Source organism: Ictidomys tridecemlineatus, chromosome 8 (assembly GCF_052094955.1).
Source record: "Ictidomys tridecemlineatus isolate mIctTri1 chromosome 8, mIctTri1.hap1, whole genome shotgun sequence".
Taxonomy (NCBI): Eukaryota; Metazoa; Chordata; class Mammalia; order Rodentia; family Sciuridae; genus Ictidomys; species Ictidomys tridecemlineatus.
In genome coordinates this window covers 149,362,078-149,618,678 of record NC_135484.1, presented here as the reverse complement: position 1 = coordinate 149,618,678, position 256,601 = coordinate 149,362,078, and the positions used below count along the sequence as shown (strand labels likewise).

The window sequence follows — 256,601 nt, the reverse complement described above, 5'->3', positions numbered from 1 at the left end:
AACTTATCGTCAGTTCAAGGAGAGATTCTAGCAATGTCTCCATATAACCTGTTAGTCGGCGGAGAGCAGAGAGCAAGGTCAAGGCGAGATCAGAACTGATGCCCTCCAGAGAGCACCGTCCAGGACCCTGGCGTCGTCCCATTTCGTCCCTGGTTTCACTGTGTTTGGCTGCATTTGCTGGATTCTCCCGTAACAGCTGGCAGTTTTCCTCTTCGTGCTGGATTCTGCCATTATCTTGAGTGAGTTTATCATCTTCATAGACAATCCAACCTCGCGGCTTCAGGAACGTCTTCCACTCCGCGTTGGTTGTCCCCTCTGCCTCAGCCCAGGTGGGTTGCTATCCCTACATAAAGGCACCAGCGTCGGTGAGAGCTCTCTGCCTGGCCTGGAGACAGTCCTCTTCTAGCCATGTCCTCGCTTGGCAAAAGAGGCAAGGAGCTCTCCAGGGTCTTCTTCAGAGGGCACTAATCCCATTTGTGTGGGCTCCACCCTGGTGACCCCTCCACAGAGGGGGTTGGGATTTTGTCACATTAATTGTCACATTAATTTGACACAGACATTCAGTCTGTAGCACTCTGCCATGCTTGACACTGCTCAGAAGCTCTGAACTGCACCATCTCTGAAGATGCTTGTTAACTGAAGCCACCCTTAGACAAGTCATATGTTTTCTCTCATATGTGGAAGTTAGAGAGGAAACGAGGAAAAGAAAGGGGGAGGGATCTCATGGAAAGCAAAGGAGATCAGTAGAGGAAAGGGACCAAGGGGTGGGAACTAGAGAGGGAAGGAGGAAATACTGGGGGGTGATAGTGGAGAAATTATATGGTTATGCTGTGTGCATGTACAAATGTGTAACAATAACTCCCACCACTATGTACAATTATAATGCAACAATAAAATAATGTGGAAGAGTTGTCTGTTACTGTTGGTTTTATTTCTCATAGTAAGCTGGAATTCTAAGTACATAAATAGCATTATTAAATTTATATGTTAGAAAAAAACATTTTTACTCTGAATGTTACAGCTAACACTAACCTTTGACATTGCATTAAAAGAGGATTAAAAAGTTTTCCATGACCTCATCTTATTATTTAGATTTTACAGTTTAAGTTTTTATGGGTAGAACTTCTGAAAGTTCACTCCCCTATAAAAGTGACAAGACCACTGGCAAAATTGTCAAAAACAACATTTTCAGAACTCTGGAAATTAACCAAAGGCTTTCATCAACCCAGAGAGTGTTTATTCAAGAAAAATATGATTCTCAGTAAAAGCATGAAGCTGTGTGGCGTGTCTACTTACTCTGTTCCCACACCCCACCCTCAGCTCCTCAGTAGCCTTGAAGGGTAGAGTGGCTTGGAATATATCACGTCATGATGATGGAAAACGGGCACAGCTACACTACAGACTGCTTAAGGTCACTTATAAATATAACAAGGTCTCAGGTACTCAAACTCAAATTCAGGACAGTTGTGACTCTGTGGATGGCAGGGGAAAAATGACATTGAGTTAATTACAGAGCCTTCACCTGTGTCTTTAGGATTTTAACCTGGAAGAGAGAAAGCAGGGCAGGAGACAAATCTGAAGCCCAAGAGGCAAAATTGTATGTCACAACTGAACTGAGTGGTAAATACAGTGCTTTTTTATTATAAATTGGTGTCTATATTTTTTATATGTGAAATATTCTATAACAAAAAAATATATGCATATATATATACCATATATATAATCATATCTATATAATCAAAGCATTATATATATGCATATATCATATGTGTGTATAATCAAACTATATATAAGTAATATAATAAAATGCAACAATAAAATAAAATATATAATTATATTTATGATTATATAAATAATATATATTACATATGCATATACATATCACACATATAAAACATATACATATATATCCCATCTGGGATATATATGATGCGTATATTATATATGAATGAAAACATGGTCAGATTTATTTTGACTATACCTCATCAGCCCTCCCAAGTGTAAATATCAGAGAAACTGGAACTAAGTGGGCACTGATGTGTCTTACTATTAATTCTCTATGGAATCTCTATAAAAATCTCCTTTATTTTTTTTTAATGGTATTTTTACTTCTTGTAAAATGAACTCCTGGTTATTCTCAATATATGCATGCTATAATGAAGTAAAGACGGTGCAACAAGAAAGTTCACATAATCACACTGCTGAGAGATGGCCACTGTTTATATCTGGGTCGTACTGTACTCTCTTAGTCTTTTTGCTGTACAAACTTGTATCTTTTCATATAAAATTGGGGTCCTGCTACTCACATTTCAATCAGATTATCATTTGTCTACTGAAAACCCCCAATGGCTCCCAATCCTCGTATAAAATCTAGCTCCTTTCCTCAGAGATCCAGGTTCCCTTCCCTCATCTGCTCTCCTTCTCCTTGCGGGGGCAACTCCCACTAGCCTTCTTGGGGGACCCCACTTCCCTGCAACATGGCACCTTTGCACATGCCCCTCGGCCTGGGATGCTGCCCCAGCGTGAATGATTGGATAATTGTTCATACATATCCGCCCACGAGCCTCTCCTACTCTGAGTAGAATACACTTCCTGTCCCACTGATGTGGGGCTTCCCTAGGTGGCTTGCTTCCTTCAACGGGGTGTTGGCAAACATGGCACAAATAGCACCTTGCCCTACACCTGCATGGCAGAGGTTGCCCTCTTTGTGTGTGTCCCCACGAAGAGAGGAACACGACCCAGCTAGCCTGTTGGTCCCAGAAGAAATGACACTTGTGTGTGCAGGTCTGAACAGGACTTTCCAGCTGGTGTCAAGCCCAGGCTAGCCCAGACTGAATCATCTACACCACACCTTGCCCACCTACTCAGAGAGAATGAACCAGTTGGAGATAATAAGTTATTTCCATTTTTCTCCAACCACTGGGTTTGGGACGGCTTATATTATTAGGACAACACTTCATGGGTTTACCTTGTACCTTGCATTTCATTCAGACCTTGGCTCATGAGTCCCTGGATTCAGCTGTATATTAACCTGCAGGATGGATCGGAAACCTACATCATACGTGTATTTGTATTTTTTGTTTTCTCCCTCACTAAAATGCAATTTCCATTGCAGTGGAGATTTATTTTATTCCCTAGTCTCTCTAATGCCTACAATGTTGTCTTGCCCGTCATACAAAATAAATAATTTTATTTAAGTGACTGAGTGAATCTATGCACTTCCCGATTTTTTTTAACACTTCATAAATTTTTCCCTTCATTTTCCTTTTTTAATTAACAAGTAATAATTGTATATATTTGTGGGATACGATGTCATGTTTTAACATGTATATACAATGTAAACTTATTAAATAAAGCTAACCAAAATTAGAATTACCATATGACTCAGCAATCCCACTTCTGGGTATATATATATCCAAGGAATTCAAATCAGGGTGGTAGAAGACATGTCTACACACCTGGGCTTGCTGCAAATGGTTCACCATTGCCAAGGTATGGAATCCACCTCAAGGTCTATCAACAGATGAGTGGATAAAGAGGTGGCACAGATACCCAGTGGAATACCATCCACACTCTTCAAGAAAGAGACTGGCCAGCCACCACAGGGATGGACCTGGAAGACATCCCTCAGTGAGATGAGCCAGGCCCAGGAGGACGAGTCCTGCCTGACTCACTCACATGTGGAATACAAATCACTTGAACTCACAGAAGTAGAGACGAGAACAGTGGTTCAGATAATGGGGGGGGGGGAGGGAGGGGCCAGAGGAAGAGAGGAGGAGATACCCGTTCCCTGAATACCTAACATCACGTGGAAAGCTTTTTCCCAACTACTCCCATTTCCATATCATTAAACATTCATTGTTTTATAACTTTTGCCATTATAAATAATATTGAAATAAATATCCTTGATTATGTTTAAATTAAAGCCTTTGAGTAAATTTGGTACTGTAAATATATTTTCCAAATTTATGAAGATATTTATGTCCTTTGCCAATTTTCTGCTTTTTTGGTTAGTATGTTAAATTTTTTCTCATTGATTTTTTTATGGTTGTTGATGATGGACTTTTATTGTATTTATTTATTTGTGGTGCTAAGAATTGAACCCAGTGCCTCACACATGCTAGGCAAGTGTTTTACCACTGAGCTGCAACCATACAACCCCAGGCCTCTCGTTGATTCTTAAAGGCTCTATATCTTAAGGCTTTTAATCTTTTGTAAATCATTTCAAACATCCCAAATATTTTTCCAATTTCATTTTCTTCCAAATTTAAGCCATGAAAACATTGTAATCACTCTAGTGACATGTATATCTAGTAAGAACAAATTAAAATGTTTAAGAAAACAAATTTAAATCAGCAAACACATACACACACAAAGAAAAAAAAAGCATTATAATGCAATATTTCCTTGGAGCATCGGGTAGAAATTAATTTTGACCATCAGCTGTTTCTTTCTAACTCTGATCTTGAGCAAAGACTTATCTTTACAAAACTTTAGTTTCCCATCTGGAAAAAGTGAATAGCAAGGCCTACTAACAGGTTAGTGTGAAGATTAGGACAACGTAGTTCCAGTCTTTAAAGATTCTTCACTTAACATAACCTGACTAACGTGAGCAGAACATTCGTGTATTAGAAAGGTACGGAGACAACTCATCACATTAGGAAAGAGGTGACCAACAAGACCTTAGGCAGGACAGGAACCCTGGGTAGCCCCAGAGGTCAGAGCAGGGCCTTCCATGGTCTGGGGGTTAGGCCAGCCACCACATGACCCAGGTCTAGTTACTTCTTTTCCCTGAATTCTACAAAGTTCTGGTTGAAAGACTCTGACCAGCCTCATCTAGATCCCATGCCCACCCCAAAATCAGGGGAGTAGGGTTTGAAAACAGAAAGAAGTGTGTGAGGCACACAGCCCTGCTCCATAACAGGAAGGAGGGAAGGAGAGAAGGAAGGAAGGAAGGAAGGAAGGAAGGAAGGAAGGAAGGAAGGAAGGAAGGAAGGAAGGAGGGAGAGAAGGAGAGAAGGAAGGAAGGAAGGAAGGAAGGAAGGAAGGAAGGAAGGAGGGAGAGAAGGAGAGAAGGAAGGAAGGAAGGAAGGAAGGAGGGAGGGAAGGAGAGAAGGAAGGAAGGAAGGAAGGAGGGAGGGAAGGAGAGAAGGAAGGAAGGAAGGAAGGAAGGAGGGAGGGAAGAAGAGAAGGAAGGAAGGAAGGAAGGAAGGAAGGAGGGAGAGAAGGAGAGAAGGAAGGAAGGAAGGAAGGAAGGAGGGAGGGAAGGAGAGAAGGAAGGAAGGAAGGAAGGAAGGAGGGAGGGAAGGAGAGAAGGAAGGAAGGAAGGAACGAAGGAACGAAGGAACGAAGGAACGAAGGAAGGAAGGAAGGCCGGCCTCTGTTAAGTACTGAGTTCTGTGTCTACCTCTTTAATCAGCCGGCAAAAATTGTAGCCATTCCACTGTTTAAAAAACAAAAGTAAATAGCGGAAAGTCAAGAAGAGTAGAGGGAAGGGATCAGAGGGCGGGAGGGAGGGAGGAGGGAAAGGGGAAGTACTGGAGACTGAATTAGAGTAAATCATATTCCATGTCAAAATGAATCCTAATGTTATATATAACTAAAAAGGACCAATAAAAATAGTAGCCATTCATAACGCTGTGCAACATTTTTCTCTGGATTTTATAACCTGTCTAGTCAGAAGAGATTCCATTAAAGTTAGACTCTTAAGTGAATTTCCCATGGTGAGTTATCTTTTGCTTTTATTGAACTCATTCCCCCGGGAGCCAACCCTTGAAGCAGGCTGAAGATTTTCTCAGCACTCAAAGCACTCCAAGGGGCTGACACTCCCATATCTCCAAGCATCAAGGAAATACAAATCAAAACTGTGCCCAGATCCCTCTCACCCCGGTCAGAATGGCAGCCATCACTGAGAACACAAATAACCAACACTGGCAAGGAAGCAGGGAAAAGGGACCTTGATGCCCTGTCGGGGATGTGACTCTGAACAGCCTCTCTGGAAATCTGTTTGGAAGGCTCTCCATAAATCAAAAATGGAACCACCGTATGCCCCAGCTATACCACTCCTCGGTATTTATCCTGAAAAATTTAAATCGTACCATAGTGGTACTTGGGTACCATGTTTACAGCAGCACAATTCACAATAGCCCAACTCTGGAACAGCCTAGGTGTCCATCAGTGGGCGAATGGATGACGACAACATGGTGTGTACACACAATGGAGTTATATCCAACTGTAAAGGAGAATGAAATTATGTCAGTTGCATGAAGATGGATGAAATTTCAGACTCAGAAAGTCAAGAGAGAAAAAGGGGGAGTGGGGTAAATCTCATAAAAATAGAAAGGAGACCGTTAAGGTAGAGAAAAGGGATCCAGGGGAGGGAGGAACAGGGGCCACTGAGGAGTAAAACTGATCATATTATGTTGTTTGCATGTGTGGCTATGTCACAGTGAAGCTCACCATTCCCCATAATTAATATGAGCCAATAAGAGACGCAGATGGCTCCCAGTGAACTGGCTCCATGGGGCACACTGTGCGTGCTCCACGGTATTTTGAAACAGGATGGAATGTGGAGTGGGTCAGATATTTGACACTAGCCTTTGAGAGGTTCTGATATTTCAGAACCAAAATAGAAATTTTGGAATCCCAAAGTTTTCAAGTGTATAAGCTTCTAATCGTGTGTATCTTATAAAAAAGGGTGGAAAATTCTCCAAAAATATTAATCCTTGGAAAGGATCCACTAAGGGGAAGCCTTAATTTCCTGCCTTTTAAAATAGGGTTAGTGGTGTACCTACCCCTCTAGCGGTCCCTGCAAAAATCAATCAGACTGTGCTGTAGCACGTGCATCACAATGAACTCCACGGTCACTCAAAATTATGGTGCACAGTAGAAGGAAGACCAGGAGTAAAGGTGGGGGCTGGGGGGGGACAGGACAAGGAAGGAGGGGAGGATAAAGGGAAGCACTGGAGAAGGTACTGAAGCAAATTGTACTAGGTGCATTGAATACATCAGAATGAACCCTGCTGCTATGTATAATTATATGGCACCAATAAAAACATTTAAAATTAAAATAAGGGCTGGAGTTGTGGAGCTCTCACCTAGCACTTGTGAGGCCCTGGGTTCGATCCTGAGCATCACATAAAAATAAACAAATAAATAAAATAAATATATTGTGTCCAATGACAACTGAAAAACTAAATATTAAAAAAGTAAATAAATAAAATGAGATGAAAATTTAAAAGGTCAAAACTGAAAGCACCTTGTAACCCAGGCCCCCATTCCCCTATCGCTTTTCCCTCAGAGCCAGTTGACTCCACGGGAAAAACTTCTTTTGACGGATTATATAAGATCAGCTCGTGGATGTATAAATACCAATAAATATTTTCTGTAATGATATATATAACATATGTCCTCCTATATAATACTCTGACACATCATGCATTACACGATCATGCTCCATGTTATATTCTGGCCAAAGAGGAGCCACATACCCAACCAAGGGTGGTTCCATAAGATTGTAACGAAGCTAGAAAATCCCCATCGCCTGAGAGGCGTGGTACCTGTCACAGCACCATGGCGCCACTCATTCCTCACGGGCCTGTGGTGATGCTGGTGTAAACAACCCTGCTGCACCTTCAGTCTCACGAAAATACAGCGCTGAATATTATGTCCAGCACATAATGCTTGAAAATAAAAATAAACAGCTACGTTACAGGTTTACATTTTGCCATACTTTTTACCATCACTTCAGAATGCAGACTTGCTTATTAAAAAAAAAGAGTTTACTGTAAAACTGTAAAAGCGGGTTACTCCTGCAGCAGCCTCGTGTATTTCACATTTACTGGGTCTCAATTCTACCAAGAGACCACCTGAGTGATTGAGCGACACCATCTAGGTTTGTACAGGCACACTGTGTGATGCTCACACAACAACAAGTCATCCAATGTCATCCTCAGAATGTGCCCGTGTTGTTAAGTAACGTGTGCTGTATTTACTGTAGAGGTGATCAGTCAAAAGTGGTCATGGAGGGCTGGGGCTGTAGCTCAGTGGTAAAGCACTCGCCTCACGTGTGTGAGGCCCTGGGTTCGATCCTCAGCACCACATAAAGATAAATAAAAATTCTGTGTGTTCATCTACAACTAAAAACATATTTTAAAAAAGTAGTCATGTACACACACACACACACACACACACACACACACTTCTTAAGACTACCTCACCTTTGTGGAAGGTCCACCCCATCCACTATGATGCCCCTACCCACATTGGCAGAGGGCCAGTTTGTCTTTTGGCACTTGTCATGGATGATTGGTCAACTTGTGGGCACCAAACCTGAGTCAAACTAATCCAAAATTTCTCCCTGGGTATTTAGGATTACAATCAAAAGAGATAAAAAGAAAATCTCTACCTTAATGACAAAGTGGAAATAAAACCTCCTGCCCCTGAAGTTGCAGAGTAACGAATTCTAACAGCTATTTCACTTTTCCTGACCATCTCAACACATCATTAGGAACAGCAAGATCCCTTTTTGCTAGGATAACCAAACACCCCGAGGGGGTTCCCGGAACACAGGACTTCCAGGGCTAAAACTAATGAGTCCCAGATAAACTGGGAAGAGGTGGTCAGCCCATGTCCATCCCCCAACCCCTTGGGAAAAGGTCAGTCAAGGAAAGCACACTGCCGCAAAGTGTCCACTCAAGAACTTGTCAGTCTTGATAGAATGAGGCCAAGCTTTCAGGGGTCCACCTCAGGCTGAAGAATCCCGAGAACTCTGCGCCACTGCTTCCTAGAACCAGGCTGATGCTTCAACGCTCAGGCGCAGGTCAGCCTGACGTGTTTTTACTGAGCATCTTACAGGAGTAAAACACTGAGCTACTGAGGACAACAAGGCTCTTGAGGGGCCACAAAATATTCTGTCACTTCACAATAGTCTAGGAAATATGGTCTTGGAATTATACTGTACTAAGCTATATGAAATAACTACACTAGGATATGTTCTTATTGTATTCAAATTGTGATAAATATTGTCATATCAAAAAATCATAAGTCCAATAAAGAAATTTATTTTTCCTATTTATATGCTTATTTATTAAAGAATTAAATTTAAATGATATTTCAACAAAATGCCATTATAAAAAAAATTCTAATATTGGGACTAATATAGAAAATCAAGAATGAATAGGGACTGTTGTAGAAAATCTAGAATGAATCCTGTATGGTACTTATTATCATAAGTAAAAGGGAGGGGCTGGGGCTGTGGCTCAGTGGAAGAGCACCTGCCTGGCATGTGTGAGGCCCTGGGTTCCATTCTCAGCACCACATAAAAATAAATAAATAAAATAAAGATGTTGGGTCCATCTACAACTTAAAAGAAATAATAATTTTTTTTAAAAGTAAAAGGGACGCCTACAGGAAGTACTTACCCAACCTGCCAGCACCCAGCAGGCCGCTCTTCCCCACAGCAAACTTGCAAGTTCCGTTTCACAGATGGTGAGAGTAAAGCTCCGAACGTTCCAGAAAGGAGCAAGGTCAGAATTCCATTTGCCTCTGACTCTGAAGGCCATGCTCTTTCAGGTAAGCCACGTTACCTCCCGGGAAGATAAGGTACCCCACCAAGGAGAACAAGACCACGAGCCGTCAGTGGCTCAGGAATGTCATTTATGCCATCAGAGCTCTGAAAGAACACGAAGAAACCAACCTCAGCACGTGGCCTAGTTCACAGGAGGTGTTCAACGTGGGCATAGGGAATAAATTACATTTGCAGTTTTAGGGACAGACTTTAAGGAGGCAGTGGAATGCCAAATGCCATCAAAAACTTCTAGAAAATAGTTGGAGAGCCAAATGCAGCGGTGCACACCCACAAACCAGTGACCGGGGAGGCTGAGGCAGGAGGATGCAAGTTGGAGGCCAGCCTGGGCAACGTAGTGACTCTGCCACAAAATAAAATTTATAAAGTGCTGAGGGTGTAGCTCAATGTAAAGTACCTCTGGGAATATGCCCCAGAACCAAAAAAGAAAAAGCAAATGCTTTGAGAGAACTATCCAATTTCAGGTTGCTAAAATGATTACGCTCCCTACCGTCTTCACCCAAGATTTCCAATTGGTATTTCTGTTGTTGGAAAAAAAAAAAAAAGAGGAAAAAGGAAGACAAGGAGAAAATAGGAAGAAAAAGAGTCTGGGAAAGTAGGAGAGAGGAGACCCAAGCATCTCTGCAGGTCTGCTGGACAGAGCTGTCATGAATGACATCCTTTGAACTTGGATTTTAAGCTCCAATAGGTCACAGTAGACAAAGTCATTTCAGGGAACCTGCATCTCAAAGACAAGCAGGAAACAAACCAGGAAGCCAAGTTTTAAAGCTTCATGGACATCTGCTAATTTGAATGATATAAATACATTAGAAAATCCTCCAAAGACACTGACACGGCGATATATCTGATTTGGATAAAGTCGCAGCCGGGAGACATTTCCTCAAATTCTCCTGGTAGAGTACAAGTCTATATTACACCCATGCTTCTTTTTTAAGTATTTACACTTAAAGACGTATTTTTAAGTAGTTATGGATGAAATTTGTGCTAATCCGTGTCTTACAGCAAACCTCAGAGGGTTTCAATCAACACAGCAACTGTCCACCCCCTCCTCCACCCTCCACCCCCCACCCCCATTCTGGGGCATGCCATCCATCCAGATTCTGAATGGGACAGTATTCCAACGGGACTGGCATCGACCCCACCCACCCCTGGAGGAGTGTAGTTATTAAATTATTTTTTAAAGATTCATCTTCCCCAAGTCTTTGGAGGCAGTACAGCTGGGAGTCATTAGCTGTAATCAGGGGGCAGCCAACAAGAGAGGAAACTGTGGGTGGGATGCTCTTTCAGTAGCAGCCATCTGGGCAGAGGGAGTTGGGCTTTAAACCCTAGTGGGTGGGGGAAGTTATTGGGATCTTGTTATATTTGGACTTGACTTCAGACCCTAAACAAAAGCATGCTCGCTCTCTCCCTCTCCCTCTCTGTCTTCCTCTCTCTCTCTCTCTCTCTCTCTCTCTCTCTCTCTCTCTCTCTCTCTCTCTCTCTCTCTTCCTTTGGCTTCCTTAGTGGACATCTCATGGGACATGATGGTCAGAACAGGCGGGCAGTCTGAACATAAAAGCCAGACACTAGCTGGCTGGGGGCCCTGCCTATTTCTAGCTTGGAGTTTTTGAAAGATGGGAAGAGTCATCCGGCTGCCAGCGTCTCCTTTTCTTTCCCCTTCCTCCCCTTTTCTCAAAGATAAGCACATCTCTCCATTCCAGGGAAGAGGACCGTGTTGCCGGGCCTGATCTCCCCAGAGTGACCTCTTTTAACACGTTTCAAAATAGGAAAAGGACTACACTTTTTCTTTTCACCCTTTCTCTCTTCTCTGAGGATTCTGGAAATAAGATGTAGTCAATAAAGAGCAAGGGCACATCTGCAGGCCAGAGACCTCGGTTTGATCCTGACTTTGTGACCTTAGCGAATTAGGGCAGCTCTGGACCTCATGCCCCTTGTCTGCAAAATAAGGACGATGATAGACGTATAAGGTTGTGAAGATTTCACAAAGATGTGTGTCAAGCACCCCCAGAACAGAGCAGGCTCCTAATAATTGATAACTATGTTATGTGTGCTATTTATATCCAACTTTTCATAAACGTAGAAAGACTCACCAAATCACTTCATAGGCTATACAGCGTTTCATGAAGGTTTCCTAGTGGATGTTTGTGTGGCAATGAAAGGAAAAGACAGAAAAGCACATGGTATCTTGATCAGACCATGAGTAGGACAAGCACCCTCAGACCCTGAGCTTTCTCCAGAGTCCTGGGCTGATCACTCAATTTCAGTCTCAAGTTCCTAACACACAAAAGCAACTCCTGTTGAAGCTGCCACTTCACAGGTGATACGAGGATCCAATCGTGCAGTTCCCAGAGCGAACTAGAAAATGCTGTGTGTATGTGGAGGGAAATTGGCCTGCAGCGTGCACACAGAATTTAGAGGAAGAAAATCATGGACTAGCCCACCTCTAACACATCTCCCTTGGAAATCTCACAACTGAAAGGGATCTTTAAGAAGATTTAGCATAGCCCTTGATCTTGCAGATGAACAACCCCAAACCCAAGAAGCAGCTCTGAAGAAGCCGACCGTGCCATGAAGCGAGATCCAGCCTGGGGACCGGGTGCCCTGCGGGCAACCTAAGGCCACGTGAGCCTGCAGGAAGCCAGGACTGGGAACAGCCAGTCACCTGCACGTGATGTTGTTTGTTTGGGGAGAAGTTGATTTTAGAAAACCATAACTTAAAGCTCCTGCCTCAAATGTCAGCATGTAAGGGTGACAGGCAGCCCTGGCTCTGAGAAAAGGACACAGCAGGACGTTATGACAGAAGCAGGCACGAGGCTGTGTGTCCTCCTCGCTCCCCGGATGGGGTGAAGCCTGTGCAGAAGGCACCCCTGCGGCTCCTGAGGAGGGTTTGGGAAACTCTCCCCAAGCTCCCTGACATCTACCGGGAGGGACCAAAATGGCACGGAGGCCAGGTCCACCGGCAAGAACAGGAGCCTCTAAGGGGAGGCCCCCAGGACAGGAGAGGCGCAGGGTGACAGCCCGGGTCTGCGGGCCCTGGTGAGTCTGGGTGGAGGTTTCCAGCCTCATTTGGGATCTTCCTCCCAACAGATACGGAGGAGGTCTCTGGGGGACACGCTCCTACGGAGTGGAAGGGGAGAGGAGTCTCCTGAGCACCGTGCAGGATGGACGTGGGTTTGGTGGAAGGAGCCCAGAGCACGAAGCAGCAGTCTGCAAGAGCTCCCAGCCGGGCCCGTGGGAAGCCCACACGGTCAGCAACTGTGTCCTGGTCCTCGCACCCCCACACCTGACCAGTGTAAAGGTGGGAGAGAGCCACACTCCTGCAGCAAGTGACACCTGAGCTGTCACCTTTTCAGCCTCCACAGACCTGCAGCATGTCATTTTGTCATGCTGGGGATCCCAGAGCTTCCTTGGGCATTTATTCCTGAATGCCACAGTGTCCACCAAGCAGAAGAAACCATGTTCAATCATGGACTCTCCAGAATGTTCATTCTCTCTCTCTCTCTCTCTCTCTCTCTCTCTCTCTCTCTCTCAAAAGCAAGACTTACCTTTTAAAGCTCTGTAAATCCTTTGGTTCTCAGACAAATAGAAAGTATTGCCTGGTGTGGTGGTGCACATCTGTAACCCAACAGCTCAGGAGGCTGAGGCAGGAGGATCACAATTCAAAGACAGCCTCAGCAACTTAGTGAGGCCCTAAGCAATTTAGTGAGACTCTGTCTCAAAATAAAATATAAAGGGCTGGGGTTGTGGCTTCATGGTAGAGCACTTGCCTAGCACGTGTGAGGCACTGGCTTCGATTCTTAGCACCACATATAAATGAATAAAATAAAGGTTTATCATCAACTAAAAATAATTAGTTATATAATTATATAATATTATATATAAAAATAATTAGTTGTATAATAATTAGTTACATAATATCCCACTTTTACACTAAAAAAATTTTAAAAAGTAAAAATCAAAAATCAAAAGGGGCTGGGGAGGTGGCTCAGTGGTTAAGCACGTGAGGATTCAATTCCCCATACCAAAAAAGAAAAAGTGTGGATGTTGGAGCAGAGGAGGTGGTGGGGAGTGAGTCAAGTCATAAATTAGAAAAGTAACATGTGGTGACATTTTTCACCCAGGCTGATGAAGTGTGTTATGCTGATTAGGCACAAATATAGTCTGCATTAAATAAAACAAGGTTTGGACAGTGAGTCGATGCAGTAGCAGAGTTCTCTAAACAGCAGATGTAAGTCATACTTGTAGAGGACTTTACAGGTACTCAGGACTTTTGCAGATAGATTATATTTACTAATCTCCATGACAACCATGCAAACCAAGCAGAATAGTTTAATCATCTCTGTCTTAGGAATAAGAAAATGAGAATCAATGTAACTTGCTAAACTTATCTAAACTCCCGATCCCTGTAAGTAAGAGAATCCTTCCTACAATTCCTTTTTTTTTTTTACCCTAAACCCTCTTTTCTTTTCTATTCAATTGCCTAGGTTGACTATAGACTGCCAAAAAAATATGCCTGACAAAAACTCATAGGATGTTAAAAGAGGGAAAGATCTCATCAGATGGAGATGGTCAGGGAAGGCATCTCAGAGTGGAGAGATAGGATCTGCTTCTCAAATGATGGGTTCAGAGAGACAAAGAGAAGGCTGGAAGGGTTTCCAGGTGGGGAAAATGCCGGACGTCAGGGAATGGTCCACTGAATAGCTTGGCTGGTGCTGAGCAATAGCAGACAATCAGTAAGCTGGGACCAAGGAGGGACCCGAGTGGTTGAAAGAGAGAGAGATGGACCTAAAAGTTAGGGCTTGGTTTAGGCAACTAACAAAGGGACTCAGAAATAATTATATTAATAATGAACACAGAAGAGCTGAATGTTAGGGAACCAGAAAATGAGCCAGTTCCCATCTCAGAAAGTTCAGAGATGGTTTCCAGGAAGAGGGACTCAAGAGACAGGATCCAAACACAGATAAGAAACCACTTTCACCAGCTTTCATCTTAAGGAGTTTATATTTGGACCAATCCCGAAGCAAATGAGGTTAAGAAATATTTATGCTAGAAGATTTGCATGTAGAACACTGTTTTCCTCTTCTTGGCTTCAGGGCAGCCAGTCAGAAGAAATTAAGTGTAATTAAATATAAAAAGTATCAATTAGCACTGATTCTGCCATCCACAGAGAGAAATGACCAGTTGGGAGGCAGTAATCTAATCCCTTCCCAGGCTTCAGAGGGAGTCGGAAACCCAGACATCATTTCATCAAGCAAGCAGATATTAGAGGACATGGTTTCCTCCACACTAACAGGCTACTTTTTTCCCCAAGGTCACTCTTGCTTGGCAGATCCTCACACCGCTAAAAGAATAGTAAACTGATGACCTGCTCACCTGTATGCACACAAACCAGGCAGCTCTGAATGAAATGGGATATCAATCTAGAATGACATTTCTCCCTCACCCATCACTGGATACCTTTTTTCATACTTTTCTTGGTGCCTAATAATTACACACAATGGTGAGATTCATTGTAACATATTCACACCTGCACACACTGCAACAATGTAACTTGAACCATATTGTTCCCCAGGACTTCCCTTCCCCATCCTCCTCCCTTTCCCTGCCTGGTCCCTTTCCTCTGTTCTACTGGTCTCCCATCCATGTTCCCGAGATCTCTCAACTTTGTTGACCTTTTTCCTCTCTAGTTTCTTTATATGAGAGAAAAGATGTGACCCTTGACTTTATGAGTTTGGTTTATTTTACTTAACATGATGATCTCAACTTGCATCCATTTTTCTTCTTCCATGTGGCCGAATAAAACTCCATTGTGTATATATACCACACTTTCTTTATCCGTTCATCTGTTGATGGGCTGCTAGGCTGGATCCATAGTTTGGCTATTGTGACTTGTGCTCTATAAGCATGGGTATGCATGGATCACTGTAATTTTATGACGTTAATCCTTTAGGATGGATACCAACAAGTGGTATAATTCGGTCATATGGTGGTTCCATGCCTAGTCTTTTGAGGAATCTCCATACTGATTTCCAGCGTGGTTGTACTATTTACAATCCCACCAACAGTGTGAAAATGTGCCTTTTTCTCCGCATCCTTTCCAACGTTCATTTTTGTTTGTATTCTTGATGTCTGCAATTCTAACTGGAGTGAGATGAGATTTTAATGTAGTTTTATTTTATATTTTGATGTTCAATTTGTCATAATATTCATTCTTGTTTGATGTAAAGGTCTTAAATATCCAATGATAGCTGAAGAAAGAAATTGAAGAAGACACTAAGATACGGGAAGACCACCCATGTTCATGGATAGGCAGAATTAATATTGCTAAAATGGTCAGACTCTCAAAAGTTTTGAGTTGCATTTCCCTGATTGCTAACAATGTTGGACATTTTTTCAACAAGTGGTTTGTTGGCCATTTGTATTTCTTCTTTTGAGGAATGCCTATTTGGTTCATTTACCCATTTATTGATTGGGTTTTTTCTTTTTCATGTTAAGTTTTTTTTTAATTATTTAGTTATTTCTATATTCTGTATGTTAATCCTCTGTCAGAGGGTATCTAGAAGATTTTTATCCCATTCTATTGACTCTCTCTTCACAATCTTGTTTCCTTAATTGTGTAGAAACTTTTAATGTTATGCCATCTCATTAACCCTTGATCATTTCCTGAACTTTAGGGGTCCTACTGAAGAGATCGTTGCTTGTACCTATATATTAGAGTGTTGACCCTACATTTTTTCCTAGGAGTTACACAGTTTCTGATCTGATTCCTAGGTCTTTGATCCACTTTGAGTTAACTTTTGTACAGGGTGAGAGATAAGAATCTAGTCTCATTCCTCTATGTGCAGATATCCAGTTTTCTCATTACAATGTGTTTTTTAAAAATGTCTTTTCTCAATGTATGTTTTTGGCACCTTTTTCAAAGATCAGTTGACTATCTGTATGGGTTGTCTCTGTGTCTTCTGTTCCACTTATCTGTGGGTCCAACTGTATGCCAATACTATGCAGTTATTGTCACTTGCGGACATCAATCTTACCAGCTGAGGCAGGACCAAGCAATGTTCTGCCTTCTAGTTTTAGCTCTGAAACTATAAGCAAATGTCCTTTTTAATGTCTTCTTAGTGCCACATTTCTTACCCTTTGCTTTGCATTTTTGTTTGTTTGTTTTGTTTTAATTTGGGGTTTGGGGTTTTTTTGTTTTGGTTTTGGTTTGGTTTTGATGGGGGTTTTGTTTGTTTGGTTTGGTTGGTTTGATTTGGTTTGTTATTTTGTTTTGTTTTGGGTGTTTTTGATATTTAAATTGGCCCTGACCTGGGGATGTGGCTCAGAGACAGTTCTTGCCACATGAGGCACGTGCTCACCTAACACGCATGAGACCAAAGCACCATAATAATAAAATAAGATGGCCCCAAGATAGCACTGAAATGCTATCTAGGATTCCTAAGCACAAGAAGCTTCTGATGTGTCATAAGGAGAGAATACCTGTGTCACATAGGCTTCAGTCAGGCATGAGTCACAGCGACAGGAATTCAATGCTAATGCACTACATGAGGTGTATGTAAACAGACACACAAGGCAAGGTTCCACATGGATCAGCTGGTGAAAATGTTGTGGATAGAAGCTATAAAGAGCCTTAAACCTTCATTTATTCCAGGGATAGTAGTTCCCTATTCCCTATTTGCTAACCCAGTGTTTTTTATACATTATATATCAAAAAAAAAGGCAAACAATTTTGGATGTATTACACACTTAAATTATGTATAAAAATATGGAGTTATAAATCAAATTTATAATAATAATAATAGCTCTTAGAATGGCAATTTCTTTTTTACAAAGAGAGATTAGTCTTTTAGATTGTGTAGGGAAAAAAAAAAGTGAAGTTACAAATAATTGTTAGAATAATACTAGTTTCATTGTTGATTTCACAATATTACATCTTTATACATTGTATACCCAAAATACATAAGTGAGTAATTTTGAATGCATTAGACTCTTAAATTATGTATAAAATAAGATGTGGAGTTATAAATCAAATTTTCAATAATAATAGCTTTCAGACTGATAATTGATCTTTCACAAAGATATGTTAGTCTCTTACATTATGCAGAAAACAAAAAGTGGAGTTACAATTGTTAGAATAATACTAGATTTTAAAGTTTCCCATGTGTCTACCTTTATTGAGATCTTTGTTTCTTTATGCAGCCTTAAGTTACAGTCAGTGTAACTTCATTTCAGTCTGAAGGACTCCTTGTGACATTTCTTCCTCCTAATGTACTCCTTCAGATTCATTTCTTCCTCACTTTTATACGACATTTTTGCCAGATATAGAATCCCTTTTTTTTTTTACTTTTCATTTGTTCTAAATTAGTCATGCATGACAGCAGACTGCATTTCAACTCATTGTATACAAACGGAGCATAACTTCTCATTTCTCTGGCTGCACACGATGCAGATTTCTTGGTTAACAAGCTTTTTTTTCCTTTTGTATTTTGAATATATCAGCCCTCAACCTTCTGGCCCCATTTTTTTTTATTGGAATTTGCCGATAATCTTATTGAAGATCACTTGTATGTGATGAGTAATTCCTCTCTCATTGATTTCAAGATTCTCTCTCTGACTTTCAAAAGTTTGATTAAAATGTCTCTCTCTGTGGATATCTTTGACTTCATACTCCTGGAACATATGAAGTCTTTTTTTTTTTTTAATTTAGAGACAGGGTCTCACTAAATTGTTTAGGGCCTCACTAAGTTGCTGAGGCTGGCTTGGAATTCATGATGTCTCAGCCTCCCCACTCACTGTGGGGACTTAACATTCTTTTAGATGCTTTTTCATCAAATTTGGAGAGTTTTTGGCCTTCATTTCTTCAAATAGTCTCTCTGTCCCTTTCTCTTCATTCTCCCTTTCTGAGACTTCCATATGCATATGTTCATTCACTTTATGGTGTCACTCAGGTCCCTTATGCTCTGGTCACCTTTCTGCAATCTTTTTTCTTTCTGTTCCTGAGACTCAATAATTTCCTTCATTCTAGCTTCAAGTTTGCTGATTCTTTTTTCTGCCTGTTCAAATATGCCTCTAACCTTTCTCATGAGTTTTTTGTTTCAATTATTGTTCTTTTCGGGTCTTTTGTTGTTGTTGTTGTTTCTTTTCAGGTATTTTGTCTCTTTATTGATATTTTCACTTAATTTGTATGTCATTTGCTTGATTCTCTTCATGTTTTCCTTTAGTTTTCGGATCATCTTTTAAACAATTAAAGTCTTTGTCTAGTAGATCCACCATCAAGTCTTTTCTAGGGACACTTTCTGTTGGTTTTTCTTTGGGGTAGCAAGAGGACTTTTTGGTTTTTTTTTCTTTTCCCTTTTGAATGGGCCACAATTCCTTGTTTCTTTCTGTGCCCTGTGATTTGTTGTCATTGTGGCTGTTGTTGTTGTTGTTGTTGTTGTTGGAAACTAGACATTTGAATCTTACAACATGGTACCTCTGCAAATCAGATTCCCCCCCTTCCCCAGGGTTTGGTGGGTTTTGTTGGTTTTGTTTCTGTGTTTTGTTGTTGTGAGCTGCCTCTGTGCTGAGGAGCAGCCTGAAATGTAAACTTAAGATCTTCTCAGGTCTTTTCTGGGTGTGCATGTGATTTTCTAATTCCTCCTGTATGTATGATTGTTTTCTAAAGTGAAAACAAAAATGGGGTCTCTGCCTCCTCAAATCACCTGGTAATCACTTCAGTCAGGGTTAGAGGCTTGCTGTATGTGGAGAGGTACAAGGACAGCAGCAGTGTCCTTTCGCCCACCACAAACTGCACATAAGCTGCTCTGGGAACAACTATGCTGCTGCCTGCCACAGGGCTGAGGGTGGGACTGGGCAGCTGCTATGCTATATTCTAAGAATAAGATTAACCACAACTTACCACCCAAGCCTGCCAATTACAATACTTCAGGAGACACCAGAGTTTCTAAAGAGTTACATCAGACAGATTCTGCCAGAGCAGGTAGGAAATGACCCTGGTGCTTCCTGCTCTGCCGTCTCCCTAGAATCCTCCCATCATCTCGTCTGTTAATAAGTTTTCCTAATGTTAAGATGTTTAAAAAATAATCTGTCACCTTCAAAAATATAGGCTGGTTTGTGTAAGACCAGAAATGGATTTCAAAATTTAATATTTTTTTACAAAATTCCCCAAATTCAAGCCATTAGAGATGAAAAAGATAGCAAACGCAAAACATTTCGAGAAAACGTCAGCACCATATTGGGGCTTATAAAAATTGTATGATAATCATAATAATAAGGTACCATAAATCCAGAGCATTTCATCAGAAGAAGATCAAAATCCACTCACAGTTTTTAGGAAATTGATTTTCGCATCAGTGAAAAAATAAATGCATAACAAAGGGATACTGGGTTACCAAAGAGCCACTTGGTTCTGGGTGCCCAGAAGACTGATCAAATAAATACACAGAGACAGTTCTCAGTGGGGTAGAGATTTACAGGTAAAATAAAGAAGATGCAAAAATAAAACTAAAATATTCACCTAGATATTAATGCCTTCCTGCACAATTCAATGTATATGCACTAAATTGCTAGAAAAATAGCCAGAGTCAAGACAGGTCAAAAGATGCAGAGGCAAATGCCAGAAAAGGTCTTTTAATCCCTGCTCCATTTTCACCATTGAGACCGTCAGCTCTGTCTTGGAGAATCTGGCTCTGAGGGTTCAGGTGCTGAAAAGCCACATTTAATGATGAGGCAGCCTTTCCCAAGCCATTTTCTCCCAACTCCACCACCAGCTGATTGAAAGGACTTAAGGTTTTGAAAATGTAATGTGCCTAGCTCTCCTGGGTGGGTACGCGGCTGTGTGACAAAGAACATGCCAGTTCATCTTCCCCTAGCTCTAGGCACAGCTGGAGGGAAAGAAAAGGAGACCCATTTTAAAGCTACTCTCTATTCCAGACTGTGAGGCTGCTCTGTTTAGGATCTGAAATATGCTTACTTTAACCCATCTTTGTTGACACAGCCACAAACTTCAGCAAATACTGAAACCAGACTCAACTGGATTTCTTATAAACTTTCATATGTGAGCAAAATCCCCCTTTGATTTTTGCCTAATGTTCATCTGCTATAATTTTTACCAAGTTCTAAAAAGGAAATCTTCTGAGCATTTTCTATTCTATATTTTACAGTAAAAAAAAAAAAATCCAATTGGACAGCAGTTATCCATTTCAAGCCATAGTAAATGTTGCCTCTTCATCTGTCAAGAGGTTTTTCTTCTGATAGTCACCGTTCGTATTTCTGTTTCACAAGCGGTCGGTCCTTGTAACCCGTGGGGCTCTCTGATCACCAAGGTAACCAGGATCATGGGTCCTGAACTTGCAGAAGAAAAACAAACAGTGACAACAGTAACAAAGCCAGAAGCCAGAGCTTTGGGTCATGGGAGTAGAGGCACCCTCCTCTGCTTGGTTTTATATATTTGTTTATTTGCTTTTGCAAAAAGTCCTCAATGTGTTCACACTTGGCTGAAGGAAGAGTGCTCTCCTAAGCAAAGCCAAGGGCTCATGCCCTCCGACCTTTGACTTCAGACTTCCCTCTGGTCTCACACGAACCCTGCCAGGAGGTTTTTCTGAGCCTCTTCTGCACGAAGTACAAGCCGAGTTGGACCAATCTCTGGAAACTTCTCTGAGCTTTGGGGTCCTTGTCAATAAATCTGTCTGAAAGCTTGGAGTAAGCCCTTTCCATTTTAGATCCAAGTTCCCCAACCTTGTATTCAAGCCCCCAGTGTGGACATTCCTGGGACCCCTTCCTCTCCCCAGTCTTCCTCGCCCCTGTGCATGCAGCCCTGACTCCTGACCCTTCACATGCCCTCATGAACCTGCTCACCTCTCATCTCAGCTCCAGTTTCTCTCTCTAGACTCACTTCCTTGCTTCATAACCAGCTCCCCGGGCACCTATTCCATTACTCCTCTGTTCTCCTTCAGTAACAGATTCTCTCCTCTTCCTCTCACTCCATCCTCAGGGAGACTTCACACTATTGGTGAACGTGGAGCTACCCACGTGCAGCTGTTAGATGCAGCCAGAAACCTCCGTCTACCCGTATTCCTAGCTGTGGTTTCGAGGCTCCAAACACAGCCCTTCCCATCACGCTCCTTTCTTGGGTACCTCATTATGCACGTGGAAAGAAACTGACTCGTAACTCTTGAGAAGTCCTATCGGACATTTTAAGCTAAAAGGCAGCTTCTCAGAAAGCAGAGCATAGCCTTGGCAGCCTTGATACTTTACTAGAAGGAATGTGTCATCTTACTAAAGAGGCACATTCAAAGGATCCCTCATCTGTCGTAAGTCTGATATCCCGTCACTTTTGAAAGTTCCTGTCCCTCTCCCCGACACTTGTAGTGGTAAAGACGCTTCATTATGATGTCAGAGAGAGCCGAGCTCCAGGAACCACAAGACCCTGAGGTGTCTCAGCTGTCACAGATGGAGAGACCCTTACCCCACTCTGATGGACGCCGGCCTGAGACACAGGCCAAGAACCGTGTGACTAGGAAATGCACAGGGAGGCCAGCCGCAGGACAGGCAGGTTGCTTCACCCAGGAGCTGTAGTAACCCGAATCAGGGAGGCAGAGGAAACCACAACCCACTTCCCATCCCTGCCCTAGTTCTTACACAGGCCCAGCCACAAGGCCTCCGTGACCTGGCCTCCGTGACCCCACAGTCACAGCATTTGACACAGGAGGGGTCCTGGGTCTCTGGCCATCCTGGACGTACTCTCAGTTTTACATGTCTGCTCAATTCTAACTTTCTCTTCCTTCCTCTTCCTCTGGATCCTGGGAGGCCTTGCCTCGGCGGCCCTTCCTCCAAGTCCACCCACAATGAGGTGTCTGTCCCTGCATCCGTGGTCACAGCTGACTCTTTCTAATAGTATCATGTGTGGACAGTAAGGTACCTAGGTAGCCATCACCAGCCTAAAAGGATAAGGAGTCACCCCTCTGACGTTTCCAGAAATTAGCATGGTGTACAACACGTAACCGTGTCCATTCAAATCTGTCCTCTGCCTCCCTGGTGCAGGATTTCCACCTTGACGTGTCCGTTCAGGCCAAGGCTGAGAAATTCCTTTCATTACAATTGTCCCTATGGCAGAGTGATGTGTACCTCTTTCAAGCCTCGTTGATTAATAAATGGTTATGTGCAAAGGAAACAAAAGCTTGAAGAAAGAGCCCATGAAAGGGGAGAGGATCTTTGCCAGCCTTTCTTCCAACAAAATATTCAGAATATACAAAGAACTCAAAAAACTTAACACCGAAAAATAAATAACCCAATTAATAAGTGAACAAAGGAAGGAAACAGACACTTCTTAAAAGAAGAAATACAAATGGTCAACAAATATATGAAAAAGTGTTCAACAAATTTTGCAATCAGGAAAATGCAAATAAAAACTACATTTAGATTTCATCTCACTCCAGTCAGAATGGCAGCCATCAAGACGACAAACAATGACAATGCTGGAGAGGACGGAGAAAAAGGGACACTTCACACTGTTGGTGGGATTGTAGGTTGGTCCAACCACTGTGGGTCAGTATGGAGGGTCCTCAAAAGACTGGGCATGGACCCACCACACAACCCAGCTACACCACTGCTCAGTACGTATCCTAAAGCATTAGAGTCACCTTACCACAGTGACACCACATTCCCGTGGTGACAGCAACACAGTTCAAAATAAGTGAACTCTGGAACCAGCCAAGGAGTCCACCAGTGGATGAAAGGGTAAAGAACATGTGTCACCTACACACCATGGAGCTTTATTAGGCCATGAAGAAGAACAAAACGTTATCATTTGCAGGGAAATGAATGGAACTTGAGAACATTATGTTAAGTGAAATAAACCAGATGCAAGAGATCAAGGTTTGTATGTTTACTCTCAGATGTGGAAGGCAGAGAGAAAAGACGTGTATGTGTGTGTGTGTGTGTGTGTGTGTGTGTGTGTGTGTGTGTGTAGGGGAGGAGGGAGGGGGGAGGAGGGGGGGGAGGTAGGGAGAGAGAGAGAATGGGGTATCTCATGAAAACAGAAGGAAAACAATCAGAGTAGAAGAAGGAGCCCAGGGGAAGAGTGGAGGGAAAGTACTGAGAATTAACTGGACCAAATTGTAGTATGCCACAAACAAATATGTCACAATGAATCCCAATGTTATATATAGTTAGGATGTACCAATAAAAAAATTAGAATTTGAAGAAAGAAAGGACTGCTTTCTCCACCCTGTTTCCCTTTGCACCTGCAGGAAACAGAGGATTCTGAAGAGTGGCAGGGCCCCAAGCTGAAGGAGCCCGAGTTTGTGAGTCACTTCATGGAGGACAATCTCCCACCGATTGGGAATACTCTCAGTGGACTGTTACACTCCTACTGTGTGAAGTCACTAAAGTCTTGGACTCTATTTGCTACAGAAGCTTCATCCTAACTAAAACAGAATGTGTTAAATGTCTCCAAAAAAAAATGTCTACTTTCCTTAATAATCCTGTGGTCTAAAATATTAATGAATGAGAAAGGAGAAAGAAGGAAAGAGTGGGCAGGGAAGGGACCGAGAGGGGTGGGGAAGGAAGGAACTGAAGGCAGTGAAGAATCATAGTCGAACGGCCCCCCCACCTACGATCTGCTGGGCCTTCACTGCTGAGTTCACTGAATCCAGGTCCCTTGTTAATTTTGCTGCTCTCTCCACGGTGCCTACAGCGTTCACTGGGACACAGCAGGTATTTAATAAGTCCACGCTGACCTAACTATTAAATGAAATCATGAAATAATACTATGTCATCACTTCATCATAAAATGACCCCAAGAAATCAGATCTCCCTGAACCTGGAGATTTAAAATAATTTCTCCTCAGAAAGTTGGGGAAAAAAAAGACTTATAACACACACCTGAGGGCTTCGAAGGCACCTTCTGGAGCCCATGTTCCCTGGAAGGCTTCCTCTACAACAATCAGATGTCACTTGTTGTTAAAGAGCAGATATTCAACAGTTGGCTCTGTACTAGGTAAGAAGCACCACGTTCTCCATTTGTTTTCCTAATCTCCAAAACAAAACTATCATCATCATCATCATTATTATTATTTGTAGGAAACCTTCATAAGATATTTTTAAGGAGATAGGACAGGGGAAGAAGACAATTTTCTAAACCACAAAAAATAATTCAACCTTCATATCAAGTAAAGGGAAGAGAGACCACATATGGTGATGAGACCAATTTAAGCTACATCCTATGGTCCGATGGTCCAATTATTGCAACATATATCTAGAGATATATATGTAATGCTAAATTTCGCCCAGTCCTGCTAATCAGACAGCAGCTCACTGTGTCTGTTTATTTCTAAGCCATTACCCAGTTGTACAGTAAATCTGCATTTCCAGAGATGGTCTAAAATAGAAACCCATGCTGCCTAAATTTGTTTTGGGACATATCAGGCAACAGCTAGAAATTTTTAAATGACCAACTTGTATTCACCGAGGCACTGAATGAATTGATTAGGAAAAAGCTAAAAATTGAAGAGTATGTTTTGGAGTAGGCTAAGGTTAGTGCTGCCAATGAAAATATGTAACTCGCAAAAGAACAGCCATCAATCACAACCGGTTTTCAAATAGAATTGTGCAAAAAAAAAAAAAAATGAGATGAAATGGGAAAGGAAATGTCTTATTTCCCCCTCTGTATGCCCCTTTTCCCAACAGGTCAATCATATAATTAAGACATCCGAAATCCACTCAAGTCCCTGTCACTAAAAATAACGAGAGGGGCTAGCAGGACTTTGCACCAGCCAGAAGGTGTTTCTTAGTTCAGACGACCTCTGATCAGAAGATCAGATGGGCACGTGTGCTGTGCAAAGGGCTAACGTTCAATGGACCAATATCATGTGATTGATTGATTGATGATCCAGGGTGGGTGAGAAGAGGCTCTCTGGAGAGACAAGCCCAGCTATTGTCTGGCTGCTCTTGTGTTCTCGAGTGCCCTGCGGTAACCCTCGTGCTCTGAAATACTCATATTGGTTATTTCAAAGTTGGGTGCAGAATTGTGCTTTCCCGTGTCTGTCACTAATGACTTGCAGCTGTTGCTAATCTGTGCCTCTGATTTCCTTTGATTACTATGTGTATTGATGCCTGTGGTAAATAGGCATCTGCCAGGTGCCAGCACAATCAGGGGAAAAATATAAAAAGTTCCCTGTTTCAAATTCAATGTGACATTGTGCAAGTTGAGAGGCAGCCATTTAACTATTCAGAGGAAACGGCTTCCTGGGGCACCTCCGGCCTCCTGGCCAGGGACATCCCTCCCTTTTCCCACTTCGTCCTCCTCCCCAGGGATACTTTCTTAAGATTGTTTTCAGCCATGAGAAAAGGATTTCCAAACCATGTGACATCCATGGAGAGAAGAATCAAAGATGGGCCGTGATGACCCAAGTTTCCAGAGAGCAGGAGTTTCACCTCTTGGCCGATTGAAGTGCGAAAGGACCTCACCTGTCCCACCAAGTTCCCCAGAGCTTTTCCACCAGGACCATTTTTCTCTCTGAGGAACACAGCTTATTCAAGAGGGGTGCTGGGCAGTATCGCCTTCTCCTTCAGGAGAAACAGAAGATTATCTGGAAGGAAACAGAAAGAGCGGCTTTACCCGGAAAGATGCAGAAGAGATCAACCAAACCCAGAACCTTCCCAGGAGCACCTTTCTTGAGGGGCGGGTAGTGGGAGTCATCTTGGAAAAGCTGCAGGCACGGGAGAGTTTGACCCTCTCTCCCTCTCATGCAGCAATCTTGGAGCTCAAATGGAAGAAGAGAGCTCTGGAGACGCAGGTGGGGCTCCCGGGACAGGTCCCTCCACCCTCTCTGCACTATGCAAGGGGACTGAGCCCCTCGGCAGGTGCCGCTCTTCTCTGTCGGTTGCAGGAGTCACTGTGCTTTCACCAGCGTCTTTTCCACCTGTGCAGCACGAGGGCACCGACCCTTCACTTCTGCCACACTTTGTTGGGTTTACCCTTGTTTTCTGTTTTAAAAAGAAAATCTTCAGATGTGGATGTCCACTTCGTATCTCACCATTTCTAATAAATAGAGCGAGAGGCAGATCTGCTGTGGTGTTGGCAGCTGGCTTGCAAACCTGAGCACTTCAAGGCAGGGACCAAAGAATAAAAGCTGGTTAAAAGAGACCTAGAAAGTTGGAGTCAAGTGCCTGAGATCTCAAGATAGGTCGACATTCGATGGATCGCTTCAACATTATAAAACTCTGAGATGAAAATGAGGGTCTGCTGGATTTTTGAGACCCCCACCCCTTGGGCAATCTTAAAACCTATACTATAGCTGCAACACTGATCAACAAGCAGAGCTCAGGAATATTTAGCCATTTTGCAGCAAACCAGAACAAAGTGACCACTCTAGACATTTAGCCTCTGTAGCTTCAAACATCAATCAGTAAGAGAGTGTGCCCCAACAGCAGATAAAAACAGTTAGAACAAACATAAAAGAACTGCATATCTAAGACAGAAGAAAAAATTATAAGACTCTAGTAAGTGCTCCTTAGCTCAGTGATTAAGAGAAACAGACCCATCATAGGAGTCATCTGGGTATTGATTGTAGGATTCAGAAGGAAAACCTGAGTCAACCAAAATGCAAAATTAAGAATAAAGAGATATAGCAAAACCGTGAGTCAACATCCTTGGAAAGAGAGAGCACAAGTTGAGTATTCCTTATCTGAAATGCTAGGGACTAGAAATGTTTGGATTTTGGAAGATTTACATATACATGATGAGATAGCTTCAGGATGGGAATGAAGTCTAAGCACATGATTCATTTATGTTTCATCTACCCTTTACACACATAGCCTGAAGTTTGATTTATACCATATTTTGAGCGCACCTACATTTCAGCTTTGACCTGTCACACAAGGTCAGGGGTGGAATCTCCCACTGTGGCACTGTATCAGCACTCACAGAGAACTCAGACAACAAATAGTTCAAAACCATTTTGCTACCCTGTGTTATTATTTTAAAATGATAGTAAAATTAATTCCCAGGCCCCAGATAGAAGCAAGTTAGCATCTAAGATGATCCTGATAGATGGAAGAGTGGGGCAGATTTACCAGGATGCAGATCTTTCTGCCCAAGGGACAAGTTTAAGGTAGAGACGGCAAAGAGATTGGACTCTACTTCTTCCCTTTTAATCACAGACTCCCAGAGTATGCAAAGGAATCATTCTACTCATTGATATCAGAAAAGAGGTAGAATGAAAGGAGGCATACAGTAGAGAATTGTCCAGAAAAGAGGAAAAGGCTAGCGAGGGCCACATCTATTCACGTCCATCCCCACAGCCACCTCCCATCACCTCCACAAAGAGATGGCAGGAGCGAACACACTCGGGAGGCCTCACAGACAAACTCCGGGCAGAGAAATGTTGATTTCCCAGGACCTGGATGCAACCCCCTGTCGTAAGCAGTAATCGTCGTGGCCGGCTTGAAATCGCTGTCAACACTTCTGCCCACAGTATATTCCAGAAAGGCTTATCCAAGTAGACTCCGTGCTGGAACCCTGTCCAGAACCTGGATCTGACTCCGGCAATGAGGCCGAGTTCGAATCCTGCTCTGGTGACGAGAGCAAATTGTGGAGAAATGAAGGAGGCAAAGATCTCCTGTCCAGCAAGTCCCCAGGCCCACCCTCCATAAAACTCCAGCCCAGTGACTTAGAGGAATCCAAGAAACTGCAAAAGAACACAATTAAATGTGCCCTGGGAGTTGTCACCCCAGGCATGACTTTGGTCATGAGAGGGTAAGAGCTCAGTGTGACACTTGAACCTTGGCTTCAGGCCATGGACCTTGTTCCCAAAGTGTGACCAGGGGAGTGACCACTGTGAGATGCTCTGCAGCATTTAAAATAAAATAATTTAAGCACACAAAGAACTTTGAAAAAATGCTGAATATCACGGGCCCCTTGAAAACACATGTATGAATCGGAGGCCTTGCAGTTCAATAAGGTGTAACATCATTTAATCTAGAATTTTCTAGACTCCTTTGGCAATAAACTCCTTTACCCATGCAGCTAATATTAGTACTCCAGGAAGTTTTTGGACACATTATTTTAATATTATCATTCATTTTTCTATTTAAAAATAGGACATTTCATCACTTGGAAATTGGCAGATGTAGGGTGTACTTCAATGACAGATTATCATCTATATAATTTATTTGGTCCATAAACTCATTGTAATATTCAATTAATAAACCTTGGCAAAAATCAAGATGCAACAAAAATTACTGTTCTATTGAAACCCTGTGGTATGATAAGATAATCAGTGATCTGTACGTCCTAATTGCTTGTTTTGTGTTTTATGAAATATTGTGTTAATGAAAATGAGCAATGTCATGATTTTTAACAAAGAATGTGAACTCAGGAAAACTCTGTGTTTCATAATGACATTCATCCTCTCTGCTCCAACTCCAAAATCTCTATACAGTAGTTAGTCAAATGAATTTCAAGAATAATTTCTAAGCTGGGCACAGCGGCATATGCCTATAATCCCAGGAGGCTGAGGCAGGAGGATCATGAGTTCAAAGCCAGCCTCAGTAAGGCGCTAAGCAACTCAGTGAGACCCTGTCTCTAAATAAAATTCAAAATAGGGCTGGGGATGTGGCCCAGTGGTCGAATGTCCCTGAGTTCAATCCCCAGTACAAATAATAATAATAATAATTTCCATACGAAAGCATCCAATACCGCCTGAGGTCCTGCACACTGAAGTTTGATAAATCCGGCAGAGAAGACAAAGACCACTTTACTAACCATTGCAGGACTCACGCTCTGCCCCGTCTAAGGAATCAGAGGGGGCTGGCTCTTCCTTAGAGCGGGACTATCAGAAATGTCTTCCCGAGGAGTTCTGCACTTGAGCAGACCGCTGGCCAGTGCACTGATCATCAATAGCAGAAACGAGGGAAGGACAGTGCCGCAGGCCTGGGAGAAAGGTTGGGAAGGGAAAGAGACAAGTTGCCTTCAGATTATTCAGGGTTTTGAATATCAAGCAGGACATTTGAAATGTAAAAATAAATTCAGTCGACAATGAAGGGCCAGTGAAGACTTGGGAAGCACCCCTTAAAGATCTACACCTGGGTGCAGGGCGTGCCACGGGTAAGGGGCATTGGTTCCCAGAAGGGGGTCCCCAGGCTGCCCCAGTACCGAGGAACACATCAGAAAAGCACATTCCCAGTCGGGCCCCACCTCAGACCTGCTGAATCAGAAGCTCTGGAAGTGAGCCCAGAAATCTGCCACATGCTCGGATTGGGGAATGAGATACTTGGTCATTTTAATCACCCTGGTGACCTGCAATGAAAAGTTAATCTGGGTGAAATGATCATAGAAGAAGGTTAGGGATAGAATCGATGGGAACAAAAGCTGCTCATTTTAACAAGAGATCAGCCATCTGAAGGATAATGATTATCTAAAGGATGAAGATTATCCCATCTCTTTAAATTCTGTCCCCAAATTTTCCAGAGAGCTGACCGTTTCCCCATCCCATGCCCTTGTTTCCATTTTGTAAGAGATAAAGTGAAAGCACAACTGAATGACTTCTGACAACCAGATCAGGGAAGGAGGACCTGAGAGGGTGGAGGAATAGGAAGGATGACAAGGACCACCCCAGGGTTACCTTCAGAGGTAGGCCTTTTAAAGCTGACTTTGGCAAAGAGATGGGTAAGCAAAGCAGGAGGACACACACAGCTGGAGAAACAGATCCACGTGTTAGTTTTTACTTATTTATGCCGCTATCTAAGGGAGATTGCTAAAATCTTCAAAAATCTGCAATGTACAGTAAGGAAAGACAGTCAACTTTTAAAGAAACAAAGAAAGACAACAACAAGACCAGAGAAAAATAAGGGTAGATAGATAAGATGAAGCTATGGGTGAGCCGCAGAGGGCCCCAGGTTTAGCTTGAAGCTTTCTCATAATCACAACGCCCAAAAGTCAGAGTCCACCAGCAGAGCCAACGGGTGACTCAGGAAAAGCCCATTTCTCCTCCGCACCGAAACCCGGGAGAAGCTGCCACTCTGGACTATCAAAGAGGTTCGTGAAGTAGGAAACCATGTTCTCAACATTGTGCCTTGGGATAAATAATTTGGCTTGATGACGTCACAGCCAGCTGTGCTTGCCCTTCCAACAAGGCAATGAATATTCCTGCAGGAAGTTGGGAGTGTGAATCCGAAGCTCAGAAAGTCAAGAAGGAGACTGTAAATGAACTTGGAATTTTCTCACATGCAAGAGAAAATTCACTGAAAAGGTCCCCTTGCTGTAAAGGCCTCACTGAACTGCCTAAATAAATACGTCACGTTGTCACCAAGATTGTATATTAATAGGTCTCAAAGATGAATCAGCATTTAATTGAAAAGATAAAAATGTTTCTCTCTTGGGAAAAAAGTAAATTCATTAAATTTTACCTTCAAACAGATGATGATTAGCCTTCGAAAATATTCAACCCTGAATGTGAACACTGATTTTTATTGACTAGCAATTGCCCCTAGTAAAATTAATTTATAAAGTTTTACTTATCACTAGATTTTCAGAATGCTTCTTTTGCATTAGGTGTGGCAGACATATTTTAAGAACTATAATCCCAAAAAATGCATCAGAAAACAGTTTCATTCATATATATATAATGTATATATATATCTATACCAACAAACTCTGGATAGATTAGCTATTCTGTTATGTCGTAAAACAGTTGAACTTTCTGATACAGCTATGTCAAAAAAGCAAATAAATTCCAAAGATCAAGGCATAAGTAAGAATTGTTTTGGTTGCAATGATCAGAAACTGAGTTTTTTAATTATTCGCACACACACACACACACACACACACACACACACATTCACTCACATGTGCACACACACACAATTCGCCCTCCGTATCCCTGGGTTTTTGCATTCATAAATTCAACCAACCATGAATCATAGTCAGGAAAAAATTGTGTCTGTACTGAACAGGTATAGACTTTTTTCCTTCGTCATTATTCCCTGAACAGTGTAGTGCCGCAGTTACTTACGTAGCATTTACACTGTACCAGGTATTATAATCATCTAGAGTCGAGTCAAAGTGTACAGCTGGTGTCCCATTACATATAATGAGCATCTGCACATTTGGGTGTCTGTGGAGAGGAGGGCTGGAACCAGTACCAAGGGACAACTCCATCTACCTACACTTATCTATGATTGAAATGAAATGTTAAGTAACTTGCAGATCAAAGAAAATGTTGAAGGGTCAGGCCGCGCGATGGGACAGCAGGATCTAGGGACAGACTGCTGGGGGCGCTGTGTCCTCGGCTTGAGCCAGCCTCCAGGTCCTCCCTCTGGTGCCAGGGGAGTCACACTCCTGGCCTGGCTCAGGGAGCACCACCTCACAGGTCCATCTCTTGGCTAGAGAGGAGCAGGGACCCTCGTGAAGGGCCCCTCCTGGGTTACATGCAGCCTTCTTTAAAGAGACTTCAGAGCCCTGCTGTGGGAAAGATATTGGGCAGGAAGGACACAGGGAGGAATGCTGGCCACACGCGAGGAGCCAGCATTTCTCGTTGAGCAAAACCAGTTGTGGACTTCAGCCACCGACTTGTCACATAATCTCCACCATCGTCCCAGAAACCGGAGCATGTTCACATTCACTCCCTTGCGTGCCCTTGAGAGGCTCGGAACTTGCTCCAGGTTATCAGCCATCCAGTAGGTCTCCTCCTGGGATCCGGAGGACTTTATTGTTTAATCAACCAGAATAGAATAGGAACATTTTGTCTCGTTCTTACATTTCATAAAAATTAAAACAAAAATAGAAGGAACAGAGAGTATTGCTGCCCTTGCAGCAACGTTGTATTAAAATATGAATGCGACCTTCCACAATGTTTAATGGGAAATTAAGTCCAAATGACAGGCGGTCCCGTCTCAGGGCCTTCTGTCCTGTTTAGACCAGGCACTGTTTTGAATTCTGAGTATTATAATTTAGAAAGGGTACTAAGCCTCAGCAAATACTACAGGATAGCAAGGAGCCCATCCGAATACCAATGAAGGAAAATGGGAACATTTACACATACAAAAGAGGACTTGGGAACTCAGTGACAGCAGTCTTAAGGACCTGAAAACTGAACCTGCTCACCAAACACTTGGAATCCACTTCCCCCTTCTTTCCCTATCGAGCTGTGTGATGGCAAGCAAGTTGCCTGCTTCTCTGGGTCTCAGGCCTGCAGGGTATGAAAGGTGTCCTACTGAGGACCAGAGCAGGGAGCGTCAATCAGACCAAGGTTCAAATTCCACCCTCACTACATAGTTGTTTCACAGTTTGGATCTGAGCCTCGGTGAAGCAGAGGTAGGTAAAGATGAAATCTCCCTCGGAACTTACTGTGAGGATCAAATTAAAATAATGTAAATAGGACGTCTGGTAGGGTGCCGGACACATAGCTGATAAAAAATATTTAGAGGGGCAGGGGCTGTGGCTCAGCGGTAGAGTGCTCATCTTGCATGTGTGGGGCCCTGGGTACGATCCTCAGCACCATATAAATAAAATAATGGCATTGTGTCCACCTACAACTAAAATAAAATATTTTTTAAAATGCAGAGTCTACAATGACCAACAGATGTAAGTATAATTAGTCAATATCATAATTCCAGGAAATACTTGGAGTGCCATTATGAAAAAGAGATACAGTTTCTGGTAGAGCTACAGGACCAGTGGGTAAAAGCTGCACGTAAGCAGATTTTTTTTTCTATCATTGAAGAAAGAACTTACTAATAATGAGAACTAGCAAGAGAAAAAAGCTACCTAGTGAAGCAGCAAGGCTCCCAACTGGAAATATTCAACAAGGACAAGATGACTATCGGGAGAGGATACTATAGCACAACTTGTGTATTTTGAATGAGGAACAAGTAAGGTCCCTTCCTAATCTTGAGTGTCTGTGGCTTTCAGCTGAGCGCATTCATAGTTTGTAATACTAATGTACCACTGCCCTCTAGTGTATAACCTGAGAAGATAAAATCCCTGAATCAAAAACAGAAACGAGAGGAAGGAAATTGCACGAGAAGCTTGCAAAATTAATTTTATTGGCCAAAAGTTCTAGCACCAATCATCATTCAATAGAACTTTTTCATTTCTCAAGTGAGGAAACCGAGGAACAGAAAGAGAAAGGATCATCCCAAAGCCGCACAGCTACAGGGCTACAGAGTCGGGCTAGAATCTCAGATCTCGGACCGCTAGCTCTCAGGTTCCTCCCCAACCCAGCACTGCCGGTGCCGCAGCACAGACCCCGGTCACCCTTGGGTGTCATCGCTCCCCTGAGCCCAGAGTGTGTGGATCTGGCCAGGAGCAAACTGCAAAAGTTTCTCTGAGTACCAGGAGCGTCCTCAATCACAAGTTCAAACCCTTACAACCATTTTGCTGGGAAAAAAAAAACAATGGTTAATGAGGCCTTGTTGACAAGAACAGGCCGTTATCAGCTAATGACCACTTGGGCCACAGCAGGGAGGCCAGCCTACAATTAGGTCTGCAGCATGTACCAACAGAAAGGGACTCTCCTTATAATTAAATCTGATCCTTTAGTCCAATTGTTCATTAGGAAATAAATAAAATAAAACAAACCACTGCTCCCACCCTCGAAGGCCTAAGACCTGTCCCCTGGTCTGGGGCTGAGACGCTGGGCTCTGGGGCTCTTTCCCTGTTCGAAGCGTCTGTCTCTGATAGAGCACTTCAGCATTTTCCTTACACTATTCTGCATGGAGGGAAATTGTCTTCCCATCTCAGAGATTTTTTTTAATCATGACACATAAGATGGTGTATTAAAAATAAACTAAATTTTAGCAAAGTATTTAAGTATCGAAACATATCTAGGTATTCAATACAGGACTGCGTGTCAGCATGAGCTTTTCCAGCCAGAAGGGGGCAGCAGGCTCACTTGCAAGGCAGGGTGATGAGGTTGTGGGTTCTGGAATGACCAGCGTGGCTAGTTGATGCCCTCGAGGCTGCAGACAAGAATCTGAAATCTTTACCGAAGGTGGTTGTGATTAGATAAAAGGTCCTAGCAGATACCCAAAAACAAAGTGATCTGAGAAATCCGAGGCTCCTCCTTCTCGCCTCCCTGGAGTAGCAGGTCTTCCTCCTCTTGCTTGCAGAAGAGTCTTACAGGAAGGACCTGCCTAGGAAAAGCCTTGGGTCGCTGAGGAAGGACACAGGCACAGGATGAGCAGGTCAGGCAGTAAGAAGAGGCAGAGCAGGGACAGGGCTCTCGGGTTCCTGTCCACGCGCCACCTGATCTGCGCCCCCTCTTGCTGCTGGCTCAGCCCATGCTCAGCAGCAGGCCTGGTTCGTCCATTCCCGTCGGGTGACCCCTCCTCGTGCACCTGTCAGTCTGCCTCTCTGCTGGTCTCTTCTCCGTCTGTTTCAAAGCCGACTTAGGTTTTCTCTGCACTTAACGTTCAACTGCAGGCCCTTAAATTGTCCTCTCCTCCTTTCTGGGTAGTAGAAAGGGAAAGCATCGTGAAGAATACATAACTGAAAAGGAAAAACTGGTCCCTGTGCTCCAGGGGCTGACAATTTAGTTGTGGAGAAAAGACTAGGACTTCACTCAAACAACGTGATCAGTAGGGGCTGATGCAGATACGGATACGGATAGAGATCTGCTCAGATAGAGATATGACGAAGTCCTAGATGGCCATGGGGGCCCTGAGTTTCTGCAGCTTGGAGGACGCTTCCCCAGGTCACATCATCAGGGTCCAAGGTTGTCCCCCTGAACTTGCACAGGAGCTTAGTCCCCAAGTCTTATGGCATTACGAGGATGGGAACTTAATCTGACTAAAAAATGAGACCTTTGGAAAGTGATTAGATTAGATTAAATCCTGAGTGTGGTGCCCTCATGATTGAATCCTTTTGTCTATAAGGAGAGAGATAACAAAGAGAGATACAGATGAGACGGCCAAGGGTGGCCCTCACCCTTGCTATTTGGACTCCCAGCATCCAAATCAGCTTTAAATCCCTAAACTTCTTTTCTTTATAAAGTAGCCTGCTTGAGGTGTTTCATTATAGTAAGAAAAGTTGACTAATACTACTGATTTTACCAGACCAGAATATTGCACCTAGTAATTACCCAATAGAATATTTGTGATTTGACTTAAGATGAAATGTTAACTAAGTCTTGAAAAATCATTATACCAAGGTCCTCAGTTCTCCCACCCACTTGACAATGAGCCTTATTCAGTGGTTTTAAGATGCATATTGTGCAACATTTAACGATTCTGAAACAAGGATGCATCTTTTAATCAACAATATCTGAGCATATGCTGTACATTATCTGGCAGAGCTTTGTCTTTCTTATTGGTATGATAAAAGAATAGTACAGCTTACCACTGATGACTTCTTTGAGTTAGACAACACAGTATTTATTGCACATTTAGAATATTCTAGGCTGCTATTCTAGGTAAAGAAGATATGTGAAGTTTCCCTCTTGTGGAACTTGCATTGTGCAGAGGAAAATGGATGGTAAACAAATTAGCAGATATGTGACACACAAAAGCAAGGTGCTGTAGTAGAGATGGAATGAGATCCCAGTCTAACAAACAAGGAAATAAGAAGTATTTGGAAGATTTTTTTTTAAATCTTACATAAGGAGAAATTAAAATTTGGAAGAAATTTACATATGTTGGGGTATTCTTTTCCTCCACTATATTACGGGCTCCTTGAAAACACTTTTTTAAAAGGACCACATATGCAACTTTATAGCAAAAGCTAAAAATAGAGAATGGATTAGATGATTGAGTCTAAGGGTCAACAAACTTGTGCTGTACAGAGCCAGACAGCCAGGGTGTCAGCTTTGCACATCGCAACAGGGTTGGACACAAATACTCACCTCAGCCACAGTAAAACACAAAAGCAGCACAGACCCTGCAGAGACAAGGAGCATGATCGTGTTCCAATAAAACTTTATTTATAAAGACAGGTTGCCAACCCCTGAACTGGACAGTTGGTCCTCAAGGCACGGAGAGCTCCTGCCACTCTGGAATTCCTGGACTCTCGGATCTGAAGCTGGAGACCCATCTATCTACAACCACAAACATCATCCATGGGATCCACAAAATTTTAGGAAGGCTAAAAACAAATGAGCCAGATAGAGGGAGCAGCAGTGTGTCTGGTGTGTAGTCAGTGGAAATTGACCCATTTACCCATTTACTCAGTGACCCAGAAATTCACCCCATCCCAAGCTGGCATGGGATTTTCCAGATAGACTGGGGAATCTCTCACTACGGTGAGAAGCCTTTTCACAGCCACAGGTTGGACGTGGGCAGGTGATTGGTGAGGCTTGGTCCACAGAGGTCCATTGCACAGCTGGGTACAGTGTGTGTCTGCACCTGCTCAAGCCTTTGTATGTACGTATCCCATATTAATTAAAAACCCCATAAAAGCAAGGTAAAAACAAATTAGGCACTGCCATCCCATGCCTGTCCCAGCCCTCCTTTGGTGACTCCTCATCTCTAAGAGGTTATCTACAGAGGATTTGGGGCAGGGTTGATTCCTAATTAGGAGGGGCTCATTATGCTCCATTAATTAGTGCTGCTACCAATGAAGTGCTGCTACCAATGTTAGTTCAGAGTGTTAGTGAATAATTAATAAGGATTGGTTTGTGAGGTTCCCTCACGCACAAGGCAGAACAGACAACCACCACCTTCCACAAGGACCCCTGAGTGCGACAAGGACAGTGACAGGTAAAGTCAAGTCAAGGCGGTGACCCTCATCTTTCTGAGTGGGTTGAAAGACAGCAGTCTATGGCCGCCCAGTACACCTTCTGAGCACCACGCTTTCCAAGGATGTCTGGCTTGTCGCCTCAGAACCATGGGAAGGAGAGAGCCAGCAGCATGGCCCCTCACTATGGGAGCTAGTCTCCAAAGCACAGAAAAACTGACCCTGCGGGTGGGATGCCCAGCACAGGACACAGGGCTCACCGCCTGTCTACCTGGAGATCCCTGTCCACATTTTTCAGGGTTGTTTTGTGAGTCGTCATTGCTTCCAAAACAGTGCAACAGCCATTTGGCCTTCCACCACCTTTTGCTTCACTTGGTCTTCATCCCTGTCAATCATAGTCTGATTGATCAGAACCTACATGTCATGCATCACTAGCCTCCCGCTAGTGAGATCTCAGCATGTTCAAGAGGCATAACCAAACTAATCCCCAAACCCAATCCATGATCATCTGTCTCCTAGGACGCTCCTATCTCCACACCTGGGAGCCCTGTGGGGAACAGAGCCCACACCAACAGCTTGTACTGGAGAGAACGTAACATAAAGCATTATTAATTAGAAATAAGACTAAGACGGCATAGTCTGTAGAATACTTTAGAACTGAGCAGAGTACAAGGACCGAATCTGCAAGGAGACCTTCTCCCCAAGGCTGAGACCTAGCCCTTGGAGGAGAAGGGAGGGTGCTGGGTGCTGGGTGAAGTGGAAGGCCACCAGTACATGCTGGGGCCAGAGCTGGCCCACAGGCAGTGCTAGCCTAAGGCCAGCCAGCAAGGAGGTAGGGGTCAGGGCTGGTCAGCAGAAGATCCCCCTGGGGTGCCAACAAGCCAAGCGTGGAGAGCAGGAACCAGCCCAATGGCACAGAAGTTCCCCAGTTTGCCCCAAACCATTGCTGTTCCATAGCTGGTCAGCTAGAAACGAGAGGCAGAGACAGGCACATAGAAAACCACCAGCCAGGGGCTCAGCAAAGCTTGCTGGAGGTCAGTGCCATTTCTAACACCACTGGTAGCCGCTCTGCAAAAATCAAAAGGGAAAAAATATCCATTCATTAAGAGGAATGAGAGTCTATGTTTCGAAGCATCCTGGAGGACATTAGATGAGGTGAAATCGGCCAGGCACAGAAAGACAACGAGCAGATGTTCTTACTCAATGTGGAAACCCAAAAGTGGATCTCCAAGAAATGGAGAATAGAATAGTGGTTACCAGAGCAGGTGACTATGGCTGACCACCAATAATTGAATATTTATGATTAACTAGTATTAAGAACATTCTCAACACAAAGAAACACTGTGTGGAGAGACGGGCATGCAAGAGTCCTGCTCTGCCGCAACCCGGCTGGGCACAGAATCACAAGCCGCTCAAGCAGAAACAAAGTTTTATTTTTAAAAGGCCACCAGTGCCCCATGTGGGCCCGGCTAGCAAGCTGGTCCACACACGTGTGTGTCTCTACCGGAACCGGGGGCCCGGACCTCCCCCGGAAATTCCCTCCTACTATCCTTCCCCAACCAATGGGAACTCTCCGGGAGTCCTGTAACGTGAGTCCCGTAGCAGGCCGAGGTGAACAGCAGGAGTCCAATTTCCATATGAATGTAAATCTTAACATAATCATATCATCTCAATGGCTAGCTGGCAGTCACCTAAACCAAAGGTGCCATGTATCATAATACTTTTGCTGTGGCTTCTAGCACTGCTCTAGTCATTGCACGTTGTGTTCATGTCCTTAAATGTCACACTGTGTCCCGTAAATAGATGAAATTGCAGTGAGTCCATTCAAAGATCAGTAGATTTTAAAACATTCAAACATTTGAAGGGAGAAAACACCGCAGACAGAGCATAAAGAGAAGCCCCTTCCTCCTCTAGATGCCTCCTACGTCCTCTCCTGAAAAAGAGGTCTTGCAGGGTCTGGCTCCAACATCCCAAAGCAGGACAAAAGGGTGGTGTGGTGCAGAGTCACTGAACCAATACCTTGCACTGGAGCACTCTTGTATGTTAGTAGCTACATAAATGTCTATGATGCACCTTCAATGTTTTAAACTCTGTGGTCCTGGGATTGGATGGCTTGCAGCAGGTGTGGCTCCCCCTTGACCTGGGCAGCCCCAGAAAACAGCGTCAGCATCATCCCTGCGAACCACGGACCCGCCATGTTGTCCAGGCACTGAGTTTACCTCCAGACATCGAAAAAGTCCAGGCTACACAGACCCACGGGACCTCCAGTCCTCTGAACAGTAGTTTAAAAATCACCTGTTGCTCTGCACTTTCAGTTACTAGGACTTCAATGTGAAATTTTTTTTTCTCTTTCCTTCTTCATCTTCTTCCACCCCTTAATACATGCACGATATTTGCTTTTCTTCGCCTTGGGTGTTTTAAATAATTCATAATGTCCAGCGCTAACCAGGAGTGGGGAAGCAGGTACTCCGCTACATTTTAGGAGCTGATGTATGTTGGAGAACGAGTTGAAAATATGTTGAAATTATAGCGATGGGGGCCCTTCACCATCATTGCTACTCCTAGGAATTTGGCTTCCAAAAGCACCTTTATAGTAGACACAGTTTGTTCATGAGAAGGTATAGATAGCATAAATTCCCTTTGGCACCAGGATAATTAGAGAAATCATGGCTTATTCACACAGTGGAAAACTAATCAGCCCTGGAGCACAGTGACCTACACAGATGGACTCATATCAAAGGGTGTTCAAGACCTAAAGCTAAGTAAAAAGGCAGGTTGCAAAATAGTGGTATTCCTCATAATAGGAACAAGGACAATAATCACAGTAATCACAGCAACAACATACAATACAATATGTTCAAGGAAAAGAAAAGAAGATGCAGGAAAATGTCACAAATGGCTGAACGTGGTCATCTTGGGGAATGGGAGTATGAAGGATCACTACTTTTATATTATTGATTAAATAAGTTCATATGTATAATTCTAAACAGATTAACATATGTTCTGTACTACATAAGATTATGTAAAACAAAAATAAAATACCATAATATAACATACGCAGTATCATATTAATACTACACTCACACCAAAAACAAACAGGGAGGGTTTGTTGTCTCTCGTCTTTCTTTGCTTCTTTTGAATGACCATTTTGAATCTCACTAGAAATCCTGAAACACCCTTTTCAGCTTATCTTTCCAACAGAATGACCTTGAAAGCATTAAGCTTTGCACACCCACACCTCACCTAGGAAAGGTGGTGCTCTGAGGAACTGTGAGAGGTGACCGGTTTATCGTCCTGAGCTACTGGCCACTCTGCTTCAGAGTCCTTTGGGAGATGTGGCAAAAGCACCCCCCTTGTTCTCACTCAAATCTTCTTTCACAAAAGGTACATTCCAGCATCCCAGCTCTGTGCACCTGTGGGTCACCCAGAAGCTGACATCTGATCCAGAGCTGGAGGGGGCCGGCCGCGCCCTGTTTTCTTTTGCATCTGCTGGAAAAGGTTGTGCCCGGAACAGCCCAAGTCCACTGAAGGAATCCTGCTCTTCCAGATGGCATGGTTGACCTGCACTGTGGAATGTGGAGTGGCCTTGATTTTAAGAATGCTGTTGACATTGTTCACTGCTGTTCGGTGTGCTGGAGGTAAAAGAGCAATTTATCTCGATACCAGAAGAAGTTTTATTTCTAACAATTGAGGTTTTTTTTCTTTTTTCTTATTTCACTTTACAGACGCACTGACAAAGTTTCTGTAAGTAAAGACATTTCTATATTGAGTGTGTTAGGTTTTCTCACTGTGACCACAATTCCTGACAAGGGCAATTTAGGGGACGTGAAGTTTACTTGGGCTCACGGTTCCAGAAGTTCAGTCTAGGTGGGCGAATCCATTGCTCAGGCCCCAGGGGAGGAAAGACATCATGGCGGAAGGGTGTGGTGGAGGAGCACTCTCCACTCACTGCATCCAGGAAGCAGAGAGAGGGGGGAAGCTGCAGATGCCCACTTCCAGGCCAAGCCCGCAGTGACCCACCTCCTCCAGCCACGCCCCACCTCCTGTGGTTGACACTCAGTGCATTCAAACTAGGACAGACGGTGAGGTTACAGCTCTCACAATCCAATCTCTTCACCTCAGGAACATCCCGGCCTTAACACAGGGGGTCACCTTGAATCCATATCAAAACACTGAGTTAAGAAAACTCAGAGCCACTTTCATAAATCGCAGGTGCCCCCTGTGATTTCAAAGAACCAGAGGTGCACATTCCCTGCTCCCACCTCTGCCTTGCTGTCCTGGTCTTTTCCGTCAGCTTGCATTCCTGATGACCTTCGGAGCTAGAAGAGGCAGGACAGTTGGCCCAGACCCACACCTGGGAGTAGACCATACCTGAAGTTCACAGGCACCGTGGATATTGTGTCTCTGCAGAAGCAGCTCTGTCACCTCCGCCTGGCACTACTCCTGGTCCATGTGCTAGGAAGATTGCCAGGGAGCTGGGGTTGCCTTCTGTAGGAGCACAATGTTTTGTTGTGTTTGTTTTTGCTGTTGTTTGGGGAGGATCCTGGGGATTGAACCCACTGAGCTGCATCCCCGTTCTTTTTTAAATTTTTTATGATGATAGGGCCTCACTGAGTTGCTGAGGCTGACTTTGAACTCGCCATTCTCCTGCCTCAGCCTCCCAAATCTCGGGGATTGTGAGCATGCGCCATAGCAGCTGGCTCAATTCTCTCTTTTTTTTTTTTTTTAACAATAATATGGCTACTTCATCTACGCGGGTGGAGAAGGTGTGGCACCCACTCCAAAGCCAAGAGAAGACTCTGAGCTACGAGAAAGATCCTTGGAGCAGAGGACGCACAGGGGAGTGGTGAGTGCCAGGGAGCAGGAGAGGAAGGCGTCTGAGAACCGACATGCCCCCAGGAGACCCCAAAGAATCCAGAGTCTAGAGGGCTGGGGACAGAAGGCAGAGGCCAGGCCGAGGTGGAGAGGAGAGCTTAGGAAGCGTGAAGCTTAAAGGGAACAGGAGTGAGCCTTGGGGCTTCCACATAAGACCCTGTTGGTAGCCAACACTGAAGATGCACGGAACTAGGCTGAGACCCGCTTCAACCAGGGGAGAAAGAGCTGGGCGCAGCAGGTTGCAAAGCTTGAAAACACTTCACATTGAATTCCTACCGGATCGTGGAGACTCAGCTCTAACCCAGTCTTTATTTCTTTACTTATAAGGGATCCGTTACGTTTCTGTGAGACGCCTTCTAATAACAAGGAATATAAATCAAAAATATTTCTTTTAAACTTCTTAACATGACTCTGTGTTAAATTGAGGGCGGGGGGACGGTGCAGCTGTGAGATGCGTGATCTGGTGGTTCACAGCAATGCTGCGACCTGCCTGCCTTTCAATGCCATTTTCCCTTGCCCTGATTTTCCTGAGAAGCACATGTGATTTCAGTTCCCCGTGTGGCCAGTGCACGTGGCAAGCTTCAAAGCATGACTCAAATCAGACTCTAGAAAGTGTGATGCTCTGAGATTATTGATACCCTTTGACCCAGAAATTTTCTTTCTAGAAATGAATTGGGAGGAGTAGTCCAACATGTGCCCAGAGATTTTCAAAGCCACGCCCGCTGCAGGTACCCCTTTGGAGATTCCCTTCTTTGTTTGACCTTCTCCTTCCCCTCCCAGGATAGCCCAGGGCTGTTTCTCCCTGTCCGCCCTCCATGCAGGTTCCCAGCTCTACCCAGGGAGAACAGCGACTCTGGAACTTCCACCAGCTTCTTTAGAAGCTCTTCAGTTCCTTCAAATCTTCACAGTAGAACATTTTCAAGAAAAAAAAAGGGACAGAGGGAAAATTCCTTTTGCTAATATCAATAAGGACACAAAGCTGCTAATCTTTTTAACTTTCAATTTGTACAGGAAAAAAAACTATGAAATTTGTATTTGATCCTTCTGACGGTATAGTTCATGCTGTATAGTCCCTTTAGGGAGACGAAGCCAAGATCCATTCTAACTCATAGACTCCATCTCTCGGTCACGATGTCATTCCTTGCCACCCTAGAGTTTTCTTGGGAGAAGTGTGATGTTTTTATTGTATCAAAGCTACTCACCCTTCTCCAATTTACTAAAGATCTCCTCCACCAAGGTCAGGAAAAGAAAGAAGTGAAAGGGAGAAAGAATTCCATCCTGTCACCCAAGAATGTTAATCACAGCCCCATTTAAAATGTGAACAATCTTCAGAATTGATTAAATACACTATTACACACCCTAAGTGACATATGCAATCATTAAAACAACGTTTTAAATAACTAAAATCACTTAATGCCACAGAAAACGCTTCACCAAGCATCTGAGTTACTGTTCTACTGCTATCTGCTAGGTGCTCCTCCAAATAAGGGGCACAGCCCTTCAGAGTAATGGTTGAGTTTTCCTTACCCATCAGTACCATAAGTGTTTCTCAGATTTTGGATTCATTTTTTATCTTGGGATATTTCCATACACACGATGAGAGACCCTGGCATGAGATTCAGGTCTACTAGACATAAAATTCAGTGGTATTTCATATACACCTTAAACAGGTGTCCTGCAGGTGTCTTTATGGAACATGTTTAGGGCGCCCTGTTTGGACTGTGCCCCATCACACACCATGTGTGGAACTTTCCCCTTGGAGTGATGTCTGTGATCAAGGAGTTTCGGATTTGGGAGCATTCCAATTCTGGATTTTCAGATTAGGGATGCTCAAGTTGTATGGGTATCCTAGGCACCTCTGAAAGTCGGGAGGCATAGGATTCAAATTATTTTAAATGGCTCTCTGCTGATGAAGTGGGGTGGCTTTTGTTTTCTCCTTTATGCTTTTCTGGATTATCAAGGTTTTTACAACATGGGGTGCATTATCCTCAGGGAAAAAGTTCATTTGAAAATAATACCTTTACATGACATAAAACTGTACACCCCCATGAGTCAGCCTGAACCCTGGCTGTCAGCTACTAAAAATCGTCCGCTGTCTCTCCCAGTAATTAAGGGAACTGGTGCTGCCAGATAATAAAACATATTATGACACTTTGGTGACATAATATGACACACATAAAAATTGGTAGTGGAAACAAATAGCCTAGAGATGGAGCCTAACAGATACCTACTCCAGAAGGACTTAGTCTATGATAAATGTGGCTTTGGTAGCATGAAGGGTTATTTCATAAGTGGTGCCAACACTGTGGGTTAACTACTTTGGGAAGGAGATAAATCACCGCATGAAAATATGGAACAATATATATCTTGGGGTAGGTTAAATTGTCAAATGATAAAAACTACACTCAAAATACATAGAAGAAATAAGAAAAACAAATGGATTTGTGGTATAGGATTTAGAATACCAAAGGAACAAAATGCACAAGAGGAAGACAGACCAATTTTCCTACGTTTCGGTGGGTCACTTTCTTATATCAAAAACTACCATGAATAAAAATTAAAGGTAAAAGATAAGCCAAAGCTAAATCTGCGACGTACCTAACCAAGAGTTAAAATTCTTAATAAAATGGTACCTTTTAAATCATCTAGAGAAGCTAAGCCTTCTAATTTTTTAATTAGTGGAAAGATATGACAAAACTTTCCATTTTATTAGGGTAGTGTCCCTGCCCCACTCCCTACTCATAATCTGCTGCTCATGTGGCACACCACCTCACACCTAGTGGGCAATCAATGATATCTTTTTATTTGTTCTAGGTATAAATAACAGTACAGTGTATTTCGACACAGTATACATACATGGAGTGTAACTTATTATAATTAGGATCCCATTCTTGCGATTGTACATGATATGGAATCACACTGGTTGTGTATTCTGATATGAACATAGGAAAGTTGTCAGATTCAATCAATGAGTTTTTTGTTTGTTTTTAATATTTTGTTTAGTTGTAAATGGACACAACACCTTTATTTTTTTACTTATTTTTACGTTGGTGCTGAGGATCGAATCCAGTGCCTCACACAAGCTAGGCAAACCTTCTACCACTGAGCCACAACCTCAGCCCCTCAATCAATGTGTTTTGATTGGAAAAAAAGAGTCACAATTTACAACAGGGTAAGTAGAAGTGGCCACTGAAATGTTCCTATTTTAAAAGTTCAAAATCACTGGTAATCCAAGAAGTGCAAGATGAAACATAGATTACATTTCATTCTATTAATTTGGCAAATACTTTTTGTTTTGTTTTTTTGTACCAGGAATTGAACCCAGGGTCACTTAACCACTGAGCCCACATCCCCAGCCCTTTTTTATATTTTATTTAGAGACAAAAATCTAACTAAGTTGCTGAGGGCCTTGCTAAATTGTTGAGGCTGGTCTGAACTCATGATCCTCCTGCCTCAGCCTCCTGGGCTGCTGGACTTATAGGCATGTGCCTCTGCATCCAACTGAGACTTTTTTTAATGATATGTACTGTGCCACGTGACGAAATGAATGTTCTGGCCTTCTCAAAGGAGTATAAACCGGTTCAAAGTGCCTTCCAGCTAGAACTGCCCTCTTCCAAAAATTCACCAACATGAGGAACACAAAGGCAAGAAGAAAAGCTCTGCAGAGAGGCCTTTTCTAAGCTATGGAGTTGTTCCTTTGGTCACAAACATGGATCTACAAGAAAGGTGAGATGGCAGCATGGAAGGGATGGGTGCTGTTCAACAGGGGATGCTCCACAGATGTCACCAGGGTGAAACTGGAGGGGCACACAGAGTCACTCCGGCAAGCTGTCGCATCCTCATGAACAGGCAGCAGCAAGACTTGCCAAGAGGATCAATGCGAGTGTCCAGCTTAACTGGCAACTTCCTGGAGAGCCTGCAGGAAAAGGACCAGGAAAAGAAGGGGGCCACACGGAAAGGCGCCTGGTTCAACAGAAGCCCCAACCCGCCCCGCCCAGAGGAGGCACTCAGATCCAGCCGGAAGGCACCTGAGCCGCGAAATGGGTGCAAAATAGTAAACCGAAAAAGGCCTCCGGACTGTAAATAAATAAACAGGTTCTAGTTTTCTGGGGAGCAATTTGTCAACATGCACAAAAATCTCAAAATTGGTTTGACTCTTACCAACACTTTTATGCCTAGGAATTGATTCTAAGAAAATGATCCAAATAAATACAAAGTATCAATCTCCACAACTGTTCTAATGTAAGTTGGAAACAAACTGATTGTTATATATAAGGTATTAGTTAAATAATTATGTACTTATAATGTTATTAAGATAACAATTATGGGGCTGGGGTTATGGCTCGGTGGTAGAGCACTCGCCTAGCATGCATGAGGCACTGGGGTCTGATCCTCAGCACCCCATAAAGTAAAATAAAGATATTGTGCCCACCAAAAAACTAAATAAATAAATAAGTTAAAAAAAGATAACAATTATGATCTTGAGTATTTAATAGTATGGAAAATTGTGTATTTTATTCTAAGGACAACTATATGTGTATATATGGATTCAATTTTCTTTTGAATATGTGCATATCTTCAGGTTTACTTGCAGGGTGGGATGTGTTTTTTAACTGGTGTCTAAAAGAACTTGTTCCACTTGTGTAAGACAATCAAGTATTTTTGAAGACCTCTTCTGTGGGGTTTGCAAGCCCTTCTTTGCAGTTTCCAAGAAGTCATTTAAATGCATTCCATCCGTTGCAAAAAGATCCGGGGACAGGTGCTCTAAATTGCTCCCCCCTTGCTCAGCAGCCCCAGCACCTAGCCAGGGGACTCCAGGGCTCCCTGGCCCTACACAACCAATGCCCACCCTGATGATGAAATTGCTAACCTCTAAAATACTCCTGACTAAGGTTAGAATATTTTACCATTTAAGTGAAAAGTTTTTTCACTAATTTTAATCCAGTTTATTTGGTAGAAAAAATATTGTCGAAAAAAATATTTTCCTTTACAATGTTTTCATAGGTTAAAAAAATATATACAATAAAGTATTTTTGAAGACCTCTTCCAGCACATGCCTGTAATCCCAGGGACTCAAGAGGCTGAGGCAGGAGGATTTCGAGTTCAAAGCCAGCCTCAGCAACAGGGAAGCACTAAGCAACTCAGTGAGACTCTGTCTCTAAATAAAATACAAAATAGGGCTGGGGATGTGGCTCAGGGTTTGAGTGCTCCTGAGTTCAATCTAAGGAACCCCCATCCTCCTCCCCCGCAAAAAAAACCACTATATTTACTGTCCAGCCCTATTTTTCTAAATGTCCAGACCGTCAATGTGCTTCAATCAACTTCAACATAGAAGACAGCTCCACGTGTGGAATTTTAGTATGCCTTTGTGCATGTTTACTACCGCATGGAGATACATGCCCCACGTGATTTTTTTTCAGGACTATGTCCTGTCAAAACTTTTAAGACCTTTGAATTGAAGGGAAATTCAGTTATATGGGACTCCAGTAAGACATGTGAAAGTACTAATCACCTTTCAAACCTTGTGTTTCAAAGCCTGTCCTTCTCATTTCTCATCGCTATTCTCTACACTGGCACACATTCAAATGATGCTGCCACAGGAATTATCCCTCTCCTCCTCGTGATGCTGGTAGCCAGCCTAAGAGGAAACCGTCAGGGGCGGAAGAAAGACAGCCCAAGAAAGATGGTCTCACTGTAACTGACATCTAAGGAACCATCAACCAAGAGATGGTCCATGAGTTCCGCCAGTTGAGGATTACAGCCTCCTAATGACAGAGAAGATGTGTACCTAGTGGCGGATCAAAGAAATGCAAGATTTGTAATGATAGACTGGAGATGGGGAGGGAAGGGAGGAACTTTTGCAGGTGACACTTGATGTGGGTCATGGTTTCATGGAGATTAAATACAGCTATGGATATTACATTCATCAAATTGCATACCTGAAATATATGTAGTGCAAGGTTACTCAAAGAAGATGCAAAACAATAATGAAGATTAAACAAAATGCAGGGGGAAAATGAGTTAGCAAATTGCCCTGCCCCCAAGTACAACTGTGGGTAATGATTTGATATTTTCCAGTGTAATAAATGCAATAACAATGATGCACTTAAGAATAAAATCCTAGGGCTGGGGCTATAGCTCAGTGACAGAGCACTTGCCTTGCACATGTGAGGCACTGGGTTCAATCCTCAGAGCCACATAAAAATAAATAAATAAAATAAAGATATTATGTCCATCTATGATTTTTAGATAAAAAAGAATTTTAAAAAAATGGAAAGGAGGAAATGTTAGACATTAATTTTTCTTTAACAGTGATTTCAGTTCAACTTTGATTTCATCTCCCACAAATCTTTGCACCGGAGAAAGTCAAAGTATTAGTAGCCTTTTGTAGTTCACTCCACAAACTTCAGTATACAGCAGGGATCAGTCAAACTGCTAGTCTTTATTTGGGCATGATTTTGATGTCACTGAGGAATGGCAAGGACAGGCTGACCTTGACAGCAGTGGCTGCCGGGCTCTAACAGCATGGGGAAGGCACCACTGCTCTGGAATGCCTCAGAGTCTCCTTAATATCCTGAATTTCTTTTATATTTTATTTAGAGACAGTGTCTCACTAAGTTGCTCAGGGCCTTGCTAAGTTACAGAGGCTGTCTTTGAACTTGTGATTCTCCTGCCTCAGCCTCCAGAGTTACTGGGATTACAGGCGTGTGCCACGCACACAGCACTTTTTGCATTTTTTCCTCCCTAACTTTCACGAACAGTGTTGCCTCCAGACACAGCACAGGCGACAAACTTAATGGCTTTGAGTCAATTCATCTTTGAAGTCAATTCTGCTTCTGAGAGATGCCACAGAACTGTCAAGGGAGAGACAGCTTACAGAGAAGGAAATGTGCACACCCCATTTCTGCTGTGGTTGTGCATCCTCACAGTCTTCTGCCCCAGTCCTCTTACTTGTACCTGTGTATTGCCACACGTGTTCCCTCACCTGGTGTGTGTGGGAGACGTGGGGCAATGCCACTCACCTTAAGGTAGCTAAAAGGCCAGTTGGAATTTTGAAGACACGTTTTTTTTTTCAAAAAAATATCCATGTTTCTTCTTCTCCTTGAAATGCAGACAACTAGCCTGCAGTCAAGGTCACCCTGAGATATCTGCCAGGCACCACAAGGAGCTGGGCCCAATGTCAGATCTGCTGGAGCAGATCCAGTCTGCGTATCTCATGGCAGAAAGGAAATGCTAACTAACTCCCTCTCCCTCTGCAGAAAATGAACTGGTTGTGTCCAACTCTGGCTTTGGAAGCACTGTGTCCACCCACCATGTTGTCCATGGCCCATAGTCATACATTCACCAGCTGGGTATTTACTTCCTCTGGGAAGTAAGTGAAAGGCACTCAAATGAAAAATGTTTGCTCCAAAAGTGATCCTCTAAATGAAGGCTGGAGGCCTGGTGGAACTGAGTATCCTGACACATTAATCTTTTCTTTCTTTTTTTAATAGCTTCTATCTTTTAAAAGATAGGAAACATTGTGCATTGTAGGAAACAGAAAAACAGCAAGAACAAAGTCATCCAGTCACACGCAGCTTACTGGGACATCTCCCTCCAAGTCATGAGACATAAATCTTAAAGGCCACAGTTTTCTATTGAGCTGAAAAAATACATTTTCAGCAAGTATTAATAAAGAATATCAAGCTGAGGAGATTCCTGAGGAAGGAGAATTCACAGGTCTCCCCAGTTTGTGATGGAAAGTGGGCTCAGACTGGCAGCAGTGGGATCCTCTCTGTCCCCCAGGAGAGATCTTGTCCCATTATGGGAAGGCCTGACACCTTCAAGCTAAGAGTAGTTGCTTTAAGTAGCCAGAAAAACTGGCATTGGTTAGCTACGTCATCCAATTCTTAGTGCCATGATTTCCAGTTCCACCGGACACCATCTTGCTTTATTATCCAGAGACATGACAATAATATCTAGGCAGTTGCATGACAATTGTGACATGTCCAGTTCATATGCTTTGCCTGAAAGGGCATCTACTAAGATAAATTGAGCACAGTAGAGTTGGCCTATTATTATTATTATTATGATCATCATCATCATCATCATCATCATCATCATCTCCATATCCCAGGTGAAATCGGGGCAGGGAGCAGTTATATAACTGTTCAGCATCACAGCTGGTATGTTGGGGGGCCACAAAGTGAACCCCATGATAGCTCCAGGCTTCAGGCCGGGGGCCACTACACCATGCTGCCTTGCGAATCCTCCTGTGCCTGTTTCCAGGGGGAAATACTCCACCACATCAAAACAAAGAGCAAGCTTGGCTCTGATTAGAACAAGAAAATTAGTCTCCACTCAGATCATTAGCTAAAGACACAGGCTCAGAATGAAGAAAAGGTTGAGTCATTTGCAGGTCCCATCTCTGGTCTGGGCCATAAACCCTTTCTATGATCAGCCCCAGAGATCACAGATCTCCCGCCGCCAACACCACAGCCGATGTGAGACAGTGCTCAGTGAACATGTGCTCCGCACAGGATTTTCTGAGAGCCTGGTGTAAGGGGTCACACTGAGTCTCTATCAGGTAAGAAGCACAGAATTCTCATCCTACAGATAAAAATAAATAAGGCTGACAAAGACAATGATCTGTCTAGGATGGCGCACCTTGCATCTCAAACTCAAGATGGCCTCTTAGAGAGGGGTCAAGGACTGGCCAGGGAGAAAGGGGGCGCGTGGTGCAGGGCACAGCTCTTGTCCCAGCCCCATGGTGTGACAGACAAGCTCCACAGGGCTGCTGCTGCTGATCCCGGTGCTGTCAGGGCTTCTTCCTGTGAGCTTCTCTCTGCCCTTCTCTTACTGAATCTGCTGCTGCTTCTTCTTCTTCTTTTTTTTTTTTTTGACAAATAATACAAATATATTTTATTTGAAATAAACAAAAATGCTTACACAGCATTCACTTGGAAACAAACTCTTGCTCGGCTATATACTGAGCAAAGACAAAGCCGAAGCACCGACACCCTTCTTGTTTGACATGTATTTGGAGACAGGTAGGAAGACACTACTTGGTTTTAAAAAACTGACCTTCCCTTAAGGTCTGGTCATAGGAGTGTAAACAATGTAAATGAATCCAGCGTTACCAGTTGTCCTATCCTATCTATGTCACCTGTGTATTCTGAGATCACACACATACCTGCCACTATACCTGGGAAGGGTTGCTATATCACAGTTACACTTGATTTCTTGGCAGGCGGGACTGAGGAAGAGTAACTTGGAAAAAGTTCTAACAACTTTTACATCCTGTTTAGAAAACACTAGTATTCCCTTAAATAACAGGTAAAGCTACTGCCTGGAAGTTACCTTTTCACTTTGGTTCATCTTAAGTTTTTATGATTTACAGAGTTGATTAATTTGCTTACAGTACAATCATGCCACAAAGTGTTAAAGCGCAAGATACGAATTATTCCTTCAGCATCTGCATATTTCAAGTTTTATACTCTACTACATCCACAGTGTGTCCGCAGTTCTTGGATACTTAAAAAAAAATAATACCTGAATGAGACTCTTCCAAAAATGCAGATGTCTGTAACGACAATGGTACTAAATGGGAAGAAGACAATGAGGCAGTGAAGAAAGCAAACGTTCCATGTGGTTCAAGTCTTTGGATTTAAACACAAGTGCCCCCCAGAGAAGCTGGCTGGCATGGAATTTCCAGAAAACCTCCTTTTGCCCCGCAAAATGGACCTGAAAATCCTCAATCCAAACTTTTCAAAAGTATAGTTATGAGACGCTATAAATGCCAGTCAAAGGGAGAAGGATGAATGGGTCTTCCGTTTAGCTACGAGTTGTAGCAGAGCCTCCTCAGCTGTTGGTGGATCAGTCAAAAGCACTGACGTACCAGAAGTGCTTTGGAGCACAGGGTGAAAGTACGGAGCATATTATCTGTCTAAATCAGTAACAGGACTTCATGGCTAGGAAAATTTTCTAAAGAGTAAGATGACTCCAGAATAGATGGATCTCTCTTCAACACTAAGTGTAGCAGAATTAACAAAAAGGAAAAAAAAAAGATTTGCAAGTAGATATAGAGATAACAGAAAAATATAAGGCAAAGAACACAAAAAGATGAGGTCAATGCTATAGGTTCAACAGTATTTCATGAGGCTAAAAAAAAAAATCTGTTAACTTTGAAAGCCCTAGCAAAATATCACTCTTGTTTATCAATCACTTATTTATCATTTGACCACATGTTGAAACCTTTTCTATCTACATACTGAACAATCCTACCGTCAGCCTTTAAACACTCTGCATTTCTTTGCCAAACTTGTAGCTGAGTATCTTGTTCCAGTCGATTTTGGGGCAGGTAACTGGAAGCTGCCAGCGCAAGGCCTTGAATGTGGTGTCTGACATTGTTTGGTGGTTTTCACTAACTGCAGTCTGATATTCATTTCCTGCACTCTATGATTTTAATAAACTCCTTGGCAGTTTGGACTTCATTCGAAACAGTTACTAAATCTTGTACAATTTTAAGATTAACCAACTGAACATGGCCATCTTCATCATAGTGAACCTGAATCTCGAGCACTCCAACCACCTGGGCTGTAGATGGTGTAATAGTGAACTTCCACTCTGATCTCCAACGACCATTCCAAAGTTTTTAGGCTGAAACTGGAGGCTTTTAATACATGCAATAATAGTCTGTTGCCCATCTCTAGTTTTAGCATAAACAGTACAGAAGGCGTTGCAATAATGATCTTTCACATAGGCTCTTAAGGCATTGTCACAGGATTCTCTCCAGGACTTCAAACCTCCATCTACTTCTTCTGGTTGAGGGTCATTTGCTTCTTTCCATAAGTGATCAAACTTAAAGGAAATTTTGTTTCTTGGATCTAAAAATTGGTTATTCCCCAGGTCACCATGCTCTGTAATTAAGACCTGTTCTTCATATCCTTCTGTCTTCACAGGTGTGAACTGGTCCATGTTATACTGGGCAAATGCATGTGCTGCTCCTTCCTTGTCATTGTTAAGTAGTAGCCGGACATCATTGAATACTTCCCTGAACTCCCCTGGGGGTGCATGAGTGGTGAATTTAGCAGCTAAGCATACTTTCTCCTCACCCGACATCCGATCCTCCTCCAAGTGGGCCATCTTGGGCTGCTCTGAATCTGCTTCTTTTATCTCTCACATGCAAGCACCCAGGAGGCACCCAGTAGGCACCCAGTAGGCACCGCACACTGATGCAGGAAGTGAGTACAAAATGAAGGCAAGAGAAATTCTTCCTCTTGCGGAGCGTGCAGGCTGGTGCAGGCTGGTGCAGGCTGGTGCAGGCAGGGAGAGGGTCGCGTGCGCACAGACGCCTGTGTATTACAAGAAGATCTATACCCAAGTCGGCCAATAGACGGTAAAGATAAAGGCTGTAAATGGATAAAAAAAAATTACAGATAGACATAAAGAGATTTTGAGAAACAGCGATCTAGAGATGAAAGATGATAGAGGAGTATTGGGAATGATTGCAATGACAGGGGAGCGAAGAGGTGGTATTGAGAGAGCTTGGGGAGGGGTGGAAATTGACATCAGTTGGCAAGGAATGGCTTGGCTCACGCGGTGCCCCTCGGAGACCTCAGTGTGTATTTCACATGAGGCCTCATACCAGGAGCGGGTGCGATGCCTGCCCTGAGAAGAGCCCCCATGCCTTCCTTGACTGATCCTGGAGTGCACTGGCACAAGGATTTCGTCCTGCCAGACTCTGCACAACACACAACAGCAGGAGTTTCTCTGGGAGCCAACTCGGAGCCTGGATCCTCTGCAGGAAAGAGCTTTCCTGAGCAGCGCTGTCGGGCGGGGCAGCAGCGTCAGGCAGAGGTGCATGCTGACTTCGGGGTTACTGAGGCTCTGGAGCCAGGATGGCCCTACAGGGGCCAGCAGGACAGATCCTTGAACTCTTGCATCAAGTCACTGGACACTGGTTGTCCCCAAACCTGGAGTGGCTGCTCACTTCCCAGGGGAGTGACGACAGCAAAGGGCTAGGATGTGTACCTGACCGCCAACGCTGCCGGCTACTGCGGACAAGAGTGCCTGGACAGAAGGAGCGGCCAGCACACTGCCTTTGTCTCAAGTCAGAGCTGCCTGGTTTTCAGTGCAAAGCTCGTCTCCACTCATTGTCAATCATACTCTGAGCAAGTTACCTAATGTCCCCGTGCCTGGTCTCCTTGAATGTAAAAAGTTAGACAATAGTGCTGTTTCCTACGGTGGTCCTGAATATTGGATGAATTGGCATATGTAAAAATGCACGTAGCTTATCATGGTGGGCATCCAACAAATTATAGGTAGGATATGAATTTTTATTTTTGCTCTCAGAACACCACCTATACATTTTACTGTTTCTACCTTAACAAATGAGATTCGGATTATTCACCAAAGGTGCCCTTGTGCACATGCTGCCCACCCTCCCTTTCTCCCAGTGTGTGTGGTTTAGATGATGCAGCCCCACTCTTCCGGCTCCAGGCTGGACAAGTGACTCAGGCCAATCAGAGCAGCATATTCCACCTCAGATCTTGGAATAACCACCTGAAAGGACTTTGCCAATGAAATCTTTACTTGGGGCTTCTGCTGGAATATCATAAAAGTTTGCTCTTTTACCCTGAAAATCCTATAACTCTAAGGATCACATAAAGACTCTGAAGTGCCAAGGAATCCTCTTTTCTAAAATTTGTAGAGAACACACAAAAATAAAGCCAACCCCAAAGAAACAGAGCCACTCTAGGAGACAGATTCTGAAGGGCTGTGATTGAGTTCCTGCTGTGCCTGAAACCCACTTCCTAGGTTTGATGGTAACATGAACCAAGAAATTCCTTGTCTGAGCGGAATTTGGACTGGGTTTTCTCTACGGCAACCTTGCAGGGACCAGCACAGCCCAGCCAGCCAACACTCCACTCTGACCTCTGCGGAAGTGAAGGTAGCCCTGGAGAATCAGAGACCGTGATCCTGATATAAAGAGAGTGCTCAGATAACAGCCAACCACAACCACAGCCCAGCACAGCCCTTCAGGATAACCGCTAACATGACGTGATGAGAGGACACTTCACCTCCGAGGTCTTCCTCCCCCAAACCCATAACCACAGTCTAACCAGGAGAAAAATATCCAATTTCAGAAAAGGGGAAGTCCACAGAATACCTACTCATACTCTCCCAAAGTGTCAAGGTCATCAAAAACCAGGAGAGTCCAAGCAGTCACAGCTGAGAGGAGTCTAAGGAGACACGGTGACGAAGTGGATAAGTATACAGTTGGTCATGCATCGCTGGAGGACAGAGTCACGTTCTGAGAAATGCGTCACTGGGAGAGTCTGGGCCGCTGCAAACATCACAGAGTGTCCTTCACAATAGGGGTTACAACGTCACGGGGAGCTAGGATCTTGTAGGGCTACAGTCAATTGCTTACCAAAACGTGGTCATGCTGCACACGATCGTATTACAGAAAAGCTAAGAAAACTGGAATTTAAAAAAGAGGTTTTTGTTTTGGTTTCGTTTGTTCTTTTTTTAAGGGCGGGAAGGGTAGTCTCCACCTTCCCTTCCCGTGAGTCTTTGCTCTGAGAGTTGGGTGGCCTAATGACCACAGGCATAACTCCCTCCACTCTAGAAATGCGAGCTAGTTTGCATCTCATTGGATTCCATCCCTCAGGACAAAGCCTCTTCCATTCATTCCAGCACACAGGGTCCTTGGTTAGGTACTGTGGCTAGGTACTGTCCACTACCCCTTGCTCTCAAGTAGTTTTCAAACTGGGGAGGAGTGGACAAGAAGGTGGGATCCTCCTCTCGGTCATGACTTTCAGAGGCTTCACCTTCCCAGCAGTTATCCTCAGGGCTAAGTCATGCTTAGCCGGGAGGATCCCATGCTTCAGTAAGCTCAGCCATCACAGGGCAGAGCAGGAGGGTGGGAATGAAGGCAGCCCTGGAGAATCAAAGACTGTTATCCTGATATAAAGAGAGTGGCCAGAGAACTGCCATCCGCAACCAGAGGCTCTGAAACATCCAAGCCCAGAGTTCCTTATTTTAAATCCTTAGATTTAATTTAGATTTTTTTAGAATTTTAGATGACAGTTACTAAGAGCTCCGGCAGAATCCAAAACCACACCCCATAATTAAGTGTCTTAGTATTATCAAAGCCAACAATAATACTCACCCTAAGTGGGATAAACAACAAGTTAGAACAGTCTCATGTGAACTCCAGTTCCATTTCACCAAAAATGAATTTTGGTGCCAAACTTACAATAAAGTTAATGGTTTTCAGAGTTTCTGTGATATTGGCATTTGGGATAAGAGAGTCTACACCTGGTTATTATCCTTTCAGCTTCGAACCCAAAAGAAAATCAGTAGAGGTTGAGCATCTCCAGTCTGGAAATCCAAAGTCCAAAATGCCCCCAAATCTGAGAATTTTGAAGACTGGCACAGGCCACAGTTGAAGAACTCCACACCTGACCTCTCAGGCAGGTCACAGTCAAAACCCACCTGCACTAAAAATATTGTATAAAGTTACCTTTGAGCTCCATGTAGAAGGAATATGCGAAGCACACATGAATCTCAACGTGTATTTGCAAATATTCCAAAATTGAAAAACAAAATTGAAACCTGAAACATTTCAGATAAGGGAACTGAGCCTGTGTAATCTCTCTGTCCATCCCCAGTCTCCCAGAGCTGTGTTTGCCTCACTTCTTAAGTGTGAAGATCACTCCTTAATGTTCCCTTCAAACTTCCCTCAGCCACACCATAATGTGGGGGAAGCCAGGGCTTGGCCTGGGTTGGCTGCTGTCCACTACCCCTATAGTTCCCTGAACTCACCCCTGTGTCACTTTCGATGGTTCTCAGACTTGAGCTCACATCAGTCACCCGGCCGATGAATGCAACCCCAGAAGTTCTGATCCAGGAGTCTGGGGCAGGGACTGAGGTCTGCATTTCTAGCAAGCTGTCAAGTGCTGCCCACCTGCTGTTGCCAGGACCACACTCTCAGGGCCCACTGCGTGACATCTCTCACTGAAATGAAATCAATAAACACTCAAATGCATTTTTAATCTCTATGAAGATTATCTCCCAATGACCCTGTGTGCATTTGATGACTCACAGCTGCCTGCTGCTTCCACACAGAGATGGAAAGCCAGTTGGGTATGTGTCCTGCTGGGAAAGGCTCAGTTGCCATGGAATCTTATGGGATGCCACCCTGGGATGCCCAGGTTAGGCCCTCACTGGTATAAGAATCAAAACAACAACAACTTTAAAGGAAATTAGGAAGGAAGACTGAATTTTGATTTTAAATAAAATTCCTGAATTGATATTTCTTTCCCAACCCACTGTAATATGTTTGGGGGCGGGCAGCAAAAAACCTTTGCAAATGATTTTTAAGTCATTAAACATGCAAAATGCTAATCTCCTTTTAAAATGCATGTCAGTCAACATGGAAACCCTGGTGGATGCAGTTTCTCCTCCTTTGGGAATCAGAGGAACTGTGCACACTCTCATGAGTTGATTTCTTTCTTTCTTTTTTTTTTTTTTTTTTTTTTAGAGAGAGAGAGAGAGAGACAGAGAGACAGAGAGACAGAGAGACAGAGAGAATTTTTTTAATATTTATTTTTTAGTTTTCGGCGGACACAACATCTTTGTTGATATGTGGTGCTAAGGATCGGACCCAGGCGAGCAAGCTACCGCTTGAGCCACATCCCCAGCCCCATAAGTTGATTTCTTAATTTTGCTACTTTCTTACCAATCATCTACTTACAGCCCAGATTATCTTCTCTGCACACATGAACATATTTATTCCCGATTCTATTGCTTCCATCTTCATCTTCCAGATCTCACCCGTGAAGCCCAGGAAAATCTCTCCTTACTCCTGCTTGTTTCCATTTTGGCAGGAGAACTGGCCAACTGGGAAACACAAGCTAGTATAGATCCACTCACAGGAAAGCTACATGTTTTTAGATTGAATTAGAGTCAGGAATCAGTGCAATTAACTCAAATTGTAGTCCTTCAAGGTTGACAGAAGTCTCTTCTTTATGTTGCATTTCCTAAAACATCTTAGTGATAACTAAAAATAGATTCCTATTGGCTGTTTTATAATTTTGAATATTCTATCAGTGTTCTTATTTACTTCCATTATACAGTTTATTATTTTATCTACATCGTGGATTTAACTGATTTTGGAGGGTTGATCTAGTCATGATTTATAATTTTGTAAACAAAGAACATGCATTTTTGCCTCAGTAAAGACTTAACAGGGGCTGGGGATGTGGCTCAAGCGGTAGCGCGCTCGCCTGGTATGCGTGCGGCCAGGGTTCGATCCTCAGCACCACATACCAACAAGGATGTTGTGTCCACCGAGAACTAAAAATAAATATTAAAAATTAAAAAAAAAAAAAAAAAAAAAAAAAAAAAAAAAAAAAAAAAAAAAAAAAGACTTAACAGCCAATCTTATGGTTTATTTGTGTTGTGTTTGTTTGCTTTGGTTTACTTGTTTGGTTCTGGGGCTTGATTTTGATTTTGAGAGGTGCTAACTAAGCACACATTATGCCCTTGAGGTACACCACCCACCCCAGCCAATCCATTTCTAAGGCCAGGACTAAATGTGCTTCTGAAATCCTCAAACATATGGCATGTATTTAACAACAGAAATCCTAAATAAACATGTCCTAGCTAACTTACAGATTATCAGTTGAACAGTGTAGTAATTAATTTACTTTGCAAAAAGGTTCTTTGCTTTTCAAAAGAGTCAACTATAGTTTCCTTTAAGCAGTCACATGGAAAAGCATTTTTCTACTCACATAGATGTTGCTAAAAGTAAGCATAAAAATAAAGTAGGAATAAAGTGTTATGCTTGAATTCGGGACCCCCAAAAGACCACCAGAGACCCAAGATGGATGTAAGCAGCAAAGAGGTATTTATTGTGAGTTAGCTCGGTCCTCCGCGCACACAGCAACTGCTGATGCTGAGAGGCCCAGGGTTTGCAGCAGTTTTATACATTCTTTGGAGAAGGCAGGGACCCCCACAGACATCATAGCATCTCTTAGCAAATCATCACACACCGCGGGAAAATCAAATAACAACTCTAAAACATGATTAGCACATTCACTGGCAGGAACAAGTTGGGTAGGGGTGATTGGTTACTACAAGAGGGGGATTCGTTTGAACTGATTGGTTTAAGCCAAGAGGGGTGTTCGTGCTGAACTACATGATTTCCCAACACGTTATCAACCACCATAAACTACTGGGGGGTCATCTGGTATTTCCCTGTCTCATGCTGATGGGTGGCTGCTAGGGGGTTGCTATGGGTCCCCACCTAGCCTGACTGAGTCAGGGACACCTGGAGCAGCAGATCTCTCCTGTTATTTGTAGATAAACAACTTAGCAGGTGGGTATGTGCCTAGGAGTGCTCTGGGGGTCTTTCCAAGGACAAGGGTCATGTCCCTTCCTTGGACAGGCTTTGCTCTGAGGTAGAGGCTGGTTTTTCATTCCCCCCTTTGTCTGGAAACTTGGGAACCAATCATGGTTCCCTCAGTTGGGGGCCTATTTGGGCAGGCTCTACATCTTGGTAAACAATAATACTCAAGGGACAGTCTTCAACTTCCCAGACTCACTCAAAATGGGCCTCCTATATCCATCCAACCTGACTCGATTTACCTAACTACACTGCCTATCCATTTCTGGCTTCATTCCCCCCTAATTTTAGCAACTCTTTATTGATGTAAAGAGAAGGGGCAACGGCTCCTTCTGGCTGCTTCAGAGCTGAAAAGGGGTGTCGAACATGAGGGGGCCCGAAGACATGGGGGATGATGTGGGGGATATGAGTTCCCTTTTAGAAGTCAGTTCCATTTGAAGTCTGGTTGGGGAAAAACAGGTTGTCATCTGGGGATGGGTGCTTCCATGAGAGAAACAAAATCCATGAGCACTGAATAAGTGTTGCAGCAGCTGGAACATGTCACTGTACAGAAGTTCCCTCACCAGGCTTTAACACCCCCAGTTATCAGGACTGTAAACGTAACATGTAACTTTTAGGGTTACAGATGTCCTTCCCCTTAAGATACAGTTTAATAATTTAATGTCATCTGATCTTGCAAAATCCTTTTACTAGTATGACCTCTGTGTCTAATAGAGAAATCTTTGATTCTGTTACTCAGGGCTGGATAACCGTACTACCAAATACTAAGCCTACCCCTGTAGGTTAGAAATAGCTGTCGGCTTTAAACTAAAAACTACTCTGGCTTTGCTCTGAGGTAGGGGCTGGTTTTTCAAAAGGGGAAACATCAATACTCTCTTATTTGGGGCTGTAGACTCTGCCCCACTGGACTGCAGCCCATGTCCCGGCAGGAAGGCTCACAAGGCATGCCCTCCTGTGTGGCTGCGGCATGGATCCCGGCAGAGGGTGCCCTCTCCACAGCCCACGGGGGGGGGGGGGGGGGGGGGGCAGATGAAACCCAGCGTTAGGGAGGTTGGGGAGGCCTGAAGGGTGCCAAGAGCAAGAATAAACTGTCCAAGGACAAACTACTGTTTCCAAATGCCCCTTGCCTAGCGCATGCTTAGAGGCAAGAGAGGGATCTCAGGAATCTGCCCAGTGGAAGTTGTTCTGAAATCAGGACCCTTCCCTCCAGTTCCTCTACTCGCCTTGCTGTCTCTGGTCCCCATTCTGGAAGCTAAGGAGGAGGCCCACAAAAAGGTTCCCTAACCTTCTCCAGTTTATGCCCCGAAGGCGCTCATCTCTCCATACTGCAGAACAAAACCCAGCCCTTGTCTGTCTCTAGGAAAGGACCAGGTTGGCATTAGGCCCTAGAGGATGTAAGTCCCTGGGCCCAGGCTGCCTGCATCTGCGGAAATAAGAGAAGAACCCACCACTGACCGGCCACCTGAGAAGACTGCTGGGCAGGGCCGGTCTCCCGTTCCTCCGCCAGGTGTCACCGCGCCTGAAACTGCGGCGGGTGTTGGGCGGAAAGGACATTTATTGGCCCTACTGTGTGGCAGGTGTGGTCTAGATGAATGGCATTAGCCAAGCTGTCTCTGCGCTCTAGTGGCCTGGAGTCAGCGGAGGGGTCCCTCCTTTGGGGTCTTGATGGCCCTCCGCACACGCAGCTACTTAGGGGCATAATCAGTCACTCCGCGCTCTGGGTTTGTACCCCAGCTCTCGCCTCCCAGTCCTAAAGGATCTGGGGGAGAAGATGGTTTGCAAAGAAAGTCCTCAGCCCCCCCACCACCACCGAATAAGTACGACCACCTTCAGACCCCGGTTAGTGAAAAACGGCTTTTCAAAAGTATCAGCTATAGTTTCCTTTAAGCAGTCACATGGAAAAGTTAAAAAAAAAAAAATTTAAAAACCTCGCTTGGCACAAGCGTCGCCCCCAGCGCAGCGTCACCTGCCGGCACTGGGATGAGACGCGAGGTGGCGCCCGTCTGCCGCACGGGGCGAGGGCGGGCGCGGTGCGGGGCGCCCTTCCCCTCGGGGCCTCAGCTCGCGCTCGCTGCCTCCAGGATGCCCTCGTGGGTGACGTCTCCCTCCAGACCGCAGAAGTCAAAATAAACCGATACTCCGACAGGCGACGCCGCCGCCGTCGGGGTCAGCAGTCTGATCTTGGGGCTCCAGAAGCTCCCTGCCCTCCCGCGCCCTCCGGTGGGTTCTCCGCACCTGCTCGCCCTCCCCTGGCTCCTGAAGCGGATGGGGGAGGCTTCTGTGACTGGTGACAGGTGACTTAGTCATTGCCGGGAGCACAGGTTTCCCGGGCAGCGGGAGGTGCTTATCCGGGAATGCGGGCGCTGGGCCACCAGGGAAACCGAAGCCCGTGTCACATCCCAGAGCTGCGCCTCCCAGGTCCCCGGTTAACCAACCACCCCTGGCTCCATCCCGGGCAGGCGCCCAGGGCTCTCTTGCCTGTCCTCCCAGCAAAAGCCCAGCGACACGGAGACCTGGGCCAGGCGGGGGTCCCTGCAGCCGCTCTTCCTCCACACCCTGGTTTCGCCTCTCTGCCATCACTCCTCCCAGGCTCTCCATCTCGGTCAGGAAGCAGCAGGAGTGAGAGACACTCAAGTTGCCACCCCTGCGGAAGCGTCTGTATTTGTAAATGGTGGGGAAAGAACAGTGTTGGGTCCAAAAGACAGTATCTAACGGTCAGGTTTGAGTCGCCACGGGAGGGAGGTTTTGAAGTGACCATCTCCCCTCGCCAGAAAAGTCACCCCTTGGGCGTTAACATGAGGCCTCATGCACCCGACCCCACTCTGTGAAATGGATCCACTTTGCTCTTTGCTCCCCTTCTCACCCCTCAGCAACCACACTTGTACATTTCCTGACCCTTAGTGGTGCAGTTGGTCCCCTCCCAGGACACCTACAGGCTCACCAGGAACCAAGGTAACTATCCGGCAAGGACCAGAACCTAATAGCACTTTAGTTCCCTCCTGCTTTTAGGAGTAATTGACAGCAGGTAGAAGGAGGGCCACGGTGTGCAGCCGATGGCCTGGGGTCCTGTTTCCCAGCACTCTGAGGGCTGTTCCCTGCTGACACTAAGGGCCATCGGAAAGCTGTGGGAGAAGAACAGCATGGTACCACCAGGGAGACACCACAGTACCCCACCCCACCCACCCCCAACCCTGTGCAGGCCACAGACTGCCCGGGAGACCTCCGGAGGATCATCTCTACAGCCAGCGTTCGGACTTTGCTAGTGGGAGTCGGAAAGGAGAACCAGGACAAAGTCCAACCCCAGACCCCCACTACTGCCCTCTCTTGTTGTCCTTAGATGCTTATCACAAGTTGCCCCCCCCCCCCGTCCCCCGAGCTGAAGGAGCCTCTGAATAACCTTTCCATATCCAGGTTCGACCTTGGATCTGGAACACCTTGGAAAACCCTGAGATCAGGGAGGAAAGGAGGGCTCCAGGAAGCAGATCAGGGCCTAGAACCACGCTCTTGATTCCAGATTCCCCACTCCTCCTTGAAGCTCTGTGGCAAGGTGTGTTCTAGAAGAGCTACCACGCACTCCTAGGTTTTGACAGAGATCCTCGATTGTGACTTAACAGTGCATCTGCCAACACTGATTCATCCCTATAGACCGCCCTTACAGGACAGAGTCACCAGGAGATTTTAAAGGGCAGCCTTGGGCCTAGAGGGCTTGGGAGGACACGGCCTCACTCGGTGTACCTCAGGGCACCAGGACATTACATACAGCTGTGTGTGTGAGTCCCATTTATATAATCTGAAGTCTCCAAGCCTACCAGAGGTCACCTTCTGCTGCTACCTACCACCAGTGTGTGCACCATCTCCCAGTGCCTAGGGCATGCCGGAGGCCTGTCCCCCGGTTGGTCCCACTCCAGGTTTCTCACTCCTCCTTCCTGAGTGCTTCCTGCAGGTGCTCTTTCTCCGTCCTGCGCTCACCTCTTCTTTTCAACACCCAAAGTGACATGATCACCACTGCTTCATGAAGGAACTCAGGCCTAGTAGAAGAGACCTGCAGCTCCGGAGTCAAAACTTACCATTGAGCTTCAGGCATCATTGTTCTTGAAGTTTCTCAGCCCCGACCCAGAAGATCCCCACTGGCTCCCGTCTTTTCCTTGTCCTCAGCAATTTTTATGTGGTGGTATCCAACTAGACTTTTCTCCCCATGCCCCTGCCCCCCACCCTTTTTTTTCCAGTGCTTATACATGCTGGGCACACGTTCTACCCCTGAGCTACATCCCTGACCCCCACCAGACTTTCTACTGTGCTTCCTTCTCATAGTCCCAGGGTCCTTACCACCTTTCCACCAAGCTACAACTCAAGAAAGCTTACTTCCCTCTGTGTACTGTGCAAAGCAAGCTGTCACTGCCGGATCCATCTTCTCCCTTAGATCATTCCAGGAGTTGTGACCTTTGTACCAAAATGGCTCATTCAGTGTTTTCCTGAACCAAAAAACGTCTAACAGAAGATTCGAGGTCACTACCTTTCTTTGACTTGTCACAGACGGAGTTTATGACTGTGATCTCTCCGCAACCTGCGTTAATGTGTGTGTGCGCGCGCGCATGCGCCAGTGCGCACACACCCGTTATTATAGCAGGAAATCAGCAGCTGTGGTGTGGAAGAGTGGTTTGCACACTAAGCAAACGGCCCACAAGAGGCCAAGTTTCAGAGCCTCGGGAAGGGAGAGGCAGCTCTAGATGTGAGGAAGCAGCCTGAGCGTATTAGCGATTCCCAAGTGGCAGCCGAGAAAGGGCTGATTTGGGCACCACAAGTGCCGTGGTTAAGAACTGTGGCCTCAGAGTGTGCCAAGGCCAGATTCTTTTAAGGAACCCTAAGGTCTTCCTTTGAACAAGCAACAATATTCTCCAGGAGCCCTCTGTGACCTCCCCTGGTGAGAGGTCCTGGGACAGAGGGATGCATGCTCCATGGCAGGTCTGCAAGGTCAGAGGCAGCACTGAGGGCTGGCAACACACCTGCCTTCAAGATAGGAGATAAAAGAACTATTTGGGCAGGATGACTTCAGGATACCCTCACTCCCAAATTGCAAAATCTCTCTAAGTAGCTTCTGGTAGCAGAAGCAAAGCTGCCTCCTAAAGTGATCTTCAGGGCGTTAACTAGCAAAGCCGGACCCTTGGGCTTGGCAGATGACACAACCAATCAGAATGATTTTAGGAACAGAGTTGATCTAGAATTTTGGAGCCAAAAAAGAATCCAAGTCATCTAATTCATCACCTTATGACACTGATAAGGAAACAGGGACCCAAAGGGTAGACATCATCCCCTGTCATTCGCTCTTGACTTGGTGGCACAGTTGAGGGTACATGGTCTCCTGACATCCTGTCGAAGGAGCTTCTGTGAATGCAAATCCGCTTCTCTCTTTCTCCCTCATGGCAACCCTCCTCTCCCACCGTGCATCACAATGCTGAGGACAGCCTCTCTTTATACACTTGCTCATGGAAGCTGTTTAAAGAAGGGCAATGTTGCAGGCTGACCCCAGCGTGAGTTCATGGCATAATGCAGAGTCTGAACAAAACACAGCCTGGGTTTTGTTGACTTAAGAGATTTTTATCCCAGCACATTTTCTAAGCTTTATTTATCACCTCTAGATCTGCTCCCAGCTCCTCTAAAGATGTGAAATCAATGCCAACTCAGCCTACTAAACCATGAGGTTATCGAACGCCCAGCATTTTGCTAAAATGCCAGACAATTCTCAAAGGAAGCCTGTCTCAACCACAAAAAAAAAAAAAAAAAAAAAGATTTTCAAGCTTAGGCATAGTAAACAGAACCATAAATTGTATAAGCCTCAGGAAACCCTGATATAGGCTCAGGTTTTCTTTGCTGACTGGTGAAAGACACCACCCACTGGGTCTTGCTTTCCTCACCCCAAATCAAGAAGGTTGAACTAGCTGCTCCAACGGTCCTTCCATCCACCAGTGCCTGTGATCCTGTGTGATCCCACAGATATCCTCAGGGATCCTCAGGTGGTGAGATTGGACTGGTTCATCCAGAAAGGACAGACAGGCTGTCATGGGCCTCCTTGGCAAATGACTTGAAGAAGAAGTTGCTAAGGAAAAATTGATGTTGAAGAATGGAGCAACCCAGCTGAGATTTTCCCAGTTACCTGCCTTACTTGGAGGAAGAACCTCAGAGCTCAGTGTCCAATGGGCTACTCTTGAAGTCACAGGGTTCTGTCCCGGTAGCCCAAGCTCCTCTGTGCCAGCACCACACCAAGGGCCCCTCCTGAGTCTGACTCAGAGGCCACTGACCCTGTCCAAACCCCACATTGTTTCCCTTGAAATATTATCTGCCAACGTTGAACTGCAGCCCAGCCCTGCTTATCTTAAATGAAATGTTCCAAGTCTCGGTCCTCCTGATCCAGAGGCAGAAACACAAGCCAAACTACTCCCTGCTACTTGATGTCTTCCTGAGCAAGGAAGAAGAGGCAGAGGTGAAGGTCAAGTAGGAGGAAGACGACACAGTGTGCTGGGCAGCTTCCGCGACTGTAACAAACACCTGACAGAGTCAACTTGGAAAGAGGAGAGGTTCCACTCACAATTTTGGAGGTCTTAGGTGTGAAGGTCTGTAAACAAGTCAAAGTAACACCTGCTATTTTGCCAGGGGAATGTTAGAGTTCGTAAACAAGTCTGGATGGTGCCTGGCAAAATGCCAGAGGGAGTGGTTTGAGAAGTAACAAAAGCAAGCCATTGAGTGTGGAGATTCCTTATTGGTTGACTGATGTATCTAGTTTATGCTAATTAAGATAAGCTGTGCAAAATGTATAAATAGCTCTGTTGTCCTACAATAAACGGCTCCTACTCCTGCTGTATCAACGGACACGTCACCCCCCGGTTATTTTGCTGCAGCGGACTGGGGCATTAGGCTATTATTGGTTGGCCCCATTGCTTTGGGGCCTGTGTCAGGAGAGCACACGCTTCTCACATACAGGACTCCGGGAGGCTTGAGTCCCCTGCACATGAATTGGGGGGGCATGGCTCTAGGGCAGCCTTCTGATCGAAAAGTCAGAGCCTTCGTTTCAGATATGACAAAGGTGTTGAGAGAGAAGTGTGGCCCTGAAGGCCGAACCGTGGGAGAGGATGTGAGATGCCGTCTCCCTGCACAGAGCTCCGGGGCACTGAGGGAGTGGAGGTCCCCTGGGCTTCATACTGTCCCCTTGCATCATTCACCTTGAGCCTCCCGAGCGTTCGTCTGCCCCCAAGTCCCTGAGTTGAAGCCTGAGTCCCCACTGTGGCGTCTTTGGGAGCAGGGTCCTGTGGACAGTTTAGATGGGATCATGAGCATGGGGTCCCCGTGATGGGGCTCTCTCCTAGTCACCAGGTGAACACAGAGCGAGGCGACAGCTTCCTGTTAGCCCAGAGAAGAGGCCTCAGAATGACACCTGCTTAGCTGAGGCCTGGATCTTGGACTTCCCCACCTCCAGAACGGGGAGAAATGAACTCTGCTGTTTCTGCCATCTTGTTGTGGCCGACCAAGCAGGAAAAGACGCAGAGATGCAGACGTCAGGCGCCTGGAGTGGAGTTCCTTACCAAGCCATGAGACAGGATGTCCGGAGCCCCCAGGGTCCATCAGCACCACAAGGAAGTTCAAATAAATCTCCAAGTTACTGAGTTTTTTGGACACACAGTTCCCTGCTGCTTCCTCATGCCTCTCTCTGATTTTCAACATGGACATTTCTCGATTGTCCATGAGGTGGGTCTGGGTTTCTCTGACCAGCCTAATCCTTTGGCTTTTCTCTCATGACCGACAGTCATCACTACCTGCCATTGTAGAATGGCCACTTGTTTTTCATTTCTCTTCTCCCTGAAGATCAAGCATCAGCACACAGGGTGCAGAGAACCTATCTCGTGTGTTCCAGCCTCCACAAAAGCCGGGCAAATACTTGTATCTAACAGGGAATCAATAAACATATGATTTACTGGCCAAATAAGGAGCACCAACTTTTGTAGCCAGGTGAGGAGCAGCAGTTGGTTACAGTCCCCATTCCGGTCTGGGAGAGGCCGCCATCTTTCCCAGCCAGAACAGGGAGCTCTTCCTTTGCTCAGCTGCGTGTCCGTCCGATGGCAGTCAGTGCTCATGTCTGTCCAGCGCTCCAGAGCACACAGACGGGCTTCAAAACGACTGTTCTGCAGGGTTCCTCCCAGGAGTCTGGGGAGCATGATCTTCAGATAAGAGTCTCTCAGAGTCAGAGGAACCACCACCACGTGGATGGCAACAGAGACCACCAGCCCTAGCAGAAGTTTCAGTGGACAAAGTAAAAGAATGCTGCTTTCAAAGCTCTGTTTACTCCGAGAGAAGAATCATGAAGAAAATCTCTACGCCTGGTCTGGACCAAGGGCGAATTTTTACAAAGCAGATATGGTCAACTTCAAATCCAGAACCACCTCTCCATTAGAGCTAGGCTGGGGCCCTCCGTCAGTGGGAAGGTGCAGACTGTACCTGGGGTATAACCCTACACACAGCAGAGTGTAAGGCTCTTGGTGAATCATCTAGTGGGAACCCAATGGCCCTTATGGGAAAAAAAGGTCATTATAAAAGGTACTATTGGGTCCTTAGCCAATGGGGTATACACAAAGGAAGAGAAGTTGTCCAAGTTTCTTTGTTCAAAGCTACAAATAAATCCCCCAATTTATTGCACCCCAAGCATGCTTCCACTGGGCAGATCACCCCAACCTGCAAGGCTGGGGCCAGCACTCTTTTCATTGAACCAATCAACAAATGATGTCAATAGAAGTGTAGGGTACTTACCACTCAATATCTGTTAAGGATTGCTTCCTAAAAACTTTTGAGATTTTATGTATGAATCTGTGCCAGGTCTTCCTAAAAAAATGTGTTTCTTACTACTTTTGGGGTCAAAAACATTTTTTAAAGTTTTGTCCCAGCAGCAGCAGGGGTGCTGGGGGTGTTTGCACTGTTTGCACCTTCCTCCTTCCTGGTATCAGCACAATGAAAGAACAGCAGTGTTTGTTTACTGATGGGGTGGCACCGGCCCAGGAGCAGCTGAGCAGGGTGGAGTGAGCCCTGCGTTCTGGTCTGTGAATCATAGCTACCTCATGGCTAAGTCGGTGAGCCTGGGGCGAGTTACCTAACCTCTCAGAGTTTCGATCTGCTCATCATGAGATAGGAATACCACCGATTACATTCAGGATATCTGCAAGATCACTAAGATATAATGTGTAAGGTACCTAGCATGGTGCCCAGTGGATACAGTGATTCCATAAATACAACTTCCTGCCACATCCACCCTCCCTACCCCCTGCCTCGCCTCCTCTAAGCTCTGGAAGACCCCCTCTGCCTTTCACTACAGCTTTCTGGAGGAGTTTTGTGGATCCTAACAGTGCAACGCACCAACCAAGTCCATTCTAACAGCACCGACTCAAAATGAGCTGAGTGTATAACTTACTCAAATGGACAGAAAAGGCAGGTCTTAAAATATCTGAATTAAGAGCCCATGAAGGACTTTCCTTCATCGTGGCTTACACAGAACTGCAGGTGCAGAAAAACGCTTTGAGAGGTGAACGGTCTCAACCTTTGGCATCTCTGAAAAGCATCAGTTTTGTATTTTAAGCAATATAAACAATGTCTGTACCAGACTGCACATTCCTGCCATCAGGGGGTTTCCACAGTGCCCAGGAAGGACTCAATAAATATTAACCAGGAGAGACAGAGCAAGAAAAAATCCAGTCTTCTCCTCTGATGGCTGTGGGAAGCCATTCTCACATGTGACTGGGGGACTCCCGGTTTGGGCGAGCTTTCCCAGCCCTCTCCTGATGAGAGAACCCGTCCGTGTGGGGGTGTGACTGACCACTGACCCCGGGGGCCAATCACTGACCCTGACCTTGGAGTGCGGCCCCCCTCAACCTTCATTGGATGGAATTCTCCCTTGAATCTCTTGTTCCCCAATAAAAGGCCACTCCCTGGCGTGCTCTCTCTCTCTCTCCTGCTAGCCCTGAGTAATCCTTGCTGCCCTACGGGTGGTTCGAGGTGGGAGCCAGAGAGGAGAGCCATCTCGGACCTGGCCATAGAAAAAGGTCACTGAGTCTGTGTGTTTTATTTCGATCTCGCTAGCTAACTTTTATGCCAAGAACCTCATTAATGAAACCATTGCGCTGGCCGCACGGTGGAGATGGCTGAGTCATTTAACTGCATTTCCTTCCAGTCCCGTCTACCCCTCGGTCACCACTTTCTGTGGCTCTTCCTCCCCTCGCTGTCCACCCCTGGTCAGAACACTTCCTCTTGTCTTTCTGTCTTGTTCCCACCTTTCCTGGAGCACTTGCAGAGTCTGACCTGTGTGAGGACTACTTTGAAAGAAGCCTGTCCTGCCCTACTGACCCTGGGCACTGGAGAGCCTGGGCTGAGTCTTTGGGTTCACCTTCCCCTGCACCTCCATCCCTACCACACCGCAGGGCCCAGGGTGAACACACAGCGGAGGGGACTGGATTGGTCTCTTTCTTTGCCATAATATCAGGAAAGGGCATTTCAACGGACAGGAAAGAAGCAGATTGATCCAGACCCATGTGAAAACTGTCTTCTCTGCCATTCACTGTTCCCAGACCTCTCTGTGCCACACCCATCCGCCTGCCTGAGGCTGCGCTGCCTGTTCAGCTGTGTCTGGGAACTGGCTTTACCTGAAAAGTAACTCGCCCTGGCTGAGGCCGTCTGAAGCTTCCTGGATCTCGAAGGAGAACTACAGGATGCTGCATTTCAATTTCGAATCCTTTTTACCACCGGCTCGAAGCATTTCGAAACTAAAGAACCAATCTACAGTCCAATACCCAAACCTAGAAATAAAAGTTCTATACAACAGCTCAGGGACTGGCGTTCACCATAAACTGTTCTAGGCATTGTAAATAGTGACAAGAGAGGAGCTCAAGACATCCACCTCCAAAAACAAAACGGTGATGAGGAAATGGAGATGCCAATTGTCCTGATTCCATCAGTGCACATTGTTTGCTTGTATTGAATGTATACCCTGAGCCCCATAAATGTACAATTATTTTGTGTCAATCAAAAATAGTTACAAATGTTGAAAGAAATGGAAAGGCTAGCCATTCTGATTCGATCATTACATACTGTAGACATGTATTGGATTATCACATGGTGTCCCATAAATATGCAGAATTAAAAAATAACCTATATGCCCTTATTTTTTAAATCGTCTGTTCAGTTCACCTCCCACCCACTCAGGTCTTTGAAGGCCCACTGAGCTGAGACCCTGTAGAGGGGGACCATGTCCACCCTTCCCTGATCACCCTCAGGCTGAACCAGCAGCTATGACTGTTTCCCTACTTAATACAAGATGGGAAGCAGGGCCAGGAGCCCGCAGGAAGGATAACAGTATTCCTGACATATGTTCCCACGGCTAGAACAATGGAGAAGCGCCTTCCAGTTCTCTTTACCACCCCCCCACACCCTGGCGGGTTTGGCAAATCCTCTTTGTGGGACCTGGCTGAGACACAGAGGGGCATGGTGCCCTGTGTCCTCAGGGCCAAGATGCCTAAGGCATTCGCATATTATGAACCCCCCCTCCAGGATTCTTGCAAAAGCAAAAGAGAGGCATCTTCTCCCCTCCAGGGCTGTTTCAGAACATCTTCCATTAGCCAGAGGAGCAAAAGGAAATTAGACGGAGAAGACAGTGTCCCTCCAATACGTTTCCACCCAGTGGATTGGAAAAGGCTGGGTAGCCCAGGGGCTCTGTGGGTCCAGCTGAATTCCATCAGGCCAGGGTTCACCCGTCTCCTCAGAGGCAATGGGACCCAGGGTGTAAACTAGTTACAGACCTTTGTGTAGACTCCACCCTGACTTGAGCAACTGGGACACTGTCTGGGGACTGTCACTTCTATTTGCCTTCTCCTCATCCATGCATCTCGGAAAGTGCAGAAGATTCAGCAGCAGACTCCATGTATGTGGCTCAAAAGTAAACTCAGGGTTCTGTCTGTGTGTCCATCAGGCTGAGGGATGGACGCGCTGCCGAAGCCCTGAGTCCTCCTGGCTGCCTGGCTTCTCTCCACGTCTGGGGTTTACTCCACTCCACAGCTCCTCTACTCCTTCCCCTCTCCTCACCTCCCGCCACTCTCCAGCCTCTACTATTGGATCAGGTTCATTTCCTCCCCCAATCTCCTTCCCCTAAAGCATTCGGCAAAATTTTTCTGATATTTACATCTGATATCATCACTTCCTTGATCAAAATTCTCCCGCCATACGTCATTCCTCCCGGGGTTCACAGCTGACTCCCTTGAGCGGCCTCAGGACTTGGTCCTTCTCTACCTGAGTGCCCAACCCCTCCCAAGCGGAAATGCCAGGCCCTGGCACACCGCCAAGGCGCAGCTCTCCCTAGACGGTGCCTCCCCTCTTGCTTGTTCTGGGTTTTCAGAACTACCAAATCTTCATTTGACTTGCTAATTTCATCCTGCTTCCTCATCTCCACGGAGAGAGGTTGAGAGATGCAGTCCAACTTCTGTGCCGTGTGTGGCACTGGAGACAGAATCCAGGGCTCACACATGCTCAGCAGGTGCCAGACCGTTGACCTAACTCCCCATCCCTCTCCATTCTCATCTCTGCTCGGTTCTCCCATCAGTCAATGTCAGCCTCGGTTTGAAGAAGAGTTCATTTTCCGTACTCCACCATCCCCAAGCCAGAACAACGTCAAGGTCACCCAGCAAGGTATTCAAGTGGCAGAGAGAACAAGACTAACTGGGTCCCCTGTCACTTTAAGTGAGGCCTACTCTACAGCTAGACTTTTCCTTTTTCTCATCAGTTAACAAATTTCCTGTATTGTTTGAACTGTTTTCTGATGCAACAGAGAACCTTATCTGCTTTTTTTTTTCTTGGTACTAGAAATTGAACCCAAGGTCTCCCATATGCTAGGCAAGTGCTCCACCACTGAACCACATCCCGCCCCTTTTTTGCTTTATTTTAAGATAGTGTCTTACTAAGTTGCTGATGCTGGCCTTGAACTTGCAATCCTCCTCCTTCAGTCTCCCACCAGAGGCGTGTGCACTGTACCCAGCCAGAGAACTTTATCTGGCACAAGATATATTGATATCATTCTCTTTGAAAGAAGCGGCTTCCCCTAGAATAAGTGATAAAGTCATTTAAACCAAGGAAGCTCACTAAACACAGCGTGGAATAGAATCAGTACGTTTGAATTCTACGTAGAAATCTGCCTGGGACTTCTTGGGGCCCAAGTTTTTCACTTTCTTCTATGTATAAATTGAGTCTATCCCAACTTGATTCTTCATTTATAACATAGTTTGTTGCTGTTGTTTGTTGTTGTTGTTTTGTAATATTCTGGAAAGTGCTTTGCTATTGCTGTATGTATGTATTCAGTCATTTAAAAACATACTGAAGGGGGTGGGGTTGTAGCTCAGTAGCAGAGCACTTGTCTCCAATGTGTAAGGCACTGGGTTCAATCCTTAGTACCACATAAAGATTAATAAATAAAATGAAGGTATTGTGCCCATCTACAACTAAAACAACAACAACAAAATTTTTTAAACATACCGAACACCTACTATGTGCTTGGCTATAGGTGTCATACACATGGAAAAACACAGCACATCTCTAGGCTAGGGTATGTCAAGCTGCACACTCACAGGCCAAATCAAATCTGGCCCTCAATAAAATAAAGTTTTATTGAAACTAAAACCACACCCATTCATTTACACATTGCCTGTGTCTGTTTTCGTAGGACACAGCAAAGCAGAGTAGTTCCACAGAGACCATGTGGCCCAAAAAGGCCTAAAATATTCATTATTTAACATTTAAGAAAAGGTGTGCCAACCTCTGCTCTAAGCCGTTCACCACAGCGGAAAGTTCTGATAAGAATAAACCTCCCTTCTCTGAAGGGTGGGGCTCCCGCAGACTCCACTGAATACCAGACTCCATCCAAATATCAAAGTACATCCTTAGAAAATAGGCACCACAGGTAGGAAGAACAAAATCAAATGTAAATTCAAATAAATGCATTGTGAATTTCTAGCATTCATTGGTACCACAAGTGAGTACCGATGAATCATGGTCCCCAAGAATCATTGTCCAGATCCTTTTTGAAAGATGGGCAAACCCCACTCCCCACGCCCACTGGTGTCAATGACAATCCAAGGGCAGACATGGTGCCTGGAACAAAGAGGTGAGGTTTGTTTCTCTTGTTTTCTCAGTCCCTTCCCCCAGGCAGGTTCACAGCTCGATTTCAAGAAACCAGAGCCCAGGAGTAAGATTTTAAAGCAAGCCCACTTCTGAATATTAATGCAAAGATTGACATCTAGAAATGAGGTCCCCTGCTGTTTTCCTCCGGTGACTCTCAGGTAAGCTTCTAGTGTGAATAGACTGCGGTGCATTCAGGTCGTTCCCGCTGTGCACTCAAGGTTTCCCTGACTCCCTGATGGCACCGGAGGAATTAACACTGTAGTCACTAACATTATTGTTCAGTGCCCTACAAACAGCACAGGCTGTTGGAGCCACAGAACCTGCTAGCATCCACACACTGACAGTGAGCACGCTACAGAAGCAGGTAAAAACATCTAACACAGCTGTGTAACCAAAAGCTCGGTCCCTGTCCCCAATGCCAATCGATGACAATTTTATAATGAGGACATGTTTTTTGAGAAAATGGAAAAAGAAGGTTGATTGCTTTGCTAGCAAAGGAGAAACACAGGGAATCGTGAAGGTGACTCTCCCCATCTGGAGGGTCAGGGGGCGGGGTTTAAAGGAACTCTTCCAGGTTTACACTGCAGGTGAGCTCTGGTGGGGGGCCCCAGGGCACCCCGTGGTGTGTTAGGATTCACTTGTTAATTTGGGAGGTATTCGCTTCCAGATCCTCAGCAGGCATCTCCTCCCTGTGGTGGGTGTGTTCCAGAGCAATTAACCAGGAGAAGAAAAAAACAACACTGTCTCCCTAATCTTGTTAAGGAGGGCGAGGGGGATAAGGGAGAAAAAAACAGTTTTTTTTTTTTTTTAAATAAGCCTTAGAGCAATGGGGGCTATATTCAGAAGGTGAGGGACCCCTGTTCCAGTGGCAGGTACAGAACTGTTTTCCATAAATGGGGCTTTCTGTTCTTTTCTTTCTTCCTTCTCTACCGGAGCACAAGTCCCAGCTGGAACCAGAGAATCCAACCTCCTAACACTCAGAGTCTCTCCTAGGTGAAAAAGAAAACAAAAATTGAGATGAGAAGAGAGAGATATGATTGTGTTGGGGAATTTCTCCTCTCATTTACCTCAACCCCCCAGCCCAGGATGAAAGAAGACAGTACGTTTCCATTTCTAAATGAACCGAATGCAAGAGGCCTGGGTCAGTAGGAGCCACTACTGGAAACTTGGCCACTGGGATTTTTTCTGAGCCTCTCTGACACATTTGGATCTCACTGGCACTCTGCTTTAGAGAAGCCAAAAAACACACTGTCATACACCGCACAGATCAAAGCAGAGGCAAACTGGTAGCAGCCTCGGGCTTTGATTGCCATAATTAGGCAGGCAGGTCTGGGAAGATTTTCAGAGGCAGGTAAATGCTTCAGAGAAAACCTCTAGAAGACTCTGATTTACCTGGTTTGGATCCAAACATGAACAAACAAGAAAAGGCATTCGGGTAGCTGGCAGGTTAGGCGGTCAGAGAGACCACTTATTTCCATTTTGCCTCCAAGTAAATTGGAAATTAATTAATATTCTCTTTGGGCTTCTGTGCAATGAGTGACTTGGGCTTTTTAGTAAGAGATAAATGTCCCAGGACTCAGCTGGCACATGTTAACCGCACCTGAAAACACATTTAAATCCATTATTTTTAGGAGAGAATGAAATTTGTCCCTTTATTCACCAACCAAAAGCATACTTCTAATTCCAACTTTACATAAAAACAGTTATGAACCAGAATGTGAGTAAGTTTTCCTGTGGAACACTGTTAATCTTTTTATGGACCTTCTCCCCAGAAAAAAAAACATACATACATAATACAACTTTGCACGCATTTTTAATATAGACAGATTTCCTGTGGACCTCACACAGACCCCTTTGAACCCTACTTCCTGTGTTCAAGATTCCTTTATTAAACGTGTTAAATGAAAGGATAACGCCCTTAAAAAATACAGTTTACCTCCATAGGTCTGCCATTACTTTACATCACTTATGCCAGCCTATATAGCCAAGTGCCCACTAATACAAGTGTTCACTAAAAATGACCAGTTCACCTAATATTCCCCTTACTCTCAGACCCCCTTTGGAATATCTGCTATACAGAACCAGGAAGGCCACCGGCCAAATCCTTAACTAATCCTAACATGAAATAATAAAAAGAAGATAGTGGATAGCATTCAAATATGAAAATCATTCATTCACCCACATATTTATTAAGCATCTATTATGCACGTTACCAGCTGAAAAAGGCAGCTGTGATATCTGCCTCCACGGACCTCAACCCAGGTTCCAATCTGGGCCCTGGACTTGCCCTCGAGTTATCAGAACTTTGGGAGATTCAGTTGTCTCATAAAAAATGATACTGTATACCTTGCAATGGAGATCAATATTGTTTTAAATGACAACGCCAAAGTCCACGGCGGACATCCAAATATTATCCCTCAGTAGCAGTAATGAAGCCAGATTTAAAGTTAGGTAGTCAGTGCAGTTAGGTCAATCGGGTCGAATATGGAGTGAGATCTAAAATGGAGGCCATGCTGAGAGTGAATTTCCGGAAAAGCTGAAGCCCAGGAAACAGCCCCAACAGATTTGAAGGCAGCCCATCCCAAAGAAATGTTAATGAAGCCCAGGACAAAGCCCCCAACGGATTTGGAGATAGCCCATCCCAGAGAAAGTTAATGAACAGCAAACTTGACTCGGAAATGCCCAGATGACTTCTTTGGCCCGCCTGTGCCCCAACCCTTCCCACCTACATTCCATCACCAAAAACTATGAAAAGAGGAACACATTCGCCCTTCCACGGATTCCACCTCTTGGGTCCCCTTCTTCCTCCGGGAGAAGTCTTTTCTGCTGTCCTTTAATAAACTTCTACCTTCCACTCTGACCTTGCCTCGGCGTGCTTCTCTGGTGTTATTCTTCAACATGGGGGAAGCAAGGACTCACCGGCCAACAGCGGTAACAGTATTAGCACCAGTACCGTGGGGAGAATAGGGTTCTGAGGCGAGCAGGGGTGTTTTTTGTTTTGTTTTGTTTTTTGGTACAGGAGATTGAACTCAGGGGCACTCGACCACTGAGCCACACCCCAGCCCTAGTTTGTGTTTTATTTAGAGACAGGGTCTCACTGAGTTGCTTAGTGCCTGGCTGTTGCTGAAGCTGGCATTGAACTCACCATCCTCCTGTCTCGGCCTCCCAAGCACCTGGGATGACACCCCTGCCCTCAGCAAGTCTCTGACTTTTAATCCTCCTGCCTTGGCCTCCTGGTGCGGGTCACCGGTCCAGCTGACGTAGAGAGCGTGTGATATTTCCCCGCAGCATTTTCCTTGAGCACGAAGATTCCGAAACATGACTCATGTCAAGGTGCTCTTTCTCTGCCTCTGGTACAACAATGGGATTTTGTGGTTTTCCATTTACAAATCCTAGATTTGGGGTTGCAAAATCAATAGAAGATCTGAACTCAAGGAACGAATATTGAATATGATGTGAATTTTCAAAGACCTGATCCACCACAGAGAAAGAGCCACGAAAATGGAGAAATAAAACCCCTGATGGACAGGTACCACGGAGCAGAGTGGCCACGGCACACCCACGTACAAAGGCACAGGGGCAGAAGCTGAACTGGGGGGCAAAGTAAATAAATAATCTTCAAAAGAAAGTCACGAAAAGGGAAGATCAAGGTCAGTTAGCAAGAGCCCTGTCACCTCACTACCCACGACACACTGATACTCCCTATTGTTCTTTTTTGCAAAAAAAAAAAAAAAGTATGATTCACTGATAGTTTTATGAACTAAAATGAGGAAAGCATGGGACAGGAGATAGAAGGAAGGACAGGGATGCTAACAGCTAAGTTTGGGGGAGTCAAGGGATACGTCTTCTAGAATCCATGGAAAGACCAGAAAGGAACGAGGGGACATCATTGGGAGGAGGAGGGGAGGGCAGGGGAGGGACTGCGGGGGAGCTCAGCTCACAGGACTAACGCCTGCCAATCAAGTGACACTGTGCTGATGCCAAAATGAGTTTCCCCAACAAGAATGGGGCCCCTGTGCGCTATTTAGACCCACAGAGGAACTACCAGAGGAACTCAGAGCCCAAAGGACCAAGTGGGTTTCCTGAGCCTCAGCGACAGAGAGGAGAGGTCACGGGCTCTCGTGGGATTCCAGTAAGCATGTTCTCTGAAGAACGTTGGACCCTTAAAAAGAAAGAAAACCTTGCTTATCAACTCTGTTGAGTAATTCTACCTTATCATCCAAATTCATACGAACAGAATATGTTAACAACGTGCTATAATGTCGATCTTATTTTGATTAAAATAACTTTAAACCACATAATATGAGATACTAGAAATTCAGAGAAATTGATAAAATGGGGAGCAGAGGGGCAGATAAACAACTTTCTAAGAAAAAGAACCTTCTTTCCATGCAGATAAATACACAAAGATGGACTAGAATGAGCTTTAATAAGCCACATTTATTTTTTATCTATCAAAATGTCTACCCCTCAGAGAAAATACTTGTGAAATATTTTCTGTTTTTCTCTACGAATAAGTTTTCAGTAAATTCCCCAAAAGTAAAGCTTATACAAACAATGTGACCCCAAGGCAAAAACAAATAAACTTTGAAATCTGCCATATTTTTAAAGAAATAAAAAGATGCTTGGAAACCAAAGCTTGTGTAACCAAAACTATTATTGAGTAAAAATAGACACGAATACAATGATTGCCTGTTTTGTAGAAAATACAGCAATATTATTTATTTAATAAATAATTTTATTTATTAAAAAAAATTTTTTTAAAGAGAGAGTGAGAGGTGAGAGAGGAGAGAGAGAGAGAGAATTTTTAATATTTATTTTTTAGTTCTCGGCGGACACAACATCTTTGTTGGTATGTGGTGCTGAGGATCGAACCCGGGCGGCACGCATGCCAGGTGAGCGTGCTACCGCTTGAGCCACATCCCCAGCCCATATTTATTAAAATTTACAGGAGGCTAACAAAGTTATATTGGAAGGAGATGTTATAGTTTTAAATGCTTTTATTTATTTATTCGTTTATTTTTGGTTCCAGGGATTGCACTCTGGGCACTCAACCACTGAGCCACATCCCCAGCCCTATTTTGTAGTTTATTTAGAGACAGGGTCTCACTGAGCTGCTTAGTGCTTGGCTCTTGCTGAGGCTGGCTTTGAACTCGCAGTCCTCCTGTCTCAGCCTCCCAAGCCACTAGATTACAGGTGTGACCCACTGTGCCCGGCTTCAAATGCTTTTATAATTAAATGAGGAATAATGAAAATAAGTGATGCATACAACCCAAGTGTGTGTGGGGGGGGAAGCAATTTTTTAAAAACTGTAAAAATCAGAAGGAAAAAAAATCTAATAAAGATTAATTTCAAATTAATGAATTAGAAAACAAAAATCATTTCAAAAGCTCGTTGTTTGAAAAGGCTAAGAAGTAAGCACATAGCTGGCTATTAAAAAATTACTTAAAGGAAACCAGATCAGAACCTCTTTTTGGCAGGTTGCAGTGGCGCACACCTGTAATCCCAGCGGCCCGGGAGGCTGAGACAGGAGGATCACAGGTTCAAAGCCAGGCAGCAAGGTGCTAAGCAACTCAGTGAGACACTGTCTCTAAATAAAATACAAAGGAGGGCTGGGGATGTGGCTCAGTGGTCGAGTGCCCCTGAGTTCAATATCTTGTACCCTCCCCTCAAAAAGCCTCCTTTTGAGATGGGAGGTTGTTTTTCATTATAAAAGAGTTCTCCACAGGACTCAGCTCTTGACATGTTGCAACTCTCGGTACAACAGATGCACTGATGGAATTGGTACAGGAACATTTGCAGATACCGTCTCTACGGAGCAAAGAGGTAGTGCCACCCTTGCCAGGAGTGGCTTCTCCTTCTTAAGCATCAACTGATCTGAGCTCGACTCCTAGAGTGGGTGAGTGCGGAGGCCATGTGGGTTTCTGATCAAAGTGGCTTCTCTTTCTCTTTTTTCTTTTTTCCCCCCTCCTTCCTGATGGTATTGATGAACCAAGGCCATTCTGGGCGGGATGCAGTGTTCCTAGGCTCTTGCCCTTGGTCCTGTCAAGCAGGGCTCCAGCACTACCCCGTCAGATACACAAACGAGTTCCCTGGGCCAGGGCAAAAGAATATTCTTCTAAGGATGGCCTCGTCACCCGTGAGCTCAGGATTGTGCCAGCTTCAGTCCTCTCTTCCAAGGAGGGCGTTCATCAGACGGCACCAGTTCATCATCTGAGCGGACAGCACAGCGGCTCAGAGGAGAGACACACCTCACGTATTGTCCCAGGGAATTCCTTTCCAAGTCAGTGAAAACAACAAGGGCCATTTTCAGAACTCAGCTCGTTTCCCGTCTTTGTGCAGCTAGTTCTGTACTTCAGTGCCCCTGGTTCTTCCCAGAAGAGGAGAAAGTAGTTGGGTTGAAACCATTTCTTGAACAAAAAAGAGTTCATTAATATAAGAACCTCTCCTCCGTCCCCTGCTTTCATAATTAACTGAAATCACAAAACCAAGTACAAATCCGTCTCCCACTCAGGTTTTACACTCTCAGCTGCTCCTTCATCATGTCCTGTGAGTGATTTTATTTATTCCCTGCTTTGTTCCAAAAATGGTTTCAGGGTGAGTCCTATGAGTAAGCCTCATCTTATCAAAACCCATTCTAAGCTGGCTTGGGTTAATGTTAAGGTCTGTAGACAAGTCAAAATAACACGTGGTATTTTGCCAGAGAAATGTTAGAGTTTGTAAACAAGTCTGGATGGTGCCTGGCAAAATGCCAGAGGGAGTGGTTTGAGAAGTAACAAAAGCGAGCCATTAAGTGTTGAGATTCCTTATTGGTTGACTGATGTATCTAGTTTATGCTAATTAAGATAAGCTGTGCAAAATGTATAAATAGCTCTGTTGTCCTACAATAAACGGCTTCCATTCCTGCTGTATCAACGTACACAAGTCATTCGTCACCACCCCCCCCCCTCATCTGCTGCAGCCGGACTGCGGCAGATGGTGGCCCGTTACGGGGAGCCCCGGGACCCTCGGGGGTAAGTGACGAAAAAAAGCTGCCCGTCCATAGATAGGATGGGAGCAATCTGCTCGTCCCTAGACAGATAGGGCGAGAGAAAAAATGGCCATTTCGAGAAAATGGAGAAGATTGATGCAGTATGTTTGTGTCTTGTTTTGTCTCAGTGTATTGTATTGTCTTTATGATGAAAATATGGAAGGGGTGAGAAGTAAATTGATAAGGGAAAGAGGCACCCCAATGGAACCAAGAATAATTAGGGCATGTGTTGATAAGAGCCCAGAAACTCTAGTCAGAAAGAAAAAGAAAGTTCAGAAGAAGAAAGATTATCAGAAAAAAAGTTGCAGCAAAAGGCTATTACTAAATACTTTTCGTTACCGGAGGGTGTGTGAATCAGTGCAGCGGCTGCCATGTGCAGGAGGGAATCATGGTGTAGTAAGGAGTTTCCAAGCAGCGGCAGCCGGCTCTTCCCCGGGGAGCGGGACGCCATTGCAAGAGCCCAAATCTAGACCTGACCTGGAGGTACAGTCTCGCAGGCTCTTGCTCCCTGTGCCCAGTAGCAGTTTGAGTCCAGACACTCCCCGGACTCTCCCCGGGGCCATCTGGGGCTCCCAGGATGCTACAGGCAGAAGACGCTACCAGCGTCCCTGATGTTTGGTCATTTTCAGTGCCTTTAACTAAACTACAATGGTTCTCCCACACGTGGAAGCTAATGAGTAATGAGCACTATTAAGGCTTATTTCAAATGTAAAAAAAAAAACCTTGAGATAATGTACTAAATTGTTCAGAAGGTTGTTTTCCTAGTAGAATGCTACAAGATTTTCTTTAGCCAGCGTTGCAGAGTTCCTGCCTTCATCCCAGTGCCGGTGAAAAGGAAAGAGGAAGAATTTCCAGTGTTGCTGAAAACCTGAAAACCGGAGGAGACTTTGGCTGAGAAACAGACGAGACTTGGGATCAAGCTAGATGCCTGCAGAACTTACCTGGACTGTGATTTAAGCTAGATGCCTGCAGAACTTACCTGGACTGTGATTTAAGCTAGCTGCCTGCAGAACTTACCTGGACTGTGATTCAAGCTAGCTGCCTGCAGAATTTACCTGGACTGTGATTTAAGCTAGCTGCCTGCAGAACTTACCTGGACTGTGATTTACCTGGACTGTGAGTTAATCTATTGAGACACTGCTTTACTTGGACTGAGACAACAAACTGTAATGTACAACAAATTGTAACTTGATATCTTTGCTAACAGTGTCATTGCTGGTATAATTTTTCCAAGGGCTTCTTGCATGGAGCCATTAATTGGCTTGGTATTGTTACATTTTGTATCCTCACTTTCTGTTTGTAGCAGGTTATTTATGGTGTTTCTGTAAAACCACTATGGTCGTTATTTAAATTAAACAAAAGGGGGAATTGTTAAGGTCTGTAGACAAGTCAAAATAACACGTGGTATTTTGCCAGAGAAATGTTAGAGTTTGTAAACAAGTCTGGATGGTGCCTGGCAAAATGCCAGAGGGAGTGGTTTGAGAAGTAACAAAAGCGAGCCATTAAGTGTGGAGATTCCTGATTGGTTGACTGATGTATCTAGTTTATGCTAATTAAGATAAGCTGTGCAAAATGTATAAATAGCTCTGTTGTCCTACAATAAACGGCTCCTATTCCTGCTGCATCAATCTACAGAAGTTATTCGTCACCCCCCCCCCCCCCCCCCCCCGTTATTCTGCTGCAGCCGGACCCTGGCAGGTTAAGATGGACAGCTATCGTGTGGAGGTTTTAAGATTCAATAATATAGTCAAGTGCTCGAGGAAGAAAACAATATCACAGAAAACTTGTTAAAGCAGAACTTCTGTGGATGATAGGATTACCCCAATGCAAAATGCTATTGGTTTGTGGTTTTGTCTTGTATAAAATTTTTCTTTTCTTTTCCTTTTGTTTTTTTCTTTTTCATTTCCTGTGCACACTCCTCTGTAGACACTTGTCCTCTGGACCGAGTCCCCATTAAAAGATGCCTGGACGTGTGCATAGTACCTTAACTGGCCACGCTACTGGAAGTCTTCCCCCTTACAACTTAGCTGACACACTGCTGTCAGATCAACGGCTAAAATGTGGCTTTGGTATATCACCTCCCAAGCTCGGAACCCTTAAATGAATCTCCGTTATATACACACACACATACACACACACCAACTCAGCACCCTGGCACTTAAGGCTGCCTCTTCCTTCATCCCTCACTCTCCTCCGCCCCACAGTGCTCTGTTCTGGCTTATTTCAGCTAAATGTGCCTAGTCACAAGCCACCTTCCTCTTCTTATGCCTCCTCTACGATGCCCTTGCTGATCACGGTCCTAATAATCGTCCAAGGACTTGATGCAGCATTGCCTGCCTAAAGAAAAGTCCGCCCTCCTCTTCATTCCACCTGTGCCCCTCACCTGTCTGGGCCACCTGTCTATGCCACCACTGACCAGGCAGGACCCACGCACTCACCTTTCAGTAGTCCTTTCTCCAAACCTGACTGCGCCTCTCGGCAGCTAAATGCCACCCATCTGCGTCTATAAAGAAGGTGCTCTGTGTGCTCAACAGGTGGATGGCCACCTTGAGGATGCACCTCCACGGCCAGCCATAGCCTTCTGCCTCTCAAACCCATGGCTGTGGACCCATGGCTGCACCAGGGCTGGGAGGATACCAGGTTGAAGACGAAACATCTTTACAAAGTTGCTTTTACTTCAATAACTTAGAATATCATCTTTAAAATGAAATCAAAATAACAAGCAGATGGTCACTTCCAAATGAATTTTAAAAGCAATGAAATTGAACGCTAAGACCAGAGATGTCAAACCGGTAGCTATCCCTGAGCCATCATGGGACAAGGCTTGCGGGTCATCTTTTGTCCCTTCTGGTGAAAAATACAAGTTCTTACTCCCATGGAGGACATTTTTGTGGCAATGTTTGGGAAATGCCTTACAGATCATGAGGAATGAGGAAAAGACACAATCATTTCCATTTTCTCATCCTTTCATTTTAAGTTGCCATCAATACACATTTCTGTTTTCATCAAAGCGGTAACAAATGAAACCAGAAGATTTTCTTTCAAGTCTTGGTTTTACTTGTTTGGTTATGAAACATTTGTAACATTAGCTATTAACATGAAGCCTGGGCCTCTAGTATGACTACTCTTAAAAGGACTCTGCTGTTAAAAAGCCCAAGTGGGAACACTTTGTCACCAGTGAGTACACTCATCTCTGGGAGAAGCTTATTATAGGTTTCAAGCAATATCCAGAAATAAGCCCTTGTCAATTCAAAAATCAAGATGTTTCCAAAAGCATTCTTTTTGTTTTTAACTCTTATTTCTTAACTCAGTGTTTTTGAAATCCAAAATTCATTTTGTATTCTATTTTTGAATGTGAAATTTATTTAGGCCTGAATAAAAATTTCTTTGTATCTGAATAGATGTGCCTATACATCCACCAACCTCCCTCCCATTGATTCACAGGCACGCACACATACTCTTGTACATACACACATTTTGTACCTATATTATATACATATGTGTGTGTGTGTGGAGATATATATATATATATATATACTATTCATTAATACATGTACATATATACCATAAATTTAAAATAGAAATATAGAGAAAAGGTGATCAGCCACAAGCAACTGAGACTGAATAGTCTGTGATGTGTTCCAAATAAGAACAGCTAGTAACTGTATTAAAACTGGTATTTTTAATACAGTTACTAGCAGAAATATATCTTGGAAATTCCCCAAGCAACTTTTTTTGGTCTTTTCAACCTCCATGAGCTGTGGACAAACCATGAATTTCAACCATTGTTCTTTGAATTTGTTCATTTTTAAGTAAATTGGTAATATATTTCACCTTCTGAAGTTAGTCATAATTTAGTTCCTTGTTTAATAAGGAGAATTTCCCTTGTGCTACCACCTGCTTGCATGCATACGGTAGGGCTCACAGTAGGGACTGGAGAGTCTGGGGTCCATCTTAGTCAAAATGTTAGATTTGTACTGAACCTAGATAATAATTCCTAATTTTCTAGATGAAGAAACTGAAGTCAAGAGGAATTGTAAATTGTCCAAGGCTATAAAGGACGAGCGAATTTTCACCCTTCATTCTCCGCCTCGTCTCTTCCAAATCAGAAAAATGGCTCTTCTGGTACAAAACATCTGAAGTACCTGTCCAGAGTTTATATTCCTGCCCTGGCGGACAAGGGGAAAAGAGGTGATGACCTTGACTTTGGGCCAAGGCGGTGACTGATTAACCCAAATCTGTCTACTTTATTGGTGGGATCGAGTGGAAAGGCCGTCCTGCACCCTGGAGGGTCAGCTTGGGAAAGAACTTGTCCTTCCTGAATCCATCACCAGATTCTAACCAGTCCTGAGTCTTCTAAAGTTTTGTTAGGGAGATGCAACTAGATTTTCTAAATCCATTTGGGAAAATCCATCCCACTAAAGACAAAAAGACGAGGCGGACTTCCCAGGGCTGGTGACGCCTTGGCTGCTCCAGGCTCAACAGTGACTTTAAATCAAAAGTTCCTTGTGGGACGTCAGGTTCTTCCCTGAGTTTGTGACTTTTGTCAAGCGGACTGTGTGCCTTCACAGGGCAGGGAAACTCTTAAAATGCCTTTAGAAAACAAGAAAAGTAAGTGTGCTCTCCTAGCCATCGAAAAAACGTGAAATGATGAGGGTCAGGGGTGTGTCAGAAGAGGAAGTCACTTGGTGAGCCTGGCGGGCCTGAAGATGGGGGGCCACGTGGAGGGAAGCCGCCAGGAAGAACTGAATTCTCCCAGTGTGAGCTGAGAGAGGCCCCAAGGCCTGAGGAGACCATGGCCCCAGGCAACACCTTGATCTTCAACTCCAGGATCTTGCTCAGGGAGACTCCCAGCAGAGAACCCAGTTACACCCAGCAGATTCCTGACCTAGAGAAATGGAAGTCAACAATGGCACTGTTTTAAGTTGCTTTTAAAATTTGTAAACAATACTAAGAGGTCCCGGGCTGGCTTTTTCAAGATGTAAGGTCAAGTTCTAGCTTTGGCACCGACCTGCTCTGTGACCTTGTGCCACGTCACCTAAGCCCCGAGTCTCCTCTCCCATCTGTGAATTAGGGGCAGGGGCAGGTATATTAATATCTACCTTCTAGAGTAACCGGAAGAGTAAAGGAGACATGTTTGAAAGCACTTTGCACAGCACGAGGCACTGTGTAAATGCAAGCTTTCACAACAAATAAACTTTCCCTCCAAAGATCATTGTGTTGACATCAATTCTATATTTTTTTTCCACATATCTGCTTCATTTTAATCAAGCATAAAATCAGAGAGCTTTATTTTGTGAAATATTTCTTTGTGAAAAAAAATACATGAAGGAATTTTTGTACAAAGACAAAACATTCACTTGAGGGTGTTGTTCCTCCCTCCACGAACATTCTTAAGCTTGAGCAGTATTTCAATCCCCCAGTTTCCACCTCTCAGCTCCTTTGGGGACACTGGCTAGAAACTCGTCACACTGGCAGCCACAAGTCCACATGACACAAAGGCTCCTGCTCCTCTCCTCTCTCTAACAAACACTTGGACACACTTTGACACTCGGGATTTCATCCAAACTTCCTGATTTGACCTGAAGGAGGGATGAAATCTCACTATGGAAAATGACTGGACCACACCCCAGCCAAGAACGGAGCCAGGACGGGATCAGAAACCAGCCCACTGCAAGTCCGGGCATCTGCTTCCAACTCTGCTCCACCCGGAGTGGCAGAGGACAGGGGGGTCAGAAGACAGCCCTACACCCTTGTTCTGTACCTGAGGTGACGCCAGATTTGCCAGCCCTCTCCCAACACCTGTTCACGTGCCGCCGTGGTGCTGAAGTCCTAGGACCAGGCTGGAACTCAGGGTACACAAGGCAGGGCTGTGTGTAAATTTTTAAATTTATTTGCTTTTTAGTTAAACAAATTGGCCTGGGTTCAAAATGTAAGCACTGGCTAATCCAGAGTCAAAAAGTCTCATAATTTACTTCCAGAAAACCAAAATTAGATACCTGCACCAGGCCCTGGGTTCAATCCTCAGTACCAGGAAGGGGCATGGGGGAAGAAAATCCATCTGTCCATTTTATTCGAACATGTCCAATAGTATCAGTGTTAACCACCTGTCCACTCAGCCCCCAGAGAAAATACACCACCTCAAATCATGCCAGGTCATTCAGGAAGTACAAGATAAAGGTCTAATACGAGGCTGATTTCCTCCTCATCAAAAGCCTGGATTCTGGCTTTAGCATTCGAAAAAGACAAAAGAGAATCAATGGGATCCTGATAAAATTGAGAGTCACAAAGGCAGAAAATGGAATTCAAAGCACAGCTTGTTCACACACTTCATAAATGCATCCAGCAAGTTCATTATCCAGAGCCCCATCTCTAGCTTTCAAAACAGCCCGTTGATTTATTTAATGATAGGCCACAAGTACATGTTTGAGTCCAGATGGAGAAGTTACTAGGACAGGCTTTGGACCTGGTGGACAATGGCTTTGAGTCTGGATTGGAAACATCAAAAGGCACCGTGGGAACACACTCCACTGGGGAAAGATGGGCACGTTGCCTTCTGAAGTTCACGGATTCGCCGGCTGTTGTGCTTCTGATATTGGGAAGTCAGACGGGCAGGGCCTTGTTATTTCTCTAGTGAATCATCCTCATCCCCTAGCTGAGCCCCAGGGGGTCCTGTCTGCCCTGGCATACTGTCACACACCCCAAAACACACACTCTCAATGATGATTTGAAATAGAAAGGATTCCTACCTATATCTCCATCGGGGCAGATAATTGAGGGGGGCGTACATTCCCTAAGAACTCACAGACCTGTGTGTGGAGACAGGCTTGACATTACTGATAGGTGATGGGCACTGAAGTGCTTTCTAGGGGTCCTCTGCTCTTCTGGCTGCCCCCCATCAGCAGTATGACCCTTGGCAAAACGTTAACCCCTGAACCATCGCTTTCTCTGTGCAATGGATCTAATGTCTGCTTCATTATCTGACAGGATTATTCTCAAAAATTCTTTTAATAGTTTATACAAAAATATATAAATAAAACATTATAATTGCTATTTACAAATTATTTGAAGAAATGCATTTCTTTCTCATGCTGTAGAGTTGGGTATAATCTTTAGGGTCTAAAGAAAAAAAAAGATTTTTTATCTAACAAATTAAAATAATTGAATTACAGAAAAACCTAATTATAATTCTCCTCCAGATTCACTAGATTCATAATTTACGTTGCAAATGAGTTTGCTGGTTAGGGCATTGATTAAAATCACTGCTATATAAAATAGTTCATTCAATATTTCTTTGAGTATGCAAATTCAGGCTCGGCAAACAGTAAGCACACTTTGAAAATGAAATACTGTTGACATTCTAGGAGATGATTAAGGAAATTAAGAAACCATAACCCAAGAGTGTTTTTTATATGATCTTATTGATTTCTCCAAAACAATGACAATGAAATCTGAATTATGAGTCAACGGTAGACCCTTGAGCTCAGGTACCCTTTGAGGGCACTCTTCTATCCAATGAAAAGGCAATAACCCCAGCACAGTGAGCTTTCAGTTTGAGAGAAACACAAGTTCTAGCTGTTCCCCAGCTTCGGGCACTCAACCCAAGACCAGGTCTGCCCTGAATACTGATCCCAGGGAAGTGGGCCTCCCACACTCATGCTAAGTCCTTCCTCTAAAACTCTTAACAGGGAAACACAGGCTTCTGACAGGCTTTTGGAAGGATGGAACTCATCTTAACCTTAGCCCAACCTTAATTTATTTGTAAGACCAGTGACTTTGACACCAGGCAGCATTTTATTTTGAATCAGAATGATTAAAGGCATATACTGTTAGTTCTATTTCTAAATAATGATCAATTCCTGTGCACTGGAAGTGTGGCACCCCTTCCCTCCCCGAATAAGAAAGTCTGCAACAAGTGAAGCCATTACCTGGCCTCCCTTTCTTTTAAGCAGCAAAGTGTCGAGACTCACCCCCATGGATGGGGTTGCACATTCTGGTACTTCTTGCAAATTCTGAACCTAGGTTTGACAGTGATTTGGTTGGTTCTCAGAGGATAAAACTGAACGTCTAGAATCATCCAGCACAACACAGGTTAACACACTTGATTTCCTGCTCACATTTATTGGGGTCAGAGAAACTAAAACAGTTATTTTCCTCCCAAAGAATTGGAAAAATATAATACAATTTTTAAAGCACATAACAAACTTTCTGGGTCTTGAATCGCCAGGAGATATAGTAGCCTAGAGGTATCAAATGTCAGTCACCTAAGGCATTTCTGAAATTGTCCTTAAAGCTGCACACAGACACGGATTCTACGCACATAAAGGCATCTATTCATGAACAGAAAGAGAGGTCATTCAGGAGCACTGAGTCGGGAAGGATAAGGAAATACATATTTAGATTCTGAATAATTTTCAGAGAAAACTTAGGGTTCCCGGCGATTTACATTGAAATAAACACACTGTAGATTTTCAGACCTGGATAGATAAGATTTGTGTGATGCAGGCTCCAAGAAAACTCACACTGTGAATTATTTGTTTTTCAAAGGCTGCTTTCAAAGTACGGATTTCAAATCCAAAGCAAATACCTGGGGCATGAACAAATAGGATGCCTGAGATTCTAACACTGGCTTTCAGTCAGCTTTCCTCCTCCTCCCTACCCAATAACATGAAAAAAAAATTCCTAGAAGGGGCAACAACAGCTAGATGGTGTGTCGTAATAGCTGGTGGCATTTCTGGATGGTGTCTTATTATACCAGATTGCAATTTGGTGGAGGATTTTTAAATTCTATTTCAAATGGACTGCACTACTCCAAACACAAGGAGATCTTTGTCACAACATCCAAACAGTCTTATGTAGATGCAGGCGTTTTTCCTAAAACAGAATCACCAGGGTAAGTAAGACAGAGCTGAAAGAAGAAGGGGACAAGCTGTATATACTCTGTCCCTGGCCGATTACCGGACAGGATAGCATCAGCCTCCCATACCCAGGCCATCAGCTCTCTCCTGTGTAAACGAGGTCTCTGGCTTGGCTTGCTCTGTGCCCCTGGTTGCACCAGAGACACGTGTGGGTTCAAACTCCCCACCTGTTCCTGTGGATTCTGACGACTCACACGCATTTTCAGTCACCATTTTTTTCAGGCACTTTACAACGTTAAAAAATATTAAATCCATTTATTTAAAATCAGTTTAACAAACACCGCCCCCCCCGCCCCCCTTGCCTAGCCCTGGCAAAGGAAAAAAAAAAAGTAGCTAATTCTGTTATAAAATGTCTGTGAGAAGACAAATCCCTTTAATTTTGCCAAGGAAATAGCATAGACATTTTCTTCTACCTTTACTACAAATTCATAAGAACACAGCACTCGGGTTACTTGAAATCTGCCCCTGTTTGGAGAATCTCTGTGAACCAAGCTCAGAGAGGTTACTAACAGAGGTGTGCATTGCCACAACTGGTACAAACTTGGGTATAACTTGGTACAAAAATCCAGTTTCAGTTGGGTTCCTATGATCCCCTGAGCAGTTACGAATGCCCTTTACCTATAATGAGGAAGTAGCCTATGTGTAAAACAAAGCAAATAACCATTCAAATATATGTACATTTATATTTATACCAACGTGAGATACACTGATGGAGTTCATGTTGTTTTTGTTTTTTTTTTTCCTGAAGTATTAAAAGATTCAAAGTCACTTACTATTGAGAAATTTCTGATTAATGATTAAAAATTATTTGGGGTGGATGCCATTCAAAAGTTTTCCCAGAGTTCAAACTATAAATGAAAAAGTACAAGACAAATGATCAAACTATGTTAATGCCTATGCAAACATGATACAACGGAACCCATTATTCTGTATAATTAGTACACACTAATGAAAAAGGACATGACCCATGAATGTGCTCTATGTATATCAGTTATCGATATGTATGTGTGACTTAAAATTCCTTAAATATATACATCCCCACTTAGGATACATTCCATCACATAGAAAAAACATCAACTTCAATCAGGGGTCCAGGATAGCAGCAATGTAATAATCTAGTGACCTCAGGAAATCTTACAGGCCCTGATTTTTCCCAGTGTGGCATCCCTGGCTCTGGGGAGAGGTCTCAGTGAACATTTAGGACAGCTCTTGTGAGCCACCAGGCTGCGCTGCTGATGGCAATAATATCATCCTGTCGCTGGAGAGAATGTTTTTGTCTTTCCAGGCCCATTTATGCAAGTCTGACTAATGGTGTAATGGGAAAAGTAAGTCACAATGAGGTGATATAAATCTCTTTCAGATATATATATAACAGCGTTCCCATTTTGTTTCTTACGTATCTTGTTGTTGTGTTATCGGTGCCTTGTACACACAGAGAGTATTCAGATGTCTTAACAGCTGCAGATAGAGAAATACTAAATTATTCAGAGAGCTGCTCTGAATGGTTGGAAGATAGGTCCATCTCTTGGTTATCAATGCATGTTTTTATAGACATGGTGTGATTTGAACTGAGTACTGTGTTAAAAAAGAGTCATCTTTCTGGGTCTATCCCCTTGGGTAACTCATGAACTTGCAACCCACATCTACATATATACTGTGCAAAAATTCTTTAGGTTGATGGATAATGAGCCATTTTAATTCTAGGACGAGAGAATGGCTTTTAGGGAAATATTTGTTTCTACTATCGAGCATATAATGTGTGCCCAGTGGGTAGACATTCCAGATAGGCTGCAAGCCACAGGGCTTCTAGGTGGACATATGGACTCTGTCGTGTACTTTCAGACCCAGGTCTGTTGGGTGTGTGAACACAAGATCCCAGGGAAGGTCCTTGTCATCTGTGATGAATGTTCTGAGCCTCTACCACTTGACCCCTATTTCATATGAACCAATCCCTCAGGCCACAGCTACTGGCTGTGACAGACAAGCTGGCCACCTTAGCAAAGTAACCTTTGCCAAAGGAGAGACACTTAAATTAGACCGCGTTGTTTTCGGGCCGCAGCCCTTTCACTGGGAAGGGCCAACTCCCTCTGCACAGCAGTCTCCACTGCTTGAAGCTGAGATCACAGGAAGAGAAACCCATTGTGTTTCTGCCAAGTCACTGTGGGAACGTTGGGAACAGCACACCCAGTAACGGGCAGAGGCACAACTATCAGCTGCTCAGATAAGCAGCCTGCTTTGTAGCTCTTGGGAGAATTTCTCACACGCAGTCTTAGCCTTCCCCTCCTACAGCGGGTTTCCCCGTTTCTCAGGGTGCTCAAATCAAACAGAGCAGACTCTTCTTCTCAGTTAGCATGAATGTTGCCAACCGCGACAACACGTTTATTATATGAAACGTTCGCTCAGCCTCCTTGGATTTGGCTGGAAGATGAACAGTCCAGTGGGATCGTCCAGATGATAAAATGGTTGGTTAGTTCCTCCCGAGCAACCCCAACGCTCCCCACCTGCTCCGCGGGCACAGCCTGGGGCGGCGGTGGCAGCTCTGGTGACACTGGAACACTTGCACCCAGGACTGACGCAGCCTCTTCTGATGCTGAGGCTGGAAGGCAAGTTCAAAGTCTGGACGCAGAGGCACTTCCAAAGTTTGGCAAGGGGAAGGAGGCAAGATCACTAAGTGGGGCTTTAGCGCTGTGCTGTCTCAGGTAACCCAGACGTTTGTGGCACGTGCACGCAGAGATCATCTTAGGTTGTAGACGGGTCGTGCTTTTTCTTCTTGCCCCGACAGGACTTGCAGACACAGCAGATTATGCACGGGGAGGCCAGAAGTAACAATGGTGACGTCACCAAGGCGATGATGCCCAATCCCACCAGAATTCCCACCACCTGGAAGTTTAAAAGAAAGCTGACGTCAGCACTTCAGTTTTCTTAGGTGTGTAGTTATTCCAACTGCACCATTTCCTATGCACTGAAAGCTTGTGTCCCCCCAACTACAAATCTGTACGTGGATACTCTAATCCCCAGGGGGATAATACTTGGTGATGGGGCTTCTGGGTGTCAATTAGGTGGAACCCTCATGATAGGATTAGTGTCCTTATAAGCAGAGAGACCACAGAACTTGCTTCTTCTTATCTCCCTCTCTGTGTGTGTCACATGAGGACATGGCAAGAATGTGGCCATCCGTGAGTCAGGAAGAGAACCCTCACCAGAATCTGACCATGTTGGCACCCAGAGCTTAGACTTCCCAGACTCCAAAACTGTGAGAAGTAAATTTTTGTTGTTTAAGTCACCCAGCCTATGAACATATGTCATAGTAGCCCGAAAGACTAAGATATCATCTCAGGCACAAGAGATGGTTACATTTATGGGAACTTCAGCCATTGCTGAATGGTCTGAGCTGGACGTAAACTAAAAAGATAAAATGGACTAAGTCCAGGGTGAGGACCAACCCTTGAGTGCTAACCAGAGTTGACTGCAAGCTCAACAGAACTGTGAACTGTGGGCATCAGCTTGTTCTCTACCTGAGTTTCCTCAAGGGTCTCACAGTGGAGTTAATAATGATCAGCAGGATGTTAGCATCAACTCCACCAAAAGGAGCAAAGGCTTTGACAAATATAAAAACTATGAAAATGAACCATGGCTCCCTGGGAACCTCCACTGAACACACGGTGGCCTGCACGGAAGGACCTCAGTCCTAGCAGGGCGAGCACGACTTTAGAGCGTGGCCTTTGATAGCTAATGTGCCCACAGGGTCTGAGGAAAGACATCTCCCGTGTTCCAGGACACCCACCCGCGTTCTGTGGGGCTCTGGGACTGTGTGGCTCTCTGGTGCCTGGGCCCCTTCACGGGTCCTCGCGGAGCCTGTCTGGCTCATGACTTATCCTCAGGCAGCTGTCCCCACCTCTGGCCTCTCCCTGCCCCAGAACCCCCCCCCCCCGCCCCTCCCGGGCCAGCATGGGTAAGGAAGGAATAGCGCAGGGGACAAAGAGGCCGGCCCCCTAAGCCTTCACCAGCCTGGATTCTGTCACATCCTTCCAAGGTCAGACTACCTGTGTGCGGTTCCACATCACTGAGGCTCTCGAGTGGCCCAGCTTATTCCTGCATGGTCCTTTGTCATAGTGTCTGAGGAAAATGTCATTCTGGAAAACAAAGGGAGGGTTTCAGGAACGCGCAGTTCAAATTGAGAGAGAGGAGGACAGAAACCACACCAGTCACCGGGTGACACGAAGACCCTCCTCTAGGAACTCCCAGCCTGCCATCTTTCACTCATCGAGGTAGTTTTATAAACCACCCAGTGAAAAGAGATCCTAGTCAATGAGACTCTGGATTGGCTCTACGAAAAAAGTGGGATGAATTGATCAATGACCTTAGGAAGGTCATCGAGAGCATTAGCAGAGGTGGAGAGGGAAATGCCCTGGAGAAGGCCAGACGGAGAAAGGTTTCAACTAGAGGGGGCAGCAGGAGACTCAGCCACAGAGCAGGGGTTGAAGAAGACATGAAATGTGACAACGCAGAGATGCTCTGGGGGAAGGACGATGATCATGGTTTGCACGTGATGCTAAACCTGCAGACAGGGGAGACATCTGGGCAGTACTGTCCAAAGGGCAGCTCAGTCCAGAGATCTGGCTTGGGCAGGGGACCTGGGCATCCGAGTGCATGGGGTGGAAGGAATCACGGATGTGAATGAGCGTGCCCAGGGAGAGCACCGCTGACAGCAAGACGCTGCCCATCACACTCGGAACAGTGGATCAAGGAAGAGCCTGGAAGGGGACCAGGACTCGGCCAGAAGAGGAGGAGGGAGCCAGTGGGGATGGTAGCTGCAGCGGAGGCGGCCTAGTATTGAACGTGCAATCCGAAGTCTCCACTGGGCTCTACCAAGAAGCAGTCACTCAGAACCCTGGAAAGAACACAATGTGAGCACACTGCCCTGCACGCTGCTGCCTGGGGTGAGTAAGGCCAGCAGCAAGGGGCGACCAGGCTGGAGAGAAGCCGAGGGCAGGCTAGAGGAAAGGCTGGTTTTGACATGGCGCAGGGTGGCACGGGTGGACATGGAAGGAGCAGAGAGAGGAAGTTCAAGCCCCAGCATAGAGGAGAGATAACCAAAGGGGGGAGTCTCTGAGCCACCCATGGGAACAGGATTCCCAAGCAGACTGTTATCATTTCAGCTGGGCGCCATGCCAAACGCCTGCAATCTCAGCGGCTGGAAAGGCTGAGGCAGGAGGAGCGTGAGTTCAAAGCCAGCCTCAGCGGCAGCGAGGCACTAAGCAGCTCAGTGAGACTCTGTCTCCAAATAAAATACAAAGTAGGGCTGGGAAGGTGGCTCAGTGGTCAATGCCCCTGAGTTCAATCCCTGGAGCAACACCCACACCCCCCAAAAAAATAACATTTCAGCCTCTGAAACTGCAGGGACGAAGGTCAAGGCAGGAACAAACTCAGTGCCTGCCCCAGTTCACTCAAAATCTCTGGGGCAGACAGACCCAGGGCCCCTTCTCCCGGCCCCAGGCTCTCAACCTTCACACACACAGACATCAACACCGTCATGTGACCCAGAAGAGTTGCCTGGAGAAAACAGTCACTGACAAGCCAATGCCTTGGGCCAAAACAGAGCAAATGGATCTCAGAACACAGAGACAAAAAAGATGCTTCAACACTTAAAATCTGTGTGCTCAGCCATTTCACATCTGTCCCATTTCACCTCGAGGAGGACCAGCGGCATCGTGACAGAACACAGTGTTCTCCACAACATCCCACAGACTCTCTCGGCCTCGGGACGGAGATCCGGAGCACACATTTAGTTCCTGAGAGTCTCGGCTCCTGAAGAGAGTCTCCTGGGCCCAGCTGCCTTGGGGACTGAACCCAGCCACACTGCGGCCCTCTCACCTGCACTCTCACTCACGGAGAGAAATTGCCGGTTGAATTAAAGCAAACCAAGCACCAAAACCGAGAGCTGAGAAAGAATGGCCACCCAGCCATGATGGAGGGCGTGTACTGATTTGGTCTCATATTATAGGTCCAAACTGCCCACGGAGGGAAAATCTACAGACATTCTATGCTGCCCCGACTCTGAAAGACTGGAATCAGAGTAAGACTGTCAACTCTGAGGTGACCAGGCACCTTGGCACAAGGCTGAAGGCACTGCAGCTGGAGCTGAGAAGACAGGCCACATGAATGGCAAGTCCCCAGAGCCAGAAAGGAACAGGGACAAAACACAACCAATACTGCTGCTGTGCTGCTGAACAAGAGCTCCTTAAGAGGTGTCACTGATCTGGACTCTTGTTTTCCTTAAATTCAAACAGAGGAAAATAATCTAATTACAGTAGACAGAACAAGTGTCCCCAAGGACATCCCTAGCCCAAGCCATAGAATCTGTGAATATGTTATCGTAAATGGCTAACGGGCCTTGGCAAGTGTGATTGAATCAAGGACCTTGAGGTGGAGGAGACGATCCAGAATAATACAAATGAGCCCAATCTAATCACATAGGTCTTTAAAGGCAGAGAATCGCCCAGCTGTGGTCAGAAGGCACAGCAACTATGGAATGAGGAGCAGAGAGATGTGCTGTTACTGGCTTTGAAGATGGAGAAAGGGGGTCATCAACCTTGCAATGTAGGCATCCTCTAGAAGGTAGAAAGTGAAAGGAAACGATTCTCCTCTGTGACTTTGATTATAACCCAATAAGATCTGAGTTGGACTTCTAATGTACAGAAATACAAAATAATGCACTTGTGTTGTCCTGAGCCACTGAATTCATGATGATTTGTGATTATCTGTTACAACAGCAATACAAAACTAATACACTAATAGGCCCCCACAAACTAGAGTGAGAAAATGGTCAGAAAGCATGAAAGAAATGCCACTAAAACAGAAGCTTTTTTTTTTTTTTTTTTTTTTTTTTTTAAAGCTACGTAGCTAAAGAAGGGTTTACAATAATCTCAGGTAGGAGGGGAGTGGCCGGTATAGCTCAAGGGCCTGGGTTTGATCCCCAGCACAGCCAAAAAAACAAAAAAAGAAAGAAGAAGAAAAACAATGTGGCAGGCTAGGAAGTCTCATTAAGAAAAATAAAGGCCTTTTTCAGGACAACATAGGCTCAAATTCGACCTTTTAAAGGAGCAGCTGTGGACAGATGCTGTGGCGCAGATACAGTGTAGGGAAGACCACACTGGCCTCTTCAGATGGAAACTTACGTCCAGGTTCTGCAGGCAGTACCAGCAAAACGTGTGCTTGCAGTTCTTGCACATCATCTGGGCACAGCCTTCATTGCGTTCGATATAAACTCGGCACACTGGGCACTGCTTAATGGGGGCTTCTGCATCTGTCCCAAAGAGGGCCCTGGAAACAAAATAGAGGGAAAGCTGAATTCAACTGATGCCATCGACTGATTTCCAGCTCTCAGTTACCTGTGCCTAAAATCCACTTTCAAAAACAAAACAAAACAAAACAAAAAAAAAATGGTGGGGATAAAAATAGGAGAAACAGGTTATTAGTTGTTCAGATAACTCAAAATAAGAAAGAATATTTACTTTGGCTTTCGGTCAATTATGTAATTACACTTTCCACAGCTGATTTAACTCATTGCTTTGTCAAATTAATATTTCATTTCCTGAGCGCACTGAATAATAAATTGGAGGAGTGAGCTACAGCAGAGAGAAACTGGCTCAGGGTCCAAATGGGGCGTGCGTTGTCCATCTAGTGATCTGCTCATTGGATAAATGGAGGAGTGGGGTTCAATAATCAGTACCGTAAGATATTAGATGAGTAGGCCAGTACAGGCTCACAGCCTAAGGGGCACAGAAAACAAGAAGTGGGACCAACTGGTGGGAGGGAGGGGCCAGAGCTCCAGGTTACATTTTGGCTCTTGTTTTTCAAGACCACCTCCCTGCCCAGGGGCATCTCGGTCACAGAGTGCTGCCCACTCACTCTATGACCAGATTTGGTATCTGCAAGAGCCTTACAGAGGGGTGTGGGGGACAGTTTCTATTTTCATACCTGTTTTGCTAGTGGAGAAAGAGACTCAGGAAGAGTGTCTGTGTAAGGACACTCAGATGCCAAGTGACACTGTCAGAACTCAGGCATCCTCTCCTGTAGCTCTTCACGGTGCCTGTGAGGCCAGGGCCCTGAATCTGGTTAAGGAGCTGATGCCTGCTGTGTGTGTAGGTCTGTTTTCCCCTCGTCTGCACCTCCAGGCAGCATTACCCTTCCTGAAGACTGGTCTGCACGCTTGGAGGGCACGGGGTGGCGATGCCAACCGGCCCAGAACACTGGCATTTTGTTCTTGCCAATGCAGAGCAGCCACAGCCTCAAGCCAAGCAAGGATCCAACATAAAGGTCTCTCACTCAGGATCCTGCTGCTGCCACAAAGAACCTTCCAAACGAAAAGGTGCTGATTTCACAGCTTCTTGTCATAACAAAATCTTCATCTCGGCTCCATCTTTTCAGAGAATAAAGTGCTAGGAGAAGCTCTCTTCCTACATCTCCCAAGAATTCAGGACTGGTACTGTACTGCTGGGCTCTCTCTGCTCTGATGGGCACACCTCAGGAGCTGGCGATTTCATCAGGTCAGAAAATAATCTGTCTCATTCTGCACACAGAAAGAACAAGCTACCCCAACGAGCAGGCAGATGTGGCACCCAAGCAGATGGCTGTGGACAAGTCACACCTTCTACTGAGAACCCTGGAGCATGGAGCCTCTCTACCCAAGAGAAAGCTAAATTCACACAAGCTCTAGTCTCACCATATCTGGAAGATTCTTTTGGGTCAAGTAACTAAAATCCCTTTTAGGAATGCTTTGGTCATTATGCTATGTTACCGATTTACCAACTCTGACACACTGCTCAGGGATGTTGTATAAGAAGATAACAAGCCTCTGAATGCCATTATGGTCACCCCTGCTCCCAGGAACCCATACTGGGTGTCCGAGAACACCCCTGGATAATCTCAGACAGTCCCTTCCTTACCCGTGCTCAGTTGGCAGGACAATGGGCTGGCTGTCCCTGCAGGAGACCCCGGCGTGCCACGCGTCCTTGCAACATGAGCAGAATTTCAGGTGGCAGGAAGGGCATTCCACCGGCACCGGCTGTCCCGGGTCACTTGCTGCAACGGGGCACACTGTCTGACAGTCTGCAACAGGACACCACGTTCGGTGGGGGTCCAGGTGAACTTCTAAAACAGAAAGAAAGAAGCACCTGTTTCTTCTGCCTGTCCCTGATCCCAGATGGAGGCTCTCTGCCCTTCGCTTATCCTCTTTTACAGACCAACACCCACGGAAGTGTAATAGCACCAGAGGGGACGACTTCCATGGTCAGCCTTCACAATGGGTCTAAACTTACCTCCACGAGGTTGCCCTCGTTTCTCAAGGTAGGTACTGATGGAATAGGGCACCACTGCCTCTACGAACAAATCAAGGGTCTTCTCTCTAACCAGTGTTTGCAACCCTGGAGTATTTCTTCCCTCATCTGCTGTGGCCTAGCCGGAAGTCAGGTTTCCTGACAGTGGGCCTTCTGCTGTTCTACCAACGTGCTCGTAGGGGACAATGTGTACAGGACCCACAAGTTCCAGGAGGCAGGAATTTTACAGACCATAGATGGTAGCCCATCCTGTAACACTGGCTAGGAGTGGTACCCTATTCCACAGGAGGGAAGATGGGTGGGAGATGAACAACCATCCATGAGTGTCTACAAAACTTGCTAAGTTTTTCCCTTCTTTCAATCACAGACTCCACGTCCTCTTTGTATGATACGACCTTTCAGGAAACAGACCATGCAGAAAACGAGGCCACGTGAGGGACAGCACAGCCCTTTTTCCTCTGAACCAACACCTTTGGTAGACATCAAACTGATGAGATTCTAGTTTAAAACTCCTAAGGCTTGAGATTCCTAGAAATCTATATACATGAGACAAAGAAATCCAGAGGGTGGTGCAGAAAGAAAACGAAGGCATTAAAAGTAGGAGTTTAGTTTTTAAAGTTAATAATTTCACAAATTCAACATTGGGGAAGACGGAAAATGTGAAATATTCCAATAAACATTGTCTCCATTGATGTCTTACCTAGAAAATGAAATAATTCAATCTATCGTTATTACAAGTTTTCATTTCAAAATAACATCCTTAAATAGAGAGTTTCATCTGATCATTCTGGGGGATGGTACTGGTGAATGATGGGCCCTCGACACAAATATCATCAGAAGGAGGGATCCCACTATTCAAAGACTCTCAGACTCCAGGAGAGACGGACCCTCTAGTACCCCCAAACTTCAGGAAGCCAAGGGAGGAGTGACATTCATGGGATCCAAGGTCATGGCCTTTGCTTCCAAACTGTTCTATAATTGCTTTACTGACACTAAGCCCAAGGAGCGGAAGGCTGGAGTGGGACCTAGAGGTAAGGACTTGCACGTCACAGATCTACTCGTCATTCATCAAAGGTGTCTTGTTTATTTGTTTTGTTTGGTGTTTGTGGTGCTAAGAATTGAACCAGGGTCTCACCACATATACTAGGCAAGTGCTTTACCACCGAGTAACATCCCAGCCCTGTCAGAGGAAAAGAAGGGATAAAGGAAAGTTGAGACCTGGACAGACTGACACACGGCCGTCAGGACGGATGGCACCTCTCGCGATCACTTCAACAGATGCAAGGGTGTGGTTCAGCCTGGGAACACCAATCAATGATAGTTACGGGTTCCCCTGGCTGCTCTCAGCCTAGCATTCAGGTACCCGGGGTGGCACAAGAGAAGCACAGACAATAAAGGGGCCATCACAGACTTTGATGAGTTGTCATGATGGACGTTAAGGACAGCTGTGGCACACAGTCCCGTGCAAAGCAAGGGAGACCCAGAGGCCCGGAAAACAGTGATCTTCTGTATTTTTCCCCACTGACAACGATACATAAAGGTCTGTGCAAAGGCGGGTGGAGGACGGGAGGAGAGAGACATGACAGGCTTCCTCACGGAGTTGTGCGACACTTAATGGCAGGGAGACACCCTGAGGTGCATTTTTTAAAAAAAATTTTTTGGTACTGGTACATAGAGTGAAAAAATAAGATAAATCAATATGACAATACAGAAAGACCTCTAAGATATGTTTAGTGAAAACAAAGCAGACTGCAGAATATAAATGAGCCATATTGATAAAATATGTGTATATATAGTGAAATATTTCCATAAGAATGTTGAAGAAACATATTAGCAGTTACCCTCAAATAAGGGTCAGGAATACAGAGAAGAGGTGATCCTTTACTCTGTTTATTAACCTGAAAAAATATTAAAGATACTAACGTTACTTATATACTTTTGAAAAAACTGATTTTATAAAACCATTTTCATTATGGCATTTGGGCAATGAACTCATAAATAATCCTGGAATTCAACTATCCCCTAGGAATATATTTACCTTTTTTTTTTTTGTGGTACTGGGGATTGACCCCAGGGACTTGTGCCTGCAAGGCAAGCCCTCTAACAAGCCAGCTGTATCCCCAGCCCCATATTACCTTTTATAACACAAATTTCCCCCGTGTCTCACATTCTTCTCCACATACACAATTCTTATTCTGTGCTTTCCCTCTTCACTAAAAAGCCCCTTTCTTCTTTATCAAGCTTAAATTTGTTCTTAAAGAACCTACTTCTATTATGTGCTGCCTTAATTTGGGGTCACAGATCCGCATCTTGTTAATTGCTATTCTCCAGTCACTTCTCGGAGATGGCCTTTCTCTCTTTAGTTAGTAGCAAGAGCGGTTTCTTATTTTATTTGTGGGCTCCAGTTGCTGACATGGTAATGGACTGCTACCTATTGATTTAAAGCAGTAACTTCTGGTGGTTTTTAGAGCATGGACATACTCTGCAAACGCCTGGCTATAACAATACACTCACATCATCCTGAATTGCCTCGCAGTAGGACTTATTTTTCCACTCCCCCCTAGTGCTGTCATCCACGATGGCCATAGCACACTACAGCTGCCCAACAGCAGTCCTGGTGGTGTTAGGAGTATGTTATGACGCGTCGTGGACCATGGACCTCTACCCACTTTGACTAGGGCTCTCACATTTGGAAAGACATCAACTAAGCAAAACATGAAACTTTACATGAAGCACTTCAACACGAAACCTCTTTATCCCTCTGCCCTGCTTCCTTTGCTCCGATTTGTGGACGGGATCCAAGACTTAGTCCCAGGTTCTGCCACGTTTTCCTTACAGGACTCACACCATCACTGGGCTCAACTCTCACTTTAACTTGGATTATTCCAAATGTCCTTCAGGCATGACCTCTTGTGATTACATGACCGAAAACTGACATGCCTCGTTTTCACTGTTCCTTCAACAAGTGACTGATTAAAAACACCTGGACATATGAAATAGAAAAACAGCGACTTCCCTCCTCAGACACGTCACAGTGTGAAAAGGGAAAGAGCTGTTCAAAACACATACAACGTCAAAAAGAAAAAGAAAAGGAAGAAAGCGAACAGAAAAGGAAAACAAGTGATTCAAATACATGACACTGCATCCCACAAGAAGATAACAAAAATGAAATTATTAACAAGTGTCTGTGAGCAGCTCCGGGTGGAGATAAGGACTATTTCATAGTTATGTGCAGGAAATCTTTAATCCAAGTATCCACAACGAAGTTTCCCCATTTCACCAACTTTAAAATCGGAGTGTGCGATGAGTCCCTCTTAATCACTGAACGAAGCAGATGGCGCAAGCCAAGGTGGAGCACAGAGACTGGCTGCCTTATCCAAAGCACCACAGAAACAGAGATTTTAAAAAAAGAAAAGGCCCTGAGGAAGCGGCCTCTGGGCGGCCAGGCCAGCGAAGGGGCGGTACAAAGGGAAAGAGTAACCTCTCCACACAGAGCGAGGATGCCAGCTGTCCCCTCCTGAAGAAGGCTCCAGGCAGCTCACAGAGGCCACCCTTGGCTCTCCCCAACCCCACCTTCAGTCACAGCACAGCACACTGGCAGCTTGAGGTCCGCTGCAGTGGCAGCATTTACACCCTAGGAAGTGGCACACATGACAACTCAGAGCTGGCTTTCCCCTCCTAGAAAGACTGTCCACCACGGAACGCAGGCCAAATTAAGAGCGAACACAATGTAAAACTTAGACCCGGCACAGAACAGCACGGCGCACAGAGCGGGAAAGTGAAGAGCAGAACACACAGCCCAAAAGGACGAGGAGCCCCAGAGGGGACCGTGACAGTTCTTTTAGCTATGTCTGCTGACCACCACTTCCATTTCCTGACCATCCTGCATATAGGATGCCTACACATCTCCTGAAGAGCAGACTGCTTCTGGTCTCATATCCCAACCCGTTATTAACTGCTTCTAGTACGTCTGTCTGGAGTCTTGGACTCAGCAACGCTCCATTGAAGTGCTCGGTGGAGTACAGGCTGTTCCTCCCACAGAGTCAGAGAGGGGCGAAAAGAGGTGCTTCTGGCTGGGAGAGCGGCCCCCTCCTACGCATGTGTGAAGCCCTGGGTTCCTCGCCCAGGATCCAAAGGAGAAAGAGAGTGACACAGAGAGAGAGAGGTTCCTGGATCTCCCTACCAGGCTCTCAAGTACCCTCCAACCCACCGATCAGATGAGACTCACTCAGAGGATCAACACGGTCCCTCTTCTACACACAGAGGGTCAGGGGAGAAGACAAAGACCAGTTATCTATGAATTCAAAGTAATCACTGCTCTGAGAGCCCCCTTCCAACAAGAAGCCCACTTTCTAAATGAATATGAAAGAAAAGCCCGCCAGTTGGAATCTGGCTGGTCACCTACCCAGCGCAGCACCCTTGGGAACCGGGCAGCAGCACCTGCCTATGGGAGGTTTGCTTCTGGGCAAAGTCCTTGCTTTCTCATATGGGTGCCTGAGCTTCTCCGTGGCTTTTAAACACCGCTCTGGTTATGCAGAACACTCAGGCCAAAGGAGTTGTGGCATCTCTTTGTGATCAGCCATTAAAAGTAGAGTAAATATATCCTGGGGAAACACAAACCTGGTCAAATTCCTGGAAGTCCTCCTCACTGAGTAGGTTAGGAGGAGAGGATACTCACAGGACTAAATGACTCAATTTCTCTTCCTGGAATATAGGGACAGGACTCAAGAGATTTATTCCTTGCAACTGAATAGCCACACACAGGACTTTTGGTAGAAGGAGCATTTTGAAGAAAAGGTACACTGTGTCTCTGGGCCTGAGGGCACAAAGAACACTTACATAATTTGTTTTTCTACCTGCCTTCTCTACTGTTGATTCATGGCAGAGACCCCTCAGCTGGAATGCACACTTTCTGCTCTTTCAATTGGGGAATTGCTAATTTGATTAGAATTGCCGGAGAGAAACCTCTGAGATTGTCACATCTGTGACAGCCAGATGACACTGAGTCAACAGTACTGCTTTTGAAGCTTATTTATAACTGCATATTTTTAGCAGCCACATTTAAGCCTATAGATTAGAACCACAAATAAGCAACTGATCTGATAGATATCCAAATTTCATCCAAATAAAGCAAAAGTAGAGATTTGCCCATGTAATACAGCAGTCTGGTTTCACAAAAGCAAAACAAATTTTAAAATTCCAGAGTGGAAACAGACCTTGGTTTTCACTGCACTCAGCCAGGCTATCGCAAAGAAGAGAAAGCGTGGTTTTACCACTTCCAAGAGCAATCATTTAACCCAGAATGTCCCTTTATATAAAACAGGAGAGTCAAGATTAAAGATACAGTCTATCATATACTGAACACAGTGCCCAGCATATAGCAGGGTCTGCACAAGAATTAGTGAAATTCTTCCCATTTTTCCCCTAATCTTCAAATTTAATGTGATTTTAAACCCTTTGAAAGGGGACCCACAAATCTATATTCTTTCTCATGGTGCTTTTTTCAAACAAGGGGTTGAGGAATCAATTGAGCTGAAAGTAGCAATTTTTTAAAAATGAAAGATTAGAAAAGAAAGCACATTTTGCATTAATAAGTTTTGTCAGTTCTATCTTGGGGCATGTATGTGCACTGGTTTCCAGGTACAGCAGTGCCTCGGTATCCTGGGTTGGTTCCTGGAATACCCTTCCCCTGCAAGATACCAAAATCTACAGATGTTCAAGTCCCATATATTAAAATAGCAGAGCGTTTGCAAAGATCCTAGGCACATCTCCCCATGTACCTTAAGTCATCCCCAGATTACATCATAAAACGTCTCCAGGTTGCTTATAATGCTTGATAGTATGAAATGCTACATAAATAACTGATATACTGTATTAATTGGAAAATGATAAAAAGGAAAACAGGTCTCCACACATTTAATACAGACACAATTTTTTAAAAATATTTTTTCAATCCAGGTCTGGTTGAATCTGCAGAGGTAGAACCCAGAGATAGAGAGGACCAAGAAGAAAATCTATTTCTTTTTCTGGGTTACAGATACTTTGAAAAAGCACAGCAACTTGCACAGAGTTGGGGCTCTAGGAACACCTGGTGGGAAGTTTCTGAACTTGTGCGACTTAGGAGGTATTTGTAAAGACCAAGTCCAATATCCCCAGGTTTACCCTACTTTCCTATTACATAAAGCTCCTCCTCTTACTCACACTCGCGATCCACTCTCCCACTGCCCCACGATCGCCTTTTTTCCACTGCCCTCCTGAGAGAGAGGAGAACTGTCTGCCCCTAGCAAGCCCAACCCTGCATCCCGCACCCAGCTCCACCCCTCTGCACCTTAAGGACCTGGCTCCTGCCGCTTTCCTCCCTCCTGTACCAACCCTCTCTGCTGGATCAGCGATTCTCTAAACAACAAAAGACCCCTTCAAAGAGCTATCCACTGGCCCTTCTCATCTCATAAAATGGTAAGCCCTCTCCAAGCAGGTTCTCCCCACCTCCTACCTCCAAAACCTCCAGTGCCCCTGACACCACTTCTTCATCCACACTGTGTTCCCCGACAAGTCAGCATTCTGGCTATCAACCTGACCCCTCTGCTCTGACGACTCCAAAACTCATGTTGCTAGTCCTAACCTCTCCACTTCCCCTCCACCCTCTCTCTCTACTAGGGAAAGCTTGGGACAGGTCTGCCTTCCAAATATACTCCAAAGTGGGGGCTGGGGTGGCTCAGTGGTAGAGTGCTTGCCTAGCATGTGTGAGGCACTGGGTTTGATTCTCAGCACCACATATAAATAAATAAAGGTCCAGTGGCAACTAAAAATACTTTAAAAATAAATAAATAAATTTATGTATCACGTGCATACACACACACACACACACACACACACACGCACACACACACACGTATATATATTCCAAAGTGGACAATGTTCAGTGCCTCCTCTTGTGAGGAGCCGAGCTGTTCCCCTCTAGGGGCCTTTGCATTTACTCTGCATCTGCCTGAGAGGTAACTCCCACGGGTGGTCATGTGGCTTGTGCACTTCAAATCAAGTCTCCACTCAGATATCACCTCCTCAGAGAGGTGTCCCATAAAAATCCTATCTAAAACATCCTACCCACCCATCTCCTTCCCCTGACCTTTCTTTATTTATATAAATGGTACACATTATTTATTATCTACCCCCCTCATGCACATCAGAATCCTTTAGGGTAAGAAATATTGTGTTGCTAATCACTGTTTCCACCTCCTCTGGGACAGGGCTTCTTAACAGCAGCAGCACTGGCAGAGAATTCTTAGTGGCAGAGGACGTCCTTGTATTAGATGGACCCCTGACCTCGATCCACAGATGCCAGCAGCATTCCATTCCCCATCACAACAAGCAAGATGTCTTCAGATGTCACTAAATGCCCTGCAGAAGACAAGTGCAGCCCTAGCTGAGAACCGCTGACTTAGCCAGATGCCTGGGACACTATTTCCTGAATAAATGATGAAGCACTATAAGAGAAGTGTAGGAAATAGGATCATAGAGCAATTCCCCGTGGGAACCAAAGGTAACGGCAGCTTGCACATCAAGGTTCCACGCTGTTTAGTCCTGCAGACAGATGTTTCTGGAAAACAGAGGCATCACCCAGGGAGAGAGGGGCCACTCTTGGAGAAGAGCCTTCCCTAAGGGAATAGGAGCCTGGAATACTCCACACCTATGTTCCATAGAAAAGGAATCTGGGCCTGGCAAGGTACCTGTCCTTCAGATACCCTACAGCTCAGCTAAAAGAAAAAGCCAACAGAAAGTAAAAGAGCTTTTTTTTTTTTCTTTTAAATTTTTATTTTAATTCCAACATGCCATTAAGAGCGTATTTGTTTGATATATACTTAATCATCCCTCTGCATACTGAGCTGTTGGTTCCAGGACCTCTGCAGATAACAAAATTGTGCTCAAGTCCCTTTTATAAAATGGCATAGTACTGCATACACCCTATGAATTCCCTGCCACATACTTTAAGTTATCTCCAGATTACTTATAACCCCTAACACAAAGTCGTTACACTGTGTCATTTAGGAAATAATGATAAGAAGACAAGTCTGTACGGGATAAGTCTCTTAGAAAATATTTTCAATCCACAGTAGGTTGGATCCCTGGGTGTGGAGCACACGCATGCAGACGGCCCTACATCATCTCCTGCAGCAGAGCACATGCAAGCGTGAGGCCCAGAGGCCAGATTGGTGACAAAGAAAAAAGTGTGGCTTTGGCAGCCCTGGCCTCTGGCTGGACTGCCGGGGACTTAAGCCAAAAAGGAGCAAAGTGACAGATACCAGGTGGTGGTCAAACCACGGTCACCACCGAGGAAGGCCTGCAGCTTCCTCCTGTCTCCTGACCTGACAGGGATGTGACATGAAGAGAGGCCAGGGGAGGAGAAGTTCTTCATTATTCGGCCATTCCATTCTACCTTCTGGCTTTTAGCCGAGGAAACACGATAATTATGTAAACCAAATGCACAATGATCCCAACAGCTGAAGATTTAGCCTCTTCCTCCTTCTAATTTTTAACCCAAAGTTAGAAGAAAGTGAACTGATACATATTTAATTAATTTCTTCTGCATCTGCAGTGATGAAAGCATCATGGAGCTTTGAGAGGGGGAGAATTTTTTAAAAATCCGGAAAATGAGAATCCAGATACCTGAAAAGCAGCTCCCCAAAACAGTGACCCTTGAAATTTTAATGTGAACCATGATTTAGAAGTGATTAACTGTGACATAATTATATCAGAGACAGACAAATTCACAGACTTGAACTGCAGTTTACTTATAGAAAGGAGAATTGATTACTGAGGCAAAGACCCAGGGCTACTTGATCTTAAGACTGTGCTTATTCATGTAAATTATGCAAAAGGCTGGAGATGCTATTTAAAACTGTTTTCTACTTCTGTGTTCTGACAATTATCAGGAAACAGAAACATTCTGGGAGATTAAAACTGTCAGGGGACTAACAACCATGTCTGACCCAAATGATTGTTTTCAATTTTCAAAAACTGAATCCAAGACCCTTGGTTTTCCCAGCTGGCACAAAATAACTTTAGACACATGCAATATGCTTTTATTTTTATTCTGTTGTCTATTCTCTCAACTAACAAAAGAGGTCTTCCTGCCATCCTCCACCATAATGAGTCTTGCCAAAAAAGACAACACATGAATTTTTATTATTGTGGAGCTAATTTAATTATCAGTTGAAATCAATCAAACTGCTTTAACTTTTATGACCCACTGCATTTTTAATTATGCCAAAGTTAATTTGCTTTCTGCTATCTCAAAGAACAAAGGTCTTCTGCAGATAGTTAAAATGCAATTAAACTAAACTGATCAAAATTAACATCTGCTATAATAAATATATTTAAACAGTGGTGACCATCATCAGAGGTCTCAAGATAGTTGCTCTCAAGATATTTGAGAAGAACTACAGATTTTCAAACTTGGAAACACATTTTTTTTAATATTTATTCTTTTGTTGTAGTTGGACAAAATACCTTTATTTTACTCACTTATTTTTACGTGGTGCTGAGGATGGAACCCAGGGCCTCACATGAACTGGGTGAGTGCTCTACCACTGAGCCACAACCCCAGCCGCCCCCTCCAAACAAACTTTAATGTTATCTAGTCTACTACTGTTGTAGTAAGACCTTCAGAAATTAGGCGTTTGTATAACTCAGGTTTAGTGAGTGAGCATAAGATCAGACAGTGCTTTGTTTTTACTCCTAGAATACCACTGTCTATGCAAAAAAAAAAAAAATCTCATTATTAAATAAGCTTTAACTTCTATCACTATAGGAACTTTTTCTTTTAAAGTGGCCATGTTAGATGCCTATCTCAGCAAGTCATAACCACCCTTGCAAGTGGTTAGAGATGATGGGATTCATGCTTAGAGTGAGGTTAACTCACCTTAAAGAAAACTGGTAAGACAGGTGACTTATGGAATCGTTACTCATTGTCAAGTTTCCTCACAACCCTAGAATTCAGGGCACTGAGGATAAAAACATGCTAAAAAAGATAACAGAAGGAGTGACATTATTGTGCTATATGCTCAGTCCAAGGTATAGCCTGGATTCTGGAAAATGCTTTCTTAGTTCAGTGTGAAAAACTGGGAAAGATATCTGGTAACAATAATCATGCATAAAGTTTGGTTTGGCTATGAGGTATGCCCCCAGAAAAGCTCCTAGGCAATGGGACAATGTTCAGAGGTGAAAGGATTAGAGCATGATAGCTATGACTTAATCACTGGATTAATCCATTTGATGGGTTAATAATTTCAATGGATTACTGTGTAGTAACTGTAGGCAGGAGAGACATGGTTGCAGGAAGTAGGTCAGTGGAGACGTGCCCTTGGGATTATCTTTTGTCCCTGCTTTCGCCCGCCCTGACAATGAGATGACAGCTTTCCTGTGTCACACCCTTCCACAATGTCCTGCTTCACCTCAGCCAGGCAATGGAGTCGGCCTACCATGGACTGAACCTCTGAAGCCATGATCCCCAAATGACCTCGACCTCCTCTACGTTGTTCTTGTCATGTATTTTGGTCACGCCAATGAAAAGCTACCACAAATAATAAAAAGTAATAACAACTAATGGCAATGATCATTTATTGCATCCTGTGACAGACCAACTTATTCTCTTCATCAACCCTAGGATAGTTCCACATTATCCCCAATATTGGAAGATAGAAATCCACACAGGGAGCAGCAAACTCAACACATGCCTCTCCTTCAAGTCATGTTTAAAAACTGCACCCTACCTGCTGGGGTGTCCGTCTGGAGCATGCCTTCCTTTTCAGGAGGAAGCTGAAATATTGAGAGAGTGCCGGTTTACATTTAAAACCAATCAACAAGAAAGAACCAGCTGAGACACCCAAAGCCCAGGAGAAAGTTATCATCTGAAAGCACAGAGCTGTATAGGAAGGAAGCTCTGTACTGAGTCACCCGTTTACCACAAAAGACCAGAAGTGTGGGATCAACACACACACACACATACACACACACACACACACACACACACACACACACACACACACCCGCTAGGGATGGGCTAGTGAATACAGACTATGAAAAGGAAGGTGACTAATGAGAAATGGGAGGTGTGAGCACATAAAACTGGCAGATGATAAAGTCATTAAGTTTCACAGTCTTAAAAAGAGGAAAAAACACTAAAAAGGAACCAAACAACTGCTTAGGGAGTTCTGATGAGCTAAACCCTAGTGATCAGATACAAAAGATGGGGAGGAAGATTTCACCAAAGATAAATACAAAAGGGTGGATGGAACTGGAAAAGCAACATCATAAATAGGAAAACTCAAAATGAAGGCTTGCAGAGAATGCACTGAACAAGAAAGAGGGCTTTCTAAAAAGATGGACCCATAGCTTCCAGAAGCTTCTGGAACTGTGCCTGGCACAGGACAGAGTATACAAATATGCACAAATTGAATGCATGAGTGCATATGGCGGGATTAATAAATAACAACAGGAAAACACATTCCTGTTTTGCTTCATTTCTTTATGAAGGAGAACAATACGGCGCTCCATCCTGTTTACAGTGCTCCTGCTCACTCTATGGGAGTACAACAGATGTCCAAGGACAGACACCTTGACTTATTGAGTGACTAAAGCACCTTGTAGTTACATAAAGCTAAACAAGGTTCTCCAAAATAAGAGAGTGCATATGAACTATATATGGATAATCTTTTTTTTTTTAATTGGTACTGGGAATTGAACCCACTGTCTTGTGCCTGCTAGGCAAGCACTCTATCACCCAAGCTTTTTTAAATTTTATTTTGAGACAGGGTCTCACCAAGTTGTCCAGACTGGCCTCCTGGGGATCCTCCTCTTGTGATCCTCCTGCCTTAGTCTCCCAGGTAGCTGGGATTATAGGTGTTTGCCAGCATGTTCAGCTTAGAGATTAATAATCTTCACCCAATTTGCTGAGGGCTGGGGAGTGGAAAACTACTTTTAAAAAAGCACATGCTATAAACAAGAGAAAAACACAATTCTAACGTTAATCAATAGGCATGTGCTTTGAGAACCAAAGAAAACAGTGATGGTTAACACATGCAGAAATTACCATCCTCTGTCCTCTGTTAATATTGAAAGACTGACACAGAAAGGGAAGCGGTATCCAATGGAAAACTTGCAGTTGAATGGAAAATGAAGAGAACAACCAACTAACGTCAATGGGTGCTTCTCTGTTTTATGTAAGCAGTGGTGGAATTTTTCCTGAAAAAAGTTCTTCTTTTCCTATTCAATAAACTTTTTCTCCATGGAGACTTACATAAAGACAAAGACATAAAAGGCAAGTTAATCAAACATGTAACAGAGCAGAGGGAAATATACACATGGGACAACAAACCAATAACTGAGAAAAGAACTTGGTAGGCAACAGGAGTTGGACAAAACTAAGAATAATTTTTATAACTAAGAAATAGGACTTCATTTAATCTGATTTTACATTTTCCCACAGTAATAATAATTTCTACAATTCTGCCTCACACAGCCAATGAAATTTAAGATTTGACAACCAAAGAAAATACTGATTAACCATCAACTGCATATTTAATGCATCCCAAGATCCCCTTAGAAACAATTCCATGATACCTTCATGAAATAGACCATAAAGTTACCCAGCTGATAAGGGTTTGATTTTATATCCTGCTACTTTGTTAAATTCATTTATTAGTTCTGGAAGTCCTCTGGTGGAATTTTTTTGAGTTTCTAAATTTAGAATCATGACAATAGTAATAGTTTGAGTTCTTCTTTTCCTATACATATCCTTTTAATTTCTTTCATCTGTCTGATTGCTCTGACTAGAATTTCAAGGATTATGTTAAATAGAAATGGTGAAAGAGGGCCTCCCTGTCTTGTTCCGGTTTTTGGAGGGAATGCTTCCAATTTTTCTCCATTTAGAATGATGTTGGCCTTGGGCTTAGCATTGATAGCTTTTACATTGTTGATGTATGATCCTACTATTCCTAGTTTTTCTAGTGTTTTGAACATGAAGAGGCGCTGTATTTTTATCAAATGCTTTTTCAGCATTTATTAAGATAATCAAATGATTCTTGTATTTAAGTCTATCGATATATTACATTAATTGATTTCTATATGTTGAACCAACCTTGTATCCCTGGGATGAACCCCACTTGATTACGGTGCACTATCTTTTTTAATATGTTTTTATATGTGATTGGCCTGGATTTTATTGAGAATTTTTGCATCTATGTCCATCAGGTATATTGGTCTGAAGTTTTCTTTCCTTGATGTGTCTTTGTCTGGTTTTGGTATCAGGGTGATGCTAGCCTCATAGAATGAGTTTGGAAGGGTTCTCTCCTTTTCTACTTCATGGAATAATTTAGTGTAAAATTATTGGTGTTAAATGAATTCAGCAAAGTATCAGGATATAAAATCAATACCCATAAGTCAAATGCATTTCTATACATAAATGAGATCATTGAAAAAGAAATTAGGAAAATTTCTCCATTCAAAATAGCCTCAAAAAATATAAAGTACTTGGGAATCAACCTAACAAAAGAGGTGAAAGATCTCTACAATAAAAACTACAGAACACTACAGAAGGAAACTGAAGAAGACCTTAGAAAATGGAAAGATCTCCCATGCTCTTGGAATAGATAAACTTAATATTGTCAAAATGGCCATACTAACAAAACTGTTATACAGATTTAATGCAATTCCTATTAAAATCTCAATGACACTCTTTATAGAACTAGAAAAAACAACTGCAAAATTCATTTGGAAAAATAAGAGAACCAGAATAGCCAAAGCAATCCTTGGCAAGAAAAGTGAAGCAGGAGGCCTCACAATACCAGACCTTAAACTATACTATAGAGCAATAGTAACAAAAACAGCATGGTATTGAAAGCAAAATAGACATGTAGACCAGTGGTACAGACTAGAGGTTCACAGAGACAAACCCACATAAATATAGTTATCGCATACTAGACAAAGGCACCAAAAACATACATTGGAGAAAGGATAGCTTTTTCAACAAATGGTGTTGGGAAAACTGGAAATCCATATGTAGCAAAATGAAATTAAACCTCTATCTCTCACCATGCACAAAACTCAACTCAAAGTGGATCAAGGACCTAGGAATTAAACCAAAGGCCCTGCACCAAATAGAAGAAAAAGTAGGCCCAAATCTTCCTTGTGTTGGATTAGGCCTTGACTTCCTTAACAAGACTCCTAAAGTGCATGAAATAAAATTAAGAATCAATAAATGAAATGGATTCAAATTAAAAAGCTTCTTCTCAGCAAAAAAAAAAAAAAATCATTGAGGTGAAGAGGGAGCATACAGTATGGGAGCAAATTTTTACCACACATACATCAGATAGAGCACTAATCTCTAGGATATATAAAGAACTCAAAAAACTTAACACCCTAAAAAAATCAATAAATGGGCTAAGGAACTGAACAAACACTTCTCAGAAGAAAATATATAAGCAATCAACAAATATATGAAAAAGTGTTCAATATCTTTAGTAATTAGAGAAGTGCAAATCAAAACTACTCTAAGATGTCATCTCACTCCAGTCAGAATGACAGCTTTCAAGAATACAAGCAATAATAAATGTTGGAGGGGATGTGGGTAAAAGAGTATACTCCTACATTGCTGGTGGGACTGCAAATTGGTGCAAACACTTTGGAAAGCAGTATGGAGATTCCTTGGAAAACTTGGAATGGAACCACCATTTGAACCAGCTATCCCACTCCTTGATCCATACCCAAAAGTCTTAAAATTAGCATACTATAGTGATATAGCCACACCAATGTTTATAGCAGCTGAACTCACAGTAGCTAAATTGTGGAACCAATCTAGATGCCCATCAATAGATGAATCAATAAAGAAACTATGGTGTATATATATATATATATATATATATATATATATATATATATATATATATATATACACACACACACACAATGTAATATTTCTCACCATTAAAAGAGAATAAAATTATGACAATTGCAGGTAGATGGATAGAGTTGGAGAATATTAGGCTAAGCAAAGTAAGCAAATCCCAAAAAACTAAAGGCTGATCTATGATGGGAGTGGGAAGCAAGGGAAGAATGGAGGAACTTTGGATTGGGCAAAGGGTAGGGTAGGGAGGGGTTATGAGGGTAGGAAACATGGTGGAATGAGATGGACATCATTACCTTAGGTACATATATAATTGCACAAATGGTGCATCTCTACACTGTGTACAACCAGAGAATTGAAATGTTGTGCTCCATTTGTGTAGGATGAATTGAAATGCATTTTGTTGTCATGTACAACTAAGGAGAACAAATAAAAATAAATAAATAAAATGCAATACCTCAAAAAAAAGGGGAGGGGGTTGAATTGGAGATTGACAGGAAATCCATTAGGTAAAAGTTAGGTATATAATTTAGATAAAGATTATCCCATCAAGTGAATTTCATATGTAGCAGTTCATTATATTAAACATATTCTTACTTGGAATTCCTATTTTCCAATAGAAATTATTTGTAATGGGTGATAAGAAATTATTACATGATTACAAAATGACTTCTAAAATCATCTAAGAGTACAATGTTTCTGGGTCTCAATTTCCTTTTATTATAAAATGAAGTGTTGAATCAAATTTTCCATACTTTAATACTTTAAAATAGCACGCTTATATTAAACTTATATTTGTATGGTTTTACAGTTTGGTAGTTCCTCAAAAACTAAACACAGAATTACCATATAATTCAACATATCATTCCTAGGTAATACCCAAAAGATTTGAAAATAGGAACTAGAGCAGATACTTATCCACCAATGTTTATAATAGTATGATTCACAGTAGCCAAAGGTAGAAATAACTCCATTGTCTATCAATGAATAAATGGATAAACAAAATGTGGTATAAACATACAACAGAATATTAATTCAGCCATAGACCGATGGGACAGCTTCGTCCCTTAAACCTATAATTCATTCTTGTTCAGATTTCATGTGCAGATTCATTCTTGTGCAGATTTCCTGGCTTCCCAGTGACTCTTTAGAGTAAAAATGTACCTACCATGCTGGCTGAACTTCAAACAATCTAGTTTAAGATATTTTTTGTAAATTCAGCTTTAATGAATCAGCTATATGAGTTACGTGATCCACACCAGAGGTCAGGAAATCAGATGAGGAAACTAAGGTGTAGAAGTGATTTTAAGTACCCTGCCCATAAGCAGAGAAGCTGATGAGCAGAGAAGCCTGCAACTGTATTCAGGTCTTAGCCAGTATTTTTTAAATCAAGCAAAACTTTACACTCTTCAGTGAGAACAAACCACAGAAAGTTGTAATTGAGGTATTCTTAGAGTTTGTCTAATTACAAAAAAAGGCATCTGAGCTCACAGACAAGTCCCCTCATATGTAAACCATCAGGAATAAGGCCTGCTGTGGACTGCTGAGGCAGTGGGTGGTCATGGGAGAGGAGAGGGACTGCTACAAACAGACCACACCAGGTCCCAGAGACAATGGAGAGGCTGCAGAGTCACGTCTCACCACGAAGGAACAGCAGGAAAATCCAGCCCAACTCCCACCCTTCTGCAGGTAGGAGCCCTCACACCATGGAGAGGTAGGACAGGTAAGCTCCATGCCAGGAGAATTTTCAGGAAGAAGGCTTATTGATTGCAGGGTCCAGAGGGGTTATCGCCTAAAAGTTCTTTGGACCACAAGTCCGGAAATTCTTTGAACTTTATACCTGGTAAGAGGAGGGGTTTGAAGGTTTACATGACATTTTTTGTTCCATTTTTTAGACTACACAGAAGTTTCATATATATATATATAATTTTCTTTCTTTTTTTTTTTCAAACCTGGCATTTACAAAAAAGAGGAAGCTATAAACCTGTTATGTTTTAGATGTGCTGTCCCCTAAAAGCTCATGTGTGAGCCAATGCAAGAAGGTTTGGAAGAGAAGTGATTGGATTATAGCCTTGATCTGATCCGTGAATCGATCTCTGATGGGGCTCAGTGGTAACTGTGGGCAGGTGGGTGTGCTGGAGGAGGTGGGTCACTGGGGGCATGGCTGTGGGGTATATATTTTGTACCTGGAGGGTCTCTCTCTCTGCTTTCTGCTCATCATACGTGCTGCTTCCCTCCACTACATTCTTCCGCCATGATGTTCAGCCTCACCTCAAGCACTGAAGAATGGAGCCAGCCTTGTATGGACTCAGACCTCTGAAACCATGAGCCCCTAAATAAACATTTTCTCTTTACAGTTGTTCTGGGTAGGTTCTTTATTCACAGCAGCGAAAAAGCTGACTAAAACAAAAACCAGCCACAATGCCCTCTGCAGAAGTTTTTGCTGATATCCTGTGAAAAAATCTTTCTGACAGGAAGAGAAGATCAATTGTGTGGGGGGTGGTGGAGGCTGGAGAAGCTTATATGTTACAAATACAACAGGGGGTCTCTGGTAGGGGTACCTGGTCTGCTTCAGTGGCACCTACCACCCCCCACAGTCATCCACAGAACAAGCAAGTGTGAGAGTAGTAGGGCACACATTTGAGAACCTTATGATCCTCAACTGTCATACCCAAAAAGAAAGTATCTGGGGTAACGATGCCCAATCTGATCAGCACGTGTCGGGGTACAAACTACACCCAGTGGTAAATGCTCCGGTGAGCTCGGAATCCACATAGACCCATGGGACAGCTTAGTCCCTTAAACCTACAATTCATTCTGGTTTGGATTTCATGTGCAACAATGTTCTGTTTCCTGTCTTCCCAGTGACTCTTCAGAGTAACAATGTACCTACCTTGCTGGCTGAACTTCAAATAATCTAGTTTAAGATATTTTTTGCAAATTTAGCTTTAATGTATCAGCTATATGAGTTAAGTGATCCACCCACAGAGATACATCTGTTATTAGCTTGCTATAAATAAATAAATAAATAAATAAATAAATAAATAAATAAATAACCCAGTGTTCTCAGCCCTAAGACCAAGCCAGATCTTGGTCCAAGGCAGTGAATGCCATCTTCCCAGAATCCCCTGCAAGTCTTGCTTCAATAGCCCTCTCTGTCTGGTTTTCTTTCTCCTCCTCCTGCAAGAATTATCTTCCATGTATAAATATACCATAATGAATTCCACCTTTATACATATCTATAAAGCACCAATTAAAAATAAATAAATAAAGGAGTTGAAGGAAGACCAGCAGAATAGAAGAAAGGGAATAGGAGGAGGGAGGAGGGGGAAAGTGGAGTGGAGTGAATTCCATGCATGGACGATTCTGTCCAACTGAACCCAACTATTGCATAGAACTATAATGCACTAATAAAGCATAAAAAGAATTACCTGCAAGATAGTTATAAAAATTGAAGAAGATAAAAGTAATTGTGTTGATCAAACCTATTGCAAATGACAGATACATGTACATTTTCCCCCACCCCCATGTCTAGATTTTATTAATACTGATTAAAAAGTTAGAATCAGAAAACTTTCTATTCATACTAGATTACAGAAATTTTTTTATATACTCCATGAAACCATACCAGTCCTGTGAGTGCTGAGAGAAACAATTTTTCTCCAAATTCTCAGATACTAAAAAATAGGCCCTTGGGCTGGGGATGTGGCTCAAGCGGTAGCGTGCTTGCCTGGCATGCGTGCGGCCTGGGTTTGATCCTCAGCACCACATACCAACAAAGATGTTGTGTCTGCCGATAACTAAAAATAAATATTAAAATTCTCTCTCTCTCTTTAAAAAAAAAATAGGCCCTTTAGTTCAAGACTATTTTAGGGTGTAGCAAAGGGAATGGGCTCCTAAAAAATACCTATCAGAGGCCAAAAGGAGCAAAAATAGAATTCGTACCAATAAAATGAGGCCATATAAGTAAAAACAAAACAAACAAACAAAAAAAAACCCTGTATAAATTACCCCAGACCCAAATATATGAAAGAAAATTAGTCCAATATTGTAAATTGTGTTAGGAAGACACAACCAAACTCTCTCTTAGTTTCACTATGATTACAAAAGTAGTATCAAAAGAATAACCAATGACTATTATAAGGAGCAATAAAAATGTTTGGGCTGGCTGGGTGTGGTGGTACACACCTGTATTCCAGCAGCTCAGGAGGCTAAGGCAGGAGGATTGAAAATTCAAGATCAGCCTCAACAATTTAGTGAGGCTCTAAGCAACTTCTGAGACCCTGTCTCGAAATAAAATATACAAATGGGCTGGAAATGTGGCTCCATGGTTAAGCCCCACCTCCACCCCACCCCTTCAATCCTTGGTACCAAAAAAAAAAAAAAGGTCTGGCTGACTAGCGTTCTGAAGTGATCTCTGAGAGCAGGAAACTGATGATACAATCCATCTTGAGAGTTGCTTCACTTGTATTACCACTGTTATGAAATGATTCAACTTTTGCAACACCTTTCTCACATGAGCCAAATTGAAAATACAACACAACCAACATATGGAAAGTTCTATTTTCTGCTCATCTGCATTTGTTCTCCCTGACTGTGGCTGAGAGTTGAGATTTTATGTTGCAATGACAGTTTTCCCCTTTTGGAGCCCTTGGCAGCTTTAATCTTCCACAGTGGAGGGCGTTAAAAAAAAACGACACAATGGAAAGCTACATTCCCCATCAGGATAAGGAGAAGAATGCATACCTCGTTCAAATTTTAACCTCTGATAAAGCTGAAACTGATCCACAGGTACCAAACAGGCAATCTGAAAACAGAGATATGGGAGAGGTGAGATTGAATCACTGCAGGCCCTGGAGTTAGCAGCCATTTATGATTTCTCTTCCTGGCTTTGCCTACGATTTTCTCCCTGTACCAGTGTTTGCAAACTTCTTTTTCTTGACACTATTCATGCAGAAACACCTGCAGCAATTCTCAAATAATCCTCGTCTCGTAGCACAGCTAGGACACACTGTCAAGGCTTCAATTATGAAACAAAACAACTGCCTTCCATTCTTGAGCAGCACAACTAAGAGCAGACAACCAAAATTTATTTGGACTTCCCACATTATTTGTCTATATATATGAATGATGCTGCTTTCTTTCTATATTCAGTTACCAAAATTCAAAAAGATTATAGTTTTAGACCAGTGGTGCTGAGGAAACGGGAGGGGAAGGGGAAGGTACTGGGGGAAGGCAATGGATCCAACCATGTTATGTCCATGTATGAATAGGTCACAATGAATCCCCACCATTATGTAGAACCATAATGTACCTTTAAAAAAAAAATACTGGTTCTAGCTTTGGACCCTTAAAAGCTAAGGTCAGGTAGACAGTGCCTCAGGAATTATAAAAACAGCATTTGTCACCTAGGAAACAGTATCTTCCAAACAACAACAAAAAATTATTCCTGACAAAAATCACTCATGGAGCCCTTAGTCACCACACACTGATATCCCAGACCCTGGAGACAAAGAAATGCCTAAGGTACTGCTTATGGCTAGATGTCTATTTCCATTTCAGATGTACAGTGAACCAAAGGTTTACCAGTGAACAATGATTCATACCTAACCAAGTGACATTTCAGATTAATTATTTTAAATTGTATTTCAAAGGCCTATGCAGGAAAAGCTAACCACTCTTAGAGTGCCATTCTAAAAATATTAATTCCATTGACGTCAAGATACAAGTACACTAACGTTTCTTAAAAGATTTATAGCTGAGAAAATAAAAGAATTTGCTATTAGCCTTCCAGACATCAGCAATACAGGACAGTCTTGACGATTCCTCTAAATCATACACAAATATATACATACACATACACATGCACATATACACACATACATGCCATGTATGCACACACATTTTTATAATTGTTTTTGATATAAAATGTATCTGGATGGAAATTCTTGCGACTAACTAAAGGAAATCAGCTTTGAGAAAACCAGAATAAGATAATGCAGCCAAAATTACATCTAAAAACATATAATACATTTAGAAATGCATTAGAAATCTAATTATTCCCCTCACAAAAATAATTTCAATTTGTTTATTTTGCAAATGAACAAACTAAGTTTTTAATTAAAACGTGTGAAGAACCACAACTCAGTTCTTTCTCCACTATTCCAAGTGAAGTAGGGTAAAACAAATTTAATTAATTATGAACATTTTTTTCCTAATTTTTCTTTCTCCAACTGGGGACGAAGTATGGTATATTCCCATTTGGTACCTTAAACAAACACTCCTTAGTAATTCTTGTAAAAATATTAGGGTGAATTTTATGTTATATCTATTTTGCCACAGTTCTTTTTAATTAAAAAGTATGATTAGACTTTCATTATGTTGAAAACCACTTTTGTTCATTTGTTATAATACTACCCCAAAATCCTTCCTGAAAGATGAAAGTTCTCAAATAAAACTTGGGATTGGAGATAGAAGGTACAGCAAGTGAAATAGTAGGAGACATTAAAGAACTGGAGTCCACGTTCTGACTTTGTCATTGATCTTTGTATAAAGAATCAACTGCTACTTACTTTAACTTTTGTACCAAGTTGTTTTGAGGATGATGTCATCTGCGTCCCAGAGACCTCTGTCACATTCCATGATCAACAAGCCTCAGCTATTTGAAGCCACTGATTCTATGGACAGTCCTATTCCCCACCCACCTCCATCTAAAGTAGTTTGTGAACTGGTAAAGAACCTCCTTAAGCCCTTTAAAGTCAACCCCTAAAAATTTTCATTTTTCAATGATGAGCAACTTAGATAACAGTTGGGTCAAATACAGTTTATGAGAGACAGGCAAATTGAAGATATTTTATATGGCTTGACTGTGAGGTGTCCCCCAAAGGCTCATGTGTGAGACAATGCAAGAAGGTTCAGAGGAGAGATCCTTGGTCTATGACAGTCTTAACCCTATTAGTGAGTTAATCCCCTCATGGGACTAACTGAGTGGTAGCTGAGGCAGATGAGGTGTGGCTGGAGGAGGTGGGCCATTGGGGGCGTGCCTTTGGGGTACATATTTTGTATCTGGCAAGTGGAGACCTTGCTCTGCTTCCTGATCATCACATGAGCCGCTTCCCTCTGCCCCACTGTCCCGCCACGATGCTCTGCTTCACCTCGAGCCCCGAGGAATGGAGCCAGCTCTCGATGGGCTGAGACTTCTGAAACTGTAAGCCTTCAAATAAACTTTTCCTCCTCCACAATTGTTCTTGTTGGATTATTTAGTCACAGCAGTGAAAAAGCTAACTAAAAAAATGTTTTAGACACAAATGAAATGCCAATGAGAAAAACAACAGAAATTAATGCAGTAAAAAAATCATCAGCAGTAGGAATGGATGTTTACAAACATAAATTTCATCAAAGTTCCTATTCCTGCCAATGGGAAAGTCATACATCTCTAATTTTTTGGCCTCTTCCTCTACTTTGAATCTCCTTTATTGTTTCCTAACTCAAAGGTTCATATGGAATAAAACCTTAATAAGGTAAATCAATTTTTCCATTACAATCTGTGATCATGAAAAGTTATTTCTACCATGGCTCACTATTTCATCCTTTGGGAATAATGGTAATGCCCAGAACACACCCTTCTCTCTGTTGTGTAAACTTGCATCTTCTCCATACGCTAGGTGATGGTCTGCTATAGGCAAAGCACTACATGATGCCTGGCCATGCCAAAGAGAAGAGGTTGTGCTTAAGGAACTGAAATTGCCCACACACAGGATGGAGAAAGAATTTATATTGGGATCTTGTCATCAGTTGGATTTTTCAGATTAGGACTGATTTTCTAAAATACTTCTATCACACTTGTGGCTTTAGATAAGGAAAAGCTGGAGCTATTTAAAGATAGCAGATGATGCAAAGTATTGAATTCATAGTTCCACTGCCATCTGAAGCTAAGTCACCATTGTTCAAAGTCTCCATTTCTACAATTATAAGGTTGAAATAACCCTATTAGAATGATATTGGAAGACTCAATCACACTGCAGGTAAAGGGTTAGGATCAATTTTTTGAGGGTATTCACAAATACTCTAAAATCATCAGACTAGATGAGACTAGAGAATAATAATAAGATTATAAAGAAGTGTCTTGTAGGGACAGAGATATAGCTCGGTTGTTAGAGTGCTTTTGCACGTAAAAGGCCCCGAGTTCAATCCCAGGCACCACAAAAAAAAAAAAAAGTGTACCTTATAGTATACCTTTATCCTGTTTCTACCAACAAAGAAAGACCAAATCATCCAAAATCACACTAGAACATCTTTTTTTTAACTTTTTATTTTGAAATAATTTTAGATTCATAAAAAGTTGCAAAATTTGTAGAGTACCTAAATGTCATTCCAACTTCCCCTAGAGAGCACACCTTATAATACCATACTTACGGAAATAATAAAATTTACATTGATATGTACAATTAAATCATCAGCAGGCCCAGTAACGTCTTTTTTCAGTCCATGATCCAATCCAGGCTGCTACCTTGTACCTAAGTGCAGTATCTCCCTTGCCTTCTGTGACACCTCTTTAGTTTATGAAGATCTTGACATGTCCGAAAAGCCCAGGTCAGTTATTTGTATGATATTCTTCCATTTGGACTTGTCTGATGCTTTCTCATGATTAAAGGAGTTATGTATTTTTACAAGAATGCCAAGTATGATCTTGGAGCCATCAGGAGGCACATGAGGACATGGTTCAGGACTGTGATGTCAACTTCCTAACTAGGTTGAGGCAAGGAGAGCCAGGTTTCTCCACTCTTTGCAATTCATAAGTATCCTGTAGGGGGCGTTTTAACTTAAGATCTTTAAGATGTAAGGACAGACAGGAGATGGAGATAGGTTATTACTTATAGGTCCTGGGTGGTGGGGGACACGAGCATGATGGGAAGATACACACGGAGGACAGGGAGAGAGAAGGACCCATGGGAGAACACCTTCACTGGGGCCAGGGCATTATCAAAACAGGTTTCACATGAAGAGTTTTGACTGGTGGGTTTAAATAAAGCAGGCAGAGCCAGGTGCAGCGGTGCCTGCCTGTAATCCCAGCAACTCAAGAGGCTGGGGCAGAGGAATCTCGAGTTCAAAGCCAGCCTCAGCAGATTAGAAAGGCACTCAGCAACTCAGTGAGACCCTGTCTCTAAATAAAATACACAAAAGGGCTGGGGATGTGGCTCAGTGGTTAACCTTTGGGTTCCACCCCTGGTACACTCTCCCCCCCCCCAACAAAAAGAAAGCAGGCAGAGTTCCAGGCTCTGACTGAGAAGTGGTCACTATGGAGTATCTGCCAGTTCATGTGGGATGTGAGGGTCACTATGGCTATTCAAATAGGCTGCATCTAGCTGTCCCACAGGGAGGTGGTTATCAGGAGGAAGTTGTATACAGGAGATCTCTGGAAGGGCCACATTGAGGAACTGAGAGGAGATGTAGAGCTAGAATCCTATTGTGTCAGGGTGACTAAGCCCTCTTTCTGGTATGAGAAAGTCCAATTTGTATTCACGATGGATGCTAAGGCAATATGAAATAATAATGATAATTTACTGCGGGGGGATACTTGATTCAAATTCTGTTTCTAATCACAAGTTTGCCCGCTAATGTTAGTTTCTAGTGGCAATTTATTCTCCCAAAACGTTAATGTGGTATTTGCTTAATGATGATTTTTCAATTTCCATCATTCATTCAATATTTGGTGATTAGAATTCTGCTATCGGGTTAGATAGGAGCAAAAAGGTCTGGTATGCTATGGCACCAGTTAAAAATAAATTTAACTTATTGGAATGGAACCACCGTTTGACCCAGATATCCCACTCCTTGGTTGATACCCAAAGGACTTTAAAACAGCATACTACAGGGACGCAGCCATATCAATATTTATAGCAGCACAATTCACAATAGCTAAATTATGGAACCAGCCTAGATGCCCTTCAGTAGATGAATGGATAGGAAAACTTTGGTATATATACACAATGGAACATTACTCAGCATTAAAAGAGAATAAAATCATGACATTTGTAGGTAAATGGATGAAGTTGGAGAATATAATGCTAAGTGAAGTTAGCCAATCCCCAAAAACCAAAGACCAAATGTTTTCTTTGATATGAGGATCCTGACTCATAGTAGTAATGGTGGGGGACATGGGAGGAATGGAGGAACTTTAAATGGGGAAAAGGGGTAGGAATCATCGTGCAATGAGTTAGAAATCATTACCCAAAGTACATGTATGAAGACACGAATGGTGTGAAAATACCTTGTGTACAATCAGTGACTTGAACAATTGTGCTCTATATGTGTAATATGAAGTGAATTGCATTCTGCCATCATATAGAACAAATTAGAATAAATAAATAATTTAATAATAAATAAAATTTAACATCAATTTTAAAAGATTCCACTTTAGGAAAAGCTGTATCTTCTCCTCCATTTATTTGCTTGTAAATTTTAAAGTCAACATATGCTTTATTGAGACTCATTTTATTCAGTGGATTCTAATCCATTACTAACCAGACCTGTATTTTAGCAGAAGTAGCAAAAAGAAGTATCTTCTGAGCTATCAAGAGACCACCTCCCTCAGATCAACTACTAAAAGGTAGTTGGATTTAATTGGATTTAATTGGATTTAAAATTATTTTTTGCTACTCTTTTGAAATGTGTGCTAATATAACTATTAAACAAATTATCTCCCTTATCCAAGGGTAGAAAACACTTCACCTCCTCATCATGATCCTAGAAATTCTTCCAAAAAGAAAAAAAAACTTTAATTCAAAGATAAAATAACTTCAAATTCCTTTTAAGAAAACAAGGGCAATACTATCAGAACAGAAACAACAAAAAGCTAACTGCCTGTATTCTTTGTTGGTGGGTTTTTTTTTTTTTTTTTAATTTTCCTGGTAAAAAATAACCTGGGGACATTTTATTAAACACCCTGTCTCTACTCGGCTGAGTTTTTGCTTCTTCATTCCACTCAGAGCAGACCACATTCTGTGGAGACGGTGTAGGTCTCTGCACAGGTGTGTGTGTGTGTGTGTGTGTGTGTGTGTGTGTGTGCGCGCGCGCGCGCGCTGTATCCACCAGACATACGCTGACTGGTATCTCACACACACACACACACACACACACACACACATACACACACACGAAAAGAAGAGGAAGGGAAAGGGGGACAGACAGTGGAGCCTGCTCTGCTCAGGTGCAGTCGAGCTGAAAACAGTGCATGACCCCAGAAGAAATGTATGTTGCTTTTTACGGGGGACACCGATTCTCAGTTAAGGGGATGAAATGATTAAAACAGAAATTAGGGATAGGGATACCAGAGTGTGTAAAGTCAAGAGAGAAGGTAAAAGAAGCCAAGATGTTCCTTAGGTTTGGCCCTTTAAATTATTCTTCTGCTACAGTTGCTTTTGAAAGATTAAAACAAAACAAAACAAAACAAAACAAAAAAACACCATGTTGAACATAGACCACGATAAAGATGCATCTGGAGATGAACTTCACCACCAGCAGATCCTTAGGTCCCGCCAACTTTGGGCAACTCTTGAGTTACTATAACCCACGAAAATAAAGGCAGGTGAAACGGGACTTGCCTTAGAGGCCAGCGTCTAACACCCTAGGGCAGAAACTAGGAGGACCTCCTGTATCAGCCCAGAAATAAAACTGTTCTCCTAACATAGAAGAAAAACGGCACATTCACCTGGATAAAACTCACCTAATACTAGAAATGAGACCCTGATTGGAAAGAGGGTGCCAAGCCCACTGCGGAGGGAGAGACAGGAGAGAACTGGAGTCCAGGGTCAGGGATCGGCACAGAGTATCACGTCACCCAGCGTCACCGGTCCCCACCACCTCCTGCTCTCCCCCTCCACTCACCTACGGGACACACTGTAGCTCCACAGGACACACTCAACCTGTCATTGCTAAGTGTTCCTATAGAGTATTTGCCTTTAGTTTTCGAAGAATCTTAGAAACCTCATTCTCCACTTACATGCGGTTTTAAATACATCTCAAAACGGAGTCTTCCATATGCTCTTTAAGATATTTAGCTGGGAACCTCAACAAATGTCCCTGAACTCTAGTTTGGCAGATTCCTTTGTCTCCTGCCACCCCCTAAAGCTGAACTTTTCTTCAGCCTTCGCGTCTCACGGCACGCCATAAAGGTTATTCTAGACACACTCGATTCCTTCCTAGATTCAGATCCTCAAACCACAGTAACAGGAATATTCTCGCTCACCTGGCTCCTCCCCAGCCCCTGCTCCAGCCTCCCACCCTGATAACGGGAGGAAGGAGAACTAAAGGCGGCTGGCCAGAGCAGGCCGAGCTGGGGATCTTGGGGGGACACTTGGATCCTGTAACCCTCGCGGCCTTTTCAGTCACCCTGAATAAACGTGCATTCTAAGAAAAAAACGACTTATTTTGCAAATGTAGCTTCCAGTTCCTTAGCTCTCCACTCCTCCTCCTCCTCAGGCCTCCAGAGTGCCACCCTCTAAATCCCTTTCTGTAGAAATCCTAAGCCTGTTCTTGGCAAGGGCAGCTGTCTCCACCCTTCCTCTGGTGCAGGCGGTGGCGTGGGCAGTAAAAGGCAGGCTGGTTGCTCAGGGCCCCAGGACTGGGAGGGGGATCGGTGAGGGAGAAGCTCTTCCTGCCCTCCAGGCCAGCTGGCAGCTGGAAGGAGTTCAATTTCTCAGGCCACAGAATGGTAGGCACCATTCCGACAGGTTAGGTACTCGCCACTCTGACTTCGCACCGCCCGGGCTCTCCAGCAAGAGAGGGTGTGCGACTTGCATGACACAGTAAGGAAACCACTCAAATCGGATGCTGCCTTTTTTTTTTTTAACAGGGCTGCTAACTTCAAGCAAGAGCTCTGCTTGAAGTACTGCTATCAGGACAGACAATCTGTGTCCTGCCTTCATAATTCCATGTTGGACAAGGTTCTTGGATGAAGTACATTGGAAAAGCCCTGCAGAGCAACAGCTGAAAATACCCGATGATGCAATGAAGGAAAGTTTTACTTTTCTCTGGCTCCCAGAGGGTTCACCTCTAGCCACAAGTCGTCCTCAGTCACTATCTCTCAGCAGCTTGCAGGACATGGAGAGGGAAGGCATGGCGAGGAAGCTGCCATTTTCCACTGTTTCCTGCATGAACAGGGTGTGAACTGGACATTAAATGCTCCACTAGTAGGCTTACTCCTGAGAGACAAATACGAAGACCCAGAGCCAATTTGGAGGCAGGCACAGGGATTAAAGCCAAGGAGGGTAACTAGATCTGGGTACGAAAGCGTGCAGAGCAAAGAGCTTCAATTCCTAGTGTCCTTTCAAGGTGGAGAGATGTCACACTTAAGCACCTTTTATAAGACAATAAATAATGAGGAATCTTGTACCATAATATAAATGGCAGACAAGACAAAGGGAACCCGCTTTAACCAGAAATATTTTTAACCAGCAAAGTCTATGTGTTGCCTGTATAAAATAAACGTGTTTTTTTTTTTTTTAAGTGGAGGGACGTAGTAGTCATGGAGACGAAACTCAGTCAACCATCATATGAATGAGCCCCATTGTGATATACTCAAAAATGCATAGGTTAGAGGTATGCTTTATCATAATGACTCATGAGTCTTGAAGTCAAGCAAATTAGAGAGAAGGTAGCACCACCCAGCTCACCTGTGTGGGGTACCTTTTTTTTTTTTTAAAGAGAGAGAGAGAAGAGAGAGAATTTTTTAATATTTATTTTTCAGTTTTTCGGTGGACACAACATCTTTATTTTATTTTTATGTGGTGCTGAGGATCGAACCCAGTGCCCCATGCATGCCAGGCGAGCGCGCTAACCGCTTGAGCCACATCCCCAGCCCTGTGTGGGGTACTTTTATGTGTGTGGTATTTACTTTCAAAGGAGTCCATGTAAGCTAATAAAGCTACTCAGATCTCCACTATTATTCTCTGTTCAATTCTCAATTCACAGTGAAAACAATCCCCATCACCACCACTCCAATTTATCACTCTGGGCAAAAGAAAAAAAAAAAGTAGCAAATTGGTAAAGAACATTAGACGATTGTACAGGGATGCTCATTTCTGACCAGGCTCTTAGCAGGACCAGTGAGAATAGAAATGGCTTGCTGATGCCCTGGAGTGTCTTATTACTCATCTAATGAGAAAAACACTTTGAAGAATTTAAAATTAGTTTATTTTGGAATGTAATTTTGTTCTTTTGTTTTTCAAATAATTTTTAAGAGTCATTATGGGTTTGTTTGATTTTAATGCAGCCTAAAAGCAAAATTGCTTTTACAGTAAAACTGAATAAACAGAAGTATAAGCAGGAAAGTGTGAGTGAGAATGTACACAGTGGGAAAAGGACACAGAGAACAAAGGGGAAGGGGATTTAAAGAGAAAATGTCTATGCAAAGAAAATCAGAAGAGTCGACTCTGTTCTAGAGAACTGTGGAAAGCACAGCTTGCCTTCACCCACTCATCTGGACACATTAGCCCTAACTCCCAATATTGAAAGTGTCAAAGGTCAGTGCTTACTATCTGAGGAGAGTCTAGGACATCACTATGCAACTAAGCACCCTCGGCAGTGACAAAAGTGTTCAATTCTATTCAATGCTATGCTGTCCCACGAAGCAGCCATGAGCCACAGAGGCTACTGAGCACTTAACCAGTTATGGACTAGCCCAGTTGCAAAACTGAGTTTTTAACTTTGTTTAATTTTAACTAAAGTTAAATAGCCACAGGTGGCTAGGGACTACTGGTTTTGACAGCACAGGCCTATGATTGATCTCATAGGCTTGTTTTGAAACTTCACCAAACTACTCATTTACCTTTAATAGATCTTACGCACAGGAATTAGGTAAGTGTGATACCAGATCCAGCTCTTGCTGTGTGCCCCATCTCTCGTGTTTCACTTTAACTATCTGACGTTATCTGTTTAGCATCTCTATGCTAATCAGAAGCTCCACCAGGACAGTGCCAGGCCTGCCCGTCCTCGCTCCATCCCAGCTTGGCATCCGGCCCACACACGGCACACTCTCCATTAACACTTGTGACCTCTGTCAGACCCCAGAGAAGCAAAGCAGAAAGGAAGTTCTGTCCTGCTCGGATTATGCATGGACAGGAGCTCCCAAATACTTGAGTCTCGTTTTAAGGGCAATTCTAAATTACAAAGATCAACAGTGTTCTTGGTAGTTAGCCTAAATTTCCCTCACATTAATTTCCTCCTATTCATTACCCTCACAAAAGTAAACACTAGTCCTCATGGAAGGATTTACATGTTCAGAATTAACTTTTCATCAAAACTTTATTATTTCATTATTTTCTTAAAATGAATCACTTCTAAATCATTATGGATTCTTTTTATGCTTCCCTGAAAAATAATTTTAACTCACTTGTACCACTCAGCTGATACAGTTCAGAAGCTAAACACAGAATAATCCCTGTGTTAGGTTAGAAATTGTCTATACCATCCTTGTGACTACTTTGCTTACAAAACAAAGCCGATCTATAAGTAAAAGCACACACATTCATAAAACATGTATATATACATACAGACATCCTTCACATGAACACATTTACATCTGCACACCTACATACACACTATTGGCCTTCTAATTATCAAGTCCTTTATTGCCTACACCTAGTTCTACTCTTAAAGCCATGCCATCACTGTGATCAAAAAGAACTGGATTGGAATTCTAGCTCTTCTACTTTCTAGATAGGCATTTTTTGGTAAATTACTTAAGCCCCCTGGACCTCAGTTTCTGTTTCTGAAAAAAAAAAAAAAAAGAAAGAAAGAAACAATATCCAATTCCATGAGGTCTGTTGAGACAATTAAATATACACTGACCACAAAAGCAACCAGAAGAGTGCTGGGTGCAAAGCAGGTGTCTGTTTACTGAATGGACGTTCATCGGCTTCTTGAACCCCTTTCAGAGGCTGACAAACTCCCTAAGAATGGGCAAGAGTTCCTTATGTTCCAATCTAACGTGAACAGGGACCAAAGATTAAAAGGCATATTTAAGGGCAGGCCGAGGTCAGAAATTGAACAAACAACAGAATGAGATAAATCACCATCTTAGGAAAACGAGGTAACTCATTGTAAAAGAAAGACATTTCTGATGCCTGATTCAGATAGATTAAAAGGCCTCTCTCTGCTCTTTGGAAAGAGTTCAACTCAAGTTACCACTGTAGAATCAAAATAGTTTATATATTCCCTAACTATGGCTAATCTATGGCCTACGAGTCCTTAACGTATTCGAGATCCCAAGACCACTCGTGATTCAGCCTCCGCACCTCACGTTTGGTCAGTCTGATCTCTAGTGCCTTCACCTATTTTAGAACTTTTTCAACACATAAGACAGCAGACGTAAATAGACCCCAGCTACATGGCAGCTTTAACAGTTCGTATAAGGAATGCAACAGTATGCAGCAATAAAGTCCTCCTTTAAAAATCAACCTCTGCATTTCATGGCTAGCCTCCCTAGTAGGGAGGTGGGTGGAGTCAAGATCCTAACAAATCACGTCAACAGGAAAGAAGGGAAGGTTGCGGCAGACGCCCCATACCTCAGCTTCCTGCAGGGTCCCATGGTTTAGGCACAACATGTCAGGGCAAGTGATGGGAGACCCACATCCTTCTCGGATTGCCAGCTGCATGTACTGTTTCAGGCACTGGAGTTGAAAAGAAAAAAAGACAGCAGTTACCCCCCATTCCAGTAGCACCAAGGCTGCATGACAGACCCACCACTGGCTCTTCCTTAATTGGCTGTCCTGGATTCTCGTACTCAGGAAACGTAAGTTACCACAAGTGTGAATACTAAGAGCCATCACTGTGGAAAGAATGCAGAGATAGGCAGTTAATTATGCATGATTTCATCCCGAGTTTATTCAAGTCAAGGGCTTGCTTATTCAAGTATGCTCCCACATCCCATCCACCATCAGCTGGGAGGAGAAGAAACACTTGTGCACACACGGCAAAGGCTTTCTTCTTATTTTACTTTATTTTTTAACTTGTGTGACTTCCGAATTCCATTTTTATCTAGAGGCTCCCTCCTTCCAAGCTGAATGGAATTCTGTGACCCTGCCACAGGCTACTGGAGCAGAATCAGAGTAAGACTAAAGCCATGACACATCTAGGAACAGGCTTAACAAGACAAGAGAGTGTCGACTTTGAGAAAGTCAGGGGGATTTCTGTTGAATGGAGACAGCAAAGAATTTGGGGAAATGAGAACCTCCCCAGACAGAGGCCTTGGTGGAGAATTGACGGAGGGGGACTGAGTAGAAAAAAGACAGTGGCAAACTGAAGGAAGAAGGAACTGAATTTTAAAAAGGAAACCCCAGAGGAAAAGAGGGAGAACTCAAGCACAGACTGCTACTCCTCATTGCTTCTTGTGCTGGACCTTGGGCTGTTGGTGAAGACACGAGACTGACCAGGAATGTAGGAGAACCAACACTGTCACGGAGACCTCCAGCATCTCCTCTCTGCCTCCCAAGCCAGCCTCACATCCCACAAGAAACTGGAGGCCCTAGAGTAGGCCCCTTCTATCCAAGGGCTCCACACATTCCAACTCAACTAAACTTGGTCAAAAATATCCAAGAAAAAAAAAAAAGTCACTGACATGTATTAAACAAGTTAGAACTTTGATGGTCGGGATTGTATTGGACATATACACAGACCTCTTACTCTTGTCATTATTCCCTAAACAATACAGTATAACAACTATTTATGCAATATTTACATTATATATTCTTAGGATGTGTGTATGTTATAAGCAGATACTGTGTCATTTTGTACAAGGGACTTGAGTATCTGTGGCTTTTGATATCCACAGAGAGTCCTGGAACCAAACCCTGCAGATACTGAGGGGCCATATAGTTCCGGCAAATAAAATCAGGAAATCTGAAAACTGGCTCCTCACTTTCTACCTATTTGCTCAAGATTGATGAGCCTTTCTCTATTTGCAAGGTAAAAAAAAAAAAAAAAAAAAAAGTCAAGCTTAAATGTTTGAGGAGTGCATTGCCCAAAAAATACATGAGCTCGTCAACAAAGTCATGACTCTTACAAAATGATCTGTTTTTCAAATTTATACATTTCTGTGTCAGCCTGCTAGGTTAAAATTTTTTTCCATGCACCATTCAGTAAATCTTATATGAAAGTCTATGCTCAGAATATTTCTGACATGATGGTGACATCTATGTCTTTCACTGACCTTTTTCACTCATTTTCTCCATTTGAAAAGTAAACTAACATCACAATCATATCATTTTTAAAAAAATATGTATTCATCTGAAATGACTCTACGGGTCCTGAAGAATCAGCCACCATGGCCGACCTTTTAAGGCAGACTTGTTTTCCTGCCGGTGTGAACGGCTCCCTTCTCCAAGGAGTTGATTTTTTCTATCACAGCAACAACTAGAAAGTAACCTCACTGTCTAACACAGAACACTGAAACGAATTTTGGAAAATGGGATGGGGCAGAATCATGAAAAACATTTTCAAGTGGTGTTCAAAGGCATGGGGAAACATCTATGATTCTAGTATAGAGAGTAAGCGATACCTGGGAGCAGGGGCAGTCTTCAGTTGCTTTTCCCTTGTGACTGACCTCAAGAGAGACACTAGATTTTTCACTTTCACTTTCTTCTTCAAGAGAAGGGTAAACAATTGCTTGCTGTAAGAGTCACTGTGCCAGGCATGCTCTCCGGCTCCAGGAACAGTGGGATCAGCCAGCAAGGCAACAGGAGGGAGAACTGCATTGGGCAGGGAAACCCCGGAGGGACAGGAAAGGGGCTCCCACAGGGAGTGATCCCAGGGGCCAAATACACCCACCAGCTCTGCTCCTAGGGCCTCTCCCTCCCATCAGCCTGGTGAGTTCCACTGCCCTGCCTCATCCCAACTGCACTTACAGAAACGAAGGGAAACAGACTGCAAAACAATGGGTCTCCAGGCTCAGGGAAAGGCAGGTGAGGAAAACAGAGTGAGCGGTGCCATGAAGTTCAGATCCTTCTAGCTGGGGTTCGGAGCCAGCTCCCCTCTGCCAGGAGACCACAGGAAAGTGACTCTGCCTTTGACCCAGACCTACACCCCTTAAATCTTTAAAATGAGAACAATAACACCTGTTACAATTACCTCTCAGGGTTTAAAACACTCCCCCACCACCACACACACACATACTCACCCCTGAAATTTTACCTATCCAGCCCCTTCTAAATTTACAAACTGCAGAATATTAGGTCTTTTTTTTTTTTTTCACTGTCTTCACTTGGACTTGGACTTTCTATGAAAAACATTGTGGGGAACTGTTAATCCCTTGGCCGTCTGAGCTAGCCTTTCTCTACTCCCTGCAGGGAGCCAGTTGAACCACTTAGGATGGAGCTGCAGGGATAGAACAGAGGTTCCATCAGAACTCCCCACACACCCCTAGGCAAGCTTCTCCTTAGAACTATTTTGGTCTATAAAATAGCTGAGTGTCAGATAGGAACCAGAGACACCATGGAAGTCTTTATAAACCAAATATAGATATATAAAATAAAATCATTTAAACTTATACTCAAATTTGTAAAGTTGACATATAAACCTCCCCAAGAGCTTATAATGGAGGTTTCATTTGCTGGTGCAATGTTCTTAGGTACACTGCAGATCGTGATTCATCCACCTAATGAATTCTGAAGCTTCCCACAAGCACACTCTTGGCTGCAAATAACACTGTGTGACCTATGATTTTAGGAGAGAAATTGGAGCTTAAACACTGACTACAGGGTTTAAATACATATCCTCTGGTTTTTATTCTAAGAAACACTTGTTCAAGATAGAGATCTGCAAGTGCACGGTGTTCAGCAATCTTCATGCACAGGCACTTGACGCGCCATCACGGCATGCATTTGGAAAACATTTAGTCCCAGTTATTGTGTCTCCCTGAATTTTCAAGTATCCCAGGTTCACTGTGTGTCTTCCATTTGCTTGCGCTGAAAAACTTAGTCTCAAACCCTCCCTCTCCTCATCCATGCCTCTGACTAATAAAGCACAAAAGAACTGAAAACACTTGAAAGAGGCCCTGTGCATGTCACACAAACCAATCAGGTAATTGGCTACCAACTGTGGAGAAAAAACTGGTGTCTAGCCTGTAAGTAAAGGTAGGGAAATAGAAAAAGAAATTCCCATCAATCATATTGTTTAGACTGCATTTCATTAAACAATAGCATTACGCAGATATCTAAAACACAATTTTTTTTTAACAGCTAACAAACTCCAAGGGAAATGTTTCAAACAATAGATTTCAAAAATCCAGATGACCCAAGAAAGAAACAACATTTTACTTAAATGTACTTTAAAGACCAGAAGGGTCACGTGTAATAACAAAGATTCTTCATGACCCTCAAGGATGTAGATACCCAACAACTATTGATTCAGATGCCTCCTATGGAATTCCTCAGTGGAATTTTTCAAGGATGGAGTTTCTTCTAGAGCCATTTTGAGGTGAGAGTTTCCAGTGTATCATGGCCAACTTCATAAACTATTCTTATGTATTATGGTGGGCCTGGTAAATGGTCACAAAGTTAGGACAAAGCTTCTATGTTCCCATCCCAGAATAAACATGGAGTGGGGAGATTATATATATATATATACACACACACACGTTAATTTGCTCTACTGTTCCTCATTCTCTATCCCTAGATTATTCCTTTCTTAAGATTTTTTAAGAAAAAAAAGTATTACAATGAACAGTGAATGGAAATGGGTGCCAACAATTGCCTCTACATGTTGGGCAAGATGTCAACCTCTCTAGCTACAATGCTCCTAGTCTACATTATGGGACAACCACCTGCCTCGCCTGCTCACAGGGAAATGGGGAGTCCCCCATGAACATGCATACATGAAAATACTCTGAAAAGCGAAAGAGATCTGCAAAGACAACATGATTGGAGGATGCAATCGAGACTTCTGAAAGGGGGACAAGCAGGCCAGCAGAAACGAAGGTCCTCAGACAGACTGGACCCTGGGAGATTGGCCCAGGAGAGCAAGCAGGGCAGGTGAGAACAGGTGTTGTTGGAGGGTGGGGGCTCAGAAAGGAGGTAACGGTGCTAACGGTTGTCAGTTTAAGCGGTCCCTGCAACAGGGTCTTGGCAGCTTCTGGATGCAGAATCCTGAGGTCAAAGGGCTGGCAGACCTCCTGAACTGAGGCCGAGTTGGTGAACTGCTACTCTCTTAGTGTCTCATGACTAACTCAGCAGAGACGGGGAGGGAAGGTGATGAGACAAAGAACCTGCAGGCCCAAACCCATGCAGACCTTGAATATCTGTCTTGCTTTCTATCATTCCAGGTACAATGTGTACATTAAAGTGGATGTTCCAAGAAAATGCAGATGGACATTTCTCTGCCCCAGTACATAATTTCATCACCGTACCTCCAGTGTGTTCTACAGAACATCTCAGATTGAGGCCGATCAGTGGTCTGTTTAATCCAGTTGGAATTATAATCGTCACACATGATCCGAGAACAAATCCTTCTTTGTGGGATACTGTTAAGTTCAATTATTAGTACAACTCACGATGGCATTTCTCCCAATTCAAACGTCTATTAACACGCCAAAAGCAAGTCAACAATGTACAGCTAAGCAGGAAGCTGTTACCAGGTTTAGTCTGATCCTGGAACTTTCTCAGAGACCTTGGATTTTAACCAGAATGACATCATTGATGAAGATCAACTTCCTCATCCTAAGTGTTTACCAACCATATGGGACATCAAGGGGTAGACAGGAAAACCTGGCACCAAACAATCAAACAAGGAGCCATAAATACAGTTAAAACGAGACCTTTGCTTCCTAGTTCTCATCTGTCAGCTTCTCTCAGTCCAGAAATCTTCCCTGCCTCACCCCATAGTCTGGTAGGACACCCAGCCCATATGCTCTCCTAGCACCCTGAGCCCAGCTAGTACTGAACTTTTCAAATTGGGTACAAGAAGGTATTGGGGGGAGTTCATGAGCTCTTCATAGCGAGATTTCCTCATTGGATTTCTCAACAATCTTGTGAAAGCATCTCTGGACGATCTCAGGAAACTCCCTACGTTCACCCACAAAGCTCACACCTGTGTTTGTGGTGCCTGCTCAGCGAGGTGGGAATGCTCTCATTGTCGCAAGCAGGTGAAGGAAGGGTGGAAGAATCCAGACCCCGTGATGGCCATACAAGTCAGGATGGCGAGGGATTCAGAGACAAGTGCCAGGATCACTGAATTACCAGGACTCACTGGAACACCCCCAACCAGAGCCTACTGTAAGCAGTGATTTGGTGAAGCAAAACATCGCCCATCCCATTAATGCGCTTGAGTGTCACTGGTCTGCAATTTTAGTCAATATTCAGTCTGTACATGCATTCTAGTTACTTAAGATATACACCTAAATGGGTTTATACCTTGTATTTATGTTTGTGTAAGGTTTTTTTTTTAAAGAGAGAGAGAGAGAATTTTTTAATATTTATTTTTCAGTTTTCGGTGGACACAACATCTGCATTTTATTTTTATGTGGTGCTGAGGATCGAACCCAGTGCCCCGCACATGCCAGGCAAATGAGTTACCGCTTGAGCCACATCCCCAGCCCATGCGTAAGTTTTAATAAGACTCTAATAAAACTAATTTTAAAATAGCTCAGTATTGGGGTTCTAATTATTTTACTCTTCAAAAGGAAGCCACATAAACCCGTCAAAAGGAGGGCAGGCATGGTGATTGTCAATGGCCAAGGGGTCGGTGACACTGCATTTCCACTGAGGACACGTCGGGATATCAGGTTCTACAGGGGGTTTCCTACATTATACAGCACCCCCACCCAACTCCCCAGAAGATGTGGTTTCTCCCCCTATTTCCCACCTTCCCAGGCCACCTTAGTGACAGCAGAGGTTGACCACTGAAGTACGTTGCACCTGTGAGCCGCACAGCCTTAGCACCTGCGTGGCAAGGACCGTGAACCTGCCTGTCTCTCAAGCAGCCCGGGGGGTTCCTCCAGATCTGGATCACATCCACTCCTCCTCGTGTCCCTGGAAGCACCTATCACACGATCTGGCTTCTGAAGGAGCTGGAAGCCTGAATCGACTACTCACCAGCTTCGGTGTGAGACTCCTTCAGCCCCATCAGTGAAAAACTGCACCCTCCCTGGTACGCATCTCCCAGCCTCCTTCCTTGATGTGTGTGGAGCTCACTAGTCTCTTCCCACTCCTCCTGATTATCCACTTTCTCCCCTATGTTTCGGATGTTTTTCTACCTATCAGGTCCTTCTTCTGCAATGAAACATACTCAAAAATAATAGAAAACAGCTCTGTCTTACTGCCCATCTGGGTGGACACTGCCTTCTACCTCCCTCTCCTTTTCACAGCTTAAATGAGCTGTCTGTCCTTCACCAACCCCGTCCCAGTTCCTCCAGAGCTACCGCTTCACTGAATTGGCTGTCTAACGTCACCAGGGGCCTGCATGTCCCTGAACCCAGTCCACGGGTTCTCCCTTCCTGACCTCCGCAGCATCAGGCAGAGTTCCCCCTCCCACCTCTGGACACCTTCTCTTCCTGGTGTCAGGACTCCACCTGCTCTTGACCGTGGCTCTTCCTCTTACACGTTCCTTCTCCCGTCTCTCCCATTTTCTTCCATTCAATTTTTATCTGCTGGAACTTTATTTCCCCAAGATGGATCACAGGAACTTCAAACTCAACAAACACAAAGCTGAATTCATGATCTTCCCCCTCAATCTAGGCCTCATGTCCTGTTTCGACCTCTCTGAATGGCCTTTCCATCCACCTAGCCTCCTGACCCGGGAGCCAGCCGAGGCACCTGCCTTCTCTCTTACCCTCTTCCCAGCCAGTGCCACTGGAGAGCTTCACCCACTGACTGGACAGAGCTGTGGACACTCTATCCAACAGACCTGCATATACTTCCCCATTCGTCCTGCTAGAGCTTGGATGCTGAGTGTCCCCCAAAGACTCATGTGCTCTAGAGCTTGGTCCCCAGGATGACACTATGGGGATGTGGCTGGCCCTTTAGAAAGTAGAGCCTCGTGGGCACTTCATAGGTCATCAAGGATCTTAAATCCCCTTAGGAGGGTTGTTAATCCCCTTAAAGGGGATTGGGGGACCCTGGTCTCTTCTTTGCCTGCTTCCTGTCTTACTCATAATGTCAGCAGTTTGCTCCTCCACACGCTCTACACCATTGTTGTTCAACCCTTTCCAGAGATCTAAAGCATGGAACCACCTGATCTTGGACTAGAATAGTAAAAAAAAAAAAAAAAAAATGTGAGCTACTGGCGCATGCCTGCAATCCCAGCCCTCGGGAGGCTGAGGTAGGAGGATTATGAATTCAAAGCCAGCCTCAGCAACAGTGAGGAGCTAAGCAACTCAGTGAGACCCGATCTCTAAATAAAATACAAAACAGGGCTGAGGATGGGGATCAGTGGTCGAGTGCCCCAGAGTTTAATCCCCAGTACCCTCATCCCTGCAAAAAAATCCATGAGCTAAGTAACCTTTTTCTCTTTGTAAGTATTTGACTCAGGTAATTTATGATAGTAACAGAATGCTAACACCTGCCTCCCAGTCCTCCACACCTGATCCCTAAGCAAACATCAAACTAATATCTATACCTATAAATTTGCCTTGTCTGAACATTTCCTATAAATTGAGGTCCATTGTGACTGGTTTCTTTCACTAAGTTGAATGTTTGTAAAGTTCATACATGTATTGCAGCAGGTATCAGTACAGTGTTTACGTTTATTGTTGAATAGTATTCCATTATATGGATATAATGTTTATAAAATTCATACAAATACTGCAGCAGGCATCAGCACTGCATTTATGCTTACTGTTGAATAGTATTTCATTGTATGAAGATTTTATTTTTTATCCATTCACACCAGTTGATGGGCGATGGGTTATTTCCATTTTGGAACAATGATAAATAGTGCTGCTGTGAACAAGTTTTCATGCAGACATGTTTTCATCTCCCCTGAGTGTCGCCTAGGAGCATTTGTGTTACATGGTAACTCCGGGTCTGCTTCCATTTTGGGGAAATGTCAGGCATTTTTCAAAGCAGCTGCACCATTTGACATTCCGACCACCACGTATGAGGGTCCCAATTTCTTCAAATCCTCGTCAGCATTTGTTATTTTCTGACTTACTACAACCATCTTAATGTGTGTGGTTTTGATTTGCATTGCCCTGTATTTGCTAATGATTCTGGGTTCTTTTATGTGCCTATTGGTACTTTGCACATCTTTGGAGAAACATCTATGCAGTTATTTATTCCTTTGCCCATTTTTAACTGGGTTATTTGTGGTGTTATTTTATTGAGTTACAAAAGCTCTTTACATATTCTACTTATGTCCCTTATAAGATGACTTACATCATTGTTTTTACCATTCTATAGGTTACCTTAACTTTCATGATGTTGTCCATAGAAGAATAAAGATTTTTAAATTTTGATGAAATTCAATTTATCTATTTTTTTTTCTTTTGGTGTCATGTCTAAGAATATCTCACCTAATCCAACTATGACTTTATTTTTATATTTTCCTATATGTTCTTCTACAAGTTTTATGGTTTTAACTCTTATATTGAGGTCCATGGTCCATTGTGAGTGTTAATGTTGATTTCTTTACCCCTTGAATTGTCTTGGTAACCTAGTTGAAAACCAACTCACAATAAATGTGAGGATTTATTTCTGGACTCCCAATTCTATTTCATTAATCTATCATCATGACACGTGGATTATTGTAGTTTCCATAGTAAGTTTTAAAATCAGAAATTGAGTTCTCCAACTTTGTTCTTCTTTTTCAAAATTGTTTTCACTAATTTTAAAAAATATTTATTCTTTTTAGTTTTAGGTGGACACCATATCTTTATTTTACATTTATGTGGTGCTGAAGATCGAACTCAGTGCCTCGTGCATGATAGGCGAGCGCTCTATCACTGAGCCACGACCCCAGCCCCTGTTTTCACTATTTTAAGTCCCTTAAATTTCATATAAAGCTTAAGATCAGCTTGTAAATTTCTACAGACAGGTGGAACTTTTGAGTCTGTAGAACCATTTGGAAAATACTACCAGCTTAACAATATTAACTATCCCACTGCATAAACTGGGAGTGCCTTTAATTTTCTTTCAATAATATTTTATAGTTTTTAGAACATAAGTTTTGCAGTTTTTGTTAAATTCATTAGTCTTTTATTCCCTTTGATGCTATTATAACTGAAATGGCTTTTTAATTCCATTATCACATGAGTCGTTGCTGGTGTATGGAAATACTATGGTTTCTTGTACATTGATCTTACATTCTGCAACCTTGCTGAACTAGCATCAATATTTTTTAACTATTGAAGTGATTACATGTGCAACCAAGACTGAGAACCCTAGGTCAGAACCATCTATGCCTTCAGTCCAATCAGAGAAGATACTTTTATGTCCATCATTAGCTGCTTATAAGTCATTTAATAATGGTAACCCACATGAACTCCAGAGAAAAGAAGGGGTCTTTTCTAACCATCATCCCCCAAAAGAATACAGGCATTCAGCTAGTTCCAGAAGAAAGTAAAGGGCACTAAAGGGGGAAATTGTATATGCAAAATTTAAAACTCTGAAGAGTTTTTAAGTATTTGAACCCAAAATAGTGCTGTTACTTTTTCTGGAAAAGGGTACAAAGTTCCACCTGGCATAAGTTTGTGAACATTCAATACAGGAGATTAAAGCTGGGCTCCAATCAATAGTAACTCCAGTTCCCACCAAGCAAGAGTGATCAAATACTTCTATCCTGATTTCAAGTGATCATGAAATTTCTAAATTAAGAAACACACGGACAGAAGTAGCTCTGAGGAGAAATTCACTGGAAATGCCGCAGCCTGGTCCAGTCCTCAAGATGAAGCAATTAAATCTGCTAAACTGGAAGAACTTTCCAAGCAGAGCCGTGAACAGGCACTAGCAGGGAGAGATCTGTTTCCACGTGAGTCGTTCAATTACTCCTCCGCTGGCCTTGCCGAGGTTCTTCCTTGTGTCCCCCCGGGCAGGCTGCCTCTCTTGAGAGGGAGACGACAATTCCTACACCAGTCCCTAAAAGAACCATCTGGGCCAGGTGCTGCCTTATGACACAGTGAATCCAGAACAGCAATGGCTCCAAGAGAAAGAAAACACGGTGATTTGCCAAGTGCACATCCTTCCATTTCCTCCAGAGAAACATCAGGCCTCAGAACTGTAGGCCCCGAGCGGGAGCCCGCTGGCCCTGCTCAGGCGGTGAGAGTGAGCCCAGCCAAGGCAGATTGCACTTAGTTCCTTGGTCTCTCTGCCCTTCCGTCTACCAGAGCACCTCTTAATAGCTCAGAATGCCCAGGGGTCCTGCCAGCACAGCAGGAAACAGAGCCAAACTAGAAAAGGGTCAAGAGATCCCTCGACCCATGATATAAGCTTATGCAAGTTATGAATAAAATATGACCATTCAACCCAATCTCGGCCCACACCTTGAGTACTTAGATTCTACTGGAGAATTCGGAGTGAGTGTTAACACCAAGTCACATAAAGGATAGCAGGATACATGGAAAGACAGACAGCCCATCAAGCAAGTAAACAGATAACATTAGACTCTGCTGTGGTTTGAATGATGATGTCCCCTCCAGAATCATGTTTAACCCTAATCCCCAATACAACTGCATTAAGAGGTGTCACTCTGGGAGGTAATTAAGTCATGAGGGCTGTACCCTGGTGAATGGCTTTAACACTCTAATAAAAGGGCTTAAAGTTGAAAGGGACGCTCTCTGCCCTGCTTTGTGGTCCACCTTGGAGGACAAAGTCTTCTCCCCCTCTGAAGTAAGCAGAGAGCAGCCCTCATCAGACACCCATCCTGCCGGCACCTTGATCTTGGGACTTCTCAGAACCTAGATCTGCAAGAATGAATTTCAGTTCTTTTATGAATTTCCCAGTCTCGAGTATTTTGTTATAGCAACATGAATGGAATAAGACAGAATCTAAGAGGTGGTGGGAATCAACATGAATGGAATAAGACAGAATCTAAGAGGTGGTGGGAATCAACATGAATGGAATAAGACAGAATCTAAGAGGTGGTGGGTATATAAGTATTCATGGTAAAATTCTTTTGCCTTTTTCATATATTTGAAAAGTTTCACAACAGACTGTTATGCCATTTTTTGAAACCAAAAAGAAAAAGAAAACGTTTGCACCAGTCATCAAATCTCAAATTTTAATGTTCCTTATAGCATAGATTGTATTCTAAATAAAATTATATTTTAGATAAAAGTCCAATATCTGTTTCAATATGTAAACCAGAATTTGAATAAACTACAGTGAAATATCGTCTTACAGTGATACAGTAATCAAAATTAATGGCAGTAATAATCATTAACAACTCTAAATTTTTGAAGTATTATACTGTATAAAAGAACAATGCTAAATCATTGTTAAAGATCTCTTTTTCTTATAGGATAGAACCTAAAAATTCAGCTTGCAAAATAGGTCACATCTATGGCCCAGAAGTAATGCTGCTATTAGACAACATTGTCTCTCTACCAGGAATGATAGTTAGGATAGTTTGGAAACTAAGGACATCAGTTTAGGATACACCTGAGCCTTAGGCAAACTTCCTCCTTGGCTATGGTACAAAACAGAATCTACCAGATATAAGAAATGTGAACTCTGAAAAAGAGAAAAGGCTGAACAATGACTAGACAGGTTATTAGGAAGCTTATTGTATTCAAAATTCACTTTAAATAATTTTACTAAATTATTCCACAGCAAAATCCCAATGTCTGGTTATAATTAGATTGCATCAAAACTACAACTAAACTGAAAGTGATTTCTGTGCATGTATTCGTATGTCAAGATGAGACCAACTACTATGTATAGCCATAAAGCTCTTATCAAAAAAAAAAGTGCAACTATTCCTTACCTTATAATATCTATCCAAGAGTTTCTTCTGAAAAACCCTAAGTTTTTTTTTAACATTTTCTTGAAAGCAAGTTTCTAGAACTCAAAGGACTTTACATTTGGTGTTATTCTTTTTTTCATTATTTTAATTGCCATAATTTGTAGCTGTCTTTTAGTAAATCGATCTGCCTACAGATCTGAGGTTACTTTTGACTTTGCTAAAACCTAACCTGGTTGCTCATCTAGAACTGCCACTTTCAAAATGTTTTGAGTGAGCACCGTATTCTAGCATGTGAGGTCATCAAGGCAAAGGTCATACGTCAAAGTCACCTGGCCAGATATTGCAGAAAGACCCGTCAGAGCTCACGGAAGAGACGAGCTAGGTACTCCACAGCACACGGCAATGGGCGGCTGATGGGAGCTTTACCAACAAAGTGCTCTGCAAATGCCCGGTGTCTGTGTAGCCCTGGAGGACCATCTGAGACACAGATTGCCGGGCCCCCTCCCCAGAGCTTCCGCTGCAGGGGGTCTAAGGTGGAGCTTAAGAACTTACCTAACTAACAGGTCACAGGTGGGTGCTGCTGGTGTGAGCTCTATGCTCTGAGAGCCTGTGACCTGGATCTACCATATTGACTACATGAGAGGCAGGAGAAGGGAGAGATGAGGGGAATGTCTGCCAGCCTCCTGGGAGGCTATGGTGGGACTACAGTCTAGATGGCCTGCAGCGCTCCCAAGGCCCTGTGTTAAAGGCTTGTCCCCTGGCTTGGCACTCCTGGGAGGTGGAGGGACATTCAGGACCTGGGGCCCAGTGGGAAGCCTTCAGATCATGGGGTCATGCCCTTGAAGGGGATTGTGGGACTCCAGTCTCTTCCTCCTTCTCTCTCTTTTTGCTTCCTTGGCCACGAGGTGAGTGAATTCGCTCTTTCGTGTGCTTCTGCCACTACCTAACTGCCTCAGCACAGGCCAATGAGACCCACCGATCATCTGGAAACTTCTAGAACTGACAGCCAAAATAAGCCTTTTCTTGTCTAAGCTGATTATCTCAGGTATTTGTGACAGTGGTAAGGAAGTGATATAGTGCACATCAGGAAAAAAAAAATCTCACTTAACCTTTACAGTAACCGGCGCTATCCCCACGTCTCATAAAGCAGTTGAGTGGGTGACTTACCCTCACTTCACAAGACTAATAAATTTAGGAGTTAAGATTTAAACCAAGGTCTAATTGAGACTGAGCCCTTGCTTTTTCTTCCCACTACATTATTAGTACTAAAAAAAAGAAAAATGAGAAAATAATGGAACCTTTACAACTTTAAAACACGATCATCTCTCTAAAGTCATCGATATCATAAAGCATAAGATAATCAAAGACCAGTTACCACTTCATATTAAAACAACCTACAGCCAACACTATGACTGCCTAGGAAAAGAGACGTCACAGCTGTATTTTTTTTTCCAATTGCAGAAATAGTCTCTATGCTTTGGAGTTACCCATGCATCAGTCACCTCAGCAGACAGGAATCATGGGAAACAAGCACGAGATTGAGGTCCTCTTGGGAACACAGTAACACCGGGTGTGTGTGTGTGTGCGGTGGGAGACACCAGTCTGGGCTGCACCTTGACTGCAAGCTCAACACCTGAAAATACACTCAGTGCCCTGGGAGCGTCTGATGGGTAAGCCAGACCTCTCCATCTCCCAGACTCAGTGTCCCCAAATAATGGGCCCAAAGTCACATAGGTGAGAGTTCGTAGCACACTGTACAATCGCTGTCCTCGGCACCCGGGGCCACCATTGCATTGAAACTGCGCACTCTCTGTCCTGTGGAAAGCCCCTTGGGTTATATATATATATTTTTTTATCAGTTACTCCTTATATCAACTTGTTCTAAGCTTTCATGAATATTAAAATCACTAACCATCTGTCAGTTTTGCATTGTAGAGGGCATTCTGAAACTTTTGAAACTACAGGTATGATCCTTAAAACCTAAAGTGAGGTGGCACAGGCCTATACTCCCAGCGGCTCAGGAGGCTGAGGCAGGAGGGTTGAGAGTTCAAAGCCAGCTTCAGCAACTTATGGAGGCACATAGCAACTCAGCAGGACCCTGTCTCTAAACAAACTATTTAAAAAGAGCTGGGGATGTGGCTCAGTGATTAAATGTTCCTGATTTCCATTCCCGGTACCAAAAAAAAAAACTAATGTGGGCCTTCATCCACTGTTCATGCTAACAAGTAAAACCTAGGGAGCACATCCCAAGTGCCAGTCAGTACAGTTAGGTCTTTACACAGTGGTTCTTACTTCATCCAGACACTGTGAAAAGGAATTAAGAGCCCGGATCTTAGGCAAGGTACTTAACACTGCACTGATTTCCTTATCTCTAAACTGAAGGGTAAAAGCAAATGAAAAATAAAAATAAAAATAGTGCCCTTGCATAGTACCTCGGACAGGACCGGCATCCAGTCCCCTGCTTTCCCTCCTTCCTTGATCTCATTTTTACAGGTGAATAAAGTGAAGTTCAAACAGACTGAGTAAACACCCAAGGTTCACGTGGTAAATAACCCAAATGCTTTTCAGAAGAGTCAAACCAAAACCAACTACTACCCACTGGGTCTGTGAAGTGAGTCCAAACCACGAGGCCCTCCTCAGTTAGCTCAAAGCTACCTATTTCTCTGTCTCACCCAACTCCAACAGGTAAGTCCCCTTTCTGAAATCCACACACAGGTCTTCCACAACCAATCCATGATGAACTGAAATGTTCAGAAAATGGAAGTTTAGAATTTAGTTAGTTAACTCACAATCCTTTTCAGCTTTAACTTACCTAAATTTTAAAAATTTCCCTTTCCACTTAGTAACATCTTGTCACTAAACACAAACACGCTTTGTGACAAAGCACCTCCTCTACCTCAGAACCACTATTATAAATACCAATTTTTCACTGACTCATGTCTTGTCCATGTATATTTTTTCAAGACATAGCTCACTTTTTTATAACTTGACCATATTGTAAAGACCAAGGTATCAAATCAGCCCAAACTCTACTGGCCCTGAATAGACTGTACACATTTTTTAAAGATAGGTTCATGGGAGGGACTTATTTTCTTTCAACTAGCTTCCTCTTTAAAAGAGGAAGCACGGGTGAAAAAATGAGATGTGCTCTTTTCACATATAAGATTAGAGAAAGTGATAAGTTTGAAAATACCCAGCGAGTCAAAGGAAGGGGCTTTCCTGTACTGTTGGAGGGACAGCTAAAGAGGTACAGAAGTAGGGAAGGTCATTCAGCCACATAGACTGATTTAAAATATTCACATTTTTCAAGGAGGCAAATCCACTTTTAAAACCTTATCCTAGGGAGAGAGATTTTCACATTTCTGTAAGTACATGAATTTTCATTTATGATAGTAAAAAATTGAAACCAACCTTAAAATCCATGATTAGGAAGGACTTAGTTAAATACATTTGACACAGTCACATCAGAGGCCAGCATACAACATTTTAAGAGAAAAGTAGGTCTGCATATTTTTACACAGAAACATTCACCATACAATAAATGTAAGTTAACGCACCTCTAAAGATCTCGTTTCTCTGCTAAGTGACATGTACAAACACCTCTCCAGAGGTGGATTTATATGTTGATTTCCATGCAGGGAAAGAGCCTGGGGATGGGTACAGGTGATTCATACACTCCACACTTTTTGAAACCTCATTGTATTAAATTTATAATTAAAAACCGTTTTCCAATGTAAAAGGAAGAGAGCAAGGAAAGGGGATAGAAGGAAGAGAAACAGCCACCTGAGGTTTCACCATGTTTCTAATTACATTCTCGACTCCCACCGGTGACATGAAATTGGTCACCAGAAGCTTTGCCTTAGCTGAAGCCCCGGTCTAGGGCTGAAAGCGATTCTGTGCTGGGGGCAGGAGGCAGAGAACTCGGGCAGGAAGCCTCTCCTGTGGATCCTTCTGTTGGGAGCCCTTTTCACACCCATAGGCCTCCTAGTTCCAAAAAGAAAGAGAGGAACTAAAATCCTTCATAAATCACTGCAAACTCTCTAGTCGAGACTAGCTAGCATAGCTGGCAGGTGATGGCTCAGGCAGTCTGCCTGTCTCAAAGGCTTCTAGAAAGTGGCAATCAGGCAGACGATCTGCGTGAGCTGGCTGAGTAGACTTCAAACCATGCTTTTGCACAAATCCAAAAAACTGCTACACTAGTGAGCAGTTGCTAGTGCATATCAGTTTCATGACTGTGAAAACGGGGGTCATTTCTTAATACCCAATCTGGTCATCATGTGAACAAAATGAATTAAAGTAGTGCAAACAATGCCTTGCACTGAATAAGTGTTCAACAAATGCTAGCTGCTATTACCGTGACAATAATAACGACTAATGATGTCTAACTGCCTTTCTGGGTGTTTGCTCTCAATGAAACTCGATTCTAAGTGGAAAGGTAGGATGGACCCAGGTCAAATAACTAGAACATAAGGCAATGAGGATGGACAGCAATGAAATCTGTTTAATTCTGCTAAATATCTTCAGAGAAGGGATGGCCATCTTACCTGATCAGGAACCACGCTTGACATTTTCATCAACAAATCCTCCACCACCTAGTACCCTGCTTGTCAAAGTAAGTCTTTGTTGACTAACGGATGCAGGCGTGCCTTGGCCAGGCAATGAAAATCATTAGAATCCAGCTGGTGGAGTAAAGAGAAAGGGAAGAGGAGTGTTCCAGAAAGACACAGTGGCATGAGTCACCTCGATTAAGAGATGGCAGCCAGTGATCGGGGACAGGCACTGTGCGGCAGCTAAGGGAGGGACGGAGAGCCAGTATGAGGACATGCAATGCAAATAGAAGCCCATACATCCTTGATGATGGCAGCAGCATCTGAACAGCAACCTTTTGAGAAATCTGACATTAGTAGAGTAGGCAGGAAAAAAGAGAAATCGGAGCCCCAGGCTCGTGCCCACACATTCCCACGTGGCCAACCACGTACTGCAGGAACCTCTCTGAGCCGTGCTGGCTGAAGCTGGGCCCTTCTTCCCTGGAGCACCCTCCCCACCCACGATCCCCAGCTCCACCCTCCAGCAACCTCCTGCTCACTTTTCGGTCTCAGCCCCTCAGGAAACCTTTGCCGGCCTCCTTGGTTTACTTGGGTTGAGCTCCACCAGGCGTCGGCTGCCGCCGCTGCCTTCTGCTCCAGTGGGCACAGTGCCTGGCACCGCAGCACCAGCGGATGGGCAGAATCTGGACTGGGATGGGAACAGGTTTCAAAGAAACTGGAAGTGGGGTCCAGCTTCAGAAGCACACATAGAAGGACTCTGGTGACTGAGTCGGGAGAAGTCCTCTCGTGTGCCCATGTGGGACTGCTGTCTCTCGTGGTGTGCAGGTTTGGCCTGTCTACCCCATGAGGACATGCAGGCTGAAGATTGATGCTTGGGAGGAGGGTGCCTTAAAGACGAGTCTCTATGATGTTGTTTATGGATCACCCACCCCCGAACTTTTTCATAACTTTGTGAAAAAGAAATAAAATTTTGTCCCTTATTAGAACTCTACCCCCAACCCTATACCATATGCTTTTCTCAGACAACACGGAAAAGCCCGAAGCACATGTTCAGCCCCTGATCAAAGTCAAGAATGTTGTGCAGGTGATGTTTATTTCAAAAGAACTCCGTCAATGCGGCTGGGAGGCATACAGTACCATTTGTTAATATACCCACTCCACGGCGAGGGTACATTCAAAGGGCTCCACCCGGGGGGCGGGGGGGGGAAGTATTTTCCTGTTTCTACAGAATTATACAAATACGCTAACAAAGCAGGAACACGCCACACTCTAGGATTTCCCCCACGCTTCGTTAATTTAGAGGTAATGGGAAGAAAACACCATGTGACAATCATGAGATGCTCATTTAAATAGTTGAGAGAGAGAGAGAGAGAGAGAGAGAGAGAGAGAGAGAGAGAGAGAGAGAGACACCTTCCTGGGCTTGAGAGAGAGGAACTCTGAGAAAAATAATAGCAAAGGGATTTATGGATTTGAGTCTTCAATTGTCACAGTCTGGATCTGACACATCCCCCAAAGGCTCAGGTGTTGACAGCTCATTCTCATTTCTCCCTCCCTCTGCCCCACGTCTCTCTCAGCCACCACACACATGCACCCTGATGTTCTGCCTCACCACAGGCCCAGAAACTATGGAGCCAAATGACCACAAACTGACACCATGAGCCAAAAATAAATCTTCCCTCCTTTCAGTTGATTTTTCTCGGGTATTTTGTCACAGCAACAAGAGGCTAACTAATACAGCTATATTCCCTAGAAATTGATTCTGAGGTGGAGGATTTCATGCTGAAGACTTACTGGGTGTACCTTCCACCAAATGCCCATGAGTGAGAAAGGTAGGATTGGAAGAAGGTGATCTCAATATTTGCACTACCATTGTAGCCAGGACCTGAGTCAAGCCTATAACTCCAGCCAGGTGTCTTATGGGGAGAATAATCCTCCAAAGTTGCTATTCATTAAACCAAGGGGGGTAAAACCTTTACATCTCTGCAATCAGTCATTGGTCTGCAGGCCAGTCCCTGGGAAATGGAGAAGGGGACACTACCTTGAAGAGGGATTTGGGAGACTATGACAGTTTTGTTTCTATGGCAAATGGAATAGGATCTTGCTCACTTGATTATGGGATCTAATATAAAAGATAGGTGCACACTGAAACAGGAACTAGTAAGTTGAATCACGTACATCCCTCGGCAAACTGAAATCGTCCATAGGAGAATGATGTGGCTGGCTGCAGTAACTGAGGATTCTCAGATTTAAAAAGTGAGAACTGCGAGGAAAACGTCTCCCGGGTTGTTTTAGCAATTTTCCAAATCAAGCTGTCATTTGAGGAAAGTCTGGAGAAATGATTTGCTCAGAGTTCTAGAGTAACAGACAGAATTAGAACCAGCGCAAGGGGTGACTCATGTCAGGACGAACCCAGCCTCTCTCCCTACTTCCCACACCAGAACGGCGCGGAAGAGAGTTTTGACAAGTCATCGAATCCTTGCTCCTAACAAAAGATAACGGTTCCCATAACACAAAGCCAGTGAGGGGAGTGAGAGCCCAACGAGTAACAGGAAAGAAGACATCCACCAGAGCTTTTCTAGAGAGCAAAACCAGCACTGGTGGGCTTTACCTAGAACAGGTTTCCACTGAATGTGGGAAGGAGTTCTAAATGAGTTAGCATCACCTAACAATCGAGTAGCCAGGGCTATGGTCTGTCCCTATCCTGGACGTTGTCCAGTAACACTAAAACTTTAGGGCTACACATGCTAGCTACAGTCCAGAGCTGTACTAAGTGCTTTATCCAGATTATCTACTGTGATGTTCTCCATAATCTCATGAGATGATTTATTGTAATGCCCATAGTGTATAAAAGAAAATGAAGATTTGGACAGCCCAAAGACCCTACCAGCCACCACCTGGGGGGCCAAGGCATCAGCATTTCTACCTTAGATTACTTATCTAAGTGCTTTCCCACTAGTCATCTGATTTTTGTCCTGGCACCTGGAATTTATTCTCCACACAGCAGCAACAGTGATTGTGATGGTAATGTTCGTCCACACCTGACGAAGACACAGGACTCCCAGATATTTAGTTAAACTTTATTTTCTGGAAGTTTTAGAATGAAATTGGCATTTAAAAATCAGCAGATTTGGTAAAGCAGATTGCCCTCCCTAATGTGGATGGGCTTCAACCAATCACTGAGGGCCCGACCAGAACAAAAACATGGAAGAAGGGAGGGTTCACCCTCTGGCTGACTACTGAAGCTGGGAGGTAATGTCTTCTCCTGGCCTCACACTGGGGTGCATAATATCATCTCTCCTGGTGGGACTTGGATCGGAACTTAAACCACCAATTCTCCTGAGCCTCTAGCTTGCAGATTGCAGATGGTGGGAGTAAGCCTCCCTACCTGCAGGGACCAATTCCTGGTAATAAATCTAAACATATGTGTGTAGTCTCCTATTGGTTCTTTCCATTTGGAAAACTCCTACTAATACGCTGATCCATTTACAACACTGTCAGATCATGTCATTCTGTGAGTCAGAAGTCTCCAGAGACTTCTGTTCTCAAATCAGAATGAAGCCAAAATCTTGTCCACAGCCTGCAAAGTCCTATAGGTTCTACGGTGCAGACCAGCCAAACAGCACCGCCCTCACTCCACCTCCCACTGACCACACGCACGTGCACGCACACCCCTCCGGGCACACTGTCCCTACTGCATCAGAACACAACTCCACACTGCTTCCCTCTGCCTAAAATCCTTTCCCCAAGGTACTTACATGGTTGATCCTCATTTCCTTCAGGTCTCTGCTCAAATAATGCCTTATCAATGAGACGTCCTGACTGTCTAACATCAAGCAGAAACCCCAGCCCCAAAGCACTCACTGCCTCCCGCTCCTGCTTCACGTTCTGTGAGCACAGATCACCATCTGACTTCTGTATTAACTTATTAGTATCTGCATCAGGCTTTAAAAGTCACACCATTTTTAAAAATCTGGCCTTGATCGAATTGTGCACCATTATCTTCCAACCATCAGAATGGTACATGACACAGTAAAGATTAGTTGAATGAATGAAGACCAGGCAACTGAACTTGAAACCCATTCTTTTAAATACCAAATTATGGGTAACTAGCATCTAGTAAAAAGGACTTCCTTGATTGGGGGTGTGGTTAGGAACAAGGAGATCTAAGGTTCCTTCCAATTCTGGGACTGTGATGCTATGGTGAGGTCATTAGGACCTTGATAGTACAGTTTCCTCTTGCTGCTCTTGAATAAGCAAGGGGTGAGCTTAGGCGTGGATGAGATCACAGGTTCAGGAAGCCACTCCTCCTTGAGTCACCTAACCCATTTCTCATGCTGCTACTGTTTGCTCTTATTCCTCAGATGACATCTGGTCCTGTAGCATTTCCGTTGTCAATGGGAAAGCATAAAATCGAAATTGTCATTTCAAGCTGGTGACTTATCTGATAAATACAAAAGTTATTTTATATATATTTTATATATATATATATATATATATATATATATATATATATATATATATAAACTTTTTTTCTTTCAGTACTGGGGATTGAACCCTCTTAACCACTGAGTCCTTTTTGTTTTGAGACAGGGTGTTGCTAACTTGCTTAGGGCCTGGCTAAATTGCTGAGGCTGGCTTTGAACTTTGATCCTCCTGCCTCCCTCTCCCAAATTGCTGGGATTACAAGTGTGTGCCACCATTCCTGGCTCATTAAAACTTTTTTTAATGAGTTTTTTTTTTAAACTCATTAAAACTCACTCATTAAACAAGAGTGAGTGTACTGAAGACATTTTACAAAGATAAATTCACTGATTTATTATTGACCACTCAAAAGTTAGGGAAAACATAAATATAACCTTGAAAGCTAATATACTGTAAGCCAAAGACATACAGAATAGATGCTTTGAACAGGCAGAGTTTACTTCTCTTTTTCTTTCTTTTTTTTTTTTTAGTTTGTTCTAATTAGTTAAACATGACAGTAGAAATGCGCGGCATGGCAATCTGAGAGCTGGAGGATTTCAAAGCTTCAGACTGGCAGGTCACATGGTCAGAAAAGGGGGTCAGAAAACAGCCTGGAATAAGATGCCTCACTGTCTCTAGCAGTTCCAGAGAGTTCTCAATAAGAGACTCCTAATATTACTCCTGACTAACTTATCAAGCCAACAAATGATTAAATTCTTCTTGGGAGTAAGTTCCTTAAACAAACAGCAGCTTGAGACACTTTCCCATGTGAATGCTTTACATTCGTCAGAAATGTCCCTGTTGATTCACTTTTAAAGTGGTATTTGTTTTATTTTGTTCTTCCCGACCAACATTTTGGAATTTCAGTTTAAAACTCCAGGTGTAAGCCACACTTTGGACAAACCCAGAGGAGAAATATTCCTTTTTCTTTCTCTCCCCACCCCCTCATCTCCTAATTGCTAGTCTGTGGGTGTCTCGGAATAGTTGTGAGGTTGAAATCACCTACATATAACCACCATTTTATAAAAGGCTAAAGCGGAAGCTAGTCACATCTTTATAGGCTTTCCTTTCTCTAAACCATTGTGGAAAAGCAGCTGTTATACAATGGAACTTAGGAAGGAAAAGACAAACAACAATGTCAACTTACTGCTCGGGTTTGGCACGTAGTTTGGCTAGAAGATTCCCTGGAATTCTCATCTGATGCTCCCTATCATCCCCCACGATAGGCACTTTCAACTCCTCCCTCCCCCATCTCACTGGTGAGGACACTAAGGATTAAAAAAGCCAAAGAATTAAAGAACCCAAATCAAGCACCGCTGTTTAAATGGCAAAGCCTGAACTTGAGTGTGGGCTTCTTTCTATCTGCACTCTTAACCACTGCGCTCTACTGCAAGGAGGAAAGGAAGGGACGAGGAACAGAACATTCCTTTCTCCTGCCGCAGAGGTGAGAGAGAACCCAGAAAAGAAGCACAGCAGGCTCTTTGCTTCCTTTCCAAGTTACCAACCCAAGTCATACGTGCTGGTGCACACACGTACACACACGCACACGTGGTCCAAGGCTTCCCAACTGTAGATGTCTCAGGCCATCTGTGGGCTTTTCTTAAAGGTCACCCAACAAGCCCCTAGGGAAAGTAGGGCTTGGTCTAAAAAGTTTTATATTTCCTCTCACTTTTTAAACATTGGAAAATCCATTCGACGGAGAGAAATGAATAGTAAAAGGAGCTCTAACTGCCCAGAGCCAATAAAATGTAATGGAAAAAGGCAAGAATATGGCTGGACTTTATTTTCTTTTTGCTCAGCACATCCTGTCTGTAATCTGAAAGGTAAATAGGCCATGCCCAACATACCAGCTCTTTTCAGGTGAAATTATCTGGGTTATAAAAACAAGTAACAACTGTGTTTTCATTATTCCTTAATTCATGGCTGACAGAAATAGCATCCAAAATAAATCAGAGACAAATCTTGCCCATGAGAGATGAAACCCATGAATTTTCACTACTTTGATAGCTGACTTTTATGAACATTTTTTTTTCTTTCACTTGAATTAAAATTGTGTAATATTATCTGAAAGAGTGAGTTGCAAAAGTCAGAAAGTGAATTTTCATATTTGGATTATTTAAAACAAGAGGTGATAAAAACAGAAACAGATGCTCTTTCCATATCATTAGTGGACTAACATCCCTGTGGACCTAACTTTCAGAACAGGACGACTAAACATGCAGCACCTCTCTCTCCAACCCCAAAACATCAACTTCTTGGCTCTTTAATGCTCCAAACAACTTCCATCATGCCAGTGAGAGTTATGCCTATTTTGTCGTATATATTAAATTTCTCTTACATTATCCTTCCTTCTGTGTATTAAAGCTGAGAAGACAGTCTAACAGAAGCTATCTTCACACGAAGAATATCCTTTAACAAGAAACTAGATACATCAATAGTTTATTTGAACCAATTTCCATCACATTTCTTTCTCTAGATGCCCTTTAAATCAAGAATTGCCTATGAGACACATTTAATTTAGTTCCTTTTAGTTACACATAACATTAGGGTTCATCTTGACACAATTATCAAAGCATGGCATATAATTTCCTCTAATTCCGTCTCCAGCACTCCCCTCTCCCCCTTCTTCTACCCTTCCCTTTACTCTAATGATCTTTCTACTATTTATTTATAGTTTTTTCATTATTAATGTCCTCTGGATGTGCATGATGGTGAGATTCACTGAGATAAATTCACATATGTACATGGGAAAGTTAGGTCAGATTAATTCCACTGTTCTTCCCCATATAGCCCCTTCTCGCCTCCCAATCCCCTTCTCTACTCCACTGATCTTTTTTCTATTTTGATGAAATCCCTCCACCCTTTTTCTTTTCTTTCTTCTTCCCCACCCCCTTATTTTGGACTAACTTCCACATATCAGAGAAACAACTGACCTTTGACTTTCTTTCTTTTTTTTTATAATTTAGTTGAATAATTTCTAATGGCATTAAAGTTCTATATATACTAGTCTCCAGTTCCATTCATTTATTAGGAATTTCATTCTTCTTTATGACTAATATTAATTAATATTTTCTTTATCCATTCACCTGTTGAGAGGTATCCAGGTTGTTTCCATAGCCTGGCTATTGTGAATTGTGCTACTGTGAACATCAATATGGCTGCATCACTGTATTATGTTGATTTTAGATCTTTTGGATGTATACCAAGGAATGGGATAGCTGGGTGACGTGGTGGTTCCATTCCTAGGTTTTTTGTCTTTTGCTTTTGGGACTGGGGATTGAAACGGGGGTGTTTAACCATTTAGCCACATCCCAAGCCCTATTTATTTATTTGTTTATTTATTTTTATTTTGAGACAGGGTCTCATTAAGTTGCTTAATCAAGAATTACCTATGAGACACATTATTATTGTGGACCTCATTAAGTTACTGAGGCTGGCTTTGAATCTGTGACCCTCCTGTCTCAGCCTCCCAAGTTGCTGGGACCATTCCTAGTTTTTCAAGGAATCTCCAAACTGCTTTCCAGAATGGATACTCGAACCTGTAGTCCCACCAACAATATAAGAGCATATCTTTCCTCTACATTCTCTGAAACACTTATTTTATTTGTATTCTTTATAATTGCCATCCTGACTAGAGTGAGATTAAGTCTCAAGGTAGTTTTGATTTGCATTTCCCTAATTGCTAGAGATGTTGAACATTTTTTCCATATATTTGTGGGCCTTTTGTATTTCTTCTTTTGAAAAGTGTCTATTTAGTTCTTTTGCCCATTTGTTGATTGGATTATTTGATGGGGTGTGTGTGCATGTGCGCGCGCACACACACAGCATGCACAGCTTTTTGAGTTCTTTACCTATTCTGCATATTAATGCCCTATCTGAGGAACAGGTGGCAAAGATCTTCTCCCATTCTCTAGGCTCTCTCTGCACATTCTTAGCTGTTGCCTTTGCTGTGCAGAAGATTTTAATCTGATGCTGTCCCACTTACTGACTTTTGGTTTTACTTCTTGCACTTTAGGAGTCTTGTTAAGGAAGTCGGTTCCTGTGCTAACATGCTGGAGTGCTGGCCTTACGTTTTCTTCCAGCAATTGCAGAGTTTCCAGTACGATTCTTAGGCCTTTGATCTACTTTGGGCTGACTTTCATGACAGTGAGAAATGTGGGTCAAGTTTCATTCTCCTATATGGAGATCCGGGTTTTCCAGCAGCATCATTTCTCCAACATGTGCTTTAGGCACCTGTGTCTAGTATCAGATAATTGTACTTCTGCGGGTTTATCTCTGTGTCTTCTCGTCCATTGGCCTTCATGTCTTTTTTGGCACCAGTATTATGTTGTTTTTGTTACTAAAGCCCCATAGTATAATTTGAGGTCCTGTATTATTGAGGCCACCTGCAGCAGTCTTTTTGTTCAGAAGTGCTTTGGCTATTCTGGCTCTTTTATTTTTCCAAATGAATTTTAGAACGGCTTTTTCTAGTTCTGTGAAGAATGTCATTGGTATTTTCCTTGGGATAGCATTGATTTCTATGTAATTCTTTTGGTAGTGTGGCCATTTTGACCATATTAATTCCGCCTATCCAAAAACATGGGAGGTCTTTTCATCTTCTAACACCTTCTTCGATTTCTTTATTCTTCAGTATTCTATAGTCTTCATTGTAGAGGGCCTTCACCTCTTTCATTAGATTAATTCCCGCGCGCATGCGCGCGTGTGTTTGTGTGTGTGTGTGTGTGTGTGTGTGTGTTTAAGGTTATTGTGAATGGGATAGTTTTCCTAATTTCTTTTTCAGCAGGCTCATTGTTGGAGTATAAGTAAGTGATGTATGTTGATCTTACATCCTGTTACTTTTCTAAATTTGTTTATGGCACTAGAAGTTACATGACATAATTTAAAGCCGTGTTCTTCAAAGCACCGGTTGTGAACAAGTCAGTAGGTGGCAAGGTGCAACAGAAGCCCTTCATCAGAAGTTGAATGGGGGTGGCACTCCAGTGGCACAATTGATTCTCACAAAGTATTATAAGAAGTTACACAGGGTCCCCCTGCTTTCCTTTCACCCTAAGTTCTCACAGAGCCTCCAAGGTACAACTTTGCATTACTTTCCTCCAAGAAAAAACATAGCAGTTTCCAAACTAATCCAACTGTGGAATGTTTTATTAAAGAATCATCTTGGCCTCACAGAGCTGCCAGTCCATGGAACACACTGGGATGGAGAGAAGCCAGTTCTCCCTAAAGATAGGAAATGAGTGGGCGAACATGGACTAGTCAAGACAGCGCCACATCCACTTATTCTGCACCCCCAGAATGCAATGCCCCCCACAGCTGGAGCACTGTGAAGGGTCCTGGCACCTCTATGTTACAACTGAGAAACAGGGAGATTGATCATGGGCCCATTCACACAGATGAGTTAAGATAGAGCTAGCACTGGAGCACAGTGACTTTAGAAGCAAAAAGAATTCAAGCTCCCAGCAAAATGGCCAGAGGTTCCTCTTAGGAAGAACAGCCAAAAATAGAACATTTAAAAACTTCATTAAATCCATGAAAACATAGTGGTACATCACCAAATTTAGCAGGTAGACCATTACATTTGGCTATTCCTCAGGGGAAAGGGAGGGCGAGGGCAATTCTTAGCAAAACCAGTAAAGCTGAATTTAAAATACAGTACACACAAGAAGTCTTTCCCAGTCAAACACTGGGAGATGTCATCATCCGATTAAAGTGGAAATTGGGAGAATGTAGCATATGAAAAAATGTTACGAATTTCTTTTCATCCTTGAAAACAAAAGATATGTGATATCTTTAATTTGAATGAAAATTTAAGTGTGGAGCTATTAGACACATTTTTAAATATTTTTGTAAAAAAAGAAGTAAATCTATAACTAAAACAAAGTGTTAACATAGTATTTCAGACAAGTCTGATTCTAATCACAAATGTCCAGACACTAAGGTGATCACACACACACAACTTTCCTATTTTAGTAGATCACTGGGTTAATAGGAGACCAGGGAAGATTAATGCCTACAGATATAAAAGTGCCTAAAGAGGGAGGGTACTGAAAATATTAAGCCATTTGATTTTCTGCTTTTGGGCATTCCCTAACACTGAGGAGGGATGAATCTCAATGACAGAATAATCTAATTGTACTGACTCCTACTCCCAAATTGCTGAAGGAGAAATGAGAAGTAGTTGTGCTGCTTTTAATTAGGAACTAAAATCTATTGAAACAATAATATGTCAGCGATGGTTATTTACAAATAAGAAGTATAAACTTTGCCTGGTATTCTTCACCCAATGCTGACGCACAAACTTTAATTCTGCCCTGAAACCTCACAGCAAAAACTCAATTCCATATCCTGCTTGCAAACATCAGTTACCCTCTGAGAAAATTTCCATCATGAATTCTCACCAAATGTTGCTTCTGACTCATTGTTTCAAGGATTAGCCAGGGTCAGAAACATGTGCGAGAAAGAGAAATAATAGTTTCTGAAGGACAGTAGTCCGAAACAAAGCAAGACCAAAGGAAACGGAAGTTGCTCTAGATACTTGGTCATTTCCTCACTTCCTACAAAGCAACACACACAGGCAAGATGAGGAAGGAGAAGCAATGTCAATACAAGTTTCGGTGAAGCCTGCTCCTGACCACCCGACTGGAAACCACCATATGCCCTCAGACCCCACATGCTTGCCAGACTCTACATTTTCCCTAAATCCTTTTTCCTCAATACTAGATAACTTACCTGCTTATTATGACATTTGTTCGTGGTATAACTTTCTTTGATAGATTATAAGCTCCTAAGAACAAAAATCCATTCCAGGTTTTGTTTCTCTAATAAAATCCTGGCCCCTGAAATAGTTCCTGGGACACAGTTACTTTTCAACAGAACTGTGCTGAATGAACAAACAGTGTAAGAATATTCTCTGCCATCTTTGTATTCTGCAGGAACTCAGCAGTCTGTCTCCTATCTTTATACCTTAACCAACTAACCTTCAAGGAAACTTGTAATAAAGATCACAGGCATTAATACCTGGTGTCACCCTAAAAGAGAGAAGCTCACCTCAGGAAGATTTCTGGAGTTCTCTCCTGTGGAACAAGAAGATTCAGAATACCATAGAAAGAAAGGAAAGAAGACAAAGTAAAACAATAGTATATCATGTCTTTGTAGGAGGTGAGCAAGGCTATGAAAGAAAATTCAGTAAATTGCTACCTGATTCTCTATCATTCAAAACCTAGTGAGCTTCTTAGAGATATTAAGTGTTTTCTATTTTGTTCCTTAACTAGTATCTTAAGAACACACTGTACTTATTCAATCAATAATTAAATTTCATATACACATCATATTTACTAAAAAAAAAAAAACCATTAAACATTGGATTTACCATGTGAGCTGCTATTTGGAAAGTGAAGCAAATGTGACGTTGTTTTCCAAAGCAAGATCATATTGGAGCAAGCTTTGGCTTCTCAAAGAGCCACAGAAATGTATCCTACTCTCACAATTTTTCCCTTTGTCCTTTTTCTCATAATGAAAGCATCAAGGAAAGCTTACAGCTGTGCAAAAGATGCACTGGCACTCCTGGAGTGTGGTCATCTTGTCCAGAGGCTGTTCGCACAAGCACAGTTTGCAAGTGATGAGGGGGGCCGGAGCAAGGTCTCCAGGTGTGGGGTTTTCGGCAGTCATGGTGAGGTAGTGGAGCCTACCAACTGAGCCCATCAGCCTGTCTTCAGCCTTCTTCTGTCTCCTCAATCCCTGCAGAGAGGTCCAAAGCAGAAAATATTATATCCATTGATACCACTATTGCTTCACCAACACATGTGGGGACCAGATGAGCACATGCTCATCCTCCATGATCTCTAAGAGTATAGCTAATACATTTCTGAGAAGCCTGGGCTGGAGAGCTTGCTATCTTGGCAAGGTATTTATTGCTGGAGTCCTGAAATTTAAGCTGACCTCACCTCACTGTCCCAACGCACAGCATGCCAGCTGTGGGAATTAAAAAGGCCACTGTGGCAGGGGCCTGGGGCGATGGTGGGCAAGGGCACCAAGTTTTAGCTGGACAGCATGAATAAGTTTTGGAGATCTACTATACAGTCTGGGAATTATAGTTAACAATAATGTATCATAAACTTTAAAATTGCTGAGTAGAATTAAATGTTCTTATATGTGAGGCAATAATATGCTAATTATCTTTTTTTTTTTAATTTGTTTTTATGTGGTACTGAGGATCGAACCCAGTGCCTCTCACATGCTAGGCAAGGGCTCGACCTCTGAGCTACAACCTCAGCCCAACACAATGCTAATGATCTTGATTCACTCATTTCACATGTACACACGGTATATCAGAATACCACACTGTCCACTACAAAGGGACCCCATTTATATTTGTCACATAGAGCCTAATAAAGCTGGAGGGGAGGGAGGGAAGTGCCACCATTAGTAAATATGCCATTTAGGAGTTGCATCACTGCAACCAGTTCAACAGGTTCACAAAAACATTCTAAATAGGTGTTGCTCAAAAAAGTTAAAGAATTACCATAATATCCAGCAAGTTCACTTCTTGGTCTATACCCAAAAGGACAGAAAGCTGGGTCTCAAAGAGATATTTGTACATCTATTCTATTATTCACAACAGCCAAAAGGGTAAACCAACTCCAGTGTCCATCAACGGATAAGTGAACAAAATATGGTATTTACATACAAAGAAATATTATTCTACCTTAAAAAGAGATGGATTTCTAACATGCTATAATATGGGTGAACCTTGAAGATATTACGCTAAGTGAAATAAGCCAGACAGAAAATGGTAAATACTTTCATTGCACTTAAAAGCAGTACCTAAAGTTGTCAAAGTCATAGCAATAAAAAAAAGTAACTGGAGTTACCAGATGGTGAGAGGGGGAAATGAAGAATTTTTGTTTAATGGGTGCAGAGTTTCTGCATGGGATGCTGAAAAGGTTCTAGAAGTGGATAGTGGTAATAGCTACACAACCCTTAAGGGATTTAGCACCACTGAATTTAGGTTTAAAATGATTGAAATGTTAAGTTTTTATTATGATAAAGATGTTATGAACATTTGTACACCAAAAAAAGTTTTACAGATATTTTCAAAATGTTTAGATATTTTCAAGCAGTTCATTGTATGCCTTCACATATATTATTTCATTTAATCTCTTACAACCAGGATGATTATTCTATTCATTTTATAGATGAATTGAGACATTGAAAAGTTATCAGCCAAAGTTCTCAGAGCTTATACATGGCAGAGCAACTGTGCCAATCAAGGCTGTCTGAAATATAAACATGTTTCTTGTCACATATGTAAGATATTACTCCTTAGTTTGTGAGTTACATGCCCAGAGGTTGTGAAATCAAAGTTACAAAACATGTAAAAACAAATATGTGGAGGTGTTTTGGTACTGGGAATGGAACCCAGGGCCTTGCACATGCTAAGCACATGCTCTACCACTGAGCTACACCCCCACCCCTGAAAATATGTTTATGACACAAAAACCTTTTCTGTAGCAAAAACTCATTTTTTTTAAAGGAATTCTAAGCATTTCAATAGGATTAAATGTGACCCATTCAATTGTGACCCAATGAGATACAGGAAAGAAGACACATATTTCATTTCTTTTGAGATATGAAAATCCAAAATGGTTGTTCAAAAAAGAAACAATTTATGTTCCTGGTATCATAACATCAATGCCCTAATGTGATGGTTTTGAAACATTTTTCAATCAATGGAATTTTATAAAAACAAAAATCTTCACCAAGCTACCACTGTATAATAGAGATTAAGTAGTGCTGGTTCACAGTGGGAGACCCAGGGCCAGTCCCTCTCACAGCCTCTGTGGTGCCATTACACAGACCTAAGACCACACCACGCACAGTCAGAAAAACGGCACTTTGGGTTTTTCACATTGGGCAAACTCAACAGTGAATGTTTTAAAAAAAATGAATGACACATAGCCGGCATGTCATTTTTAAAAAAAGAATACTGAACAAAAAATCATTTCACCATTGATTCAAGCTCTTCACACAGTAAACAGGAGAATCCAAAGTCCTCCCAGTGAATTTCCCCATAGCTGTGAACAGTTACGGAGTTTCCTCTTGTTTCCCATTTATGTCTTCAGATTCACCAGTCTCCTGTAACCCCAGCTATTTGGGAGGCTGGAGCAGGAGAATTTCCAAGTTCATTGCCAGCCTAAGCGACTTAGAGAGACCCTGTCTCAAAAGAAGAAGAAAAATATTATAAAGGAGACTGGCATGGTGGTGACCCCTATAATCCAGCGACCCAGGAGGCTGAGGCAGGATGATGGCAAGTTCAAGGTCAGCCTCAGCAATTTATTTGTTTTTTAAAAATATTTTTTTAGTTGTAGATGGACTCAATACCTTGATTTTATTTGTATGTGGTGCTGAAGATCGAACCCGGTACTGAGGATCGAACCTGGTACTGAGGATCGAACCTGAGGCGAGCGCTCTACCACTGAGCTACAACCCCAGCCCAGCCTCAGCAATTTAGCAAGGCCCTACCCAATTTAGAAAGATCCTGTCTCAAAATAAAAAAAATAAAAAGGCCTGGGGTTGTGGCTGATTACATGATTAAGCAACCCTGGTTTCAATTCCTGGCACCAAAAAAAAAAAAAAAAAAAAAAAGTTTTAAAAAGTTTTGAGGGTGTAGCTCAGTGGTGGAGCACCCCTGGGTTTATTTCCCAGAACTTGGGGGAAAAAAAAAAAAACTCCACCAGTCTCACCCTCACAACCCAAACTACCTCATAAATGACACAAAGCCCAGTGCATGTGTCCACAGGAGCACTGAGGACACACTCCGAGCTTTACCTGCCCCTCTGCCCCTATCACCAGCCACACCTCGATGGAGCATGGGCATCTCACTCCCATTCCTCTCCATGTTTTCAGAAAAGTCTTCCAGAGATGCCAACTCACTCCCTGGTCTACTGGCTTGCTCCACTTGTTCTTTCTCATGCCCCACATTTTTATCTAAGAAAGTGATTTGAATTACACACCTACCACTTGGATTTAAAAGGTAACAATTATAATCATTTTTACAGGTATTACAGATGTAACTGTGATTCTCATTGGGTGTTAAGAACCCCCTGGGTAAAGAATTTTGGCAGAGAATGTAGGGGCGTGCTGGAAAGAAGAGAAATCTGGCAGCTGCCTTTAGGTTTAAACTTTCTAAGATCGGTGGCAGTTTTCAGTGGCTTACACATCCCCAGCCATACAGCAGGACAGATTGGCCAGGCCACCTGAGAAAGGAAGCCACCCAACCCATCTGATCTCACGCTAAACTACCAGGAAAAGAGAACCAGCAACTCTACCTGCTCCAAGGGGGTCTTGCTCTATATAAAGTGTTCATCATATGAGAAGCAAGGGCCATCAGATAGGAAAAGAGCAGGAAAGTCACTTTCCCCCTCACGTGTTTTCATTAGAATCATCAAAGAAAGGACGGCCTCAGAAGCCGTGCAGGAAGCACAGGATGGATAAGGAATTTTCATCTCTGCTGCCAGCCTGAAAAAGCAATCTGCTCCCCAAACGCAGAGGGTGAGGAGCCAGCATTCAGGGTATTTTTAACTAGAGTATTTTATGCCCGTTTTACTACCCAGAATCAAAACATTATCTCTTGGCACAAAAAAAAAAAAAGATAATGTAACTGGAAAGGACAGTGTTTTATCAGAATGCTAATCTAGTTATTTAGAAATATTTACACCACTCTGCAAAAACCCTGAAAATTTGGATTAAACTCACGAAGCACAAACAGACTAAGAGAAATAGAAAACCATTGGAATGAGTCAACTAAACACTATTGATGTAAGAGAATGTATGCAAAACTCCACTGATCCACGTGCAGGCCCTAATTCCAGACGATACTCTGAAAGTCTAAGGGTGACTTGAGAACAAGGAACAAGAAGGAATAGGAGACACCTGAATATTCTCAAATTTTTATATGCCCTTACAAGACCCTGAATTGTCCTATGAAGCAGCTGGGAGAGCAGATGTGGATGCAGACCCTCGGAGGGGGCTGGCAGAGGGGGTGGATTCCAGGAAGGGTAAGTGGTGGGAGGTAAGGCTGAGGGCCACCTGTGTCACAGGGAGATTCTCAGGAAGTCAGTGCTCTAGGAGAAAAGGAAGAGGTAGCAATCCAAAGACCCATCACTGCCTTGTTCGGAAAGCTCTCCCAACTCCAGCTAAGAATCGCGCTCCAGACAGCAGCTACCATGCAACACAATCAACACATCAGTTCCAGGAACCCCTTCAGATGCCAAAAGCCACAGATGCTCAACTTCCTTACATGAAGTAGCATAGTATTTGCATATAACCTCCAAGCATTCTCCCATGTAGTTTAAGTCGTCTCTAGAGTACGTATCAATATGAGGGAAATGCTGTATAAGATGTTAATTGTTGAGAAAATAATTACAAGAAAAATACCTGTATGTGCTCAGTACAGACTCAGTTTTTTTTTTCCTGACTATCTCTGATCCACACCTGGGTGCATCCTCAGATTGAACAGGTGCGGAACGTGCGGATACAGAGATCAAGTGTGCTGCATTGACCTTGGCACTTCTACCCAATAGAGAGCTTTATTTAGCCACTGGTTCATGTTCTTAGCAGAAGCTATTGGGAACTGAAATGGTTCTGGCTGTTAGTGAAGGGCTGACCAGCGTCAGTCATTAGCCGTTTGCTGGAATTCCACCCCAATACATCCTGGGGTGCAAAGAGGACCCCTGGCTAGAAGCAGAAGCAAGGCAAGAGGGTGATGAGGACAGAGCTGAGGATCAGGGACCCAGAGCAATGCTCCAACCGGCTCAGTGTCGTGAGCACTGATTATGTCTTTGGCCAGTGCTCTCATCATTCAGGGACAAAAAGAACCAGTGCATATCAGCAAAATCAGAAAGCTCTCCTGTGCCCCAGGAGCACAGGAACCAGTGGAGCACCAGCAGACTCGCTCCAGAGAAATGCACGCTCTGAATCCATGGAATGTTTGACAGAACAATGCTCAAGGCCAGTGCGTTGGTGGACATGCGTGGCCACACAGAGCATGCCCTGTCGTTATTTTAATAATAACATAGATCAGAAAATATTCTCTGACAGAAGCAAACCCAAGAAAAACTTGGCTCATATATGTGATAGAAGTAAACATCCCCTACTCAGGGTGTGTAAGGTGGCAGCATGATAAAACATGGCTCCTCATGGTACCTTGCGAGGTAGGATGGGGAACTTTGGTCCCTTCCCGTTTCACAGCTTCATTTGGAGGTGAAAAGGCATTTCAGTCCACAACTCCTGTTTAGCATCTTCCTCTCAAGATTCCAGGATGACAATGAGATCATAACTTTGTAACCTGCAGGCCATTATCTTCTAAATATGGAACTGATCTGCAAATACAGCTAAGCGTCCCCCGAGGACAGGGACACGTCACTGTGTGAATATGGCAGAGTGCACTGCAGATGGCAGAAGCCAACTCTTGTGATGTGACCATCAGACATGGTGAACAGAAGGCATGAGAAGCTGTGGCCAGGTGACACTTCGAGCGAGGGGCTTCACAGTGGACTTTGTTTTTATAATAAGTAAGAGTAACCTTCCAGTACCAATGAAAGGCATGATATAGTAAATACGTAAACCAATAACGTAGTTGTGTATAGCAAGAATTACATATTGCACATAATTTCATGTTATTGTCTTTGTACACCTGGCAGTGCCGAAGAGCTAGGATCACCACAAACATGTGAGGAATGCCTTTTACCACCAGATGGCTGTGACATCACTAGGTGACAAGAACTTTTTAGATCCACTGGAATCTGTGGGACCACCATCATATTTATGGTCCGCCATTGGTTGAGGCGTTATAAGGCCCATGACTGGGTATCCTCTTTAACCATTTTTGGGGGGGCGGGGGTAATACCAAGAATTAAACTGGAGGCACTCAACCACTGAGCCACATCCCCAGCCCTCCTTTGTATTTTATTTAGAGACAGGGTCTCACTGAGTTGCTTAGGGCCTCACTTTTGCTGAGGCTGGCTCTGAACTCACAATCCCCCCTGCCTCGGCACCCCCAGCTGCTGGGATTACAGGCGTGCACCACCGTGCCTGGCCTCATTAACCATTTTTTGTGGGTGGAAAGAGCAAGGAGGAGCACATTCAATACCACAAGAATTGTTTTCTAAAGCATCTCTTTGCTATTTAAAAGTATGTCACAAATAAGATTCTTGACTACTGTTTTAATGAGATCTAATTTTAAAGTTTTTTTCCTACAAAATAGCTATGGAGGGAGATTCGAGAACATGGCCAACAGAGCACATGACTCTTTCTTTGAGTCTTCTAGGCATGTTCTCATTACACTACAGGGTGAAACCCAAGAGGTGGCAATCCATTCCGACTCTGCTAACAATACAAACTTATCAAAGAAGGTAGGAGTGAATGGGAGACAGGGAGAGGCTCCAGAATCGGGGCACTGCAACTTCACACCGTCCTGGAAGCTCCCTCCTGAACACCACCCGGCCCTGCCCACTCTGTTTTAATCAGTGGTTCCCCTGCCTCCCACACCTATTTACACAGCCCTGCTGAATACGTTTCTTCCCCTGCCTGGCATAACAACAAAGCTCCCAAGCAGGAAGGAAGGCCACTGACTGGCAGGTCAGACAATGAGGCAATGAGCAGATCAAGGAGAAGTGGTATTCAGAAAGCCCCACAGAGCAAGACTCTCATTTCTTGGGGTCAGGATATGAACATCTAAATCAAAAATTGTTCTGCAAATGCATAAAAGCCTGACCAAATAGTACCCTTCCTATAAAGGCTGAAAACTTCACATAGAACTTTTAGTTAGAAACGAGTTTAAAACCAATTTGGAAGCGGAGTCTCCTCCCTCCCATGCTGAGCAAGGTTTGGGGTGTTTATTTGCAATGTCTTTGCCAAATAAGGTTCTTGCAGCTGGAACCCATAGTGCAGGAAACAAAGTCAACCCACAAGGAACCAAATTCTACATGCCAGGTGGTAGGGACGGAAAGGTGATTGGGCCCAGTCCCTACGTACAAAGGGGAAACCAGTTGGGGAGGTTGTCAACAGATGATTTCAAATAACCATAGAGAAGAATCCGTGGGTTTATGGTTTCAGCCACAAGCCCATCAAAGAGAAATGAGTTATCTTATTCTGTCTTCCAAGAAAAACAACAGGTTGACTAAAGGTTAGGACTCAAACTCATGACTTCAGAGAGATCAGGGAGGTCTGGGTCTCGAAATATGCTTTTTAAAAAATATTTCTTTTTAGTTGTAGACAGACACAATACCTTTATTTATTTATTTACTTACTTATTTTTAGATGGTGCTGAAGATCGAACCCAATGCCTCACACGTGCTAGGCAAGTGCTCTACCACTGAGCCACAATCTCAGCCCTCAAAATAGCTCTTAATTGATACTCAAGCCATGCCATCAAAAGTCTCTCTTGCTATGAATAAGGGAATTGTGTTTCGCTTAAGTTGTGTTTCCTATCAACAAAGGGAGCCTATCCCAGAAGGGAACTTTCTTGTTCCAGGTTGGAAAAGCATTGGTTACCTTTACTCTCTACAATGTGTCATTTTCCATTTTTAAATAACTAGTACAGTAGGATACATTGGGTTAAGAAGTGCTCAACAACCAAGTATGTAGCAAATGCCAAGTTAGTACAAATAAAATATTTCTCCAAAACCTCCTCTATATGCTTAAAGGTCGAAAAATAAAATTGAGACATTAACTAACTGAACTTAGGTGCTGTTATTGCCTCTTGGAGTTACTTAAGGCTCAAATGACATCAGAGAAACATTACCCAAACAAACCAAAAACAACAACAAAACCACACACAGAGGAAAAACACATGATCAGGATGAAAAACATCAAAGTAGTTTTCACACTCTGGTAAAACAACCTGAATTAAGAATGACCACCCAAGTCCAAAGCCACTGCCAAGATTATCAGAATCTTTACAGACAAGAGACCACAACTCACATCCTTTAAGTCCTCAGCATCCAGCATAGTGCCTGGCAAACAGTCGTCACCCAACCGTAGAGTGTTGCTTGTACATGAAGGAGAAGAGATATTCAAGACCTGGTTCTCACTTGTACTCACTTTCAATAATTCAAAACTTAAAATATTGATAAACAAGGTATAACTAAGGAGCTTCTATAAGTTAATGTAGAAATCCTTGGAAAAAAAAATGTCTGGTATTCTGAAGCAATCACTGCAAATACCCACTCCTCAAAGTGGAAAGCATGATTGAGTAGCAGCTTGGCCCCTTTCCCACATTCCAAATAATCAGTTGCACAAAGTAGGTTCAGTCCCAAAACTGCTTGGACTTTGTTCTTCCAGTCAACATCTGGGTTCAACCTGATTCCTGACCTCTACCTCCAACTGGAGACGGCAAACACGAAGAACCTCACTCAACAAGAAAGTAATGTCACATCAAGGGCAGGAGAAACACAGAAGCCACTCTGCAGAGATAGAAATGTTCTAAACACCTGAAATATTGAAACAACCTTTTAAGAAGGGAAGTTGAATACCTTTTCTGATGAAAAGTACTCATAATTTTGGGGAGAAAGATGTCTTCTGGGAAGCTAGATGGTCTTACTAGGTAGATAAAACAAACTTTTTCTTTCTAGAAAGAGCATACTTTTCTCTTTGCTGTAGAATATGGCTGCAAAAACCTGGTTCATAATCTGAGACCCAAAAGCTGATTATTTTTACAAGACAGGTCTTAAACTGACCTAGTTTAGAAACCTGAATGCCTTTAAATCGCAAGTGAACTGAAACCATTCATGAGAATGGAGCTTTTGAATGCTGAGAATGTTCTTCAGGGCTCAGCACAAAGATATTTGGCATAATGAATGTAAATATTTGTAAAACTCTGGGTAAATTGACAGTGTCTGACCACACTCAGACCTTCCTTCCATTGCAGTAGTACAAGAGCAAGTTATCTAGGGTGATTGGTTTGGAGCTCTTTTTTTTTGGTTGAGTTTTTTGGTTTGTGTGAGATTAAAAGCCAAGCAACCCAATTCTGCCCCTTGACTTTCTTTTCATATTCACTATACATGTTTAATTTTCTTTTAAGCCATCAAGATAGAGTACTTTTGAAACGAGCATTTTTTTAAGTTGATGCCCACCACAAAGAATAAAATACCCTGCCAAAGGCGTGGAAGGGCAGGGCAGACGCTAGGTGAAATCACAGCCTTGAATTTCATAATACAATTATCTCCAAGTAGCTTTGTGCATTTGCTAGAGATTTCTCTTTTTCTCTCCTCCTCCTCAAGATAGTTTTAGAAATACTTAAGGAACTGCTACCCATGAAAAGGACCAATGTTCAGAAGGAAGGGCACAGCAAGGAGGGGAGAGAGTCGGAGAGGAGTGAACCATTGAAGGGACCAGAGCCCAGGAAGCTCAGCAGCTCAGGGGAAGCTGCAGCCCATGCTTTAATTAGCCAGCAACTCAGTGAAGACCGGCTGGGTTCCTTTTGCCTCATCCACACCCTGAAAACTGAGTCATCACAAAGTTCATTTATTTTGCTTCTGGGTATAGACACCCCTAATCTCCTGCTTCAGAAATGTTAAATGCATTATCCTGTAATTCATACCTCTCGATGTTCAAATACACACCCAGAAATGGCAAACCAGAAGAACACTGATAGTCCTTATAAGGCTCCCCAGCCTATGTTTTGATAAGATATGTGGGACAGAAAGCAATAAGAAACTGACAGTCTATAGTGGAAACATTTATTCAGAGAGAGGAATTCACCGTGAGAAATCTGTATGTAAGAAGTGCATGCGTCAGGAGCAGATTCACAGCAGAATCCCTGAAACTAATGAGAAAAGCAAAAGGTATCCTGGAAGGGGTAAGCAAAGGATGCCTTTTTCCTGTTAAAACAGAAATCAGTTTCCTTTTAACTTAAACTTGAGGCTATGATCAGAGTTTGATTCTATTTGATAGAAATTGTCAGAATAACCACAGTGATGTCTGGCCAAGATTCCAGGACTAACCCAACACTGTACTCATAGCTCTGTGTCAACATATTGCCATGCATTTCCAAATAACAGAAGGTAGACATCCAAGATCCTGCCAACTTTTGTTCTCCCCTAAAGATCCAGGGAGATTTGATCTCATCTTCAATTTTATGATGCATTTGTTACAAATGAAGCTAATGTATTTTTACCTTTACGAAGACATCTATTTTTAAAAGTTAACAGGTGTTTAAGGCATTCAGAATGCATGCAGTGCTGTATGGTTTCAGCACTAGAAACAGAAAATGAAGCCAAGCGCCAAGGTGTCACCGTTGCCTCGCTTCTCTCGCCCTTCTCGGTCCCTTTTCGTGGACGAACGCGGTTCCAGGCTTGCACCGCCTGCAGCCCCGGAGCCGCGCTCCGCACCTACCTGGCAGGAGGGCAGTGTCCCGCTGGCCGCAGCTCCTCAGCGGCCGGTCCTGCGCGCACGGCCAGCCCGAGCTGCGCGGTCGGCGCCGGGGAGGAGGAGCTCTTCCATTCCTCCCTGCCCTGGGCGCTCTGCGGCTGACAGCTCCTCACTTGGCAGGATCGCCAGCGACCGTGCGCCCGGACCTATCGGCGGGGAAGAGGAGGAGTCCCCGCGCGCCTCCCGGCCTGGCGACGCTGGGAACCGTGCCGGGCGGCGTGGGGCGCAGCTCACGGCGGCGGCGGCGCTGGGAGCCGCGTTTATTTATACAGGAAGCTCAGGCGCCGCACTTCCTACTTCCCATCTGGGTCGCACTTCAAGGCAGGTGATGGCTTAACCCTGTCCGAGCCCGGCTGCCGCGCCCAGCTCTCCGCTCCTGCAGCCGCCCGGGGGCCAGGACCTGGCGCGTTCGCCCGCCGGCCGCGGGAACCCCGAGCCCGTGTCGCACCGCAGTCCCGCGCCCTGCACCCGGCTCGCCCCGCCTCGGCGCTTGCGCCTCTCCCTCTGCGCACAACCGCACAGGCCAGCTCCCCGGCTGCCCAGCTCCGCTCTCCTCCAGCGGCCCACGCCGGCCTTCCCACCTCCCTGTTTCCGTACAGCACCTCCCGAGCTCATCACGACAGCTGGCACCTGACCTGTCCTTTTGCGCACAACGACAGAATTAGACTGTGGGGACATCAAGGCAGCGAACAGTGTCAGCTCGCCTCCTAAACCGCAGGCACGGGCCTTGAGGAAACAGTGGTCTGCGAGGGTGTCATGGAGGGGCTCTGTCAACAAGTTATTCAAGAAACACGCGGGAACTTATCCAGCTGTACCCTTAGGTAAAGCTGCATTCCACGACATGCCTTTCTCACTCCAAAACTCTGGACATTTGTGTGACATACATTGTGGGTGACACACCTCCTGGCTTTCCACACCCGCAAAGGTCACCACCACAGGAACGTTGTAAGTTGGAACAGTCCTTCCCCCTTCATGGTGTCTTTTTGTGCTCACTCAGCAACCTCATTCTACTTTTGTAACCACTGTCAGGACACTTCTTCCTGAAAGGAACTCCCAAGTCTTAGGGGAAGGGATGTGCAGTTCATTGACCCTGCACAGCAGGCGCCGCTCCAAAGGCCAGGAGCCACCTGCTTCTCAGCTCACGTGGAAGCAAACTTCCAGGTCAAAGCCAAGTGCTGAAGAACCCAGCTTAACTACTGTGATGCGAGGACCTGCAGCAGCTCCAGCCCACTGGTGCAGGAGAAGGAACAGAGGACTGGGCAGGAGAACACTCCCGGGGGCTGGCAGCAAGGAATGTCATCAAAGCATATTTGAGCCTGCAAAGTCCTTCGAGCTATTTTAATCCAAACACCTCATTTTAAAGACAAGAAAACTGATGCCCAGGGCGAGTTAAGTAGTCAGCCAAACCAGACCAGAGCTGACGCAAGACCTAAATCTTTATTGCATGAGAAAAGTTGCATATTAGTGAAAATCACCCCCCAAAGGATATCTAATTTCCGATTTAGCAGTGGCTTAGGTTCTAGATTGCTTCCTCAAGAAATTCTCTTGCTATAGTTACCATTGTTGATGGACAGCAAACAGGAAAGATAAGGTCCCCCTAAGAGGCTCTTACTCGTTAGTGTTGATGCACATCTTCTGAGCCTTGAACCAAAGTTCAACAGAGTCCACTTTTTAAATTACCACCCAATTAAGTCATCATCTCTTATCAGTAGAATAAAGGTACAAAGTGGCTGCCAATATGAATAAAAACATAGGTTTGACAGTAATCACACTGGCTGTCATCTCAAAAATTCTGTATAATTGGATAACTTCACCACAAATTATTTCAACCATGAAAATTTATAAAAATTGCAGTTAGAATTTAATAAAACTAAATGAACACATCCAACACTGCAATATAATGCAAACAACTCTTTCAGATCTGCCTAAGACATCCACGATGTGACTGAAATATCATTCCCTTGAGCACTTATTGATCTCCTCCCAGACAAGCTGCTAGCGGGGAGGCAGATACAGGTAAGTCAAACATGGTCCCCATCCTCAAAGACTTCTCAATCCAAGGTAGGAATCAGAGAAGCAAATCCATTATCAGAATGCTGTGAGGAGGGATGTGATGGATGGACTTAAGCTCTGAGTGCCATGAGCGCAGAGAAGAATAATTAATGGAAGGGGGTTGATGAAAGGATCGAAGAAGGCTTCTAGGACAAGGTGACTGAGTGGGGAAGGCAGACAGGGCGAAGGCAGGCAGAGCAGATGGTCAGTGCAAAGGCGTAGACAGATTTTAGGTATAGCTTTTCCTAGATTAGGAAGAGCAGTTGCATTCAGAATAGAAGAACAAAGACCTGAATGAATGCAGGGACAATTTTGGTTTGAAAAGGAACAATAGAGAATTCAGAGGCAGAACTGGTAAGATGTGGCATTAATTGGATATGACGGGAGAGAGAGAGAGACAGAAAAGAGCCCAGATTGCGACTTCACCAGAGTGGGAATTAAGGAGATGCAATGAGCAGGACGATGAGGCTTCACTTTACATCCTGCAGAATCTCAGGCGTCTCTGGAGCAAAGGAGAATTCTCCAGCAGGCCACCAAAGAGAGACCTGGTGAAGTGCCTTATGGAAAGTGCCATCACTGAGGTGGTGGCCATGGATGAAATTACTTAGAGGATAAGTCACCCACAAAACGGAGCATCCTGTAGAGGGAAGCAGAGGCTTTGGACCTGGACAAACTCTACTGCCCACTGGTTATTATATAACCTTCAGTCAACTGTTAACATAAACTCGTTTTTTTCTTCTTCTTTAAAGTAAGAAGAATGGTTTTCATCTTATAGGTTATTGTTAAAGTATATGAGAGTTTGTAAAGTAGCCAGCACAGTCCAGATGGGACAGAAATACCTGTATTATACAAGTATTGGAAGTGGAGCAAAAAATGTCACATCCTGGGGTTGTGCTGTACACAACCTGCTCAGATGTACACTGTGGTCCTAGCCTGATACACAATATAACTCAATCAATCATATTCTGTTGAGAGCCACAGTTTAGTCGGAATGACGCCTGGCATTTTGCTAGAGGGAATGGTTGAAAGGTGACCCTGCTCTGGGAATAGGGCGGATCCTGCTGGGAATAGGGCAGCTCGGGGGATTAGGGCGGATCCTGCTGCCTTAGGCGTCCTCTACTTTGGAGTTCCGGTTCCTGTTCTGGGAGAATTGGCCAATGGAGCCCAGGGGAGGGGGTGTGTTCCTGGGAAGTGTGTGTAGACTGCCTGTGAGAGTCCAGGAATAAAGAGTTGCTCTTTGAACCTACAAGGCTGTGTGGTGGCTCGGTTATTTTGTGCCCAGCCAGACTGCGCAATATTCCTCTAAGAAGGGAAAAGAAATAGAAAGATAAAAGAAAGGAGCCAGTAAAGAGAGCCCAGATGAACCCCAGTATTTAAAGAATTGGTAAAAGAGGATAAGCCTGAGAAAGAATTGTTTCTTTTAGGCTAAAAAAAAAATAAATAAATACATTTGTTATCTCAGACTACAAAGAAAAATACAGACACTACAATCTACAAAAATATTTTAAAATCTTTTTGAGTAAGAACATATTATATTTTCTGCTGAACAACAAATTGTTCAGCAGAAAATATAATCATGTTGATAATCATCATAATAATAATTTCCTCATGTAAATCACAGGCCTTCCTAAAGAAAAGGCATACAAATTCTTGACATTAATCGCAAGCAATCCAAATTATATTGATTTCAATATATCTTAAGTCATTTAAAATAAATTTAAATCATAAAGTTTTTCCTGCACATGAGGTATATATATATGTTCACGTATATAATTACTATATGTGTAAGAATCTTAAGTGTGTAAGATGCTTAATGTATAAGATACTTAAATAATATGTATCATATTATATATGATGAAACGTAGTACATAATAGGCATATATTATGGAAGCACTATAAGTCTCTATAAGAAAAGACAACTCTAATTTCTTCTTTGGAAAATTCTCTTTAATTAATATAAGCACAATGAAGTATTATTCAGTCATAAGGAAGAATGAAAGCCTGTCATTTGTAGCAAGATGGATGGAACTGTAAGTTATGTTGAGTAAAATAAGCCAGAATTAAGAAGGTAAGTACCTCATGGTCTCTCTCATATGTGGAAGCTAAAAAGGTTGACCTGAAAATAGAGGAGTGATTACCAGAGCCGGGGGAGGGGGAGGAGGGTAGAAAAAGGGAGGGCGGATTTCTGTACATGTATGGAAATATCACACTGAATCCCCCTATGGATATGTAATATTGATGTGTTAATAAAAAATTTAAAAAGAAAGTGCTCCAATATTGATCTAGAAAGGAAAAGAAAAATCAAGATTCATTCTTGAATCTACTCTTCTGTTCTTCCTTAGCATGAAGTTAGTAACACACAGCTTAGGCTTGACATTTTAATTATATCCTGTGTTCTAAAAATTTTTTTTAAATGGTTCATTCAGAAGAAAGAACACAAGTATTGGGTCACCAGCTTCTGCAATGGGCACATTTCTCTCTCCATGGGAAAGGATCTCAGGCACAGGCCTTGGTGTCTGCCTCCGACTGGTCATTTCTCATTTCCAAATGGCTGCCATTTCATTTCCATTCACCTCTTGTATCTAATGAAGTTCGTTTTCTTCATTTTTTTTCAACATTTACCAAGCACTGGGTATAAAACTAACAATAAGGCACCATGCAAACAAATAATGATGGAAATGACTCTAGAGATACATTCGGGGTAAAGACGGGACGTGGAGCACCTCGGAAAGTCAATAACGACAGAGAACTCACCGTGCAATTACCACAGCTTGGAAACACCATTTTTAAAAGCTGGAGATGTGTCAGTTGGGTTCTGTTTCACACAGAAGAACCTCAATGCCTCACAGAGCCAGCCACAACTGACTGGGCCCCAACAGAAAAACGTGACCGGACAGTCCCAATCTGCCACTGTCACTGTGCCACAGAGGAATCCAGGACGACTCAGGGTAGAAAGCAAAACTCCACAGGATTCCATGGCCCAGATCTCTGACATCCTACGTGACATGGCCAGCGGACTGTGCCTGGGCACCAGTGGGAGAATGGAGTTGGCACCTAGCTCTCTCTAGAAAAACGCCTCTGCACGAGCCCTGAGTTAAAATTCCCTGCTAGAAAGTCAGCACGTTAGCCGGGTACAGGGGAGCATGCCTAGGATCCCAGAGGCCCGGAGGCCAAAGTAGGAGAACTGCAAGTTCAAAGCCAACGTGGACAACTGACCAGGAACCTGACTCAACTAAAAAGGGCTGGAGATGAAGCTCAGTGGTAGAGGCGTCATCATGAACCCCTTGGCTCAAGACCCAGCAGCACCCCCCCACCCCCACACAGACCACGAAAGTCAGATGAAATCATCTCAATCATCTTCCCATTTCTTAGATGCAAAATATGTATTAATCCCCCAATTCCTGAAAAAAAAAGGACGATCGATGAAAAAAATAAAGTCCCCAGTGTTCCAAGAGTCATCCCAGTCAATGAACAAACTGGTTTATAGGAAATGAACCACTTGATGCCTCGCACCCAACATGATACAAAGGACTCCGCTGAATTAAGTCAAAATAGGACCAGGCGCGTAAGTAGCTAGGTGATAAAGTATGTGCTTAACAAGCACAAGGCTCTGGATTCAAGTCTCAGCCCCAAAATAAATTATAAAGTCAAAATGCATCTCAGTTTAACAGATGGAGAGCTTTGTTCTTGGAATTCAGACCGAAATTATTCATAGGGCGCATACTACTCATGTTAGTTTTCCAGGAGAACTCTCGAAAAGTCCCTTACAAACTTAAAATCTCTCTACAACAGAGGTAACTGATACTCTTCTTCTCCCACCTTCTCCTCCGCCCCACCTTCCTCTTCCCATAGAAGAGTGAATCACCAGATCCTCATTGAACTCAGAGCCGTAAGGAACTAACAAATACCATCTGCATGGATCAGAGAATCAGAAGTTAAGGCACAGAAGCCAGGGCTGGAGGACAGCAGGGAGGGGTCCAGAAGCTGCTTGAGGAGGGGCTGCAGGTGCCAGGTGTTGGGGGAGCCCGTCTCATGCTATATGAGAAAAAAATTCCCCTTATGTTGAAAAAGTCCACTTTCCTTCCAGATTTTCTGCTGGTCACGGGAAGTCCTCCCTCCACAGCCTCCACAGCAGAGGTCTCCAGGGAGCAGGCTGCTGTTTTAATGCGTCTTCCAGGCACACGTCATACTAGGGCCCTCATAAGGAGCACCTTGGGGACTTTTCCAGGGTAGCAACAACCACCAACTGCATGTGACAATGTTCACATTTCCAGCAAAATCGGGATTACAAAGAGAAGTCTGTCTTACAAGCCAGGTTCCAGACGCAGGTCCTCCTCAGTTCCCTGGAGGTGAATCCTGTCCAGATCACACACAGGATGGCCTGCTCAAAGAAGCAGTCACCACCAGATGCAATGTGTCTTTGCAAGGAGCGTTCTTCCCAGGGCCTCACAACAACTCCTAAACTCTGATTGTGCCCAACCACAGAACTGTACTCGCCTCATGAAAGCCACTATGTCCCTCGTTGCAAGTAATGATCTCATAAGGAGGGAAGAAAATAACTCACTGTCTAGGGCCTGCTCTAGTCAGCCCACAGGCCTGAGGGGCTCTTTCTCTGTTCCTCAACTGTAGCACTCGTGGGTATTCTAGTGATTAATTCCTGTATCTCCTTCAGTCATCTTTGGAAAGGGGGTTGGAATTGTCTGGTTAACTTTCTACTAACACCAGCCCCTCACTCACTGCTGTACCAAAGTTAACAGCCCTGGTGTCTACTAAACGTTTTCCTTTGGGCTCATTTAATCATATATCGTGCACACAGACACACACACACCCTCACGCACACCCTCACGCACACACACAGCATCTTAGCTTAACTCTGTAAGTCGCCTATTCTTCTTCTTTGTCCAAATTTTGCTTTAAAATAGTTGATATTTTTCTCATCAGTTCATAAGAGTTCTTTATAGCTTTTAGTTATTAACACTTTTCCTGCAATGTATTTTACAAATACTTTTTCCGAAATAGCTGATTTCTATTGATTTGTGTTACTTTTCCATGCAATGGTTTTTGATTACATAAGCAAGGATACAGGGTTTTCAATATGTTTTAAGAATATCCTTCAGGATACATTTCATAGTTAATAAATTTGAAATTGGTGACACTTGACTCTTTTCTGTAGACCATAATAATTTTAATTAAGAAAATACTTTCTTCAGTGCTCAAATACCTACCAGATTCAGGAAAAATTCCAAGTGAAATATAGTCTTCATTTTCCTGTTTTGATATTACAGTATGTAAAGTTATTTTAAAAAATATTATCTTTTGCTTATGATACCTTTTCTTGAAGAAAAATTATGACAACAAAACTCATCAAACAAATTGTGTCTATTTATAGTTCTGGTTACTGTTTAACCAAATTTAGATACCTAGAAATCACAGGCCTTCTAAAGTTCAGTATACTTTGAATTCTGCTAAAAATTATACATATATCCTGTTAAAAACAGTAGTTTCATGAAAAGATTCTTACAAGTCCCAATATTCCACATACAATTATAAAACTTCCAAATGAAAGCCTGTGTGCTGTGTTTGAGTTCTTATTATCTAATCTGCTCGGGTTCTACATTGTATTTATAAGGATAAGCTCTGGCTGGGGATATAGCTCAGTTGGTAGAGTGCTTGCCTTGCATACATAAGACCATGGGTTCAATCCCCAGCACTAAAATAATGATCAGTAAGGATAAGTTCTAATGCCCTCCTGTTTGCAAGCTTAATTTTCCATTAGTGAAATTTGTAAAATTTCAAAAGGTGACTATTTTGCCTACTTATCTTAGTTAAAAATTTCTAACAAAATACAACCAAAACTTTCTTTGCAAAAAGAAAAAATCCATATTATAGTAGGCACAGACTTATACAGTAGCTCTTCAAAGATTCAAAACATTCCTAAAATCAGATTGATAATGGTCTGCAAAGAGGAAAAAACATGTATTACCTCCTGAAGGATGCTTTATATGCAACATTGGTTTTATCACAAAAAATTTGTAATTCAACTACTTAGCGTATACAGAAAAATACTGATGAATTTTGGCAACTATTTCTATTACAGTAGAATATTTTTATTGCAATGGGTTACATATGTCATTTTCTGCTCCATGGGTTTCTTTCATAAGCATTTCCATTGTTTATATTCTGACACAAAATACTTATTTGCATGTTCACAGAAAAAATAAATAATTTTCAGTGATTGCCTGAGGCTGGATGGAGAGGTGACTGCAAAGGGACAACAGATCCCATGCAGTGAAACAAAGTGTTCTACCCTGCATGGTAGAGAGGGTTACCCAGCTGCATAACCACGAACGCCCGACAAGCTATAAACTTAAAATGGATGACATTTCTGATATGCAAATTTTACCTTCATGAAGCTGTTTAAAAAAATAAATTTTAGTTTTGATGATAAACTTTGAGACCAAATTTACATTCGAATTTACAGTGATATAAGTATTTAAACTGCAGTAGAATGATTTTTCTAAACACCTAACTTTGTTCAATTAGATGAAAATCAACCTTTCAAGTAATAAACCAGTCTTCTATTTGAAGCATCTGGTAATCTGAGTGTCAAACAGTGTGATTTAAAACTGTATATAAATTGCTCTTCTACTAGTGGAGTTATCCACATTAACTTTAAATTCACTTTTCATACATGCATAAGAAAACATAATACTGATGATGGGTGAAATAGATTTAGGAAAGTCATTTGATCCAGATGAAGAGTCCTGCTTCCCAGAGTGAAAACATGTGACGACACCTCCTGTGCCTGCATGTGTTGAGTCTCTGTCTTTGGACAAACTGGGCCAGGGCTGGGGCTCATGGTAGAGTACTCATCTGGCACAAGTGAGGCACTGGGTTCGATCCCCAGCACCACATTTTTAAAAAATAAAGATATGGTGTTCACCTACCAATAAAATATATATTAAAAAAATAATTACACACTGAAGTACATGCATTGATGCTGTTTCCATAGATTCATGTGTAATCCATGTGAATTACATATTCACTACCACCTTCTTTGAGAAACATAAATTTGGCATTTAATTTTTCATTTAAATTGCACTTTTTAAGCACATTCTCTCTGCTGAAAGGGATTACTCCAAAATAATTTCTAAAGTTATGAACCAGTAAATGAATAGTTACAGATTTAGGCCATACAAAAAAGGCAAAGGCCCTGCCCCAAGAACATTCAGACTTCCCGCGCTTCCAAATGACCTCAGCAGGGTCAGCCTGGCAGCTTCCTCCTGTCCCATAACTGGAATGAGTCTGTGCTCCTGCGCATCACAGTAGAAAGGCATTTCACTTTTCAGCAAGCACCTTGCATTTACAGAAGGGTGTCAATTCACTGGCATTGGGAAAGAACTGGGGGGAAACCTGGGCTATTCTCGTCATCTTTCAAATTTAAGCACAAGAAAAATGCACATTTCCAAGAAATGATCCCTGAAATGTCTCAGAGTGATGCGGCCAGCTAACCTGCCCTACCCTGCCACAGAAGAAATCACAGTAACAATTGCTCATGCTTCATTGTCTTATTGCAAAATGCATTCTGACCTGCAAATCTGGAACCATTACGCCTCTAGGTAGAAAACAAGGCAATTAATTATTTTAATAGTCAGATGATTATATCATCTTGGAATTTAATCAAAACAAACTAAAGGCACATGATACTCCTAAATTATGCCCACCAAAAACCAGGTTTCAGTTGTTTAGTACAGCATCCCGATTCCTCCTCATCATTAGCAACTTAGGCAAACCTGCTGCCTACCACAAACATGGAGGAAAGCCTTTGCCTGACATGTCAAAAAGGCCTTGGCGGGATTCCCTGAAACTTTTGGGTAAACGGAACCAGAACTATTTGAAATACAGGTAACTGCTGAGTTGCACAGGGGCTGGAAGATTCTGTCCTCCCATCAGATCACCTTGATGGTCTGACACTTACACAGGAAGCACGTCTGAGACGGAAGGTCTTGCCTAAAATCACCAAGGAAAGTCCAGAGTCTTGGGAAAGAGTGGACATATCAACAACGGGACAATTGGAGGCAGGGACTTGTCTCCTCAAAGTTTCTTCTAAAAGTTGATAATCAAAAAGTGTAGGATTCCTCAGCTCTGGTGTGACTACAGAGCTGTTGAGTCCTCAGAGGGTGCCAGGCCTGGTGCCTGGGACTAAGCATTTTTTAAGCCACCACAAGTCCCCTTTTTTTAACTTAATTTTATTTTTTTAGTTGTTGATAGAATTTTATTTTTTTTTTTTATATGTGGTGCTGAGAATCAAACCCAGTGCCTCACACACGCTAGGCAAGTGCTCTACCGCTGAGCTACAACCCTAGGCCCCTTAGGGCATTTTATAGATATCATCTCCTTTGATCTTCATGAAGTCAGCATTAGAGAAAGTAATCTACGCTTATCTACTTATGAACTATGAGTATCCCATCTTTAAATGGTTAGCAACTGATGCACCAGGAAAGCTTCAGCTATAAAGTTGTCCCCTGACATGAGACCTGGATAATCATTTTGGTTAAATTGGGATTCCAATATTTTTGTCTCTAAGTCAGGAATAATGTCCTTGAACCTTTTAATATTTTAGTTTGTGATTTTAGCAAACATTTGTTTCATACAAGACTGATACACCCATCCATTTCCTTTGAAGTAATTATTACATAAAAATAAATATTTAAATTCTTCTAATCAAATGACCTCCTGAAATCCAGTCCCACACCTTTTTTTAACTATTGATCAGTGCAGAACAGAGGTAAATTCTGTCTAATAACCTAAATAATTATTTTCACTGGCACAAAATTCTAATTAACACAGAACCTGCCTTCCTTTTTAGAGCCATTTTTTTCCAGCCTTTTCCACTTTGCATTGAAGTTCCAGTTACACTTCACTATTTATAAGTACCTGAAATTCCTTATTCACAGTTCCTCTATTTTCCATTTACCAAGGTCATTCTTCCCACCCCTCTCATCTGGCTAATAGCTCCTCCTCCAAGAAAACGTCATTCCAGGCCTATCTTTTCTGGGGTACTTCCACCACCTCCCTTTCCCTCCCCCATATAGTTAGATACCCTCTCTTAGTGCAGCACGCTTATCCTTATTGCTTCATTTGAAAAACATTCATGAAGCTCCTACTATCTACCAGGTCCTCTATCAGGTGCTACGAACACAAGATAAACAAAACAGAACTTTCAGGTGTTGGAGGGAAAGACACAGGTTGGACAGGTAACTGGGCAGAGCATGCCATGTCCCTCTGGGATCCAGGAAGAGAGGCAGCTTTTTGAGCCCAGCCCTCCAGAATCTGGAGAATTTAACAGAGCATGGGAAGACAAGGGGAGGGAGGAAGAGAGTTTTCTGGGCAAAAGAAATCGAAAGCAAAGTCAGTAATGGCAGAAAGAACTGAGGGAAAAAGCATGATGAAATTTTAGAACTACCAATTTTAAGCTTTTCAAGCTCTAATAAAAGCAAAACAGCAAACAAGGAAAGTCAACCCTAACTTTATTCCTACATGTATATCAATACCAATTCCCCGGGCACAGTCGCACTCACCTGTAATCCCAGCAGCTTGGGAGGCTAAGACAGGAGGACTGTGAGTTCAAAGCCAAACTCAGCAAAAGCAAGGTGCTAAGAAACTCAGTGAGACCTGTCTCTAAATAAAATACAAAATAGGGCTGGGGATGTGGCTCAGTGGTCAAGTGCCCCTGGGTTCAATACCCAGTACTTCACCCCCCCAAAAAAATATCCAATGCTTTCTTAAACCCAAGGGGGATCATTAGGTGATACATTAACACTATATACAACTGTCAACTTTTATCTAGAGACCAGACAGGTATTTTACAACTCCTCTGATAAGCATTGTGAATGCACAGTTCAGTCATGTCAGACATTAACACAGCCAATAGAGAAGAGGCTTGAGAGGAAAGACTAGTTCACCACCCCAGGTGAGGGTCAATAAGTCCAAGCAAATGATAGAAACTTTGGTGCAAACCTCCCAGACAATTCTGCTGGGATTCGGAGAGGCTTGTCAAACCTCTTTCTTCCTTCCATGTGACCCAAGGCATACACAACGGCTGAAGCTCTCTCCCTGTGGTTACTTTCATCATCCCAAATGTTATCCTCTTTTGGTGGAAGCAATCCATGTGTTGAGATAAAATTTTCCAAAGTCAGCAATGTCATTACAAAGTGTTACTTAATCCTGAAAAAAAAAAAGTTCCAATCTTTGCCTCCTAAAATTTTTACACATATTTGTATAAGACCTTGGTCAACCGAGGTCACAGGACTTACCTAAAACTATCAAAATTGGGAAGAGAGAGAGAATTAGAAATCAGATACCATCATCATGGAGTAACCTGCCAATTTATGTAGACTGTTCCATAGCTCAGAATGCTCCTGATGTTCCTGCTTCCATTTCTTAACAGAAAGCCTGACAGCAAAAAACACCTCCAAATGAGCAGGATGAGACAAAGTGACCCCACAACATGCCCTGAATTGGACTATAGTGCATCTTATGTTCTATTAAAAAATCAAATAGAGGGGCCAGGAGTATGGCCTGGTGGTAGAGTGTGTGCTTTGCAGGCACAAGGCCCTGGGTTCAATCCCTAGCATCACATTAAAAAGAAAAATTCATCTGAGTGACCCAAGAAAAAAAGAAAAGAAAAAAATCAAATCAAATCAAATGGAGGATGTAATCACAAAGAAGAGAACACAATAAGCCCTTTGCAGCAAGGATCGAATAAAAGGCATTTGAGCACAATACATGTGGTTTAGAATAAGTGAATCCTTAAGTAGATTAATTGCTTCTTGCTCATCAACTATTTTGCTGTAGAAGAATAGCTCTAATCTATGAAAATTAATAGAAATCTATGTAAATCTAGTCACATGTGTTGAGGTTTTAGTGTCTCACTTTACAGGTAAGGAAAGAAAGCACAGAAAGACACGGTGACCATCTGGGGCTCACACACGGTCATCAGCACAGAACAAGCACCAAGGACCAAGTCAATGGTTTCTAGCCAGAGCACCTTCAGTTCCCAAAACATGTCACAGGTGACATCAAAAACTCACACTTCCCTTTTTAATGTCAGGAGTTTTGTTGTTGTTTTGAAAGAGGACAAAAATAGACAGTAGATAGAAAACTTTTAATTATAAATTCTATTTTTAAACACCTACTGAGGGCAAAAGACCAGGTGTTCTGCCAAAACAAATTAGACATGTGGTAGACAAGTGCTCGATCACCGAGCTGTATCTCAGTCCTAGACAAATTCTTATATTAGCAGAGTTCCAACCTTGACCCAGAAGAAAAAAATGAAACATAGGTTGAGAGGAGAGGCCAGCAATCCTGAGGACAGTGAATTCCCAGCATTGTCTTCCTGTAGGAGAGAGAGGCGAGTGCCCGTGTGGGGAACAGTCAGAGGATGACTCAAGGACTATTTCAGAACCAGATCCTCTTCCAACCTTGTTGTCCATCTGCTTGCTGAGAATGTGAAACTGTCTGGTTCCAAGTTGGAGAAGGAGAGGAAATCATCTGCTAAAGCCACAGGCGCAGGACCCGCAAAGGCACGCTGCCATCACCACGTGCAGTAGGAACCTGGCTCACACCTTGCGGCTGCCTGGCTGGACTTCACGCAGTCATGGTGAGCCCCAGGGGTGAGTTCAGGAACCCAGCAAGACAAAGGAGAAATGCTGTCAATTCGTTCTTCTTGTACTTACAGCAGGCTAATCGAGGGGAAAGAACAGCTCAAAGAACCGCATACAAGAAAGAAGAGTCAATAGGTATTTTAGAGGCAGACATTGGCTAATTAATGACGATACCTACTTGTCCAGAAGTGCAGCCAGCCAGCCCTTCCTCCCTACTCCTCTTCCCTGGCGAGGTCTGCCCTTCCCACAGGAATCACTGAGGACACCAAAGGCACCTCCTTCCACTGCACCTACCCTTCTTTTATACCAATACCCACACCCACCATCCCCACATACCTGCATGGTTTCTCCTGCCTCCTTAAGGAGGCAGAAAATTGAGATTCCAGAAGCACTGAACTTCAGAGAAGCTCCGGTGAACAAGGATTCAGGAAGCTAATGAGTTCAGAGCCACAGACAAGAAGAGTTCTAACCTTACATTTAAGGGTAAGAAAAACCTCAAGGCCACAATTAGCATTTCAGCCACGTTATAGGCCAAATGATCATTCATAGTTCGGCTAGAAACTTAACCAGCAAGGATAATGTTGTTTCCATAGCAAGATGAATTCCATGTTCTAAACAACGGTCTGCAAACAAACTTCTGGAACACTAAATATTCATAAATTTGGGCCACCAATAAAACATGTAACAATATATTTTTCACCTGAGTTTCTTCTCCCTAACAGCTGAAGAAGAAAATAGAAAGTACCCATGTATGCAAGAGGGCGCTGAGATCTGATCTCCTTCCCCAGGAGCTACTTCAGTTGACAGTGAAGTTGGTGACTACCACTTGCTCCTAAGACCTCGGGGTGAATTTATTCTTCCCAATGTGTCCAAAACGAGTAACTGGACCCACTTCTGGATAAAGGGGAAAGGCCTTTAAACATTATAAGGAGGTGGAAGAGACAACAGGTGTGGGAGGGTTTAATTCACTTTCTGTTGGCCAAGAAAGTAAGTAGAGCTATTGCTACTGCTGCTCAAGAGATAAGTCAAGCTCCAAAGGAATTTGGTGATTTCTTCTGAACAGGTTCTCTAACTGTACTGTGTGTCAGCACATGTGTGCACACACAAGTGCATAAACAGAGACACTTGGGATAAGGAATGTTAGAAGAAAAACGATAATGCCCTTCAAAAGAGGAAAATCACTAACATAATAACCTATTGGCCAAGCCTGTCCTAGTATTATTTTCTCTTCAAATAATTATAAGAAGTTGGGCACAGTGGTGCACCCCTATAATCCCAGTATCCCGGGAGGCTGAGGCAGGAGGATCACAAGTTCAAAGCCAGTCTCAGCAAAAGTGAGATGCTAAGCAACTCAGTGAGACCCCGTCTCTAAACAAAATAAAAAATAAGGCCTGGGGTTGTGGCTCAGTGCTTGAGTGCCCCTGGGTTTAATCCCCAGTACAAAAAAAAAAAAGGGTCAGACCCGGAGGGAAACTTGGACTTCTCTGTGGAACAGTACCCAAAGTGGTGGCAGCCAAACTGGATGAGCGAGAAAAGGCCAAAGTCAGACCAGGAAAGAAAGGTGCCTCAAATCCCGTGGCGGCTGCACCTGGGTGAGGTCATCCATCCCCTTGGCTGCAGCTGACTGCACCAGGATGAATGTCTGTCTGAAACAGAGCCAGCCGATTTTCTCCATCAGGAGTTTGGAATTGGGATTTGGGGATGGCTGACACGTGGGCCTGGTCAGAGCTGCGCAGCAGCCACGTTGCATAACCTACAGAAGCCAAAGAGGGAACAAGAACAGATGTGCAAGGAGGAGGTGCGATAAGAGAGAATGAGGATTGCGGCTTTCCCATTCTGGGTTCCAGTTCCTCCGGGAAGCCATCTGCATTCTGCATTTCAAGACATCCCCGCTCCTTACAATATATTTTCTTTTTTGTCAAAGCTAGCTTGAATTTAATTTAGTTATGTAAGACTAGAAGCTCTTTGATTAAACCATATTACCATAGAGTAAGTCACTCTAGGAAACTCTATGAAAGTGAACTGTATGAAAAGAGTATAGGGCCGGGGGAAGCTCAGTTGGTAAAGAGCTTGCCTTGCACGCACAAGGCCCTGGGTTCAATCCCCAACACCACAAAAAATAAAGAGGATAGACTTTTTTTTTAACATATTTTCAGTTATAGATGGACACAATACTTTTAATTTATTTATTTAACTTTTATGGGGTGCCGGGGATCACATGGGCTAGGCAAGTGCCCAACCACTGAGCTATAAACCCAGCCTGAGCATAGACTTTTGACTCTACCAGATTCAAATTGTGATGCCCTGAATATAAGCCATCTAGTCCAGAGGAAGCTTTCTAGGTTACCTGAACTTAGTGTCTTCACCTAGAAAATGCAGTTAACTATCACATCTAATTGTGAAAACCAATACGCAAGAAGCACAAATTATAACGTCTAGTAGAATTCAGTATAGTAGTACTACATAAATATAAAATTTTGCACATTTTCTGACATATGGTCCTGCTGAACCTCATGCATAGATCCTAAAGGAATGAAAAATCTTCCAATTCTGCATGTCTCAGAATGTGTCCCTAGGTACAACCATAGACAAGAGATGACCTACAATAATGACCCCATCCCTGCTATTACCACTTGCTATAACACAACATGAAGGTCCAACTAATCTTGGAGAAACACTTAATCCAGCTCCTCAGGAGGAAGAACTCACTCACTTGAGAAAGGTATGAAGCCCTCTTTTTTTTCTTTTTTACGGACCCCTAGAAGTCCTCATACCATGTGTGTGTGTGCCTGCGTGTGGGCACCGTATACACACGTGCTTTCTTTCTTGTTAATTATTAATTTATTGGCAGTACCAGGGACTGAGCCCCAGGATGCTCTATCAAGGAGCTGTATCCCTAGCCATCCTTTTTTTTATTTTTGAGACAGGATCTTTCTAAGCTGCCCAGGCTGGCCTCAAACTTGTGATCCTCCTGCCTCAGCCTCCCCAAGTCTAGGATTTCAAACATGCACCACTGCATTTGGCCACAAATCCCTCTTAAGACATAATCACTTCTTAAGGACACCACTCCCAACTCTGTCACAATGGCAATCAAATTTCACTGTGGGTTTTGGAGGGGACAAGCCATAAACAAGCACAAGCAGCATTTACTCTATTAGATTTTAATCACTGAGCTCCTTGAATTTCTCCCTCGGTGAGCTGTACAGGAGGGCAGAAATTGGGTCTGTCATTCGAAGGATTATCTTCCCATGGGAGTATTCAGAAATGGCAAGTAAATAAGCATGTAGTTTTTATAATGATAAACTGTAATTTATGGTAATATTTGCTCAAGAAATAAAAAAAATATGATTTGTGATCTACTTCAGAATCGCCACCAATGTAATTAAGTCCAGGGCTGAAGGAACGGAGTTTCTGCTTGGTCAGTTCTAAAGAACTAAACATTTGGCAATGGAGCACTGAACAATGCACAGCTTGAGATCTTCTTTGATTGTCTTCTACTCTGATATTTCAAAAGAACACACCACCTATCCCACAAACATGGAAGTATACACCTGTACACACCGAGAATAAGGGCCCGATCTCCATGGGCTTGTCTTGCACCACAATCAGTCAAAACTGCCCACACGTTGCTGCTCCCATGCGTTGAGGGTACTGGTGAGCTTGAGGGGACCTGGGTGCAGCAGCACCTCAAGACACGTTCAGCACCCTCAGTAAGATTCCGAGTGAGCAAACCAAAATCCACCAAGTTACACGTAGATCCGTAGGCAGCGTCTAGTCTCACTTCTGCATTAGTGCTGCCTTAACTGACCTGTGGACAATCTGGACACTACATTCTTACCCAGGCTGGAATTTTTATTCATCTCTCCAGCGTTAGTATTGAATAAATCCTTATTATGTGTCAGGCACGGGGCTGGACCTGTGAGGGATACAGAGGTTAACCAGAAGGCCAGTGTGCCTGACCTCACAAGAAAAGGACTGTCCTTCCTTTCTAGCAAGAAAAACAGTTTTTAAAAGCAGTTATCCTGAAGTGTGATGAGTACTGTGCCCAGCAAGGCCTGTGCCGTGGAAGCACTTCCCTGGGGCCTAGAACGAGCCTCATCTGGAGCAATGCTCTCAAGGTGAGGTCCCTGGTCCAGCAGTGTGGGCACTGCTGGGTGACTAGTTTTAACAGCCTCTCCAGGAGACACTGATTCAAACCCCCTCCCAGAGCAGTTCATCTGGATCACTTTTAAAGTTTCCCCAGCTAATTATAAATTAGTACAACTGCTATGGAAACCAGTATAAAGGCCTGGGACCACCATGTGACCACCAAGTGACTTCTAGGTATTTATCTTGAAGAATCAATGTCATCCTACTGTAGCGACACACGCACACCCATGTTGTAGCAGTGCAACGCACATCAGCCTAACTATGTAACCAGCCTGGTGTCTTATCAACAGATAAATGAATCAAGAAAATGTGATATATATATACACAGTGGAGTTTTATTCAGCCATAATGAAAAATGAAATATGACACTTGCAGGAAAATAGATGGAACTAGAGATCTACATCATAATGTAGTGTCCATTATGTTAATCGAGGTAACCCAAACTCAGAAGGTCAAGGGTCATGTTTTCTCATATGTAGAATTGCTAGAGAGCAAAACTGAAAAGGAAAGTGGGGTGGGTTCTCGTGGAAATCAAAAGGACATCAGTAGAGGAAAGAGAGCAGGGGGTGGGGGCGGGGAGGGTGGGGGTGAGTGATGCATATTGTGTGCATGTAAGAGTATGTCGCAAATCCCACTGTTATGTACAACTACAATGCACCAATAAAAATGTGGAAAGGAAAAAAATTAAAAATAAAATTCCCCCAGCTGATTCTAAGGTCAAGTGAAGCGTTGAGAATTACTGGTCTATCACAGGGGTAGGAAAGACCTCCCCGGGGAACTGACATCTAAGCTGAGACAGGGGAGGAGTAGGAGTCAGAAAATAAATATGAAAAAAGTGCCCAGACAGTGAAAACTGTGTGTTTCAAGGGCAGAGGGCAGAAAAGCAGGATGCATGTGAGGAATTTAGAGAATTCAGTAGGGCTGGAGTGTAGAAAGGTTGAAACGCACTCTAGAATTCGGGTGGGGGGGTTAGCCAGGTGAGAGAGAAGGAATCTGTAAGTTTAAAAGCTGAACTAACAGACCATAGGAAGCCTCTTTAAGCGACTTCATCTTACCAGATCTGTATTCTTTGAGTGATCCCTTTGGCTACACTATAGAAATAGATCCAGGGGAGCGAAATTACATGCAGGCGTTTCTAGGTAAGGGTACTGCAGCACAGGGTTAGAGACGATGCTGACAGTGGCCAAAAACTGCTGGGACAAGGGACCAGGGAGGATGTGGGCAATACAGGAGTTCAATATCCCAAGGTTGACTTCCATGTTTCTGATAACAGCAATTGGATGGGCGACTGTGGAGGAAAACACATGTTGATTTCAAGGTGAACTATAGAGTGACATGCCTTGGGCTCTATGACAACAGGTCTGTGAAAACACGGATTCAGAAGTCTGCTTACTTAGTTATCGAATAGAAACCAGGGATTTTGATTTCACCTACAGTCATACAAGTTTGAGGTGAAGAAAGCTTAGAACCTAAACCTCTTTGGATCACTCACAAATAGAGATATCAGAGGTTCAAAACAGGAATGACCAGAGCAGTAGGACCAAGTGAGTGGACCCCACGAGAGCCAAGGGACTAGAAAGTTCTGCAAAGAAGAGACTGCAGAATCTAAAGGCACTGAAAACTCAAGCAAGGAAAAGACCCAAAGGGCCCACTGGACCGGCGATCCTGGAGGTCAACACTGACCCCGCAACAGGAGACCCAAGAGTAGGGAGATGGGGTGTGAACCGCAAGTAGAAACAAAGATGGCAGTGGGCAGCGTGGTCAAGAAAGACGAGGAAGTGGGCACCGTGGCACACGCCTGTCCTCCCAACAGCTCCAGAGGCTGAGGCAGGAGAATTCCAAGTTCAGAGCAAGGCTTAGCAATTTAGCGAGACCCTGTCTCAAAATAAAAAATAAAAAAGGGCTGGGGATGTGGCTCAGTGTAAAGCACCCCTGGGTTCAACCCCCAGTAGCTGGATAGACCATGAAGAATAAGGTCCATGAGATGCACACTCGGTGAGAATGATTCGGCATTTTCATTAAGCAACATACTCTAGATACATGTCTAAGGTGAGGCTCCCCATAAACCAGAGCTCCATGAAGCTGAAGAAGAGGCAGAACATTGTAAATAAGAGAGCCGGGATAAATTGACGCAGGTCAACTAAAAATAAACCAAAACAAGATGCTTTCACAAACATAAATTGCTAAATGATAATTGAAGCAAATTTGGCCACAGACTCTCAATTGAAGAAAATATTATGTTCAAGAAGTTAGTGCTCTTCAGAAGTTTAAAACCTTTTAGAAATAACTGTTAACATAAAATGTTAATGAAGAGAGTCCCCCTCTCTTTTTCCATACAGATTCCACAAGCTTATACACACATCGACAGTTGGTTTGAGTTAGGGTGGTCTTATGAGAAACCATGCCAACGTATCAATGATATGAAGCAAAGGCTGAGTATCCACACTGCTGGGAAGACAGCATAAGGCTTCAGAGCCTCGACCACTCCCAAGTTCTTCAGAATCCGCACCACGGGCCCTACCACAGCCCCCCTCTAGCTGCAGTCATTTCATTTGCCTTGCTCCATTTATATATGTGCTAGGACTATGCATGTGTAACTATGTACATGACACGTATTATGTATTATCATGCACGTAAATTATGCACTACACTAATATAAGCATGCATGACGTTATTAATATTATACAATACTAATGCCTAATCATATGTACTCTAATTACAACCATGAATTGTGAGTGTGTGTGTGTGTGTGTGTGTGTGTGTGTGTGTTCTGGGGATTGAGGGCCCTGCACGTGTTATGCAAGCACTCTACCACTAAGCTGCATCTGCAGCCCTTTCTATTGTATTTGAGACAGGGTCTTGCTAAATTGCCCAGGCTGGCCGCCAACTTGGGATCCTCTGCCTCAGCCTCCTGAGTAGCTGAGATTACAAGCATGCACCACCCTGCCCAGCTTCCCATGAATATTCTTCACTAGAGGTAGTGACCTGGCCAACAGAGACCTAACGTTACAGGCATCGCTGGTGAGGCTGGCCCTAACATGGCCCCTCTCCAGCAAGGAGAAAGGGGTGACTTTGTTGAATAAGTCTGTCAGAGCATTTCCACTCCCCCTACTAGTATGTCATTTAGTAAAAAGATGGGGACACCAATCTGACCAATGAACTTCCAGGGGAAGCCGGATCCAGTGGTTATTGAAAAGTCTATTCTTTACAGGCACCTAGGGGAAAGGCATGTGACCACTTCCATTTTTCTGCCATTGGTAAATGCAGGTATGATGCTTGGGTCTGCTGCAGCCCTTCTATCAGATAACCACAAGTCATCGGCTGCCACACTGAGGGTGACAACGGAAGATTAAAAATAGCCAGTCCATGAGGACCCCACTGAACTGCTAAATCAGTCACTTCTGAAACGTCTTATACCCGTGCTTCTGATTATGTAGACTTGTAAATTTTCCTTTCTGCATAAACCAGTTTTACCCAAGCTTCTAGTACTTTCAGCCAACAGTTGCTCATTATTTCTAACATATGGATATTTCCAAAGCACATCTCTAACATATTGATTATCTCTAATGTAATAATATGTCTGTATCAATTAAAACTAATTGTTTTTAAACACTAAGCTGCTTACATGAAAACTTCTGCCGAGAGACCAAAACAAGATATGGCAATTTTCCTCATTATTTGCAATCAAATTGATTACATGCACCTTCATTATTTCTCCCCACTCATGATTTCTCACAGAAAACTCCGTAGCAAACAACCTAAAAGAAACCAGAGAAAGGGGAGGTTTGACATCATGTTCATATCTCAAACTCTTACTGTACGACAAGTGTCTACCTTGCTGTTTGCAAACACAAAGTTGTGAATATTAGACTAAAAATCCAAAAATCACAATCTTTATAGTGTGAATGCCAAAATGAATTTAGGGGTTAGCATCTTAAGATTTTTTAAAAAGTACTGGAAATAAAAGAACACTCTAGGGAAGAGAGAAATCACTGTCCAATTAATATAGCAGATGGCCTGAGAACTGAACTTCTCTTCCCCATTGATTGTCCTCGCAGACCCGAATGATAACTGCAGCCATGAAAAAATAATTTAAAGCTACCCCTTGTTCCCCCTCCATACAGCTAACTACCACTTGGCTTTAGAGGCACACTTATTTCCATACTTCCCAGCCCTATTGTTTTGGTAACTCCTTTGTACTTGGTGGAGGGAAGGGAAGTGTGGAGGACTGGAGTTTCACTTATTTCTTCCAAGTAAAGTTCTAATGACACAATTTTCATCATTGTTTCAATGCTGTCTGGGTCTCGGAATCTGCTCCTATCCATACTACCATTCAAATTCCAAAAACTGTTTTCAATAGTTAAAACATACATTGTTTCAATTTGGTTCTCTTATTTATGTCCCTAGTACTCTTCCCTTCCCTAACAGTACAGAAGTAAAACAAGGGCCACCGAGGTGGGAGAAGGCAGGATTATTCAAGCAGAATAGTTACTAGAAGGACACAGAGTATCAGTGAGGACACTGGTCTCTGCCTTGATACTACACTAGAATCACTGGGGGTGCATTTTAAGAATGACACTTGAGGCTGGGGCTGTAGCTCAGTGGTGGAGCGCTTGCCTAGCATGTGTGAGGTACTGGTTCGACCCTCAGAACCACATATAAATAAATAAATAAAAGGTATAAAAAATACAACAACATTTCTTTTAAATGACACTTGGCTGATTTCAATGCTAAATCAGTAAAACCAGAAGCTCTGGAAACAGGGTCCTGGAAGTTATATTTTTAAATAGAGTCCCCACATGATTTTAATGTGTACCTAGAGTTCACTAAGAATTAGATTTGTTTGCTTATAACAGGGGTTGGGGGGAGGGAATGTCTTAAGATAAAAGCTTTTTCTTCCTTTCATATAAAACAAGTTTCTTTCTGCACATAATTGTGCCTATAAAGCTGCTGAGTTATTTAGGACCTGAGCTTATTCTGTTTTCTGCTCACAGTCCTTGTGTCAGTCTTGTATTTGCAAGATTACTTCATGGGCCAAGATGCCTGCTGAAATTCCAGCCATCACATCCAACAACAGAGGAAAGAAGAAAAGAGAAAGGAGCAGAAGAAAGTGTATCTCTTCTAGAATAACCCACTCTAACAGCCTAACTGGAATTTCCCACCGCGCTTCTACTTACATCTTATTATCTGAAGCTCAACTGTGGGACGACATTTGGTTGCAATGGAGACTGAGGTATACAGCCTTTTAACTTGGCTCATGCTCTGTTACTGAAGGAGAAGTTGCAAGAGGGATTTGGAGAGGCAACCAGCAGGTTCTGCCTCAGTTAAGGAAATGTGCAGCATAGCTTAGCCTCTTTCCTTTCAAATGTGCTCTTTTTTGTTTAAATCAACCTCATTTTTATTTTTTATTTTTTATTAATATGTATTAATTGCACATATTCGTGGGGTCAAGTTTGATATTCCAGCACGTGCACCCAACACATATGGATCAAATCGGGAATTTGCACCACCCTCTCCGCATCATTCCTTCCCGGCCAGAGCCTCTGAGCACCCTGTCCACATCTTCTTAAGATATATAACAGGATGTTTCGAATGACAGCCATCCCTCTGTGCTGGGGAACATCAGTGCTTACTGCTATCCACCTGTGTTGTGTACCCTTTACCCATCCCTGCCCGGGCCCTTCCCAACCTCTAGTAATCACTACTCTACATTCAGGCCCATTTTCCCAAGTCTGAACCAGCCTTAGAAGACACTTATGTGACATGAAACACAAAGTACGAAAACTCAACACCATTACCTTCTGCCATGGTTAAATAAGCTCAAGACACAGAACCACATTCACCAGCAGGATCTGTTGTCCATAAGGTCACAGTGACCTTATAATAAGCTTCAAACACTGGGCGTAGGATCAAGGATATGTGTGCATTGCACAAGAGCCGTACCCATTCTGGGCAAGGTGCGCAAGGAGCCAGGAGGTCTTTTGTAACATAACCCTGAGCTAAGAATAGAGACAGACTCTGCTCTGCCACACTGAGCAGCAGGTACACCAAGAGATACTCACCCCTGTGCTGTCAATCGTCCAGTTTCATACATACATTTGACCCTGAGCTCTTATAGATTCTGTGTGTGACGGAGCAAGGAGAGTAAGATGCTTCTCAACGTGGGCAGATGCATCTTGCACAGAAAGTGTGGGACTACCCACTTCCAGTTCAGTGCCACGCCCTGTAGCTCCTCTCCCTTCCTCACACCCACTGGGCCTCCAGTGGTCTCACGGTGGCCACAGCAGAGGCCTCTATCACAGCATTGCCATTGCAAAACAACAGATTCCAAATCCCCACCCCAGTGACCTGGGTCTTAAACTGCCTGAGAGCAGGAACACCACTGCCTCCTGGCAATGAGGGTGGTGCCGATCAGGTAAATTAAAGAACATGACCAACGAGTCGCCTTTCTAGTTAGTGCTTGGCAAAATGTGTGCTGACACAAGGCACCTTGAAGGAGCCTTCGGGCCTGAACAGTGTGCCTCCAAAATTCTCATGTCCTAACCTCCAGGACTTCAGAATACGACTGTATTTAAGGATATTGTCTCTAGAGAGGTAACTGGGTTAAAATGAAGTCACTGGGGGTGGGACCTGATCCAACATAACATAAGAAGATATAATGTCACCAACACATAGAAGGAAGACCGTGTGGGGACACAGGGAGAAGACGCCATCTGCAAGACAAAGAGGGGGACCTCAGGATAAACCAAACCTGCTGACATTTTGATCTTGGATAAAATACCAGTCCGTGGTGCTTCCTTGCAGCAGGCTCCCAAACTAATGGAAGGAGCAGCTACCTCAAACAGCACTGGTGTTAGCCTGGTGGTAAAGACCCTGAGATCTCACAGTTAGGTGCTCACCTCTTTTACCTAACTACAAGCAGGTCTAGACCCAATCAAAGTCTAAAGTCCCAGTTTTTTTTTTTTAATGAACACAAAGAAAGAAAAAGAGAGAGAGAGAGAAAGGGAGGGAGAGAGGAGACAAAAACCCAGCCAGGCATGGTAACACACACCAATAATCCCAGACAATCTGGGAGCTTAAGGCAGGAAGATTGCAAGTCCAAAGTCAGCCTCAGCGATTTAGCAAGCCCATGTGTCAAAATAAAAAATAAAGATTGGGATCCGGCTCAGTGGTAAAGTACCCCTGGCTTCAATCTCACCAGTACCAAATAACCCCAAAACAAACAAACAAACAAAAAGCCCTATAATTTGAACAACAAAATAAAGTAGTATTAAATATAGCACAAAACGTAAAATTAAATATTTATATATCCATATGACATTAACAGATGAGTGAGAAGAGGACAATCTCCCGTGTGGAAAAATTCCAATTAATTTGTACATGTAGATACTCTCCCTCAAGGAGGTGAGGCATAGCACTCCACTCCTTATGTGACTTCCTTCTACTGAGTTCTGGAGGAAAAAGGAGGGTGGGGACGAAGCTTTGCAGTGGAAAACCCTGACCAGGAGCTCCAGGCTCATATCAGTGTGACAAGTCACGCTGACAGCCTGTCCCCCAATGAGGTGAAGCGAAGGGGGTGTGCTGCTTCCTAAGAACCCACACCCAAGTCTGACCATGAGGAAAACACCAGCAAAAACCCAACTTCCCACTGAGGAACAGTCTGAAAATACTCTTCAAAACTGCGAAGGTCATCAAAGACCTTGTGAGAGAGAGACGAGCTGGGAGAAGCCTAAGGAGAGATGATGACCACATGTAACCGGTGGCCTGGGTGGGTCCTGGGACAGAAAAGGATCCCTGGGTAAACACCGAGGCAGTGGGAATGAAGTACAGGCTGCAGTTAATTAAAAAACGGTAAATGGACCCCCGATGGGGGGTTGCTAAGGTGGGAGGTGGGTACTCAGATGTGTCTGTCCCTTCCTCTCAAAGTGGCCGGGAACCCAAAGCTGCTCTCCAGGAGTAGTCTGTAAAATGAGAGTGCTCCTGACACTCATGGGCAGGGCACCCTGCAGAATTTCAGGAGGGCCCTTTCTTTACCATCTGCAGGACTCCCACAAGAACCTGCGGGTGCTGGAGGAGGGAGCCCTGGGCCGGAAAGGGCTGCCCAGCCACATGGCCTCCGGTGCCCAGCCTCATGGAAGCAAGCCCAGTTCAGTTGCCTGGGCAGCAGGAGTGGGTTCTCGAGGGAAGTCCAAGAATACCACACGAGAAGTGGCAAGGTGACCTAAGGAAGGACGCCGGCCACCAGCTCTGTGGCATTCTCTTAATGAACTCCCCAACCTGCTGACAGCCTCCCAGGCTCAGCAGTTACTTCCTCAGTATCTTCAAGTCCATCAAACCACCCACGGTGACTCACACCAAGAGAAATCAGTGAGAAATCGGGTAGAAAAACAGGCACCACCATGGCAGGCAGCCCCCCGCCCCACTGGACTTGGTCAGCGGGGCCTCAGAGTGAGCAGGGGCCACAACAGCGAGGGCCTCGACCAGCTTCCTGGGAAACCCAGGAACCAGCTTCATCCGCTCACGGGAAAGGCTGGCCATGGAGGAGCCTCCTGCAGGCTTGGCTGCCCGATGCCCCCATCTCCATGATCAAGAGCAACCCACCACCAGCACTCGGTGGCTTCAGACCTGGGACTAGGAGGCAGCCGCCTGCGGAATACAACCTGCTCCACCAGTCGGCTGTGTCCGCAGCAGGTTTGCCTGATTTCATCATCTGACCCTGTTGTTCATGTGGCCATGGGAAAAACCACAAGGAACTCCCATAAGTGTCTTCCAGGGCAAACCAAAGCATGAGAAAGAAAGGAGAGAGAGAGAGAGAGAGAGAGAGAGAGAGAGAGAGAGAGAAAGTCAACTATCTATAAGCACTATCCCAAGCAAAGGAGAACAAAATAAGTTTACCTACAGTATGTAGCTACAGAATGACTTCACCTACAGTAGACTTACCTACTGAAACTGTCAACATGCTACAGAATAAATTTACCTCCACTACATGAATAAACATATTTCTGGGTCTGGGGTTGTGGCTCAGTGGTAGAGCGCTCTGCCTAGAATGCATGAGGCGCTGGGTTCAATCTTCAGCACCACATAAAAATAAAATAAAGATTGTGTCCACCTAAAACTAAAAAATAAACATTTTTTAAAATTAAAAAAAATAAACATTTCTAACAGGTTAGTCTCAATGGGAGGGAAATAGAGATTTGTTGTCATTCATTCAGCCCTTTGCACATGCCTACCAAGGGGAAACACTGGTCAGCAGCCTGATCCCAAAGTCCAGCATGCACAAATACCATATGAAAAGTCTGTTTTGAATGCAAATTCCAGGGCCTCCCTCCCCAGCTCGCATCCTCACCCTACCATGAAAACATCCAGTCCAATTCAGCGGCAGGAGTGGGAGCTTATAAATACATATTTTAAACACAGACCTCACTAATTCTGGGAGAAAAAAAACTGATTTAAGACTCATTCTCTATTTTAGTGGTTTTTAATCCTGGCTCACATTAGAAATCTCAGAAAAGATTGACGGAAGAAGAGGGCAAAGCCCTTACACATAAATACCCAAACCCCTAAACAAGCCGATCAGAACGTCAGCATGTGAGACTCAGGAATGTGTTTTTTAAGCTCCCCAGTGACTTGGCATTTGGTGTCTCCAGGTGGTATTATCTGTCTGGGTTGTTGTGCATCAGATTCCAATCCCCTCCCTGAAGATTCTGATTCAGGTCTGGGTAAGGCCCCTGTTTGTCTAGCTAGCACCCCAGGGATTCTCATGATGGGGTTTGAGTAACCTTAGCTGAGTCAAAAACTAGAGTCCCCAGCAAGGCTACTAGGGATTATTTAGCCCTGTTTTGGAGTCTTCCCCGCACCTGCCACACCAAGCTCCAATCCGAGCTAAGAAAGAAGGAGCTCATCTTACTTAACACTGAACAGAAATGAAAATCCGATGCTTTATACCACCAAGACCTCCAAAGCCCCACATTTACTATTACTACAATTGCGTACGTCTGCAAGATTTAAATACTGTAGTGAACACTCCACACTCTGTACCAGGCGAATGTCTTAAGCCCACCTATTAACAAATGTTCACAACAATGTTATGAATCGGAGCTCTTCTAAATGCTAAGTCCACAGATAAGGAAACTGAGGCACAAAGGTTAAGCAAATGGACTCAGTTACTTGGAGTCACCTAGAGGATGAATTTGAACTTGAAACGTAAAGGATCAGGGTCTGCTGTCTTAACCTTAACACAGTAATACTGCTCAGCAAGTGAAAGTTAAAGAGCCCGCCCACACATTACTTGTTGCCAGGAAAGAAAAAAAAAAAAAATCAGAAAAGATCAAGCAAGCTAATGTTTACTGCATCCCCACCAGGTACCAAGCACGGGGCTCCAGGTGCGATGTATTTTATCTCACTTAACTCATTGCAAAGCACGATGCAAAATAAATAAATAAATTAATAGCCAGTGAAAGCTTCCAAGTGGACTTGGCAGGCTGGAGGCCAGAGAATGAGCAGTTGGGGGTGCCCATCGGGGCCAGAGGAGTCTGGACCACGTGTAGAAGGAGTTTGGGAAGAGGGGGAGCTGTGGAGCTCTGTGACTCAAAGTCAGGCCTCACTGAGGTCTGGAAGCGGACAGGAGCTTCATTCAGACATGCTGCTTCCCAGGGCAAATCGTAACAAGTCAGGCAGATGGCTGAGGTCCGCCCACTTGGAGGATTGACAAGACATGATGTTGCCTTTAAAGAAAACCCACAAGACCAACCCCCTCGACATGCCTTAGGTTTCCTCGGGAGTAGGGGCACGGGAGGAGAAAAGGATGCAAACCCGAGGCCTTGGAGAACATCTGGCCAGTGGCCTGGAGACTGCCTGTGTCCTCAGAGGAAGCAATGGTGAGTGGCTGCTGACTGCCATCCTCTCCCTATCTACCTGCTTGTGACATTATATGATGACAAACCCTAACGGCACCTCTAGTCAAGAAGAGCCATGCTAAAGACCAGCCTCCAGGAAATCTGCCTGCCTCCAGCATTCCTGAGGTCCAGGGCTCTGCCTCTGCCAGGCCACAGGGCACACACACAGTGAGGCCTTCACAGTACTGGAGCCCTGTGCCCGACAGCTGAACAGGAAGGTTTAAGGGAACTGGGACCAGATGCACAAAGACAAGCCCTAGAGAGGTAGGGAAAGGAGTGTCTTAGTCCACATGGGCCGCTGCAGCAGGATACCATCAGCTGGTATAGGTTATAAACAACTGAAACCCTATTCCCCACAGTTCTGGAAGCTGGACAGTCCAAGACCAAGACACACTCGGTGTCTGATGAGGGCCTCCTTCCTAGTATATGGAAAGCCACCTTGTCCCTGTCACCCCACATGGTGGAAGCATCAGGGGTCTCTCAGACCTCTTTCATAAGGACACTAATCCCATTCATGAGGGCCCTGCCCCCATGACCAAGTGGCCTTCCTCAGGCCCCAGATTCCTAATACCATCACCATGGAGGGGGTCAGCAAAGAGTTCAACAACATGGGTTTCTGAGACAACAACATTCAGATCACAGCAGGGAAATCTAGAAGTCTGGCAAAGAACCCCACCGCAGCAGCAGCAGCAGCAGCAGCAGCAAGAACATTTTGGCTGCTACAGACCAGATCCAAGAATATGAGCCATTGGGTCCCTTCAGGTGGGCTATGGGAAGCTCTGGGCCCAAACTCATGAATTGGAACCGAAAGGCAGGCACAATTCTGCAGGTAAATCCCACCCATAACTGAGGCAGGGGTAGAGATGTGAGTCTTCCTACCAGACATGCATTCACTTACAAGATCAAGGGCAAGTGAGAGTGACAGCTTCACAGACGTGGGGAAGCAGATAAGATGCACAGACCTTCCTGAGAGAAGGTCCAGTGAACAAACAGAAACAGGCAGTGGCTCTCTCCGATGGCCATGAATAATAAGCAAATATGTTAAATTATCCTATACTTCCTTCTCTTTTTAACTGAGCTCCTACTATGGTTTATTTACAAATTTACAAAGCCAAACATGACCAAAAAAAAAAAAAAAAAGCCTGATTGAAGTTGATTGAAGAGTTTATTATTTTCCAAACCTTCTATTATATGTTTTATTCCTCTGGGAATGTAGGGCTGAGTAGACCATTTATGCCAGACAAATCAGAATTAATGGTTCAAGATTTTTTTTACTTCCTCCATACAAGAAATAATAGCCGGCAGCATTTATAATTTATCATTGCTTCAAGGCAGACTGCACTCACATTTCCCACCTTTCGTACAATCCACTTAAAATCCATACCTATTGTCTTCCCTCTGTGCATTATGAAGTCCTAATCTCCTTTGTGTGCTGTACCAATAGTGACTTCTCTGTTGGCAAACAGTGCAATGCCTGCTTGCAACCCACTGAACCTTCAAAGCAAGCAGTAATACCAAATATTTAGAACATTCGCAGGCATACCAAATGAAAACAAGCCTATTGTTCCCAAGAATTATTTGATGTACATCCATGAGCAATAAACCTGGTGAATTCTCCAAAGGAAAATAAAAATGAAAGAAAGCAATGTTTTGGAAATTATCCTTTCCTCAACTTGGACAAACCTCTATGGGAGGAAATATGACATCGTATTTTAAAGATGTATGTGACTAAATCTCTCGCTCAACAGTAACCATTGTGGGAGGGGGCCATCCAGTTCTTCCACCATTGCGTGAATGTGCTGCATCAAGCATAGCAAATGCTCAAGGGATATCTTTGGAAAGAAAAGGTGTTGCCTAAGGCTAAAAACAAAACTAACTTAGAAATATCCTTGGCTGAAGCCATTAAAAATAAATGAGAGGAATCTGATTAGGCTTCCAAGCAAACACCTTGCTGTCATCGTCATTTACATTCATCTGCCATTTATACAGCTTGCGTAGTAAAAGGAAGACACCTGAGAGCCATCGCAACAACATTCACAGAAGAAACCCAGGCTGTGGGACTGGAGTTACCACCAAGCACCACAGGGCCATCGCCTGCCAGCCCCGGCTTCCTACGAGAGCTCTTGACCTTTCCAAGACTCTTTCCTCCCGGGTACAGGAGGGCACCACAAAAGCTTCCAGAGAGAACTAAGTATGCTCATAACAGCAAACAACTCCTGGGTATTTATCATCTGCTAGAAATTATGTAAATTCTTTACATTTTTATACTATTTTATACAAAGAAAATCTCATTTAATCCTTAGGTTAAACCAAATATTATTTTCTCCATTCCGTAGATGAGAAATTGGAAGCATTTAGACCTTCAGCTGCTTGCCCAAGGTCAGACACGGTGAGCACCAAAACCAGGGCAGAGACACAGTACATGGCCTCAAAAGCTGTACCCCAACCTCTAAGCCACACGAGCATCCAGATGTCTAGCCTTTCCTTAGGCACAGAGGAAAGGATGGAGGGACCTCTTTGCCTCCCCAGGGAAGAACTGGGTATCTGAGGTACTCATACACCACTATGTATTCCTTAGACTTAGTAAATGTACTGACTCTTCAGAAAAATAATACTCTGCTCTGGGGACGTAGCTCAGTGTCAGTGCATTTGCCTAATGTGTGTGTATGAGGCCCTTGGTTCCCTCCTCAGTGTGCGTGCGCACACACACACACACACACACACACACACACACTCACTCACTCACCAAAAAAATCAAACAAAAATATACTAAAAAAGGACTGAAGAAAAATGAAATTGCTACAAGCGTTAGCAAAACTGACAATAATACTATCCTCGTATGTAAAGATTTGGGGAAAGATATGATTTCCACCACTTAGCACTAAAAGCCTTGGGAAATCACAAAAAAACCCATCCAGCCACCGTTGAAAACATGCTGAAGTTCCTAATATAACTGCTGCACGACTCTGCGGGCTCTGTTTCTCCTTTTATGAAGGTTTCACTGGCACCAGGACAGCAGCGTCCTCCTCAGGCCTTTGGCTCTTGTTTCCCTGCCGGAGTCTACTTCTCCACTTACCCAGGCTCCTCCCTCACCTGCCCCTTTCAGGTGTAAATGACATAAACACCGTCTTGTCAATCACACTCCTTACAATTGCCAGCCCTGTTCCCCCTACAGTGAGTATCACCATCAGATGATATGTGGTACATTTTGCTGACTTGTTGATTTCTGGTCTCCCCACCCCATTCCTTAGAAGGTCAGCTTCATGACGGCTGGAATTTTTGTCTCTTCCTCTTCACTGCCTTTTCTGCAGTCCTTAAAAGCGTGGAGCCTCGCTTAACTGTTGAATGACTTAATTCATTGTTGCCTATGGAATCCTCCTGAATTGAACATTGTGAAACTCTTCCTTTATAAAATGGATCATATTCTTCTTCTGGCACAGGGGAGTAAGGGGACTGAACTCAGGGCACTTAACCTCTGAGCTACATCCTTTTTATTTTGAGTCAGAATCTTGCTAAGTTGCTCAGAGCCTTGCTAAATTTTTGAAGCTTGGTTTGACCTCATGATCCTCCTGCCTCAGCCTCCCAAGCCACTGGGATTACAGACATGCACCACTGAAGCTAAAATGGATTATAGTGTTTTTCAGGCCAACTTGAGCTAAGGATGAGGTGGGGCCTACATAGTATTTTAAGAAATAGAGAAATCCTGTCCCAAGTTGCACAATAAGTAAAATTCCCTTACACTGCAAAAAGGGGCATGTTACAGCATGCTTGCTGATTTGAACTGAGCTAGCAATATGCAAATATCACAGAAGTTGAATTCGGGCCTGGATTTTCCTCTAACATGCCCAGCAAGTTACTCGGTCTTCCTGTATCTCAGCTTCCTGATCTATAAAAAGTGATAATTATAACAATGCTCAACTTTATAAAACATGACGTGAGACTTCAATTGATTTAAGTGACAATGAAATGGGTTTAAGTATGAACAAAGCACTTGGAAAACTGTAGCAATGTGACATACTTGTTAACTTACTCTAAGCCCTGGGGAGGGGTATCATGTTTTTAACATATTTTAAACAAGATATCTAGAAAAACATGTGAAATTTAAGGTAGAAAAGACAAAGTTCAAATCTGATAGATGGTAAGTATGTCACTTAAATTCTTACCTGAGCTTTGTTTTCTTAAGCTTTGCATTTGTATTGAGACTTCCAGAAAACAGGGTATTGTGGTGTACTGCCAGTGGGCACAGGTTAAGAATCCCGGTGGGAGGAGGACAAGGTTTTTTTGTTTGTTTGTTTAATGTTTTTTTAGTTGTAGAGGGACACACAATATCTTTGTTTATTAATTTATTTTTTATGTGGTGCTGAGGATCAAACCAGTGCCTCCCACATGCTAGGCAAGCACTCTGCCACTGAACCCATCCCCAGGCCTCCCCAGGCAGAAGACAAGGTGCTAACACAGCACTGCTATCAGAGCAAAGCTCACAGCTCTGCAGTCACCTGGGAAAACTCAAGGGAAACAAATGTTTATTTAACTTCAACGAAGGAGCAATGACTTGCTGATTGTTAAGGGGGGGGGAATAAAAAATAGAAAATAGAAAATCAAAATTCCCTTGCCGCTTTTTTGACCCCCAATTATAAAAGTTTAAACGACATCTTCCCTTCAAATATTAGGAGTGCACAGTCTTTGGGGGCCCAGGCAACCCTCATGTGAAGGATATGGCATGACCAGCAGATGTTCATCGGGCCATTGGGACCTGCTGATTTGCATTCTAATCAGAGACTGTGGGGGCAGAAAAGGTTTGGGTGCCTTTCCAGCTCCCTCATTTTACAGAGAAAGAAACTGACATATTCAATGGCTTTTGTCAACTCTCATTCATTCATTAAAACTAGAAACTTTATTTAATATGGAAATTAAGGGAAAAGTTATTTTTCTCCTTAGCCCAAAAGAATTAAATACCCTGGATCCGTAGGTCGAATAACCAGTCCGGATCACCTCCTCAGGAGCTTCCTCAGAGAACTGTCACGTCCCTTAATAGTCCAACGGTTTGCGCATAAGGGAAAGTCACGGCCATGTTCCCCTCCAAGACGGAAACACTGAGGTTTATCCTTTTCAGCGAAGCTCAAGTTATGATTGTTTGTCTTTCTTGGGGTAGTCACTAGACCCTGCACCTATAAATGTAAGAGACTCATCAAAGTATCCTCTTACTCTCATTGTGATCACACACAGAACCACCCCCATAACAAAGAGGTAAATACTGACCCTCTTTCAGGAAAAGTCCCTCCCTCCAGTTAAACGCATCGTCCCTTCATCCTTCAAACTGCTCTGTGATCAGCATCACATATGCTGGAAGAGACGCCAATAAACCCAAAGGGAGATGATTTAAGAATAATAAAACAACTGACATAAAGCAAATAATAAAACCAACATCCAGACTAATAATCCCCAAGTGTTCGGGCACTATTTCCAGCTGATAGAATTTTCCTATTAACTCCAAGAAAAAAGTCTAGTGTTCTGTATCAGCTGGCCAGGCAGAAACTCATGGAGGATATGACCTCAGAGGACCCTAAAGTGGTACTGAATACCACAATTATACCTGCCAGTGACTACAAGCTATAATATGCTGGGCATTCTACCAGCTGTACTCCACTTAATCCAAACAACCTGGCGGCTGGAATTATCATTTCTGTTTCTTAGATAAGGAAACTGAGTCTCATAGAGGTCAATCATTTGCCCAAAATCTCACAGCTAATAAACTTAATGAGGCAGGATTTATACTCTAATTTTCCTAAGGCCAAAGCCAAAATTCTTGCTCAAAGAACACTGTTCACTTTCCCCACCATTAGACTAAAATTTACACCATTATTTGCTCTATTTGAAGGTCTTTCAGAAAATATTTTGTTTTATGTGCAGCATTGACACTTGGACTAATGCTTCTGTTCAGGTGAACACACTGGATTAACTCTTGCTCTCTCATGCAGCAGACATGGGGAAGAGGTCAATGGACCAGGGCATTTGGCCCGTGCAAAACAAACAGGGAACTTGAAAGGTTGCCCGTGTGGGGACCAGGCTGGCCTGTGACAGCATATGACAGTGCAATCCATGTAAACAGCCATCCATCACAGGTGTCTTTTTCTAATTCTGAACTAACAGAAGGAATTCTAGAGAAGTTCTATCCAAGTTCTTCTGAAAATACCTGTGGGGAAAGTCACCAGGGAATGTGGGAATATTTCCAAGCCAGTGGAAAAGAAGGGGCTTCAAGGGGCTGGGCTGGGGCTCAGTGGCAGAGCACTCGCCTAGCACACGTGAGGCCCTGGGTTCGATCCTCAGCACCATGTAAAAATAAATAAATAAAATAAAGGTATTGGGTCAACTACAACTAAAAAATATTTAAAAATAAAAGGAAGAAGAAGAAGAAGGGGCTTTAAGAACTTGATGCTTCTCCTAAAAACCCAGCTAAAGTTCATTCAGGAATTCTTGGCTGCTTTTTAACAGTTAGACTGAGTAGCTCACATACTTGTGCCTGCTCCTAGGTGGGATTCCTACCTACCATGTCCCTGGGCCACGTAGAGCAGTCCTGTCCTCCCTGTTAGGCTGGGTGGTTTCTGAACCGTCTCTGGCAGGGAACGTTTTGCTCGTTTCATTCTAGGAGGGTAGAAGCAAGCGGAACGTGGGAAGCAGAAACAAGTGCCAGATCTATGTTAGCCTGGCATCTTCCAAAACTGACCTGGACCCGCCAGTGCCAGGGAATGATAATCCCAGCCGCCAAGGTGTTTGGATTAAGTGGAGCCAGCATATTATAGGCTGTATTCACTGGTGGGTATGTATAGGACCAAAGAGGACCCGTGAGTCTGGGACAGTCATTTCAGTGCAAAATGGAGTTATGGCTCTCTTAATCAGGGCAAAAGAGTAGAAGGTAAATGGGGTGAAAAGAAAATGAGTCAGTGCAATGGCCCACACCTGTAATCCCAGTGGCTTGGGAGGCTGAGGCAGGAGGATCTCGAGTTCAAAGCCAGCCTCAGCAAAAGCAAGGTTCTGAGCAACTCGGTGAGACCCTGTCTCTACATAAAATAAAAATAGGCCTGGGATATGGCTGAGTGGTTGAGTGCCCCTGAGTTTAATCCCTGGTATCCCCCCAAAAGAGAAAATGAGCAACCATACAAGTTCAAAAAATATATTTTAAAGCTCTGTTTTCCAAAGATTCTGATTATATATGGGCTTTCCAGGAACTTGTTACACAAAAGCAGGATATGCTTTCTTGACTAAGTACAGTAGCATAAGGAAAGTTAGCAGAGGTGGTCAAGTTCATGTGGAAAAATATCCCTGAAGCAGCGACATTCCCAACAAATTTGACCTGGAAAAAAATCAATTTTTAATATTACCCTTCTCTATTTGACAAAATTATTTTAGTTGTAACTGTAAAAAGAAACAAATGATTACAATAATGGTAAAAAAAAATCCTGGACAGAATTTTTATTGATTTTATTTATTTATTTTATAGTGCTGGGGATTGAACCCATTCCCTGTCCTTTTATTTTTTTATTTTTTAATTTTGAGACAGGATCTAACTGTCTTGATCTTGCAATCTTCCTGTCTCAGCTTCCTGAGTTGCTGGTTTACAGGTCTGCACCATCTTGCTGGGCTAAAAATTTATTCTTAAGTGTACAACAAGCTTCAAGACAATACTTCATTGTAGATGTTACAGCTGGTCAGACTTCAGATGCTTAAACAGGAATGGAATCAGGGTCGTGGTCGCCTCAAGCACAAGAAAAAAGAGAAAATAGGGCTGAAGTTGTGTCTCAGTGGTAGAGCACTCAACTAGCATGTGTGAGGTACTGGGTTTGAACCTCAACACCACATAAAGATAAAATAAAGACATTGTGTCCACTAAAAAAAAAATCTATTAAATATATATTAATTAATACATTAATAAATCATATTATTTAATTAAATAAATAAATATATTTAAAAACTAAAGAATATTTTAAAAAAACAATAATATATATATTAAAAAAGAAAAGAAGAATCACTACTTATAAAAAGAGAAAAAGTAATGGATTGATACCTTTAATTAATATATCTTTGGAATAAAGAGAGGAAAAGTTTTATGCACTGGCCTATTTGAATAATCAATATGGATTTGCCTATCTGTATTTAACAAATAACATTATAATAACTGAATAAGTAAATTTTAATAAGAATAAAATTAAAAAATTTATAGTTTGGGTAACTATTAAATCATACTAATGTAATTATAAATATTTTATTCCTTCTTTTGTTTTAAAACAAACAAACATTTTAAAAGAAAAAATAATTTTCATCTTAAAGATGCTACTCAAATTCAATAAAATGTCATGTGAACTAAAATTTGCACTTACTAACAGAACTGTATGGAGAGAAATTTATATCATCTTGCATTTTACACACAAATTTAAAGTTCCAGATGGTCACAAGGAGTGACATAACTGCAGTAAGTGAAGGTGGCCTCTTCACCTGTCCGATGCATGCTCTGTCATTGCTTATCTCAAGTCTGTGGTTTAATTACAGACGTGTGCAGCGCTGCCCAAACCATTCTGACCACTAGAAACTTATGCTTAAAATGAAGGCACGTGGATCACTTACTTTGGGGGAAGCCAGGGGCTGTGATGAACAGCCTCTAGGAGATACCCAAGTGGCCAGGAACCACAGCCTTCCCTCCCCAGCCAAGGAGGAACTGAAGACCTAGACAAGCCTCTGGAAACTGCAACCAACAGCCTTCAAATGAGCTGCCCCAGCCTGCGTCCTCATAGCCAAAAGAAAAAGACCCTAAATCCGAGCCACACACCTAGGCCACCTGCAGATTCCCAGTCCTTAGAAACCATGTAAGACAATAAATATTCATAATTTTTTCTTAAAAAAAAAAAGTGAGAAGTCCTTTAAACAGTCTAGGGAGCAAGCCCAAGAGAAAAGGCTGATAAGGCTTTCAGACAGAAACGCACAGAGGGGAAGAAACTAACAGCAAAGGCCAAGGGGAAGGGGCCTGGCCACAGGTGGAATTTAGAAGGTCTACGTAAAGTAAGCTGTTCTTGTGCTGGAGGCGATCACGACCCTGATTCCATTCCTGTTTAAGCATCTGAAGTCTGACCAGCTGTAACATCTACAATGAAGTATTGTCTTGGAGTTTGTTGTAATTTAAGAATAAATTTTTAGCCCAGCAAGATGGTGCAGACCTATAAACCCAGCAACTCAGGAGGCTGAGACAGGAGGATTGCAAGATCAAGACAGTTAGATCCTGTCTCAAAATTTAAAAAAATAAAAATAAAAGGACAGGGGATGTAGCCCAGTGCCACAGGGTTCAATCACCAGTACTGCAAAATAAATAAATAAAATACTTTTGTTTCATATTTTGTAAATAAGTAGAGCTCTTACAATCAACTTCTACACAGAAATATTTATTAAAGAATAATAAAGGGCTGGGCATGTGGCTCAAGCGGTAGCGCGCTCGCCTGGCATTCATGTGGCCCGGGTTCGATCCTCAGCACCACATACAAACAAGGATGTTGTGTCCACTGAAAACTAAAAAATAAATATTAAAAAATTCTTTCTCTCTCTCTCTCTCTCTCTCTCTCTCTCTCTCTCTCTCTCTCTCTCTTTCTCTCTCTTTAAAAAAATAAATAAAATAAAGAATAATAAAAATGTGCCCATTTATTCAATCAATAGATAATGTTGGAGAATCCCCTAAATTGTGGTTTCTTAAGATATTTCATATCTCTTTGCTCAATTATTTATTGCTTAAGCTAATTAACAGTATTCAAAGTAATTTTAAAATAAGTGGGAGAAATTATGGTAACTTTAAGATTTACATATTTCCAAGAAATTTTGGAGTAACAGGACTGGAAAAGCATGCGGAACTTTAAATTAAAATTATATTTCCTTGTCAAAAAAAAAATGCCCATTTTCAGATTATGTGTTTTATTAGAACTCAACAGTAACCACACCAATTGTTAAGACTTTAGGCCAACCAAAGAGATTTTTCAGGAAAGAGAATTTTATCACTGACATTTGTTTAGAATAACTAGCACATGGTGGTATTAAAAAGTAGACTCATTGTTAGTTTTATTATTATTTTTTTTCCAACCCACCTTTGGTGGATCATGGGCAATAAAAGAATGTGAAATCAATTCTGGAATAAGAAATAAAATCTCAAAGAAAGGAAAGCAGAGAATTACAAAAGATAAGAGGACACATGTTCAAATTTTACCTCCCTCTCAAGAATGTCAACATCCTGCAAAAAAGTCTACTTTTCAGCTGTAATTTAAGTAAAAGATGTGGCAACTGTATTAAACTAAATTGTAAATAAAAATGGCATATGGGTTTTTAAATAATATTTGAAGATAACACTACTATTTTTGATTGACCCCATAAGTAGAATAATTTATTCCTATTTTCTTAAAAATGATACCAAAGAACACAAAAATTCTTTAATAGGAGCTACAAATAAAGAGATCCTCTTATTGACAAAGAAGTAAACCCATTTGAACGCTGCCAGGAAACCCAGGCTATCGAGCGTTGTTCCGGGTTCTACCTGACCCCCTCCTCCCTGTGGTCAGCTGGCAATCTTTTCTTAATTCCAGAAGACTGACCCACACAGCCACTCATGTCTCAGAGAACAAATAGCAAATCCAGCTGTGAAGCCACGGGAAACCTGACATCTGCTGGCACTGAATGACACAGAACACTGTTTGTCTGCAACAACAGAGTCCCGAATGACATTGAATGCGAAGTGCAATCTTTTCCTAAACCTAGTCTGGAGGTTCGGATCAAAAACAAATCTGTAAAATGAGTCAGGGGTCTTGCAAGCCCCAAATATTTTGCACAGTCCTATTTCCAAGGCAGATATTTGATTCAACTAAATTTAATTCATTTCAATCCACCTAGTGGTGACCTCCATGCCAGGTCCTGTGCTGGACAGTAGGGGGAGGGAGAGGGACTATAAATAAAATAATCCCTATATCAAATGCAAACAGTCCAGAAGGGGAGACCACAGACACTCTGAACTAAATAGTGCCCAGGAATACAAAAGAAACACAGAGGAAAGTCAAGACCAACAACCATCTGGAAGATCAGGCAAAATGAGAAAGAACAGGGCTTAAAATACAAATAGCAGTTCACCAGGCAGGAGACGGTATTATCAATACCACGGAATATCATGTCAAGTTACCTTATTCATGAGGACATTTCATATCAAAAACAATATCCATCATTTTTATTTCAATGAGACAGACACTAAGAAATTCATAATATTCATTTCTTTCTTTGTACACACAGTAAAACATGTATGAATAAAAGCATTTATAAACAAATGGCCCATTTACTGAGGAATCACTTTGTCCTAGACATCACAATGGGTGTGCTAGCCTTATAATATACACTAAATATTATATATTATCTTTACAATGAAAAACTCTTAGATCAAGGTGGCCTGGCTCATCAATTTGAGACAGGAGAAGAGGGCTAGAATTTAAATTGGTGACAGAAAAACACTACACACTTTCTGCTCAGGCTAATGGATAAAAAAGGCCTCCCCAAGATCAAAATCATCAAAACCAATGCAAGCAAGGCTGAACAAAACTCAGTGATGGAGACTAACTGGGACCTTCATTTAAATGCATTTTTTTCCATGTTGAAAAACATACCCAGAGGAGAGACCTACCACACTTTTAGATACATCTTTGACCCTGGGCAAGATGGCAGTGCACAAAGAGACTTCAACAGAATCATGAATAATGCTATGTAACATAAATACACAAATTCCTGATGCACAACTGTAAATGGTGTTCACATTCGAGCTTGGCCGCTGTCTATGGAGTGGTCGTTTTGCCTGCCTACTTTGCCAGGCTCCTCTGCCTATAGACTAACCGCCTTGCTGTATTAATCAATGCAACAACTGATGCTTTCCAACCCTTTCTGTTAATGGTGTTTGGTTTCTATCCTGTGGGAGCTAATGGATCTGCTGAACCAGCAACAAATGGTTCAGCCAGTTTCCAAACAAGGTTTGGCTAATGCCAAGGGTCCTAGTCTTAATCACCATGGCAAATTTCCTCTTTCATAAGTCACCTATCTACACCAATCTCTTGTTTGTCTACTTAATAAAAATCTTCAGATTACAGAGTCACGTCCATGCTGTGCTGTGCATTTGAGCTAAGTTCCTTCTCATCATTGCTTAAACCAGGGCCCCCCCCCTCCTCCCAGCATTCACCAAATCATAAAGAAAATGTGTGAGTTACATGGGGAAGTGGGAAGATGTTTGGTTTGCAGGACTTGGATTTCCAGTAGAGCTCCTGGGGTCTGGGGATTCCCTGCTTCCAAAGACCTCAATTTCCTACTTAGCCAAAGGAAGAGAAACTACCACTGAAATGACTCAAGAAACTTAAGATAATTTAATACTTTTTGTGCTTCATCCCACTTAAGATTTTTCTGATGAATGTACAGGAGAACTAAATGCACTCCATGGACGGAACCCAGAGAAAATGCCTTTCCAAAGCTCAGAGGGCATCCAAATATTAGCACATTCAAAAAAATGCTTGTATGAAAAATTTTAAAAAGGAAGAAAATGAGGTAGCAGGGGTTGAGGGGACCCATGTGAAAACAAAGCCCCACTGAAATGCTGAGGTCAAAGACGGGGAAGGAATCCCAATCTTGCCAATTTTTCCTGCTGAGCTGATTGACTGTCCCCACTTTCTCCAGCCCCTGATTTCTCCCCATTGCTCAAAAGAAAATGGTGGTCCACCTAATTTCCCCCTCATCAAAAACAGCCCCTAAACAGCCAGACTAAGATCTCCAAATGTGGCAATTTTCTTGCCTTTTAAGGAAATTATATCAAATTGTAGTTGGAGGGGAAAAAAAAAAAAACTGGCTACGCATCCTTTTAAAAGTTCAGAACGAAATTATGGGTTTGGACGCACAGGAAGAAGGAACTTGTTTTAATGTGACTTTAAACTAGTTGAGGCTGCTGCAAAACTGCTGCGTTACTAGAACAGTCTACTCATTAGCACAGTCACAACAGCAAAGGAACAGATGCCAAAAATAGTTTCTCCCTGCTTTCTCAATGAAAGTTATTTTTCTCTTTAGTAATAGGAAAAGGAAGCAAAGAAAGAAAAAAAACTATGCCTGCATATGTAATGTGCAAAAATGGTGACATTAATTTTAATTTTTTTTTCCTTTAAACACAGGGATTCTCTCCCACTGAACTTCATCCCCAGCTCTTTTTATTTTTTATTTTGAAACAGAGTCTTCCTAAATTGCATATGCTGGCCTTGAACTTGTGATCCTCCTGCCTCCTCAGCCTCTCAAGTAGCTGGGATTACAGGTGTGCACCATCATGTGCAGGCCAAATTATTCTAGGAAATGAGGGAGCAGTAATTGTTACTTAAAAGATTACTGAATGAGGGCTGGGGTTGCGGCTCAGCGGCAGAGCGCTCGTCTAGCACATGGGTAGGCTCTGGGTTGGATCCTCAGCACCACATAAAAATAAATAAATAAAATAAAGGTGTTGTGTCCAACTACTTCTAAAAAATAAATGTTTTAAAAAAAGATTACTGAATGAACTTATTTACATTTAACATAGTTTTCACACACACAAATCAATGATACTGAAAGAACCTATAATAGGAGGGCTTAATATTTCCATGGGAATAACTCCTTTTGGAATGTCCTCATCTTTTTTTTTATTTTTTATTTTTTGGTGCTGGGGATTGAACCCAAGACCTTATGCATGCACGACAAGCACTCTACCAACTGAACTGTATCCCCAGTCCTTCATTTTTAAAAAATAATATTCAAGCAATGATGTCTTGTTTATTTTAACATTTTAATTTTCTATTTAACATTTTATTTTTTTATTTCACTTTTTATTTTTATTTTGTGATACTGGGGATTGAACCCAGGAGTGCTTTGCCAATAAGCTACATTCCCAGCCCTTTGTATTTTTTAAAATTTATTATTGATTTATTGATTTATTTGGTACCAGGGATTGAACCCAGAAGCCGTTAAACACTGACTCACATCCTGGCCCTTTTATCTATTCATTTATTTTTATTTTCAGACAAGGTCTTGCTAAGTTGCTGAAGCTGGCCTTGTGATCCTCCTGCCTCAGCCTCCCAACAGCTGTCACTATGGGTTGTGCCACCATGCCCCACTTATTTAACATTTGTTTGTAAAAGCCGTGCTTAATCTAGTAACTATTCCACTTAATTTTTAGGCTTGAAAAGAATCTCAACGTTTACTGAAAAGCAGAGAGATGATACAAAGTCCAGTTTCACAAAAGAGTCTTTTCATTATGTTGTACCAGCAGATATCAGGCACAGTTGAACAATTTTTAGGAACAAATCATGGGTTTTAAATTAGAACAAATACCCCAAGACACACAAAAACCACAAGACACACAAATACCCCAGTTTCAAATTGTAAAGAGAATATATTTTTTAAAAGCATTTTTTTTTTCATTGAAATTGAATTACAAAAAACAAAGTCAGTAACCACAGTACATGGTGAATGTAACACTAGAAAACAAGTAAATTGCTGGTTTAACAGGGAGCTAGTTTTCAGGGTGGGTGAAAAGCCAGGTCTGGTGACTCACATTTAATCACCCAATAATGAAGGTGATTAAAGCAAAAAGATTCCATTGGTACATTAAACATTGAAATGCAACACCAAGAACACAGCCCCTCTGAGTCCCTGACAACAAATATCAACCTATTCCCCGAGCAAATCATGCGCAAGAGCAGGGTGTTTGTTATGCCAGCAGCAACACTGCTGTTGAAATAATAAGCAGGCGATTGTTTCTTCTGGGCTAAAAGAATGAAAATAGCTCAAGGAGTGAATTTTCAAGTGCACGTACAATGTGGTGAGGAACTGGAAGTTGGGACATGGAAAAGTTGAAAGTGGTGAAGGCAATTCACTTACCAGAAAAGAGTATAAAAATAATCAGCTCATTCAGTGAAAACATCATCCAGAATTAGGTCAGCACCACAGACCTAGAAACCTCCTTCCTGTCTCCCACTTCTCTCCGTCCAGGCTGACAGCTCCCCTCCAGCCAACCCGCTGTTGGAAAGCCAGGAAAGAACAGCATCCAGGTGAGAGAGGCCCTCCCCCGTGAGCGTTCACTCTTGTCAGCCTGCCCAGCAGCCTTCCACATCCTGGCCCTAGTAATTTCCAACTGAAAAGAGGGCAAACTGTATACACAAAGAAAGTCTGTTTTGCAAGGCTTGACCCAGAGTAGGCCTTGGAAACTCCCTCCTCTCCATTGCCAGAGAATCCACTAGGAGGGAGGGGAGACTGCAGGATCTAGCTCTGCCCGTCCCCTTCAAAACTCCAGCGGGCTGGGGACTTTACGTGCATTAAATGGCAGCTTCGGGCTGGGTGAAGGGGCCTGCCCCATCTGGTCCTGCTCAAGACTGGCAAGAGCAGAGCCGCCCCTGCCCTGCTCTCCTGCTCTCCTCAGTTCCTCTTCTCTCCCAGTTTCCCCAGATGCCTGAGGCTCAGGTGATGTCTGTACAAGCCTGCTCTGTGTGAGCATCCAACTGCACCTTCCCCCTGCACTCCAACTCCATAATCCTACTTCCCAGGTCCAGTTGGCCCAGGGCCAGGAGCCGGAGATGATCTGATTATTCTAATTCACAATCAAGTGCAAATAATTGACAGCATCCTCTCTCTACCTCAACTCCCCATTCTCCCTTCAAACCAACCTCCAAGTCTCTGTATTTTAGGCAGCACAGAGAAGAGATCTGGGGATAGGTTTGGGGGGCGAGGAGGGGAAGGATTGCCCTTATGTTACCTGATCAATCACACACTACCTGCAAAGCTTGGAAGGAAGCAGCAAACCAAACAAGCAAAACTTTTTTTTTTTTTAGAATTTTAACATTTATTTATTTTTTCTTAGTTCTCGGCGGACACAACATCTTCATTTGTATGTGGTGCTGAGGATCGAACCCGGGCCGCACGCACGCTAGGCGAGCTGCTCTACCGCTTGAGCCACATCCCCAGCCCCAACAAGCAACTTTTGTCCAAGAAAAATAGCAGGATGGGGCTGGGGATATAGCTCAGTTGGTAGAGAGCTTGCCTTGCATGCACAAGGTCCTGGGTTCAATCCCCAGAAACATACACACACTAAATAAATACATACATACATACATACATACATACATACATATGTAGGTACATACTACAGGGGGATGGGATGCAAGAAGTTTCCCCCCCTACAGTTTATCATCATTTCTATTACAGTGCCAAAGTGACCATCGGTCAGCCATCTGGCACACACCAGCAAGTTCTCTTTCACTAGAATACTCAATATACTTAAAAACAGAAAAAAGGAACGTGGGATCCCAAACTATAGGCAGACATGGGGAACGGGGCTGAGGGGCCAAGGGGGAGAGGGGACTTTGGCATCACTGGAACCTCTAGTCCACCTGCCTCTACCTCGTTGACTTGCCAATTTATTTGAGCCCACAAATTCCCTCGTTTGCCTGCCCCATTGCAGGAACTCCTGGGGCTTGCGAGGCAATCCTCTTAGCATCTACTTTGGTTTGTTTACACGTCCATTTTACCCACCCTTCCTTCAGTGCTTGAAGGACGAAACTTCCGTGTTCATTTCACCGACTGTAGCACCTGGCATGAAGTAGGCATGCCACACAGGGTTGATGAACAGATGGGCTGACTCCCCTGGCACTGACTCCCGGGACCCACAGCCTTCTCCTTCTCCACCCACTGCCAGGTCCCTGGAGTGAGACCACCGGGATCACCTGCTCTGTTGGTCCATCCTACATGGCTTCCTCTCTTCGTCTGCCCTTTCCTGCTTCTCTCAAGGCTCGGTTCTGACACGATGAGTCATGAAGAAATGACTCCTTAATTCTGAGGTCTCCTTCACAGGTGGGAAACCTGTAGAATGGGGAGAAACTTTCAAGATGTAAAATGAATTACCACCTAAGAGTTACCATGGGTGACGGTACACTGACCCGTGAGCACCCAGAGACACACCTGCAGGCACAAGACGCATAGACACCTACACACAGAGGCACACACTGAGATCTGCAAGAGGTTACTGGAAAAGTTAACAAATTTAGAAACTTACTAAGAAATGATTCTATGATGCCTGCATAATAAAGGGGCACACAACTCCACTGACCAAATTGTTTTCTTTCCAACAGACATAAATATTGCCCGCATTTCTTTCTCCACACCATTTAACAAGATATTTGTTTCAGAAGTAGAACTCAGTCAAGAATATCAGAGCACTCTTCAGGAGTAATATTCAATGAATATTCAATCTATATTCAATGAAGCCCCAGATCACTGAAATCTTACCTCACTGACATGAGGACACATAGGGTCTGTAAAGATCTGGCAAATGTTTGTCCTGGATGTTTTGCTAGCATCAAGATAAACTCATGAGAATTAATTTAAAAGCTCAAATACTTTTGACTTCTTTCTCTTTATCTAATCTGGATCTAATCACTGAAATATAAACTCCTCACTATCATTTTTGCTTCAAAGCAAGTCTAAGATTGGTAGCGGTGCTTATATAATAGTTTTCTGGCAGTTGACAAAGAGTTGTCTGTTTCTAATGTAAAGTGAGCCATTTTAAAGAACTTGACCAGGGGCCCAGACGGAACCACCTTCATCCCCACTTCCTCCCGAATCAAGCTTTCACAGGGTGGCACCAGACCTCCCAATTTGAGTTTGAAGGAAATTTCTCAATGTGACACCTAATGCTAACATACACTGAAAATGAATCAAAAGTAAGCATAAAAGTCGGAATTACAGGATTTCAGACTAGAGTAAGACTTGGGAGACATTTAATTAAAACTCATCACTTAATACTAAGAAATAATCCCAGCGAGATTATGATTTGCCAAAAGTCACAGAGGTGGGGACAGAACAACAAGCTCCAGACCAGACACACACACACACACACACACACACACATACACACACACACACACACACACATACACACACACACAATCTCAATTAGCGGAAACAGATTGCAACCCTACCTTTATCTAACCTTCTGTCATTTTGAAAATAAATCTGAAGTAAAGCAGAAATATAACGTCCCCTCCAGCAGGGTGGACAAAAGAGAAAAGACACCAGAACACTTGTTTTGAAATTTGCTTGAATGCTAGATAAAACAACTTGATGTGGATTCACCTAAGCTTTTAAACAACATTCACTATTGAAATTTGGAACAGCGATCCCTTACAGTGTGCTCATGTAAATCAAAGCAGAATTATTAATTATAGTCTGAAGCGCCCTCTGGTGTTCCTGCCCAATAACTTCTTTTCAGATAATTACTATCCTTGTAGCTAGGGTCTTTTTTTGTCCTGAATAGTCTTAGGAAACCTGTTGTCCTTCCTTCTCATCCGGTTTTCAACATTTCCCTGGATCTTTTTCTCCTTATTGGGGAATTGTCATTCATAGCAGCACTAAAATCAGCTGGGATTGGTTTAGTATTTCCAGGCTCCACCATGGTCTTCTCTAGTATTAAGACATGTGACTGGTAAGCAAAGGTATCCCTCCAACATGAGGATAAAATCTCATAGATGAATAACAGTTACCCATCTCTACTTTCTCCACTCCTTCCCACACACAGTAGAACTAACACATCTCCATTTCAAGGGCACTTGCTTGCAAAACAAACCTCAAATAAGGGCTTCCAATTCTACGTCTAAGGAAAACTCTGCTGGTGGTGAGAGAACTCTCTGACGGCGGCCACTCTGCATCCTTCGGATTTACCAGCTAGGTGTGCCACGGCCCATGCTCGGGCCCACAAGAGACAAAACTGCCAATGCAGGGGAGATCAGTAGGAAATGGGTTAATTATGGGTTAGGGTTATGTGAGATATATATAGCAGAGAAGAGAGATACCAGTCTGGATGCCTGCTGTAGTTTGGATTTTTAACATCCCCCAAGGGCCCTTGTGTTAAAGGCTTGGTTGCAAGCCTGGGCACAATTGGCAGGTGGTGAAACCTTGAGGGAGTGGGGCCTGGCCAAAGGAAGTTAGGGGGAGATGCCCTTGGAGGGGATAGTTGGACCCCAGCTCCTCCCACCCGGCTTTCAGACTTCCATGAGGTGAGTAATGTCCTCCACCTTGCACTCCCACCATGATATTCTGCAAAATCAACAGGGTCAAGTAACCATAGAATCCTCTGAATCTGTGAACAAAATAAACCTTTCCTCTTCATAAGTTGATTTATCTCGGATACTTGTAACAGTAAAGGAAAGCTGGCTAACAACATCTGTGCCGTGATAATTTGGCCATTTTTTCTCTATTATGTGCATCTACAAATGTTAAGTTCTTGTTTGGTGATGCTTTTGTATTTTGCAATAAATCCTTTTAACAGCAATGAACTAAAAAAATGAAAAAACATACTTAGTAAAAATGTATTAAATACTAAATTTCTGACTCAAACAAGTTAACGATGAATGTTAAATTGCACAAAATGAGGAGCTGGGGTTGTGGCTCACTGGTAGAGCACTCGCCTAGCACATATGAGGCCCTGGGTTCGATCCTCAGCACCACATAAAAAATGAAAAGACAAATAAAAGTTTTAAAAAAGTTGCACAAAATGACATCATTTGTTACCCATCTCACCCCTACAGCCACTGGGGACAAAGTAATATCAATTACCAAGTGAAAAACCCAAGAACACAAATTTGCTGAAGAAGCATTATAATCCACATCAAAAATTAGTCACTATTTTGAGAACCCTGTCCTTGTAGTTTATGATTTATCACATGCAGCTGCAGAAGGTGCTTACATAACATTCAGAATGGTATTCTAAATTGACTGCCAATTTTTTATTTCAAGTTTTTGTGTTCCTGTACCAAAAACTGGAGCAAACATTAACAATGTGTTGGTACTAAAAGCAGAAGAATTTTATAAACAGTTTGCTGTTGCTAATTTTGTAGCAGTGCTATCAAGGCTTCTAGAAAGATCAATTAATTCCAATAGTGATCTGATGTTTTCAATCTAATTTGTGAAATTAAAGCAATGTTTTTTTGGATAATTGGTTCATTTGAGATGAAACATCTGACATTACTCTGAATCTGATAAGAGTTCAACATTTAAGGGCTACAGTCTAACTCGGTGGTACAGTGCTTGCCTGGAATGCAGGAGAGCCTAGGTTCAACCCCTAGCACCTGGGCAGGGGTCGGGGGGAACTTGGTGGAACACGGTGTCCACACACAAAAAAATAACATCTCACTAAATTTAGATTTCTGGAGGCTGGAGTTGCAGCTCAGTGTTAGAGTGCTTGCCCCTCACCGTGAGGCCCTGGGTTCGGTCCTCAGCACCACATAAAAAAATAAACAAAAATAAAAATATTTCTAAAAATAAACAAACTTAGATTTCTAATTTTTGAATTAAGACATGAAGCAGAAGTATAATTGGAATTAGAGTATAAGCAAGTCATAATTTAATTAAAGGAAACTGAAATAGAGTACCAACTGCAATCATTCTAAGCTGCACTTGTTAACATTTAAAAATTCTGAATATACTAGATGATATTACTGTAAAATTTATGTGATAAAGTTGGTGTTGAACTTAAAAAGTTAAGTAAACTTTAGTCTTCAGAAACTTCTCTGTCGCCCATCATCGACTGGAACTACTCAGCACATCCGCCTGTCTGTCGATGATACTTAACATTTCTATTAATGAGTCCTTTAGATTTGAGATGCATTATGACCAATATAAATTAGAGATTTTAATCAAAGAATTCACAGAGCCTGAAAAAACACTTCTGCTTTTGAGGCTTTCTGGAGAATTGTAGTTATGGAAAACAAAACTTGCAAAGAAGAAGGCACTGAAACTTCCCAGCCATGGTAAAGGAAGAAGTGAAAGTCTGAATAACAAACATTCAAATCGCGTCCAAGATTAATTTTTTTTTCTTCTTTTTTTTTGGTACCAGGGATTGATTTGACCACTGAGCCACATCCCCGCCCTATTTTGTACTTCATTTAGAAACAGGATCTTACTGAGTTGCTTAGCGCCTTGCTTTTGCTGAGGTTAGCTTTGAACTCGAGATCCTCCTGCCTCAGCCTCCCCAGCTCTGGAATTACAGCCACACGAGGCTCCACGATTAAAACTGGAAATTCTATAATTGCTCTTTGGAATGTATCTACTGGTGGGAAAACCTTTTTTTATTTTTTGGTGTATAAAAATAATACAGAATAGTGAAATTTCATTCACAGAGTACAACTTCAAAAAAGATTCCAAGCATTATGATAAATTAAAAATCGGTTCATGTTAGAAAATTTTATTATATGAAAAGGGCATGAATTGAGACAGATATGACTAACCTCAGCATGTGACCAACAAAAATAGTCACTCTACTGTATGTGGTTTTCATTATTCTGATAAGACAATATGAGGGTTTGAATTTTATTGTAATGTACGTGGATATTTCTATTTATTTCTATTTTGAGGAAAAAAATTTGTTATTTCTATTTTGAGGAAAAAAATTTCATTTTCAAAAGTTTTTAAATGGAACTATTTTTTAGGCCTAGCCATATAATAAAACTAATTTTTACATCAAAATGTAATTTAGAAATCATAGTAAAACAAATAAACTCTAGCTATTTTTTTCTTTGTTTTGGTTTTGGTTTTTGCACTGTTGGAGATTAAATCCAGGGCCATACACGTACTAAGCACAGGTCCTACCGCTGAGCTCACTCCCGGCTCCTGTATGTATTATTGCCACACCAATCTTCATGTTTTAAAGTGTACTGGTTTGGACAATCAGTGGCCCTAACAACAGCACCGTCTACCAGGAGCACACTGTTTAACAGGTACTATGCTTGAATCACTTTCTCAACTTACTACTTGGTGTCTGCACTAAAATTACAAATTCTGTATAAGTCTCTGATATCCTCTAATATAGGAGATATTATGAAAAGCAATGATAAACATAAAAGTTCAGTCAGTAAATTTAGCATTTGGTACCTGTGTCTTCTGCTCGGCTCTGCCTGTAAGCATCACTATCAAGATTGGGAATCAATATGATTGGGTTTAACCTACGTATTTATTCTTCTGATACTTTCATTGTATTTTAATTGTTTCAATCTTGTTTCAGATGTATGAAAGCTTTCCCTTTAAAAGATTAATAAAAAAGACATTATCTAGTAGACAATTAGCAATACGTGCTACCAGATAGTGAAAAATACATAAAGGGCATGATAGAGAGTAGATTAAGCCAAAAAAAATTAATTTATCTACTTAGGATGACAGAGTAAAATGTTGCCTGAAGGTAAAACATTTATTTTAGATTAGGGAGCCAACAAAGCCACCAAATCTTGATTTGAGATCAAAAAATTTGATTGTAATCCGGGAGGGGGGGGCAGGAAATGGAAGACTGTTGATAAAGACTGTATTGGTAACCTATTGACCTGACCTGAACCTAACTCCAGCAGGACACTGAGGACAAACAGGCCCCACCGTCACTTAGTCCAAGGGAGAGAACCCAGCGTCATCTTACTTCTGCTCCCATCAGCCACTGGTGGGGGACCTCTGGGGGCCGGGTCGATGCCCCTGCATTTCCAGATGCTAGTCATTAGAAGTGTGAATCACAATGAGGCCTTAAAAGAAGAAGGCAGGGCACGGACAGCATCTGCTACATCCTTCCAAGCCTAAAACATATTCTTACATCGTGTAATTATGCAAATGCTAACATGCTAACTGCATGGCCAACGCCACACATCAAAACCAACAGACAATGTTGCAGTCTTGTGGTGATGTCGTTTTAAGTATTTATAGCCATGAAAAGTCATTCTAATTTTAAACATCCTTTCCCAAATGCAAAATTCCTAGAACATAAAATAATTTATTATATGAAAAGGACAGATATTAATATCTCATTTTGTATTAGGATTTGAACTGAATATTTTTTCCTTGTTCGGTTGTTTGTTTTGATCTTTTTTTATATTATTTTTCATATTGGGATTTGAACCTAGGGATGCTCTACCACTGAGTTACCTCCCAGCCCTTTATATTTTTTTTATTTTGAGACAGGGTTTCTGCTAAGTTGTCCAGGCTGGCCTCAAAACTTGTGATCCTCCTGTCTCAGCCTCCCAAGTCACTGAGAGTACAGACATACACCACAGTACCTGACTTGAACTGAAAATTGTTTTGAGAAAATCCATGAAATTGAGCCTATCAAAATGCAATAAGGATTTCTGGACTAGTAGGATCACCAGACAGTGCCAGTGTTTATTGGTGGGTTCTCAGTACACAGAAACAACCAGAAAGAAGGTTCATCTGTGAGTTATAACACTTCAAGGAAGGGAGAGATTTGCCCATTTCCTCTTAACTGATCCACATTTTCTGTCTTCCTTTTTTTAAAAAATATTTTTTCAGTTGTAGATGGACACAATATCTTTATTTATATTTATGTGGTGCTGAGGATCGAACCCAGCACCTCACACGTGCGAGGCAGGTGCACCTCACACGTGCGAGGCAGGTGCTCTACACTGAGCCACATCTCCAGCCTCACATTTGCTTTTTTTAAGGGAAAAGCTGAGGGTTTTCATCTGGATGTGGTTTGCTGGTTGGTTAGTATTTGCGCGCCTTGGTGCAGTGAGGTGCCCATGTGTATACATAAGCACATGGGGGTACATAGGTATATACAAGTGTGGAATTTGCTTGCTTATCTGTTCTGGAAACACACTGACATTACTTGAATGTCCCAGACACTTTGTAGGGCTGTCCCAAGTTCAGGCAGACTAGCATTCTAAGAGCTTCTCAAAGGAATGCAGTTTTCTCTAGATATCAAATGGCAAGCCCACAATCTGTTGAAGAATTTCTCACCTAGTTCTCACCTCTGCATATCACTCACCGATTTAAAAAAGAAAGAAAGAAATGACAAGCATTTCCATGGTCACATCCTGGGTGGATCTTAGAGTCGTGGAAATAGCACATGCAGCTGTTAGCCTCTCTAAATACACAATCGGAGGCATTTAGACACCCATTCTGCAGTGCTGGCAGTGACAGACAAGAATAACAGTTACTTTTTATACCAAGGATAAATGCTGGATTATGCCTGGGAAAGGCAGGGTGGGCCTAACCCCTAGGCAGAGAAGAACAGTTCTGATGTCAATGGAAGGCAAAACTCTGGGCAGGCTACACAGCCTCCATTGATTGAAGGCCTTTTTAGGGAAAAGCAACTTGGTTTTGTTAAATTTTGGAAAGAAAAATATTGCTTTCAACTGCTTTTTAAAATTAAAACCAGATTTCACAACTCTCCAATGAAGACAATGAGTAATTACTTGTTTTAGTCCCACATTTATGAGCTGTTATTGAAAGGGAATGAGTGTGACAAAAGAAGGAGAATATAATGGTACATGTGTGTTACTAAGTGGAAAAAGAAGCTCATACAAGCACAGGAGTCAGAACCCATCTCACATTTTTCATCTGCACTGAAAAGCTTTAGAAGCATATGGAATAAAATATTAATGTATGCTACGTTACAGTAAGATGCTCCATTGCTACTCCACAGAGTGTGACTGTAGGTAACAATTATGTGCTATCTGTCTCAAGAAGCTAGAAGAAAGGACATTTAATGGTTTTTACCATGAAGAAATGACAGATGACTGAGGAGATATATTTAACCTAATTTAAACATTATACAATGTATGCATACGTTGAAACATCTGATGTACCACCTTGTTACATATACTTTTTTTTAAGAGAGAGAGAGAAGTTTTTAATATTTATTTTTCAGTTTTCAGTGGACACACATCTTTTTTTTTTTATTTTTATGTGGTGCTGAGGATTGAACCCAGCGCCCCGCGGATGCCAGGCGAGCGCGCTACCGCTTGAGCCACATCCCCAGCCCTACATATAATTTTTTTTATGCTTTTATGTGTATCTGTTTTTTAAAAGAAAAATGTGAGTTCTAGTTTTTCTCTGGGTGATGGAATTTCAAAGCTCTTCACTTTCTTCCTTACATTCTCAAGCGTTACTTTTTGGGCATAGGTAGGTGCTGCTTTTATAATCAGAAATTTATATAAGGTATGACTTTAAATAAATGAGAGAAAGACAAAATAGTAAGTACAGGAAAGATAGAAAAAGGAGAGAAAAGGGAAAAAAGAACATCAACTCTTCCTATGTTCGTCATCTGACAAAGGATCCTCTGCTCAGACACTGGAGGGCATGACAATTCTAGCTCGTGGTGGGGGAGAAGGTCACTAAGCAGACAGCACTGTAGACAGGGCGTGGAGAAACCCTGTCTGAAGCCAAGCTAAGCTCCCACAGAACAGAGAGCACCTGTGGAGGATGGTGGAGAGACAGCCATGCCCCTTGGTGGCCCCAAGCTGCCCACCGTGGCTGGAGAGGAAGAGGTGGTGGAACAGAGGGGTAGGGGGATTAGAGAGTAAAGCAAGTGCCAATTCCTTCAGGGACATAAAAGCCAATGATAAGGAATTTGTAATCTCAATACAAGGAAAGCCATTAAAGAATTTAATGGGGAGAAAGAAGTCATCTGATTAACATTTTAACTTGACCACTCTCACTGCTGCTGATTCAAGGGAGAGACAAATTAAAGAGGTTGTCCTTGTCTTGATGTACTTATCATCCGCTCCTCCTCCTCCACCTCCGCCCCTGCGTTTGCTGACTGCTAAGATCTCTGCAGCCTTAGATCCTGCAACACAGCATCTCCCATGAGAGAAAAAGGTCTAATAATCTTCATATCTTAGTTCCCCAGGATCCTGCACCTTCCACCCCACAGCTGTGGGCCCACATAAACTAATGCCTCACTTCCTACGGGTCCTGCCAGACGGACCCCAGTCACCTCTTGTCCTACAGCTTCTATCATCACTTCTCTGGGAGCACCAACCCCTCCTAATCCACCATCACTGTCTCCTCCACTCCTCGGCTTACCTCCTAGTCCAAACCCGTGCACCTTCTCTGCCCCTGGTATTAGATGTCACGGTATTTTCTTTGCCAATGATATTAATCCATGGGATTGTAAAGTACTTTGCATTGAAAGGGACTTTGGAGAAGTTCTGGTTCCACCTGCAGGCTTTTATGGAGAGGAAACAGGTCTGGCATGGTGAGAGGTTTTCCTCAGGTCTCAGGGGGAGGGAGTAGCAAAGCAGGACAGCTATGGTGGGGATAGCTGTCCCCCAAAGGCCCACATGGTAAAGGCTTGGTCCTCAGGGGGGTGCTGCTGTCGGGGGGTGGAACCTTTAAGAGGTGGGGCCTAGGGAAGGCCTCTAGGCACTGGGGTGTCTTCAGGAATATGATTGGGTCCTGGTCACTCCCTGCTCTCTTTTGCTTCCTGGCCGTGAGATGAACAGCTCCGTTCACCCCATGTCCTGCCGTGATGTGCAGCCCAAAGGCAATGGGGCCAAGTGATAGTGGACTGAAAGCTCCAAATCTGTGAGGCAAAATCAACATTTTCTCTTCATACGTTGATTCTCTCGGGTATTTGTTATAATAATAGACAGCTGACCCACACAGACTGAACACAGGCTTCTGACTTCCTGTTTAGAGTTCCCTGCATGATTTTTTAAAAATATTTTTTAGTTGTAGATAGACACAATATCTCTATTTTATTTATTTATTTTTATGTGGTGCCGAGGGTCGAACCCAGTGCTTCACACATGCAAGGCAAGCGCTCTACCACTGAGCTACAACCCCAGCCATGCCTGCGTGATTTTAAAGCAATGCTTATAAACCCCTGAGTTAGGGAGCTTCGTGCTTTACAAAACTCTTCTGTGTGCACCATCTCATGGGCTCGTGGCTGTCCCCAAGCAATAGATACAAAATGAAGCTTAGAAAGATGGAATGCTGGGAATGTAACTGAGCCAGAACCGAGACCCAGATCACGGGGTTCCAAGTCCTGCTGAAACTAGGAAACTTCCTCTTGTCAGATGAAATCAGTCCAGGAACAAAGTTAGAGGTTCCTATGACTGCTTCTTATTAGTTTTTGATTAATTAGACAAACATGCATCCTTTTAGAATCTTTTTGAAGATCAGGGGGTTTTTTGTTTGTTTGTTTGTTTGTTTGTTTGTTTTTACATTGTTAAAGAGGGAGTTTGTCCAACCCAGGGAATTTATTAAAATGATGGCAAGAGCTTTGGAGCAGTAGAGAAAACTTAAAGAAGAAAGAAAATGAAGAAAAGAGATGCAAACTTTACCAAGTTCATGATTTGATCAAGGACCAGACGTGGCTCCAGATACAATGCCATTATGACAAATACCATCATTGGAAATGCTTTCTAAAATTGGTTGACTTATTGTAAATATAAGTTAATACCGCACAATTCCACTGGAGTAAAGAATGTAAGTGGTCTCATGGAGTTCACTATTAAACTATTTGAATTATATACAGATCTAATTTTTTGAACTATATTTTTTTTCAGCACATTTGAAGTGTAGAGTTTCAAATCCAACGTCAAAAATATTCTAAGTAACAAAAATCATGTCCTTTTCGGTTATTTTTCAGGATGTGAAAGAGGTTACTGTTTCAGAGTAAATATATTTTAGAATGCATTGCATCCTGATGCTACAATTAGTTCTATTCTTGCTCTGAAAATGGAAAAGGGTCAGGGACCCTGCATAACTGACACTTAGTGGCAGCAGCTGATGCTGGCTGGCACCCCACACTCAGTCAGGAAATGTGGCTCGCTCTTGCCCTTGGAGCCCAACATAGATGAGTTCCTAGGACACTTATGCAAGAAAAATATTTTCCTTGCTTTTTGATTTGCTTTTACTTTGATGAGCTCAAACAATTTTTTTCCCCAAATAGCAGACCTATTATTGTCAACATTTCCCTGAGGCATGCTAGGTACAGTTACTTAAATGTGCTGTAAAACCTCCAAAGTGTGAATGAGAAAGGTTTACACTTATCTCAAACGCTAAGTACCATGAGAACAGCGTTCATTCTCTTTGTGAATAGTTGATGAGGTAAGAGAAAACTTATAGCTGTAGCAACGGAATGCTTAATGTAATTATTAGGATTTTCTTAACATTATTGTCTGTTGGACTTTGAGAAATGGCTACGATAGCAAAACACTACTTGTTTTTAGAAGGCTAAGAAAGAATATCTAGAATAGCAAGTGTTCCACTAAAAATAATCCTGTGAAATGCACATATCTCTCATCCCATCAAACTTGAGCATGTTCAGAACATTCTCTGTTACTGCATCCCACCCATTCACCTTCCTTAGGAATTAAGCCACCCAAGTAGCAACATGTGGATTCTGGGTTAGTTGGGCTGAGTGCTGTGAGCTTGCTGGCATAAAAGGAGTCAGTAACATTTCTCACCCCTATCCAGAGACCCCAGGAGTGTGGTTCACAAATAGACAGAAGACTTACAGTGCCTTACCTTGGCCTCGGGAGCTAGTGCATTCCTGAGTGTCAACTGAAATCTGGGGACACTGAATCACCTTCTCCAACACTGCTCCACACTATAGTAGCCAATGTTCAAGGTCAGGCAGGATGACTAGCCAAAGACGCTATGATTCTCAGCTCTAAGATCACCACTACCAGCTTTTTAAGGTATTGAATGGTACTTTTGTACACGGGTCTTGAAGTTCAGTAAGAAGCGTGACTAAATAATGTTTGTATTCATTCTAGGTTATTTTTATTTCTTGGGATAACTGCACTGAAACTCTTTATATATAAGATTCAGATGAGGCAGAAAATGAAAATATTTTAGGAATGCAAAATAGGTAACACCAGTCAAAATGTCACACCTCTACTTTCTTAAAAATTCATTTTACATAAAGAGCATTTTATTTGCCTTGAATTAAAACAAAGTGCTCAGTATACTTGAGTAGATTTATATTTTAAGGCAGTTTCTGATTCTATGAAAGTTTATTTTACAACCAAGGAGATCAAGGAGAATGGCAATCAGTATGAGTAACGTTCTCTATCAGTTAACAACTCCATCAGATAGAGGATTATGCTGACCATGTTAGTACAAAGAGTTAAGTGTGAAAAAAACAAAGAATTCAGCACAGTGTCCACTGGACAAAAAAGCAAACACTGGACTGGCTTTTACAGATCATTTAGCAGATTTACCAATCATTTTAGGATAGAAATGAAATTTTTATTTATTTGTTTGTTTGTTTGTTTGTTTTGGTTGCTGGGAACTGAACCCAAAGGCATCCTACACTGAGCCACATCCCCAGCACCCCCCTACCTTTTTTTTTTACTTTGAGATATAAATCTTGCTAAGTTGTTGAGGTTGGCCTCAAACTTGCAATGCTCTGCCTCAGCCTCCTAAATCATTGGGATTATAGGAGTTGGCCATCATACCTGGAAACATTAATATCATTTAGACATATACCTCTGGCTATTGGCTTTGAGACTCCAATAGCCAGTTTGTTTTTGGCTCTGAGAAAACAGAAATAAAATCAGCATACTATAGTGACACTGCCACATCAGTTTATAACAGCTCAATTCACAATAGCTAGACGATGGAACCAACCTAGGTGTCCCTCAATAGATGAATGGATAAAAGAAATTGTGGTATTATATACTCAATGGAATATTACTCAGCTTTAAAGAAGAGTAAAATTATGAAATTTGCCAGTAAATAGTTGGAGTTGGAAAATATCATGCTAAGCAAAATAAGCCAATCCCACAAAACCAAAGGCCGAATGTTTTCTCTAATATGCAGATATTAGTTCACAATAAGGTGGGGGGCACTACGGAAGAATAGCATTACCTTAGATTAGGTACAGGGAAGGGTGTGGGGATAGGTACTATCTTACCTATCCCCACATCCCGGAGGGGTGTGGGGATAGGTAAGATAGTAGAATGAAACAGGTAAGATAGTAGAATGAAACAGACATTATTACTGTATGTATATATGTGACTGCATGACCAATGTGATTATGCAACATGTGCACTCAGAAAAATGAGAAATTATATCCCATCTATGTATGATCTATCAAAGTGCGTAAATGCATTCTACTGTCATGTCTAACTAATTAAAATAAATAATAAAAAATTTTTTAAAAAGCCAAAGCAAAAACCCAGTGACACCACTTCCACCATTAGGGCTTTGTTCCTGAGCCTTCCTTCCAAAGTTGACTGCAAACAAAACATTCTAACAGATCTGAGAGCTGAACTGTGAATGCAGCCATGGTTGTACTTCCATCAAAAAGAGAAGCTAGTGCCGAGCTGCCAATGTTTTCTAAGGTCTTAGAACTCAGGGAGATGAAGTCGACAAATGTCATGAAAAAACAGGAAGATCTCGCCATTCACACCACTGTAAGAAACCATGGTTAGACTGAAAAAACAAGCCAAACACAATAGAGGCACAGTTCCACTACACCCCTGGGAAACACTTCTTGAATGTTAGAGAAGAAAAAAATTCATAAACATAGGGCAAATGCATCTAAATATCAGAAAAACCTCAAAGATATATTTTTAAGAATTACAAAAGAAATAGCACTAAAAGTACAACATATCATTTCTCTGGACAGTTCAAGTTTTGCATGATTTAATCATCAGCTATTCCTTGAGTTGCTGCACCAAGATATATTTAGGTCTAGTTCTTATACTTTAAAATTGTGTTTAAGATCCCTGACTCGGGGGTTCGGGTACAGCTTAGTTGTAGAGTGTGTACTTACCATGCCTGAAGCCCAGGGTTCAACGCCTAGGACCAGAAATAAGAAAAAAGAAAGAATTCCCTCCTTCAAAACAACTAGAAGCACATTGCTCTGATTTCCTGGAATTATAGATTAACAGAGCTAGAAAGATATACAGGATGATCTGTTTCAACACCTATTTATAGACAAGTGAGTGTCCTAAGACCCAACCAGGTTGAAGGTCATGCAGTGACAAGAAGAAAACCAAGACCCAGATTCCTTGACTCTTCAATTTATTTACTGAATTGTAACTATAACTTAAAATAACAATAGTTCAAATCTTTTGAGATTGGTCATAACAGTCATTCCTTGCATAGTTTTTTTTTTAAAAAAAAAACACAGGTGATCATTTTTAAAGAGTGAAGAATCAAGATAATAATACAGAAATGTAACACCAAAATGAGAAAAAAAAATTACTCTTCAGCTCTAAAATGCCAAATGTGTTGCCTAGACTCTTCATTACCCTTTAAGACTATAGCTTAAATTAGAAGCATTTTCATTCTTTCAAGAAAACACTCTTTGGCAGGTTTGTAATCAGGGGTTACAAACAATCCCCAGAGAGTCTCACAGCGTGAATTAAGAATTCCTGCTCAAGCATGTTAATAAGCCTGACCCAGCCATTCCACAGTGCACACAGATATCAAACATCACATCAAGCTGGATGCGGTGGGTGTGCCTGTCGTCCCAGCAGCTCAGGAGGCTGCAGCAGGAAGATCTCTGGAGCTCAGGACTTCAGAGCCAGCCTGGGCAATGTAATGAGATGGAAGGAGGGAGGGAGGGAGGGAGGGAGGGAGGAAGGAAGGAAGGAAGGAAGGAAGGAAGGAAGGAAGGAAGGAAGGAAGGAAGGAAGGAAGCCAGTCAACTGAACTGGGGTTAAAATTAACTGCCTTCTTTTTTCTTACACAGATGATGGACTTCTCTGTGGGATTTCCTCCTACCATTCAACACAAGAGAAGGGCACGCTTGCTTTCCAATTGTCTGCAGAGGCTTCTTTACCATCTGAGAAAGTACTTTATATTTGTGTGCACCTCAAGATTTGTCAAAAAGAGAAACATCACATTGTACATAAGTAAATCCATAAGTAGATCCAATTTTTGCAAATTAAAAATCTAAAAGACTCTTACTCAGAAGTGGCACCATTCTCCTTGCAAAAATTGTTGGTCACACTAGTCATAGGGGGTCAGGAAATGTGCTGTCAGAAAGCCAGGAATACTTGAAAACCAGCAGACATGACTACTGCACCATGTATGTCTGAAATACGAAAAATTGAATACCAACGGTCTCTGGACACACAGCAGTTAATTAAGTACCCACTTTCTTTAATCCTATAGCATGAGAAACTTTGCTGGACTAAGAACCCAACGTCCAGCAAAGGCTTTGTTTAGCCACCATCTAACTGGTGGCCCCAGGGAGTCCTGTACAGTTTCCTCATTTGCAAAGTCATGGATGAGTCTAGATAGCTTCTGAGGTCCTGTCTAGTCTTTTATTTTTTTTTTAATTACTTTTTTTGCAGAGGGGTGCAGTGGGAGGAGTACCAGGGATTAAACAGGGACACTCGACCACTGAGCCCTAGTTTGTTTTTTACTTAGAGACAGGGTTTCACTGAGTTGCTTAGCACCTTGCTTTTGTTGAGGCTGGCTTTGAACTCACAATCCTCCTGCCTCAAACTCCCTAGCCACTGGGATTACGGCATGTGCCACCACACCCAGCCTGTCTAGTTTTATAAGAGCTGTAACCCTAACTGACATAAATTTAAGAGTATATACAGAAAAAAATTTCACTAGTTGCATTATCAATACTAAAATAAAAATATTTTCTCTTAAAAATGAAATATTCAGCCTGGCACAGTGACACAGACCTGTGGTTCCAGTGATTAGGGAGGTGAGACAGGAGGATCTCAAGTTCAAGGCCAGCCCTCAGCAACTTATGGAGGCCCTAAGCAACTTAATGAGACCTTGTATCTAAATCAAAAATAAGGGGCTGGGGATGTGGCTCAAGCCGTAGCGCGCTGGCTTAGCATGCATGCGGCCCGGGTTCGATCCTCGGCACCACATACAAACGAAGATGTTGTGTCCACCAAGAACTAAGAAAAAATAAATAAATGTTAAAATTCTCTCTCTCTCTCTCTCTGTCCCCCCCCATCTCTCACTGTCTCTTTAAATAAATAAATAAATAAATAAATAAATAAATAAATAAAAAGAGTTGAGGTTGCGGCTCAGTGGTAAAGCATTCTGGGTTCAACCCCCAGTTAAAAAAAAAAAAAGGCGACGTTCAAATATGAAAAAATGTAGTTTCAAAAAACCCTACCCACCAAAATGATAACGATGATCTATTGATTGCAGGGGTTTTGCTTTTGTGTTCCTTTATTTTTTTGTTGCTGCTGCTGTTTAAGAGTCAAAGAAGCAGAGCATCTCTACTAGTTCAAGGAAGCACAGCATGGTGCCTGTGTAGAGCTTACTCCAGAGACTCAGTCAACATCTAGAAGTAGTTTCCCCAGTCAAGGCAAAAGTCCTAGGTTCACTCTGGACATGACTCTGTATTACTATGTTTAGGTGCATAACCTTTTGGTTATTTTTTTCTCTCTCTGCTTTTCTTTGACCCCTTTCTTCCAGGACCTAGAGAATACTACATTCTACCAGACAGTAATGCAGCCTTGTACCTTTTCCTTACAAAAATCAGTGCATAACACCCACCTCACCTGAACAGAGGTCATTCTGTTCAATCAGCTGAGACATGGGCGCACTCATATTTACTCCTAATCACTCAGACGTTTTTTTGTTTTTGTTTTTTGGTATTAGGAATTGAACCCAGGGGGGCTTAACCACTGAGCCACATCCTCAACCATTTTTTATATTTTATTTAAGGACAGGGTCCCACCAAGGGCTCTAGGGCCTTGCTAAATTGCTGAAGCTGCCTTTGAACTCATGATCCTCCTGCCTCAGCCTCCTGGGCAGCTGGGATTACAGACATGACCTACCACCCTGGGAATTCAGATTGGTTTTTTTTAATATTTTATTTTTCAGTTGTAGTCGGTCACAATGCCTTTATTTTTATTTATTTATTTTATGTAGTGCTGAGGATCAAACCCAGGGCCTCGCATGGGCTCAGTGAGCACTCTACCACTCAGCAACAACCCAGCCCCAGACTAATCTTTATAGGAAAAAATGGTTTTGTTTTTATGTAATATGGAAATAGAATGGTATATATTCCTCTAATCTTTATAGGAAAAAATGGTTTTGTTTTTATGTAATATGGAAATAGAATGGTATATATTCCTCTTTGAGAAAGGAACACGTGAAATTAGAAATATGGCTCTCTTTAAATGAAGTCTCCCTTTACCTCCTAATAAAAGGAAGATTATGAAGCAAGTCACCTAAACCTAAAATACTTTATTCAGATCCCATATTACTAAATATCTTAACCTGTGCTGTGAATAAAGCTGAATTGGGGACCTAGTGAGTAGGGGGAAAAAAAGAGTGTTGGTTAGTTACTACTCAACTAGGGTAGATAGTCGGAACTAAGTTTAAAATCAACTACTTTCCTTCCTCTTACACAAATGACAGACTTCTCTGTGAAAGAACACTCTTGCTTTGCAGGTGCCCACAGAAGCCTGCTTTACCCATCTGAAAAAGTCAACTTTATATTAATTAACAAATATATGAAACAATGTTCAGCATCTCTAGCAATTAGAGAAATGCACAACAAAACCACATTGAGATTCCATCTCACTCCAGTCAGAATGGCAATCATCAAGAATACAAGCAAGAATAAATGTGGACAAGGATGTGGGGAAACGGTACACTCATACACTGCTGGTAGGACTGCAAATTGGTGCAACCACTCTGGAAAGCAGTATGGAGAGTCTTTAGAAAACTTGGAATGGAACCACCATTTGACCCAGTCATTCCACTCCTAGGTTTATACCCAAAGGACTTAAAATCAGCATATTACAGTGACACAGCCACATCAATATTTATAGCAGCTCAATTCACATAGCTAAACTATGGAACCAACCTAGGTGCCCTTCAATAGATGAATAAAGAAACTGTGATACGCACACACTCACACACACAGGAATATTACTCAGCCTTAAAGAAGAATGAAATTAAAGCATTTGCCAATGAATGGATGGAACTAGAGAATATTATGCCATGCGAAATAAACCAATCCCAAAGAACCAAAAGCCAAATGTTTTCTTTGATATGCAGATGCTACTTCACAATGTGGGGGTGTGGGGGATGAAAAATAGTGGTATTCTGGACTAAACAGAGGGAGTGAAAGCTGGGAGAGGGTGTGAGGGCAGGAATGATAGTAGAATGAATCAGACATTATTACCCTATGTGCATATATGATTATATGACCTGTGTAACTTATATCATATACAACCAGACGAGGGAGAATCATTCTTTGTTTATGTATGTTGTGTCAAAATGCATTCTATGCCATGTATAACTAATTAGAACAAATATAAATAAATAAATACAAAAGAAGAAGAAGAAGACGATGAGGAAGAGGAGGAGGAGGAGGAGGAGGAGGAGTCATTAAATATGTCCAGAGCAGGGCTGGGGTTGTGGTTCAGTGGTAGAGCACTTACCTAGAACGTGTGAGACCCTGGGTTCGGTCCTCAGCATTACATGAAAGTAAATAAAAATAGAGATACTGTGTCCAACTACAACTAAAAAATAAATATTTTTAAAAAAATGTCCGGGGCAGGAAATGACACCAGGTCATGAATTATATATGCTGTTCATTTTTTTTCGACATTTTTTTTTTTTACATAAAACAAACTTGGTGGGTCTTTAAAAATCGTTTTCCTGGCTAGGGCTGAGTCTTAGTCCTATGGACACCGTACAAACTTCAGTGTGGTGTTCAGCTTTAGGCCCAGCAGCTCTGTCACTGCCTCCTGGCTGCAAATGTTTACAACGGCCTGGATCATTATAATCAAAGAGCTTCTCACAATTTCTGAACCCAAAACACAATGTAGAGTATTGTTCATTCATCAACATTAAAGAAAAACAGAGATTTGTTTTGAAAATAAAGGTCTACCTAAAGCCCCAAGTCATTAAGTCAAAAACTAAATTACAACTTGATGGTGGTGAAATATGAGCTCAGAAAGAACTGGGGAAATGGAATCATTAAGACTTCAATTTGCTAACTACCTATGTTAACCAAGGCAATCTTAAATTAGAAGCACTTTTCTTTCTTCCAAGAAAACTCTCTCATCTATACAATTAAAGGGTTAGATTAAAGAAATGATTCCTAACCAGAAGAGTACATCAGATTACCCAGGGAATTTTGCCAAACACATACCCGTCCGCATCCCAGACCTACTAAATTAGAAGGTTTCATGAGTATTTTGAAAATGTTCCACAAAAGGATTTGACACACACCTTTAGTTTGTAACTTCTAAATCTCTCAAGTCCTTTCCAGCTAGTGTTCTACATTAATAAATGGAGCCAATGAGCAGAGATTTATGCCTTTAAATCAATAAGACTCTGCAAGCAATAGTGATTTACTGATTCGCCAGTGGCACTGTGGTGAAAGAAGCAGCACACGTGGTCTCCATCTGTACAGCTCCTGATCAGGTTTTCAGGTTAGATTTGTATCTCACAGAGAGTCTTGTAGAGAAGGGAGTGGGCTCTGGCCGGAGCGTCCACCCCGTCCTCCCAGTGCTGTTTGGGAATTTACATTTCTGGTGTGTCTGAGTTGACTCTTACCACACCCCAACGATGAGGATCACCTGGCTCCCCTGGTGTCCTTTGCCTAAAGCTGAGCTCCCCCGTCCAGTGACAGACCCAGGTCTGCTCGAGTTCCACCATGTCTTTCCTTCAAATTCTGGTTTGACAAATTCTGACTCCAGCATGCATCAAGTAATGAAAACCTATGTATTAATTTAGTTTACTGGCCTGTTACTCTTTTCTATTTGACTTGTTTCAAAAAAGTTTTACTTTATGTACATACTTGGTAACTTTAATAAATATATATTATAAATTCATGAGCAATATACCGAGACTAATAAGTGAAATAAATAATAAATGAAGCCAGGTATAGTGGTAAGCAATCCCTATACATGGAAGGCCGAGGCAGAAGGATAGCAAATTTGAGGTCAGCCTTAGCTGAGGCCTTAACCAACTTAACAAGACCATGTCTCAAAGAATAAAAAATGAAAAGGGATGAAGATGCAGTTCAGTGGTAAAGCACCCCTGGGTTCAATCCCCAGTACCAAAAAATAAAAAATAAATTTAAAGTAATAATAAAAATAAATTAATAAATGAAACAAATAATAAATTATCCAGTAAGTTTGTCACTTTGTATTTTCCAGGCAATTAAGTTAAATAATAATAATTAAATAGCAAATTAAAACTATTTTAATTTGCTCCTGGCTATTCAATAAGCCAGGAATAATATTTAGGAATAAGGGCTAGGTGAGGTGGTGCACATCCATAGTCCCTGTAGCTTGGGAGGCTGAGGCAGGAGGATCATAACTTCAAAGGCAACCTGAGCAACTTAGCAAGAGCCTAAGCAACTTGAGGAGACCCTGTCTCTAAATAAAATGTTAAAAAGGGATGGAGATGTGGCTCAGTGGTTAAGCCTGCCTGAGTTCAATCCCCTGTACCTAAATAAACAAATAAGAATAAGATATAAAACCTGGGAAATAAATCTAGCATAAAGTATATACTATCTTTTAACTGCAAAATTGCAGAAGGATATTAAAAAGATGGTGAAATATATACCAGATTCATAGATACAAAATTCAATATTTTACATATGTAAATTCCCTCCAAATTAACCTATAATTCCAATGCATTCCAATAATAATTAAAATAGGATTGGCGGGGGGAGGTCAATGAATTTAAGGACTTCTAGTCAGTAAGGCATGCTGAGCTGGGAACATTCCTACTCCACTCGATACCCTTTTCTGCTATTATATATAAAGCTCTGAACAAAATATCTCTAAATATTTTTAAATGCATAGCTGTGCAAAAAGCCAGAAAGGAAAATCCCCCCACACACACAAAACAAAAAAGAAACCCCAAACCTGTAATGTTGATTTGGAATTGGAGACAGCAGAAATAGGAAGATGAGGGGTCCCCTCTGGGTCTAGGGCCTGCCTGACACGTGCAGGTGGCAGCAAGCACCTCATGTCAAGTCAGGAGGGAGGAGCACTGAACAACTCCTGCCTCTCCAAAGAGAAAGTGAGCAGAAGCATGCCCCTCGCCCTGGGCTACAAAAGGAAAAAGAATCACTCAGGAGAAATGGCAGACTTAAGCTCAAGGAACCCCGAAGGCGTGCAAGTGAACACCAACTACACCGGATTGGAAACCAGAGCCAAACTAAGCATGAGGCCTTGATGAACAAGATGGGCAACTGCCAAAGAGGAACACCTCTACAAACTGGGCCGCGCGGAGTTCCCATGTTGATGAACTAGCCCAGATAGCAAGGCCCGCGGGCCAATGACCCGCGCCGAGAAAGATTTACAAGCAGATGAAACAAATGAGAAATGACTCCACAGAGACCCCTGTGCTTTAGCTCTAGTGTTTTTTAAATGTTTGACAAGATAAGGGATGGAATAGAATCTATAGGAATAAGCCATTATGAAATAAAAGAACAAGGAGATTTCAAAAACAACCAAATAAAAGAGACCTAGAATTGAAAATATCACTAATGAAAAAGAAATAGCCATCATGATAGACGGCACTGTTGTTCAAACGTCTCTCTCTCCCCTTCTCTTGGGAGGGACGTAGTTCTCCATCTCACCGATGCTGGCTTGGCTACTGTCTTGGGTTAGCCATCATAAGCAGAGGCCACAGGAAGTTTTGCCAGCCTGGGTGCACCACAAGAACCTCCCATCCTAACAGGGGCCCTGTCCTGAGAAGGTGCACAGGATCAACTGGACTTGATCCACATTTGGAGCAGATACACTGCACTCAACCTGCAGCCACTGATAGTGCAATCTGGAGTGAGAAATAAGTTTTGTTATAAGCCACTGGTGTTTCAAGGTTATTTAGAACATTTTTTATCAAAGCAGAAGCTGATCGATATTGTCAGCTGAAGAGAGAATTCACAAAATTAATGATAAACCTAAAGAAACCCAGGGCACAATGCAGAGGAATAAAATTTATGGAAAATACAAGAAGTTAAGAGTCACAAGGACAGAATGAGAATTTCCAGGATGTGCTAATGATAACTCTGAGAATATGGGCTGGAGAAAAAGGGGATGAATTAGTTTCTATATCATGAAACAACTCACCACAAATTTAGTGGCTGCCCTAAAGTCCTAGTCTCTGGGCTCTCCCACGACATCTTGCTTCCTCCAAATCAGCAGGAGAATCTCTTTCCAATTGGCTTTAACAGAGCTGATGAAACAACACCAGAATAGCCATTCCACCATCGTCACCAGTGTCACCCTCACTCCAGGGGACCCACTGTTACAGCACACCAGCAGGTGAGACTGTTTGGGAGACCACAGAATTGGGCTACAGGGAAACAGCAATAGTAAATGACAATTCCAAGGTCACAGCCTTACTGGTAGTCCGCTTCTAGCACTCTTGCTTATACCTACACCATGGAACTGCACACCACATTTAAAAGAGCAATTCAGCAACACAGCATCACCCTGGGGATCCTGAGGCACAGCAAGGACCGCAGAGGACTGGGCCAGTCTCCATGCCAACTCATCCATTCTTTCAGGCCAATCCCATGTCCTACCTCTGGGTTCAAAATTCTACTTTCATGGAATAAGTTGTTTTTGTTCTCTGTCATTGTAAATGTTTCATGTGTGACTCACATGTACTTTTCAAGTAGTCTTTTCAAATTTTAGGAACACAGTAATAAAAATGTTATTTGTTTTATTTTTGCCTATGATCACACACACACACACACACACACACACACACACACACACCCCACACATTGTATATATATATATATTTTGAAGAAATGTTAATTGGATTGTCCCCTTGTCACTCTTTTACCATTAAAAGACTTTGATTGAATAACATTACAGATTCTTGGAAGATAATCTGGAAGCTAAAAGTTTGAAGCCCTTTTAAAATTCCCAAATGCTGAAAAGATAAATCCATCAGCAGTCTTGTTTGTTCTAGAGTTTATTGGCTTATGGTCATCATCTTTATTTTTTTACAGGAACACTTCTTTTTAATTGATCAGTGACAGAATATAAATGTGAACAATTAATCTTAGCCATTTATTGCTTTTGTGCTTCTCTGAAAGCAGAAAGAGTAAAATGTCTTGTGTGCTTATTACACACAGGCAATATCTCAGATCATTTCCCCAGCTGTGGAACAGATTGTAAACCTCATTTTAAAATTACCTAATGTGTATTTAAATTGATTAATTAATATGCTCCTAGCATCATTTTATGAAACACAAATAGCTACTGTGACATTTCGGTGAAATAAATTTGATTCTTACAATAATCACCTCTGTACTTCCCTTCTCTCCTTTCCTCAGTTACATATCATTGAAAACCATAGATGATTTGATATCCATGACCATAATAATGAACAAGCAGGACTCGTGCGTGGGGCATCATCAAAAAATTACTTCATCTGCTTTCTCCTTTGCTCTTGGTGATGATCACTTCTATGTGTCGACTTGCCTGGACTAAAGACCCAGACTGCCGTAAAACATTGTCTCTGGGCATGTCTATGAGGGTGTCTCTAGAAGGTCCACCCTCACCAAAGCAAAGGGGCATCATCTAATCCGTTAGAAGGCTCTAGAGAAGAAAAAAGCAGTAGAAGGGCGAATTCTTCTTCTTAAGCTAAGACACCCACCCTCTCCTGCCCTCAGATATTGGAGTTGTTGGGTCTTCAAACCTGAACAAAATTAAAACCACTGGCTTTTCTGGTTCTCTGACTTGTAGTCAGATCAGGGGACTTTTCAGCATCCATGATAAATCCCCTCATGTAGAGCAAGATATATTGTATTTGTTCTGTTTCTCTGAAGAACCCTATTGCACTCTTTAAGTTTATTATGTGGGGCTGGATATTTCCTTGTCTTTGATTTAAATTCAGGACACTTGTCATGACCTTTCTAGTCGCCAAAGACTCTCAAGGCACTCACAGTCTAAATATCAATCCCAGTTCTGTTATCAGTGTGTCCAACCTAACGCAGCCCTCAAACTATTCCCATTTCATGTGCAGTTAAACTTCTTCCTCTTTCAGCTGTGGCCTGTTGAACACTGGCCACTTGTACAGGAAAGATGGACATGGAAAGAACTGCTCTCTCCATATTGTTAATTTAGGTGACCCCAATTTCTGATACCAGCCCCCCCATTCTGGGATAAGGTGAGGGAGGAAGAGGCAATGGGAAAATTCTCCCTTGACCAAGACAGACATGACGATCTAAGGAAGGCTGGCATGGTGGGCACTTAAAGCTGACTTTTTCTCTTGACTTTGGAATGTGGCCTCTATTGTCTTCAGCCACAGCTAACAGGGAAACTGAAAAGGTTCCATTCTAACATCCTATTACATGTATATTCATATTTCTATTAATTGGTTCATCTTCATTTTTTCAGTAAATATTTATATCCATCCATACGTATGTATGTGCGTAGGTATATGTATGTACATATGTAAGTGTGTGTATATGTGTGTATATATATATATATATATATATATATATATATATATATATATACCACACACAGATTCTCTTGACTTGCAAACTCCTGGAAGCAACTTCCAACAGTTATACAGGCTGAGCATCCCTAACCCAAAAAGCTTCAAAATGAGAAGCTTTTGAGTACTGGTAGGACACCACAAGTGGAGAATTCTATACCTGACCTCATGGGTTGTAGTCAAACACCAGTGCACTAAACTGTTACATAAAATTACTTTTACATTATGTGTGTATAAGGTGTACACGAAACATAAGCAACTCTTATGTTTAGACTTGGATCCCATCTCCAAGTTACCACATTACGCATATCAAAATATTTTAGAGTCAAAATTTGAAACAGTTCTGGCCTTAAGCAATTCGGTTAAGCAACACTGAACCTGCAACTACAGAAAATAAGTCTAAGTGCCAACTCTGAGGAAGAGTAATGTCAGTGGGTTAGGGATATGGTCCCATGCCCACGGATGCTGCTTTCATTCAAGTTCTCACTCATTTTGACCCAGGATTTTCTAAGATAGGGAACTGGACTGTGCTCACAAACTAATGATAGAGAAGGCATGGAAAATATTTGAGAGAAAAGACAATTGATGAAGCCAGAACCTTAAGAAAAGAAGGAGATGGAACTTGGAACCCAGGGGAAAAGACGATTCTTAAGAAAAACTTTACAATCTGAGATACTATCTTTTTCATAAACTTAATTTATTCAACTTTTCAATATTAATATTGTCTTTTCTAAGATGATATTAGTTGATTGCTTTTAATACCCTTAAATGAAAAAAAAAATTGAAACCAGCTCTCTGTAGGTCTCCATCTTGTTTTTGAAACTTTGAATCCCTGCCCACCCAAATCTGAATACCCTGATTTGAGTATCTCTTAGCTGCTGACCTCTCTCTCCTTTCTCCACCTTTCCCTTCACTCCTGAAGAATAAACACTTTTTAAAATTTTTTATTGGCTGCTCATGCTCTGCCGCAGTCTGGCTGGGCACAAATCCCCGAGCCGCCACAAAGCGCTTGTATGTTCAAACAGGAAACTTTATTGCCCGAACTCCACCAGCACTCCATGCACACTCCCCGGGAACTCCCTCCCGGGCCCTCAACAATGCTCTCCAATCCTACACTCATTAATCATCCCACTGGTCTTGTTTTTACCTGTGTCTCTACTGAAATTGCCTTTGGCTAAGGTCACACTGAATCACAGATCTACACAGAGATGGTGATAATGGCTGTCTCTTAGGCCGATGAAGACATTTTCTTAATGTATGTAAAGTATCTCAGTACATGGTAGCAAACTGTGGTAGAAGCAAGAATACTTCTCTATATCATGTATGATGTCTAGAGGTTGAATTCAATCTGCCTTGTGCCTATATAGGAGCATAAAGTTTTCATAATGGTAAAGAAAATATTCCTAGGAAAAAATGTTCTTAGGAGTATTTTTATGTTCTTAGGAAGATAGATCTTCTTAGGAAGACAGAAGATCTTGAAAGACAGAAGCATCAAGAAGTTGGACTTGGGCTGGGGATGTGGCTTAAGCGGTAGCGCGCTCGCCTGGCATGCATGCAGCCCGGGTTCGATCCTCAGTACCACATACAAATAAAGATGTTGTGTCCGCCGATAACTAAAAAAATAAAAATATATATATAAAAAAAGAAGTTGGACTTATAAAAGGGGAAGGTACAGTTTTAAGAGCAAAAATTTCCAATGATTATTCTTATTATTTCAGCCTAAAATTTGGGGCAGGTCTGAAAGCTAACCATTCCTGAATGTTGCTGATTCAGTAAGCCGTGCTCTCCACATACCGGTACCCACACTCCTTCCTTCTTTTTACACTCATATGTCTTAGTGCACCCCTATTCTTCTGTCAGCCAATTGAAGTGGTCTGCATCCAGTATAATGAAAAATTCAGAATGTTAAGAGTTCACCACCTTTGTAAATGACCTTCATTGCCTGTAATGCTACATTTCGAGTTTCGGTGGAAATCTAACTGAAATTTGCAACATACTTTGCTGCCATCACCACATTATTGAACTCATATATAAATTCATTTCAAGTGAACAAAATACTCATTACTACAAGAACTGGAAAGATATAAAATTTAATGTCCATTCTCAGAGTTTGGATTATGGCGATGAGCATTTCAATATTCATGTGTAGAAAGAAATGATTAAAATCTAGATGACTTGTAAAATGCCTTCCAATTTTAATGCTCAATGACAATTTTATTTCTGCACCATTGAATCACTGGGAAATTAACACAGCACAATAAAATAAGACAATTCATGATGCAGGCTACAGGGAGTCTTCTCTCTTTGTGGCCAAAGATATTTCTTTGACTACTAAGCTAAAAATGTAACTGCATTCTGCAGCCTATGCATACATGTCCTAATTGATGGGAGGGGAAAAATTCAGTCCAAAGTGCCAGCAATTCCTCTGTGAGCTAGTATGGCAGGGAGAGTGTGGTGGGGTCAGTGAAGCATCAAGTTACAGACTAAATTAAAGGTCTGCACAAGAGTGGCAGGGTCTAATCATCTGCCCTCTGAGGCTGCCAGAACTGGATCCACCACCCTTACTCACAAAGGAGTATTCCACATAGGCTAAGCATTCAGCAGACCAAGGGCTTCAGACAGCTTAAAAAACAAAAACAAAAAAAAAAAAACTTCTTTTTCCAAATAGATGTTTGTGGAATCGTTTCCTTGAAGCTCTTAGTTCTGTCACATTAAAATTTCCATGAAAAAAGTAATCAAAACCTAATGCTTACAATGTTTCACCACAGAGAAAAATATTGTGGGTTTTTGTTCCTATTAAAAACATGTGTTACATGTATATAATTATGCTAAGCCCCAGATCCAGTGTACACACATATACACAAAAACCTTAGGAAAATAATAATAGTTTTGCCTAAACCAATAAAATTTATAACATAATATTGTGCTCTGTCCATAACTACTCTCATTAAACCAACATTTTGCAAAAGTCAGCAAGCAATGAGTATTTCTGCATGTTTTGTGGCAGAGGCTGCAAATATCAGATCTATAGGGATGAATTAAGGTCACTTTTAAAAATTCAAATGCAGTGTTTTCTAGCTTTGGTTGGGCTGAATCATGTACATCTGCACTATTTTTCCTGGGGGAAAGTTAATTTTAGAAAGGAGAAAAAGTTTGCCAGGAAAACAATCACATTGGCTCAATAACTAGACAGCGAGTCTTTTCTTAAAAGTTCAAAAGGCTTTATAGTCTCCAACTTGTCCTTAACATTCTTGAAAGCAAGGACTGAATATCATCCTATCATCATAAGGGACATTTCATTTCATAAAAAGAAATACATGATTTAATATTATAACTATTACACCTATCTCGAAGGATTTTAAAATATCATTCTTTCACCTCAGTTTACCAAAAGACAAACAGCAATACTTATTTCCCCTAGGAGTCACCTTCTGGTGGTTTGATAGGTACTTAAAATGGCTCAGGTACATACATGGACACAACAAAAAGCAGCAGATACATATATATGCAAAGCAAAAGATGGAGAAACATCAGCACTTGTGTAAATATAATGTAATTTGAAGACTCAAATTCAAGTTAGAAGAGTTTGTTGCAAATAACCATTCCTCCCCCTGGTGCCTAGAAATAATAAGTCCATTTGAGTCTTTTGCCTTAAAATAAGCAACAGGTACAAACCACCAATGGCCTATGTTCTGAAACTGACAAGAAGGCAAGGGAGTGGTGAATGATGACATGAAGACTTTTTTTTCCTTCTCTGTGTGTGTGGGGTGTGGGGTGGGGTGAGTACTGGGGATGGAACCTGTGCCTCATACACACATGCTCAAGCCTTTTCACTGAGCTACATCCTGATCTCTCTCTCTCTCTCTCTCTCTCTCTCTCTCTCTCTCTCTCTTAAACAGTGTTTCACTCCGTTGTCCAGGCTGGCCTCAGATTTGCCATCCTCCTGCCTCAGCCTCCGGAGTAGCTGAAATTACAGGCATGTGCCACCATACCCTGCCAGGCCTCAGCCAGGAGAGTGTAGCTCAGTGGCAGAGTGCTTGCCTAGCAGGCACCACCACTGAAGATTTTTAAATCAATATTTTAAAGTTACTTCTATTATGTATAATTATATGCATCAATAAAAATATCTTTGAAGTAAAAAGTAAAAGCTTACTCTATAAACAGGTCTCTTAGAAGTATGGCATTTCTCCCTACCCTGTATCTGAGTTTCAAATGACTATTAACCCTCCTTTCCCAAAATTGTCCTCTCTGAACGACTCATACTGCATCAAATTCCTCAACCAGAGGTTCTGGCTAGCCCGTTCCCATTCCTGCTCACACTAACATTTCCAGATGAGGCTTGGCCACACTGGGTTCTCCTTCTCTCCCCGATGCGGGCCTCACGGACTCTTTCAAGTGGATATGGGGTGAGGGGGGCGTTGTTGCCATCATTTGAGGTGCTTTTTAAATATGACACAGACGGGCACACACACCCCTCAGATTGGAATCAGGACCTCAGGGTGGGGTCAAGGGTCTCCCAGGCCAAGGAAGAGCTGTATGTAGACCGTGATGAAGTTCAAGCGCTGCTGCCATTCAGTAAACCTTGTGAACCTTGTGAACGTATCATAGTATTTTAGGGTGGGGGACCCCAATCCACTGTTAGGTGCAGATAAGGCGGTGCATTCACCTTATTCAAGAGTCCATATGCTTCCCAAAGTTAGGGCAGCGTCGGAAGTCGGGTGTGTTCTGGAGGAAGGGGGGAAATAGGCGCGTCGGTGTTGGCCCCGCACCTGGGCAAGGCGGAGGACCTCCCGCCTCCCGGAGCCCGGCTCGCCGCCCGGAGCCCGGAGCCCGGGGGCGCGCCGTTTCTGGAGCCACCCGGGAAGGGGAGAAAGCGACCGGTGCAGCGTGGAGCGGCGGCGGAGGTCCCGTGGGCGGCGAGAAACAACGCCGGGCGCCGAGGGGTCCCGGGAGCCGGCGAGGTGACCGCCCAGGGAGTCGGAATGTGCACCTGGCACGGCGCAGGGCGGCGCCCGCGCTCCTTACCTGCAGCCCGAGGTCCGCTCGCAGCGGGAAGGCGGAGGCGCCGGTCCGGCAGGGTGCGTGCGCCCGCCGCTCGCCGGCTGCTGGCTCTGGCCGCGGCTCCGGGCGGCGCTGGCGCTCGGTCTCCGGCTCGCGGCCCCTCCTGCGGGCCTCCCCCGCCGTCGGCCCACCGCCCGCTCGCTCCTCCCGCGGGCGCCGGCCGCTGCCCCTCTCCCGCCTCCGCTCCGCGGCGCGCACCTCCCCCAGAATCGCACGCACTTTAGGAAAGAGGCAGCGCAAGTGCCCCCTGAAATTCGGACGCTGGGCGACTTCAGAAAGCCCGTTTGAAACCTTTGATGTGTTCGCTGGAGTCCAAGGCAGCACTCACGTTCATCCCCCGCCCTCTCTCTCTCTCAATGCTAGGGATTCCTGTAAAGATCGCGTTGAGATTCTCCTACCAGTCATTTAAATGTTTCCAAAGTAAACGTTTGATTTTATTATTTTAAAGATCCCCCTATTTAAATTTGGCTCGCCAGGACCTTAGGTTGGCCCCGGGAGGGATTGTTCAACTGCTCAATTCAGGGCAGGTTTCCTTTGCAGCACTGCTGATGCTTGACTCCGGTCCCCACCGAGTCCAGCGAGGAGCCCTGGATTACACTTTGGTTTGGATTACTGAGCCTTCCCCGAAACTCCTCTCACTTAGGAGAGACCCACTTCTGAGGCTCAGTTCCAGGAAGGAGCAGGAGGATGTGTTCAAAGAAGAGGGGACCTAATGAACAGCGAACCAGCCACGGGCAGAGCTTACTGAATAATAGAGAAGAGTGGAAAGGATGGGAAGAGAGCCAGGAACATCACCTATTACTAACGTGACAAGCTGGGAGTGACATGAGCCCCACGGGGAACGTGGAAGGTGCGTTGTCAAATGGCAATCTACTTATTCATTCATTCACCTATCAATAGAATATATACTTATGGGAGAGATTAAAGCAGTATAACATTATTCAGTCATGTTATAACTTATAGGCTGATAGGAATTAACTTCTTAGTTTATAACAGAGCCTCCATGTAATCACCTTTCCTGAATTTATCAAATAACTTTCTAACCTCAGGGCTCTAAATGTGGGGTGGGGGCACTTCCTAATAACTGACAGATTTCTCTACTGAGCAAGAAGTGAATGTTGGAAGATAAACTCACTAAAGTTACTATAACTAGGTGTTGGGATATAAAAGATAACAGGTCGACATCCTCGCCCCCTGCCCTCCTGAAACTGAGCCAGGGGACAGACACACAAACTTAGGTGCCAAAAGCAGATGCTTTGGTGGAGGGTGCATGCACAGAAGGCACGATCCAGGAGAACTAATGGGTGAGTGTAATTTGGCCTGGAGTACAAGAGTGGGAGGAGAAAGAGTTTTGTAGTAGAGAGAAAAACATGAAGAGAATACCAAAGAATCTGGCAATTCAAAGAATTTAAGGAAATTCATTATGGCTGGAGGACCATCTGTGGGTGGGGTGGGGGAGGGGACCTGTGGGGGAGTGATTGGGAAGAAGAGTAGAGGTGCAAGGCTAGCCAGTTCAGTAGAGGCCATACCAGGTAGTGTTTTCTAGACCACATTTTAAAAACTGCACTTTATTCCACAGACAAGAGAGAAGCACTGAAATGTTACTGGCAAAGTAATACGAGAGATCAATTTTTATTTGAGAAAGACTACTGGCTACAGGCAGGGAATAAATGACAATAGGAGGCAGGATGAAAGTAAAGAGGACACACAGGGAGGAGGACTCTAAGAGAGACATTTGAATCAGTGAGTGTCAACATATATATCCTCACGCCTGTGTGGAATCTAAGTTCAGTCCTACGACAAGTGTCCAGAGACAAGCCTTCTTGGAAGGAAGGGGTGGCGCAGGGAGGCCCAGTAGTAATAAACAACTGAGAAACAAGAGGTAAACTGAAAGTAGAAATAGATAAAATGGCTTTTTAAACTCGACATTTTATTTATATAGTAACTATCTCATATAGCCCAAGGATAAAAAGAACACTGATTTGTAACAGAGTAGTAGAATAAAGAGAAATTTGACACATGGGAGCCTCGTTGGTATATACGATATGCAGTCATCCCTCAGTGTCCATGTGAGATTGGTTCCGGGACCCCACAAAGACACCAAAATCTGAGGTGCTCAATACCTTATGTAAAATGGCACAGCAGTTGCCTATAATCAGCACACCCCCTCCCCTACGCTTTACATCATCTCTGTGACTTGAAATACCGAATGCAATGGAAAAGCTATGTAAATAGTTGCTGTACCATATTATTTAGGGGATAATTACAAAACAAAAATACCATACATGCTCAGTACACATGCAGCTTTGACACGTCTGACCACCAGTCTGAAGACCTGAAAATCAGAAACACTGAAGCAGGAGAAGACCAGTACCCCAGTCACAAAGAGCCAATTCAGCCTTCCTCTGCCTTTTTACACTACTCAGGCCCTCAACCAATTGTACGATGCCACCCACATCCGAGAAGCCTCTATGATGGTTAATCTTGATTGTCAACTTGATCGGATTAAAAGACAATTAGAAAATTGGTAAAGCACATTTCTGGGTGTTTCTGTGAGGGTGTTTCCAGAGATGAGAAGCATGTGGAAGAGCAAACTGCCTGGAGAAACCCACCCTGAATGTGGGGGGCACTGTCCAATAGGCTGAGGGCCCAATGGATAAAAAGAAAACAAAAGGCAGAAGGAGGAGCCTGCTAGCGTGGGCTAGCTCCATTCTTCATGATGCCGCCGCAGCTACCTGTGGGCCTGAGCTTCAGCTCTCCAGCCCCTCAAGGTGGGCTCCCGCCGACTCTCCAGGGGCTTCCCGCCTTCAGCCTTGGACTGCACCACATCGCTGATCCATCTTGTTCTGAGGCTCCAGCTTCTTGGACTGTCCATCTACTGGTTTCTCTGTCTCTTCAGCCTGCAGATGACCCTTGTGGAACTCTACAACCTCTGACCATGTAAGCCAACCTAATAAATGTCTTCTAATTCTATATTATTACAGATATTACATTATATATGTGTGTATGTATACAGTATCATTGTGTGTGTGTGTATGAATATATATGAATGACTCTGATCCTCTAGAGAACCATGTCTAACACAGTCCCCCAACTCAAACACTAACCTCTTGATCTCTTTTAGAAACACCCTCCTCACAGACATAGAAATGTTGTTTCATAGCTGCCCAGGCATTCTGTGGCCTGTGGAGTTGATGTATAGAGTTAACCATCTCATTGCCTGACCTCAATGCTCTTTCATCTTCATTCTGCTCCCTTCCCTGTTCACACAGCAGAAAAATTTCCCAACAGTCCCTAACTTTATGTGTTGTAAATCCAACTACCAAATAGAATCAATATTTTTCTCTCTCAGATCCTAATTCCCAGAGAGGGGGCTAGCTGGCCTTACTGAGATAAGAATCATAATGTAAAAACATGACTACAAGGGGCTGGGGTTGTGGCTCAATGGTAGAGCACTTGTCTAGCATGTGTGAGGCACTGGGTTTGACTCTCAGCACCACATATAGAATAAAATACGTAAAATAAAGGTCCATCAACAACTAAACTAAAAAAAATTAAAAAAAATTAACATGCCTATAAGAATTCTTCATCTATCTGTATGGAGGGTGGATACTGGATTGGGAATGGGGACGGAAGAGTATTTCAGGAGGCCAAGGGGAAGGACAGCTCTTCAGAAAGTGCACTTCAGCAAGACAACTCAGTATCTGTTTGCTCTAAGGGCAGACATGCAATTAGCACCACAGTAAAGACATGAGCAGAGCACTAAGGGGCACAGTGAAGGGAGGGACTAGTGTCTCAGCTTCAGAGACACAAGGAAGGCTCCATTCAAAACAGTGTTTAAGGGGCAGCGGTAGCGCGCTCGCCTGGTATGCGTGCGACCAGGCTTCGATCCTCAGCACCACATACCAACAAAGATGTTGTGTCCGCCGGGAACTGAAAAATAAATATTAAAAATTCTCACTCTCTCTTTAAAAAAAAAAACAGTCTTTAAGAAGAGAAGGAAAAAAAGAAAATAGAAGACAATGTTTTGAATCTTCCTAGATTAATCTGCTCACCAGTCATACAGCTAGTCTATAGGATTTTATTCCTTGTTTGGTAGACTAGTTTTTTGGTAAGAAAAGGGAAAGCAGAGACTTCAGGGAAAGAGCAGTAGGAGACTATTCAGTTCAATCGAGAGCTGATATGGCCTGAAATAAAATGGGGTGGACATGAGAGATATTTAGGGGTGTAGAATCCAGATTTCTTGATGTGAGGAGTTGAAAACAAGGAGATGCCAGAGATGACTTCAAACTGTTAAACTCAAACTACAAGGTAGACAATAACGAGATTAAATAAAATCAGTAAAAGGGAAGATATTTACTATAGAATAAATTAAGTTTTTTATAATGTAGACTTTCAAATATGGCTGAGATATTGAGTGAAGGTATTCAATAAGCGCTTGTTATTAGTGTGATGCTCAAAGAAAGAGTATTTTGTTGAATGTATTGACTTGTTTTTTATAAATCCAGGCCCATTGATATCATGGGTATGATGAGATCAGCCATGGAAATCAGGTATAAGGAAAGAGATAGGGGCTCTTCATGATGAGAGCACGCCAGACAGGAGAGCTAGCAAAGGAGGAGAAGCAAGAGAAAGCAACGTCCTGGAAGTCAAGAGAAAGTAACTGTTTACAAGAAGGAGAGGGAAACAGCGTGAAATGCTGTGTGGGCCTGATATCAGAGAATTCAAGAGGCCTTCAAAGCACCTGTAATCCCAGGACTTGGGAGGCTGAGGAGGACTGCAAGATCAAAGCCAGGCTCAGCAACTTAGCCAAGCCCTAAGCAACATAGCCAAGCCCCAACTCAGTGATACCCAGTCTCAAAATATAGAGAGGCCCTTGGGAACTTAGTGAGACCCTTTCTCAAAATAAAAAATAAAAATGACTGGGGATGATGTGGCTCAGTAGTTAAGCACCCTAATACAAAAAAAAAAAAAAAAAAAAAAAAAAAAAAAAGTAGCTCAGTGCAAAAATACCCCTGGGTTCAATCACTAGTTCAAAAAGAAAAAGAAAAAAGCCTTTCACTTTGACTCTTGGAGGTCTTTGTTCATCTCTGAGAGCATTTTTACTGGAATGGTGGGCAATGACAGTGCATCACTTCAGATGAAAGCTTCTCACTCTTAGCACTACTGAGTTTGGTACCAGGTGATTCCTTGCGGTGTGGGGCTGCCCTGGGCTTGTTAACAGCACCCATGGCCTCTACTCACTAATGTCAGTAACACCTCTCCCCAGTTTTGTTTTCTTTTGTGGTGCTGGGGACAGTACCACAGCCGCGCATCGGTAGCACTAGGCAAGCACTCTGTCACTGAGCTGTAGTGACATAGTTCACTGTGGGGGAAGGGTGCCCCTACACACCTCAGACCCACTGTACTATACTGGATCCTGGGCGTCTCACACAGGCCCACAAGTTCGAGGATTGGTCCCCAGCTTGGGGATGAGAACTTCTAGGGGTGGGGCCTAGCAGGAGGCCTTCATTGCCGGTGTGCCCTTAAAGGAGACTGTGGGACACTGATCTCTCTTTCCTTTCTCTGCTGTGAGGTAAGTGGTTCGGCTGTGCCATAATGCCATGCCTCACCACAGACCCCAAAGCAACAGGGACGATCCACCACGAACGGAAACCTCCAAAAGTGTGATCCAAAATGAAACTGTCCCGAGTTGATTATCTCAGGTATTTGTTACAGTGACAGTTCACTAACACAGACATGCATAGAAAAGAGATACAATAAGTATATTTCTCAAAAAATATTTTAGGAGGTGGCATCATCTTTTTTTTTTTCTTTTTGTAATTTGAAAATATCTCCTTACTCTAAATTTAATTTCTTAAACCCAAGTTGCCTGTGGGACATGTACATACTCAAACCCTCTATAGTTCCCTTAAAGAATAAATTACAATATTTTATTTATAAAAGTCTAGATTCAAAATAAACTTATAAGACTATCTTAGAGTTAGACATATCTATTTTCTAAGATAATACTTCATTTTGAGGCTGGTAACTGTTGAGGACATCTAGCCCACTTTAGTGAAAAGCATCCTTCCTATTCTGATGGTATGATCTAGCCACCATGATGACATTAAATACACCATAAGCAGAAAAGCTCCTCCTGCTTAGATGATCTCTTTATTTTACAGCAAATAAACACCTACCAAAGCTTCTCTGTTTGGTTTCATTACATGGAACAGCTGATAAGCTATATTAATGAAATGTGTTACAAATGATACCTATAAAGTTTAGAGTGAAATTAGTCACTAGGGCAGAAGCTGGGTAACCACTCATCCTTTGTTCTCCAAGTTTTCTAGTCTCACTACCATTTCCCTCCTCTTCTCTAGCTGCTTACTTGGCCATTTTCAGGCAAGCGTATCCAGTTTATCATCAACCAACTGGTCACTGTTGCATTCAGATATTCTCAAGCCTAATCTCAAATTACCAAACTATGTACTTGGGCTAACTCTTTCTACAAAAATAGAGTATGATATCTTGTTTTTAGAAGAACCAAATGTCACTGTATTTATAAGTGTCACTGTATTTATAATTATGACCTGGTTTAAAAAAGTTCTGGCCATCAGCTTATTCAAGCCACATTAATTTACTGAGTGGATATTGCTAGATAGTCTCTAAATAGCATGTAGACAACAGATGCATACCACTGTCTAAGAACCAAAACAGGGTGCATTTCAATTAGACCAATATTTTTAGAGCGTTTACTATATGTCAGGCACTGTGCCAAGCATTGGGAGAGCATAATGAAACCCTTCATGAAGCTCACAGCCTGGAATAGATAGATATGTTCATACAAGAGCTAGATATGTGTGTGAGAAAGATTGGCAGGTGATTGCCTTTTCAAAGGCAAAATGAGAGAAATTTTAAGAACTGGTGTTTTAATGATTACTAAAATAAAGCCAACAGGTATTTTCAGGCACATCCTTTGTTCATTCCAGTTGGTCCAGACAAGGTTGCAATTACTGGCTCCTTCCACGGCAGGGGCAGCAGTACTCACCACCCATTCCCTCCGCGCCTTCAGGGGGAATCATCTGCCTGATCTGGCCATTGACCACTGGAAAGACTAAGAGAAGGGCCTTGGGTGTGAGTTCTCCTGCTCTCTTCCTCACCACTGTGAACATGAAGGACTGTGTTGAGGTGATAGGTTCTCAGGATCAAAGTGGCCTGGAGCAATGAGTAAACCGAGTGAATGGAAGGAAGCTGGGGAAGAGCTGCCTGAACTGACCAGAGAGCTTCATAGAGCAAAAATGTATAACTGACTTTTAAGCCACTGAAATAGGCTATCTATCCTAATACACTTTCTGATCACATTAATAAGAAAATGCTGGATCTTCATAAGAGTTTATTTTGGCTTGCATTCATTCATTAGGCAAATAATTACTGACCCCTACTCTGAATTAGGCACTGCCTTTGGCGCTGAAAATAGAGTATTGACCAAGAAAAAGGAAGCCTGCTGCCCCGGGAGCTTGTTTTAGTGGGGAGCTTCAGGTGGTGATAAATGCAGCAAAGGGGAAAAGAAAAGACCTTACTTGGTAATCCTGCCCCCTCTGACTAAGCTTGTCCTTCTCATGTCCCTTCTTCCCTCCTTACTCAGCAGACTCCGTGGTCTGTCACTATATTCACTGTTACCCTTCTCTCCTTTAAACCCCTGCCTGCTTGCCGGCCTTTTCCATTTTGCACCTACTCCCAGGCAGCTGAACGTGGCTGGAGAAAACACTAATGCTAACTGGTCTCAGTTTGAGGCACAAACCTCAACGGGTCCTCCCAGCTGCCTGGCAGCCCTACTCCTCTGTCTCCCATTCACTCCCAGCTGCCTGGCAACACTGCTCCTGTTTCTCCCTCATTCAGCTCACATTTTCTCTTTCTTGAAACCTCTAATAGTCTTCTTCCATACTCACAGTCAATGGTTTTGCTCCTGATTCCAATGAGAAATTTAAAGGAATAAGAACTTGTAAAATTCCCACTATCTCTGCCAACCTCCACCCCACATATGCATTCTTATGTTGTCTTCCCTCCCATTAATCTGTTGCTATGTTTGAATATGTCCCCAAACTTCACATGTTGGAAACTCAATCCCCAAATTCATATGCTGTTGGTATTTGGGGATGAGGCCTTTAAGGATGTAATTGGGGTTTGGTAATATCATAGGCATGAGGCTCCCAGGATGGAATTGGTAGCTATCTAAGTAGAGGAGGCCAGACCTGAGCTGGCCCAAGTTTGCTCTGTCTCAGCACCTGAGCCCCTCTATTAGCATGCAGCAGGAAGGCCCTCCCCAGGGACTCAGCAGATCTTGGCACCATGCCCTTGGACTTCCCGGCCTCCAGAACAGCTATGCAAACTCTACAACTCTCCTCTGTTCCTTTAAATTACCACGTCTTTGGTATTTTTGTTATAACAAGAGAAAACAGATTAAGAGATATGAAGAAACCGTTCACTGCCCAATGAAGGACAATTCCCCCTGTGCACTAGATCCCATCTCCTGTCCCCCAGATCCTTCCTCCACAGCCTGCAGTCGGCAGACAGCCCCCACTGTCAGCTCCTTCAGGATCTGCCAAAGCTGCAGTCCCTTCAGGTCCCTTCAAGGAGGTCACGCTGTTCCTGGGCAGCCTACATGCAGTGCCTGCACAGTGGGGGGAATAAAAGCCCAGTCATTCAGGACACATAGAAGCAGTGCTCGCTGCACAGCTCCCCAGAGGTTGGCTGAGTGTTGTCAGGTCAGCTTTGCAGTCTGACCTATTCCTCTGCCCCATCTCATTTCCTCTCCTTGCCTCTCAGTGCAGAGCATTGTTCATTCAGCAACAATACAGAAAACACTTGGTACCCCAAATTCTTCTTCAGCATGTGCTTACAGAAAACCCAACCTGACATACCTACTTTAAGTTGGCTCCTGCTTATGACCCCTGCCTCTCTCCCATCACCGAATTTTCTCTTTTGCAATACTTGGAATTGAACCTGGGGTGATTTACCATGAGGTACATCTTCAGCACTTTTTATTTTATTTTTTAAATTCTGAGACTGAGCTGGGCACAGTGGTTCATGCCTGTAATCCCAGTGGCTAGGTAGGCTGAGACAGGAGGATCATGAGTTCAAAGCCAGCCCTAGCAATTTAGTGAGGCCCTCAGAAACTTAGTGAGACCCTGTCTCAAAATTAAAAAAAAAAAAAATAGGTTAGGGATTATGGCTCAGTAGTTAAGCACCCCTTGTTTTCAATCTCTTGTTTTCAATTTTACCAAATAAAATAAAATTCTGGAGCTGGGACTCACTAAATTGCCTCCAAGTTGCTGGGATGACAGGTGTGAACCAGCACACCTGGCTTCTGTAAGCTACCCTTTTTGTGTGTGTCTGTGACACTATGGACTGAACCCAGGCATGCTCTACCACTTAGCTACATCCTCCCCCCATTTTTATGTGTTGTTTTGAGACAGCATCTCACAAAGTTGGCCAGGTTTGCCTGCAACTTGCAATCTTCCTGCCCTAGCCTCCTGAGTGGCTGGCATCATAGGCTGCACCTCTGTGCCCAGTTCTGAACTTTCCCCTTTCTCCTGATTCATTTCCATCATCATACAAATACACAGTAACATCTCCCTTCCTAAAAAAAAGAACTAAACTTGCTTTGCCCTACAATTTGTCTCTTTCCTGTTAACCAAATTCCCAGATAAGAGTGTCCACATGCATTCCTTGCACCCCATTCCTAGCTCCTCACACTGACCACCCCACAGAGACAGCTCATCTGCATCGCTGACAACACAACACTGTTGTATCCAATGCTCACTCCCAGTTCACATCTCATCTGACCTAGAGCAGCACCTGACCCAGTCAATCACCCTCCTCTCAGAAGACACTCCTTTGTCACTTGGCTTCTGGGACACAGCTTCTACTTGAGCCTCCCCCCACTTCACTGGTTTAGTTGATCTTCTCATCTCCTTTTTTGGCTCCTCTCTCTCCAGAAGCTGCGAACACTGCAGGACTCAGGGTACCATCTTGAACCTCTCTCCTCACCGGCCACCTGTATTCACTGTCCATGATCTCATCTAGTCTCAGAGCTACTACGTTTACATCTTGAGCTAGAGCCGTGTCCTTGAATGCCAGGCTCTTATATCCAACTGCCTATTCAGAATTTCCATTTATATGCTCACCAAAATCTCAAACCTAACATGCTTAAGACAACACAACTGGTTCCCACAGGTCCCTCCCCTTAAAAAAAAAAAAAAAAAGCCCTGCATGGCTGACTTGGCCCTGATTCTAACCCCACATACAATATGTTAAGAGAATTCTTGAGACGGTATCTAGTCTCTCTCCACTACTCTCATTTTCTTACGTTCTCTTTTCAAATGTCATCTTCCTTAATGCAAGGATTAAGATCTTCATTAATCATCAAATATATAAAATAAAATATATTCCACCTTAATGTTACCTCTTATCTCCTTTAATCTGATTTTAACTATTTGTCACAAAATACATTCACTGAGTTGTTTACTGTCTCCACAACAATGTAAGCTTCTAGACGGCAGGTACTTCGTATCGCTCTAACCAGGGGGCGCTCTACCAATGAGCTGCATCCTTTGTTTTTTATTTTGAGACAGGGTCTAGGCTAAGTTGCTCAGGCTGGCCTCAAATTTAGAATTGTCCTGCCTCAGCCTCCCAGGCAGCTGGGATTACAGGCATGAGCCACCTTGCCTGGCTCAATTAATATTCTTGAATGAATGAGAAGAAAGGGTAAGGAACTATTGGTGGGTCTTGGATGAAAAATGACTCCAGTAAAGAGCTAAATGTGAAGGAGGCAGTCATCTGAGAACTCAAAGAGCAAAGCAGTCCTAGCAAACACAAAACAAAACAAAACAAAACACTAGTAAGTGTAAGGCCCCAAAGTGAAAATGAACTTGGCCTCATGGAGCATAAAAAAAAAAAAAAAAAAAGGCTTATGTGGCTTTGCAACATCCAACCTTGTCAGAGACCAGAGGAGAGAGGTCGTCGGCAACCGAACTACATAGAGTTTTATAAACCAGGACAAGAATTCTGCATTTTATTCCAAGTATGATGGGGATCCCCTGGAGAGTTTTCCAGCAAGAGAGCACCTAATTTGAAAAATTTTTAAAAAGCTCACTTTGGCTGTGGCGTGACTAGGGGGGGATCAGGCGTCAGCAATAGGAAGGTGCGATTTAGTGACCGGCTTCCAAGCAGAAGAGAGTGCACAGGACTCGAGCCAAGACAGTGGGGAGGGAAATGAAATTCGCGAGTAGGAA

The 256,601-nt window shown here is 43.0% G+C and overlaps 1 protein-coding gene, 1 long non-coding RNA gene, 1 other non-coding gene and 1 pseudogene across 7 annotated transcripts; 1 reads left to right on the top strand and 3 right to left on the bottom strand.

Annotated features, from left to right (window-relative positions):
- Positions 1 to 52,359: 52,359 nt before the first annotated feature.
- Positions 52,360 to 53,331, bottom strand: LOC101977841 (F-actin-capping protein subunit alpha-1 pseudogene; annotated as a pseudogene).
- Positions 53,332 to 88,850: 35,519 nt separating this feature from the next.
- Rnf144b (ring finger protein 144B) lies at positions 88,851 to 245,310 on the bottom strand. 5 transcript variants are annotated; one of them, XM_078020587.1, is made up of 8 exons: positions 245,287 to 245,310; positions 159,333 to 159,533; positions 130,470 to 130,574; positions 118,651 to 118,711; positions 98,616 to 98,820; positions 96,846 to 96,990; positions 93,711 to 93,800; positions 88,851 to 92,547 (listed from the first exon to the last, which is right to left on the bottom strand). In XM_078020587.1, the coding sequence occupies exons 2-8, from the start codon at positions 159,495 to 159,497 to the stop codon at positions 92,407 to 92,409; spliced, it is 912 nt and encodes a 303-aa protein (XP_077876713.1). In that variant the 5' UTR covers positions 159,498 to 159,533; positions 245,287 to 245,310; the 3' UTR covers positions 88,851 to 92,406. The 5 variants fall into 5 exon arrangements, with proteins under 5 accessions (XP_077876713.1, XP_040138038.2, XP_005329207.2 ...); XM_040282104.2 differs by lacking the exon at positions 245,287 to 245,310 and adding an exon at positions 213,928 to 214,172; XM_005329150.5 differs by lacking the exon at positions 245,287 to 245,310 and adding an exon at positions 170,190 to 170,490.
- Trnaa-agc (transfer RNA alanine (anticodon AGC)) lies at positions 161,185 to 161,264 on the bottom strand. The gene has a single exon. It is a non-coding gene; the product is annotated as a tRNA-Ala (tRNA).
- LOC120888943 (uncharacterized) lies at positions 170,649 to 173,526 on the top strand. The gene is made up of 2 exons (XR_005732578.2): positions 170,649 to 172,241; positions 172,766 to 173,526. It is a non-coding gene; the product is annotated as an uncharacterized LOC120888943 (long non-coding RNA).
- Positions 245,311 to 256,601: the final 11,291 nt, after the last annotated feature.

Coding starts and splice junctions, on each gene's coding strand:
- Rnf144b (XM_078020587.1), bottom strand. CDS start 159,497: ATGGGCTCAGTTGGTAGGCTCCACTACCTCACCATGACTGCCGAAAAC. Junction 130,575..159,332: donor AGTGCATCTTTTGCACAGCT/GTAAGCTTTCCT, acceptor TTTCAACTCCAG/TGCCTGAAACAGTACATGCA. Junction 118,712..130,469: donor GGACCCTGCAGGAAGCTGAG/GTATGGGGCGTC, acceptor CTCTGTTTTCAG/ATTGCCTGTTTGGTACCTGT.